Source organism: Anabrus simplex, chromosome 6 (genome assembly GCF_040414725.1).
Source record: "Anabrus simplex isolate iqAnaSimp1 chromosome 6, ASM4041472v1, whole genome shotgun sequence".
Classification (NCBI taxonomy): domain Eukaryota; kingdom Metazoa; phylum Arthropoda; class Insecta; order Orthoptera; family Tettigoniidae; genus Anabrus; species Anabrus simplex.
The window spans coordinates 173,822,115-174,110,472 of NC_090270.1; the positions used below are offsets into that span (position 1 = coordinate 173,822,115).

General features: G+C 41.1%; 1 protein-coding gene across 1 annotated transcript; it reads left to right on the forward strand.

The window, feature by feature from the left end:
• The first annotated feature begins 19,112 nt into the window (after nt 1-19,112).
• Nucleotides 19,113-153,803, forward strand: LOC136876261 (facilitated trehalose transporter Tret1). Its single transcript, XM_067150066.2, has 7 exons — nt 19,113-19,151; nt 136,851-136,932; nt 137,605-137,749; nt 139,342-139,544; nt 143,465-143,675; nt 147,289-147,702; nt 149,218-153,803. Exons 1-7 carry the CDS (start codon nt 19,120-19,122, stop codon nt 149,730-149,732), a joined length of 1,602 nt encoding a protein of 533 aa, XP_067006167.2. The 5' UTR covers nt 19,113-19,119; the 3' UTR covers nt 149,733-153,803.
• Nucleotides 153,804-288,358: the final 134,555 nt, after the last annotated feature.

Sequence of the window (288,358 nt, forward strand, 5' to 3'; positions counted from 1 at the left end):
CTACATCACCTCATTCACTAGTATCAGTGCCACAGTATGACGGTTACAAGTCATTTTGTTCAACACACAATAATATGCATAAATTCCGCATACAGTATGTGTTAGCACAGAAACAGGCCCTTGCCTTGAATCTCACTGTTGAAGCTACAGTCACTGACGTACACAAGGCAGGATGCATTCCAGGCATGCGTAGTATCACGCAATGATATCTTGATCCTCTGGTACAGTGTGGCGAGTTGTTATTGTAAACGTTAAAGTTCACACACCTTACTTTCATAAGCCTTGTTTTAGGTATTGCGGTTTATTGTGAAATGCTGCACTTCACACACTTCATCCCAGGAAGTGTCGTGACGATTGTCGTCAATCAATCAATCAATCAATCAATCAATCAATCAATCAATCAATCAATCAATCAATCAATCAATCAATCAATCAATCAATCAATCAATCAATCAATCAATCAATCAATCAATCAATCAATCAATCAATCAATCAATCAATCAATCAATCAATCAATCAATCAATCAATACTGATCTGCATTTAGGGCAGTCGCCCAGGTGGCAGATTCCCTATCTGTTGCCTTCCTAGCCTTTTCCTAAATGATTTCAAAGAAATTGGAAATTTATTGAACATCTCCCTTGGTAAGTTATTCCAATCCCTAACTCCCCTTCCTATAAATGAATATTTGCCCCAGTTTGTCCTCTTGAATTCCAACTTTATCTTCATATTGTGATCTTTCCTACTTTTATAAACGCCATTCAAACTTATTCGTCTACTAATGTCATTCCACGCCATCTCTCCGCTGACAGCTCGGAACATACCACTTAGTCGAGCAGCTCTTCTTCTTTCTCTCAATTCTTCCCAACCCAAACATTGCAACATTTTTGTAACGCTACTCTTTTGTCGGAAATCACCCAGAACAAATCGAGCTGCTTTTCTTTGGATTTTTTCCAGTTCTTGAATCAGGTAATCCTGGTGAGGGTCCCATACACTGGAACCATACTCTAGTTGGGGTCTTACCAGAGACTTATATGCACTCTCCTTTACATCCTTACTACAACCCCTAAACACCCTCATAACCATGTGCAGACATCTCTACCCTTTATTTACAATCTCATTTATGTGATTACCCCAATGAAGATCTTTCCTTATATTAACACCTAGATACTTACAATGATCCCCAAAAGGAACTTTCACCCCATCAACGCAGTAATTAAAACTGAGAGGACTTTTCCTATTTGTGAAACTCACTACCTGGCTTTTAACCCCGTTTATCAACATACCGGGAAGTCCGGAAACATTCTTTGTAAGTAAAACAACTTGAGCGTTAATAAAGGACAAAATATATTAGCGTCAGTCTCAAAGAGCTTGAGCCTAACCACCTGCATATAGTGTGTGGCTGACCAACACATCATCATCATCATCATCATCATCATCATCATCATCATCATCATCATCATCATCATCATCATCATCATCATCACAATTATTACATTCCTTCTTCGGAGATATTCAGCGTTTGTTCACAAAATATCAGATGTCTTCAAAATGAAAAATAATGCGATTTTGAACGATATGTCGATATCCTACAACAAACACAGCCATAACTTGAGATGATTTTTTCAATTATGCGATAAAACGGATTGTGCGGAGAAAGATGGCAAAGTCAGTGATTAGTGACTTAAATCCTAGAAGTAATGTAGCATGAATGAAAGAGATATTATTCTGAGTGTCACCGGGGGTGAGGAGAAAATAAGCCTAACTATGTGCTTATTTGAACAAGCCAGCAATGGGTGCGTTTAATAGCAGGCTATGCTCTTTTACAAGTAGAGCTAATCATAAACTGAAGATCGAAGCAAGACTGCAGAAGAACAAGTATGACAAATATCCCAATGTAAGTTAGAGTATTCTGCTTTAGCTGTAGCACAGACTTTTCGCTTAAGTGTAGAGTGATTCAAGAAGAGATTCAAAAATCGTGTGTATTTTAGTTCTTTGTAAGTGTGTTGTAATTATTATGTTAAACTTAGAACAAGTTACTCTAATGCTTAAGAGTTAAACGATCATTTAATTTATAGTTTAACATTCTTCTTATAACTTATTGTGATCTGCCCGTGCAGTGAAGAACACGAATTTAACTATTGCACTATGAATAATACGCAAACCTTTGACAGGAAGTAATAGCCGCCATTGTAAGCAAGGGAAAATACCAATGTATTTACGTCGTTTACTCCTTGCCTACGATAACTAAAGAGGGAAACGACTGATACCGGGCTGTACGAGGATATTCAGGAGGGGTCTAATATGAGTGAAGAAAGTCTGGAGACGCCGAAAACCTACCTCAGTACATGCAATGTTAAACAAAAACTGAAGTCTAGAGGATTTATTTATTTATTAATTTATTTATTTATTTATTTATTTATTTATACGACTAGCTTTGCTTGGCGTAGTTAAGGCGATGAAGCCTTCAATTTACAGTTTCTACGAACTATTTAAAAGAACAACAATTACCGTAATTAAAATCATTATAATTATTTTAGTATTTTGATACTACTACTAATTATAATGAATTACCCATAACAATAATCGTAATAATAGGTTTAACAATTATAATAGTTATAACTATACTTATACTGTTTTTTGACTCATGATCCCGACGTCAGGCTCCGTAGCTCGTTTGGTACAGAGTTCCAAACCCGCGTAGTCCCTACTGTGAAGGAGTGGATGAACCGTTTGGTGACGTGTGCTGGGATGGTCAGAATGTTCCCGTTTTGAGAGCGGGCGTTTGGTTGATTAATCTCTGAGAACTTGGTAAATCTCGACGCTAGGTATTTACAGTAGAGTGTTATGCTGTACACATGGATGATCAAGTTGCTTTCTAATTTGCAGGTTTAGCATAGAAGAGATACCAGCAGCCCTGAAGATGGTTTTCCGTGGTCTCCCATTTTCACACCAGGCAACCTTAAGTATTGCCATTGTGGCTTCCTCCTCAATTATCCCATCGTCGCCATAGGACATATCTGTGCCGGTGCGTCATAAAATACATTGTAGAAAAGTATCACCGGGCGAGTTGGCCGTGCGCGTAGAGGCGCGCGGCTGTGAGCTTGCATCCGGGAGATAGTAGGTTCGAATCCCACTATCGGCAGCCCTGAAGATGGTTTTCCGTGGTTTCCCATTTTCACACCAGGAAAATGCTGGGGCTGTACCTTACTTAAGGCCACGGCCGCTTCCTTCCAACTCCTAGGCCTTTCCTATCCCATCGTCGCCATAAAACCTATCTGTGTCGGTGCGACGTAAAGCAGCTAGCAAAAAAAAAAAAAAAATAGAAAAGTATCATAGACTGTTGGTTAAGATATGGAGAGATACAGTATGTTAACGCGGGTTCACACTGAAAATGGAACGAATCCAGGAATATGAGATTTATTTAGTCTACAGTACTGGTCATAAGTATTTTGATAAACGATTAAATTGCTCTGGTCTTGTCGTTTATTAATATAATACTGGCGCTTGTACAACACAAATAATTTGACCATTCTACACCCAACCAAACCATCATATTCATATAAACGTAAATGTGTAACATAAATAATTATACTGAAGTAATTCATGGATACCATAAATATTTTGACACATATAACTAAGCAGGGCAGGAAAACCATTCCCGAAGTTCATATGTACTTCGAATCTTCTAGTATCTAGTCGGGTAGCCATTTGCTTGTATAACTGCTGCACATCGAGTTGGCATTGAGTCCACCAATTTCTCAAGGCATCAGACACGAATTTCGAACCATTATTCATTTAAAGCTTCGAAATATGCCTCCCTGTTTGTGTATGTTTTGCATTTAATACGCTTTTCGATTTCCTCCCATACATGTTCATTTGGTTTTAGGGCAGGGATTTGACTTAGCCTATCAATAATCCTGACTTTTTTCTTGCTGAGACATGTTTCGACAAACTTGGAGGTATGTTTAGGACCATTGTCATGCTGATACAACCACCTACGTGTTATGTTTTATTTAGGATACGATACCATATGTTGTTGAATGATCATTCCAAATATAAAGTGATTCATGATGCCTTAAATTTTCACCAGTATACCATTTCCAGTTCCAGAAAAGCAGCCCCAAGCCATTACATGACCACCATGTTTTACTGTGGGTTTTTGGTGCCGTTTATTATTGCGTGTGTTAACTGGACGTCTGACAAAGGAATTTCCATCCGAGTTGAACATACTGAATTTACTTTCATCGCTCCACAGTACTTTACTTCATTTCTCGTTCGTCTAGGCACCATACTTCTTAGCAAAGGTAAGTGGGGCCTTCCTGTTCTTTGCCGAAATTAAGGGCTTCTCGCTTGGTCGTCGGCCCATTAAACCTTGATATTTGATGTACCGTTTGATAGTAGTTAAGTCAAGTTTGATCTTATAATTGTCTTCTAAAATGTTCCGTACAGCTAGTGCCGTCGAACGAGGATCAGCAACACATTGCCTTCGAATAAGTGCATCGATGATATTAGGTGAATAAGGCCTATATTATACTGTAGTTCTGTCATTTATGTAATTTCGCTTGAACTAATATGTGTCCTAAATTTTCACTACTGCACAATAAATAAATAAATAAATAAATAAATAAATAAATAAATAAATAAATAAATAAATAAATAAATAAATAAATAAATAAAATAAAGGATATTCACAGTAACAGGAAGAGGCAAGGCTTCTAAGAACAAATGGATTACGTCAGTTATGTCGGATATGGAATAACTAGATAACCCACTGGGACAAACTCATGACCGACTACTGTTCCGTCAAGCCATCCGACACAGAGTTTTCCCAACGTCCCTTACAAGTAAGAAGACTACAGGAACTAAGTGGACAGAGGAGAGAAAGCTGGCTCATAGTCAGCAAATGAATGAGTATTGGAAGAAGAAGAAGAAGAAGAAGAAGAAGAAGAAGAAGAAGAAGAAGAAGAAAGTAACAACTTTACCAAAGAGTAGATACGAGCCCCGTAGTCCTAAGTAGGCCTAAACGACAAAGAAAAATAAATAAATAAATAAATAAATAAATAAATAAATAAATAAATAAATAAATAAATAAATAAATAAATAAATAGTCGGTGTTCACTGAAGTAAAGTACAATAATTAGTTACCGTCTGTTTTCTGCCATACTCGTAGTATATTTATTCTAAAATTACGCCTTATCTCAGTATTTTACGTCACGATCTATCTGTTTTCCTCTGATGGCGTCTATGAGCAAGTTCACGTCCGACTCGTTGGCTGAACGTTCAGCGTACTGGCCTTCGGTTCAGAGGGTCCCGGGTTCGATCCCCGGCCGGAACGGGGATTTTAATCTTAATTGGTTAATTCCTACGGCACGGGGTCTGGGTATATGTGTTGTCTTCATCATCATTTCATCCTCATTACGACGCGCGGGTCGCCTACGGGAGTCAAATAGAAAGACCTGCACCTGGCGAGCCGAACCCCTCCTGGGATATTCCGGCACAAAAAGCCATACGACAATTCATTTCATTTCAACAAGTTCACAATATTCTACAGCTTCTCTCACAGTGGTGATTGGCACCTTCACCTGGTTCAAGGTCTTCTTACTTCTCTTGCAATATCGTTTTCTCTTAATGGCAGTTATGACAACACCATTATCTACTGTTTACAGCGCTTCATAGTCATACACACAAATACAGTATTTTACATGGGTGTACAAACTTGATATCTCAAGGATAATGGAGAGAGACCGATTAGCCTAATTACTGCGAAACCATATTCAAATGAAGAGAAAAGTTTGAACAATTCAATGTGTCGATGAGGTATCGTATATTCCGATTTGCTTCGAAAAATATTACTTGGTTAGACCTCGTAGTCGAAAACTTCTCATGTATACAGTCTGGAAGTTTTTGTACGAAGTTTCCTTGCATTAACATTGCACCAGCATATTTATTATGCATCGCAAGGAAGTAATTACAAGAAAGTCCTTGCACAAAATCGTGTTCGTGTTTACTCAATACAAGGTGCTATAATCAAGTTTCAATATATGAATATTCCATAACACTACTTTTTTTTTTTTCCATTTTCATTTTACATTACAGCAGATTTGCATTTAGGGATGTCTCTAAGGTGGCAGATTCCCTATCAATTGTTTCCCTAGTCTTTTCATAAATAATTTCAAAGAATAAAGAAATTTATCGAACACCACCCCCCCCCCCTTCGTATATTATTCCAATCCCTAATTTATCCCTCTGTGAACGAATACTTGACCCAGTTAGAACTTTCGAGCTTCAACTTTATCTTCATATTATGATCTTTCCTACTTCAAAAAACTCACTCAAGCTTATTCGTCTACTGTCATTTCACACCATCTCTCCACTGACAGCCCGGAACACACCGCTTAGTTGAACAATTTATCTACTTACCCCCAAATTATTCCAGTTCAGGGATTGTAACATATGTACTATGCACTAAGTAGAAGTTGCTATAATAAAGTACCACCGTATCAACGTTGCATGTGAGCTCGCATCCTGAGATAGTGGGTTCGAACACCACTGTCGGCAGCCTTGAAGATGGTTTTTCGTGGTTTCCCATTTTCACACCAGAAAAAGGCTAGAGCTGTATCTTAATTAAGGCTGCGGCCGCTTCCTTCTCATTCCTAGGCCTTTGCTGTCCCATCGTCGCCATAAGACCTATCTGTGTCGGTGCGACGTAAAGCAACTAGCAAAGAAAAAAATCAACCTTGCAAAAGGAAATCTTTATTTACCAGCAATATAAATGGTTATAATGAAGTTGCACTGTATTTTCCCTGTTCAAGAATATTTCTAATATTAATAGTGTTGTTGTTTGAGTCATCAGTCCATAGACTGGTTTGATGCAGCTCTCCATGCCACCCTATACTGTGCTAACCTTTTCATTTCTACGTAACTATTGCATCCTACATCTGCTCTAATCTGCTTGTCATATTCATGCCTTGGTATACCCCTACCGTTCTTACCACCTACACTTCCTTCAAAAACCAACTGAACAAGTCCTGGGTGTCCTAAGATGTGTCCTATCATTCTATCTTTTCTTCTCGTCAAATTTAGCCAAATCGATCTCCTCTCACCAATTCGATTCGGTATATCTTCATTCGTGATTCGATCTATCCATCTCACCTTCAGCATTCTTCTGTAACACCACATTTCAAAAGCTTCTATTCTCTTTCTTTCTGAGCCAGTTATCGTCCATGTTTCACTTCCATACAATGCCACGCTCCACACGAAAGTCTTCAAAAACATCTTTCTAATTCCGATATCAATGTTTGAAGTGAGCAAATTTCTTTTTTTAAGAAAGCTCTTCCTTACTTGTGCTAGTCTGCATTTTATGTTCTCCTTACTTCTGCCATCGTTAGTTATTTTACTACCCAAGTAACAATATTCATCTACTTCGTTTAAGACTTCATTTCCTAATCTAATATTTCCTACATCACCTGCCTTCGTTCGACTGCACTCCATTACTTTTGTTTTGGACTTATTTATTTTCATCTTGTACTCCTTACCCAAGATTTCATCCATACCATTCAGCAACTTCTCGAGATCTTCTGCAGTCTCAGATAAAATAACAATATCATCGGCAAATCTCAAGGTTTTGATTTCCTCTCCTTGGACTGTGATTCCCTTTCCAAATTTCTCTTTGATTTCCTTTACTGCCTGTTCAATGTAAACATTGAAAAGGAGAGGAGACAAACTGCAGCCTTGCCTCACGCCTTTCTGGATTGGTGCTTCTTTTTCAAAGCCCTCAATTCTTATCACTGCAGACTGATTTTTATACAGATTGTAGACAATTCTTCGTACTCGGTATCTGATCCCTATCATCTTCAGAATCATAAATAGCTTGGTCCAATCAACATTATCGAATGCCTTTTCTAGATCTACGAATGCCATATACGTGGGCTTGTCATTCTTGATTCGATCCTCTAAGATCAGACGTAAAGTCAGGATTGCTTCACGTGTTTCTATGTTTCTTCTGAAGCCAAATTGATCTTCTCCCAACTCAGCTTCAACTTGTTTTTCCATTCTTCTGTAAATAATACGCGTTACAATTTTGCAGCATGAGATACTAAACTAATGGTGCGGTAGTTTTCACACCTGTCAGCACCGGCTTTCTTGGGAATAGGTATAACAACATTCTGCCGAAAATCGGATGGGACTTCCCCTGTCTCATACATCTTACACACTAAATGGAATAACCTTGCCATGCTGGTTTCTCCTAAGGCAGTCAGTAATTCAGAGGGAATGTCATCAATTCCAGGTGCCTTGTTCCTATTTAGGTCACTCACAGCTCTGTCAAACTCTGACCTCAAAATTGGGTCTCCCATTTCATCAGCATCAACGACCTCTTCATGTTCCAGAACCAAATTATCTACATCTTTACCTCGATACAACTGTTGGATATGCTCCTGCCATCTTTCTGCTTTGTCTTCTTTCCCTAGAGGTGGCTTTCCATCTGAGCTCTTAATATTCATACACCTAGATTTCCTTTCTCCAAAGGTTTCCTTGATTTTCCTGTATGCAGCATCTACCTTTCCCAGGGCCATACAGCCTTCGACATCCTTGCACTTCTCCTTCAGCCATTCTTCCTTAGCTACCTTGCACTTTCTATCCACTTCATTCTTTAATCGCCTGTATTATTTTCTGCCCTCTTCATTTCTAGCATTCTTGCATTTTCGTCGTTCATCAATCAGGTCTAGTATCTCCCGAGTTATCCACTGATTCTTAGTTGATCTTTTCTTCCGTCCTAACATTTCTTCAGCAGCCCTACTGACTTCATTTTTCATGACTCTCCACTCCTCCTCTATAGTGTTTCCTTCAGCCTTTTCATTTAGTCCTTGTGCAACATGTTTCTTGAAACAATGCCTCACACTCTTTTATTTCAACTTGTCTAGATCCCTACTTTTTGCATTCTTTCCTTTCTTCAATTTCTTCAACTTCAGATGGCATTTCATGACCAACAAGTTGTGGTCAGAGTCCACGTCTGCTCCTGGGAAAGTTTTGCAATCCAACACCTGGTTTCTGAATCTCTGCCTAATCATAATGAAGTCTATTTGATACCTTCCAGTGTCTCCAGGTCTCGTCGACGTATACAGCCGCCGTTTGTGGTGTTTGAACCAAGTATTGGCAAGGACTAAATTATGATCAATGCAGAATTCAATCAGCCGACTTTCTCTTTCGTTCCTTTGTCCCAATCCAAATTCTCCTACTATACTACCTTCTCTTCCTTGGCCTACCACTGCATTCCAGTCTCCCATCACAATTAGATTCTCGTCACCTTTTACATATTGTATTAAATCCTCTATCTCCTCATATACTCTTTCGATTTCTTCATCATCCGCTGAACTAGTAGGCATATAGACTTGCACTATTGTGCTGGGCATTGGTTTGGTGTCTATCTTGACGACAATAATTCTTTCACTATGCTGGTCGTAGTAGCTTACCCGCTGCCCTATTTTCTTATTCATTATTAAACTAACTCCTGCATTTCCCCTGTTTGATTTTGTGTTAATAATTCGGTAGTCGCCTGACCAAAAATCTTGTTCTTCCTGCCAACGTACTTCACTTATACCAACTACATCTAACTTTAGCCTATCCATCTCCCTTTTCAGATTCTCTAACCTACCACAACGATTCAAACTTCTAACATTCCACGCTCCGACTCGCAGAATGTCAGTATCCATCTTCCTGATGATCGCCCCCTCCCGTGTAGTCCCCACCCGGAGATCCGAATGGGGGACTAGTTTACCTCCGGAATATTTTACCCGGGAGGAAGCCATTATTAGTACATCATTCATGCAGAGAGAGCTGCATGTCCTCGGGAGGTAGTTACGGCTGTAGTTTCCCATTGCTTTCAGCCGTGTAGCAGTATCAACACAGCTAAGCCATGTTGAGTATTATTACAAGGCCGTATCAGTCAATCATCTAGACTGCCGCCCTTGCTACTACCGAAAGGCTGCTACCCCCCTTTCGATGAACCATTCGTTAGTCTGGTCTCTCAACAGATACCCATCCGATATGGTTGCACCTGCGGCTCGGCTATCTGCATCATTGGGACACGCAAGCCTCCCCACCGCGGCAAGGTCATATGGTTCGCAGAGGAGGCATAGTAATAATGCTAAAGGAAAGTTCCATTATACTGTTTATCAACCGTTTTAGGGAACACCAAGAACAGAAAACGCTTGTACAAATTATTTTGACGTATTTAGACTTAACAAAATGTTTACGCCTTGGGGAAATTCACCGTGTTAAGAAATTCTAGTACCTGGAAGAAATTCTCACCTCGAATTGAAATGAGAAAGAAGCTATAAACAGAAGGGTGTAAAGGACGGAAATGGCTTTCAGGCTATATCATGGGACTTAAAAATCAAGTCCATATCAATTCAAGCAAAATTAAAAAAATATTGTACGGTGGTCAGAGCTCAGTGTCTACCTGCGGTGGACACCATGATGAAGGTAACCGACAGTCACTGACAAAAGGAAAAGGAGATTCCTTAGGAAAATCTTAGGTCCAAAGAAGTCATTAGATTCACAATTCATGTTCCGGTTGAGACGGAGTCAAGAACATTATGAAAAAGTTGAGAAGATAACAACTTCTATGAGGAAAGGGAGACTATAATTTTATGTAAGGAGATGAATCCAAAAAGACTGTTACACAAGATACTTAGTCTATAAGAAAAGGGAAAGGCACAACCTTTATGGCTTAAGGAGGTTCACAAGGAATGGAAGAAGTTGGGATCGAGGAGGCAGATATACAGGAAAGAACAACCTTTAGGAAGAAAATTGCGGGAATGAGGGGTGCACCGGAGAAACTCGTCAAGTTACGAAACATCTCAGTTGAAGAGCAGCAAAGAAGAAGTGGAATACTTAAGGACATTTGGAAGGAGTTCAAAGAAAAGGGTATACATTTGAGGAATGATCTGGTCGATTGTGTAAACGTGGTCCGTATAAATAAATAAATAAATAAATAAATAAATAAATAAATAAATAAATAAATAAATAAATAAATAAATAAATAAATAAATAAATAAATAAATAAATAAATAAATAAATAAATAATATTCTGTCTGTTTATCGTCATTTCAGCTATTATCGGCCATAAGAGTGCTGAGATTTATGACCCAGAAAGAAAGACTTCAAAATACCATTTAAACGCCTAAAAGTACCAACGACTACGCCGGGATTTGATCCATCAACTCGCCAAGCTTTCTTTGTCATGAAAGGAGAGCTAAGTCGTCGCTCAGAATATTTCAGTAATCCAACTGTTTCAGTGAACTTGTGTTGTGTAATTGCAGTATGTTCGTTAATTTACATCATGGTAGCTTATCTTTAAAAGACTCCGTGATGAATATAGGCCATTAAAGCGCTTGGTCTGCCTAGTCAGGTGACCTGCAGATATACGAGTGCCACCTAGTCAACGTAACGCCCCCCCCCCCCTTTAGCCGCATTACTAGACTTTCGCGAGTGGATCGACCGGAGTTACGTATTTGAGCCACATACCTGGACGGTACGATACTTTTTTGAGTTACTGTTAGTTCAGTTTTGGATCTGAACCAATTTATAAAAGGTGGAAAATGCACCTATAAGAACATTTACATTGTCACGTTGACAGTTAAGTTGGATAGCTAAACTTACCGTCCTACTTATTAAATCCAGATTGCGGACTGGCAGTCTACTCCATTAAATAATGAATCTGCAGTTATGCCTGAGCTATCAAAAATATTTAATAACATCTTAACGTTTCTGTCGCGTTCGATAAAATAAACAGTTCGCTTATAGTTATACCGTATACATTTATTGTAATTAAGGAACAATAAAGTTTAAATATAATAGTCTTGATGGCTCTGCACATGGCATGTAAACTGGTGTGGTTAAAAGCAGTGCATCCAGCCACCTAAGGCTGATTCTCCACGAGCAGGTAAAACGCCGCTGTTCGCCCGCTACAAACTCGCTTGTGGAACAGAACTATGGGGTATTTGTAGAGCTGTCTACACGGGCGGTTTGCACGCCGCGGGTGGACGCGTCCATGAGCGGGCAGGCGGGTCTAACGCCAGCAGAGGCGTCATTCCCGCTAGCGGTAGAACTGCGAGTCATACTCCACGAGGCGGCAGTGAGCAGTTCACCCGCCTCTGTCGCACGATAGGAACTGCCTGAAGTGTAGTATATTCTTTGCTAGCTGATGTACCCGTGCTTCGCTACAGAATTCAACATTGTATACAGAATTCTAGGTTAGGTAGTGTACACGTTGTGAGCAAGTTTGTATTAAATTCCATAAGCTCTTAACGTTACCCTACAAACGCGACGGGGATTAGGGAATATTCATTGTAACGGTAGGCCCACTTGCTTACTATCAGTCACAATTAAGTTGGGGAGCGTTATAATGGCAGACGCTCAATCTCCACCTGCCTTTTTACATCCTCAGAAAGACTGCCTGAATCATTTTCCCACCTGAAATGAACATAGGTCATTGCAATGATGTCAGTGGAAATGACACGATTAAAAGCAATGTTTTCATATGAAATACCCGCTCAAATGAAAAACCACACATTTTCTCACTTTTAACGAACAGTACTACGCTTCCGATCTAACAATCCAAATTTTCAGAGCTGGAATGACCAAGCCGCAGACAGCGTGATCTGTCAACACTCTTCGTCGTTTCTTCGGCGGGGGAGGGGAGGATCGAATACTATGCCCTTTTAATACTCTGTTTCCTAGGAATACACGATGAATTGGAATATCTCAGTTCAATACACTGGCGGGGGAAGAAACTATCTGACTTAGAGGCAAATTCCTCCTCAAAGCCCGAGGAAAAAGCACCTCTTCACTGCTAATTTGGAATAAAATGAATATAGATTTAATAAAAGTGAGGCGGAAGAAGCTTTTCTTAGGAAACGGATCTTTTCAGGATTGAATTTTGATTTATTTAGTGAATTGTGGTGCTATAATTTGGAGTAGGCCTAAATTGTAATTCTAGACCAGGTCATGCTACTACTACTACTCTACTACACTGCTCATTCAAAACAGTCCGTCAGAGTAAGGATCGAATAGCTGGAATACTATGATGAACCAGTATGTTAGGTACCAGAAGTATCAGGACAGAGGAATGGAATGCTAAAGAAGAAAGTTTTCTAACGCCCCAGCTATTTCCCACCAATATTCAGTCAGGCTGTTATACTCGGCACGCAGCAGTAATCCCATCTATCGGAGTTGAGTGGCAGCATAAGAGACAAAGAACATCATAAGCAATGGTCAGTATGATATTTTTGATGAATGTTATGGCTTTCGATATTGTAGGCCTTCGCATTTAGTTTTCTTCCGACTCTGAAATATCACTTTTATCACAGTCGGTACTGAATAAAACATAACGGTAAGGGTGTATTTTGCCCGAAGGCAGGTCCGAACCTCCGCAGAGCTGTGCCTGAGCCGGAGTTTACGTGCTGTAGGGTGGCCGGTTCCTTTCCGCTCCTCCATACTCTTACCCCCCACCAACAGCGCGTGGCAACCCATCCAAATCTTGATCACGCCCAATGTTGCTTAACTTCGGAGATCTCACGGGATCCGGTGTTTCAACACGGCTACGGGCGTTGGCAATAAAACATAAATCATCGGAAATTGTATTCTCTCTAACTTTTGTTATGCAGTACTTTTCGATAGGACCAATAACTTATTGTAGGTATTTAAAAATAAATTTCAGGAGCCTTTCCCTAAACTGCAATTTCTTCCAGGGTGAATAAAATTGTATATAGCTTAGACTGTAGTTTCTTATTCCCCCACTCTATGTACCGATTTTCGTTATATTCTGTTAACCCATTTTCTCCTGTGGTGCGGCGTTGATATGGACTTAGCAACAAAAATACAAATTCATTATCATAGCCGATACGATAAACATGCATGAGACATAAATGATCGGAAATTTAATTCTATATAACTTGAGTTATGTAATATTTATCGATAAGACCACTAATAATATAAATATTTGAGAATTAATTTTCAGGCCATCCTCTAAACTAGCATTTCACTCGTTTAGTAATATGCACCTTAATAAGTTTAAACAGCTCATCGAATGAAGCAACTGACATTCTATAATATTGAAAAAACATTTCCGGATAGCTCATGTGTTCGCAAAACGTTAAATGAAATTGTCCAGAGGTGAGCCAATTCGATAACGCAGAGTGAGTCCACCAACGTCTTTTCTTACCAGGTTTCTTTTTCAACATTGCTAATAATTGTACTTGAACAGCTGCGACAACAAAACCTATTTGTACGACGTCCACCATTATAGTATGGCAGGTTTATCGCTGGTGGAGAATGGCTGCGCTTGTCGCCGGCGTTTTTGGCGCTGTTTACAGGCGTCAGTTAAACCGCTCGTGTAGAATAGGCAAAAAGTTTGAGCGGTCAGGCGGGCGAACAGCGGCGTTTTACCTGCTCGTGGAGAATCAGCCTAAAACTCCCATTTAAGTAAATATACACCTAAACTTCTCACCATTTCTAATCAAGTCTGTTCCAGAATTGCTACATTTTGAAGGATCTCCAAGCCCACACTATCCCCCAGCTTACCAGGTAAGACTATCTTAGGCTACGTGCACGTAAACAAAATATAAAGGTACTACCAACTTAGACATCCTCTGCTTATTTTTAAAAGTTTCCTTTTACAATTGGCTTTACGTCGCACCGACACAGATGGGTCTTATGGCGACGATGGGATAGAAAAGGACTAAGAGTGGGAAGGAAGCGGCCGTGGCCTTCATAGAAAGTACAGCCCCATCATTTGCCTGGTGTGAAAATGGTAAGCCACGGAAAACCATCTTCAGGGCTGCCAACGGTGGGTTTCAAACCAACTATCTCCCGAATACAAGTTAACAGTTACGCGACCCTGACCGCACGGCCAACTCACTCGCCAACACTAAGGAGTGTCCCACTGGGTGTTCGTAACAGTGTCGCACGGCACAAGTCTTTGTTGTTGTTTTTTCATTTCGTTGATGGGTGCATGGTCTATTTGAGATCAAATTCCAATAAAAACAGCCGTGGGACCTGTCCGCACAAAAAGACCAAACCCTATCGCACAACAGCTCTGAAGGGCCAAGGCCTACCAAGCTACCGCTGCTCAGCCCGAAGGCCTGCAGATTAACAAATATCGTGTGGTCGGCGCGACAAGTCCTCTCGGCCGTTGTTATTAGCTTTCTAGACCGGTGCCGGTATCCCATCATCAAATATCTTTTCAATTGTAATCACGTAGGCTGTTTGGACCTCATATTCCCGTAAAAATCGCTAACCTGGCCGGTAATCGAACCCGGAGTCTCCCGCTAAGAGGCAGGCACGCTATCCGTACACCGCGGAGCCAGCACATGTCTCAACCGCTATATAAAAAAAGTTAAAACTCCTTGTGTCAAAGGAAATAGCTTCGAGCATGTTGTTCATATAAATATTTAGGCCTATTGAATATATTCATAGTTTTTGAATTATGATAGAGCCGATGTGTAAAAATGAGAGTTACGAAAATGACCAACAAACATAAGATAGTGGAACGTAGGAAACCACGGATATGAACATTTACAAACATAGCTTTTCAAATAATGGAAAAGATTACTTTTCTTCAGCTGATAATTTCGTGTGACTATATCTAGTCGAGTGCAGCCCTTGTAAGGCAGACCCTCCGATGGGGGTGGGCGGCATCTGCCATGCGTAGGTAACTGCGTGTTATTGTGATGGAGTATAGTGCTATGTGTGGTGTGTGAGTTGCAGGGATGTTGGGGACAACACAAACACCCAGCCTCCTGGCCATTGGAATTAACCAATGAAGGTTAAAATCCCCAACCCGCCCGGGAATCGAACCCGGGACCCTCTGAACCGAAGGCCAGTACGCTGACCATTCAGCCAATGAGTCGGACTGCTGATAAAATGTGAGAAGATATTCTATAAAGAAACAAAATTGATTTTTCGACCAATGAAGGTATATCTTCCCATTTGAAGTGAATTACGACTTGGCAACTCCTTAAACTCGAAAAATAAAAGTATCAGCAAAATAAAGGGAAGGGCAAGGAAAGGCGTAAAAATAAGGCTCGACTTAGACCTCACAAACCTAACACCATCGGGGTCAGAAGAGAAAATTAGTTGACCCAGCCAAGATTACAGCGAGATGAAGAGCGTGAAACAAAATAACGCTAGGTTCAGCTAGGGGTCTGGTGGTCACCAACCCTATTCCCAGTGGGAGCTGCGCAGTATGGGCGATGTAGCTGTAAGCTTGAATTTGGGAGAACAAAATTTCTCCTCCGTCCATCCCCTCACCTCATACCGCCACACGTCTTCCCTGGTCAGAGAAAGGGCGTGTCCCCCTAAGTGACCTGCTCTACTGAAGTGGGGTGAGAAATAAAATCCGTTAATTATTATATTCGGGATAACGGCAACCCTGAATATAGTTTTCCGTAGTTTTCCCACGTTCACAATATGTTGGTGTGATATTAAACCCCTAGCATATATTGTTAAAAAATCATTCCGTAAATTCTTGAAATTAAATATCTGGGTTACATTTTTCAGAGTTCTAACGTTATATGGGTAATGTGTTTATGTTAATTGACGTGTGTAATAAGTGATTTATCTCAACTTTTACTACAGTTCCCAATAACAATCTCATGGCTTATTTCTTGGAATGCTGATAAATTAATTTTATTGTCATACAGTGAGAACTACCGTTCACCTAAGTTCATGGTATATCACGTTACCACTCCGATATGATAGGTATTCATTAACTAAAATAAATTTAGATTATTTAAACACAGGATTAGTTTACTGCTGTATAAAGGATTTACCTTTCTTTTTGCAAGTTGCTTTACGTCGCACGGACACAGATGGGTCTTATGGCGATGATGGGATAGGAGAGGGCTAGGAGTGGGAAGGAAGCGGTCGTGGCCTTAATTACGGTACAGTCCTAGCATTTTCCCGGTGTGAAAATGGGAAACCACGGAAAACCATCTTCAGGGCTGCCGACAGTGGGGTTCGAACCCACTATCTTCCGAATGCAAGCTCACAGCTACACGTCCCTAACCGCACGGCCACCTCGCTCGGTAAAAAAGATTTGTCAAGGGCTACCTAGCAACTGTACTATTATTATTATTATTATTATTGATTTTTCTTCCTCTTCTTAATCTGTTTACCCTCCAGGGTTGGCTTTTCCCTCGGACTCAGCGAGGGATCCCACCTCTTCCGCCTCAAGGGCTGTGTCCTGGAGCTTCAGACTTTGGGTCGGGGATACAACTGGGGAGAATGACCAGTACCTCGCCCAGGCGGCCTCACCTGCTATGCTGAACAGGGGCCTTGTGAAGGGATGGGAAGATTGGAAGGGATAGACAAGGAAGAGGGAAGGAAGCGGCCGTGGCCTTAAGTGAGGTACCATCCCGGCATTTGCCTGGAGGAGAAGTGGGAAACCACGGAAAACCACTTCCAGGATGGCTGAGGTGGGAATCGAACCCACCTCTACTCAGTTGACCTCGCGAGGCTGAGTGGACCCCGTCCCAGCCCTCGTACCACTTTTCAAATTTCGTGGCAGAGCCGGGAATCGAACTCAGACCTCCGGGGGTGGCAGCTAATCACGCTAACCACTACACCACAGAGGCGGACTATTGATTCTTTATGCTCAAATAAGGAACGCGTTTGAACTTATTAGCAATATTTTCTTTTTCTTCTTCTCTCCCCAGTATCTCTTCATCTTCTCGCTGTGTTCCTTTTTACGTTCGTCCATCCTGTATTTTGTCGGGTGGGGTTTACAGAAAATTTGTGTTTGTGAATTAATGTTCTGAATTTTATTCTGTCTGATTGGTTTCTTCATTAATGCCAATTTCATTTAGGTTTTCACTGAATTGTTTTAGCCAATTACTATGATTTTTCATTGATGAGACTAAATTTAAAATTTTGTTTGTGAGCTTTTTTTTTGGTATTTGTTTTACGTCGCATCGACACAGATAGGTCTTATGGCGACGATGGGACAGGAAAGGCCTATGAATGGGAAGGAAGTGGCCTTAATTACGGTACAGCCCTAGCGTTTGCCTGGTGTGAAAATGGGAAACCACGGAAAACCATCTTCAGGGTTGCCGACAGTGGGGTTCGAACCCACTATCTCCCGGATGCGAGCTCACAGCTGCGCGCTCCTAACCGCACGACCAACTTGCCCGGTCTTTGCCAGCCTGTTATTATCCATTGTATATCAGTGACTATTGCAATCGCCGTTTCCTGATTGCATCTGTGATTTTTTTTCTTGATGGATTTCATGTGATTTCTTTTTCATTCAAATTCAATTTTCGCATTATGGTCGTAAGATTTTCTTGAGGATTTTTCTTTCTTGTTTTTCTTCTTTTTCTTAATCTGCTTATCCTCCAGGTTCGGTTCTTCCCTCGGACTCAGCGAAGGATCCCACCTCTACCGCCTCAAGGGCAGTGTCCTGGAGCTTCAGACTTTGGGTCGGGGGATACAACTGGAGAGAATGACCAGTACCTCGCCCAGGCGGCCTCACCTGCTATGCTGAACAGGGGCATTGTGGAGGGATGGGAAGATTGGATGGGACAGGCAAGAAAGGGGGAAGGAAGCGCCCGTGGCCTTAAGTGAGGTACCATCCCGGCATTTGCCTGGAGGAGAAGTGGGAAACCACGGAAAACCACTTCCAGGATGGCTGAGGTGGGAATCGAACCCACCTCTACTCAGTTGACCTCGCGAGGCTGAGTGGACCCCGTTCCAGCCCTCGTACCACTTTTCAAATTTCGTGGCAGAGCCGGGAATCGAACCCGGACCTCCGGGGGTGGCAGCTAATCACGCTAACCACTACACCACAGAGGCGGACTTTCTTGTTTTTCGATCGTCTTTATTCGAGATTTGCCACCAATTATTATAGTTTCAGATGCATAAAGTCCATCTGTTTTAACTACTGTAGAGTATTATTATTGAAATGTGGACTGTAGCTGCAGGAAGTATGAGCCCAGCGTCACACGGCCCACGGCACCACACTGCACCATTCCACTCCACTCGCGAAGTAACTTTCACGCGACTCTCAGCAGGCCATGCTTGGTCTGTAACCCGTCAGTGTATGTGACAGCAGTAGCCCAGGCATGACGACCGCCGCGCAGCACCTCGCCAATGGGTGAGTACAGCTCCTCTGCTCTCTCGTCCGCCAAACACGAGCTAATAACACCAACATAATAACTTCTTAGGTTATTCTATGAAGGCCATTACTGTGAATTTTTGTTCAGTTGTACAGACGATAGAAAAGTTCATGTTGAACAAATCATGAAACATGAAGATATTTACTGAAAACTTAACACACTTCGAAAACAGCTTAAAAAGGAACTGATATCTTCAAATGTTCTTCAACCACGTGTTTAAGACATCGTTGAATATTTACAACTACTTAAACATTGCTTTTAACCTGTTACATTGTTTGTTTTTTATTTCAAAACTTTCAAAGACGGCCTTGTAATGCAGTGTTGAGTGTTAGGTCTAGTCGTCATTTACTCTGCCTTATAGTCTAATATTTCTACGTTAATTATTTAAAGAAATAAAATGTGCTCTGATCCTCTGTTCGTACACCCGACAAACTCACGCTGTTACTAATAAATCATTATTGATGTTCGATAAGTTATACGGTCAGTAATAAGTACTACTGGAGTTATATTTACAAACAGTTATTTATGATTTACGATTCAGGTTATCATAGTACTGTTAGCTGGATCGCTGTATCGTATACAAGGATATCTGGGTCTCTTTGAAGACTTCTAGTATGCTTCACAAAAATCCAGACACGAACTACGTAATATCATTCGAAATATTTTGTGTGTTTACATAAGAATGAACGGGTTTTCTTCTTACTGGTTATACATGAAATCTATGTATTTAGCGTTATATGCCATTTAGATGTAGCGTTGTTATGTTAGATTTAAAACTAAACGTGATTAATGAGAAAGAACCTTGTATCCTGCTAACATCCCTCTATATAAAACTGTGTAGAGCCTCCGTGGCTCAGACGGAAGCGCGTCGGCCTCTCACCGCTGGATACCGTGGTTCAAATCCCGGGCACTCCATGTGAGATTTGTGCTGGACAAAGCGGAGGCAGGACAGGTTTTTCTCCGGGTACTCCGGTTTTCCCTGTCATCTTTCATTCCAGCAACACTCTCCATTATCATTTCATAGCATTTATCACTCATTAATAAATTAATAAATTACCTTGGGAGTGGCGACCCCATTGTAATAACAGCCTATATATGTTTCATTCATTACATCCCTGACCGGGTCAGTGACTGGAAAACAGGTTGTAGGTTTTCATTTTCATAAAACTGTGTTGCCGATGTGTCACGTACTGTAGTGTCTTAGCAGCTGCCCATTACGATATGATTATACATCATACGGCCAGATGCTACTAGGTATTCCCCTGGCTCTTGAATAAACAAAACTAATTTGGTACTTTGTTAATTAAACAGTACAAATAATACGAAACAGTTTTGGTTGTTGCTTCATTTAAGGAGCTTAGGACATCGCAGCGAGCAGCTTAGTACATTTGGCCGGGCCGAGTGACAGACTGTAGAACCACTGTCCTGCTAAGTCTAAAGTGACGGAATCGATACCGGTTCAGTCCAGCCTCCTGTCAGTGTGTTTATCGGCACGTAAAAGAACTCCTCGGGACCATATTACGGTACCTCATTATCTCCGAAAGCCGTAAAAGAAGTTAGTGGGACGTAAAACCAATAAATTGTCATCATCATCATCGCTGATAAATCATTCACCCTGGCGTCCCTTAAAACCTATAGTAATCATTGAAGAGACTTAAAGAAAGTAATATAATTATTTAGGTCCTTCACCTGTCTCACTCCTTGGCTGAATGGTCAGCGTAGTGGCCTTCTATTCGATTCCCGCCCGGGTCAGAATTTTAACTGCGTATGGTTAATTACTTTGGGTGTTTGTGTACGTCTTAATAAGCATCTCTTCATCTACACATATTGCATCACACTACTAACTTATACAAAATAGTGAATATATCCCTCTACAGGGTTGATACCCAAGAAGCTGGGAAAGGACCGACCCGCACTGCTGTTCCGCAGGCCTAAACACCTGCCATGTATGCGAACTTCCGTACAGAAACATCGAGTAGGTGTGAGAAGGAAGCACAAATTCGTTTAATGGGAGTTGGAGTGTCCTATCCCACCGATGTTAAAATTCTCCTGTTTATATCCTCGTATCGTAGAAACTTGTCCAGCAGGAACTTTCAAACATTTAGATCTGTATTCGACATTATATTATACAGCATCTTTCATGAAGATATACCACCGCTTACGGAGCAAACTGCTGAAGACATTTTGAGCGAGAATTGTATTATGACCTTGTCTCCTACTATCCATACTCGCATAATTAAAACAATTTGAAATTTGTTAGCAAAGCATATGTTTCCTGTGTTCTTTTCGTTGGAGGGTAACATTTAATTAAAATAACCTCTTAATTAATAATCCTTTATCCACCATTAACGATTGTAACTCGGATGTAATTTGTAACAATATTGTTATTATTCCATACGAGAAAATGCAATTTTATAATTAAAAATGTTAATATTTCCGTACGAATGAAATAAGGAATTCAATCACATTTTGAGCTTCGGAACACGAAGTGATTGAATAAAGGATTATTTGTGAAGATTTTATTTTATTTTACCCTTCAAATGAGAGGACAATAAAAACAAAATAAATGCAAATAAAAAAGAAAAATCTTTTATATGGATCATTTTAGAGGGGAGCAATGGCTGTATGCACGTGCCTTCTTCGATACGATTTTGGTTCCATGCTTATTTTAATGCATTATAAGGAACTGATGAACGTTTTAATACTGTCCGCTCTTTAATTTGTGACCTTCACGCGCGCATATTCAGTTGAAAATGTCAAATGTTAGAATATGTGATAAATATATACTTGAGAGTGTTCACAAAACCAAGCACTGGATTATAAACCATTTGACATATTTTGGATGACTATATTTTTGATGATAATGCTACCAACATAAGGAACGAGGCTCTCTTTACTAATTCACGAAACCACAGCTTTCTTCGTCGATCTAAAAATGTATAGGTTTGAATAGAAGCCTATCCGCCTCTGTCGTGTAGTGGTTAGTGTGATTAGCTGCCATCCTCGGAGGCCCGGGTTCGATTCCCGGCTCTGCCACGATATTGGAAAGGTGGTACGAGGGCTGGAATGGGATCCACTCAGCCTCAGGAGGTCAACTGAGTAGAGGTGAGTTCGATTCCCACCTCAGCCATCCTGGAAGTGGTTTTCCGTGGTTCCCCACTTCTCCTCCAGGCAAATGCCGGGATGGTACCTAATTCAAGGCCACGGCCGCTTCCTTCCCTCTTCCTTGTCTATCCCTTCCAATCCTCCCATTCCCCCCAAGGCCCCTGTTCAGCATAGCAGGTGAGGCCGCCTGGGCGAGGTACAGGTCATCCTCCCCAGTTCTATCCCCCGACCCAGAGTCTGAAGCTCCAGGACACTGCCCCTGAGGCGGTAGAGGTGGGATCCCTCGTTGAGTCCGATGAAGGGACTGTCGTAAGGATGTAAAGGAGAGGGCATGTAAGTCACTGGTAAGGCCCCAATTAGAGTATGGTTCCAGTGTTTGGGACCCACTGTAGGATAACTTGATACGAGAACTGGAGAAGATCCAAAGGAAAACAGCGCAACTTGTTCTGGCTGATTTCCGACAAAGTGGTTTTACGAAAACGTTTAAAACTTTGGGCTGGGAAGACTTGAGAGTAAGGAGACGAACTGCTCGACTAAGCGATATGTTTCGAGATGTCAGTGGAGAGATGGCGTGGAATGACATTAGTAGACGAATAATCTTGAGTGGAGTTTTTAAAAGTAGGAAAGATCATAAAATGAAGATTAAGTTAGAATTCAAGAGCACAAATTGGGACAAATACCGTGCAATACTAGTTTATAGGAAGAGTAATTAGCGATTGGAATAATGTATCAAGGGAGATCTTTGATAAATTTCCAAATTATTTGAAATAATTTACGAAAAGACTAGTTAGACAACTGATAGGGAATCTGCCTCGTGGACGACAGCCTTAAATGAAGATCAATGGCGACTGACCTATTGAAAAATCGTGAAATAATGAACTTAAAATTCGCAATATTCAAAAATATATTTTTGTTAACAAAAGTGATACCACCAAATTAGGAAATTTTAATTATTTTGTAGAATGGAAATCTGAAAATGACTGATTTTTATCCTTGAATCTATCCTTTTAGTGTCTGAATACCCGTACCTTGATTACCAAAAAATACTCAGGAAATTTAATTTCTTCCTTACTTTGAGAAGCAATGAATAAAGGAGAAAATGTTTCCATCTTGGAGGCTGAAAGGGCGTTAAATAAAACAATAGTTTGAAATATGACTCCTTGTTCTTACATCTTTATGACTGATAAGGTTAAGCAACAGCTGTGGTGTCATCGATTTCATTCAAACTTTGGAAAGACGATCGACGTAAAATATAAACAGATATGTGCCCGAAGCCGTGTGTCATTGACCTTATTTAACGAGGAAGTTGCCCTTTAAATGTTATAACATGCGTTAATATTGATAGTTTAGGTGTATCTGCAGCACCGCTGTCTCTGATTTCCACGCGGGCGTGTCGGGTTCGAGACACGCCTTATTTTTACTTTCTCATTTCTACTCTATTTGTATTTTCTTTTAACGTATACGTGATGTGGATTTATTGTTTTTTAATAGTTTTTACGTCGTACCGACACAGATAGGTCTTCTGGTGACCATGGGTTAGGAAAAGGCTATAGGTGGGAAGGATGCGGCCGTGGCCTTAGTTAATGTACAGCCCTAGCATTTGCCTGGTGTGAAAATGGGAAACCATCTTTAGGGCGGTCGACAGTGAGGCTTGAACCCACTATCTCCCGGATGCAAGCTCACAGCTGGGCGCCCCTAACCACACGGCCATCTCGCCCGGTGATTTATTGTTAGGAAACGCTCAGATTAAATATAAACTGTATCATAAACACGTTGATTTTGCCCTAGGCTGAATTTGTACTGTAAAAGGTGAGCAATCTCACTTCTTCTCCAGCTCTCATCGTATTTTTATTGCTAGTGGTTTAACGTCGCACTAATTCATCGAAAGTTTTGGGCGACGCAAGGTGGGGACGGGCTAGGATTTGGAAGGTAGCGGCCGTGTCCTTAATTAAAGTCCCAGAATTTGTCTGGTGTGAAAATGGGAAACACGGAAACCATCTTCAGGGTTGCTGACGATCGGATTCGAACTCACAATCTCCCGAATGCAAGTTCACAGCTACTCGCACGATTCTTAACATAACTGCAGCAGAAAAGTGAAGATTTGTCAAGCCACGAGTGGAGAGATGAGATGGCAGTAAACGAGTTTATGATACAGCTTACGTTTATTTTACGCATTTTCTAGTTCGCATAGACAAAGAAGAAGAACGGATAGAGGATAAAAGGAAGGAAAGAAAAAATAAACGGCGCTAGTGGGTCTCGAAGGCTTGAAGGTCAGGGCTCTGACCAGTAGACCAGTGATGATGAAAATATTCACACCCAGATTGCCAACATGAATGCAGGGCTATTTAAAGGGTAATTTTCACGTTAAATGAGGGTCAATGGCACAAACTCTCCAACACGTGTCTGTTCACTTTTGACATAGATAAACCTCCCAAAGTTTGAACGAAATACTGTAGCTATGGCCTCCTTTAGTGAGTTTCCAGTTTTGTTCATTTTATATTTAAATAAACAACGCCAGTATCTTCAATGTTATTGTAATTTGCCCCTTCATTGCTAAAGTTACATACTCAACCATTTACACGTTTGTTCGTATGTTTGCTCTGTTGGTGGATTAGCGTGCCACTAACTCATCGAAGGTTTTCAGCGACGTAACGTTGGTGAAAGGACTCGGATTTGAACGGTATCGGCCATGGTCATCGGCCTGGCGTGAAAATGGGACACAACGGAAAAACATCTTCAAGGTTGCCGACTGTAGGATTCGAACCTACCATCTCCCGAACGCAAGCTCGCAGCTACGCGACCCTGACCGCACGGCCAACTCGCTCGGTTTTACATGTGTGTATTTTTCCCGATGTGACAATAATAATAATAATAATAATAATAATAATAATAATAATAATAATAATAATAATAATAATAATAATGAAAACTCCCTAATTACTAGATATTTCTAAGGGATGTCGGGTTGTTGCAGTATTCTCCCTTAGGATACTCTTAACGTGCTGGAAAGCATCGACATGGGGTTGACAATTGTAAACAGCCCTGAATGCCACTGACCGCAGTCGGGAACGAAAGGACAAAAACAGACCGATTACTCTACCGAAGTTGATTGTAGATTGTAATTGAGTATGTTCACGAACAAGCTGGCGTATCTTATGTCAACTACCGACGTAACTGTTGTCAGACAGTTTTCTAAGTTCATAGCGATATAATAATAATAATAATAATAATAATAATAATAATAATAATAATAATAATAATGTCTTTATGTCCCATTAACTACTTTTATGGTTTTCGGATACGCCGAGGCTCCGGACATATGTCACACGGGAGTTCTTTAACGTGCCGGTAAATATACCGACATGGAGCTGTCCTATTTGAGCACCTCAAATACCACTGGATTGAGCTAGGATCGAACCTGCCACCTTGGGCTCATAAATCTTGCGCCTTAACCGCCTGATCCCGGCGGCTGATGAAGACGATGTACCGAGTCTTTGCAGAAAATCGTGAGATCAACAACTGTAATAATCTAATTTTTCTCAGAATTAGATTTTAAATACGTATGAAAAAGTTAGTGTCCGCCTCTATGGTGTAGTGGTTAGTGTGATTAGCTGCCACCCCCGGAGGCCCGGGTTCAATTCCAGGATTTGTTACCAACTGTGAAAATTGGTATGAGGGCTGGAACGGGGTTCACTCAGCCTCGGGAGGTCAACTGAGTAGAGGTGGGTTCGATTCCCTCCTCAGCCATCCTCGAAGTGGTTTTTCGTGGTTTACCACTTCTCCTCCAGGAAAATGACGGGCTGGTACCTAACTTAAGGCCACGGCCACTTCCTTCCCTCGTCCTTGCCTGTCCCTTCAAAACTTCCCACCCCCCAACAAGGCCCCTGTTCAGCATAGCAGGTGAGGCCTCCTGGGCGAGGTACAGGTTCTCCCCCAGTTGTATCCCCCCGACCCAAAGTCTCATTCACCCTTGAGGTGGTAGAGGTACGATCCCTCGCTGAGTCCGAGAGAAAAAACCAACTCTGGAGGGTAAACGGATTAAGAAAGAAGGATGAAAAAGCTAGTATTAAGGGATTATGGTCGCTCCTTGTCCCTAGGTATAGCGTCCGGCTCCAACGTGCTGGCCTTTGGCCAGAGAGGAATTTTAACCATAATTGGTTAATTCCGCTGGCATGGGGATTGGGTGTACCGTGTCGTCTTCATCATAATTTCATCCTCATCACGACGCGCAGGTCGCCTACGGGAGTCAAATCAAAAGACCTGCATCTGGCGAGCCGAACTTGTCCTCGGACACTCCCGGCACTAAAAGCCATACGCCATTTCGTTGTTACTAGGTATAGTGAAATGAGCAGGAAAGAAAGCTATTCCATTCTAATTTTAAGTGATCTGGGTGCTAAATCGAAACGTTAACAAAATTATTTTGTGATTAAGTTATGTTATGTAACGTGATTTTGTGAGTATTGTGATTTGGTAATGCAGTAGACAATTCCAAGCGAACTCGCTGTGTCTTATCCATCGTCATATATTCAGTGGGTCAACAGTTCTACAGTTTACATTGTGAGGGAAAATCAATAAGAGCGTCTTTGTTTTGGGAAACGCTTATGTCAGAGACAGAAGATAGTTCATACTCCACAATGTTGATAACATTTCTCGTTCCCTGTTCGTGTCTTCAAGGTTTTGGTGAACATCAACTAAACGTCCCGCCAAACACTTTGTACTCTGTCACTCTGCTACATGTTTGCACATGGTGACTGGGCCATGTAAACCCTCGGGTCCTCCGGCTTCAGTGGGATAGTTTGGTTCGTTGTCTGCCTGGTAGCTTTTGCTCTCAGGTGTAGGGTGAGTGAATGCCATGTAGCATTCAGGAAGATAAATCTCCTTCCTAAATTTTTAGGCTTCTTTGCGGGGAATCGAACCCACATTCTTTCAGGTGAACCGAGAACGCCTCTATCACCTCGTTTAGGCAGCTATATTATTACTATTATTATTATTATTATTATTATTATATGGCGTATAGGATCTGTTCAGTGATATCGTCACTCACGTCTCACAAAGTTGGCTTCGGTTCGAATCTTGAGAACTTCGGGCTCCACGTAAACTGTTAGGCCTCTTGGTTTTTCATCGAGAATATCAACAGTCAAGTAAAATTTTACCGTCTCTTCAATAACTGTCGGTCTCGAAAAGTCCCGGAGTATTGGAACGTTATTTTAAGAAGTGATCTTTTAATGTGTCAGTAAGCCGGGCTGAATGGCTCAGACAATTAAGGCGCTGGCTTTTTGAGGCCAAATGGGCAGGTTAGATCCTGGCTCAGTCCGTTGGTATTTGAAGGTGCTCAAATACGTCAGTCCTGTGTCGGTAGATTTACTGCCACTCCTGTTGGACAAAATTCTGGCACCTGGGCGTCTCCGAAAACTGTAAAAGTAGTAAGTGGGATGTGCAAGCAATAACACTAAACAGTAATGCGTCAGTAACTCTAACAAAACAAGTGTCTTGAAGTGATCGTGCGATGTTGGTCACGTAGATATCAGCTTTAATTCGGGAAATGGTGTGTTTGAACCCCACTGTTGGCAGCCCTGAAGATGGTTTTCCGTGGTTTCGCATTGCGTTAATGAAGGCCACGGCCGCTTCCTTCCCACTCCTACCCCTTTCCTATCCCAACGTCGTCATTAGACCTATCTGCATCGGTGCGACGTAAAGGAACTTGTGAGAAAAGTAGTCTAGAGTGCAGAAGGTGAGCGTCTAACCAACTACTCCACCAATCGGCCAATGACCTGCAATTATAGAAATAGTCTATTTTAACTTTATCTACAATTTTGTAATAATCGGGTGCCTACAGGTCCAGACTAACATTGAGAGTATCTCTGGGAATGTAGAATGAGATTTGAAGATGTTCGGTATCGGTGCACGTTTAGCCTATAAAACCTCACACGTGGAACGTATCTGTGTGGATAGTTGACAAAGTGGACAAGAGACACTTTTTTATATTTATCTAATTGTGTACATACTACGCGATCGACTGGCAATGCATAACAAGTACAGCAGGAGAATCTTCAACAGAAAATGTAAGTTCAAATAATATTTGTTTAAACAATAAAAAGGAAAATTACACATGTTTTTGAAAACATTGTCTTAAGAAAGGTAAATGTTAAAATTCCCAAGTCAAAAAAGGGAAATTGCAGTGTTTATTTTACCCGAACAAGAGACTTACTTATATAAGGCTCTTTACACCTTTTTTTTTTGTCTCTTGGCTATTCATTGACTTCAGCATTAGCTTTGTGAAGTCCAGAGATTACCTAATTTTCCCATCTTTCACGATACTTCCCTCCATTACCCGTAAACTCTTTCTTTGAAAGGTTGGAACCCTACTTCTTCCTTTGTCAGCCATGGTGACTGAAAAGCAAGTTTTGTTGGCCCGAAAGTCGATCTTTCGTTAAATATATATATACTTGCTATTTGCTTTACGTCGCACCGACACAGATATATCTTATGGCGACGATGGGATAGGAAAGGCCTAGGAATGGGAAGGAAGCGGCCGTGGCCTTAATTAAGGTACAGCCTGGTGTGAAAATGGGAAACCACGTAAAACCATCTTCAGGGCTGCCGACAGTGGGGTTCGTTTCGTTAAATAAATAAATTAATTAATTAATAAAACTTCCCCTTGTAATTGTATTATCTGGCACGTAGTAGTAGACTACGTTACATTTCATATTGTTATATTTGAGTTTTCAATAGAAATCTGTAAACAGTGACTTTTTTTTTTGCTAGTGGCTTTACGTCGCACAGACACAGATAGTTCTTATGGCGACGATGGGGTAGGAAAGGCCTAGGAGTTGGAAGGAAGCGGTCGTGGCCTTAATTAAGGTACAGCCCCAGCATTTGCATGGTGTGAAAATAGGAAAGCACGGAAAACCATCTTCAGGGCTGCCGACAGTGGGGTTCGAATCCACTATCTCCCGGACGCGAGCTCACAGCCGCGCGCCTCTAACCGCACGGCCAACTCGCCCGGTTATAAGTAACTATTCATCATTTTAAAGTTGTTTCGGAATCGATTTGAATATAATGACATCTTGTAGTACATCATTATTACCGAGCGAGTTGGCCGTGCGTTAGGGGTGCGCAGATGTGAGCTTGCATTCGGGAGATAGAGGGTTCGAACCCTACTGTCCGTAGCCCTGAAGATCGTTTTCCGTGGTTATATATATTTATATTTATTATTTTCCGTTAAATTAATATGTAAGTGCAACTGGAAGGAATGTGAGAGTATGACAATATTATATCACAGGCAGCAATCACCAGAAAACTGTCTTTTGTTTTTCATCGAGGAGCTTGGAGCATAGAGTAATCAGCTCTTGGTACTTACTAAGAGTGAGAATTCTCGCGTGTTATTAGTGAATACATAAGTTAATCGTGTTTTCTCTCTGCTAAGCTTTCGGCACTGTCGGAATATCGTTGTAACTTCGGTAATAATTCATTCTCCATGTTATCGGAAGAGGACTGGATATCATATATGTTATAAGACTTTTGTTTTTTACTGTTTGCTTTACGTCGCACCGACACTGATAGGTCTTATGGCAACGATAGGACAGGAAAGGGCTAGGAGTGGAAAGGAAGCGGTCATGGCCTTAACTAAGGTACAGCCCCAGCATTTGCCTGATGTGAAAATGGGAAACCACGGGAAACCACTTCAGGACTGCCGACTGTGGGGTTCGAACACACTACCTCCGGAATACTGGATACTGACCACACTGCAGCTATCGAACTCGGTATGTTATAAGTCTTCAGGGAATGCTGCCTACCTTGAACAAATGACGCTGTTACTCTCGTGTTCTCTCCGAAAATCGTCGAAAATTTAGTGGGACGTTAAAACAATAACACTCTCGTGTCCGGCTCCATGGCTAAATGGTTAGCCTGCTGGCCTTTGGTCACAGGGGTCCTGGGTTAGGGGCGTTCATCTCGATAGTCCTAAGAAATCAACTACGAGATGTAGCAGGGAACCGCATGTTCCTCAAACCACAGTATGGCGTGTGTTACGAAGGCGCCTAAAGGTAACGCCCCTAATCCGATTCACATACGCTTCTGGCAGCGGGACGCTCACTGCTTTTCCATTTGCACAAACAATCTCTATCCACAAATTGTGTGTACCATCTGCGAATAGAGTTGTCGGAAAGAGGCTCCTTCCCGTATTTTGTCCGAAAATGGCGCTGACTCTGGTAGCGGATCGGTGTTGATGAAATTCAAGAGTACAAAAAGCTTTCTCCTTATCGCTAACCGCCATTTTGTTAAACACTGCTATTACTGCCATCTGGTGGTAACTTATGTACTACAGTTGATGCAAAACAAAACTTTGAGAGTTTGTCTAACCGTTACTGCAACAATAAAAATGGTACGTTTTCCAGGTTTTCAAAAAAGAATTCACGAAACCCCGACAATCATTTAGAATAACCCTGTACATTGGCGGTAACCATACAAATCGTAATGAGTTTTAAGAACAAATGTTCATCACTAATGGAACGGGCCATGTTACATAATAACAGATAATACAGGCGAATTCTTCATAATAAAGTTACGAAACATCATCAGAAATATTTTTTATACATTATTTCTTTCCTATAGGTTAATTTATCCGCCTGTTGCCATTTCTTGATGGATGCAGTATTTTTGTATCCATCTCTTGGCACAGGCCAGAGCAAAGTGTAGCTTCCACCGAAGTCCCAGTCTCATCCATGGCTGTGACAATATGGAAGCTGCTGGGGTATGAGTGGTGCTGAGTAATAACATTTGGAGCACAACTAGTGTCTTTGAGTGTTACGAAAGGTGTTGCTCATAGGATCAGTCGTGCTGCAGTAGCACCTTCTGGTCCAGTGGGGAAAGCAATGGCAAACTACCTCACTCCACATCTTGCCTAGTATGCCTCATTTGGGCTCTGTCATTGGTTTTTGCAGTTTCCCCTATAACCTTTGGTGGTGCAATTTGGGGATTCAACCAGCCTCTGGGCTGATGACCTAACAGACAGGTTTATTTAAATGTGTAGCACACTACGCGTGTTTTATTGTTACGACATGTGTCTGATACCTTTGAAAAGCGATATCCACTGGATGACAAAATTCTTACGCTCACGTACTTAAGTTGTTTAGATTGCGATCCCCAAATTCGAACCCAACCTTCCACCTCCCGGCTCGGGTCTTTCGAGGAATTTTGAGAATTTTCGATTTGAATAAAAATTAGCTGCCGCCGCCCCACCTCCGACCCCCGGAGACTCGGGTTCGATTCCCAGTGCTGCCATGTAATTTGAAATGTAGTAAAGGGGCTGGAACGGGAGGTCAACTGAGTATAGGAGTTCGATTTCCACTTCAGCCATCCTCAAAGTGGTTTTCCGTGGTTTCCCACTTCTCCAGGCAGTTGCTGGGATGGTACCTAAGATCAGGGCCCATTCCTTCCCTCTTCATTGCCTATCTCTTCCAATATTTCCATCCCTGATAAGGCCTCTGTGAGGCTGCCAGGGTGACGTACTTGTCCTCCTTCCCAGTTGTCTCCCCGACCGGGCGAGTTGGCCGTGCGGTTAGGAGCGTGCAGCTGTGAGCTCGCATCAGGGAGATAGAGACTTTGAACCCCACTGTCGGCAGCCTTGAAGATGGTTTTCCGTGGTTTCCCCATTTTCACACCAGGCAAATGCTGGGCCTGTACCTTAATTAAGGCCGTGGCCGCTTCCTGTCCCATCGTCGTCATAAGACCTATCTGTGTCGGTGCGACGCAAAAAAAAAAAAAAAAAAGGTTGTCTCCCAGACCAAATGTCTCACGTTCCAGGACACTGCCCTGAGACAGTAAAGGTGGGACCCTTACTGAGTCCGCGGGATAAGCCAAACCTGGACGTTAAACAGATGATGCAATGAAATTTATAAAACCGAGCTCGATAGCTGCAGTCGCTTTAGTGCGGCCAGTATCCAGTATTCGGGAGATAGTGGATTCGAACCTCACTGTCGGCAGCCCTGAATATGGTTTTCCGTGGTTTCCCATTTTCACACCAGGCAAATGTTGGGGCTGTACCTTAATTAAGGCCACGGCCGCTTCCTTCCCACTACCAGCCCTCTCCCGTCCCATCGTCGCCATAAGACCTATCTGTGTCGGTGCGACGTAATGAAAATAAAAAAAAGAATATATATATATATATAAAGTCTGTCAGGTAGGCTAACAAGTTGTTTCAAACCGCCTGAGAGGGTCTAGTTATTCCACGTCTATTTTCATGTTCATACCTGTCCTCCGCAGAGTAACGGTTATTGCTATTAGCTGCCATCCTTGGAGGCCAGAGTTCGATTCCCGGTACTCCAATGGCTGGCGGGCTGGTATGTGGTTACCAGCTCACGTCCATTCGGGATGTGCCTCTAAAGAGCTGCACCACCTCGATGATACGAGGACACGAGTTTAATTTATTTTCATACATACCTCTGCAGCTACACGTCACCTTCCATTTATTAGTATGGATATGTGTCATTTTGGCCGTAAATAATATATTTATTTTTGTTACGGTCCTTGTAGAACTTTGTTTTCCGCAATCACTTTTTTCTATTGAACTCTATCTCTAGCTTTGATCCTCCATCTCCACATCATAAAGCCAGAGTTTTCTTGGTCTGTCCCTCTATCTACCAACGTGATTCTACAATATCCTCTTTGACTCCTTAGCAGCATCCATCCGATATACCAGGTGGCTCACTGACGCCGTACTTTCTACTTATAAATGTCCCGCATGCATAAGTGATGTGTGGGGTGTCTACCAACTGATTTTAACAGGGGAACTACTGCCAGCGGGCAGGTTACGTCAGAATATGAAGAGATAAGAAACAGAGTCACACTCGCAGCATGTTACTCGGCGTTGCCGGTCGAATGCACCCCTTGCATTAGTAAACATCGTTTTCGACCGCATATTTCTAGGCTGGTGTATGCTACAGCCGCACTATATTTGCTGTCTGCATATCGGCAGTAGCTAGTGTGATCAGCAGCGGTGAATACACAGACATTATTTTTATCTGAACAATCTGGTCGGAATGCAACAGAAGCTCCAAACAGACGTATGCCTTCTACATACGTACTTCACCGAACAGTATTCGTTTTTGTTTCATACATGCAACTCTTCCATCGAGTGGAATGTCTACACGTGTATAAATAAATAAGTTATTAGATTTCATATACTGCATCTTTTTTTTTCTTGGGGCTTTACGTCGCACTGACACAGATAGGTCTTATGACGACGATGGGATAGGAAAGGCCTAGGAGTTGGAAGGAAGCGGCCGTGGCCTTAATTGAGGTACAGCCCCAGCATTTGCCTGGTGTGAAAATGGGAAACCACGGAAAACCATCTTCAGGGCGCCTCTAGGCGCACGGCCAACTCGCCCGGTACTACTGCATCTTTGGCGTGTCTACAAACAGTAGCGGCGGTTAGAGGGTGGGGTGAAAAGGGACAGTCGCTCCCACCCGCACTTTGTAGAGTAAATATGACATTTATTCCATTTTATCCAGCTGCAAATAGGAATTATTTTAAAACAAGCTATTTGTACAAGCCTTGTTGTCTTATAGGTTAAATCTTTCCTTTACTGTATAGCGCTACGGCAAGAAATGGAGACTTTGCCTGTGCTGTGAGGAAGGGTAGTAGGGGTATATATTGTTTGCCGAGGTCGTGGCCACTGAGTTCTAATTCACCCACTTGTCGCGCGCATTCATCAGTCTGGCAGTCTCTTTAGTGTCTGTTAGTTTCTTAGTGAGTATTCAAATACTAAATTATTTTTAATTGCATAATTATGCCGTACTTCTATGTACCGGGCGAGGTGGCGGTGGGGTTACGGGCGTGCAGCTCTGAGTTTGCACCGGGGAGATAGTAGTTTCGAATCCCACTGTCAGCAGCCCTGAAGATGGTTGTCCGTGGTTTCCGATTTTCACACCAGGCAATTGCTGGGGCTGTACCTTATTTAAGGCCACGGTCGCTTCCTTTCCACGTGCAGCCCTTTTCTGTCTCATCTTCGCCATAAATCCTATCTATGTCGGTGCGACGTAAAGCCAATTGTAAAAAAAAAAAAAAAAAAAAAAATCAGTTGTAATCGTATTGCAACAGGAGCTAATACCAACGTTCCTATGTTATTTCTTTGTGTTATGTTATTTATTAAATAAATGCCCCGTAATATGTTCGTGAGACCTGGTGAAAATTTTATTATACAGCATTGAATCAAAATCTCAAAAAAAAAAAAAAAAAAAAAAAACTATTATTACGAATAGGCCTAATCCACGGGGCCGGTACTGACTTGGTTTTTTTTTTAAATGGCTTCACAGGTTTCTACACTTAGCGTTGTATGCGTGTTCAGTCCTCAGCCCAAAGGCTCCACCATTAGCTGTCATAGATGGCCTAGGCATCACTGAAGGGGCGTACTGGGGAAATGAAGAGTGAGGTAGTTTCCCGTTGCTTTCCTCACTGAATCAGACGTTGCTATTGCATATCAGTCTGCCAAGCCCACTGAAATGCATGCATTAATTGACTTTATGAGCAACATTTTCAAACCATTCATAGCATGTACTGGCTGCGTAAGTAATGGCATTACTAGAATTGTCAAAGCCAAGGATAAGATTGAGGCAAATCAATGCAAGGAACAAAATTGCTCTAGCCCATAGTGTCTGTAAATTAAAGGGTGCAATTATTTAAAAAAATCGATAAGTAGTTCTCGACAAAATGGAATGTCTCCAAATATACTTCATTCGCCAACCGTGGAACGCCCTATTCGAACGAATTAGTGACCAAGTGGTCAAGGCGTGCGCTGAGCCTGTTGACCCTTCACCTTCTTCTAATAGCTGTATGTTCGCTCTATTGTGCACAAATATACACTCTGATAACAGTGTAGGATTTAAAACCATTAATATTGTCGAATGTAACAGGTAAAGAAACCGTGGGAACATGGCGGCTTCTAAGAAACAACATGATTATTATTATTATTATTATTATTATTATTATTATTATTATTAGACCTTTGGTTCAAAAGGTCCAGGGTTAGATTCCTGACCAGGTCGGGGATTTTCATCGCGTTGGATTAATTCTTCTGTGTCGGGGACTGGCTGTTTTCGTTTTTCCCAACACTCTCTTCGTTATAATCAGAGAACATATCACACTATCAAACACCACAGAAGCACGCAATAGTGATTACATTCCTCCAAATAGGGTTGGCGTCAGTGGGGGCATCCGGCCGTAAAACAGCGTCAAATCAAATGTGTGACACAATTCGAACCCACGACTCCACAGGTGTGGGAAAAGCGGTAGAATTATTATTATTATTATTATTATTATTATTATTATTATTATTATTATTATTATTATTATTATTATTATTATATTGACGTCTTGTGTCCGAATCACCACCATTTTAAAATTGCAACAGCATTTAGAACTCTCTTCCCTACGCTTTTATATCCTTATCTGAAATATCTTGGACCTTGTTCTCAGTCTTTACGCCCAAACAGTATTTGTAAAGCTGGTACGAAGTGAATATGCTGTCCTTTACAGTTTCTGACATGCAACTACAGTTATCACTAGAACGAACAATATGAGTATCCCCCCCCCTGATGTTTCGAATGTTTAAAGCACGTAAAGAATACGACCTTCAGCGAGGTGTGTGTCTCATGTCCGCATTGTAAGGTGCATATCTGAAGCATCTTCCTTGTTAAGTAACACGAGTTGTTAGAAACCTGATAGTTTCCATGCGCCCGGACACTTCATGTTGATAAACGTACTATGTTCACAGGAGACGGTTGTGTAACGAGTGTGACACAATATTTACAAGCCATTATCGTACGATACTAAGAATGTGTGTACAACCCTTATATCGTTTCTCATTTTATTTAGCAATTGGTTTTACGTCGCACCGACGATGAGATAGGAAAGGCTTAGGATTGAGAAGGAAGCGGCCGTGGACTTAATTAAGGTAGAGCCCCAGCATTTTCCTGGCGTGAAAATGGGAAACTACGGAAAACCATCTTCAGGGTGGGGCTCGAACCCACTATCTCCCGGATGCAAGCTCACAGCAGCGCTCTCCTAACCACACGGCCAACTCGCACGGTTATAATTTCTCTGCGGGGTCAGGTATGAGGTGAGATGAACCTTCGTAGCGAGTTTTTACGATCGGATGCCCTTCCTGACTTCAACCTCATCAGAGGAATTAATGAAATGAAATGAAGGACGTGGTATATGTAGTAGGAAGGGAGAGGGTGAAGCCTGGTGCCGAATAGCACCGCGAGGCTTGCTCAAGGCTTTACATTCCATCCGACGAGCGAATCACCATCAACAGCGTCATATATCCTCACTCCATATGAACACTGTGGAGACGTTTGGAATTTAATCCAGGCTTTTGGCACGCAATCGAGTGATCTGGCAGCCAACATTCTGATGGTGATATTTTTTTCGACCAACGGGACTCGAACTGGCTACCCACGGTGTCAGGCCATATAGACTTCACGCCTTAACGATCAAGGCCACCAGGTGGGCTATCGTTCGATAACAAGAATCTATTTCATACAAATACAGTAAAGAAGTTCGAACTCTAACAACATTGTTTTAAATGATTTCCATAAAATACAAGAGGGCGTAATTAGCCGGACGTTAAGTGGCTTAGCTGCTGGCTTCCCACCTGGAAGGTTGAAGTTCGAATCCCGGCCGATCCTAGGTTGATATTTTCATTTCAAAAATCACATGGCGTCAGGCTGGCTCCAGCTGACGAAAGTTAATATAGCGAGCCTTATGAAGTAGTGTGAGTCTTGATGTGTTTACTTCGTGAATGTGACGTGTTATTCCTTCATTCTATGCTAAAACTACTGTGCTAAAAAGAAAAAAAAAGTATTGTAGGCTACATTCTGGTGGTTGAGTGCACATTTTAATTTGATATGTGTATGCGCAGTACGTTCATTACGAAGGGTATATCTTTCTTTCGTCCGCCTCTGTGGTGTAGTGGTTAGCGTGATTAGCTGCCACCCCCGGGTTCGATTCCCGGCTCGGCCACGATATTTGAAAAGTGGCATGAGGGCTGGAACGGGGTCCACTCAGCCTCGGGAGGTCAACTGAGTAGAGGTGGGTTCGATTTCCACCTCAGCCATCCTGGAATTGGTTTTCCGTGGTTTCCCACTTCTCCTCCAGGCGAATGCCGGGATGGTACCTAACATAAGGCCACGGCCGCTTCCTTCCCTCTTCTTTGCCTATCCCTTCCAATCTTCCCATCCCTCCACAAGGCCCCTGTTCAGCATAGCAGGTGAGGCCGCCTGGGCGAGGTACTGTTCATTCTCCCCAGTTGTATCCCCGACCAAGAGTCCGAAGCTCCAGGACACTGCCCTTGAGGCGATAGAGGTGAGATCCCTCGCTGTGTTCGAGGGAAAAGCCGACCCTGGAGGGTAAACAGATGATGATGATGATGATGATGATGATGATGATGATTTCTTTCTTTCTTTCTTTCTTTCTTTCTTTCTTTCTTAATCTGTTTACCCTCCAGGGTTGGTTTTTTCTTCGGACTCAGCGAGGGATCGCACCTCTACCGACTCAGGGGCAGTGTTCTGGAGCGTAGAACTTTGCGCCCGGCATACAAGTATGGAGGAGGACAAGTACCTCGCCCAGGCGGCATCACCTGCTATGCTGAACAGGGGTCTTGTGGGAGGATGGCCAGATACTCCGTAGCAAGGAAGAGGCCGTGGCCTTAAGTTAGGTACTATCCCGACATTTTCCTGGAGCAGAAGTGGGAAACCACGGAAAACCACTTCGAAGATGCCTCAGGAGGGAATCGAATCCCCCTATACTCCGTTGACCTCCCGAGGCTGAGTGGATGCCGTTCCAGCCCTCGTACCACTTTTGAAATTTTGTGGCAGAGCAGAGAATCGAACTCGGGCCTTAGGGGTGGCAGCTAATCACACTAACCACTACACCACAGAGGCAAGGAAAAAAAACATGCAGTCAGTTATGCAAAGGTAAGAGAAATGTCGTGTATTCGATTTCACAATGTCTGATCTAATGCATTGACTCCGATTGCCCTCAGAAGATTTGGCAGAACAAGGTGACAGTAACAGTGGGCATACTATGTGCTAAAAGCAACCTTCCTGCGAGTTGTTTTGATCGGGCATCCCCTCCAGCAACCGTTTGTGTTTCTCTAATCTTTCTCCAAACACTGGAGTATCACTCTGGCTCCGTCTAACACGGTGTTCCAGGTGCGTTGCCAGTGAGGGGGGGGGGGTTACAGGGGGTTAGAAACCCCTCGCACCGGGCGAGTTGGCCGTGAGGTTAGGGGCGCGCAGCTGTGAGCATGTATCCGGGAGATAATGGGTTCAAACCCCACTGTCGGCAGCACTGAAGATGGTTTTCCGTGGTTTCCCATTTTCACAACAGGCAAATGCTGGGGCTGTACTATAATTAAGGCCACGGCCGGTTCCTTCCCCTCTCCTAGGCCTCTACTGCCTCATCGTCGCCATAAGACTTATATGTGTCGGTGCGACGTAAAGCAAATAAATAAATAAATAAATATAAGAAACCCCTCGCCATGTAATTTTTACAAAAGTAAACAAAAACTGACAATAAAATAAATAAACATTCAGAGACATAATATTGTAGAACCCACAGATATGTAATTCACTTTAACCGGTGTCCTTATAATAAGGCATTCATGCACCTCCATTGTGTTCTACCATAATTTTGTAACTACACCCCCCTCCCTTCCTACTGGCCGATGCTGGCTACGCTACTGCGATGTTCCTTTGTTAGAAGTGAACAGTCAGACACATTTACCTAAATACTATAAGACAGTGCTCAAAGTTTTGCATATTACGATTCCATACGGTACATATCAAACATGTAGACCAATGTCTGAGACACATAGTAAAGCGATAAGTAATATTAAAGTCTTTGAGTAAAGTTAAACCCAGATCAGGCTCGATATTCCTCCGATGGCAGGCACTTGTGTCGGTCACCACTCGTAAGGTCGGTGATGCGTGTACAGTGCATGTTGGACTGAGACAAACACGGCAAGAGTACCTATTTCTGCTACTGCTCGCATTCGAATTGTGACATTGCTGTACCCAAAAAAAAAAAAAAAAAAAAAAAAAAAAAAAAAAAAAAAAAAAAAAAAAAAAACAACGTGAAAAAGAGATGTTGCAGGCAGACGTTTCCGTCACCGAAATGCGCTGACCCAAATGTACGCTAATCGCAAAATGCTGAAGTATTAAAAATATTCAACCTCTTAAGGTCTTTTCACATTACAATCTTAACTTTCTTCAGCTTATCACTGTCATTTCTAGGCTCATTTTGGCCGGGGTTTGGGACCGGATCCCTTCCTCACGCTACGTGATTCTCGAGATGAAAATCTCGACCCAGGATCGACCGTTATTCGAGCCTCGGCTTTCTGGGTAGGAGGCCAGCAGCTAATCAACTCAGTTAATCAGCCCCCTCCCCTGTTTTAATATTATAATGAATGAGTATTGACTCTTTTGTTCCGGTTCTTACAACTAAGTTTAAATTGAAAAATAAAAAAATAATAAATAAAGAAGACGTCAGGAGCGTTCGTGCTCGCAAGCACTTCCTTTCTCGCATGACGAGAGCACCAGATGTCATTTAAAGAGCACAAGGTTGACAACGCCTGGTGTATGTACACGCTCGCTGACCACTCTTCATTCGCTATGCAAGAGTTGATCAGCTGGCCGGTAGGCGAGCGTGTGGAGTAAAGAGTTTCTCTGGTCGTTTGCCAGACGGATAAGTTGCCAGGATATATTAATGATTGTTAACCACAGAAAGGAAGAAGCACTTTTGCATAAAGATTTCTTGGTTTATCTCCACTTCGTCAATGAAAGGGTAGACTTCCACTCTTTTGGAACAAATTTAAATGACTATTTAGCTCATCGCTCCAATGATCAATCCAGTATATCAGCAACTTGAACCAATCAGCAGCTATCACCGCACGATTACGTTTTTCATATTACCGCATTTGCGTGCACTTGTTTTTGTATGTAAATTCGTTAGAACAACGCTCTCAACTCTAACATTTTTATAGCTTCTTGGCTCTAATATCATGCTTCAGTGCCGTAATACATTAATTTACGTAACCGTGTTTCCGTTTTCTGATGAATATGGCACCCGACATATTTGTGGACTGGGACCCGAAAAGTTTAAAAGCAAAAATAAAATGATATATTTCCATGCTGAAAGTTTTGTTCTCTGTATAGGTTATGCATTTCTACAATACATTTCATGTGTTTTGTATGTATAAACTTTTATTACCATCTACGTATATATTAAACACATTGACTAAACACAGCTTTGTCCACTCCGTCCACTCCGTCCGTCCGTTCTACTGGACAGAATAGCTTCATTTTTGTTTTATTCTGCCCGTGAATCATGAAGTTCAATCGATTTTGAGTGATCATAAAATCAAATCATTAAATGATCCCTCCAATAATTGCAGGCGAAGGCTTACCCTAACCCGCAATACATTCTGTACTTAGCTGGTTGCATACAGAAGGAGCAATATCTTTACGCAAAGATATCGGCGAATCTAAAGATTAGAAAGTCCGGCCCCGGATTTGATTCCCGGCCGTGTCAGTTTTTTTAATTGTACATGTTTAATATCCCTGGCCTGGGGACTGGGTGTTTGTGTCGTCCTTAACGTTCCTTTCCTCACATTCAACACTTCCACAATTTCCAAATACATCAGGTTCATAACATATGGTCCAAAGTAGGGGCAAAATATCTTCTTAGGTCGACTCCCCGAATAAATAGCATTAGAAAAAAGATTAGAAATGACTACGACTATAGGCAAACCTGCAATTTTACCAAACTTGCTACACAACTGGCTTAATACTATCTGGGAGTAAGACACACCTAGTACCTCTTGGAGTGGAGTGGGGAGGGAGTGACTTGTAAAAATAATCGAAACAACTTATATTAGTATTGAATCCATAGTTTTCGGAGTCGCTGAGATGAATAGTGACACTCGGATGACTTTTAAAATCCAAGTTCAGCCGCCATTGGCGTAGTCTTTTGTTAAATGATTTCAAAGGATTTGGACGTATTTCGAACATCCCCCTTAATAAATTATTCCAATCCCTAATTCATCTTACTATGAATGAATATTTGTCCTGATTTCTCCTCCTGAATTTCCCATACGGTATATAAATATATAATGTGCTTATCTTAACAAAATATATCTCAGTTGTAGGTAGACATTGGTAGAACAGAACAGATTCCCAAAACGGACAGATAAGAAGTTGTTTGTATTTATTGTATAAATGTATATGTTGTAATTATTTCTGTTGTAAATATTTGTACATATATGTACCTGTAGTTTCGTAATCAATAGGGTGACTCCTTGCTTAGGCTGAGTCAGCCCATTATGTTACCGGCACAAGCCGAGCCTTCCTAAATTGATACAAATAATAATAATAATAATAATAATAATAATAATAATAATAATAATAATAATAATAATAATAATACATATTATTATTAAATAGTCGGGCTGTGTGGCTCAGACGGTTGAGGCGCTGGACTTCTGACCCCAACTTGGCAGTTTCGATCCTGGCTCAGTCCGGTGGTATTTGAAGGTGCTCAAATACGTCAGCCTCGTGTCGGTTGATTTACTGGCATGTAAAAGAACTCCTGCAGGACTAAATTCCGGCACCTCGGCGTCTACGAAAACCGTTAAAAGTAGTTACTGGGACGTAAATAAAATAACATTATTATTTATTATTATTAAATAGTTTGTTACAATGTAAAATAAAGCTGTACTTATTTTCAAGTTCTGAATATTGGAAAGTTAAATCTGCGGTTTGTACTTTGTAAGTTTCCTTTTTCAACTCATTACCTGACTTCTATTAATTTTATGTTAAGACAGGTACTCAACAGAAATATCAGTATTGTAAAAGAGCAACTACTGTTTTAAAAACAAGGGGTGCAATTCATAGAGTTTGGCTTCTGAAGGGTATACAAGTGTGAATACGTGGGGAAATACTGCATGTAGCTAAGGAGGGTAATCAATTGACGAGTGGTTAAAAACAGTGCGTATTAAATGCATTCAACACGCCTGTGTCACAAATTCTGTTAGTATTCTTGAAGAAGTAACAAAGTTAGGGGAAGGAGGAAGGAAAACATACTGACAGAGTAGTTTCAATAAGATAACGAGACAATGAATTCAGTTCTTGGGCAAGTACGATTCCTTTTCTAGATGGCCACAACACAAAAAGTACTGGTAGGCCTATATGTTAATAGCGATAGTAACATGCCTACATTTTCAGACACTGTATTTCATAGTAATAGGTTTAGAAATTTATGGCATGTTATTTTCAGTTGTTTCTTGTTGAGGAACACGAAACTGTTATGTGGCAAAGACATTATTTGTGTTAAGATTCCTTAGGGAAAGGAGAAACTTCATTTTGGCTATAAGAAGGGTTGTTTTTTGAAGTAGGATTCCTTTTATCAAAATATAAAGTAACAATATGCGTTTGTTGGCAAGATGTAGTGTTTACAGTGCACTATGTCTTCTGGTAAGGGCTATATCAAATTTGTTACTTTCATTGACCTGTCTCAGTCTCATCTTTGGCTTTGACAATATGAAAGTGTCTGAGGTATGAGTGATGCTAGTAATACCATTCCTTATGCAGCTAGTCCCTGTTATGAATGGTGTGAAAATATCGCTCATAGGGTCGGTTGGTGCATGTATTTCAGTGGGCTTGGCATTCTGATATGTAATAGCAACTGCTGGCTCGGTGAGGAAAGCTACGGGAAACTACCTCACTCCTCATTTCCCTAGTACGCCTCTTCAGTGATGCCTAGGCTGTTTATGACAGCTGTTGGCGGAGCTGCAGAGGATGAAACCAGCCTTCGGGCTGAATACCCAACATACATACAAAGTAACAATATTTGAAGAATGGTTTGTAAAAGTCTTTTTTAATTTTTGAAGACAATGCCATAGTTGTTAGGTACAATGCACCTGTGCATTTGGTAAAAACATTAAAACTACCAAAAACGTGATGACACAAACAACAACTCTCACTAAAGACGAAGTTGCTACTGTCATTAACTGGATGTCTGCAACTCACACACCACACATAACACTATCCTCCACCACAATAACACGCAGTTACCTACACATGGCAGATGCCGCACACCCTCATCAGAGGGTCTGCACTCGGCTAGAAATAGCCATACGAAATTATTATTATTATTATTATTATTATTATTATTATTATTATTATTAAATGATATCGTCCTTCTTATACTAGAGTTGAACTAGAGGTTAGACCGACTGTACTTGTTCTAGCTTCATTATTGAAGTTTTCTTACTCTAGTTAGAATGTACAGACATGATGAAAAGCAGGGGAGGGAATCATGAAATGTTATACTGCACCAGAAATATAGCGTAGATCGTTCTGAGGCGGTGAGTAGCAGGAGTAGGTTCCTCCAGCTGACAGAGAGAAAGTGCGCTTATCTTGACCTTGATTTCGTTCCACACAAGTCTTGAAGTACCGTTATACTGGACATCCCTAGAGAGGCACAAGAGTGCATGTTCTAGGAACTAATTCAAAGGCTTTGTCCAGGGAATATTGTATATGTATTTCTGTTCAGGATCAATACACCCGCTCTTCAACATGCATGGTGTTAATCCTTAAGGAGGCTAGGATGACACAGCGGTATATCTCAGATGCTAAGGTTTATTTACCTTCCTTGAACGTCAATCCCTACCCCCGCATAGTAAGGTCAAGACATTCGACCAGCCAGTCGCTGCCTTTACGAGGTTCTTTCTCTTTCTCAAATTTATGTAGAGTCCTCGTAGTTTTCTTGCTACGTACACTACAATCAACGTCACTCCACTCCACTCCACTCCACTCCACTCCACTCCACTCCACTCCACTCCACTCCACTCCACTCAATTTCGAACAACCCCGCAGTATCTTCCCTCAGCCTCCTCCACTCTTCAGCATTACACTCGACCCAACTCCTCTCTTGCTATACCCATAAATTGTACCTCAGTGTATAAAGGTCCACTTCATGTGTCTGGTGCTGGGCTATTCTCCTCCGAAGAGTTACGAACTACACGACATTAGCTTATTTGCCGAGATCTTGTCGAAATTTCCTCCTAAGTGCGTAGCCAAGTTGTATGAATCCATGAGTGAATGCGAGAATGAATGTTATTATAGTATTTACATTAATTCATAACTGTATAAAGATGCACGTCTCGTAGATCATTAACTCTAGAACCAATGGTGCATACTATGTATAACTTACTTGTTTATTTTTAAATTATTGTTAGAATCATCATTATTACCCACTGTCATCTGGTTACAAACAGAATTTTGCCAATATGTTATCCTATCCCCCATTTTTTCACTGCAGATTGTACGTTGAAAGCTCCTCTATCCTTTAATCATCATCATCATCAACATCGTGCTAATCATCACCTTATTAATTTGTAAGATTAGAAAATTAAATGTAAGAGAGGGTTAAGAAGCTTAACTTCACCACTCGTAATTAAATAAATAAATAAATAAATAAATAAATAAATAAATAAATAAATAAATAAATAAATAAATAAATAAATATATATATATATATAAATAAATTAAATAAATACATAAATAAATAAATAAATAAATAAATAAATACTTCACCAGAGTAGTTCACCTAAAATATCTGATGATCAGGGATGGTGAGTTTTCGCGATAGTAATGCTGATTGTAAAGAATTTTACTTTTGTACTTACTATTTTTCACGACCTGTAAACCACCTTTTAGTGTGTTTTGAAATTTACTCAAAATTGCAACATTTATATTAAAATCCGATATCTTCAATGAAATTTTCAAAAAAAAAAAAAAAATATTTATGTCTTTTGCTCTTCTGGAAACTTGAACTGAGGAGTTTGTGCCCCTCTTTGGATTGCCTGTAAATGCTGTTAGCTGTGAAGCTCAGATTCCCGTTTACCCAGGCAGATCGACGAATTATTTGGGGTTCTATTTAGATTGCAGGTGCTGAAAGAGATTTCAGTAAATACAATGTAATTTTAAGTGATAAGAGAACACGAGTTAAAGAACAAATATTCAGTTATATTCTATTATTTCGTCACTGGCTCATGAACTTGATTCAAGTTAATTTTGTGTACAGTATTTTCTTTTTGTTATTATGATTGTGTATCAACATAAATTTGATTGTTTTTGTTGTGCTTTAGCCTATATCTATTTTAAAATAAATGTATAATTTTATTATATTTCATGTATCTTTATTTTACTTTTACCTCTATGCAAATACGATCTGAAGTTCACATCAATTTTACCAAAAGACATTATCTATTTATCAGAATTAACTCAAATTATATATTTTTCTTCAAAACGCTAAGTTGTAAATGTATAAACGTGACAAAATACCAATTGCAGAAATCAAAATGCGAAGTCTAAACGCTAGAAACGACCGCCCCTACTGATGTTTCTATATTTTTACCGATGGTATTGTCAGCTCTGTCAGTTTCATTTGAGCAGCCCTTCAGCTACGTTTACCAACTCACTTGTCCAGTTGTTTTAAACATGTCATGTTAGCAACAAAGTTTGCATGTTGCGGTACCGACATAAATTTTGTTATCCACATGAAGCGCCAAGACTGTCACGAAGTGTAGTCGTGTCCCATGGAAACGCACGTTAATTCGCTGACAACACAACAATGAATAGTGGGCGCTGTTTTCGCTGGAGATTTATGGATAACTCACCTTGCCCTTGCGACAGTCAAGTCTTTGGTTTGTTGACGTGTACATACTCCGCACGGCTCTACTTCTAAATTGACGTTTTGGCAGATTTTGGCTCTGTCTGGTGGTTATGTGTTGAAGCATAGACATCCAATCAATCCCAATCTGCTATTCATATCGATTTATATCGGCAGAGCACGATCTCGAAACCCAGTTGCCAACTCTAATATTTACATTCGCCACGTGGTTAACCTATCTCGCTCAGCGTGTTTGGTATTTGGTACGCTTCGCGATCTTTTGCATTTTCCTTCAGTAATTAGCGTGTTTTTCTATTGTTGGAGGGTTCTAGTGACTCTGAGATCGGTGGAGTGTTCCCTTTGTAGGCCATACCCTCCTTCCTGTGCCAGCCATTAGCGGTGAGTGATGTTTTATTTCCTCATTTTCTTTTATTTTTAATAATATATTCTCCTATTAGTGTCAGATGTTGTTAGTAAGTGTAGTTTTTGTGAATTTGTTTTCAATCCATATTCATTAGTTTTTCTGAGTACGGTATTACATTCTACGAGGACTGTTTACCGCGGTCGTACTGCTTCAGCTGTTCTCGCGGGCGTAGCGCGCTGGCAACAGAGGAAAGGCGATGCTCATTTGTTTTGCGAAATTTCAATTTAGAAGTAAGGCCGTGCGGACTATAGGATTCCTGATGCTGTGAAAGGGTGGTTCAAACCAGAGTCCTTCATGGTGGAGGGTATAGAGGATGGGAGTGGTGCCTGAACGGGGGTGGGGGATGATAATCTGTAGAATATCTCAAACTGTCGTCAGTATACTGCCGTTTTAATGTCGTGTACACTGCGAAATACCTGTAGTGTACGTTTCTATACACCAGATCATAACTCAATAGATCAACCCTTATAGATTGGAGAGGAAAGATAGCAACTTTTCTCAATTAAGTAAAAGCGATATCAGAATAAGTTTAACTGCATTTAGAGCTGTCCCTATCAATTGTTTACCCAGCCTTTTCTTAAATATTTGCAACGAACTTGAACATTTAATGAACATTTCCCTTGATAACTTATTCCAATTCTTTACTACTCGTCCTATAAATGAACATTTGCCCCAATTTGTCCTCTTGAATCCAAGCTTTACTTCATATTATGATATTTGCTACTTTTAAAAGCTCCACACAAGATTATTCCCCTTAATATCATTTCACGCCATCTCTCTGCTGACAGTTCGGAACATACCAATTACTCGAGCATCTCGTCTCCTTACTCCCAAGTCTTCCAATTCCAAAGTTTGTAACATTTTCGTAATACAATTCCTTTGTCGGAAATCACCCAGAGCAAATCGTGCTGTTTTCCTTTGGATCTTTTCTTGTTCTCGTATCAAGTAATCCTGGTGTGGGTCCCATGCTCTACATCCTTACTACAAGCCCTAAATGCCCTGAATGATGGTCATAGAGTGAGATCTACCGCGTGCCTAGGCCAGTACAAGAAGTCAGCTTGTGTAGGTTAGTGCAGCTGTGTCAGGTGGCTTTATCTTCCTCCGTTTTATAACAGCGAACAGATAGGCGCACAAATACACGATGAAGAACACAGTATTAATAAAGTATTACACTGCCTGGTCAAGGACCGACATCAAAACGTTTATGATCTCACAGACGTGCTCAGAAAGTCTCAATTTGTCCTGGCGCCTAAATCTGAACAGGAACACAGATTTATATTATTCTCTGAAGGCCAGACAGAACAGGGTTGACACAAGTTGCTCTGTTTTCACTTTCTTGGTATTCTCCTTCTTACTATACATAAGGCTGGCATTAAAATCGAACTTAGCCCACTACAGTTAGGTGATAGAATATGGACTTCTCAGCTTATAAATGAATAGCCACAGACCGCGTGACTGTCTGTCTAGTCATGAGCTCGGAAGATGGTTGGATCCTCAAATTGTTCCATCGAAGGTTATGTACTCGTAGTTATAGGGAAGCAAGTTGCCCTTTAATGACGTATACTAGGCAAGATGAAGAGTGACGTAGTTCGCCATTGCTTTCCTCACTGTGCGACAAATGTACTACAGCACGATTAACACTTTCACCACTACCACATTTCAACATGGGCCGTGGTAGTGAACTGGGTCTTTTTCCTGAATTTTAATACATTATTACACAACAGCGAAGCATAGTACATACCTGATTTTTTTTATCACATGAAGACTTCAGCCAACCAAAATGACAATGTACATATTTGAAGTATTTTAATCATATAGTCTTATTAAAAATATATGGAAAAAATTACATTAAAGTTATACCAAATAAGCCTGCTCAACAAAAAAAAATGAATCATTTAATGAGACTACTTAAGCAACAAATAAACATTATTACATTTAAAAAACAAAACTTACTTATTCAGGATGAGGAAAGCAACGGAAAACTACCTCACTCCTCATTTCCCTAGTATGCCTCTTCAGTGTCACCTAGCTATCTACGACAGCTGTTGGCAGAGCTGTGGAGGACTAAAGCAACCTTCTGGCTGAATACCCAACATACACATACCAATTTAGGAATAGTTTATTTTGTCGTAGTAGCCCTGAAAGCATTGGGCTATGCATGGTCCAACCTTGCGCTCCTTGCACCACCATCTACCTTCTTTTTGCTGTACAGGTGAATCATCAGCCTGCGTCTCTTCATCTAAGCAAAAAAATAAGCCCAAATTTCTGAAGAGGTGAAGTATTTCTATTGTTTGTATTTGGAGTAAAATATTGCATTCAGAAGTGACATAGCAAATAAAAATCTTGCCCAAACTATCACCTGATATGTTATCTGGTTCGTAAGCAGAGTTTCTACCACCGTCATCCACAGTATTTCTGAACCCACTTCTCACGATAAAATATACAAGACATCACTATCATTGAGCCGTTGTAAGGACATGTTTGTGCAGTAACACGGCTGACATACGGGTGCCGTCCACAACCAGGAAAGCAGTGCACCCGCATCCCGTACGGGCATACAGTTGAAAGTGTTAACCCTCTGAGAAGCACCGTTCACAGCGTGTTCCAGCACCACCCATACCTCAGCAGCTTCTATACTGCCACATTCTTAATAAATGAGGTGGAGGGTACGGCCTGGCCTATACTAAGAGACAAGCGAAAAAATGCCACAGCTATCAAGAAACAGTGACAGATAGACACACATCCCAGCTACTTGAGATTGTCACTAAGTATGGAATTAGCCCAGTTTTACGGCCGGATGCCTTTCCTGACGCCAGTCCTATGTGGAGGGCTGTATTCACTACTGCGTGTTTCTGCGATGGTTTGTAGCGTGTAGATAAAGATTTGTGTTGAGACATATACAAATACCCAGTCCCCAAGCTAGAAGAATTAACAATACGCAGTTCAAACCCGCGACCAGGCCAGGAATCAAACCCGGGGCCCTCTTAACCGAACGGAACTACTCGAATGATTCAGCCACGGAGCTGAATAATAATAATAATAATAATAATAATAATAATAATAATAATAATAATAATAATAATAATAATAATAATAATAATAATAATAATAATATGCTAGATAACTGACTTACGAGGCCAAGGAATTCTTCATTTTCTTTGGGGCCCTTCACTGTTTTTACCGATACCTTCATTCTTCGACGGGTTGAACTCCTTCCATTTTCTCCCTCTGGTATGACAGATTTTACATCTTTGAACAGCCGGGCTCAGTGGCTCAGATGGTTGAGGCGCTGGCCTTCTGACTCCAACTTAGCAGGTTCGATCCTGGCTCAGTCCGGTGATATTTGAAGTTACTCAAATACAACAACCTCGTGTCGGTAGAATTAGTAACACATGAAAGAACTTATGCGGAAAAAATCTAGCACCTCGGCGTCTCCGAAAACCGTAAAAGTAGTTAGTAGGACGTAAAAAGAAATAACGTTATTATTATTATTATTATTATTATTATTATTATTATTATTATTATTATTATTATTATTATTATTATTATTATTATCATGTCCCCCCCGTAGCGTAACGGTTAGTGTTATTAGCTGCCGTCCTCGGGGACCCGGGTTCGATTCCCGGTACTGCCAGAAATTTAAGAATGGCAGGAGGGCTGGTATGTGGTTGAAATGGTACATGCAGCTCACCTCCAATGGGGGTGTGCCTGAAAAGAGCTGCACCACCTCTGGATGAGGACACGAGTTTACTTTTTTATTATTATTATTATTATTCCTCCTCTGTGGTGTAGTGGTTAGTGTAATTAGATGCCACCCCCAGAGGCCCGGGTTCGATTCCCGGCTCTGCCACGAAATTTGAAAAGTGGTACGAGGGCTGGAACGGGGTCCACTCATCCTCGGGAGGTCAACTGAGTAGAGGGGGGGGGGTTCGATTCCTTCCTCAGCCACCCTCGAAGTGATTTTCTTTGGTTTCCTACTTCTCCTCCAGGCAAATGCCTGGATGGTACCTAACTTAAGGCCACGACCGCTTCCTTTCCTCTTTTTGTCTATCCCTCCCAACCTTTCCATCTCTCAACAAGGCTGCTGTTCAGCATAGAAGGTGAGGTCACCTCGGCGAGGTACTGGTTCTCCTCTCCAGATGCATCCCCGACCTAAAGTCTCACGCTCTAGGACACTGCCTTTGAGGCGGTAGAGGCGGGATCTCTCGGTGAGTCCGAGGGAAAACCAACACTAGACGGTAAACGGATTAAGAAAGAAAGAAGGAAAGGAAGGAAGGAAGGAAGGAAGGAAGGAAGGAAGGAAGGAAGGAAGGAAGGAAGGAAGGAAGGAAGGAAGGATATTATTATTATTATTATTATTATTATTATTATTATTATTGTTGTTGTTGTTGTTGTTGTACCGGAGGTACACCCGCTCCGTGCATATAAAACGAGGGCCTTTTAGAAGGCCATCTGTAATACGAACCGTGAAACTTCAAGTGGAACAAGTTTGACCGTGTATCGTCAGATGTCTCTACTGTGAACTTATGCGCTCCCTGTGTGAGAGGATGTTTCTTTTTTTCTTGCTAATTGCTTTACGTCGCACCGACACAAATAGGTCTTATGGCGACGATGGGACAGGAAAAGGCTAGGAGTTGGAAGGAAGCGGCCGTGGCCTTAATTACGGTACAGCCCCAGCATTTGCCTGGTGTGGAAATGGCAAACCACGGAAAACCATTTTCAGGGCTGCCGACAGTAGAGTTCGAACATACTATCTCCCGAATACTGGATACTGGCCGCAGTTAAGCGACTGCAGCTATCGAGCTCGGACAATTAATTTTCAAGATAAATTTTATAATCATTAGTTGGTAAAACTGAATGGTTTGTAGATTGTTTTTGGTGTTCTAAAGTTATCAGCACTTCTATCTCTTCCCGCCGGCTTAAAATGTTAACCAACTTAGGGAATAAAGAGTGTGAACCCTCTTTTATTCCCCTTCAACTTGGTATTGATGTGACTGTGGTTTCGTAAGCTTTAAAATTTTCCTTTTTTAATGTAAAACCTTCTGTACATCTAGTCACCTCCGTAGTATAGGCTTAGCCTCTGTAACTTCGGGCCTCAAACCCACATAGGGTTTTAAGTATCTAAAGTGGATTTCAAAGGAGTGCAAAAATATTCGCCTCCTAACATTTTGATTTTCGGCCAATTAACTTTTACCTTTTCACTACGGCCATGTAGAATAGGTACTTATTGCCTCTGTTGATATTTAAGTATTTAAATGTAACCTAGACTGTCGAGCGAATTAGACAGTGGAAAGTGGTTGTTATTAACCTAATGTAAAAGTTGAATTGTGCCTTTGAAAGGCTGGATCTTGAAAATTTTGGAGAGTAGTCTCCTAGGTATATGGAGCAAAGGCGTTCTTCCCAATATTGTAAATTTTGGAGAGTAGTCTCTTAGGTATATGGAGCAAAGGCGCTCTTCCTAATATTGTAAATTTTGGAGAGTTGTCTCCTAGGTATATGGAGCAAAGGCGCTCTTCCTAATATTGTAAATTTTGGAGAGTTGTCTCCTAGGTATATGGAGCAAAGGCGCTCTTCCTAATATTGTAAATTTTGGAGAGTTGTCTCCTAGGTATATGGAGCAAAGGCGCTCTTCCTAATATTGTAAATTTTGGAGAGTTGTCTCCTAGGTATATGGAGCAAAGGCGCTCTTCCTAATATTGTAAATTTTGGAGAGTAGTCTCCTAGGTATATGGAGCAAAGGCGTTCTTCCCAATATTGTAAATTTTGGAGAGTAGTCTCTTAGGTATATGGAGCAAAGGCGCTCTTCCTAATATTGTACATTTTGGAGAGTAGTCTCTTAGGTATATGGAGCAAAGGCGCTCTTCCTAATATTGTAAATTTTGGAGAGTAGTCTCCTAGGTATATGGAGCAAAGGCGTTCTTCCCAATATTGTAAATTTTGGAGAGTAGTCTCTTAGGTATATGGAGCAAAGGCGCTCTTCCTAATATTGTAAATTTTGGAGAGTTGTCTCCTAGGTATATGGAGCAAAGGCGCTCTTCCTAATATTGTAAATTTTGGAGAGTTGTCTCCTAGGTATATGGAGCAAAGGCGCTCTTCCTAATATTGTAAATTTTGGAGAGTTGTCTCCTAGGTATATGGAGCAAAGGCGCTCTTCCTAATATTGTAAATTTTGGAGAATAGTCTCCTAGGTATATGGAGCAAAGGCGCTCTTCCTATTGTACATTTTGGAGCCCCGTCTACTAGGAAGTAATCGTGTGGAGCAAAAGCCGCTCTTTTGGGAACTCTGTCTCCTAGAGGAGTTACTGAATGGAGCAGTGGTTGCTCTCGTGAAGATTATAACTTGGGAGCTTGAAGCTCATGTTGTAAAATCATGGTTGCCTGATTGCTCTAGGCTTTTCTATTACCATCGCATGAGCTCAGGAGCTAACATCATCTTCCAATTGTTATTTGATGTCGTTCATCTAAGTTTCAATTCCAACTGTGATTTGTTATTGTTTAAGATTTAAATCTAAAAAGAGAAAAAACAAGGAAATAAATAAATATTAGAATTTTAGAGTTTGAAATTAAAATTTGATCTTTTCTCTATCCACCCATTCACGCCCGCACCTTCTTACACTTCTGTAAACCACGGAAAGTCCGTAACAATTATTATCATTATTATTTGAATACATTGAGAGTATGGGATCCCTCTAATGGGCGCCCCCCAGCAGCCGCCAGATTCGCCATTACCTGAAAACGGCCCAGCTTATTCCACGATACCATCCTGTTACACTGGGACTACTTGGTTATCTGTCGATTCATGATGTGAACCATGGAACTTTGACTCCTAGACCAGACTGTCGAGGGCACAAAATTCCAGTTTACACTAGTTAGATGTGACCTAGAGTATTTTCATTCACACGCTGCGATCTTGTGCCGCGAATGACTTAATATCGCTAAATATCTTGTTTTGGCGCATTCAACCAAAGTGATAACAGGCCAATTGACTCTTATCTGGTTGTATCTAGTTGGAGATGTCATGGGTCACTAACATACTGTACAGCGCGTGACACAGAACTCAAGCATAAAATGCTATCAGAGTGGCTAGAGGGTAAACTTTTACTGTATCTCTACCGGATATCTTAGTATCGTGGCACTTGCGCGGAAGATGGAATGCCAACACGCACCCCGAATTTACATGGGATCAATTTGGAATTCATGATGATAAGCCTTATGTAATTTTATTAAATCGTATGGCGACTACATAGGATAGATAAAACTACAAAATTTTACAATAATGGTAGTGTCGGAGGCGAAACTGCACAGGTCTTTCAGGGTTTCCATGGTAAGAACGCATGGGGCAGCGCTGAATGAAGTGTTTGATAGTCTTCTCCTCCAGATCGGTGCTGCTGAGAGCCCAACTTGAGCCGGAATTCGTTGCAGCAGCCATATCCAATCCTAAGCTTGTTGAGGTTGCACCAAAGCTTTCTTGGAAGGTCAAGACCCTTCGGCCTCTTAGTAGAATCCAAAGAATGGTCACGCGATCACAATGTTTTTCGTAGACCTCTCATCATTAAATCAAATCCATGTGAGATTAGTTTGCATGTTGTGACAAATGCTGGTCTCCTCGACCATCAGTCGTTGTGACGGATGGCAGAATTATTGCTAATGTCAAAGAGGGTGACGCCCAGAGCATCTTAACTTCCCTCAACAGCACTTGTTTCCTCCTTAGGTGTGGTGGAGGAATGTGGCTCAGGATAGGTAGCCAATGGCATGGGGCGGCTGTACATTCTCAGTGCTGCAACCAAGCGGAGAAGGCTGTCAACAGACAGTCACCAGTAGATTCCGAGGAAGCAGCATTAAGCTTATGCAATATATTGTTTCTTGTAGCAACTTAATGAGAGCTTAGTAAGGCGCTCTTTACAGTTCAGGGTTCTATCCAGAATGATTCCATTTAGGACAAAGGATTATACCTGAGCTTTTGTCTTTCAAATAATATTTCTGATTTGTAGTTCACAACGCGATTTACAAGGTGGAAACAAGATAATTCTGTTTTGGTGGTACTCGGAATCAGTGTCCAGGACTTATAAGATTTCCTTGAAGACGACATGTGTTATTCTTCTTCCTGCAGCTCATTTCTTTGTCCGCAAGTACAGTTGCATTACATTCCTTCAATGTAGTCACCCGCAAAGTCTATTACCTTTTGCCAAATGTCAGGAAGCCGTTGGGGACCGTTGGCAAGGCGTCCTCTGTTGATGACAGCGACGGAGCGCCTAACTGCGCGGTGTACAGTTGCGAAGTCAGGAAATCAGGGATTCCTTCAACTTCAGAAACGGGTTGAAGGCACAAGGACTTATATCTGGTGAGTAAGGAGGGTGTTCTAAGACTTCCCAATGCCACAGTTGCAATAAGAGCTTGACATTGTTTGCGACATGACAACGTGCGTTGTCATCCAACACGGTAGGATGATCGTCTCGCAGTAAATACGGACGTTTGCGCTGCTTAGGCGGACGCAGACGTCGGTCCGGAAATCGGCAATAGTAGTCACTGTTTACGGGTTGTCCCTCAGTAACAGCAAGCGTAAGAATAACACTCTCGTAGTAGTACACCATAATCAGCACAAGCACCCGACTGAGTTCCTGTCGAAATTTCTGTGGACGTGACGAACCTTGGTGACGCCATTCAATCGAATGACGCTTTATAATTCAGGCCCGTATACTCGTGCCCACGTCTCATCAATGGCAACAATACGCTGCAGAAATGCGTCTCCTTCATTGCGGTATCTGCGCAGGTGGATGCCAGCCAGAGCATGCTGGTGTCATGTCTGTACGTCAGTCCAACCTCTATGGATAATTCCTGGACTCATGATGTAAATCTGATCTTGTGTGGTGCAAATCCGATGTCTCATTCCGAGTCGCTCGAAAAGCCTTGACCCCTCGTCCAACCGTCCTACACGGTAATGCATTCTCGCCACAGGCTTCACGTAATCCTTGATAACATTTTGATGCATTTTGCCACGCGCAACCTCGATTTTAACCCATGAACACTGATCACCTTTCGAAAACATGCTTTAGAGTGGCGAAATTGACTCTCTTTACTTCAACGCCACGCAGCAACAACACTCCCAACTGAATGCCCGTTAAGTGCACACTACACATCGACAACAGCGCCACCTGACCGCTCCAACATCCTATTTGCGCATGCCCGAACTCCTGCGAGTGTCCGGACTACGTTGCCACTACTTTCTTTCCAGCCCTCGTATTTAAACTATTCCTACGCTTTCACTGAAACGACAGCCCGCCTGATCGTCAAGTCTAAATGGTCTGACAGCGTGGTTAGCTGGTTCGAGTCCCGTTGGTCGGGAAAAAAGTTCACCATCAGAATGTTGCGGCACGGCAAGAGAGGGGTGGTAGTATAAAATTTCTAATCACTAGATTGCGTGCCAAAAACTGGATTTAATTCCAAACCTCCCCACAGTGTTCATTTCGAGTGAGGGCATATGACATTGCTGATGGTGATTCGTCCTTCGGATGGCGACGCAATGCTTTGAGCAGACCCTGTGGTGTTATTCGATAGGAGGGTTTGTGCCAACACCGGGTTTCACCCTCTCCCTACCTCATTATCATAAGCATCTTACATCGAGACCCGCTGGTTGCCCATAGGCGTCATGGGTGAGTCGAACATGTCCTCGGTCACTCCCGGCACGAAAAGCCATACGATAAACAAATATACTAAAATGACCAAATCTACGTCACCATACCGTTTCAGATCTCTAGTCATCAGATGTTAACATAATGCCGGTTCAAAATTTCGAAATCTGAATCGATAGTAATGAGAAAATAAATAAAATATACGGAGAACCCTCACTGGTCACGCAGTGCTCGTTCCTGGCCAAAGCAAATGGAATTTAGAAAATTAAATGTCAAGTCCCTTTGGTTCGGGTTCAACGTAAAACTGGAGGTCTTCTGGCTTCGATAAAGATCAACAGTTACGTAAAACAGCAAGCTTGCTTAGTTCGTTAGGAATACTTTGAAATCATTAGTGTTAACAATGAGTAAGTTAAGCAATCTTGTGGTGTTTCGTGACTGTTGATGTCGTGATCAAAGCCACGGGATCTCCAATTTTACGTCGACTCCGAACGACAAGGACGTGACCATTCATTTGAAAAATTACATATGCGTTAACTGGGATTCGAACCGTGATCATCTTAGTGAGGCGCCAATGACAGAGGCCTTTCTTTAACTGAACTACTGTTTCATAATTTGTTTGAAAGATTACAAAATTAAATAACGCAACAACTGAATAATAATGTGGGATTAGCCGCCACCCCCGGAGGCTCGATTTCCGACTCTGCCACGAAATTTGAAAAGTGGTACGAAGACTGGAACGCGGTCCACCCAGCCTCGGGAGGTCAACTGAGTAGAAGCGGTTCGATTCCCACATCAGCCATCCTTGAAGTGGTTTTCCGTGGTTTCCCACTTCTTCTCTAGGCAAATGCCGGGATGGTACTTGATTTAAAGGCGATGGCTGCTTTTTCCCCTCTGCCTTGCCTTTCCCTTCCAACCTTCCCATCCCCCACAAGGCTCCTGTACAGCATAGCAGGTGAGGCCGTCTGCAGACAACTTGTGAAGCCTAGATGATGATGATGATGATGATGCCTGTTGTTTAAAGGGGCCTAACATCTAAGGTCATCGGACCTAGCCTACATTTTTTTGCTATTTGATATACGTCGCACCGACACAGATAGGTCTTATGGCGACGACAGGACAGGAAAGGGCTAGGAGTGGGAAGGAAGCGGCCGTGGCATTAATTAAGGTACAGCCCCAGCATTTGCCTGGTGTGAAAATGGGAACGGAAAACCATTTTCAGGGCTGCCGACAGTGGGGTTCGAACCTACTATCTCCCGAATACTGGATACTGGCCGCACTTAAGCGACTGCAGCTATCGAGCTCGGTAGCCTAAATTTTAATTACGCTTAAAGCCATAGTACGGCCCTTACTAACCACTGATTTGTCATTTTACAGAAAGACTAGACACTAAATACACATACTGAATCTACATAAACCATGAATTTGGGATCATCGTGGTAAAAGCGGAAGAAAATTAATCGCCCCTTTTTGGCCTATATAGGGCAGTAGTCGAAAAGGCGACAAAATCAAACAGTTTTTATAATAATGTACAAGACAGGCCAATAATAAACTCCTCTTAATACGTACTGTCTGTCTCTCCTGTATATCTCAATCAAATCCAATAAGATACCCGAAGTAGAAACTACGTAGCAATGAAAAGGGCTGCAAACAACCGTAGAGCTTGGCATCATTCTGTTACAATAGACCCGTTTGTGGACTGAATATTCGATGATGATGTCTCTCCTGTAGTTCGGGACGTCCACTCATGGTAATGATTTCGTGTAATAATAATAATAATAATAATAATAATAATAATAATAATAATAATAATAATAATAATAATAATAATAATAATAATAATAATAATAATAAGAGAAGTGTTGAGAAAAAAAGGAAGGAAAATGTTGAGGAAATTTTGGGGACCATTGAAAACGAAGGAAGGAGAGCTTAGACATGGGAGGAATAAAGATCTATACAAGGATGAAGAAAATGAAAGGCTATTAGATACGATCGGAAAGAGGAGAATTATAAATTTTTTGGTCACATAATGAGGATGGACAACAACAGATTGACAAAACGAGTGTTTAACCAGGTTTACAAGAACAAGAATGGCAACCAGTGGATCCGAGGAGTGAAAAAAAAAAAAAAAAAAGAAAAAAAGTGACAGAGATCGGTATAACAGACGATGTAATACAAGATAGAACAACTTTAAGAAGATTGATACAAAATTCCAGGAGAAGGAAAAGAGGAAAGGTAATGATAACACCTGGTTACAAGAGGTGAGGAAACAGCAAAGTGAAAGGATGAACTACTGGAAGTCAAGAAAAGAAGGATTAAGATGAATGCACAAGGTTACTTTCCGTGCTCCTTAGATGGCCAAAATCGAAATAATAATAATAATAATAATAATAATAATAATAATAATAATAATAATAATAATAATAATAATAATAATAATAATAATAATGGCTTAACGTACCACTAACTACTTTTACTGTTTTCGGAGTCGCCGAGGTGCCAGTATTTTGTCCCGCAGGAGTTCTTTTACGAGCCAGTAAATCTGCCGACACGAGGCTGACGAATTTGAGGACTTTCAAAGACCACCGGAATGAGCCAGGATCGAACCTGCCAAGTTGCGGTCTGAGCCACTCAGCCCGGCAGTGTAAAAACAGAGTACTTCAGATGGTTTGGCGTGAGCGAGGGAATGTCCCGACGAAGAAATGCCAAGGAGAACAGGTCTTACTTGTTCCGAGAAGCAGGTCTGCCAATCACATGTAGGAGGTTCTTCACACTAACAAGTGAAATTAATTACTGATTAGAGGTCACCAACAATAAATAGGTTGTGTTGAATTCTTCTTGAGGATGGTTACCTAACTTAGTTGTACTTCCCCTTAAAACAAAAAAACATCACCGTCATTCTTCTTCTTATGACCATTGGAGAGTTTGCTCAAGTGCCCCATGTTGCCATGTACTTAAATGAATCGTGTGCAGTCTGACTTTGAAAAAGAAGGGAGGTCACGGATTTTGGGCCACTGATTTCGTTCAAGCTTCGAGAGGTTGATCTACGTCAAAACTAAGCAGGTTCGTGTGTCCGATTCATCCAGAAGGACAACTTCCACTCCTGCAAGGGCCTTCATGACCAGTACGAGGTTCGTTTTAAATAAATAAATACAAAATAAATAAATACAATTATCATTCGATATTACTCTTTGGTGAAATTATTTTGTAGTAGTAACATAATATCTTCACGAATTAACTTAAAAACGTTTGTTACTTGACTTAATGAAATATCTTTTTTTTTTTTTTTTTTGCTAGCGGCTTTACGTCGCATCGACACAGAAAGGTCTTATGGCGACGATAGGATAGGAAAGGCCTAAGAGTTGGAAAGAAGCGGCCGTGGCCTTAATTAAGGTACAGCCCCAGCATTTGCCTGGCGTGAAATGGGAAACCACGGAAAGCCATCTTTAGGGCTGCCGACAGTGGGATTCGAACCCACTATCTCCCGGATGCAAGCTCACAGCCGCGCGCCCCTAACCACACGGCCATCTCGCCCAGTATGATTATCTTTAACACTGCCGTTGAGCATTAAGTCGAATCCATGAATGAAGTAATAATAATAATAATAATAATAATAATAATAATAATAATAATAATAATAATAATAATAATATAATCTACAGCCTGTTTCCAGTAATTCGACCGGGTCAGTAATGGAATGAATGAAACCCCCATCTAGCGGAGAGGATCGGAATTGTGCCGGCTGGCGAAGCCTGTCGCACTCCTCTGGAGCAATGATTAATGGCTGATAAATACAATGAAATGATATTGGGGAGTGTTGCTGAAATGAAAGATGCCAGATAAACCTGTCCCGCTTCCGCTTTTTCCAGCACAAATTGCACATTGAATGCCCGGAATATGAACCACGGAACTCAGCGGAGAGAGGCCGGCGCGCTGCGGCATGAGCCACAGAGGCTCTAGGAATGAAGTATTATTACTGTAAAATAGGCCCGGCTCCATGGCTAAATAGTTAGCGTGCTGGCCTTTGGTCACAGGGGTCCCGGAATCGATTCCCGGCAGGGTCGGGAATTTTAACCATAATTGGTTAATTCATTATCATTTCATCCTCATCTCGACGCGCAGGTCGCCTACAGGAGTCATATCAGAAGATCTGCACCAGGCCTCTCCTGAGGCCACACGCCATTATTATTATTATTATTATTATTATTATTATTATTATTATTATTATTATTATTATTATTATTATTATAACATGTCAGTGAGGAAAGCAATGGCAAACTACCTCACTCCTCGTCTTGCCTAGTACGCCTCATTTTGGTGCTGCCATTGGTTTTTGCGGTTTCCTTATAACCGCATAATCTTTGGTGGTGCTATTTGAGGATCCAACCAGCCTCTGAGCTGATGACCTAACAGACAGAAACATGTCAGTGGAAATTGCTTCTTGATGATTAGAACATTTACTTACATAGGCTATAGATAAACTTCGTAGAAAAAGATCAACTAGTTAATCCACCTCATTCAGTTCCTCTTTCTCCTTGTGGAGCAAAGGACATCCAGGGAAGTTCTCTATTCGGTACGTTCTTCAGACAGATTTCTTCTTCATTCCAACTAGTTCCTCTTTAACTGTTCGCCTCCAAGTTTCCGGGTCTTTCACGGTTCTTTTCTTCTCTCGGATTCCATTCTAAGTCAGGCCTTTCAACTACACTGTCCTCTTTCCTTATCCCATCCAACTACACTTCATTTTCCTGATGTCTACATCAATGAGTTTCTGGTTGGTCTTCGTTTGTGATCAAGCCATATTATACTGATAATACGCCTCAGGCAGCGATTCGCAACATTTGGAGTTTGTGTATGATTTGTTCAGAGACCGTCCATGAATCACTTTTGTATTGAAAAGTCCGAAAGATCAACCATGATCACACTGATAACAATACTAACTTTCACTTTAGTTGTCTGCGCCGTACGGGTCATGTAGCTGTAGTCTTGCAATAAGGAAATTGTAGCTTCGAACCTCACCATCAGTAGCCTCGTAGTTCCCTGTTTTAAAAAGCAAACACGCTTGTAGTTTTACGTGATTCTGCTGATATCGTGATCATACCAACTTTACGTGGAATTTGAATCTCAGGAACGTTACTTTTAATTTCAAAAATACCACATGTATTCAATGGGTTTCGAACCACGGCCGCCTTTGTGAGAATTCCGAGACGATGATCTTCTGATTTCCTATTTTCACACCAGACATATACCATAGCCGTGCCTTCCGTTTCGTTCCCAGTTCTTATCCTTTCCTATACTCGTATTGCCGAAAACCTGTAGATCTATGCGCTAGTACAAAGGAAAATCTTCAGGATATAATAAGCTTCCGGTTACACACTGAGCGGAGTTTGCTGCGTCGGAATTGGCGTCCTTACATACTGAGCGGCAGAAACACTGCCGATTCTCAACACAGGGGCAAGGACTTCCCAGATAAGGAGTGAGCTTTTGACCTTGTTCATGGCTACTGAAGTTTCACTTTGTCAAGTGTGTAATAAAGTTGAATTTACTTTAATTAATAGAGAAATGTGCACTCAAGTTTGAGCATTAAATAAATTTCACATTTCAGTCTTTGCTGTAGTCTGTAATTGTCCTGGTTCTTTTCGTGCATGTTATGATGTGATATCTAGTACACTTCTGTCCACACAAAATGCACTTACAATCTTCGTCTGGCTCATGGAACTTCTGGTTTACGCATATCTTGTGGTGAAACCCATGTATGGAGAGTCGTGTTATCACGTGGCGTTGTGTGTTGCACTCTCTAGTCCATCTATCGTCCGTCATCGCTGGTGAGGCGTAGAAGTCGAGGTCGATTTCACTTTTCTTCCTTTCCCTGATGTTTACTAGTGCCCTGCTTGCTTCCGTTGATTGTAGGTAGAATTGTGATCGTATGTCTTCTATGAAATACGTCTCCCGCATCATTTCGTATACCATCCGGGATGGCGCTGTCTTTCCGACTCGGGTAATCCTCTTCATGAACATTGCTTTTATTCTTTCTATTCTCATCAGGTCTCCGATCTTCAGCTTTTCCCACACGATCTCAATTCCATATGTTATCACTGGCGCTACTGTCGTCTTGAAAAGTCTCATCGCCGTGCTGATTGATAGGTTTGAAATGTTTTGGATGCTGTACGAGGCTCTGATTGCTGCTGCCGTTCCTTCTTGAATATGTATACCAAAGGACACCTCCGTTGTCTGTAGTGTTATTCCCAAATATTTGTAATTTCGTACCTTTTGTAATGGCTTTTGGTGTAATGTTATGTTGTCTTTGGGCGTTGATTTCCCACCTTTTCTGAAGGTCATTTGTACTGTCTTTTCTTCATTTATCTGTCGGCTGTTTTCCTCCGCCCAGGTCTCTAGCCTGCGGACTGCCCTTTGCACATCCTCCTTTTCTTTCGCTCCGATCAGCATGTCATCTGCGTATAGGATCAGCTCTGCTTTTGATCCTTCCTCTACTATGCGGTTCACATCTGCTGTATAAATGTTGAAAAGTGTGGGACTCATGGGATCCCCTTGCATAACTCCGTTCGTCTGTATTATGTCTTCAGAAATTTCTACGTTGTTGTTTATTCGGATTATGTTCCTCTGTAGACATGCTTCAACTATTCTCACTAGTGGGTCTCTCTCGCCGATGGTCAGTTTCATTTTCTCGATTAGCTTTCACCTTTCGAATGCCTTCTTGAAATCAACAAAGACTGCGTGATATTTCCCTCCTTTGTGTCTTAAGGCTTCTTCTACCTGATATTACGTATTTCACTGCCTGGACCGTGCTCCTGCCTTTCATAAAACCGAATTGATTTTCTGGAATGTACCCACTGAAGGCTTCCAGTAATCTTTCATTTAGTATCTTCGTGAAAACTTTAAAGGATGCATTTTCTAGTGCTACTCCTCTAAATGAGTCTAGTGATGTTCTGCTCCCTTTTCCTTTGAACAATATATTTATTTTATGTATAGTTTTTTAATGTATGTAGTAAAATTTCTATATTACAAAATGGACTGACGAAATGTTCTTGCACTCTGGTTATTCCGTCGTCGAAGGAATAGGAAAAGGAAATATTCGCCTTATTTGGCGCCATCCAGCCAATGAGAGTAGAGCAAAAGTTGGACCTTTTTATACATTATTTGAAGAAGCAACCTACAGTCCGAAACTCCGCTGAGTGTGTAAGCACCCATTTGATCACGTGGACTACTACCGGGACATGGGGCGTTAAAACTACCGCCAGCGACAAATCTACCGCGCAATTTTTCTTCCACCCAGTGTGGAAGCTTCCAATTCACTTCTATGCGCCACTACTGGATCGACGTTGGCAGTAAATATGCCACCGCGGCAGGATCCGTCCTGTGCTAAACCGGCCTAAGTAGCTACTAACAACCCGCGGTTGGTCCGTCGCGCGTAGGTCTACAGGTTTTATATAAACACGGTCTTTTTTAAATCATGACCTAATTCTGTCTGGATTTGGTATTTTTATATTTTAAAACTGTATTAATGCTATTATCAGTTTGTTATTTATATATTTTACTTTATCAACATGCCTTTATTATAAATAAAAAAGTACACATTCTAGAAATATTTACTTACAATTTCATCCTATTAATGAAATAAACTCCCCAGAGTAGTGTAGAAAATCATTCTTTCAAAATGAGAATCTTCATCTTTGGTGAACAAAAATTCTTCTTATCTGATCTTAATTCCCGCAGTTGTTTTTGAAATATTCTCTCAGACACCACAGCAGCAAATACTCCGGCAATGTTCCGTCTGTAGTCCACATTTCAGTATTATTCAACACTCGGAATATACAATGCTCCCAAGTATCAGTGGATACACAATCCTTACTACACTGGGAACATAAAATATGTTGACACCGTAGGTCGCGTCTTTAGAACTAATCCAACTAGCGTGAGCAATCCCGTGCCTAGATGCCAAATAACATGTACGTGGTGTCCACTTCAGAATGTTCTAAAACGTCACTTGCAACCCCTGTACCCCTGAAAATAACGTAATGGCGTCGCTAAAGAAGAGGAGAGAGCATTCCAGAGAGATCTAATGGCTGATCCAGGCAAAGACAATAACACGACGGATGTTAGATTTTTCTACCGGGCGAGTTGGCCGTGCGGTTAGGGGCGCGCAGCTGTGAGAGATTGTGGGTTCGAATCCCACTGTTGGCAGCCCTGAAGATGGTTTTTCGTGGTTTCCCATTTTCACACCAGGCAAATGCTGGGGCTGTACCTTAATTAAGGCCACAGCCGCTTCCTTCCCACTCCTAGCCGTTTCCTGTCCCATCGTCGCCGTAAGACCTATCTGTGTCGGTGCGACGTAAAGCACATTGTAAACAAAAAATATTTTTTCTAACAGTGGGACCAGTCCCGAGTTAAAGGATCATTAACACAGGTTTTCGTTCTATAGCTTGGAAAAGAAAAGGAATAATCCTAACCATCTCGAAACAACGAGGATATCGAAGAGTAAGGGAAGGGAAAATGGGAGGCTTCGCAAATCAATTAATAGTGAACCAAGCAAGTTCTTTCGGCCACTCAAGCTTCAATTTTACGTGGATTCCGAACGACTTTGACGCGAATTTTTACGACTTTAAAAATCCCATGTGCACTGACCGGAAAACTGATTGGCATCAATTACTTGGAAGCGACAGCTGGAGCCTCGTAGCTGCTGGTGATTTATTAGGAGTGTTTCAACTGGAGCCTCCTGTATGTTAAATGGGTTACAGCATATAGAACAGCGGATCTGTGACGATGTTTCGCCGGCACCAACAAGGCCCAGCCCGGATGTGTATCGGGTGTGGTTCAGTAGTGTGCAAGGTCGGGGAACTCGTCGGTCGAGTCGCATGGTAAAGATCGACCACAATAGCCGTGCGGCCTAACTCCCCAGAAGTGAGTGCTTCTAATTAGGGTATCATCTATTGTAGTGGCTGCTAAGCATCACACATTAATAACGAGGGCTCGAATTTTGATGACCTAATAAATACAAAAGGTACTTATAGAATGACCTGAAATCCTCAAAAAATTACTTAAACATCAGCGACAAAATCTATTACAGTATATACGTTACTGCTTCATTCACGCGGAAGAGAAGTTTCACAGGACGCCTGGCCTGTGATTTATTCACAATTACAGGCTCGTCTTCTCGTCAGAGTGTTGACGAAAACACATAGAAGTGGAGTGCTATTAACGAACGTCCCCTGTTTTCTCCATTCATTCGACAGGATCGTGCCATTACAGCCAACTCATACACAATATGGTATTTTCCAACTTATTCCTGACGAATATCATCCTATCATCGAACCCACCTGTTCATCCCAGCTCTATTCCCAATGCTCTACAAATTTTATAAACATTGCTCTACCCAGCTCGTCGGAGCGCATGTTAGGAAGTAACAGGCTGTTTTCTGAAGGCGGTAGATACACGTCTGTTGTGCAGCCAAATCCATCAGCAGGTCGTGCCAGGTGCAATCCATTTTCTGACTCATTTCATGCGACAGAAACGTTATCACAGCTATGAAGTGACACTGATTCACGCGCAGCACTTTCTTGGCTGCATTCCACAAAACTTCTGGCCATGCGATTAGATAGTCTTTTAATGTTTATAATTTCCTCGTCCAGGTCACGAGTGTCAACAGTTCACTACTTCATTCAGAGGCTGTGGAGATCCACGCATTTGGCGTGTGAGAGTGCGTCCTTATCGAAGTCTGAAAAAGTGAATGTGATTGATTATGACAATAATGGGATTGAAACCAGTAGAGAAGGTCCGGGATCTCCATCATTCGAGGATGGTAATTGGCAGGTCATTTTCTATCTCATTTTCATCCATGGTTTTGAAAATATGAGTGATTTAAAAGTGACTGAAGTATGAGCGATGCTGGTAATAGGCCTGCTATTCCTTACGCAGCCAGTTCCTATCATGAATGGTGTGTGTCACTCATAGGGTCAACTGGTACATGCATTTCGGTGGGCTTTACAGAAACTTCTCTGCCTCTGTGAGGAAAGCAACGGGAAACTATTTCACTCCTCATTTTCCTAGTAATCCTTTTCAGTGACACCTAAGCTATCTGTGGCAGCTGATGGTGAATCTGTTGAGGGTCCAACCAGCCTTCAAATTGAATACTCAACATAGAATTGGCGGGTGAAGAGCTATTAAATCAGCTGATATTATTGTTATTATAATTTCCGAAAATTGCAAAGTAGTTTGTAAGGTAGTAATTAATAATAATAATAATAATAATAATAATAATAATAATAATAATAATAATAATAATATACCGTATTCCATACATATAATAACATGAAGTTCGCGGTGAGTGTTCGACTGGGTTTGTGAGGGCTGATCTCGAAAACAATCGAACGGAGTTTGATGTGGTTTTCACCTTTGTATAGAGCATTTGTCGAGGAAGGCCTCTATCAATCATACTGATCTGCATTTAAGGCAGTCGCCCAAGTGGCAGATTCCTTATCTGTTGTTTTCCTAGCCTTTTCTTAAATGATTGCAAAGAAATAGGAAATTTATTTAACATCTCCCTTTTGTAAGTTATTTCAATCCCTAACTCCCCTTCCTATAAACGACTGTTTGCCCCAATGTGTCCTCTTGAATTCCAACTTTATCTTCATATTGTGATCTTTCCTACTTTTAAAGACACCACTCAAACTTATTCGTCTACTGATGCCATTCCACGCAATCTCTCCACTGACAGCTCGGAACATACCACTTAGTCGAGCAGCTCATCTCCTGTCTTTCAAGTCTTCCCAGCCCAAACTTTGCAAGATTTTTGTAACGCTACTCTTTTGTCGGAAATCACCCAGAACAAATCGAGCTGCTTTTCTTTGCATTTTTTCCAGTTCTTGAAGCAAGTAATCCTGGCGAGGGTGCCATACACTGGAACCATACTCTAGTTGGGGTCTTACCAGAGACTTATATGCCCCCTCCTTTAGATCGTTACTGCAACCCCTAAATACCCTCATGATCATGTGCAGAGATCTGTACCCTTTATTTACAATCATATTTATGTGATTACCCCAATGAAGATCTTTCTTTACATTGAAAAATGAAATGGCGTATGGCTTTTAGTGCCGGGAGTGTCCGAGGACAAGTTCGGCTCGCCAGATGCAGGTCTTTTGATGTGACTCCCGTAGGTGACCTGCGCGTCGTGATGAGGATGAAATGATGATGAAGACGACACATACACCCAGCCCCAGTGTCGGCGAAATTAACCAATTATGGTTAAAATTCCCGACCCCGCCGGGAATCGAACCCGGGACTCCTGTGACCAAAGGCCACCACGCTAACCATTTAGCCATGGAGCCGGAATTTCTTTACATTAACACCTAGGTACCTACAATGATCCCCAAAAGGAACTTTCACCGCGTCAACACAGTAATTAAAACTGAGAGAACTTTTCCTATTTGTGAAACTCACAACCTGACTTTTAAACGCGTTTATCATCATACCATTGCCTGCTGTCCATCTCACAACATGATCGAGGTCATTTTGCAGTTGCTCACAATATTGTAACTTATTTATTACTCTGTACAGAATAACATTTTTTTTATTTACTCAAGAAAGGGCACCTGAGCCGAGGCTCTTACTGCGCAATACAGATTAAATATTGTCAGAGTTTACAAAATATTTACAATACAATAATAGCTTATTTCTAAATACGTTACAGTCTTAGAGAAGAAGAAACCCTTACAAATATATACCACTGTACATTACTCGGTTTGTAAGATTTACTGCTCATTTTCTTTTGTCCATTGGCTTTTTTATTTTTTGTTTAAATTTTGTAATTGTTGTTGCCTGTTGTATATGTTTTGGGAGGGCATTGTACACCTTCACAGAGTAGTGCCATAACTAGTTACAACCATATTTACTAGTTTTTACAAATTCGGTATGGACTCTCTTTGCTCCTCGAGTGTTATATGAGTGTAAGTCAGAATTTATAATACAGATAGTGTTTGTATGAACCAAATTATGCTTAATTTTATAAACCATCATAGCTGAAGCTCTATCACGTAACATGTGGAGTGGTAGAAGTCTGCATTATTATACATATAATCTGTAAGTGTTAGGGACGGTAAGTGCTATTTCTTGTAAAATGGCAACTTTCTCAAAGAGTTCCTTATTGCAACATCCCCAAAGATAAATCATATAAGTCAGGTGATTTTCAATTAGAGCATGATAAATAGATTTTAAAAACTTATGGTTGAATTTATATCTTAGTCTGTGAAGCACTCTAGTCATCTGCAAATCTGCACATCATCTGTACGTTATCTGCAAAAAGCCTTATCTCTGATTCCACTGATTAATGAAACATCTATGACGAACGGGGGCTAAGCAGTGGCGATTTCAGTGAGGGAAGTCAGGGAAGAAAATGGTCATCCGAGCGCTTTCTTGGCTTACGCTGCTTGTAAACCTTCAATAATAGACCCTTAATCACAGTCCAAGGAGAGGAAATCAAAACCTTGAGATTTTCAGATGATATTGTTATTTTATCTGAGACTGCAGAAGATCTCGAGAAGTTGCTGAATGGTATGGATGAAGTCTTGGGTAAGGAGTACAAGATGAAAATAAATAAGTCCAAAACAAAAGTAATGGAGTGCAGTCGAACGAAGGCAGGTGATGTAGGAAATATTAGATTAGGAAACGAAGTCTTAAAGGAAGTAGATGAATATTGTTACTTGGGTAGTAAAATAACTAACGATGGCAGAAGTAAGGAGGACATAAAATGCAGACTAGCACAAGCAAGGAAGAGCTTTCTTAAGAAAAGAAATTTGCTCACTTCAAACATTGATATTGGAATTAGAAAGATGTTTGTGAAGACTTTCGTGTGGAGCGTGGCATTGTATGGAAGTGAAACATGGACGATAACTAGCCCAGAAAGAAAGAGAATAGAAGCTTTTGAAATGTGGTGTTACAGAAGAATGCTGAAGGTGAGATGGATAGATCGAATCACGAATGAAGAGATACTGAATCGAATTGGTGAGAGGAGATCGATTTGGCTAAATTTGACAAGAAGAAGAGATAGAATGATATGACACATCTTAAGACACCCAGGACTCGTTCAGTTGGTTTTTGAAGGAAGTGTAGGTGGTAAGAACTGTAGGGGTAGACCAAGGTATGAATATGACAAGCAGATTAGAGCAGATGTAGGATGCAATAGTTACGTAGAAATGAAAAGGTTAGCACAGGATAGGGTGGCATGGAGAGCTGCACCAAACCAGTCTATGGACTGATGACTCAAACAACAACAATAGACTCTTAGAATGTATGAAAGAATTTTCGAGCATAAAACGCTCTACAAGGAACGTGGTCAGCTACGACAGTCCCATGTCGGTAGATTTAGCGGGACGTAAAAGAATTCTTGCGGGATAAGATTCAGGCCCATCGGCAACTCAAAAAACCATAAAGTGGTTTGTGGGACGTCAAACAATTATTATTTCCGGGCGAGTTGGCCGTGCGGTTAGGGGCGCGCAGGTGTGAGCTCGTATCCGGGAGACAGTGGCTTCGAATCCCACTGTCGGCAGCCCTGAAGATGGTTTTCCGTGGTTTCCCATTTTCACACCAGGCAAATGCTGAGGCTGTACCTTAATTAAGGCCACGGCCGCTTCCTTCCAATTCCTAGGCCTTTTCTGACCCATCGTCGCCATAAGACCTATCTGTGTCGTTGCGACGTAAAGCAAATAGGAAAATATATATAAATATATATATATTTAACTTCAACCTCATTTCGGTAGATTTATCAGCATCTAAAAGAATAACAAACGAGTATGCCGAGATTCGAAGTAAGAATCATTACCAGAGGAAGCGAGAGTTTTACCGACTGGCATACCAGCGTAAATTGTTCATTGCTTTTGAACGGTCTATGTTACATCGATTTTTCGATGCATTCCTTCAACACTCTGCGTTTATCACTTAGAATTGTTCTTCGAACTTAGGTATGGAGGGTAGAGTGCCTGTGCGTGTCTTGCAGGATGGGGAATTTGGCCTTGGGTTCCGTATCAAAATGAGATTCAATCTGGCCAGTTTTCGGGAAGAGATGAATATCCTGTCACATGCCAGACCTCATTATATCACATTCAGCATTGGTATTACCCAATTATACAGAATGGTACCAGACTCAGCCGGACATGACGTCATGGCATCACTACTACTACTACAGTACGACGTTTGCTAGCCAAAATTCCGTAACCACTTGTGGCCTTGAGAAACTTCACCTGAACCTAGTTATCATGTAGTTTCCGACATGTGAATTTTCCTTTTTTTTTTTGTTTCTCCGTAGTATACTTTATCCTTGTTGCAACCTCCTAATGAGGGAATAATAATAATAATAATAATAATAATAATAATAATAATAATAATAATAATAATAATAATAATAATGCCCGGCTGAAAGGCTCAGATAGTAGAGCGTTGGACTTCTGAGCCAAAGTTGACAGGTTCGATCCCTATTTGAAGCAGCCCAGATACTTCAGCCTCATATCGGTAGATTTACTACCATGCAAAAGAACTCTTTTGGGACAAAATCCTGGCACCTCGATGTCTCCGAAAACCATAAATGTTGTTAATGAGACAAAAAATAAAATACTACTGTACTGAACCCATAATTCTACGGTGAGGAAAATTTTTATTTTTCTCAAACATTTATTTGGTATTCAGAAACTACTGTATGTTTGAGGGCAGCCATTTTGCGCTCCCAAGAGCCCGATGTTGCGTGGGGAGGTTCTTCCTTCCCGGCGAGCTCGTGAATTGCCGGGACACCTCGGCGGGGCTCGAGTGCCCGACAATTCTCTTAATCCATGGAATTCTGCACAATGAGGGATTTTGATAACATAATAAAGGATGAAATAAATAAGCAAAATTATTCATACACCCTCTGTGAAGGTAGAGACACCAGGGAAAATTTTAAGTGCATTTAAGCCCAAGTACATGGTAGCGTGAGACCAGCGAGCTAGTTACACGTGCCAAGGTCATGGGCAGAAGAAAACGCGCGAAACACACGGGCAGAAACAATTTATTCCTCCTGTTGTGAGTGTAGAAAAATTATAAAATTAACATCGAACATAAGTGCAAGTCTGTCCGGAGTTCTGGGACAAGTCTTATCAAAATTGGTCTATTAGAAGCAAATTTGGCAGATTACACCACCAAGCCTCATAGAGGGGATAGCGTCCTTCCGGAAATTATAAAAGAAACCCCCCCACCGTAGATTTTGCAGTGTCGATCTGGAACTTGAAGCCGCGGGAGCTTGTGCCCGTCGTCATTAGAAATTCGCGCCAGATTGACCGACAATAATTCAATACATGTTCGTGGCTAAGGTCCATATATTTAGTTAAGAAGAAAAGTGATTGGAGAAGCTGTGAACGTTTGCAGACGAACTGGGAAGGTGTAGGCTGGTTGAAAAATACACAGCAGATTTTATTTTTATCATTTCGTGTACTCTTGTAAGTGAAGAAGGTCTGGGGGAAGCGATTCAAAATAGTTCTACTCCCTTATCGGCCGAACACCTGTTCTTATTGAAACAACGGGGAGAGAAACCACTCTGGGAAACGCATCAGACAGTTATAGTCGACTGCAGAACGAGGGAAGTTCGTGGTGCAAGTTACAGAGAAAGTGCATTATTTATATGGTAATTTTAATCTCGTGTGTGTGAAGGGTAGTGTTTGGATGAGTGAGTTTTTGAAAATGAAATGTTATCTGTGAAAATGAGTGGCTAAGTACGAGGTTGCTGGTGATGATGTAATCAGAATGCTGAGAATGTCACCAATGTGCAGGTCTGTCTATTTTATATTATGTTGTAGTTAGTTAGTTAGTTACTGTCTGTCCTAAACAAAATTTCCAGATGATTGTCGGGTGATAGTCGTAATTATCAGGCGAAAGGCGTTGTAAATTTTGGTCAGCGTGTGAAAATTTCAGTGTGTAAATTTCATGTCAAGAACGGTAAAATGCGACGCTTAAAATTCTGTGTTGAGATGAGATATCATTCAAAGTGCGGATTTGTGAACGTTATAAGTGTAAATTTGTCGTGGCGAATATTGTAATTTCAGGTGTCAGTTGCATTCAGAAATGCTGGTCAATAATAATAATAATAATAATAATAATAATAATAATAATAATAATAATAATAATAATAATAATAATAATGTTTACCGCGGGATAAGGAAATTCCTCTCTGTTAAATTACATTTAACCAGTTATTTTTACAAGGATCGTAAGCATATTTAGATAATGTCAATAAAATTTGTTAGAGTCACAGTCATTAATGGGAAGGAAATTTTGAGACATCGTGTATACTTGAATTGCGAAAGGTCGATGTGTGCTCTTGGATTCTTGAGGTCCGAAAGTCTTAATAATAGTAAAGTAAGAGATGTGTTTAATAATGGTTGTCGTTTTCACCAGGGGATCGATGTATGAAAAAGGATCTTGAAGGAAAAGGAATTGAGAGCGATGAATTGATATGTATGTGGAGACGAGATAGACGGAAGTAATACCGCTGGAAAGCGAGGAGAAAGAGTGTTGAGACAAGCTGTATTTTTGTAGAGGAAGTATTTAGGAACAGGCTGTGTGAGGCAGGCTGTATTGTTTTCCGCAATCAATCCGAATTTGAGATGACTATGATGTGAAGCATTGTGAAATTTATAGAAAGATTCCAAGTGAAAACGACTCTTGTAAAATGTTACAGTCTGGGTAGTACACATCCAGTGATCTATGTTGCGTAAAGCCCGCATGGATGATAAGAGAATGAACGATCTTCAGGATCAAAGAGCACTCTGGACACACGGTTGGGTTATATTTAATTTGTTCACTGGAGAGGTCATGGATAAGATGGTTGGAATTGATGATAGGCGATCTGAGAATTTCGAATGCGGTGGTGATGATTATTATTTTGAAGGCATCCACTAAAAGGGTACACGTGTGTTGGGAATTTTCATTTGCTTCCCTAACACGTCAGTGCACAGGCTGAGATTGTGTTCGAGGTGGAGAACCGTTCGTCACGTCTATTTATTTTTGAGTTCACATATTATAATGAGGTAGACACTTACTGTACTTTTCGAGAGGTAGACACTTGCGGTATTTCGACTTGCATTCATTTGATAATAGAGACGTGGGTTCCGTCGTGCGTATTTGTTTGACGAAATCTAGTGTTAAATATCAGAGTTGTTTGAGAATTGCATTTCGCCTGATATGTTAAGGGAGGCGTAGTACGACCCACTTTGACGCCCGACGATAGATTTAGGACGTCACGTGTTTATTCTTGGAGTCACTGATGATGAGACGTCCTAGGTCACGCCCGACGATAGAATTTGGAAGGCATCATGTACATATGATTAGGTTTAGGGTGTACAGATTTCAAGTGAGCCCGACGATAGGTCTGGGATGGTAGCTGTACACACTCAAGTCTCGGTTTAGATGTTTTCCTTTTGTTTCTTTTGTGAAATGGCCTGGAGGAAGGTAGCAGTTACAGTACGATATGATTTATTGTAGAGGGTCTATGCGAAGCTCTCCATTGAGATAACGGGACTGCTATCAGACGAGTTGAGGGCTGTCCAAGTGTGGGACATCGACCCGATCTAGATTAAATATTTTTACTGTGTTTCTTCGTGCGTGTTAAGCTGTATGACTTCGAGATGTTGATTTATTTTTACGAACTTTATTGTTTCCTCGTCTTGACGTCCGTTTTCGTTGATAGTGTGCATATTGACACTCAGTGTTTTAGAATGAGACTTGAGTTGCGAATGCGGTTTCGATTCGTCAGCCAGTAATTTATATTATTTTCATCTTGTCGTATTTTTATTCTTATTCTTAGTTAGAATAAGTAAGTAATCACTTTACCAGTAGTGTGTTGGGACAGACAGTAAATAGAGAGATCTGTACTGGTAGCATTGTTGTCAAGGGAAAGAATTCCTTAAAATTGTAGTAAATTTTAGCGTGGACTGGTAAATTTATTAAGCATAATAAACCCATTTCTAACCTGAAAATCGGTTCAATAATAATATTTTCAAGTGACTTTTCACTTTTTGATTAACTTCAGTGTTTGGCATTTCTTCTAAATGCATGATTAGTAAGTGTTTCCTGCATTTCGCAGTTTTGTTCCTTTAGAACGACTTAACGTAAGACCCTCCCGGATCATGTTGTTGTTGGTTCCTTCCGAACAGCTGTTTGGGGTGATGCATGTTTAGCATCGGGATTACCTTATCACTTAAGGGTGTCATGAATGACAAATACATGGTGGAATTTTATTTCAATTGTGAATGATGCCATTAACTTGTAGTGAACACCATGCTTTCCCATAATATTTCGCAACCTATCCAAAGCAACTGATAGTCAGTTTGGTTCGATTAAGGGTCCATTCGGCGGATGTTCCGTATCCGTGAAGGGTATTTGACTGGTGGATAACCTTAATTGAGAGAAAATCAGGCGTTCTACTTGTTGAAAGTCAGATTTTCCACGGATCGTGTGGATTAACTCTCAGTTCTTGTTTGGAATAATAGGTGCCCGGTTTTCAGGTCTTCCCTTTTTCAGTTTTTTTCAGTTTCGCTGTCCACTAACATATTAGCTTCTCCGAAGCAACTCTTCGACATTGGAAGAAACGAAGTGACGTTATGTAATGTGACTGTGTTTGGAACATTCAAAATCAATAATTAAATTTTTTTTTATATTTTCGTGGCAAGAATGCATATAAAATTAACGATGTTATCGTGCTCTTTCAGTTTAATAAAAGTTAGTAAGCACATTTTTGCTCCTCATTTCAAGTAGTTAGGCTCTCTTCTGAACCCCATCGTTTGGTTAAGATCGTGACCGAATTTATTCCCGCAACGACCCAAGATTTAAGAGTTCTAAATTGTTCTACTGTAGCAGCCGTGGCCGACCAACGATGGAATGGTAAGTTCAAGGGTTCAGTACTACAAATCAATCAATCAATCAATCAATCAATCAATCAATCAATCAATCAATCAATCAATCAATCAATCAATCAATCAATCAATCAATCAATCAATCAATCAATCAATCAATCAATCAATCAATCAATCAATCAATCAATCAATCAATCAATCAATCAATCAATCAATCAATCAATCAATCAATCAATCAATCAATCAATCAATCAATCAATCAATCAATCAATCAATCAATCAATCAATCAATCAATCAATCAATCAATCAATCAATCAATCAATCAATCAATCAATCAATCAATCAATCAATCAATCAATCAATCAATCAATCAATCAATCAATCTGCATTAAGGGCTGTCCCTATCAATTTATTGTTTACCTTGACTTTCCTAAAATTATTTCGAAGAACGTGGAAATTTTGTCAAACATTTCCCTTGATAAATTATTCCAGTCCCTAATTCCTCTTCCTAAAAATGAATACTTGCCCTAAATTTTCCTCTTGAATTCCAACTTGACCAACTTTTAAAAGCTCCGCTGAAGCTAATGTCAGTCCACACCATCTCTCCACTGACAGCTCTTAAGTCGAGCTGGTCGTCTCAAGTCTTTCCAGCTCAAAGTCCGCAATATTTGTCGGAAATCGTGCTCCTTTCCTTTGGATCTCTTCCAGTTCTTGTGTGAAGTATTCCATGTACTAGAATCATACTCTAAATTGGGGTCTTAAAGGAGGCTTATATACTCTCTCCTCTACATTCTTACAACCCCTAAATATCCCCATAACCATATGAAGAGATCTGTAACCTTTATTTATAACCTCTTTAATGTGATTACCCCAAATGACGATCCTTCTTATAATAACACCTAAGTACGAGTACTTACAGTTCTTTACTCATATCATTCATATACAAAAATATAAAGCTCCAATAATACTGCCTTACGGGACTTGCTATTATCATTACTGTATTAGATAATACTTTACCTGCTCTAATTCTCTGAGATCAGCCACCCATTCATCCACACTTATCTAGTCCACTCTTTTCTAGTCCAATAGCCATAATTTTCGTCAGCAGTCTCATATGAACTTACCTTATAAAAAAGCCTTGGATAGATCAATAGCGATACAGTCCATTTGTCGTCCTGAATTTAAAATATCTGCTATATATTGCTGGAATACTACTAACTTACTACTATTACTACTACTAATGCTACTACTAAGTTGTTCAGATTATTCCAGATATTTCTGTGGTTATTAGACGCACGCTGGCTAGATTAGCTTTTGACCACTAATGTCTTTCCTGACGAGAAGTTATTTTTCAGGTGTAAATCCCGACATAGAACCTACTGGGATTCGAACCTCCGCCGTCGGCGTGGTAAGCCAGAAACTAAGCCACTGTGCTGATCATACCCCAATAATATATTTTTTTACAAGTTGTTTTACGTTGCACCGACACAGATATGTCTTATGGCGACAATAGGACAGCAAAGGGCTAGGAATTGGAAGGAAGCAGCCGTGGCCTTAAGTAAGGTACAGCCCCGGCATTTGCCTAGTGTGAAAATGGAAAATCACGGAAAACCATCTTCAGGGCTGACGACAGTGGGGCTCGAACCCACTATCTCCCGATTACTGGATACTGGCCGCACTTAAGCGACTGGAGCTATCGAACTCGGTAGGGGGAAGGAAGCAGCCGTGGCCTTAATTAAGGTACAGCCCCAGCATTTGCCCGGTGTGAAAATGAGAAACCACTGAAAACTATCTTTAGGGCTGCCGGCAGTGGGATTCGAACCCCACTATCTCCCGAGCTGCTCTTAGTAACGTCAATCTTATATGGTGCGATGCATTCTACCACAGCGTATTCGTGTTTATGTGTGTAAATGAAAAGATGCCTCTTAAGAAACATCCAAGCAGTCGCTAAGCTAGAGAAGTTAACCAGACTCGTCTAGAATCCCTGATCCGGTCTATAAACGAACTTGGAGCCCTCTGAACCGACAACCACAGGAAGTATGGCTCAGTACCGAGTATCTTAATATGAGTTTATGTGATGCCACCCTTTAAAAAGTCAAGATTCAACAATAATATTACATAAGATGTTTGCATAACGCCAGATCACGTGAATTTTGTACTGAAAATAAAAGATTAAAGATCTTTAGTACAGTAGAACATTCGTTATCCGAAAGACTTTTAACCGAAATACCATTTAATCGAAATGATCGGAATTCTTTTTTTGGTTAAATTAGAAAAACGAATTAAGGATACAAAATTTGTTATGCTATTCAGACGTTCTGCTAGTGAAACGGTGGCATTACATAGCGACTAGCAAACGACGGGAAAAGAAAAAAACAAAAGGAAATAGAAGTTATTTTTCAGAAAAAAGTAGGCTCTACTGCATATTTAAAAGACTATAGAACGTATTTTTGTTTTGTAAATACAGTTGAGTAGTTCCGGTTTCCAGTATTAAACTATTTTTCACTGGGCGAGTTCGCCGTGCGGTTGGGGGCGCGCAACTGTGAGCTAGTATCTGGGAGATAGTGTGTTCGAATCCCACTGTCGGCAGCCCTGAAGATGGTTTTCCGTGGTTTCCCATTTTCACACCAGGCAAATGCTGGCGATGTACCTTAATTAAGGCCACGGCCGCTTCCTTCGCATTCCTAGGCCTTTACTGTCCCATCGTCGCTATAAGACCTGTCTGTGTCGGTGTGACGTAAAGCAAACAGCAAAAAAAATGTCAACAATGTACTATACGTAGCCTATTGTCTTCATTTATTTTAATCTACAAAAAAAAAGATTCTTAACTTTCAAAAATGACATTCAATTATCATCCGAAATTTTGATTATCCTAAACCCCCTTCTGCCCCTTCGTTTTGGTTAACAGAGATTCTACTGTATTGCTTTTGCAGAGGACGACTGACCCCACAAAAGAAAAAGTTAGTTTGCAGTATGACTATATGTATGTGATCATAAAGGTGGAGTGTCCGATTTTATGTAGAACACGAACTACGGAAACAGGATTTTTCATTTCAAACACGTACCTTGATCGGGATTCGAGCCGAAACAGCTTTGGTGAGAAGCCGGTGGCGATGCCACGCTGTTGTCACGCACTTCGTAATCCAATCGTGGAGCGTGAGGTACCGAGGTAAGCTGCGGAGGGGGATACAAACATCGATAGCGAAACAGTGTTCAGCCTTTACGGAACACAAACGTGTGTGAGGTGAAAGTTCAAGACTAGGATGGCCTGGAAATGAAATGCGCAGTTCGCATCTTCAAGATAGTCGTAAGGACATTCCACTGATACTCTCGTTACAAATATGGAAAAGTCTTGAGGTTAAACCGCCCATATGTCATTAACTACGTGACAATCAGAGATATCGATACTTCATACCAGGCCAGAAGCGTGCATACTAGCGTCCCGTTCGATTAGCGTGTCTTAGATTACTAGCCAGGCGCGAATTTTAGTATGGGGGCGGGGGTGTGTAGCTTATAGTGCCCGACTGCCCCTCCTTCCTTTGTGGTCTCGTTTCACAACTGTTATAAACAAAGAAAGTCCATTCAAAAACAGAGTGTTCTCAAACATGTGGGAAGAAACCGAGGGATGGATAGTACACACCAAACTAAGACAAAAATTCCCTATGAACTGCACCCATAAGCCGAGCTACATATTGTGGTATGTCGTACGGTCGATCGTTTACTTTCAAGCTTCGTACGGGAAGTATTGATAACAGCCTTACCTGGCATCCCACGTCGAATAGCTGTCGCCATGTTAGTGTACCAGCAAGGATACGACATTCTAATACAAGAAGTGCTCAAAATGTCCACCATGTTCCTGAATCTACAGCTGAACACGCCACCTCAATGATTGTCGGACACGTTCGAACCCTCCAAGCTTGTTCCAAGTACTGTCCGTAACGGCACGTCTGACGCCAAACTTTATTTTGCTACTTGTTTAACGTCTCACTAACAAATCAAACGTTTCCGGTGACGGAAAGAAGGGAAAGGGCTAGGATTGGCAAGGTAGAGGTCCTAATTTAAGTATAGACGCAGCATTTGCCTGTTGTAAAATGGGAAAACATGGAAAATCATATTCAGGGCGGCCGACAGTGGGATTCGAACTCACTATCTTCCGAATGCAAGCTCACAGCTGCGCGTCCCAAACCGCACGGCCAACTCGCTCGTTCCATACTTTATCCTGAATACGAACTACCCCCCCGCCACCTCCCTCCCACCATTCTAGCTAATAACTAAACAAGGCTTAGCTCGTAAATGACACACTGTAGGCATAGGAACTTTGGGGTGTATTCCATTCATTCCCGATTACTCCCTACATGTTTGGGAACACTCAATATAAATAATATTTTAAATTTTGACTTGACATAAATTGTTTAGATCTGATAGTGACATGGAACGTGTTTTGGAAGCCGTGGCTGCTTATGTATAAAAATGTTTTGTAAGGTTCTATATATGAAGTCAAAGGGGAACTGCTGCTTTGGTGTTCATATAGGGAAAAATACCTTATAAAGACAGAACAAGTACTGCTTCACTCCACACATTATACATGCAATAAATAACAATACTTAATTTACTTTTCCCACTTGTAACCTCTATAACTATCCATCATCAGCCAAAATAACTTCACCTCATCACTACCTCTCTTCACAATCAAACGTTTCTCATATCTCTTGTTATAACACCATTATATGTCCATCAGACATATCTCGCATTCCCCTGCAATTCCTCACAGTCACCTCATCACTATCTCTCTTACCAATCAGACATATAAACTCCACATTTCAAATGATTATCCAACTCCTATACAAAACACTAGACATTTCAAAGACAATTACCTCTTACCAAATATATACCACTCATAATCACGTTCATCATCTCTCTGAACATCATATTCTTCCAGTCAGCTCGTCACTGCCTCTCTTATCAAACAGACGTACAGACCCAAACAAATTCCATATCCATTTTTACCATACCGGTACTCTATCTATCAAACAATCACTCGTTTCTCCACCATACCACCAAATCTGCCTCTTGCATGTAACAAAACCTCAACCGCCCACCATATCACCACTACCACTCTTATCACTCAAACATCTTTAGACAGTATATACAAGCCACTAGACATTTCAATTACCTCTTACCAAACACATACCCTTCATAAACACGTTCATCGTCTCTATAAACATGTACACACACCACCACTTACTATAATCACTATCACATATCACCAAATCTACCCCTTATGCATAACAATCCAAACACCACAATTAAATGACTTCCTCACTCTTAGCCCACATACAATTAATACACACACTCTACCACCTCCTCGTATCACTTTTCATTATTACCTAGCTTACTGAATAATAGTACTTGACTTTTTACTTCTCGTTACTATGCCTTCATCATGTTTACCTTTCTTGCCCCAAAGTTCCTTTAAACTCATGCTTCTCCCTTTAATCATAGTTCCTCTTATTTCTGCTTCTTCCCTCAAACCATTATTTTCGCCATGCGTGTGTCCACTTGCCATTTCTTGTGTTTTTCTCTTTCTCAGCACTTCAGTGATTCCTCTCACAATCGCCTCATTGATCTCTTCCGATCTCGACGCCCTCCTAAGGTCACACAGCTCACTGCTTCCATTTGCTCTTTCCTTTCCACCATGTCCGTCTTCTCCAGCGCTGCTTTCTATTGCCTGTCTTTCTTCCACTCTCTTCCCTACCACTGCTTCCTGCATCAGACCCTCCTCAGGCGTGCCCTCGCCGGCTCTACTCGTTTCGTTCTGATTTAAATCCTCCTCCATAGACAAACGTTTCGACACTCCCCACTTTCGGGTCCAGCTTCCATTGGACACCACCAGCACTTGGCTCCTAATATGAGCTCTCAACCCTTGCCGTGATCATGTGCTTCCTCAATATTTTGAAATTTCTATTTCCATCTCTTCCCCAGTCTCTCTTAAACCACGTTTTTTCCTTCTGCAGGTTTCCGGCGTTTCTGATTGCCATCAGTGAGGATAACAACGTGACCTTTATTGGTCTGTACCCCCTCAGCCTGCCCTTCCTCTTCACGTCATCTGTATCGACCTCACTGAAGTTGATTTCAATTTTTTGTATTACATCTACCACCTTGTATATTATGTCCACTTTAGTCTCTACCTTCTCTTCTTGCATTCCATAAATAAAAATAGCTTTCTTCATGCTGTCCTGTCTGTAGACTTCAACTTCTTTCTTCAAATTCATCACCTCCTCTTCCATATTTTTTATTTTCTCCTTTAGAAAAACCACATCTCTCCTACTGTTTTCCATTTCACCTTTGACCTCATTAGTGTATTGCTGAATCCACCGTCTCGTCGTTTCATGCTCCTTAACTTGCTCTTGTATCATCCGTTTTAACTGCTCAAACGGACAGTTCCTCTACTACCTTCTTACCACTTTCCTTATTACTGCAACGTCCTCCCAATTCATATTTTCACTGCCCTGTGGGCCTGGATTTACTTCCACACCCCCAATAACCAGCAGGACAGTGACAACCGCTGCCACCATCAGCATCTTGCATTTCAGTCTCCTCCCTAAGCTAACTTTACTACTTTTGGCTGTAGTATTCTTCTCACTTCCCTGCCATCTACCAGTAATGGCCCTATATTGTTCCTTATAGCACTCAACTCGTCCTGCTCGCTCCTCACTCCTACTCCACTCCCCCGGCACACTTCGCACAACACGTCCGTTCTCTTCTCTCGCCTTGGCTAGACTGGGCAGAACAAGTGCATCTTCTGAACTTCGTGTTATGCAAATATTCTTTTTAAGATATAACTTTTCAAAGAAAAACACTCTATTTATAGTGAACTATTTTACGAAGAAGTAACTGAAATATGATCCTTGAACCCTCACCCCCTTCAAATGTGTTCTGGATTTGCCACTGTTCCCAGACGAGTCTTACATTAGATTAGTGGCTGTGATGAAGGTTTCGATGCCGGCAGAGGTGGCCTACATATTTTTTTAAAGGAGATCCAAAATTGTTGCTGGCAAGCTGGACTGAGTGGAGAGATCGACCCCGGCTTAGAGCAGCGATATTTGAAGATTCCCTAAAACGCCAGCTTCGTGTTGGTAGATTTACCAGCAGATAAAAGAACTCATATGGAACAAAATTTCCGGCACCTTGGCGTCTCTGAAAACCGTAAGAGCAGTATTATTATTATTGTTTGTTGTTGTTACGATGGCGCACAGAGTGTTACTCGACATAATTAATTGCTTAACCTTAGGAACACAATCAGAGAGAGAAGATGAAAGTGAGGTGACTGGCATGAGTAAGTGGAAGCAACACCAGACTGAGCTGGGGTTCTGTGTGGAGGAAAGCCTTCACATGAAACGTTTGTATGAGGCAGTTGACCACCACGTGTTTTAGATAATAATAATAATAATAATAATAATAATAATAATAATAATAATAATAATAATAATAATAATAATAATAATAATAATAATAATAATAATAATAATAATAATAATAAATGCGGCTGTGAGCTTGCATCCAGGAGATAGTGGGTTCGAATCCCACTGTTGGCAGCCCTGAAGATAGTTATCCGTGGTTTCCCATTTTCACACCAGGCAAATGCAGGGGCTGTACCTTAATTAAGGCCACGGCCGCTTCTTTCCAACTCCTAAGCCTTTCCTATCCCATCGTCGCCATAAGACCTATCTGTGTCGGTGCGACGTAAGGCCCCTAGCAAAAAAAATTAATAATAATGTTATTGGATTTACGTCCCACTAACTACTTTTACGGTTATCGGAAACGTTGTGGTACCGGATTTTAGTCCCACAGGAGTTATTTTACGTGCCAGTATTTCTACCTACACGAGGCTGCCGTATTTGAGCACCTTCAAATATCGCCGGACTGAGTCAGGATCGAACCTGCCAAGTTGGGATCAGAAGGCCAGCGCCTCAACCGTCTGAGCCACTCGGCCCGGCCGTGTCTTAGATGATATCACGACGACGACGACAGCGAAAGCAAACAAAAACACCACTATTTCTACTATACATTCTTAGTATTAATTCAGACAATGACAATTCCTTGATAATTTATCATAGTTCATTCCCACATGGGTTCGTATACCACCGTCGACAGACCTGAAAATGGTTTTCCGTCGTTCCCTATGTTAACACCAGGCAATGTCGGGTCTCTTACTTAATTAAGGATACGGCTGCTGCCTTGCTAATCTTACAAGATAACTATCAATTAACTCATATCGCAACGAGCTAGAAATTTCGCAGAGAGAATGTGCACAGTATAGAAAGGCTGTACGCAAAAAATAACAATAAAAATAAAATAAAATGCTAAGTTCCGAGATGGAAGCCGAAATCTCGAGTGGAATAGTAGGACACGACGTTGGAACGTTGGATAGCCCTACCTAGCTTCACTTTCGTTTCGCACGGACACATTGGTATGACGCAACCGCCAACTTGTCAACCAACACTTCAGCTGCTCGAAGCGCCGCAACGCGAGTGTCCAATTGCTGTTCGTTGTTGCCTTTTCTCAAGTTTCTATATAATATTGTCATTGCATCTCGAAATACTGACCCGCAGTGCACGTATGTATCACTTGGAACGAAAATTCGTTCTTGCAGTACTGAACCGCAGATGACAAACATTCTGGTTAAGAGTTCCAAGCTCAAATATTACTGTATCACATAGCATATTTTAGGCGCAACCACCGTATACTTCACGACTTTGCAGTAGTAAGCAGCAGCTGATAGTTATGCGTAAAGCCTTTCTATACAGTGTAAATTTTCTCTCTTCTTTCTAACTTTCTTTCTCTTTCTTTCTTTCTTTCTTTCTTTCTTTCTTAATCCATTTACCATCCAGGATTGTTTCCTTTCCTCGGACTCAGTGAGGAATCCCACCTCTACCGTCTCGAGGGCAGTGTCCTGGAGCGTGAGACCTTGGTTCCGGGGGCTAATAATAATAATAATAATAATAATAAAGGTAAGGTAAGGGTGTATTCTGCTCAAAGACAGGTCCGAACCTACGCAGAGGTGTGCCTGAGCTGGAGTTTTACGTACGGTAGGGTGGCCAGTTCCTTTCCGCTCCTCCATTCCCTTACCTCCATCACCAGCGCGTGGCAACCCATCCAAATCTTGACCACGCCCAATGTTGCTTAACTTCGGAGATCTCACGGGATCCGATGTTTCAACACGGCTACGGCCGTTGGCAATAATAATAATAATAATAATAATAATAATAATAATAATAATCTACAGCTTTTCGCAGACCTGTGGGGTTGGGATGCGAACTGCGTCGCACATGACGTTCTGGTCCTGTTTTACGGCTGGATGCTCTTCCTCACATCAACCCTATATGGAGGGATGTAATCACTATTGCGTGTTACTGTTGTGATTGGCAGTGTAATGTGTTCTCTAATATGAAGAGGAAAGTGTTAGGACAAACACAAACACCCAGTCCCCGATCCAGAAGAATTAATCAGACGTGATTAAAATCCCGGATCTGGCCGGGAATAAAACTCGGGACCCTCTGAACAGAAGGTCATTCAGCCAAGGAATCGGAAAATAATAATAATAATAATAATAATAATAATAATAATAATAATAATAATAATAATAATAATAATAATAATAATATAAATCTTAACGTCGGAATTGGAACTGAGCCTGCAGTCATGACAGATATCCCCAGTCTTTTAAGCATTGATAAAACTATAATTAGAATTAGTAATCAGAGAGGACAGGCATGATTCAATTATGAAGCTTCGGTTTTTCAATAACGTGTTGTGCTTTATTTTTGTGTCCCCGACAGATTAAGAGCTATTTCACGGAGCGGAGCAGTTAGAGGTCACATGTTGTTTAGACGGGCCCACCGTGATGATCCAATGATTTGACACTTGTCCGGGTCATGGACCGCTGGACATAGAGCACTATTGAGGTCAGGGACTGCTGGGTGCCGCACAGTATCCTACTTTCACCAGTAATTCTCCTCACTTTCTGCCAGGCACCAATACTTCTCAAGTACAGAGCAGTTTCCTATCACGTGTTTCAAGTAATTAATATTCTTAAAAACACACAGGAAGTATCAGAGTGAATACCTGCTAATACAAATGGACCCAGTTCTGAAACTGACCTTACATGACACTTTTTTCTTTGCAATTTTTTTTTACGTAGCACAGACTCAGAATGGTCTTACGGCGACGGTACTATAGGAAAGAGCTAGGAGTACGAAGTAAGTGGCCGTGGATTTAATTAAGGTACAGCTCCAGCATTTGCCTTATGTGAAAATGGGTGCACAGGCGTTACCTTTATTACTCCCAACTCAAAGTGCGATGATTTTCCTGACCATAACAGACACTCTGTAGACAGAGTGCGGCTCCTTGGCTATAGTAGTTAGTGGGACCTAAAACCAGTATTATAATTATAATTATCATCATCATCATCATTCATCATCATCATCATCATCATCATCATCATCATCATCAACCACCACAGAAACGCACATTAACGAACACATCCTTCCACATAGCGTTGACGGCATTCAGATCCACATGTGCGACACCGTCAGACAGCAAGAAAAACGGCGGAAAAATAATAGATGTAGAATGTACTGGCTGGGGAGTAATCGTCGTGGTAGTTCTGAAGGCCTGCATAGGCTGTATAGGCTGCAGAGTTTGATTTCGTTGACATCTGACAAGGACCGAAGTCCAAAATGCTGACCACTCTGCCATACATGGCTGTAGTGAGTGCCTGTGACATTCTCAGCTGAATTGGTCCGGTAGGTTAGGCGTGGTCGAGCAAAAAATGAAGAGAAATCACTTCATTTTAATTTTAAACTATTACGCGATTTAGAAAGTAAGAATTTCGCAAATATTATATTTTTTCTTTTTACAAGCTTCTTTACGTCACATCGATACGGACAGGTCTTATGGTGACGATGGGTCAGGAAAGGGCTAGGAGTGGGAAGGAAGCGGCCGTGGCCATAATTGAGGTATAGCCCCAGCATTTGCATGATGTGAAAATGGGAAACCACGGAAAAACATCTTCAGGACTGCCGAACCCACTATCTCTCGAATACTGGATGCTGGCCGCACTTAAACGACTGCAGCTATCGAACTATATCTTGAAATAAAACACAGCAGAGTGAGTCTGTACTTCCACGCTTCTTATAATTAAATAATTAAAGTACCCCCTACTTCTCTTAGCTTCCAAGGTTCAGTCCATTATTCTCCTACGTGTCTTATCCTCCTCCATTCGCCTTAAACGACCCTACTGCGGAAGCAGTTTTCACGTACAGTTTCATCAATCGAGTTTATTCCGAATTTAGCCGTGATCACATTTCTAGTACCCTCCTGCCATGCGTCCCACCTGTTAGTATCAGCAATCATTATTTTCGTGTATGTTACTTCCAGCTTATGAATAAGATATTCTCAGTTTACTCAGCTTTAAACACGGTACAGTAGAGTAGGTCTGGATACAAACCGTATAGTTTCGTCCGATAATCCGGCAATCACTTGTTTGTTCTATGGGTACATAAACAAGCCAAAATCTGTAAAAATTTGTGTATGTCGTTTCAATTTAGACTTACGTTTCTCGACAGCGGGTACATGGAAAGAAAATGTTAAGACGCTTTCAGTGTTTGGGTAGGACGTGTATATCGCCGAGAGTAATTTAACTTACGATTATGTTTAATGTCTCTATCTGTTTTAAAAAATTGAAAATCGGAAACTTAGTTTTCATGAAACGTCGCTTCAGGCAACATTTGTGCTCAATATGTGACGTCACACGCATACTCTTTTATAAGATGGCGCTGTGTTGACCCGCGCGTTCAGTTCGAGGTTAGCTGACGTTGTGAATACATCGTGGTCACTTGTATAGAATAACAAATTTATTATCCACATAATATTTGTCTTTTAATTCAAATAAGTAAGAATATGAAACCCTCAAAACCCTGCGGCCGTTCATTCTTTAAAATGAGGTTGTTTCAAATCCTACAGGACAGGGCGAGTTGTCCGTGCGGTTAGAGCCGCGTAGCTGTCAGCTTGCATCCGGTAGAGAGTGGCTTCGAACCCCACTGTCGGCAGCCCTCTAGATGGTTTTCCGTGGTTTCCCATTTCCACACCAGGTAAATGTTAGGGCTGTGCCTTAATTAAGGCCACGGCCGCTTCCTTCCCACTCCTAGGCCTTTCATATCCCATCGTCGCCATAAGACCTATCTGTGTCAGTGCGATGTAAAGCAAATTGTATAAAATAAAATGAAAAATTAAAAAAAACCCGAAAATATGTGCTTAGTATCATTACTTCCCAAATTTGTCTACGTTTAATGTACTATGGTTCGAAATTCAAGTTCCTATTGCGTTTTAAAATGATGAACTAAAATATTGATGGAAGTCGTGAATTTTAATTTAATTTCTCCCAAACTTTTAATAGTTTTGGAGATTTTAAGCGTTCTTGTATTTGCCCTGTCAGAAATCTGAGGTCAGTTACGAAAGATAATTTACTAAGTAATATTTTTTATTTGGGAAACCTCTACATAGGCTGACGTGCTTTTTCCACGCTCGCCAAAACATAGACGATCAATATGACGGCTATTACTTTGATATAAAACTTAAGTCATTGCTATGCTCACGTTACCTTGATAGGACTGAGGGTAAGGTGGTGCGCGAGTTTTCGCAAGCAATTTCGCAAATAATATACACTATATTCAGCTCTATATTTTGATATAAAGCACAGTCATGTGATAGATCCCTCTGAATGTTTGTGCAAAATGTTCATGAAATTGCTCAGCAGTTTAAACGTGATGTCATTTCGGAAAACAAAGAGACGGCATTTCATTTTTATATATAGATATACAGTGTATCTCACCGCATTCTTATTGTTATCTACCGCACAAACTTCTAGCAGCATGAATCTTCCGATGATACACGAAAGTACCTGAGCAGAACAGAAATTTTACCTTTATAACTGAAAATAATATAGAAAGGTTGTGTTAAATCGTCGGTTCAGACGGTAGAGCCCCGGAATTCTGAGCTTTACGGGTTAAATCCCACCTCAGTCCAGTGGTATTCCACGTGGAACTTTTTTTTTTTGCTAGGGGCTTTACGTCGCACCGACACAGATAGGTCTTGTGGCGACGATGGGATAGGAAAGGCCTAGGAGTTGGAAGGAAGCGGCCGTGGCCTTAATTAAGGTACAGCCCCAGCATTTGCCCACGTGGAACTGAAGATCCTTTGGCTATGATGGAGATATCAACATTCGCGTAAAAGTACAAGCTAGCTGCTTTAAGTTAGGGGAAGTGAAATTATTATTATTATTATTATTATTATTATTATTATTATTATTATTATTATTATCATCGTAGTTATTCAAGGGGCACCACTAGATGCACGTAGAATATGATACTCAGAAATAATTCCACGAGTTAGACGTGTCCAAACTATTCCTGAGGATTAGATATGGCTGGAGGAAATAAGGTGCAGTCGAGTATGAGGTTATTAATATTACACCAACGTCAGTAATATCATCACAATGACGTCGTGTGAGGTATAAGAGTTCTTCCCCTCTGCGGTCATGTGCTTGCGGCCAACGAATCGTGTGTTCCATTCCAGGTATAATGCGTAGTTTCTAGCGAATCACCCACATCGTTCAGTATATTTAAGTACAGGAGCATCCCAGGAGTTATGATCTTCTGAGGGGCTAGCAACACACAGTAAAATAAAGAAAACAAATAATCACACATCAGCTATCACGTGATTTGATGCTATTTAGGCTCCTTGAGGATCAATTTTTTACGTTCCGTTTTACTCTAGGGTGGTTGTGGCTTGCGCTGATGAGTTCATGTGCACTAGCTGGTAAGATCAGGAAATTCGTTGAGCACGGGTGGCACACAGCCCACTAACTGGGTAAATAACAGAAAGGAGGCACTCTGAGAAGATAGGATGATATTTATATGCCACTATCACGAAAATATGGGGAGAAATACTGACATGATTGAAAGATTTAAGTTGGCAATGCATTAAACTACTTCATTCTCGTAAATGTGTTCAGTTCTTCCGTTGCTTTCCATTTCGAACTACTCGAGATGGAATGGCGTGGCAGCGTGGTTCAGGGTTCGTGTTTATGATTTCCAACGAGGATGAATATTTTTTTCACTAACCGTAAAGAATTGAGCAGCGCACTTCTTATTAATGCATCGCCATGTCTGGCCAATTTTGACTTTCTAAGCTGAGCGAAATATACAGTTCTTTAGCCTAAAACTCGCAACTCTTTGCCTTTTCCCCCGAACATCGAAAACGTCTCGTTGGCAGTGTTGCCTTTATTTCCGCGGAGCAGAGAGGGAAAGAAGCGTGAGGGGTGAATGGCTGGACAAGGACTAACCAGAATTTAAGTATTGCTCACAAAATCGAATTCGAAGTTTATTTCTTTTCTTTCACATATGAAGTGTCTTGAACATAATTATAATCAGAAAGGTACCTTAAATTCTTCACCAGGGAGCTGAGAAGTTCGAGAAATTACATCAGTTAATTCAAATAAATTGTACAACATTTGAAGCTCGTAGGCTCAAAATATTTACAAAAGTTCAATACAACTCGCATTTTGAGTGGAAAAGTCAAAACTTTTGACCTGCAGGTCTTCAGAATTTTACCAGCGAAGGCAACCCTTCCGGAAATGTACATATTTAGAGAATGAAGCCTTGGCTTCCAAAAAGTTTTACAAGACTCTGGGGTTTAAACCGTGTAGTTCAATTTACAATTATAATTTACCCTTTGTGGTCTATGGATTTGCGCACATGACCACATAAGTCATCACCGCATTTGAAGCAGTAAATACACTGCTATACAAGTTACCCCTAAACATCTAATTACCTATGCTAGCCTCAAAAATAATATAAATTTTCAGAGGCATAAGGCCCACACTACGCGGCCACAGTCAGTTAAAAATGGTTACATTTACAAGGCTGAAAGTAAACAGTGAAATGGAGGTGCAAACACAAGCACTCCGAATTAATTTTAAAACAGAAGACCTGAATGGGCGTAAGGTCCTTTGACACAGAGGCTAAGCCCATGGTACTGAGTGGCTAAGTAAGATAAAATTTAAAAGACGAAAACCGAGTAGAAAATTTAGTCACCCCACATTAATTTAAGGGAAGGTTAACGAGGGTAACCGCTCGTACTACCTTACATTTCAACTGTTTCCTATGAGGGAAAGAAATATGAAAGTCCGAAGACTGAAAGTCATATTTGTTTTAAAAATGAGGAAACTCTGTATTTGTTTGAAGAAAGAGGCAACGACCTAACATTTACGTAATAAGGGAACGTAGAAATCTTCCCTAGCTTCACGCGCAGTAGTTTCACTTAAAGAAAGTTGACTGCCATACCTTGTTTATAAAGATCACATGAAGCTGGAACCCACGCCTCTCATCTCCCAAAGGAAATCACCTCTATCCTTTGTCCGTATAACACACAATAACGCTGCCGCAAGATCAGACGGCTTATGCTCAAAATTCGCTTCGTATATAGGGGTTCCATACAATGATCTAGATGATTTTCGTAACCAACTTTGTGATTGGGTTAAGGGATTTTAATATCAACGTTTAACTTGGTATCCCACCTCTAGGTAGGCAGGTTAATTTAATGGCAGTTTTGATAATTTCGGACCGAGCTCGATAGCTGCAGTCGCTTAAGTGCGGCCAGTATCCAGTATTCGGGAGATAGTAGGTTCGAACCCCACTGTCGGCAGCCCTGAAGATGGTTTTCCGTGGATTCCCATTTTCACACCAGGCAAATGCTGGGGCTGTACTTTAATTAAGGCCACGGCCGCTTCCTCCCCATTCCTAGGCCTTTCCTGTCCCATCGTCGCCATAAGACCTATCTGTGTCGGTGCGACGTTAAGCAACTAGCAAAAAAAAAAAAGATAACTTCGGAGAATTAAAATAAAACAATAGAAAATCGACAGTTTATTCAACATTCAAATACAAACACTCACCATGACTAAAACTGGGATCTGAACCTCAGATTACGCTAAAATATCGATATTAGAGACATCTAGTCCTTAAAGGGAACACTACTAGGATTTCACAAGGCTCTCAGTTTTTACTAGAGATGGATGCACAGTAGGAGAAGGTACAACTTTAACTTTACGAAGATGCCTTACTCATGGTACAGGCAGCAAAGCATTCGAACAGGTGGGCAGCTGCAAGGAGCGCGAGTTATCAGCACAACGCTACAGGGCAGCTGCACGGAGCGTGCGTTATCAGCACAACCAGATGGCAGAGAAACCGGAACGCTATCGGGCGATCTGTTACTTTATCCAGAAAACGCCAAGTGTATCGCCAGATATATTTTTTACATACCGACACCGTACGACCTAAAGTGCGACTTCTACCTGCCCCTCGACTTACGCGTTCTCTTTCTATACATCACCATCATCCTCCCATTCAGTACATCGTTCAAGATATATTAAGTACACCGGTTTGAGTGCGATCTACATAAGGCTGAGAAGTCGTCACGCTGAGTTCCTGCCACTCCACTCTCTGCATGCCATGGCTATTAATGGGCTGTATGATGTGCCTCTCTCTTTTTCTATGTGCCGTGAAGTAGAAGTAGACCCCGGGTGGTTGTATGGATGGAGTACCTCCAGTTGTTTCTGTTTTCAGCTAGGCATTTCAGATCCTCTTCAGTGTTTACTTCGTTGTTTTTGTGGTGGAGTCTATGCACCTCAATACCGACTTTCGTCGTCTCCATGTTTCCTCCACTTTTCCAGCGTAAGCATTTTCTCCATCGAATCAGACTACCTCATAACAATCATATCCAATATATAGAGGCGTGATTTTTCGCTTTAACGATAAACGCGACAAGGAAGAATTTAAAGCGATTCTGGTTTAAAAAAATTGTAATTTTCTGCTTTGTGAATTACAGCGAATTAAAGCGATAAGGGCAGTTTAAAACGAAATTTTCTTTTCAGAAAGTCCGAAAATACAGTGAAATTCATGGAATATAACGAACTTGAAATTGTATTCTAATATTACCTGTGTGAAGAGAAATGGAAGACATAATAAGAATTTCTCAATTTGACAGAAATACCTGGTTTAATATTCTAGGAAATCAATCAATTTTATGGCCATATAGGGTAAAAAGGTAATTTGTTACGCAATTTTGATTAGAGCTATAGTAAACTTGCAGTCCTAATCAAGATTAAATAAGGAATAACGAATGATTGGGAATATTACTTTTCACATAAATAATTCAGATCGCATGAACGAGACTTTTTTTGAATAATTTTAGGAAATGATTACAGCGAAATTCAAGCGATGGGTGAAGTTCTATTTCGCGAAGTATCACGAAAAATTCTTTCCTTTTCTCGAAATCGAACATAAATTATTGCGAAAAATCATGCCTCTACCAATGTATCTCAGATTTAGCTTCACGGTAAAGGTCTCAAGGGCCAGATCTGGTCTGATCTTGTGAATAACCCACTTATTTGTTTTCTCGGCAGTCCTGTGTTATGTGCCACAGTTTTTTTCCTTTTTATCGTATACGACAACAATCTTTAAAAAAAAACAAAAAAACATTCTAAAACCTCCTAGGCGACTTTTTGTGAGAGGGACCACGTGACTTTACTCTGCTGGAGAAATGCTTTTTTTGCCATTTGTTTTACGTCGCACCGATACAGAGAGGTCTTATGGCGACGAAGGGATAGGATAGGCCTAGGAGTGGGAAGGAAGCGGCCGTGGCCTTAATTAGGTACAGCCTCAGCATTTGCCTGGTGTGAAGATGGGAAACCACGGAGAACCATTTTCTGGGCTGCCGACAGCGGGGTTCGAACCCACTATCTCCCGGATATAAGCTCATAGCCGCGCGCTCCTAACCGCACGGCCAACCCACCCGGGGGAAGAAGAGCTCATACTAATTGCGGTCACTGGAGGGGTGCGGGGTGAGGGAGGGCTTCATAGACGAGGCAGTAAAACATGTTCGGTTTGTCTGGAAGGATTATTCTCGTGTAAAATCTGGATGTGGCTGTAAAGACTTGGCTGTTCTTTGCAACCACATTTCATCGGACTCTACGACGTAATGTTTCGTAGGGATAGGACCGGGCAGATCATATCCAGTCGTGTAGCTGATATCCTAGATCCAGTAGATGATAATAATAATAATAATAATAAATAATAATCGTATGGCCTCAGCTACCGTGTGCAGACATTTCAATTTGACGCCATCTGGCTGTCTGCTCGTCAATTTCGACGTTCCGTTTTACTCTAGGCCACCACTAGATGGCAGACCGAGTAAACCGAAACTCTCTTGGGCGTCTATGGCTGAGATTTAATGAATTTTGTCGGGTAAACACCAAATGTGTCACCAGAGATCTTTTACATGCCGACATCGTACGACATGGAGTGTCGAATGGACTTTTTTCCGCCCTTCAAAAATCCGACTACCTCTGCCGGGTTTGAACCCGCTATCTTGGGATCCGGAGGCCGACACTCTACCTGCCTTTTCTTTATAGACGTTTTATGTTTGAAATAAGGTACCATACAAAAATAACATAATTCGAAGGTTTTCGCCATGTAATAATAATAATAATAATAATAATAATAATAATAATAATAATAATAATAATAATAATAATAATAATAATAATAATAATGTCATTGGCTTCAGGTCCCACTAACTAATCCTACGGTTTTCGGAGGAGTGAGGTGCCGGAATTTAGTCCCGAAGGAGTTCTTTTACGTGCCAGTAAATCTACCGACATGAGGCTGACGTACTTGATTACCTTCAAACACCACCGGACTGAGCTAGAATCGAACCTGCCAAGTTAGTTTCAGAAGACCAGCGCCTCAACCGTCTGAGCCACTCAGCCCGGCTTTCGCCATGTTATGGGAACGGCCTTATTGTTTTGCTTAACCAACCACTGAGGTTTACTGCACGTGAATTACAGCTAAATGTGTGGTGTCCTCAGCTATTATCAAATACATCGTATTATACTGACTTTATTAATGGAGTCATTTGGTGTTTCTGAGATGCAAAATTGACTTCACATTAACAAAAGTTATCTACAACATTAACACACTTCAAGTCTAATTCACTGAACAAGTTGGCCACGTCATGCAGCTGTGAGCTTACACTCGGCAGATGCTGGATTCACACTCAACTGTCGGCAGCCTTGAAGGTATTTTTACAATTTGCTTTATAGGAATATGGTTGGGAAGGAAGCGACCGTGCCATTCCCACCCCAATCCCTTTCCTATCCCATATTCGCCATATGACCTAGGGTACCTGTGTCAGTGTGATGTAAAACAAAAATAAATAAATAACAAGAGATATACAATCGTCAATGAACATGCACCGACAAATGTGCTCAATAGAAAGAAACCGCAAGTAGAAGACTTTTGGGAAGATATGGAAGAAATAACAAACAAAATACCAGAAAGACATGTTAAAATTGTCGTAGGAGATGTCAATGCACAACGGCGCACAAAGAAAAAGTGCAAACAAATTACGGGCCCATACACAGCACAGCACACAAACGCACGAACAAGAATGGAGAACATCTCATACGATATTGTCAACATTTTTGACTTAAAAATTGTGTCAACACAATTTCAAAAACCGAGACGAAAGCTCACAACATGGAAAACACCCAAAAACTTATGAGGAGAATTCCAAATTGATCACGTAGCCATATCAAACAAATATATAAGAGAAATTCTGAACGTGAGAACAGGCAAAGAAGGGTTCTTCGAGCCCGACCATCACTTGCTACAAGTGAAGATTAGGCCAATCCCAAAAAACAGAAAGACAACATTGAACAAAATTATAAGATCGGACCCAGAATACTTGAAGATAAATAAGGAAAACAATTATTGAAGAAATTAATCAAAATGCAACAGTAAGTTGGACAGACCTAGCGAAGACAGATTACAAGGCAATGCTTTGGGGTCAGCCTCCAAGGAAACGCAAACATAGATGGTGGAACGCAACTTGTAATCAAGCAATTGAACGAAGAATCCAGGAATGGAAGAAATGTAGCAGCAATAAACAACTGAAACATGGCAGAATTTTCACAATGTCCAGAAACAATAATCGAAAGATATTACAACAGTGAAAGGGACATAAGACAAAAATAGATTAAATGAAATTGAGGAAGACTTCAAGAGAAAAAATGCGAGAAATTTCTATAAAACATTTAGGGACAATATAAAAGGTTATCAACCTCCACATACAAAAAGCCTACTAAAGCGAACTGCAAAATTCTTAAAAATTACTTTGATAAACTACTCAAAAGCGAGAATACTAGAGAAAAATTAAACTTCTCGAAAACCATACCAAACCCAGATTCGAAACCACCCACAATCCCAGAGGTAGAGGAGATCATAAATAGACTGAAAAACAACGGAGCACCGGGAGAAGATGGGATTATCGCTGAGATCTGGAAACTTTGAGACAAAAATATCATAAAGAAAATTCATAAAATTATCTCAGAAATATGGATTACAGAGAAAATGCCACAGGAATGGGAATTCGCATTGATCCATCCACTGCATACACAGGGTGATAAGACAGACCGTAATACTTACAGAGGTCTCTCATTATTGCCGGTCACTTACAAAATTCTGTCCAAGACTAGAACCACAAGTTGATACAAAGATAGGTGAATACCAAGCAGGATTCAGAAAAGAAGATCATGTATTGAACAGATCTAGGACCTGCGAACAATCCTGAATATCAGACGAACAACACTGTAGTCACATACGTGAACTTTAAGAATGCCTACAATTCAATGGAGTAGACAGAAAAACTAGGGCACTCATACAAGAGACACTCACAGATACCACATCCAAAATAAAATGTATGGGTGAAATCTCATAATCATTCGAGATACGTACAGGAGTCAGACAAGGAGATGGGCTCTGACCGCTTTTATTCAACTTGATCCTGAACAACATTATCAAACAATGGGAAGAAAAAGTAAAAGAAATTCAGTTAGGAAGAACGTATGTAATCAAAACAATCATAAAATGTTTGGCATTAGCAGATGACCTGGCAGTACTTAGTAACAATAGACAAGAAGCACACGAGCGCTGGAATACTTATATGAAATGTCTATCAAAACAGATCTACGGATATCATATGAAAAAACGCAGTATATGGAAAGAAAACATAACAATACAAAAGCCATGCACACAAAATATGGAAAGATCACTAGAGTAGAAAAATTCAAGTATCTAGGGGAATATAATATACAAATAGAAGGATCAAATAAGGCATCTAACACAGACAGAACAGACAAACTTCAGAAAGCATACAAACTCATATGGACACACTACAATAAAAGAAACATACCAAGACGGGCCAAACTCACGAACTACAATACAGTTGTATTGCAAGAAGCCATTTACGCTTCAGAAACAACCACAATTGGAAAATAAGGTATCATAGAAACAGAAAAAATAGAACGTAAACTCCTCAGAAAGATTTTTGCAGCAATACACAAAGATGGTATATGGATGAAGAGACGAACTAAAGAACAATACGGATACACAGGAAGACTCACAAACATGATCAGAAAACGCCGACTAATGTTCTATGGGCATCTACATAGAATGGGCAGCAAAAGACTCACAAAGAGGATTTTTGATGTAGCTAATAGCTCAGTAAAGAAAAAACAGTTGGCTGAAAGAAATAGAAGAAGATCTACAACAAGCAGGTATCGACAAGGCAATGCTAAATGAAAGAGACATATTCAGAAATAAAATTATGAATGCGAAATTAGAAGTAAAAAAGAGTACAAAAACAGGGAAAGTATGGACTGAACAAAGGAAAGAAGAACACAGTCACAGAATGAAGAGATTTTGGGAAGAGGAAAGGAAAAAAAAAGACTAATAATAATCATGTAACATTTAAGTTCAACCACTGTCTTAATGGCAATAATAATAATAATAATAATAATAATAATAATAATAATAATAATAATAATAATAATAATAATAATAATAATAATAATAATAATAATAATAATAATAATCCATACAGGCCATGGAGGCCCTTGGAGGGGTGGAAGGTAAAGGCTCCACTATCCGTAACCTCGGCACTTGATGGAGTAGAATGGTTAGCTCTACGCCCGGCCACCTTTGCCCCCAGGAATTAACCTGGTACTTATTTCTGGTGTAGGCTGAGTGAACCTCAGGGCCATGTGCACCTTCGGAAGCGGAAATCTCGTTTCTTATATTTTACGACTTCCTGACGGGGATTCGAACCCACGTCTTTCCAGGCTAGGAGTGGGAAGGAAGCGACCTTAGCCTTAATTAAGGCACATCCCCCGCATTTGCCTGATATGAAAATGGGAAACCATGGGAAACCATCTTCAGGACTGTCGACAGTGGGGTTCGGACCCACTATCTCCCGAAAGCGAGGTCACAGCTGCGCGACCCCAACCGCACGGCAAAATGTAGTTTATGTATATGTCTTCAGTACTCTTGAAAATCAAGGTTTATGATAGTTATGCGTATTTGTTATTTACCCTCAAACTCAGGCTTGATTAGACAGTGAATTACTGAGAAATAACTGACGTTTCATACAATCTAGGTTTCGGTTAGCACAATAAAATCCTTGTTTAATTTTTTAAATACAGTATGTTACAGTGTAATATTTATATTGAACTGATGTGTTCGACAAAAGCTTGTAAGTTACATATTTCACAAACGAACAACATCACGGATGGGAAACAATTCTAGGCTTGAAATGGGAACTTAAGTCAGCCTTGAGAGGTTTATTTATGACCTGGGATTCATCGGTGTTAGACTCGCTGCCTTTGTAAATGCGAGCATATAGTTTTACGTGACTGTTGATATCGTGTTCAAAGCCTAAGGACCTCCAGTTTTGCGGAGAATGTGAACCTCTGGGACGTGACCCTTCATTCCAAAAATCCCGCATTCATTGGTCGGAATTCAAACCCGACCGCCTTGGTGGGAGTCTGGTGGCTATGTCACTCTGATTTCACACTCGAAGCCTTTTTTCTTTATAAAAATGAGAATAAGTTTAATTCTAATAATATGAATTCCATTTTTAGACACTTATGATGTCATGTTCGACTGGTGACCAATATAGCTCCCGCGCCGTTTGGATATATATTCGGTAACTGTTCTTCCTTGTATTCCTTATTAATAGGAACCAGACAGCCCCTACGGCGTCGTTCACGTCAAAACCTATTTATTGATAGTTCTCCCGAAAGCAGTTATACGCTGTGGGCATTCATAAGTCCTTTGTTGTTTGCTAACATATCGTGACAGGAACAGGAAGACAGCTCCTCTCTGCTTATTCGGTGAAGCGCTGGCTAGTTTGCAGTGAATGCTGATTAAAATTGCTCAATAAGTCAATCTCCGTATACATGCACATGCCACTAGAGACTCAGCGGAAGCCGATTCGTAAATGATGCTTTGGATGGCCTACATCGAACCACGGCCGCTTCCTTCACACTCCTAGGCCTTTTGTATCCCATCGTCGCCATAAGACCTATCTGTGTCGGTGCGACGTAAAGCAAAATATAAAAAAGAAGAATAGTAACAAATATATACATAGAAAATTGCCCAACTTCCCCTAAGGGACCGAGATAGGGGCGTTCGAAATTGGGACTCAGAGGAAAAACAGCACTAAGTACACAAATAATAATAATAATAATAATAATAATAATAATAATAATAATAATAATAATAATAATAATAATAATAATAATAATGGTATGGCCTCAGTTACCGCGTACAGACATCTTAATTTGATGCCATCTGGCTGTCTGCTCGTCAATTTCGACGTTCCGTTTTCCTCTAGGTCTAGTAGATGACACAGTAAACCGGATCTTTCTTGATCGGCTATGGCTAAGTTTTACTGAATTTTATCGACTGAACACCAAATTTATTACCGGCGATCTTTTACATGCCGACATCGTACGACATGCAGTGCCGCATGGACATTTTTCCGCCCTTCAAATATCCGATCAGGCCCTACCTCTGCCGGTTTTGAACCCGCTATCTTGGGATCTGGAGGTCGACACTCTAGCACTAATCCAGAGGCAGCTACTACGCAAGTGAAACCATATTTCACCGAGTAGGAAACTTCTCTAAAGCGATGACCTATAATTTTCGTAGTTTACATGTTTCCTGAAACTCCAAAATAATTTTTAACATCAAACCCCGAGAAGTTTTCAGGAGAATTTTCGAGATACTAAGAGGGTAATCTGTACTAGGGAAGTCGAAGTGTAGACATATTGTATGAAAGTACTACTGTGTAATTTTGTGACAATGAAGGCAGTGAGTGCAGGGGTTCGGCGGAAGTAAATAATGCTGGCGTGCAGTGTCTATGTGTACGGGTCTGCAGCGAGCAGAACAGTAGCGCCAGCGAATTGTTGAGGATCGCGATAATGAAGCTCCTAGAAGAAGACAGAAGCAGCACCCAGAATGATCTGGAAGTGGAAACTACGAGAATCTTCCGCGGGCCTGTATAAAGAGCGTGGTGGGAGGGAGCAGAGAGACAGTCTCGAGTGTGCCAGTCTCCTGCGCGTCAAGCACCAACAAGACCCTCTACATACTGAGTTGCTCGTAAGAAACTGGTCGGTAACTCGAGTTTCTCGCTGATCACTTTGGAGCCACTTCTTGTGTAGTTCAATGGAATGCCACACACGGCGCTACCGGTTAGTAATCCGTTAGTAATTAGTTTGTTATCAAACTCATCGAGTCGGTCGCCAGTAAGTTTAGTACCTCAGTTTCTAGTGATCAAGTGCGTTTTTATGATGGCGAATGGCAGGTGCAATAAGCTGCACCAAGTCTGTATAACTGTGTACAGTCAAACGATAAAAAGATATGAATTTTGTATCTGTTTGTTCGAACTCTTGCTGCTATGAATAATATGCAGTGGATGTTCTTTCCAAGATATCTGTGAACTCACTACCTTCTTATATTTATCTCCTGAAATAATGGAACATAACCACGTCTTCTTAGTCACATCAGTCAGTAGTTGACATTCTAGTAAGTAAAGAATCGATCTAGCGAGTCCGCACCAAACTTTATGGCTAATTGTGAAAAGTCTGTCACCGTACAATACTTTCCTGTGCGGAGCCGAGTCACTATTCAGTTACTAACCCATTTGCGCGCCCGGTCATGGACCAGTTATGTTTCTAGTGAGTAGCTCCGCGTGTAGAAGGCCTACATGTAAGGAGTTACGAGACGTACATGAGTCCGTGACCGGTCATTAATTGGGAGGGAGTCCGTTAAGCGGCTACGCGGAGTTCAACGAAGGATCTTAGTAGTGGAGAGAACTGAAATGAAATGGCGTATGGCTTTTAGTGCTGGGAGTGACCGAGGACAAGTTCGACTCGCCAGATGCAGGTCTTTCTTATTCGACGCCCGTAGGCGACCTGCCCGTCAGGATGAAGATGAAATGATGATGGAGACGACACATACACCCAGCCCCCGTGCCAGCGGAATTAACTAATTATGGTTAAGATTCCCGACCCTGCCGGGAATCGAACCCAGGACCCCCGTGACCAAAGGCCGGCACGCTAACCATTTAGCCATGGAGCCAGACGGTAGACAGAACTGTTTTGGATCGACATTGCCCTGAGGAGGCTGTGTTGAAGAAAAGCAACTGGACGCGCTACTGGGCTGACAGTTCGATTACGGTCGTGAGTAAAAACAGTGTGGATTGGAAAACTCAAACGCGAGTGAATGTGTAAATAACTGTAAATATAAGTTTAATAAATGTAATGAATGGTAAAACACACTACGTCTCCGAGTACTGATTTTAGTTTTAAAGACCCCAATAACCCACTACACTATGAAAATACATAGACATGAATTGATGAAGTGCTTCTGGACACCTTACAACCTCGTTATCTGGTACCCCCAGGATCGCTTATTACGAGGTGGTGCAGCTCTTTCTAGGCACACTCCCAATGGAAGTGAGCTGCATGCACCTTTTGACATAAATACGTATGTTTTAGAGCTGGAGGTCGTCCGAAAATTTGTGTGACGAATTAGTGTCATATAACAAAATGTGTGACGCTATGTTACCTAGTAACAGTACCTTGAGAGTTGAACAGGCCGTGGACCTGTATGTCATGGCCATCCATCGATACTTCACATCACAGCCTGGACCATTGCTAGGTAACATCGTATCACTCATGTGATTGAAAGACTTATTTATGACCACTTAATTTTCCCAACGGGAAATATGATAATTTTTTAAATCTCATAGCAGTCCTCCTGTCAATCTTTAATTTCTAACAGTACCAGGAATTGAATCTCTGCCTTTTGGGGACGGCTAAACGCTACAATACGGAGATGGACATCACTTGACAATGAAACTTCGTTTGGCGTTCGCGTGTCTAGCGTACATAGTAGTATTCCAATTAGACGTAGTTAGAGCTCAGGCTCAAGAAATAGCCTGGAGTCCAACATTTTCACGTGTAATGTCTCAATAGACTTGTCTCATTTGTATTGTCTAGTATAGACACTCACACAGCTACTCGCCAATATTAATATTTTAGTTAGATTTAGCACTGGCGATGGTGATGGCCACTATGCATGGAAGAGAGAGATAGAGCTTTTGATTATCTTTGGGAATATTTACCCTTCCTTTCTTATTTCAACTTCAAATCAATGCTAAAATGCTCTTACCGAGCCACTTGGCCGTGCGGTTAGGGACACGCAGCTGTGAGCTTGTGGGTTCCTACCCTACTGTCAGCAGCCCTGGAGATGGTTTTCCGTGGTTGCCGATTTTCACACCAGGCAAATGCTGGGGCTATACCTTAATTAAGACCACGGCCTCTTCCTTCCCACTCCTAGCCCTTTCCTATTGACGTATCAGTGTCGACGTAAATAAACTTGTAAAAAATAAAATGTACCTAATCCATACTCTGCAACATCATTCTTAAATTCTCTATGCCCCCTTCTCCATCCATCAACGCCCATTTTCGTCAAGGTAGATAAGACAATCTAAATGAAAAATGATCATATTCATTAGCTTCATTCTCTGTCATGTGAGCGAATGCCTATGGACAATTGTAGGTGAGGAATCCATTAGTAGCCATGCAATCAGATAAGGACAGTACCGCATTCATAATGATGCACCTTGGAGATAATATATCGTACGCTTCCAGGATGTAATTATTTGTCGTTCTATTGAATCTAATTCTGGAAAATGTTTGGAAAAGCACTGACTGCTGGGAGCCAAGGTCGGATCGCAAGACCTTGTGCTCTCCGTGTTTATAGGTCTTGTTACTCTGGTTTTACCCACCATGTTGTAAATGTTTCTTCACTTGCTTAGGGAAGTAGCTGGCCAAGAGTCTCACACATATATATTTTATTTGCTAGTTGTTTAACGTCGCACTGACAGATCGGAGGTTTTTGGCGACGCACGGGTGAGAAAGGGCTAGGATTGGGAAGGTAGCGGCCGTGGTCTTAGTGTGCGTATTGAAGAGTCATTCTATGTACGTTATGTACTAGCAGCATTTCTTCAGTTGAGCTTGAACGCCCTTCCAGGCATCAAGTACATTTTCGGGTGAAAATTAACTGTTATATTTGATCTACTATTTTCCACCAATAAACTTATACTTTTAGGCCCGGTTTCATCAACACATGTTAGTACTTAACAAGGTGTTAAATCATTTTAACATTCGATTTAAGAAAATTTGCGTTTCATCAACAACTGTTAACATTAAGAAATGTTAAACTGCGTATTAAAGTTAACACCAGCCATTTCCAATGTTAAATGGCTAACATTAGCATTTAGCAACCTGTTCCAAAATGGCTGCTGTGAATCTCGCTTTCGAGGCGGAATTGCTCTATTTAGATCTTTTACAGAACAATTCTGATCGAAGAAGAGTTCAGCGACGTAATGACTTGAAAATTTGACGGATGCGGAATTTCTTCATAGATACAGGTTATCGAAAATAGTCGTTGCTAAGGTTGTTGACGAAATTCGAGTGAGGTTAGAATATCCTACGAAGAGAAACTTAACCTCTTTCTCCAATGTTGCAGGTACTGATAATTTTACGATTTTTTGCTACTGGTTATTTTCACATAATGATCGGATACAATGCTGGAATTTCTAAAGCCACTGTTAGTAGAGTTGTTTGACGCGTTTCTTCTTCTTCTGAAGACAATCTTTCTTCTGAAGAAATCACTTTTTGTAACAAACCATCGTTTGTTCCAGGAATATCATCGAAGACTCCCAAAAATTTATCGGTATCACTAAAACCACTGCGAATGACTTCAGGGGATATCTCAATTCCTCAGTTAACAAATTTCACAATTATTTCTTTAGACACGTCCATCCAAGCACCATGAATCCAGCAAACTGCGTCGAGGACCGTGTAAATCCGATTGTATTTTTACACTTACAAGAAGACTCTCTGTCTTAACATTGAAATGAACATCCGCAGTCTGTTCCAGCCATTTCATCGGGTCAGAAATGGAATGAATGAAGCCCCCATCTGGCAGTCCTCTGGGGCAATGATTAATGATTGACAGATGAAATGAAATGATATTGGAGAGTGTTGCTGGAATGGAAGATGCCAGGGAAAACCGGAATACCCGGAGGAAAAGCTGTCCCGCCTCCGTTTTGTCCAGCACAAATCTCACATGCACTAATCGGGATTTGAACCACGGAACCCAGCGGTGAGAGGCCGGCGCGCTGCCTTCTGAGCCACGGAGGCTTCTCTTTGTCTTAACAGTATTGCTCTTAAATGCTCTTGTACAGGCAGCATTTCCAATGAAATGTTAAAAATGCTAAACCATTACAAAACAGCAAAACAGAATAGTTTTGAACCTGTCATTTAATGGCTATCCAAGATCCAGGGTTGAGGGGTGTCCAATGTACAGAGGATTTTTAACATGTAAATGCATAGGGAATTAAACGGTGCATTTAATATATGTCCAATCAAAAGAGGTGTCCAATGTGAGGGGTTTTACTGTATGTTACGGAAGTATAACCTAGCAGGCTGTGATGTAAAGTATGGATGCATGGCCAGACAATGTTACCTAGCAACCGTACAGGCTATGTAATATGGCTGAAATTAGCAATCGTTGACGGGTGGCCATGACCGGGAGACATATTTTTATGATTTTCCCATAGGAAAATTTGGCACCATTTTTTATTATATGTCCATACCTTTTTCAATACACGAAACACACGTTTGACTGCCGTATTTGTGCGAAGAAAGTATAATACAAATACTGTGACGGATAAATATTATAATACAGTATTTACTTGGACGGGATTGGTCATTTCATTTGAATCGGGAAAACCGGAACATCCAAGTGTCCCGGCCGTAACTAACGGGGATAAGGGAACACTCTCAAAACCAGAACTGTAGCGGCCAAATCGGAATCTGTGGTCACCTTATCTGATACCAACTGATGCTAGCGACGTCCTTCACAGCACCTCTTGACGTGTGCATTGATACAAGTGTATGTCGTGACTCTTTGACAAGCAGTGGCTTCCTTTCTATAAACTTTCATGAATTCTCGTTGTAAGAAGAGTACGCGCATGGAATGGTCGTGACTGTGAAGGTAAGAGATATCTATGAGGAAAATCCAAGGTGAAATTCACTGGAATACAAATTATCTGGCATTGTAAATGTCAATTGTGTTTACTCAGGTGCAGAATATAACCAACAGCTCAGTATCTTGGTTATCTCAGTATAATTTATCATGCACTACTGCTACTACTACAGCTAATATTGGCGGGGTTGAGTGGCTCAGACAGAAGAGCGTTTCATTTCATTATCAGTAATGCCACATTTTGATACAATATTTCGGTTTAGAAGGACATCAGCATGAATATTTTTGAATATTGAAAAATCAGTAAACTGATATTTTAAAAAAAATAAGTAAGGCCTAGAAATTGCATGGGAAATTTAATTATCCTTCCCAAGAAAGTTGGGGAATTATGCAAATCATAGGAAATAATGACTTTAAAATTTAAAAAAATTAACTTCCTTGCATCATATCAAATGATTTATTGATATTATTGAACGAATATTTGTGGTTGCAATTATTTTACTGATATTTATATTTAGGAACATTATTTTCTAAAGAACAGACAGGCGTCAAGGAAATTGCAGGTACAGTAGTATGGGAAGATACTCAACTAGATCACTGCCCAACACCTAAATATCTAGGTGTAACATTGGATCGTGCTCTCACCTACAAACAACACTGCATGAACACCAAGCAGAAAGTGTCGGCTAGAAATAACATCCTTCGCAAGTTGTCTGGAACCAATTGGGGTACACATCCAAAGACGTTGAGAACTACAGCCCTGGCTCTGTGTTACTCCGCTGCAGAGTACGCTTGCCCTGTTTGGTACAGATCAAGTCATGCTAAACAAGTTGACATTTCTCTAAATGAAACATGTCGACTCATTACTGGCTGCTTGAGACCAACTCCACGAGATAGAATCTACTGTTTGGCTGGAATCGCCCCACCAGATATAAGAAGTGAAGTTGCATCCATGAATGAGAGAACTAAAGCACTTGCCTCATGTGCACACCCATTGAATGGATATGAACCTGCCCACCGAAGATTGAGGTCTAGGAGGAGTTTCCTGAATACAACCGAAGATTTAAACGAATCTGCTCAATCCACAAGGTTGAGATTATGGAGAACTAGAAATCCTCAACTTGCTGGTTGGATGCTACCACTTGAACGTCTTCCTCCAGGACACGAGGAACATTGGTCTACGTGGAAATCGTTGAAGAGGCTTCGCACTGGGGTTGGTAGATCAAGAATCAATATGGTAAAGTGGGGCTTTCCTGGCACATCCAGACAATGTTAATGTGGTGAAGACCAAACCACAGCCCATTTCATGAACTGTAGTAAATGTCCTTTAAGTTGCACAATAGAGGACTTGATGGCTGCGACACCTAATGCCCGTGATTTGGCAAAATTCTGGGTAGACACTATTTGATATGTATGTCATTAAGTACCATTATGCTATGTAAAATGTATGCTTCTGATACGAATAAATAAATAAATAAATAAATAAATAAATAAATAAATAAATAAATAAATAAATAAATAAATAAATAAATAAATAAATAAATAAATAAATAAATAAATAAATAAATAAATAAATAAATAAATAAATAAATTATTATTATTATTATTATTATTATTATTATTATTATTATTATTATTATTATTATTATTGTTACCGTGTTTTAGCGGTAGGTAGAGGTGAAAGAAGGTGCGGGTGTGAACGGGTCTCAAGCTACGAAAGTAAAATTAATTTAAAATTTTACAAGGTTATATTTTCTTTTCAAAATAAGGAGATAACAAGCATGGCAGGTACAAAGTAGCAAGTCAAAAGGGTAGTTACAATATTTACAGTATTTGGGCTTCGCGCCCTGACTTCACAATGCTTGGGCAATCAGCTCAGTTTTACTCCAAACACAAGTTTCAACAGAGGGGCAGAAAACCCCATTCATGCCTAGGAGCCCTTGCTCCAAATTACACTGAAAAGCCTCCACGAGGCATACAACACTCAGTTTTCAAAAGAGCCACTCGCTCTCAACTTTAAGCCTCTCAAAGGCCACACCAAACTCCACCTTCAAGTTGTCCTCACTGGACATAGACACAGGGGTAAAATACCCAACCTACTGAGGTCTATTGAATGAAAAGGGGTAATTACATGACCTCCAAAATAACAATTTGAGAGGAGGCGATCTGCACTCCTAATACACTTTGTTTTTAAAACCTACTTGGCACTAGGCCATTAATGCAAGGGCTAATCCCATACTACAGAGGTGACTTCAGAAAAGAACAATTACATTATATTAACGAAGAATAGGTTGAGAAAAATAAGTTCACCTCAAAACCTTATGATTGGGAGCTCGAGAGGGTTAAGCACTCTCTATCCCGATATGCAGTTCAAAAGATGAAATAGATTCAAGTTTCTTTACATTTTAAGGAAGGTTACATAATGGAAAAAGCTTCGGACCCGCCCCGAGAGTTAAACTGCTGAGCTAGCAAAGAAAGAAGTTATCAATTGGCCATTACCTTGTTGTTGACCGCTGCCGAAGAAAGAGGCGCTTCCCGCCCCCTGCTATGTAGGCTACTTTACACACTGAAAGATGGAACAGAAGTGGCTCAGAGACCCTAAAATCAGCAGTTTATATACTCTCGCGGAAGGTTCTAGGCGTTAGGGGAATGAGAACACCCGCCCACAATCACTTTATTGGAGAATAAAGAGAAACCCCTACACAAGATGAAGAAGAAACACATTATTGGTGGAAAATTAAGTTAAGAAATTCGGGATTGGCTAGATTTAAAACAAGGGGAAAGAAAGGGTTAATATTGCCAACTTAAACAATGACTGAAAGAAATTTAACAAGGAACAAACTTTTGAAATTAAATTTTCTCCAAAGAACAGTTCTTTTTCTTCGCACTAGGGTGCACTATTGTAGTTCTTCAGTAGTGTCCTCTAGAAGAGAAAGTTCACACTTCTTACTTCAAGCAAAACAAAAACACATCAAAAATGACACAGTTCTAAAATTTCAAAATTTACAGGTAGTGACATCTTCTGAGAAAGTAGAAAATTAATACCGTCAATAAAGTTCAGACTTCCTCCAGCAGAGGAGTTTCAACTGGCGCACCTTTTGAATTAGCGGCGTGGAGGTGTACCGCCCGGTACAGACCTCCCCCCCCAAAAGTTCCTCCAGGGGTGACACATGAAATTTGTTTGAAAACAAGGTCCAAGTTTTGATGTAGATATGGAGATTGATTGCCGAAAAATTTATAAGATTTTCTTAATGTGGTTTGATTCAGTTTCAAAATTTTTGTTGTAAAAGGAGAAGTAAAGTTTTTATGGTTGTAGAAGTTGAATTGAGAAGGGAAACTTTAGTTTTAACATCGAGGAAAAATATTCTAAGTCCACCAGATTTTGTTGTTTGAATTCCCAAGTGTAGTCGTCTCTTATAGTAACTGTCCATGTAGTTGATGTTGATTAAGTTGGATGGCCAGACCGGCCGTTGCAGCTTGCGTCCAAAGGAGGCCGCTCGGACCCCTCAAGTACCCTGAGATACCGCTCGCCCGCACTATGAGGGGAGCAGAGGTGTTGAAACACGCCGCGCCCGCGGTGAAGATATACAGGCTGCGGGCAAGTAGCAGGTCGTGTGCCGCACATCAGCCTTGGCCGGGAGGAGAGCTCCGGCTCGCCGTGCACATGTCGTCCTCGCTGGGGTCGAGGGGGCCCATCTTCAAGCCCAGTCGCGGCACGGCGCCGCGCGGCTGCGGGGGCACTGAAACATTAAAGCTAGGCGGCAGAACATTGTTGGACCATCATCTTTTGAGGGCACAGGCTTGGTGGAGAGGTTGAGGGGCCAGCGGCGTGCAGATATCCATGGCATTTAATGTAAGCAAGCCACAGTGTGTATAGCAGGAGACGGGAGCGTGGTAATGGCCGTGGTAAGGACAGAATGGCAGTTTAACGGTGCGGGGAGAGTTTACAAAAATGCTTAAATATAGAAAATATTATAGAAGGGGCAGAATGCCTTAAAAGAGAAACTCAAAAAAATATAACCTTCATATTCCTTTCCCGATTATATGAAGCAAGTTGACACACAATTTACACTGGTTTCACCTGTGACAGGTGAACCCTAAATATCCTCTCGGTGGCTGGATTACTTAATAACAACGTAACCGGCGTAAGAAAATCGAGAATGATACAAGGCCCATGAAATCTGGGGGCAAGCTTGCCCGCGGGAACAAAATTCTTGACCATAACTTGGTCACCTACTTTCAAAGGGGTGGGTCTCCGTCCACGATCATACCTTTCCCTAACCTTTTCATGAGAGACTTTAAGATTGGCTTTAGCCTTCTTCCAAAGATCTTTAATGATGTCCGGATCTATTGTCTCGGGTAGAATGTCACTCAGAGACCAGAGGTTAGAGAGCGGCGTGTTGGGAACAAACTTGAACATCAAGGAGGCTGGAGTAAATTTATGTGATTCATGAACCGCCGAATTCAAAGCAAAAGCTAACCAATGCAAGGACGTGTCCCACCTGGAATGATCTTCATGATGATAGGCAATAAGCGCGGACCTGAGATTACGGTTAACCCGTTCAGCCAGCGATGGTTGAGGGTAATAAGCAGAAGTAGTTACATGAGAGATGGACAAGTCAAAACAGAATTTACGAAAAAGATTAGATGTGAACGCCTTAGCATTATCAGACACAACATATTGGCACGGACCAAAAGAGGCAAAAATAGAATTTAAGCAAGTAATGGTAGACTGAGCGGTAGCCAGCTTAGTCGGAAATAACCAGGAAAATCTAATAAAGCCATCTACGCATACAAAGATAAACTTGTTAGCATTTCCCTTAGACTGGGGGAAGGGTCCTACATAATCAATATACAGGCGTTCCATGGGGCGCGACGCTTGATGAGAAGACAAAAGGCCTACCTTGGTGGACATGGTTGGTTTACTGAGCAAACAGGGTTTGCAAGCCTTCACTAGTTCACGGATTTCACCGTCCATACCTTTCCAGATGAACATTTCACGAATCTTCTCACGAGTTTTAAAGATTCCCAGATGCCCTCCTAATGGGGTCTCATGATAATACTTGAAGATCATAGGTACAAGAACAGCTGGAACGACAACTTTCATCATCTTATCATGCCTCGAGGGGCAACATAGAACACCATTCCTCAGAACATAAGGGACGACATGTTCCCCAGAAGAAAGGGTTTCCATTATCGGAGCCAGCGTCGGATCTTCACGTTGGTATTTCTCGATATCCCTAAAGAGCATGGGAGCATCAGTTAAGATGGCATTAACATCAGATAGTATGGACTCGGGAGGTGATGAACTGTCGACCGGTTCATGGGTCTCGATGTCATTGGAAAACATACGGCTGAGTCCATCAGCAACAACATTTTCGGTACCTCTGATATGCCTGACATCGAATTGGAAGGCAGAAATACGGATGGCCCAACGGGCTATACGACCAGTACGACGCGGCCTACCTAAGACCCAGCTTAAGGCTTGATTATCTGTCTCCAGGTCGAATTTGACATGTTCCAGATAGAGACGGAACTTCTCTAAGGCGAATAAGACTGCCAAACCTTCGAGCTCATATATGGAGTATTTTGCTTCTTGAGCCGATAGAGTCCTAGATGCATAGGCGATGGGTCGCCTCCCTAGTTCAGTCTCTTGAAGAAGGACTGCAGCTACTGCCGACGACGACGCGTCGGTTCGGACGATGAATTTTTTCGAGAAATCAGGCATAGCAAGTACAGGGGCATTACAGAGAGCTAATTTAAGATCTTCAAAAGCGGCTTGTTGAGAAGGTCCCCACTCGAATTTGATGCCTTTCCTACGAAGAAGGTTTAAGGGCGCCGCTCTATTAGCGAAGTTAGGAATAAACTTCCTGAAGAAATTCACCATACCAATGAACCTGGCGATACCTTTAATGTCCTTGGGAGGTTTAAAATCACGGATGGCCTGTGTTCTAGAATGATCGACTGCTACACCATCAGGTGACACAATATGCCCTAGGAATGACATAGAGGGCTTAGCAAAGGCAACCTTGGACAACTTGACAGTTAACCCAGCCTTACGAAGGCGATCGAGAACTTCTCGCAGATGATCTAGATGTTCTTCAAAAGTCTCTGAAAATACGACGACATCATCCAAGTAGTGATATAAGTACTCAAATTTGATGTCGGAGAAGACCCTATCTAGTAGCCTAGTGAGTACAGCTGCTCCCGTGGGGAGCCCGAAAGGCACGCGGTTGTATTCGTATAAGTTCCAGTCCGTGGCAAACGCTGTAAGGTGTTTAGACTCTTCGGCAAGGGGAATTTGATTATAGGCCTGATTCAAGTCCAAGATAGTAAAGAACTTGGCCTTACGAAACCATGAAAAACAAGAATGAAGGTCAGGAAGGGGCACAGATTGCAACACCACCTTCCGATTGAGAGCCCTATAATCAATGACAGGCCTGAAGCCTCCTTGGGGTTTCGGGACTAGAAAAATAGGCGAAGAATACGCTGACTTAGAGGGCCTAATAATACCATCCTTCAACATCTGATCGATAATTTCTTTCAGAGCCTTCATTTTAGGTGGAGATAGCCTATAAGGTGGAAAACGGACAGGAATCGAATCCGTGACCTCAATTTTGTATTCAATAAGGTCAGTAACACCAAGAGTATCAGAGAACACCTCTGGAAATGACTGACATAATTTACGAATACTATCAGCCTGCTCCTCAGGTAGATGTCTAAGGTCTAACAACATCTCATCCTGGGTAGGCGAAATAGATGAACATGACACAGAATTACACTTTAACAAGGGAATTTTACATTTGGACGCAAATTTGAATGTGCACGACTTACTCAGAAGATCGAGCACAAGACCAGTGTGAGAAATGAAGTCCGCTCCCAGTATGATGGGGCAAGACAAGTGCTTAGCCACAAACAGTTTGGTTTTCCATGTAAATTTAAAAATACGAATTTTGACCAGTACGGAACCTAGAATTTCTAATGGAGATGAATTAGCCGAAACATATTGAACAGGAGATGAGACATAGTCAGGTAGTTTACAAACAGATTTAAATTTTGAATACCATTGGTCCGAAATAATTGAACAAACACTACCTGAATCTAAGAGAGCTGTTACAGGTTCATTATTTAACTCAATCTTAAGAAAAGGAACCGGTGCGGGGGTATCTGCCGCAATCCTAAGACATTCTTTAGGGCATTCAAAAGATGAATTTGAAGACTGCTCGTTCCCTGAATTTACAACCTGTTTACCAGGGGCTGAGTCTCGGGAAGATGGATTAGTCGACTCAGCCGAAGCCACTAGTCACTTTTTATTATTGGCATAGCTGGAATTTGCACCAGAAGTTGAGCAGGAGGGGGTGCTATTTGAGTTTGGGCAATTCTTGGCGATATGTGAGAAAGCCCCACATTTAAAACAGCCTTGTGATGAACCAGCCCCATTCCTTGTCCCACTCGACTTGATCAGTGGACACTTATTGCGCAGGTGGTCAGGCGACCCACAAGCATAACATTTACGGGGTGTGACTGGTCGGCGAGGTGGAGGCCGAGTATTACTAAAAGAAGGCGGGGGTTCTTTCGCTACACGCAATGAATCGGCGTATCTAACTCCTTCCGCTGAGACGGCCAATGCTTCAAGTTCAGAGAAGGTTTGCGGGCACGCCGCGAAACACAAATATGATCTATAAGATGGTGAAATACCTTCCACAATGGCTTGTACAATCTGATCCTCAGGGAAGTGAAGAGCAAACACCCTAGTATAAAACTTAATGTCCTGTATGAAATCAGCCAAGTTTTCATCCAAACGCTGTACACGATAATAGTACCTCTGAATCAGAGATGACCTCGCGCGGGCGGGAATAAAATTTGCAAGCAGGTGTGCATGAAAATCTTCAATAGATGACTGTTCGGCTATGGCTCTTACTATTTTGTCAGAGAGAATACCAATTGCATAAGGATAGATAATTTGCAAAATTTGACATGGAGAAAGAGAAAACACAAGGGCATGATCCTGAAATTCAACTAGAAATCTTAAAAATGAAATTACTTCACTGGTGGTATTAACGGAAAACTTAGAGATACCTCTGAGCAACATTGCCAATGGATGAGGCAAGCTGCTAAACCCGGGTGACATAGTCGGTAAAGGTTTAAGTGGCAAAGAAGTTAATTCAGAACGTACATTAGTCAATGAGTTACGACGTTCAGACTCGTTGTCTAATGGGGCAGAGATAGTTTGAGCAGCAACGGTTATCCTATTGACTTCTCCCTTAGGAGGCTCTTCCTCGCTCCCAGCATTCATCGTGGCGGGTTGATCAGTTTTGGGAGGAACTTCCCCAGTTAACAATTGAGTGACCTTGCTAGATAATTCAGACATATTTTCAAGCAGCGTACTAGCTTCCTTCTTCTGAACGTCATTCAACTTTAGAGACAACAGATCGTTAACTCTATTTGAAAAATGATATAGCCTGGCTTGCACACGCTTAATTTGATTAGGAGAAGGATCATTTTCATCAAAAAAACTAACTACAGAAGCTAGCCCAGTAATATTCTCCGTGATCGTGGAAAGAGAGTCGTCAATTTCTTTCTCTCCCAAATTGGGGATGGAAATGGGCAAATCTAGGGATTCTCTAAGCTTGTTTGTGTCTACTGCAACCGTGCCTCCAGATTGTACATTTCTGATAGTTAACTCATAGATCAACTCCTCCTTGCGCAAATAGTTAAGATGAAGAACATCGCGAGGGCCAGGCATGGTGACAGAACAATTTTAAAAACCTCAAAAATTCCAGCAACTGAGAAAATGGTTAGAGTTCGGAACAGAACAATATTTAGCCGTCAAAAGGGGCTAAAATGAGACCCATTCAACCACGCTCTGCTACCACTTGTTACCGTGTTTTAGCGGTAGGTAGAGGTGAAAGAAGGTGCGGGTGTGAACGGGTCTCAAGCTACGAAAGTAAAATTAATTTAGAATTTTACAAGGTTATATTTTCTTTTCAAAATAAGGAGATAACAAGCATGGCAGGTACAAAGTAGCAAGTCAAAAGGGTAGTTACAATATTTACAGTATTTGGGCTTCGCGCCCTGACTTCACAATGCTTGGGCAATCAGCTCAGTTTTACCCCAAACACAAGTTTCAACAGAGGGGCAGAAAACCCCATTCATGCCTAGGAGCCCTTGCTCCAAATTACACTGAAAAGCCTCCACGAGGCATACAACACTCAGTTTTCAAAAGAGCCACTCGCTCTCAACTTTAAGCCTCTCAAAGGCCACACCAAACTCCACCTTCAAGTTGTCCTCACTGGACATAGACACAGGGGTAAAATACCCAACCTACTGAGGTCTATTGAATGAAAAGGGGTAATTACATGACCTCCAAAATAACAATTTGAGAGGAGGCGATCTGCACTCCTAATACACTTTGTTTTTAAAACCTACTTGGCACTAGGCCATTAATGCAAGGGCTAATCCCATACTACAGAGGTGACTTCAGAAAAGAACAATTTACATTATATTAACGAAGAATAGGTTGAGAAAAATAAGTTCACCTCAAAACCTTATGATTGGGAGCTCGAGAGGGTTAAGCACTCTCTATCCCGATATGCAGTTCAAAAGATGAAATAGATTCAAGTTTCTTTACATTTTAAGGAAGGTTACATAATGGAAAAAGCTTCGGACCCGCCCCGAGAGTTAAACTGCTGAGCTAGCAAAGAAAGAAGTTATCAATTGGCCATTACCTTGTTGTTGACCGCTGCCGAAGAAAGAGGCGCTTCCCGCCCCCTGCTATGTAGGCTACTTTACACACTGAAAGATGGAACAGAAGTGGCTCAGAGACCCTAAAATCAGCAGTTTATATACTCTCGCGGAAGGTTCTAGGCGTTAGGGGAATGAGAACACCCGCCCACAATCACTTTATTGGAGAATAAAGAGAAACCCCTACACAAGATGAAGAAGAAACACATTATTGGTGGAAAATTAAGTTAAGAAATTCGGGATTAGCTAGATTTAAAACAAGGGGAAAGAAAGGGTTAATATTGCCAACTTAAACAATGACTGAAAGAAATTTAACAAGGAACAAACTTTTGAAATTAAATTTTCTCCAAAGAACAGTTCTTTTTCTTCGCACTAGGGTGCACTATTGTAGTTCTTCAGTAGTGTCCTCTAGAAGAGAAAGTTCACACTTCTTACTTCAAGCAAAACAAAAACACATCAAAAATGACACAGTTCTAACATTTCAAAATTTACAGGTAGTGACATCTTCTGAGAAAGTAGAAAATTAATACCGTCAATAAAGTTCAGACTTCCTCCAGCAGAGGAGTTTCAACTGGCGCACCTTTTGAATTAGCGGCGTGGAGGTGTACCGCCCGGTACAATTATTATTAATAATAAATGTGCATGTCTATAGGAAATCTCTTTCTTGAGCCATGCAATGACATTTTCTTAGCTATAAATTAAATCTACCGAACTCGATAGCTGCAGTCGCTAAAGTGCAGCCTGTATTCAGTATTCGAGAGTTAGTGTGTTCGAATCTCACTATCGGCAGCCCTGAAGATGGTTTTCTGTGGTTTCCCATTTTCAAACCAGGCAGTTACCTCAATTAAGGCCATGACTACTTCCTTCCCACTCCTAGCCCTTTCCGGTCCTATCGTCACCATAAAACCTATCTGTGTCGGTGCGATGTAAAGCAACTTGTTAAAAAAAAAGTAAAGATACAGAGTGTTGCAAAGAAAGTTAACTGAACATTATATACTACTGTCTGCATACACAGTATACAACACGAGTACCAGATTAATTCGTGCGAGCAAAGGCGGCCGGGCATAGAGCTAACCACTCTACCCCCACCAAGTGCGGAGACTACGGATAGTCGGTGGAAGCCTTTACCTTCCACACCTCCAAAAGCCTTTATGGCATGTACGAAGATGACGTTGCATTTTTTATGTGTATATATATTATGTATATGTGACTGATACGGAATGTACTCAATATACTATACACTTAAAGATCTGTTCCGTTCTCAGAATGTCCCAGCGACTTGTCACTGTGAAGATGACGGAACTCCAGTAGTTTTCCGAGACAAATTGACTTTCTTTGAATCATTCATAATATGGGAAAGGAACAGCAATTGACAGACTCTAGGCTGTAATTTCTATTCAGAAACATACTATTTTGCGGAGGCAGGAAATGAAAGAACGAGCACTAATAAGCAGGGTTCCACCGCTTGCTTCTTCAATTCACTTTAGCGGAGCGATATTTCCTTACCTACCACACTATTTTCAAGTGTGGGAAGGAACACACCCTACTAGTGCGTCATTTCGGCTTGGGTGGTGAGATCTAGAGAGGGATGGTTGTATAAAATCAAGTAACCTCGAACGGTGTCATCATTCAGATGACCCTAAATATACGTCCCCTCGCAAACCATTGGTGGAGTGTTAGCCTCTGGATCCCATGAGCGCAGGTTCAAACCCAGCAGACGTAGATGGAATGTTTATCGAGTGAGTGGCTGCGCAGTTGGAGTCACGTACCTGTCCCCACAGTCAGCAGTCCTGAAAATGGCTTTCCGTGGTTTCCCATTTTCACACCTGGCACGCTGCAGCTTTGTTAAGGCCACGGTCACTTCCTTTCCACTCCTATCAATTTCCAATCCCATTGTCGCCATAGGACTTATCTGTGTCGGTGAAATGTAAAGCAAATTCTAAAAATAAAATAAAAATAAAAAATACGGATTTTTGAAAGATGGAATAACTTCAATGAGAATTCCATGTGAAGGATTTCTAGTTACACATTCGATATCCACCCAACAAAATACATTTACACCGTTATACCGTGCCCAATAGAGTTCTGGTTTCTCTACAGCTGGTGGAATAAAACAGAACTTCGAAACTGACACAAAGCAGTCTAAGTGACGTCTAATCAAATAGCCTGTAAATGTTAACACATGTCATACGATTATTATTATTATTATTATTATTATTATTATTATTATTATTATTATTATTATTATTATTATTATTTAGTTTTGGTGAACTGCTAGAACTTGCCCTCTTGAGCCATCACTTCTGAGAACCTCACGCAGGTTTATATCACTAAGTTAGCAGTACGGTACATCCTTTTTCTTTCTTTCTTTCTTTATTTATTTATTTCTGTCTTTCTTTTTCTAGTAGTTTAACGTCGCACTAACACATCGAACGTTTCCGGTGATGCAAGGATGGGAAAGAGCTCCGTTTGGGAAGGCAACAGCCGTGGCCTTAATTAAGTTACATTTGCCTGGTGTGAAAATGGGAAACCATGGACTGCCGACGGTGGGATTCAAACCCACCGTCTCCCGAATGCAAGCTCACAGCTACGCGACCCTAACAGCACGACCAACTCGCTCGGCATGGTATGTTCTGTTACCAGTTCCTTCTTACTCACCAACATGTCTGCATAGCCACCAAAATTACGAGAGAAAAGATGCAGTATCCAGCTCGACTGTAGACTGCCAAGAGAAGTTTAAACAACGTTTCTAAATTGGTCTATAACTTAAATGTAATTTATTATATGATTATACATAATGTAATAAGTAATAACTAAGAGCCTTATCAATCCTCAAGTTTGGAGACAGAATCATTACCCCCAGGTAGGCCAGGGGCCAGTTATCATAATTCCTGAGCCGAAGTTTGCATGCGGAAGAGTGGGCAGTTCCTTTACGCTTCTCTTCCACTCAACAGCACGTGCGCTATCCATTCAAGTGGTGACCACGCCCAATGTTGCTTAACTTGCGAGATCGCACGGGATCCTGTGTCCAATACGGCTATACCATTGGCCATATGATTATACAGACAACCAAAATTCTAGTGGCTGTTGATCAGCTAATGGCTCCTACGTGGAACTTTCAAATAGACAGAGGGTGAAAAAAGGGGGGGGGGGTGGCGAGTCATCTGGACCTGCTGGACACCACGAACATCCGTGAATACAATCCGCATTGATACAGTGGCTATACCGCCAAATGCTGAGGAAATCTCTGTGAGTAGCACGGGTTACGAAACACGAGGTTTTACTGACGATTTTGTTTTTTACAAATACCGGGCGAGTTGGCCGAGCGCGTAGAGGCGCGCGGCTGTGAGCTTGCATCCGGGAGATAGTAGGTTCGAATCCCACTATCGGCAGCCCTGAAGATGGTTTTCCGTGGTTTCCCATTTTCACACCAGGAAAATGCTGGGACTGTACCTTAATTAAGGCCACGGCCGCTTCCTTCCAACTCCTAGCCCTTTCCCATCCCATCGTCGCCATAAGATCTATCTGTGTCGGTGCGACGTAAAGCCCCTAGCAAAAAAAAAAAAAAGTTTTTTACAAATAGCTTTACGTCGCACCGACACAGATAGGTCTTATCGCAATGACGATGTAGAAAAGGGCTAGGAGTAGGAAGCGTCCGTGGCCTTGATTAAGGTGCAGCCCCAACACTTACCTTGCGTGTAACGAGGAAACCACGGAAAACCATCTTTAGGGCTGCCGACAGTGGGGCTCGAACCCACTATCTCCAGAATGCTAGCTGTACGTGAATCAATCAATCAATCAATCAATCAATCAATCAATCAATCAATCAATCAATCAATCAATCAATCAATCAATCAATCAATCAATCAATCAATCAATCAATCAATCAATGATCTGCACTTAGGACTGACGCCCAGGTGGCAGATTCCCAGTCAATTGTTAACCTAGCCTTTCCTTACATGTTTTCAAAGAACTTTGAAATTTATCGGACAAATCTCATCCCTTCCTCCTCATCCTATAAATGAATACTTGCACCAATTTGAGCCACTGGAATTCCAACTTTATCTTCATATTTTGATCTTTTCTATCTCTAAAAGCTGAATTTAAGGTTGTCTACTAATGTCATTCCACGCCATCTCTCCACTAACAGCTCGGAATATACCACATAGTCGAGCATCTCGTCTCCTTACTCCCAAGTCTTCACAGTCCAAAGTTTCCAACTTTTTCGTAACATTACTCCTTTGTCGGAAATCACCCATAACAAATCGTGCGGCTTTCGTTTGGATCTTTTCCAGATCACAAATCAAGTAGTCCTGGTGTGGGTCCCATACACTGTAACCAAACTCTAGTTGGGGTCTTACCAGAGATTTATAATCCCTCTCTTGTACATCCTCACTACAGCCCCTAACTATCCTCAAAACTATGTGAAGAGATCTGTAACCTTTCTTAATACCCTCGTTAGTATGATTACCTCAATGAAGATCTTTCCGTATATTAACACCTAGATACTTACAGTGATCACCACGGTGAACTTTCACATCACCAACACAGTAATTGAAACTCCTCTTGGTAAAACTTACAACCTGACTTTTCATCCAATTGCCTGCTGTCCATCTCACAACACTGTCTAGGTCTTATTATAGTTCTTCGCAATCAACTAACTTATTTACTACTCCATACATTTTAAAATCATCCGCTAATAGCTTTACCTGAGGTTATAATTCTTAACCACTTGCAGTCACCAGTGTTGCCAACTTAGCGGATTTTCCGCTAAATTTGGCGGAATTAGAAGATTGGCGGCGGAGAAATTTATCATTTAACGGACAGCGGATTTCTTGGCGGAATTCTAGATTTATTATTGTGGAATTCAGTGTTTTATTCATTTTACTTCAGTCTGTCTCCGAGCTATTCCGTATTTCTTGTCAGGAGCTAGCAGTCACATGAGGAAAATATGTTATTTGGATTCGATGTTATGAGATCATGGTATCATAAATTTGTATTGAGTGGGGAAAGGGTACTTATCTCAGTTGACGAATGACGACAGATAATGAAACTGTGAGAGAGTAGCATTTTTATGCTATGAAGGAAGATCGTTTAATGAACTGGCCTGTTTTGTGTGTGGCCCTTGAGGTAGGGGATTCACCTAGTTTACACCCGACACTCGCCGGCTCGCAGGCAGAGGGTTAATCCCAATGAAACTCACAGATCAGGTGAGTGCAGACATTTACTATTATTATTATTATTATTATTATTATTATTATTATTATTATTATTATTATTATTATTATTATTATTATTGCTCATTTTTATTGCTGATTATTTGAGATCGAATTTCTTCGCGGAATTTTAGTGGATTTTTAGTAGTATTTAGCGGATCTTGAAAATATAAGTTGGCAACACTGGCAGTTACTCAGTTTATTGACGGTTGAAACAGAAGGAGATAATATGCTTTAGAGAACCAAGATCATAAAAACTGCAAATCTTATAGTTGTACTCAGGCATGATGATATGATTAATTATTAATGTTGGAAAAAATAATTAGACGTAGATAGATAGATAGATAGATAGATAGATAGATAGATAGATAGATAGATAAAAGCCTTTATTTTCTGTTGCGAAGTAAGTGCTCTTGGCCCTTTCTTACACTTAACTACACACATATTATTATTTGTTAACGATACCACTGTTAAACTTAAAATACCAAGAACTACAAATAACACTTTTAAGACAAGAATATGAATATATACAAGCAAAGAAGAAAGAAAGAAAAAAGGAATTAGAGAATTAGCATGAGCCACATACTGTAGAGCAATAAATATGTCGAGGTGTATATACAGTTTGTGATAGAGATGTATTTGGTATGATGATTACCAACCTAGACAGAGGAGACAGCACTGAAAGAAGAATACACTTCTTAGTAATAACACTGGGTCAGATCTGTCATTAGACAACAGAGTCGTGAAATCAAGGTGCCTCGGATTCGGAGAAATGTTCCAGTCTACAGTCTGACAGATAATCCATGCGCTCAATATCTTATAACAATTCCTGCATTAATCATGGAGATGTTTGAATTATTTCCTTGGAACTTATTTCCAAAACTATATTACTGGAGCCAGCCTCGCGGTGTTGGGCTGATTCTAGGTCCACTCAGCCTACGTGGTTACAATTCAGGAGCTATCTGACAGTGAGATGGCGGCCCCGGTCTAGAAATCCAAGAATAACTAACGGCTGAGAGAATTCGTCGTGCTGACCACACAGCACCTCATAATCTGTAGGTCTTGGGGCGGAGCAGCGGTCTCTTGGTAGGCCATGCCCGTTCGGGGCTGTTGCGCCATGGGGTTGTCGTTCTAATGCTGAAAACATTTCTCAGCAGATAAAGCAGGTGTCCTCACGCTACGAAAAGCGTAAAATTAAGCATTGACCTCAATTGTGCCGGAAGTTGAAGGAGTAAAGGGCCCGGAGAGGTCTCAAATTGTGAGTCTTGGATATCTCTATCAAACTAAAGAAAACATTTTTTAAATCACTTCCGGCCTTAATGCAGTTCCAGAAAAACAGCCTAAAATCGTTTGTTTCTTTAATCATTTTCTTTTTGATTCAAATCCTAGCCAAATTAACTTATTCACATAATTCTTTCTGTTTTGTGTTCCTTGGTTCAATACCCCTGTGTCTGTTGCTCACGGTAACATTTTCTGTCAAATTTATTGTACAATAATTTAATTTTATAAAATTTCTGTTGCTCACGGCCAAATTCAAGTTTTATAAAACCTTTGATAAAACTTTTCATAAAATAGGACATGTCCTATTCCGTAAAATTAATTTTACGAAACGAACCAATCAGCGAAGCTGACATCACAATGATGCTGGCGCTACGTTGTGAGAAGATTGTGAATCTCGATTGTAAACAAACACTTCTTTCTAAAATGGCAGGATCCGGGTGGACTAAGGAAGCTGTTAGTGTTTTACTGGACGAATACCAGAAATATCCTTGTTTGTACGAAGTTAAAACGCCACTTTACCACAACAGAAATGCAAGAAGAGAGGCAGAAAACACAATCACCGAATTCCTATATGAATGCTGGTCTTCTAACCTCAACTAATTTTCGACCAAGTACAGTTATCCTCTACCTTCTTCACTTCTTTTGATCCAATCCCGAGTCCAGCATTTCCTGGCATTTCTTTTCTTCCTTTTTACCACTGTACAACATATAATTGCAGCTAAAGCAGGAAGTTTTGCTTTGTTTGTTGGAGCCATACTCTCAAACACACTGTAAGTTGAACAGCTGATTCTTGGTTTAAAAGTTTATCGATAGATGGCGGGACATACACATTTTATTTCAGAAGTGAGTACATAGGTGGCCATTCTGATGCCTCCACGGATTTCATAAAATAATTTTACCGTGAGCAACACAACTTGTTTTCACCAAATTTTTATAAAATTAATTGTACAACAAATTTTACGAAATATTTTACCGTGAGCAATAGGCATGTTTGAAGAATGTTCACATCGAATGTATTTATAAAGGCTTAAGTGAAAATCTGCGTTGACTCAAATTTGTGCTCGTAGTGGTAGGATTTTTTTTTTTTTTTTTTTTTTTTGCTAGTTGCTTTACGTCGCGCCAACACGGGTAGATCTTATGGCGAAGATGGGACAGGAAAGGGCTTGGAATGCGAAGGAAGCGGCCGTGGCCTTAATTAAAGTACAGCCCCAGCATTTGCCTGGTGTGAAAATGGGAAACCACGGAAAACCATTTTCAGGGCTGCCGACAGTGGGGTTCGAACCCACTATCTCCCCAATACTAGATACTGGCCGCACTTAAGCGACTGCAGCTATCCAGCTCGGTAGTGGTAGGAAAAGGCAAAGTGCTAATTTAATCGACCGGATAACGATTATTAAGAAAAGGATTGTAATATTTTGGAATAAATAAGGAATATATTATCATATTGTATTATATTTTATTTAGCTAAAATTCGTAGCTCATATCCTAGGATGTTTTCAACATTGAGTTGCTCGCCTGACTGGCTAGAACTGTAGATTTGTTTTATTCCTGAAGCTATTTGCCTGTTACAGTTACGTAAGTGAGGTGGCACATTCATAACTGGTTCAGTATAGCTTAGTAAAAACTTGATCTCCTCTGCAGCTAGCTGGTAGAACAACCGTTGGTCAAGAGATACAACTGTCCAGAGAACAGTAGCATATTTCAGAGAATGTAACAAACATGTTCTAGTCCATACCAGAAGATATAGGACCGGGCGAGTTGGCCGTGCGGTTGCATCCGGAAGATAGTGGGTTCGAATCCCACCGTCGACAGCCCTGAAGATTGTTTTGCGTGGTTTCCCATTTTCACACCAGGCAAATGCTAGGGTTGTACATTAATTAAAGCCACGGCCGCTTCCTTCCAACTCCTAGGCCTTCCCTATCCCATCGTCGCCATGGGACCTATATGTGACGGTGCGACATAAAGCTACTAGCAAAAAAAAAAAAAAAAAAAAAAATAGGGCGCTGTAAACACTGCATTTCATAGAGTTACATCGAGATCCACAGTTGTCAATTTTTTTTTTTTTTTGCAATTTGTTTTACGTCGCACCGACACTGATAGGTCTTATGGCGACGAAGGGATAGGAAAGGCCTATAATTGGGAAGGAAGCGGCCGTGACTTTATTTAAGGTACAGCCCCAGCATTTTGGTGTGAAAGTGGGAAACCACAGAAAACCATCTTCAGGGCTGCCGACAGTGGGGTACGAACTCACTACCTTCCGGATGTAAGCTCACAGCTGCGCGCCCCTAACCGCGCGGCCAACTCGCCCGGTATTTATTTGGCGTTACTACAGAGTTCTCCTCCACATTCAACAGACACTACGCTTGAATTGAATTCATGAATTCATGAATCAATGGACAGATTTCATGCATGAATAGCAGAGGAAACTCTTCACTCCCAGTCACGGATAACCAGTAACCGCGGAAAGAGCCCTCATTATTGAATACATAATCTATTTTCAGCTTTCAAAAATCCAACTACCTCTTCTGGGTTTGAACTCTAAATCTTGGGCTCGGAGTTGGAGACTACCACTAATCCATAAAGTCAGGAAGTCGTAAAATTTAAGAAAAGAGATTTCCACTTCCGGAGGTGCATATGGCCCTGAGGTTCACTCAGTCTAAACCAAAAATGAGTACCAGGTTAATTCCTGGGGGCAAAGGTGGACGGACGTAGAGCTAACCACTCTACCCCATCACGTGCCGCGGTTAACAATGGTGGAAGCCTTTACCTTCCACTCCTCCAAGGGCCTTCATGGCCTGTATGGAGGTGTCTTTGTCTTTGTCTTACTAATCCATAGTGACATGTTAGAATATTGAACTGTCTTGAACAACAGTGCTGAGACAGGTTATATGTAAGAAAATCCTTCTGCTTACAGAGGAATTTACGCTGCTTTGCATTTCTGAGATAATGATTTCATCTGGCTAAGCCTGGTGCAGCCCTTGTAAGCCAGACCCTCCGAATAGGGTGGGTGTCATCTACCGTGCGTGGGAAACTACGTGTTGTGATAAACGATAGTGTTATGTGTGGTGTGTGGGTTGCAGGAATATTGGGGACAGTACAAACAACCAGTCCCCGAGCCAGGGAATTTACCATTTGAGGTTAAAATAACTGACCCAGCCGAGAATCGAACCTGGGGACCTCTGAACCTGAAGGACCATTCAGCCACGGAGCCGGACATTTCTTAGGTAAACTTCCTTGAGTGAGAGCAAATGATCCTCATTTCAGCATCACTTGTCGTCAGCGGCGAGTACGATAGTGATTGTATAGCTAGATGTACACCCCTCGAGCAAGTGGCTGTGCGGTTTGGGTTACGTAGCTATTCGCTTGCATTCTGGAGATAGTGGGTTCGAGTCCTACTGTCGGCAGGTTTGAAGATGGTTTTCCGCGGTTTCTCATTTTGACACCAAAATGCTGGGGCTGTACCTTAAATAAAGTCACGGGTCAGACCATAAAATCTATCTGTGTCGATGCGACGTAAAGCAAATTGTATTAAAAAAAAAAAAAAAGGTCTGTGAAGAATGCTGTTAGCAGAAAGAGGGTCCGACTCGTTGGCTGAATGGTCAGCGTACTGGCCTTCGGTTAGAGGGTCCCGGGTTCGATTCCCGGCCGGGTCGGGGATTTTAACCTTAATTGGTTAATTCCAATGGCTCGGGGGCTGGGTATGTGTGACGTATTCAACATTAGAAATCATCCTAGGTAGGGCCCTCATCTTCACAGATATGCAGGTCGCCTAATAGGCCGTCTACTAGGAAAAGACCTGCACCAGGCCTCTCCGGAGGCCATACGCCATTAAAAAAGCAGAAAGAGGAAAACTACAAAGGCTTTATGAACGTAACAATTCTTGGTGTGTGTTTTTGGAGGTGGAAGGGGGTTGGAAGAAAGCAAGAGTTCGCCTAGAGAGGTCTAATAGACAATATGACAGTGAGACTCTCAGCAATAGGTATGTGGAAGCAATGTCAAATTCAGGAACGATTCCCATGGTCACCATCTTAGTTCCCAAATTGAGAGCCACTGGGGTCTCTGTAATTTTAGTCGCCTCTCGTGATAGGTACGAGAACACCCGCAGGAACAGTTGGAGGCATGCACGACAGAAATAGAAATGATTTTGTACTGATTACGCTGTATTGGGAAATCGTTAATAATGGAATAACAACACAGTGTAACCTTGGCTATCGATTGTAAGCCTTTTGATCTGACAGCTCACGACGCCTTGTTCGTACTTACGTTTCGTCATTGTGGTCACCCTGCAAGGTCTCGCGTCATAGTCAATAATAAGATCCCCGTGCGAGTTGGCCGTTAGGGGCGCGCAGCTGTGAGCTTGCATTCGGGAGAAAGCGGATTCGAACCCCACTTTCAGCAGTGCTGAATATGGTTTCCGTGGTTTCCAATTTTCACACCAGGCAAGTGCTGGGGCTGTGCCTTAATTAAAACCACGGCCGCTTCCTTCTCACTTTTAGCCCTTTCCCATTCCATCGTCGCTATAAGACCTGTCTGTGGCGGTGCGACGTAAAGCACATTGTAAAATAATATCACCACTTTAAGTGGGGAAGCAGAGCATTGTGTGCTTATAAATAAGAATTCTAAGAAATATAATTTATCCAGATAGGTCCCAAATACGTAATGAATAACTATACAAGAAACATGCATATACGTACGTCTTCATCATAGTATGTTATGTCTAACAAGAAGAAGCAGAAACAATGATAAGAATTTTATCTTGCTAGGCCTTTGCTGGCAAGATGTAGTGTTTACAGTGCACTATGTCTTCTGGTATGGGCTAGAATAAAATTGTTACTTTCATTGACCTGTCTCAGTCTTATCCTTGGCTTTGACAATATGAAAATGGCTGAGGTATGAGCGATGCTAGTAATGCCATTCCTTATCCAGCCAGCCCCTGCTATGAATGGTGTGAAAATGTCGCTCATGGGGTCGGTTGGTGCACGCATTTCAGTGGGTTTGGCAGACTGATGTGCAATAGCAACTTCTGGCTCAGTGAGGAAAGCAAAGGGAAACTACTTTACTCCTCATTTCCCTAGTACGCCTCTTCAGTGACACCTAGGCCATCTATGACAGCTAATGGTGAACCTGTTGAGGATCCAACCAGCCTTCGGGCTGAATACCCAACATACATACATACATACATACATACATACATACATACATACATACATACATACATACATACATACATACAGCTCTATACTAATGGTTATAATCGTCCTATGTTGCTGGAATTTTTCCCATAAGAAAGATTCTTTTAAATGCTCCTCAATGCAGTATACGGGCACAGGTCACTAGCATAGCAGCTTAAGTTTTCAAGACTGGTGTCACGATGAATATCCAATGAAATTTCGGGCTTATAGGTAATGGTTCAATTGGGTTCCATAACTCAGCGTTTCACCGAAAACTGCGCCCGGCGTTCTCAAGTGTCCGTTTTCCGCAAACTCAGTAGAGGATCTAATCCAGTGGACGTCCCTGGCACTTTTTTTTTTAAAAAGATGCTAGTTGTTTTTTTGCCTCTAATTGCACCATATGTAAGGAACCTGCGTGTATTTTGTAAATGGCGGAACTGTAAAGTGTTGAATGTGAGGAAAGGAACGTTAAAGACGACACAAACACCCAGTCCCCAGGCCAGGGATTTTAATCATTTACAATTAAAAACAACTGATCCGGCCAGGAATCGAAGAGGGGAACACCGGGTGACAGGCGGACGCGTTGCCCCCTACAACATGGGGCCGGACTTCAACAACTTTAAAAACCAATCTACTGCACCGGGGTTCAATTGTATAACCTTCCAAATGTCAAAGCTAACCTCTGATCAGTTACGCCTTGCAGCCCGTCCGAAACACAAATGACAACTACATCATTGAAGTTAATGGTTATGTTAGACCTCTTCTATTGTTTAAAGCTATACGACTATGCAAAAAACTCCGTTGTAATAACCTGGGAAAATCTCTAGTGAGTCTAATCTGTGGTCCCTTTATTACATATTCTCCAAATTGCCTCGACTACAAAAATATTTGTTTTTTGAACGTCATTTAAGTATGGCCTTCAAACTTTTTCCTCCACTCCGAGACCTTCCTAGAAGAGAAACGACCGACAGTTAAGAGGTAATATACAGAGCTCTGTAACAAACATGGCGACAACTGTAAGTTACTCGTTGTAAAATGAGTGCTTCAGGGCACAAATTCTGTGGCTTGGTTCTAAAAGGGCCAATGCCATTTTAAAAAAATCGAAATTGAGATATTAACTGATACAAACGTGTTTTATCCTGGCTTGCAACATGTTAAAAGGACCAATGTCTCTGTTAAGTACTAAACGAACAGTTAACGCTTAATTAAATAAGCCCTTGCCGCTAATGTTAGATTACCAATAAAGATTAGAGACCTGGCAATTAAAAAAAATACGATAGAAAAAAATAGCGTTTGATAAGGGGACTTCCACAAAGAAAGTATAAAGTTATTTAAAGTTAGTTGTTGAAAACAATAATTGGAAAACTATAAGCAAACTTCACATGCTCATAGCTCAAAAACAGGTTTTTTTGACATTGGCCCTTTTAGAACCAAGCCACAGAAATAAGCCCACGTGAGTGAACGTTTTTAACAAATAAAAATATGTCAGATATATAAATGGCATGTTACAAGCACCTGGAAATGTACTTGACAAAATTACAATTGCATGCTAACCAACCTGACAAGGATTTTAATATAAAGTGACGAAACGGTTCCATTATTTTGACTAAGCGTCCCGTTGTCCCGGAAACATTCTTCGAGACGCCAGAATGTCCCGTATTTTCAGATTTAGTTACATTCTCGGTGAGCTGAGCATTACACACTCAAATAATCACTAAAAGAATTCACGAGTTTGTTAATGTGGAATATACAAAGTTGCTTAGTTGAAGTTGCAGTAGTAATAATTATTTCTAAGCCAGGAAAAATGCTCGACAATCTGCAAGTCCTTCTTCGAGAATTCTTGTGCTGAGGCTATTCTTATTTTTTTTGCACAACCAAGCACCCACATTTTAATAATAATAATTTATTACATGATGAAATTGCAAATGGAACTCTGTGGATGGAAATATTTAAGTACTACCTCTACACAAATATCACGTTAAGGCAATGGTTTAGTTGTTGAGTTCATGTTGTGTTTAATGCTTCTGTGAAATAAATATTGTCCTTAATGAATAAGTTGTGAACTGCTGAAGAGGTCACCTCGCCATAGACACATTCAGTGCAATGCGCATAAGCAAAACAAATGTGTACTTACGTATGTTGAGATTTTTCTATGCTCAAAGGAAGCAAGGCACTAGTGAAGAAATTCACTCTTCAGAAAAATATGTCTATGAAGGGAACGCCTTTATTAAATCGAAATTATCCCTTAAGTTTGCTCCAGAAATCTGGTCAGTTCATGACTGAGCGAATGTTATGGGATAGCGGAGCACTGATGCACAGGTGTGTTGTCTGCGCAACACACGCCCCCTGTGCCAGCGGCAGTTGTATAGGAGACCTTGTGACCGGTGGCTGTGCATGTGACAGGTGTAACATGGAACGTCGTCGTGAGCTGGCACCGTCCGAACGGGGTATGGTGGTCGGTGCCCGACGGATGGGAAGTGCGATTTCGGAAGTGGTGCTGGAATTCGGCTTCACACGATTAACTGTGTCCAGCCAGGGTGTATCGTGAATGGTTGAATGCGGGTGTCACCGTCCGCAACAGACGAACGACCGGCCGTCCAGCCACCCTCGATGACCGTGACCGGCGACATCTGAGACGGATTGTCAATAGTGACAGACGGGAAACCGTGCAACAAATCACGGCTCAATTCAACACAAGCCGTGCTAGACACGTCTCCCAGTAGACAATCCGTACGAACATGGGTGTTATGGGGTATGGGAGCCGGCGCCGCACACGGGTGCCACTGTTAACCCAACGTCATCGGGCAGAACGACGCGCATTTGTCGCCAGTCACCAGGGATGGACACTGGATCAATGGCGTAACGTGATATGGTCGGACGAATCACGATTTCAACTGCACCATGCCGATGGGAGGCACCGTGTACGGCGCAGACCACATGAAGCGATGGATCCCGCCTGCCTCGAAGGTGTGGTCCAGGGCACTGGTGTCTCTGTTATGGTCTGGGGTGCATTTTCCTGGTATGGAATGGGCCCCCTAGTTGTTCTGGAAGAGACTTTGAATGGTACGCGGTATGTTGAGCTGCCCGGAGACCATCTCCACTCATTTTTGGCCTTCCAAGTGCCCAGACGGTTCTGCGGTGTTTCAAGATGATAACGCGCCGCCACATCGCTCCCACGTCGCCCGGGAATGGTTCCAGGAACATGCAACGTAGGTCCAACGACTGCCATGGCCACCCAGGAGCCCCGATATGAACCCTATCGAGCATATCTGGGATGACCTGGAACGCAGGCTCCGTGCCATGGATCCTGCGCCCACGAACAGACCAGCATTGGCGGCCGCTCTGCAAACGATTTGGTGTCAACTGCGTCCAGAGGACTACCAGAGACTTGTCGACTCACTTCCACGGCATCTCACTGCAGTTCGCAGGACCAGAGGAGGCCCCACACGCTGTTAGGTGACTATCCCGTGACATTTGTTAAGTCAGTGTATTTTAGAGTGAAAACTGACTGGTCCTAAGTTTCATATTGAGGATCATAATTTGCACGAGAAATGCGTAGCAGGTTTTCAAGAGTGTCAGTTCTCGAACTACTTCTGTTCTCATGTTTGATAGTCATTGCACTGGATTTGCTCGCGAAGATTCACGTTGTTCCAAGCATTATTTTCATTGGTATTTCCCTGATGACTGAAAATTTTACTTAGTTCAGTCCAGGAGTACTTGAAGTCGGTGGATGTCTTCAAGAGCTCATTCACACTTAACTGAACGGAGAAATCACACATTTCCAGAGAGTATCGATATACAGTACCATCGATCGTAGGAGCGCAGTGTGACCGGAATCGTTCATGATTGATCATTCAAGATCAGAGCACCTTATCAGGAAACACCTGTCCAAAAGCGGCTAATTTAAGAACGATTAGAAACTTGATAGTAAATTTCCTGTGGATTATTCAAACTGAAATTTTCTCTGATTTTTGACATTTTTCATGGCGGACTAACAGAAATCTGTCTGCGGGCCGGATGTGGCCATCCATCTGCCTATTGTGGAGGCCTGGTCTACATTTTGTTCCCACATAGTGTGCTACAATTACCTAGGTGCCACATATTAAGATCCACGTGGGGCTGTACCATAATCATGATCTCGGCCACTTCCTTCCCACTCCAAGACCATTCCTATCTCATCATCGCCATGAGACTTACCTGTCTCGGTGCGACGTAAAGCAAGTCGTAAACAAAATCTAGCTTTCAGACTAAATGAATTTTTCCTTGAATAAAATTAATGTCTTCCAATTTTTAGTATCTTCTGAAAATTAGGTGTAAATCTGGATAAGCCTATTTTTACTTTCTAATATTGTATACTGTTGATGATTACATTCCTCCATATAGGGTTGCGTCAGGAAGGGCATCCGGCCGTAAATCAAGGCCAAATCCACATGTGCGACACAGTTGGCACCCGTGACCCCACATATGTGGGAAAAGCGGTAGAATAATAATAATAATAATAATAATAATAATAATAATAATAATAATATTGTATGTTGTTGAGATTCATCCCTCCACATGAGGTTGGCGTCAGAAAGAGTATCCGATCGTGAAACGGGGCCAAATCCTCATGTGCGACACAATTCACACCCGCGAACCCACAGGTGTGGGAAAAGTGGTAGAAGAATTATGTTGTTGAGTTTAATTTCTGATAGTGAGTGCACTTCAGATGCCTTATATAACACTCATTTGTACAAAAAATTATTTGAATTTGCACGAAATTTAGAACTTTATTCACATGTGTTGAGTTTGATCTATTAGCTTTTTAGTGAACATGCTATCACACAAAAGTTAAATGAGAATTAATTTATTAATTACAAGTAAATTTTTTCATCCTCAAAGCTGCCATTATGGGTAAACTTACCTCAAAGTATTCGTTTATTAACAGGAACGAGACATTCCGACTCCACGCCAGCGAAGTAATTTAATGTCACCCAATTTGAAAAAAGAAAAAGTCCTAGTGACTGTATTCTGCGATATAGATGGGGTACTCTTGGTGGATATTCTCCCAACTGCGACCCTTGTTAACATGGAAAATTTCGCTACAACACTGGAAAATTTAGGCCTGGCACTTGGAGAAAAACGCTCCAGCAAAGAAGCTGAGGATGTCAGAATTCTTCATGGCAATGCTCGCCTCTACGTTGCGGTGTCTGTTCATGAAGAATTTGAGAAGGATGGATGGGAGTTACTCATGATCCAGTATATAGTCCAGACCTTGTACCATCTGAATTTCACCTCTTCGGAACACTGGAGAAATTTTTAGGAGACCGACGCTTCGGTTCAGATGAAGAAGTTAAATTAGTCGTGCGCAGGTTGTTATACTCCCACGGAACGGAGTTGCATATCGGAGGCATATTGAACTTGATGTCACGATGGAGAGTACCGGGCGAGTTGGCCGTGCGTGTAGAGGCGCGCGGCTGTGAGCTTGCATCCGGGAGATAGTAGGTTCGAATCCCACTATCGGCAGCCCTGAAGATGGTTTTCCGTGGTTTCCCATTTTCACACCAGGCAAATGCTGGGGCTGTACCTTAATTAAGGCCACGGCCGCTTCCTTCCAACTCCTAGGCCTTTCCTATCCCATCGTCGCCGTAAGACCTATCTGTGTCGGTGCGACGTAAAACCCCTAGCAAAAAAAAAAAAAAAAAAAAAAACGATGGAGAGCGTTTATATGTTGAAAAATAGCTAAAATCTGAATTTTTTTGTAAATACTTTTTGTTTTCCTTCTCATTAAATACTTCATAAGAAATGCTGTGCATTCCTTTTCGATCAGCCTTCGTATATTACCTAGAGGATAATTCACGTGGGACCTTGATTCTGTTCCTCGTGAACGCATAATGAATTGACAGAGACGTAATCCTCTTAATGTTTGATGGATTTAAAGTGAGAGGTTTTTGTGTGCAGTTAATAGCCTATTACCGGTAAGCTTACAGAGTTCATTGGTAACAAGTCAATACTTACACCGCAAGGGACAAGGTCAGAGCAATACTTCCCTAATTGTATTTGTTTAAAGCTGATTCAGCAACTACTCTCGCAAATTAGGGTCCTTAAAAACTGCTTTTTACGTCAGTTTACTGTTTTGCTGCCGGTCTTCTGACGTGTGAAATGTTGAAGGTCCTGGGAAGAAATAACACCGCACTGAGGAAGCTTTCTCATAGCCGGTCGTCGTTTTTATAAAGACAAGTTTTTATACAAGACAAGTTCCACCTACAAGTTAAACTTGTAAAGAATTTAGCGAAGTTTCCTCCTTGGTTAATGACTGTCACATCCGTCTTAAAATCTACAAGATTCGAGCTCGAGTACAGTGAGTGTCTAGCTCACCTTCAACCTATCGGAGACAGGAAGCAACCGTTTTTTAGGAACAGATGTACGACAATTAGTTCAAACACGTGAAAGAATGTCATGGTCAACACGATCATATGTTTAAACAAAACAAACATGACAATGACAATACGACTGCTGCTCGGCCACATGGCCTTCAGATACCAGAACGACATGTGGTCCATCCTCGGATGTATTACTTGCTTTCCTTGACCAGGTTCGCTGCTTCTCCCATCAACCAGCTCCTCAGCTCGTCTCACGAGGCTGAGAGAACGCCGTTCCAGCCTTCAGCCCACAATAAAGATTCCTTGGATGGAATGGAATCGAATCCGAAGCTTGTGGGTATAAGGCTAGCATGAGACTGGCTAGCATGACTATTGCCTCGCTTAGTTCGACTAGAAATTATAGAAATTAATCTTACGTTATGATTAATTAATTTCAACCCGTCTCACAGCAGAGCTCGAACACAGCAGTGATTTGCTTGTTAGAACTTGATGTCAGCAGCGTAGTATACGAAACGAAATATCGAAAAATACGCTCTTGTCATCCCTTACTGATATTTCTTGACAGATTTTGGTGTAGAATACGTCTATTATTTCAGAACCCTATTTGGGCTGGTGAGTGTTACAAAGAACAAGAACATTTTAAAATGGAAATAATTTCTAGATCACCGGCGCAGTGTTCAATATGTCATTTTAGAAAGGAAGAGTCTGACCTCGATATGACGTCATCGGGTGATGTAATAGCACTGCCATCTTCAAGTAATAAGATCGCCGTGCCGCGCAGCTAACAATTAGTGTAGCTGAACGTTTGAGAAAATTGCGGTGCGAAGAAGTGCGAAAATGATTTCCTTTCATGTCACGGCACTTGGGCAATAAATATCTTTAAAATGATCCAAAAGGCATTGGAGAGGATAAAACAACTTGTCAGAATTACAGAAGTCCAAGACAATCATCAAAAGGTTTATCGAGAGTTTTTCAAAGCCACCGCAGTAATGGAAAATGATTTGGAACTCACGGTCTTGAATGTGTGTAAATTTAAATAGAACTTTCAAACCCATACTGTGATACTGACTAGATACCTTATTTCGACAATGCCTATCACGTGGGACGTATTTTACGTCAAAACTTGCGGTCGTAACCCTGACAGAGCTCCGTTCGATTCTTTTGATTTTGTCTGTTGGCACAGGTCACAGCAAACTGAAGCTTCCACTCAGGTCTCATTTATGAACTAAGGATGAGTGGTGGAGGTCGGCCTGTGGATCCAAGGTCTCGGGTTCAAACACAGTGGAAGTAGTCAGATTTTTGAAGGGTAGGAAAGGAAAGGCTGTTTGGCACTCCATGTCACACAATGTCGCCTTATAACATATTTCGTGTTTACCCGACAAAATTAATTAAAACTTAGCTGCAGATCGCCCACTTAGAAACAAATAGTTGATATTGACATGGAGGCAGCCTGGATAGCAGCACATCAAAATGTGTGCAACACAATGGCTAAAGTTATTTATTTATTTATTTATTTATTTATTTATTTATTTATTTATTTATTTATTTATTTATTTATTTATTTATTTATTTATTTATTTATTTATTTATTTATGTGGAAGTACACAGTCTCGACACCGAATTAAGTACCGACTTGAAATATCTCTACGATTAATGAAATAGCCTATAAGTCTACTACTACTAGCATTATTTAATACGAGCACTGTAGAAGAACCAAAGGAAACAGCACTATTTGCTCTGCATGCTTTATTTCCGACATAAGAGTAGTGTTACGAAAACGTTCCAAACTTTGGGCTGGAAGACTTGGGAGTAAGGAGTTGAACTGCCCGACTAAGCGTTATGTTCCGAGTTGTCAGTGGAGATGTGGCGTGGAATGACATTTAGTAGACTATGTCTAATGGCAGTAGCGTACGATTTACAGGACCAATGTGTTATTCAAATGAACATACCGGGTCCAGATGTATTTGATTAACCGGAATGCATTATACTTAAAAATGACCACGTAACATTGATAACATTGTTCAGGTGTCAGGTTTATGACATCTTAAATAAATTTATGACATACCTTTTATATCCAGTTAGCGTTTAGTAAGTACAGCTATTTCTGCATGATCCAATAGGATTGTGGTGATTCTTGTCTTCAGGCAAAAGAGAAACGGGAAATTTTACATTAAGCGGAGATGAAGCGAAACCTTGAAGAATAAGGGTATCGTATAAAGAAAGAAAGGAACCAAGAATGGCGTGAAGATGAAAGCAACCTCACTGACGTAGTGAACTTTTCAAAACATATAGTATTGTCCCAAAATTAATATTGTACCATAAAGTAATTCTGTATCACTTGTGCCACCTGATTGGTGCAGCTCCATTCCGACGAAATTTAAACGAAGAGAACTTCATTTAACGGCGTATCGCTGACCAAATGGATGAATAGTTTCTGTTCGTGATAATCCAGGCAGCCATTTTTTTGACATTAGTTACTTAAAGCAAGTGATGTGCTCATTGGATGGTGAGGCATGAATTTAACTATCCTGATTTATATATGCAGTGTAAATTATAATACATACTTAGAATTAATCTACGTTTGACAGAGCAAAGAACCTTTACATCGAAGGACATAGAAAATACTATGGTCGCATGTTATAAAGTTAACAATTACACGCCCACCACACACACAATGATGGTTGCTGTTTTAATTTTGAGGTCTTTGACTTGTATAAAATAACCTTAGGTTTATACATGTTCCATAGATGAGTGTGTTCACTTCCGAGTGAGGAGGTGCTACTGACTTGCTAGGGCAAGCTATACTATTCTTCTTACATATAAAGTGATTAAAGTGTTCCTTCAGTATACACAGCTATATTTCTGCAAAGACATCGCTCAGCTCATACCCTTGTATATTAGAATACTACGGAGGACGGAAGGTTAGCACAATGACTTTTTGATACGTTTACCCTGGCGCTGTTTAGGCACGGTGCTACTTCTTATATCAAGTAGCTTTCCATTCGTACACGCGAGGTTTGGACATTCCTGATCCAATACACTGATCAACCTTGATGGTAGTCGGGAATCGAACCCAAGAATGAGGTGCAGTAATCGACAGCACTAACGGTCAGACACCATTCTTTTTCTGGTCGCTGGGTTCACTAGCTCAGACAGGAGAACACTGGCCTTCAGAGCCCAACTTTGCAGGTTTGATCCCGGCTCAGCCCGGTGGTATTTGAAGGTGCTCAAATACGTCACCCTCGTGTCGGTAGATTTACTGGCACATGTTATCTGTGACTGGGAGAGAGGATTTTTATTAATTGTTTTATTACTAATTAACTAATTAATTAATTCATTCAAGTCATTCAAATGGATGTTGTAATTGTAGGAATACGTTAAAGTATGTGTAACAATACATGCAATAAATTCTAAAATTCTACTGGCACATGAAAGAACTCCTGCGGAACAACATTCCGGCAGCTCGGCGTCTCCGAAAACCTAAAAAGTATAGTTAGTGGGACGCAAAAAGAAATAGCTTCTACATATTAAAATAGTTTACTAAAAACTGTTTTGTTCAGTTCGTCCGGGCGTTCTACTTGAACCGATCTGCTTCAATATTTTCATCCTCTCCGGAGTAACCTTCTGGTCATCATACATTGATAGGTCTCCGAGTTCAGTCAAATCTGAGTAATCGTAAAATCAAGTCACTAAATAACTCTACTTAGCGGGTTGCACACAGCTAAGGAGCAATATCTTTACGTTAAGTTATCGGCGAAGCTGAACGATTAAAAATGGCAGGCGTCTATAGGCAAACCTGCAATTTCAACCAAACTTGGTACACATACAGTATTTTATTCCAGTTTTACGGCCGGACGCCAATCTCATTTGGAAGTACGTATTCAACTACTACGTTTTCCTGGATGGTGTATTCAGTCTAAATGAAGGGCTGCATATTGAGACAAACACAAACACCCATAGGAATTAATCAAATATGACTAAAATCGCCGGCCCTGGACTTTCTGAACCGAAGACTACTACATGACCATCCCATCAAGGAGATAAACACGGCTAGACCAGCAATAATAATAATAATAATAATAATAATAATAATAATAATAATAATAATAATAATAATCCCGAACCACCTGAACACCACCCCAACAGAGGACTAGGTTCGATGCCACAAAAGAGCTTAAAATGCTATTAATGTATTCATGATTCAATTACGCAGGGAGATACTGAATGATTAAAATATGAAAGATTTTTACGGCAAAAATGCAGAGAATCATAGAAAAGTGTAATATTTTTACAACTCTACAATAAACCGCATACGACTGTCGAGCTTGTTTCATGTAAAGGATATTTTCAATCGACTTAGTGGTTATAACCTTGCTGAGGTAAGCTATTCAAGTGCTTATCAGCGCCTGTGTAACTTATCGAATAGGAATCGTAAACCTGCTATTGATTGTCAAGGCGGAGTGTTAATTAGATGCTGTCATCAGAGCTCTCAGGTCATCCATGTGACCTCCAGGAAATAATGAAGGTATCAAGGTAGTCTTCTTGTGTTTCAGGCAGGCGACTGGGAAGGATGAGAAGGAGAAAGGGGCCATGGACCCGCACAAGATCAAGGCCTTCCGTACTGCTCTGCCGCAGGTGAGCCATCCTTGTTCCCTACATTAAAAGACTCTGAATCGTCTAAACAATTATTGCCATGGTGGCTGCGACGATCTGGGCTGATGGCCAAGGTGCTGGGCCCTTTAAACAACAAACATTATCAATAAACAAGCAAGCTGTGACGTTCGGTCCTGATGGAGGTACAGTCGCCATAACAACTGCTTCAAATACCACGTATTGCTTGGTTATTGTGACCGGGTCTGCTGCCTCTCACATCAGATAGCTTTCCAGTTACTTTCACGAGGCTGAGTGAGCCCTGTTCCACATATTTAAAGTACTCGGACCATCCTGGAATCAAACACGGTGTCTGTGAGTAAGACAGGTGCGCTACTCCTATACCACGGGGCTGTCCCACTTAAAGCATTGTGCAATACATTATTTTTTTTCTATAACAGGCTAGTGGGAATGACTGTCTCCAAACACCGAATACCACAAGATCTCCGAAGTTACTTAATACTGGGCATGGTTAGTACTTTGATGAGCTGATTGTATGCTGTTGACTGATGACTGAGAGGGGTCGGGGGTTATGGAATGAAACAGGTCATATTACTGCCAGGTTCTCTATATCATCAGGACACACCTGAGTTGGTAACTAGTGTCCGGGACTGAATAGAAATAATGTTAACAATTCTCTGTGGTGATTTGTTCCAGATCTTGGCAGTATCGGCGAAGAACATCTTACTGTTGGGATATGGAATGACGCTGGGTTTCCCGACTATCGTAATCCCCAACATCCAACATAATTCGAACAGCACGGACGTGCTACGGTTATCGGTAGAGGAGATTTCTTGGTTCAGTGAGTACACATATTATTATTATTATTATTATTATTATTATTATTATTATTATTATTATTATTATTATTATTATTATTATTACAGGGTTGTCTCCTCAGTGGAAGTTTGGGATCTCTCATTGAGGTTTTATCATTTCTTTTTGTTGCTTAGTCAAGACTTCTTTGTCTACATTATCATTTTTTCCCACTAAATCTTCTTTCCAATATTACTGGAGCGATGCGTACACTGAATGACAGAAAATGTTAAGCACATAGAAGAGGAAGATAGAAAGCCGTCACGTGTTGAGAGGTCATGTGATTTCAAGATCAAGTGGAATATACAACGAAGTAGGCAGTGCGAACACACTGCCAGTCTCTTGCGAGTAGGATGTTGTACCCCCTTGGGTCTTGATGCATGCAGTGAAGGGTATCATGCAGGTGTTGTATCCTCTCCTGAGGAACGTTGGTCCATAACTGTTGTAACTGGTCCTCGATATCCTGGATACTGGCAGTGGGACGAAGCTGGTCCTACACATGTTCTATCGGGGACAGATCAGGGGATCTTCGTGGCCAAGGGAATACCTCAGAATAATGCAGGCATTTCATAGAGACACGTGCCGTGTGTGGACGAGCATTGTCTTTAAGACTACCCTCCCTTGGTGTGGTCGGACTTGGTTGACCGGGACCTTGACGACGCGCGCAGTCTGTAAATAAAATTGTGCATTTAATTGTCAAGGTCAGTGAATGCCTCCATTGATTTTTCTTTCCTTTCCTTTTTAAGAAAAATTATTGTAGAACAAGACTGGTCCGCCTCTGTGGTGTAGTGGTTAGTGTGATTAGCTGCCACCCCCGGAGGCCCAGGTTCGATTCCCGGCTCTGCCACGAAATTTGAAAAGTGGTACGAGGGCTGGAACGAGGTTCACTCAGCCTCGGGAGGTCAAGTGAGTAGAGGTGGGTTCGACTCCCACCTCAGCCATCCTCGAAGTGGTTTTCCGTGGTTTTCCACTTCTCCTCCAGGCAAATGCCGGGATGGCACCTAACTTAAGGCCACGGCCGCTTCCTTCCCTCTTCCTTGTCTATCCCTTCCAATCTTCCCAATCCCCGCAAAGCTCCTATTCAGCATACCAGGTGAGGCCGTCTGAGCGAGGTACTAGTCATCCTCCCCAGTTGTATCCCCCGACTCAGAGTCTGAATCTCCAGAACACTGCCCTTGAGGCAGTAGAGGTGGGATCCTTCGCTGAGTTCTAGGGAAGAACCGACCCTGGAGGTTAAACAGAGAAAGAAGAAGAAGAAGAAGAAGAACAACAAGACTGTTGTGTAAATTTGAACGATGATGCACTAAATGACGTTTTTATATTGTTCTTTCCTGTAACCTCATTAACGTAAATAATTCGAATTTTCTGTTATTTGAAATCTTGACTTTGATTTGACACTCATGCAATAAATATAGATTCTCTCAGATCCATTCCCTACCATCATCCTTTCCGTCTTGAAAATTCTGATTTTCACCTTTGTACAGTATATTCACGTGGTCTGGTGATAAACGAAGGCTAAGCAGGAAGGTAACACATCTGTGTTGAATAGTGGATTACAGAGCACTCTGTTGGTTGCAGGCAGTATCAACCTCATCTGTGTGCCGCTGGGTTGCCTAGTGTCAGGGGCAGTAACACAGCCACTCGGTCGGAAGAAAGCCATGATCTTCATCAACCTACCATTCGTCGCGGCGTGGCTTATGTTTCACTACGCCGAGTCTCTTGCTTTGCTGTACTGTGCCCTGGCCCTTACGGGCTTCAGCGGTGGCTTGTTGGAGGCACCGGTAAGTGTACTTATGAAGTGAACCAAATAACAATTCAAACTTCACAATTTTGATTACTATTGTTTAACATCCCATTAACTCAGGTAGATTTTCGCCGACACTAGATTAGGAAAAAATCAAGTGGCGGTCATACCTTCATATACGGATTTTCTTGGTGTGGAAATGTTAAACCGTAGAATGTCATCTTCAGGGTTTCCCAAATACAAGCTTCCAGCTACACGACACGACCCGTACCACGCAGGTAACACGTTCGGCCAATCTTGAGACATTGTTCAACTTCGTAGCCCATGTTAAAATGCCAAAAACTGTACGACCTCACTTCTTATGCAACATTTAGTAATTATATACGTGGTTGACCAGTGAATCGGAAGGAAATGGCCACCCTACCCCAGATGACCTCTGTCCGACACCAGCTCAATGGCACCTTGGCTGAGATTGAGGCATTGATCAGGTCACCAACATCCAAAGTTGGCTTTTAACTCCGATCTCAGATTTTTTTTGTTTTTGTATAAATACACGAAAGCTCACATATTTAGTCTGATTGCTGCTTGAGTGACGTAAGTTTTATTCCTGACGGATCCGTCGTTACATTATGAGGATCTGACTCAGACTTGTGAAGTCAACAGTAAATATTGGGAGGTTAATAAGCGGGGGAGTGTGTCATGTTTGAAGAAGAATGACCAACGCAGCTGTGAGTAAGAAGTCCCAGATTGATGTGTTTTGGTTTTCTGAGGGAATATTGAGCAAAATTATATAAAACTTTAATGTCGAACAGTTGGTTGCTGTCTCTATGATCACGGATTCAATTCATGACTATGATGAGGATGCACGATTGTCAGATCGACTGAGCGGGTTTTATTGCTTCATTAGCTATGCATCGGGAGGCATCAGCATGGAAAGAACAGAAATAAGTGAGAATAATCGAATAGATATCACTCATACACCTAATCCTCGTCTATTCTAGGGTAATGAATGCCGATATTTTCGATATCTAGACGTAAAGCTTTTCTGAAAGGTGATCGTCTTTCTCTTTCTAAAGGTTTTATTTTCTGTACCTGTGACTATTCATCTGGACAGCTATTTTGGAGGGGAACTGATAATTGAGGAGTGTCTACTCAGAAGGTGCTATTTCCACTTCAGTTTTATTTTTTAGCATTTCGTTCACATGCATCCAGTAGTTAAATACTATCGAACGTCATGAGCAATCCAGACCTGAAAAATGTAATTCCTTAACATGACTACGTTCCATGTGTTTTTATTTTTTTCAAGTTGCTTTACGTCGCACCGACACAGATAGGTCTAATAGCGACAATAGGGACAGTAAAGGGCTAGGAGTGGGAAGGAAGGGGCCGTGACCCTAATTAAGATACAACCCCAGCATTTGCCTGGTGTGAAAAATGAGAAACCACAGAAAACCATCTTAAGGGCTGTCGACAGTGGGGTTCGAACCAACTATCTCCCGAATACGGAATACTCGCCGCACTTAAACGACTGTAACTATCGAGTTCGGTAATGTGCATTTTATTAGACGCTTCCTCGCGTTTTCCCACAACTTTCTTAGGGTGGAAAAAGCATGTTTTGAACACACACTCCTCAGTTAGTACTCTAAATTGCCAATTGTTTTTGGAGTACTATTGGTTATAAAGGACACTACAGTGTCTGAATAATGCCCAGACAAAGGTAGTTGTAATTTGATATCAAATATAAGTCAAAGGTTTATGGAATTTGAGTACTCTTGAAAACCAAACTGGGTTGGAGGAGAGGAAATAATCTGGGGAACTTTTGTAACACGTTCCTTGTTACAAACTTAGTATTCGTGTATTTAAGAATATTAACTCGAGTGCACATACTGAATCTGTGAAATGGCAGTGGGAAGACAAGCCTTCCGTTCAGGCAGCATCATAGATGGCTGGTCCAGTGTGTAGTAGTAGGTAACTTAACATACTGACGATGCACGTTTGGCTGTTGGTCTTGGACCAGGGAATATATCAAAATGGGAAAATGAAAGTAGTTTTATATGGAAAATAAAAAGCTGCAAACTAATATTTTTAAATAATAGCTGCCTAAGAGAAGTCAAGTGAAATACAGGAGACTTTTTCTATGTGTTGAGCAGATCTGCATAATTACAAAATGGTATGCGGGGCCTTCAGAGTGATGCAACTCTCCTCCTTCCATCTTGAGAACCCACGACCATACTTCACAGATTCCGTGTACAGATTTGAGCGTTTCTAATACTCTCTGCAGTTCAATGATTGTCATTGTGATAAGAAGCAAGTTGCTTTCGAATGAATGGAGAAATAGGGCTATTCGAATTTCTGCGTTTCAGTTTGACGTGCGGTACATTCGGGGATCTGAGAATGTGGTCGCTGATGGGTTAAGCCGAATGTTTTCTGATGATGTCGATTCTGTTGACCCGGAGGAAGGTCCTTCAGCTTCTATTTCCATACCTCCTAGTATAAATGCTATTTTGACCGATGCCCCGCTGCTATTTCACGATATAGCAAAATATCAACGTGAAGATCCAGTGCTGGCTCCTATTATGGAAACCCTTTCTTCTGGAGAACATGTTGTCCCTTATGTTTTGAGGAATGGGGTTCTGTGTTGCCCTTAGAGGCACGACCAGAAGATGAAATTGTGGTTCCAGCTGTTCCAGCGCAAACACAGACGAAGGAAACTGCCTAAAAATAAACTTGTGGCCAAACAGCCTATTAAGGGCTGTAAGTCCTGCTAAGGCGTGTGTCGTGTCAGACGTCTGCGGAGATTAAGCGTCTCTTGGACCTCTTGATGACTTTCTCGGTGTTAATGTTTGACTTTTGTAACCAGATTTGTTAATTATTACATCAAAAGCTCCTCACCTGAACACAGGGGCTGCATGAACGTCGTTTCAAATCCCAGAGTAGAATTACAATTCTTGGAGCAGTATGGAATCGAATTCGAGCCCACAGGATGGGAAGACTCTATAAGTAAACCACGAGGCAACTGAATTTAATATATATATATATATATATATATATATATGTAATATTTAATTTAATTTAATACTTTATATATATACAATGTGTTTAAAAATGGGGGGCATAATTTCAGGTATGTATTTGTTATATGTAGACAATCAAAATAGTTCATTACAACATGTGTCCGGAAATGCTTCATTTCCGAGTTATGGCGTTCACAACACTGAACTTCACCGGAACGTTTTTCTTTCGCAGGTCACTGTCATTACAGAAGATGTTCAAAATGTCCACCTCCTGCTTGAATACAGACCTCACATCGATGTCTCATTGACTTGGTTCGAATGTTTCCTGATCGATGGATAGGTAGAGGTGGCCCGATTGCTTGGTCTCCACGCTCATCTGATCTGAACCCTCTCGTTTTCTACTTGTGGGGCCATTTAAAATCATCGGTGTATTCGTCTCCGGTGCCTGATGTGGGAACTCACCGGAATCGAATTGTGGCATCGTGTGAGGACCTGCGCAATACTCCTGGAGTTTGGGATCGTGTTCGCAGGTCAATGAGATATCGATGTGAGGTCTGTATTCAAGCAGGAGGTGGATATTTTTAACTTCTTCTGTAATGACAATGACCTGCGGAAGAAAAACGCTCCGGTGAAGTACAGTGTTGTGAACTCCATAACTCGGAAATGAAGCATTTCCGGACACATGTTGTAAAGCACTATTTTGATTGTCTACATGTAACAAATACATACCTAAAATTAAGCCCCCTATTTTTGAAACACTCTGTATATAATTTTTTCAAGGTGAATGAACAACGCGGTTAGAGGCATCCATAACCAGAATTTGTCAGTGTTCTAACGCATGTCCTCAGCAGTGAGTGAGAAACTACTGAAATAAGCTAAGAGAACCAAAGTAGCCTGCTTTTAAAATGTAGTGGTTGATTTCGATTTGCTCCCTTCCATGCAGGTACTGACCTACGTGGCGGAGATTACGCAGCCTCATCTCCGTGGTATGCTTTCTGCCACTTCATCAATGTGTGTCATCCTTGGTGTCTTTATCCAGTTCTTCATGGGAAACTTCTGGTACTGGAGGACGGTAGCTGCAGTTAACGTGGCCTTCCCAATCCTTGCCATCATCGGGCTGAGTTTCGTACCCGAGTCTCCACACTGGCTAGTCTGTAAGTAGAACTCTTTGAGTTAATGTGGTCTATCAGAGGGTTGTGGCTTTTCAATGGCTGCTCAAAAGAAGCAATGCAAGATCGTAGATACCAATGGTAACATGGAATTAAATAAAAAATAAATAAATAAATAAATAAATAAATAAATAAATAAATAAATAAATAAATAAATAAATAAATAAATAAATAAATAAATAAATAAAGTTATTGTTTCTACGTTCCACAAACTACTTTTGACGGTTTTCGTGGACGCCAGGATCGAACCTGCCAAGTTGGGTCAGGAGGCCAGTGCCTCAACTCAACCGTCTGAGCCACTCAGCCCGGCAATAAATAAATAAATAAATAAATAAATAAATAAATAAATAAATAAATAAATAAATAAATAAATAAATAAATAAATAAATAAATAAATAAATAAATAACGTATGGCCTCCGGAGAGACCTGATGCTCATCATTCGATTTGACACCCTGTAGGTGACCTGCGTGTCTGTACTGATGGAGCCCTACCTAAGGTGAATTCTAATGTTGAAGATGGCACAGACACCCAGCCACCGAACTATAGTAATTAACCAATGAAGGTGAAAATCCACGAATCTACTGAGTATTGAACCCGGTATCTCTTGGACGAAATATTAGCATGATAATCTGTTAAACGTTAAGTGAAACACTAGTGTTGAAGTAAACAAGAACATGAAAAAGTGACCGTCTTTCGAAGCTTCTACGAATGTACCTCAATGGATATAAATACCCACGGACAATAGAGAGAAATTGTATGTGCTGGGTGTTAACTGGTGGCTTATCGCAGTAATTGCTGCGAACATAGACTAAACTTAAAACTGATGATGAAGGAAGCGTGAGGAAAGTAACGGAAAATATACTGAACTCCAGAAGACCATTTTAACATTCATGAATCATTTTAATAAAGTACCCCGCAGTTCACTGTAAATGACTGCGTTTGACTGTCCTATTCATTGAATGATGTTAGTATTTCATTGTTAACTGTTTCTTTTTGTGAAATACACTTCAGTTTCAGGGAACTGACCCTGATATGGTGTAGTATTTACTATTTGCTTTATGTTGCACCGACATGACGCTGGGATAGGAAAGGGCTAGGTGCGGAAAGCGTCCGTGGCCGTAAGTTAGGTACCATCCCGGCATTTGCCAGGAGAAGTGGGAAACCACGGAAGACCACTTCGAGGATGGCTGAGGTGTTAATCGAACCCCCTCTATTCACTTGACCTCCGGAGGCTGAGTGGACCCCATCCCAGTTCTCGTACCTCTTTTCAAATTTCATGGCAGAGCCGGGAATCGAATCCGTACCTCCGAGGCTGGCAGCTAATCACACTAACGACTACACCACAGAGGCGGACTGGTGTAGCTACAATTTTAATTCTGACATCCTGACCTACTTTATCAAAACTTTGACCCTGTGCTTTTTCATTGGAAAAGCACCTGTAATGACTTCTAATTTTATAATTTTGTCATACGGAGCAACAAATTACATTCTGGTGATTTCACAGAGTCGTCTATCTGACTAACATAGAACGGTATGAATATAACAACTTTCAGAGAGCCACACACCGGCGATACAGTTAACTGCACTGATCTAAGCATCATATTCGAATAAATATTTTAAGCAAATACGTAAACAAGTAGGGCCGATTGCAGAAACGGTGTTTAGACAATGTCTACGGTTAAACAATTCCTAAGTATGGCTGCCGTATTGCAGAGATGTTATTTATTACTTAGACACTGTCTAAAACCGATGTTCAACCGGCCATGTTTAAACACTGCCGAGAACATTGTTTAACCTCAAATGAGATGAGTGAAGCACAATCAGAGGTTATGTACCATGAAACATGTAGGCCTATTTTGTATTATCATGTTGAGACGATTCCGGGAAGAAAAGTTAGCCCGACGGCCTCTCTGTGGGTCGCCCGCTGTGAAATCGGAGAAATATACGGGGAGGTAGAGCTTAAAATAAGATTTCGCTTTTCAATAGACTTGATTCTTGAGACTGACAAAATGTCAACTTGAATACAATTCTTGGCAACCGATATATTTTATTATACATGGGGTAATTTCCATGGAATTATAGGTCACTTCGATGGAATTACTTGTCTCAATCGTCAGAGGGCTGTCACATACATCAACCGGGAGGGATTCACTTATATTTATTGCCAAGTAAGCAAACATAATAGTGAAAACTAAAAAGTAGGTTGCATGTGGTTTATATATATATAATCGTCGCGCTAATTCAGAAAAGTTTTCGGCAACTGTGAGATAGGAAAAGACAAGTGATGGTGATGGTGGTGATAATTGTTTAAAGAGGAGGACCTCAGGCCATAATAACAGCCCTCACCGTAACAATGCTATAATCAAAGCTACACTTGCCCATACGGTGGCGTGTCGCTGTAGTGTCGATAATAGTATGAGATTTAATTTCCACGATATTATCTTGAGCAAATCATGCTCATGCTTAGCCATATGTGAGTAATGTGTAGGAAGACAAACAGCTGACTGGAGTTCGGCGACGCACCGACGAATTTCATTGGTGGCGACAAGCAAAGAGTTGCATGAAGTATACTTCTATCTTAATTTTCAAACCAATATTGAAACTTTAAACGATGTCTAGTTAAACACCGGCTGAACATTGTTTACGCAATGGAAGATCGTGCTGGATTTAGACGTTGTTTAGGTAGACCTTGTCTAAGGCTTAAAACTAGTCATCGTTTCTGCTATCGGCCCATAATATTCTAGTAATCCTGAGATGGGGACATTTCTTTTGATGTGTAATACATAGGCGTTAGTATTGCGGTTTTCTCACAATTTTGCGTTAAATATTCAGATTTTATATATGTACATAGGAACATTACCGTAGACCCGTGTGAAGGTCTTCAAGCTAGGGGAATTACAATGGTAGATTCACCTGTTATCCACAGCCATTATGAATGCCTTTTTCACATAGTTAATATGCTTTTAATACAGAGCGAAGGGGTTCTTTCCCAACCACAGTCAAAATTAGTTACAGTGCAGACGTGTAATACAACAAAAATAACGGTAGCACAAAAGAACAAGAGAACAAGGGATGACACTGAAAAGCATTGCTTCTAACTAATCACAGCCTCCTGACTGTTTATGCTCTCAAATTACTTGGGGTTGTGAAGGTCCACAACTATGGTGTTTGTTGTTATCTACTAATTGTAGTAGTAGTAGTGGTGGTGAAAATCTAAGGTTCTTCTCAAGGAAGAGAGAAATAATATTTGATCATGACTTCTCTCTTCTCTAGTATCTATTTGACCACTCAAGTTAGCGTCAGTTACCAATTTAAAGGTACTTTAGACTTGGAGGAATGAACAACGATAAAACATTTTTTCCAGCAATAGGAGGAATAGTTTTTACGAGAGGCAAAGTAGGTGAGCGTGACGATTGTTCTATTTCCAATAGTTTCTTTGTCCAAATGTGAGATTCTGGCGTCAATTCAATTCTTTTTAACAATAGTGATGAATTCCCATCAAACATATTTTGTTCACTTGGATACCATATGTGCCAAATTTGTTCATTCTTTTCCAGTGATCACGTGAAAGTGACAGTTTTTAAATTACTTTTCAGCCAAGGGCCGGCTACCGGAAGCAGAGAAGTCCCTGTGCTGGTTACGCGGCTGGGTGGATCCCTCCCACGTGAGAGAGGAGTTTGCTCATCTGGTGGAATCGTTGTCTGCTTCACGCAAGGGTGCTGCTGGTGATAGTAGCAGTGGTAGGGGTAGCTGGAGGAACTACACAAAGCGTACCTTCCTGATGCCCTACCTGCTGGTGTCAGCCTCCTTCTTCTTCGGCCACTTCTCAGGAATGACCACTCTGCAGACGTATGCTGTGACTATCTTCTCCACCCTGGGCGCTCCCATCGACAAGTATTTGGCTACTCTGTACCTCGGGGTGGTGGAGCTGGCGGGGACACTGCTCTGCGTCGTGCTCATTCATTGGACGGGGAAGAGACCCCTCGTCTTCGTCTCTACCATCGGGAATGGTAAGTACCTCAGCCCAAGGCTTCAGTGAGCATTGTCCTATTTAGGTATACTTTTTTTCTTTGAGAAAAAGCATCGCAGTTTGATACCATCGTTGCGTCTGCAAAAACCGCTATGTGTTTTTTTAGAAATACTGATCTGCAGCACATAATATCATCAGGAGCGAAACTTTTTCCGAATACCTCGCACAATATGAAACCTTAAATGACGGCCAAAGTTCTAAGGTAAAATATACTTTCTTTCTTTCCTTCTTTTTTCCTTAATCCGTTTAACATCCAGGGTTGGTTTTCTCTTCAAAATCAGCGAGGGAACCCACCTCTACCGCCTCAAGGGCAGTGTCCTGGAGTGTGATATTTTGCGTCGGGGGATACAGCTGGAGAGGAGGACCAGTACCTCGCCCAGGCGGCCTCACCTGCTATGCTGAACAGGGGCTTTGTGGGGATAGGGATGAGTGAGAAGATAGGAAGGAATAGACAAGGAAAAGGGAAGGAAGTGGCCGTGGCCTTCAATTAGGTACTATCCTGGCATTGGGGGAGAATTGGGAAACCACGGAAAACCACTTCAGGTATGGCTGAGATGGGAATCGAACCCCTCCCTGTCTTTACGCAGCTGACATCCCGAGGCTGAGTGGTCCCCGTTTGAGCCCTCGTACCACTTTTGAAATTTTGTGGCAGAGCCGGTCTCCGGGGGTGGCAGCTAATGACACTAACCACTACACCACAGAGGCGGACGACGATATACTTAACGTGCACAATTTAACTAAATTGATATTACCATACGTCTATGGAAAAGTTGTATACCAGGAGCTGAATAGTTCCGAGATGAAAGAAATATTAGCCTACTGGTGGCTATTCGACGTGGTTAGTTCTGTGGAGACTTTCCAGTTTCAGACAAAAAATAACAATAATTACACACGCACGCAAGGAAGAAGACCTGCACTTAAATGCCTCACGAATAAATAAATAAATAAATAAATAAATAAATAAATAAATAAATAAATAAATATTTTAAAAGGGCATAACGACGAACTATACACCCACGCAGAGAAGATTACTGATACCATCCGGAAAAGAAGAATTATCATTTATGAATGAATGAAATACATTTTATAATATATTACCATTTAAAGCGGTCTTTCTACTAAATTCTTAATCCAGATAATCTCTATTTTATTCCGTAACATTTCATATCTGTATTTCTCGTGCATTAGACACGATAGACTAATGACTCCTACATTATTAAAACAGACTTTGAACGCTGAAACATCAAACGCTTTCAAAAATCAGGAAATATATACGGGATGACTTTTCAGGAAGGGCATCGGGCTTTAAACTGCTTGCCAAATCTCTTATGAGCCTGGGTGGCTCCAGTGATCCTAGACATACCTAGAATATGCTGGTTTAATCAGGAAATATATCCGAATATAATTAATGAATTAATCTCTTCATGTTTATTTATTCTTATGTTAGGATAAACGAGATCATGGTGCACAGTGAGACAATGAGTTTTTGTTACAGGTATTTGTTTCGTCGTGGTGGCGACCTACGCCTTCGTGCTGCGGGACTCCGAGCTGACGGCCGATAACCCGTACTCATGGGTACCCATGACGTTCCTTCTGGGAGCAGCTTTCCTCTCACACTTCTGTATCCGCCTACTGCCCTGGGTCCTCATAGGCGAAGTGTATCCTGCAGAGGTGCGAGGGGTCGCAAGTGGAGCCTCCGGGTCGGTGGGCTACATCTTCGGCTTTGCTGCCAACAAGATGTACTTCCACATGCTGGGCGGCCTCACTCTGTATGGCACCTTCTGGTTCTATGGTGCCGTCAGCTTCTTGGGCTGCATCTTCCTCTATCTACTCTTGCCCGAAACAGAAGGCAGAACTCTACATGAAATAGAACAGCACTTTTCTGGGGCACACGATCTACTCAACGAGAAGAAGGTCATCCACGTGGCTCCTGCAGACATCCCCATCACGGACAAGTACGCTGCAGCCAATCCCGCGCTAGTCTTAGAGGACGTTGAGTCTCACCTGTGACATCGTCTGTGTAGTAGACCGGTCTCGAATGCCGGGGAGAAAAATTTAAGGCTCAGATTGAGAACGTTCAGACTACACGTTGACTTATGATATCGATTTGTAAATTTGTCAAACTTGTTAACTGTGTTCTGTTACAAAGCTCGGAGAACTAAAGGGAATGTGTTGAGGGATGTCAGGGAGATGGCAGAAGAACTAGCCGTCAGTTTATGCGTGGTCTACGATTTTATACCCACGAATATTACGAATCTTTTTCATGCAAGAAATGCTTCGTGAAGGTGATTTTCTTATAATGCATCAGCTCAGAAATATGCGGATATGAAGAATATATTCTCCTAATTTTTCATCATTTTGGTATGGAACTGAGATAAAAATGTTTGAAACCTCTGGTGTTCCAAATGTTTCACTACTTCTTGAAGAATGCCAGTGATAAGCATGATATTAATGTAGAACTGCAGCCGTAGTAATGGGCACGTCTAAATCGAAATCGGAAGACATTCAGAGCCGTGTCGAAAATGTTCACTTTAAATAACACTAGTTAATTTGTTGACATAGCAATATACGAGTGTCGTGCCCTAAAAGAAATTTAAAGCATATATTTCTACATTGTACAACATTAAGTGAACATAAAACCGTGAATTATGTATGCCATGATTACAAGATTAATTTTAATGGTCATCTCCATGGCGATTGAGACATTCGTCTAAGCCTAATTCCCCGATGTCCTCTGAGAGCTCAGGCAAATTAATCCCGCCGTCTTGACGTCATTGTCTCTTGAATAGGTATGGCCATAGAGATGTCTCTTCAAAGATGAAAGGAAGTGACCATCATTTAACGTTGCTCTCTCTTCGAACTGTCATTCAGCTAATTCGATATTCGATGCAGAATGTTGGTACAATAGAACGACTCATAACGTCGTCTTCATAGATTGATGAAAAATTTCTTCAGCTGATATTCGTTTCTGGCATTCAGAAATGGAATGCCACCACGAACATGTCATTTGGACCACTCTTTGAACCGGATGCGAATAATGTTGACAGCTGTCATCTGAGTACCACCGAGATCAAAGAAGTATTCTGTGGTTGTTCTGAGCATTCTGGCCATAACTGTACATATTGTACATTCTTTGGAAAATTACTTCTTGTAATTTTTGTAATTTATGCCATCTAAACTACTTAAAAACAGGAAACACTCAACGATAACTGGCCTCTTCTTCTTCAGCAAGAGAAAATAAAAATTGGAACATTCTGTCGACAATTTAAATGTTGTGTTTTGTTTGAAATTTACTGTGACAGTATGGAATAAGAAAAATTAAACATTGTGAAGTAGAATTTGTGCAGGCACCAAACAATATTTATGGTATACTGTAGGTATCACTCGGTTGATAGAATTAATAGTGAGAGTTCAGAATAATCCCAAGGAACCTGACTTTATATTTAGTGACTGTCACCAGTCATAACATACATCAGAAAACATTTGGAAATGTCCTGTTATTTCTTACTCCAGAGTCCAACTCAAATATAAGAACTTCCGACGTAACATTCACATTGTTAAGCATTATTAAAGTTGTATTTATTTGAGCTCTCTCTGAAAGACCGAGAAAAGCTTGTTTCTGAAGTAATTCACACGACATTAGTTCAGAGTCGTTTGTAATACTTAGGATATCGGTATTCGCCTCCTCTCGTTTGTGTGTTGATGTCAAAGGTGATGATAGTGTCTGGAGTGCATCCATATGAATTATGGTTTGTCAGATGGTGAAACTAGAGCCTGCAGTAGGAATATAGGCAAAAATTCACTATTAAACACGTGTGTGACATAAAATTGACATAGTGATTTTAAACGAATCATCTGTACGGATATAGTAGAGGATAAAACGTGCCTCAGATTCTCTTGTTGAACCTGGACTTCACTTAGTTCCTAAATACTGTTGAATTATTTTGAAGGATGGACATTTTGTTATGAATGGATCTTCTGAAAAATATGTAGAAAGATTTCTAATAGAAATGTATTTTGTCATTGTCAGTGTTAATCAAAGATAAGGGGATACGAATTAAGAGTACAAATCTCCCCGTCTCTGATGAGAGTTTTTGCAACAGAGAAGTTACATTCCATTATTATTATTATTATTATTATTATTATTATTATAGTTGTTAAGATTTTTGAGGATATGTCATGTACAAACATTTGTGGTTATGTCTTTGAAGTTTATTAACATATGAACGATATATTTATTCCAAGTTAGGAATTACTTTATACTTGGTTTATTAGTCAAACTGATTCTTACCTTAGTGAATTCTTTATAACATTTCTAAAGAAGATCACATAGTGGTGAGTGAAAATTTGTGAGCGACAGGAATGAAATGTGTTGAGCAAACAAGTTGCGAAGAATTACATATCTAAATGACGTCTTAGGAATGGAATTTTAAAGTTATGTTTGATTCGAGAATACTGGGTGGTGATACAAAGCTGAGGAGTCCCGTGATATAATTAGTGACACGTGTGTGCAAGATCAGTGGAGTAAGTGGTAAGGATAAGAAATTGTTTTTCAACTCAGATCCTTAATATTGGCCTCAGTATTCATGTGGAAGTCCGGCCCTGCGGTGTGGGAGGTAACGCGTCCGCCTGTCACCCAGCGGCCCCGGGTTCGATTCACGTCCGGGTCAGGGGTTTTTAATTGTAAATTGTTTGTGTCGTCCTTAACGTTCCTTTCCTCACATTCAACACTTTACACTTCTGCAATTTCCAAATACACGGAGGTTCCTAACATATGGTGCAAGTAGGGGCAACAGGTCTTTCTAGGTCGACACCCCGAACAAATAGAATTATGAAAATGACGTGGAAAGTCGTTAGAACACAATTCTCGTGGATTAATTTTGACCGTTTATTTGAGTGTATCAAGTGGTCATCTCTTGCATTTAGTGTGATAATAATATCAATAACATAATATTCTACGGCTATGGCCGTTAAAAACTGCATAACACTGCGTCAGCCTTTCTGTTAAGAATGCGCATGCCTTAATTCTCAATACATCTGCCACACGTATCATTATTGTGATCATTTTCATAATATTTTGTGGCAGTCGGATCGATGGCCATTCAGCGAATTATTAATCCTATGAAGGGATCCATTTTAAAAATTATGAAAGTACCTTACTACTTATTTTGAATTGAGGAGAAATATTTTATACATCAGACACACACAACTACTGCCAACATAAACGACTGTGCTTAAGGCAAGGCAAAGCTCTAACCAGTCTCCGAAAACCATAAACAAAGTTAGTGGGACGTAAAACCATTATTATTATTATTATTATTATTATTATTATTATTATTATTATTATTATTATTATTATTAAATTCGAACCAACAGTAAAAACGCGAGCTCAGTTGGAAGGCCAAGAACTTGCCACCTGAGCTACGCCGGCTGGCTCACAGATCATTGAAATAAACTTCAGAGGCTCACTTCTCATCGCTTTCATCGACAGTTCGGCCAATAATGGATCGTAAGAAAAAAAGCAGTCTGTCATTTCTGTCTGGCCCAACTACTTGCTGTCGTAAGAAAACAAATTGAGATGAGTGATACCTTCGTCTTCTTTGTGGCCCTTTTCCAGTTACTTGGGGTTGGCACAGCATAGGAGGTTAGGCCCAGTTTTACGTCTAGATGCCCTGGCTGACACCGACCCTATGTGGAGGGATGCATTTACTATTGTGTATTTCTCGGGCGGTTGGTAGTGTGGTGCGTTGGATATAAATGGATATTCTGCGCCATAGGAACTAACCAGAGTGGCCAAAAAATAAAGAAGTGTAGAAAGCATTGTTAACTGCAATCTTCAGGAGTTCAGCATAGGAAGCTCTCGCACAGTGGCTCTTCCACAAAGACTATTGTGAACTAACATGGTACCTATTTCTCCTCCATACACACGCACGTAACACATCAATCAATTGAAAACTTCCTTCTCGAGTAACAACAACATTTCTATTGACTTTTGTGTGCATCAATTTGTTGTTACTTTTAAACGATTTTCAGGCCTATATCTGTCTCCACATGAATACTGACGCTTTTCAGCCAAGTGATGCTGTGAGGCACGCACAGGTGCATTAATTTTATTTTCAACCTTAGTATTCCTAGTCCAAGGAGATTTTACTCCTGACAAAAGTAGGTCTCAATTGCTCATGAATTCCTACTTTTATTTCCCTGAAACATTATTTTGTGTAAGATAAAATGTTTATTTTTAACATTCTTCCCCTATATAATGCTGTCTGTCTGGTCTTTTAGGGTGGATTTAACCTACATCAGTCCATTTTACATTATTTTGCACTAAACGTAATATCTCTTGAAAGTTGCATTTTACTGCGATGACATTCTCAGGCGAGGCTGCCTAGCCAAGACATTAAAAGTGTTCTTAGTACACCCGTAAGAACGCGTATTCGATTTCTTGTGAGGTAGCCGAAAGATTTTGAATCGAGACTTCAACTTCAGGATGGGTACATGTCCCTGAGGTTTACTCACTCTAAACCAGATATGAGTAACAGGTTAATTTCAGGAGACAACAACGTCTGGGTACAGAGATTACCACTATATACCACTTGGTAATGGAAGCCTTTACCTTCAGAAAACCTTCATACGATCTTTTCTAAGGACATAACTAATAATACACCAGAAATTGAAAGAATAAATTTTAAATGCAGACTTCTACAATATTATATTTCTTGCTATCAATAATTTATTAGCGTGCATTTTCCCTTAAACAAGTGATAGAATTTTATGAAATTTATCATCATTATTCTTCAAATATATTCACACTTATTGAGAAAAGAATTTGATGTTTTTATTTCTCCGATAAAATAAAGGAATCCATAAAGTCTAAAATATTTTTCGTTCCGATTATGAGCAGCGTCATAATTCACAAACATTTTCAACATGGTATGACACGGTTTGATGAAGGATGTTCTGAGGGAACAGTGAAGGAGAAACGAAGAGAGTAAGGAGAGTAAAACGTATATGAAAGAAGAAAAGTATGAAAATATGGAAGGGAAGGAGCAAGCAAAAAGACAATGCAGGAAAATGTAGTACAAAGAATCTGAAACAGAACGCTGATGTTAATAAAGATTTATAGCTTAAAAAAATAATGTAGGGCCTGTCTTGAATATTTGTTGACCGAGTTAATCAACCTCAGAATTGGCACGTTTCGCAATTGTCACTCATAAGGTATCACAATCGGTAACGACTCATTCGCAACATCCAGAATGTCACGTTAAGGCGCGCATATTGTCTTTAGAGGTTACTAAGGGCCACCACTCATTATAGGGTCACTTCTGACAACTTGTGGGTTACTTTTATTCTTTAACATACGTTGAGTTGAATTTGTTTTTGCTTGTCTGGAAATTTGGAGTTATGTTGACAACACTGTGGTAGGATTTGTACGCTTCTATAGCATACGACATTCTTCTGTATTACAAAATGAGTATTTACATATCTCAGATTTTCATTTTACAACCTTGCAAACAATTCTTTGAAACAGGAGTTCAAATTTTCAATTTTGAAATGTTAAAACTATTGCTTTTTCATTGATTAGGATTCATACACAAGTTAATGGACTTAGAAATGTTACTTATAATATTAATGAGCAGATTTTGCCATTAATTTGATGTACAGTACGTAATGATTAGAGTCAAAGACGTTTTTATAAAACAACATTTCTTTATGAGTAACTGCCCTTTAGTGTCACATACCGTTTGGTATATTATCATTATCATTTCCAGGGTAAGTATATATCCAGGCACATTCTATCTCTCCAATCCTGGTTTCGTAAAGCTAACACCTATCATTTATAAAGTTTCATCACTGTAAAATGAATTTTTCTAGAGAGTTAAGATTTTGCGTGCTCTCAATACAACTTTATTGATGAATGGTTAATGTCCCCTTATCATAGACTAAAGTTCTCACTTATTGCTCAAAAGGAGTATTACCTCGCTGTTTTGTTGAAGGGTTGTTGTTCCTGTCACCAATGTATTCTCACTCCGTGTTAAAGGTTGATTAGAGCGAAAATTCGTATACAAATGTCATTAAGTTGTGGCAAATTTATTTTTACAATAATGTAAAGGAATTGTGTACAGTTTTATGAAAGAAATATTGTATTCTTGTTATTGTAGTTTTTATGATAAAATGAACTCAATTTTTTATAAATAAATCACAAGGTATTATTATTATTATTTGTACACCTTTCCCGTTTGGATTCCTTACTGATAAACCAATGACATGTCTAATATTTTAGATGGGGGGAGATACGTTTCTGAACCTTGGACTTCATAACCGTGACCAACAAGAAGACTTGGAAGGCAGAGCTCAATGGATCGATCAAAAGTCAGGATCTGGATGAGGAAGTAACTTGCATATCATTCTTATCCGTTCATAAGATTCCACGACAGTACCATTTTTCAAGTTCCACTACAACAGCTTAAATTCTAAACTTAAAGAAATATCGTGAATAGGCTGTATCGGATACAGCCGCAATCATTTTAGATGTGAATACGCTTATGTGGTCCTGTGAAATACTACGATTTATTTTGAGCTTTGTTTATTCATATACTGGCTCTTTCATCCGCTCGCGCAGACGGCAGATTGGCCGAATTTTTGTATTGTGTCGCACATTTCTCTCCAGAGAACTGAGAAGGGCCTGGGAGGGGCAGGTATTCCTTAGTTATTTATCTCATCGCCAGCTGCAGTTCATTTTAAGCCCGTCCACCACTCTCTACTTTCTCAGTACAGTACGGTCAAGCTGCCGTCTTGCGAGCGGAAGCGACAAATATTTTTCCGCCCCTCAAAAGAATATATAAGAAAATATTTACTTATTTTTGCTAGTGTTTCGGAATTATAGTCATCCTTCGGTAAACTAGTGTTAATTTTTTAGTTGAAATATAGCTTCGTTTTTGCCAGAAAATACTAACGATGAGTTTACCGACCTAGTTACCTACTCTTTTGTTCAGGGCTCAATGATATAGCGATTCTGAAGATATTCTTCGAATTCTGGAGGAACTGGGGAAGGAAGAAGAGGAAGTAACAGTTCCAGATTTGTGTTATTATTTTAAAAGGAAATGTAAAAAATGTGAATTAATTTATATATGTTTTCTATAAAAACCTGTTTTTAGGTGAGGTAGTTAAGAAAAAATAAACTTGAAGAACTGAAAATGTGTTACCATTTTACTATCCAAAAGATGAGAAGGAATGAATTCATTTTGAAGTTGTCTGTGGTTTACGTAATAAATATTTCTGTGAATTATTTAATAAATATTTTTGGTCAAAACCGTGCATGTGAAGTTTTGTCAGAATTACAGTCCTGATTATTTTGAAGCGGTGCGGGTGAAGTGGAGAAAATTTTATGAAAATGATCAAACATGATGGGGTGCCAAGTTGCGGTCCGCGCGAGCGGATGAAGGTTAACACTAGTTACAAAGCCATACCACTAAATAAGACATTTCTCCTAAGTAGATGCCTACCAGGCAAGTCGGTTGGAGGGGCTGCCTCCTGAGCCTACCAGCTTGTCAGTTAATTTTAGGGGTTTCCTCCCTAGCCGTTGAAGATCGCTCTTCAACCCACAACAGAGCAGGTTCTGTTCTAATTACCCCGAATAGAGGAGCTGGCTTCTTTGACAGATTCGTCGTACCGAAGTACTTCTTCTCCGCCTTCACAGTTGTTGAGATCTTCGCCAGAAACACTCGCCAGGGGCCCATAAACAGTTTACTACCACCGGGCCAGATGGAGCCAGGTTTTTTTTAACGAGGTATTACGCTTCCCCGTCACTTGCAAGGTGGACCTCGGGCTTAGCACCGATATAGTGGAGTAGACTAGAAGCAGAAATAAACCACCGTGTCCTGATAGTCAGCTTAGTAAGATAACAGATGAAAAGAGGGAATCAAGGAGATGAAAGGAAACCGTGGATAGTGATGGAGAAACGACCAGAGGGTAAGCAAGGAAAGCGACGCCAAAGGCAGGAGTGGAAAGGAAGCGGCCGTGGCCTTAATTAAGGTACATCCTCAGCATTTTCCTGGTGTGAAAATGGGAAACAACGGGAAACCGTCTTCAGGGCTGCCGACAGTGAGCTTCGAGCCCACTACCTCCCGGATGCCAGCTCACAGCTGCGCTCCCCTAACCGCACAGCTAACTCTCTCAGTAAAATTAAAGTTGTTGGCAAAAGAAAGGGAAGGGCGTGAAAATGAAAGACTCCCTATACCTCGTAAACCTAATGGCGTCGAGGTGAGAAAAGAACAAGTGGTGACCAAGGGAGGTCGGATAAGAATGATGAAAGCGAGGAGTTTGACGCAAATAAATGGGACCAGCTAGGATAACCGTGGTCGCCAACCTACGCTCCCAAGTTGAGAGCCCCTGGTCCCCCTTTTAGTCGTCTCTTACGACAGGCAGGGGATACCGTGGGTGCTATTCTACCGCCCCCACCCATAGGGGGATTACATAGCAAACTCGGTGAGAATAATATCAAGATTTGTACGGTTCACCGTACCTGAAAGGCAGGGTTCCCGTATGTGCCTATCTGAAGATAAGCGTGTCAAGGAGTCGCTTCACGCAGCCGAGCTATAAGCTGTTCTACGCTTTCAGGCTGTCCTGGATGCAGATGAACACCATTTTGTGGTGTGACAGACGCTATGTTTACAAAAAATACACAGGGAAATTGTATGAAATGACAAGTCATTAAAAGTGTGTCATTGGGATTGCTTATTCACTATTTTTCTTAGTAATATTCATTTTAAGTTTTCCTGTCCATTCGATCTCTCGTTTTCACATAGCGAAGGCTAATTAGGGAAAATTTAATTGCAGCCACCCGATCCATCTTCATTATAGACTGTTAAGCCTTTCAGTGTTCAGTCTGCAAGCCTTTGTGAGTTTACTATGAGTCTCCACAATCCTCTATTTCCTACGAGCTCTGTGCCCTAATTTACTTCCACAACTTTTATCATTACATCACTGACAACTGAATCTAACTATCGTCGTCCCCGTCTGCATCTACTCCTCTTACCTGCCATGACAGAGTCCATTACACTCCATTTTACTCCATTCACTTCACATGACACCACGATGTCCGGACATTTGCGGTCACTGAGGTTGTGTTTGTACCCGGCTTGGATCGGTCGAGGTCTCAGAAATTTTCGGTTACCACAAAATCACGGACATTTCCGGTTATGAGTTTGTGTTGGGTTGTGTGGGCCGAGGTGTGAGAGTTATCTGCCTCCGGGAAAGTGCGGTCATCACTGTAGTCGACCAAATTATTATGTGTACTCGCCTATGGAGGTTGTTTATGAAATAAGCAATAGGCTTACAGAAAATTCAAGAAAACCATAATTTTCCTCGTTTCATTTCACGTTAGGTCATTTAGGTTTGGAATGTGCAAATAATATTGTAATATTCTTTTTATCACACATGAAACGCAATAAGTGTCCGTTTTTAATCGTGTTTCAACAATGTGTCAACTTTAAGACGTTGTTTCTCTAAATAATGCGTGCGAGAGAATGTTTTTCTAGAAGTGAGCGAGTAGAAGCCCAGGCAGGTTAGCGGGGATATCCAGAGATTAAGCTAGTGAGGCCCATCTCCTGCTGGAGTGACCGCAAATCTACTGTGAGTGCTCGGGAATTCCTGTGAATTGGCACAAGTATATCTCAGTGACCACAAATGTCCGGTGACCGCAAATCTCTTTGACCGCAAATATCCGGCAACCGACACCACCACTGAAACGGGTTAATGTGAATAGCTTCATCCATCCAGTTCCTTCTCAAACTAGCTTTTATCTCGTCATTCCGAGTATCCCACTGTCATCATTCCCACCTGTGTCTACCTGCAGTCATTCTCGCTACATTCATGTTCATTACTTCCAACTATCGCGAATCCACCGAGCTTTCACTCCCGTACAGAAAAGATATTTACGTCCGGTAGATGACCTTTGTTTTTACAAAATACCATTGATCGTAACTGTGAGCTCATTGCATTAGCTTTGCTGCAGTTTGATTCATACTACCATCCTGGGAGTATAAGGTAAGGTAAGGTTGTATTCTGCCCGAAGGCAGGTCCGAACCTCCACAGAGGTGTGCCTGAGTCGGAGGTTACGTACGGTAGGGTGGCCAGTTCCTTTCCGCTCCTCCATTCCCTTACGCCCACCAACAGCGCGTGGAAACCCATCCAAATCTTGACCACGCCCAATGGTGCTTAACTTCGGAGATCTCACGGAATCCGGTGTTTCAACATGGCTACGGCCGTTGCCATCCTGGGAGAATACTTGGAATGATCCACCTGATCCAGTTTCGTATTTCCCACATGGAATTCAGCCTCTTGGGTTTCTTCCCTACTGATGTCACTTTCATATCGAACTCGCTGCTACCCCTTCCAAGCTCCGAGATATCACAATGGAGGCTTCCAGCACGCTCTGCCATTAACACAAAGTCCCGGCATAGGCCAAACTACTTACTACGTTTCCACCCAACCGAATCTCTCTCTTAAAAATAATCTCTTCAAATCTATGATACATGTTCTTTTAAATGTTAGGGGATATCAGTGACAAAACGAAAATTATTTCTTCTAACTGTAGCTTAGGAAGCACATGTCCTCTTCTATCACTTCAAGCACTTTTCTCACGACGGGTTTAGATTACCTGTACCGCTCCAAAAATTGCATTTCCGAGAGTTCAAGTATGTGATTACTTCTCCGGGGAACTTCTTTTCTCTCGGCATTTTCAAGGTAATCTAAATAGAGCACCTGAGCACGAAACACAAAATCTCTTCCAGGCTTTTTATCCTAACACGACGTTAAGCGACTTTAACGGGACGGGGGTGCTACGTTTAATTAACAGAGAATTTAACGATGCGTTAGCGTTAACGAAGGTTGATGAAACAGCCACTCTGTTAACAATCCCGTTAAAGTAGTTTAATGGGAGGTTTAATCCTTAACGGAGTTTGATGAAACCTGCCCGTAGACTATGAATTGACAGAAAAACCATTATTGTGGCAAGTTCAGCAAACGACAATGTGAAAAAGGTTTTTTCTTGCTAGTTGCTTTACGTCGCACCGACACAGATGAGTCTTATGGCGACGATGGGATAGGAGAGGCCTAGGAGTTGGAAGGAAGCGGCCGTGGCCTTAGTTAAGGTACAGCCCCAGCATTTGCCTGGTGTGAAAATGGGAAACCACGGAAAACCATCTTCAGAGCTGCCGACAGTGGGATTCGAACCCACTATCTTCCGGATGCAAGCTCACAGCTGCGGGCCCTTAACCACACGGCCAACTCGCCCGGTAGTCCCAGTATCATCCATGACTCTGACAGTATAGAAGTTGCTGAGGTATGTGAGCTATTGGAGCACGATTATTGCGTCTGATTGTTATGAAAGGTGTTAGGCTTAATCGTGTTGCAATAGCACCTTCTAGCCCAGTGATGAAAGCAATGGTGAACTACTTCACTTCTCATCTTGCCTAGTATGCCCAATTTTTGCGCCGCATGTGGATTGTGCGGTTCCACTACAACCGTATAACCTTTGGTGATCTACACTAGTGTCTACACTGGTACACTAAACGAGGCCATACCGACTGATAGGAATGTCAGACGGATTGCTGAACAAAACGAAAGCTGACACACACACCATATGCCATACAACTTGTCCAGAATACAGTGCCAGAAAGGTTCTGATAGCTAAGGTACACCTTTGACAACAGCTAACAAAACTTGGCAATGTCTTACACAACAGAATATGCTGTTAATAGGGTGTATGGTTACCCCTAACGGCCACACATGCTTCGCAACGACGTGGCATGCTCTCTATCAGAAGGTCCAAGAACTCTTGTGACAGTCGATCCCATTCCTCCGAAAGGGCAATGCAAAAGTCTTGGAAGGTCCTTGGTGGAGGCTGACGGGATGCAATTCACCTCCCCAATGTAACCCAGACATGTTCTATAAGATTCAGATCCGGAGACCTCGCTGACCAGTCCATGCGATGAATGTCTTCCCCAGCCAGAAATACATCCACCAGAGCAGCGCGGTGCGGTCGTGCATTATCGTCCATTAAGAGGAAGTCTGGACCAACCGCACCTCTGAAGAGTCGAACATGTGGTCTCAGTACCTCATCCCTGTATCTCCGAGCCTTAATAGTGTTCCTCGGACTACCCATGAAGATATGCAGGTCCGTACGGCCATTCAACATTATGCCGCCCCACACCATGACGCCACCACCACCATTCTGATCCCGTTCCACGATGTTCCTGTGGTTGTATCGGCTACCTGATTATCTCCACATTAATGTGCGACGGGAATCGTTCTGCAAACTGAAGCGGGATTCATCTTAAAGAGCACATGCCCGCATTCATTCACGGTCCAGTTTCGATGTTGACGGCTCCACAGTAAACGGGCCCGTCTCTGTTCTGGAGTGAGCGGGACGCACACCACTGAGCCCCCGGTACACAGTTTGCCGGGAAACGGCGACCCCTGAGACGGCTGCAAGCTCCGCCGACAATTGTCTTACAGGTGCACTCCGATTTCGTCGGGCGGTTAAGGCCAGATGTCGGTTATGCTGTGGGGTGGTTACCCTTGGTCGACCTGGTACCGGCCTAAGACTAACAACTCCTATGTCTCGAAACGTCTCCAAAGCCTGGAAATGACACTTTGTGGCACATTCAAGGATACGGCGACTTCGGTCTGTGTCTTGCCTGCTTCCTGGCGGCCGAGTATTCTACCCTGCAAAACGGGGTCCAAACGGCGTCGTTGTGCCATTATGTTGTAATGTTCACCACGAGACTACATGCCGCACACTATAACAGGGCACACACGACTGAGGGAATATGGAGCGCAGGCACTGGCTGTGTTTACCTTGCGGTTACGCCGCTAGTCAAAGCAGGGAACACTCCTTTTCTATACAGAGCGAACACGTAAGGTTGGTAGGTGCATGTGTCGTGTGATTTTCGGTCTATTTCCTGTTGCCCTGCTTACTCGTAACTTATGCTTAACTTTTACACTAGTGTATATGACGATCCAACAGCCTCTAGACCAGAGATGGCGAACGTATGCCACGCATGTCACTAGGTGACACGCGAACAGGCACGCTACATGAACATATTAAAGTTTGTATATACGTATTGTACTATAGACTATACATATCTCGTGCATTGTATAGTCATAGTATTTCACGTGTGAGAAACAAAATCTGGCTGTCAGTGAGTGAGTGAGTGAGTGAGTGAAGTTTGACTTGTGTGTGGTAGCCAGTAGCGCGTAATTATTCTGTGTGTGTAACTGTTTATTAAATGTCGTTTGTATACGGACATCACAAACATATTTTTGAGGGCAGGAACGAGGTCCACTCAGCCTCGGGAGATCCACTGAGTAGAGGTGGGTTCGATTCCCACCTCAGCCATCCTGGAACTGGTTTTCCGTGGTTTCCCACTTCTCCAGGCAAATGCCGGGATGGTACATAACTTACGGCCACGGACGCTTTCCGCACCTAGCCCTTTCCTATCCCATCGTCATGTCGGTGCGACGTAAAGCAAATAGTAAATACTACACCACATCAGGGTCAGTTCTCCGAAACTGAAGGGTATTTCACAAAATTTCCTTGCCTGTCCCATCCAATCTTCCCACCCCTCCACAAGGCCGCTGTTCAGCATAGCAGGTAAGGCCGCCTGGGCGAAGTACTGGCCCTCCTGCCCAGTTGTATCCGCCGACCCAAAGTCTCACGCTCCAGGACACTGACCTTGAGGCGGTAGAGGAGGAATCCCTCGCTGAGTCCGAGGGAAAACCAACCCTGGAGGGTAAACGGATTAAGAAAGAAAGAAAGAAAGAAAGAAAGAAAGAAAGAAAGAAAGAAAGAAAGATTCATTAATCTTCTCCCTGTTCACTTACACCATGAACAACTTAGGACATTACTATAGAATTATATATGCTGATACTATAGACAGAAGAATAGTTTGGATTTAGGGAGGGAAGAGGCACACGCGAAACCATTCTTCAGAATCGTTACCGTAAAATCTCTAGGACAGAGACAGAAGAATACTCTACCATCTTTACAAGAACCAGATAGCATTGATAGGCAAACAAAGAGTGGAAGCAATAAAAGGTAACCGGCGTAAGACAGGGATGTGGATTATCACCATTGTTATTTTTAGGAATTTTTAGCTACCAACAATCATGGCATATATATTAATTGCAAACTGTACAGTAGCATACGATTTGCACATGATATCACACAGATAACTGAACATGAAGAAGATATGGAAAGGGCACTAAAACACATGAAGGAATTGCTAAAAGAGAGGTGCGGCATGAGAATAAACAAAAAGAAGACCAAGACCTGTACAAGGGATAATTGCCAAATTGCCAGTGTGCTGATGGGTGGAGAAAAAATAGGTCAAGTAAAGGAATTCAAATATGTAGGAAGTTTGATCACATCCGAAGGAAAATGTGCGACAGAAGTAAACGCCCGGACTGCACAAGCGAAGGGAGTTTTGTTAATGTACCTATCATCTAAGACCATCGGCAAAAGGTACGAAAACACTTCGTAAAAAGTTTTGTATGGGGTGTTGAAAGCTATGGATCAGAAACATGGACCCTACGAAAAGCGGAAGTATTGAAACTCAAGGCCTTTGAGATGTGGTCCTGGCGTTGACTCCTAGGACTGATAGAGTCACGAACGAGAACTTGAGACACGCACCTTTGTTGGCACCGTAAACAAAGGTAGAATGGCTTCGTTTGCTTCGTCCAGCCTGATTGGTGCACCACCCTGTTTGAAAGGAAAACGGAAGGTAGAAGGAGCAAAGGAAGACCTTGAATGCAATTGATAGACACAATTAAAGACAAGCACATCTATTGCCACTTGAAGCTGTTGACCAAAGAATGGAAACGCTTTGAAGACATGCAAGATACCCACCAACCCTAGGGTTGAGAAGGAGAAGGAGAAGATAGATAGATAGATAGATAGATAGATAGATAGATAGATAGATAGATAGATAGATATAGACTGAGCTGAAACATTAATGTAATACTAGATGAACAAAACTCACTTATGTAGTTATTGCTGGAGTTGACAAACGTTTTCACAAAATGCGTACAATTTTCATTCTCCCGTGTTAGACGCAGTTTAGTTTACATTGTGGATTACAGATCTCTAATGCAATTTACTATCACTGTTCTATTGGAACAAAACAGGAATGAACGTAAAATTAGATCCAACATTAAGAACTTAAGTGACGTCACAGAGCAGAACAGGTAACACACAGGTATGATAATATCAGACGAACGTCCAAACATCAAGTTCACGGTTCTGTTGACCTTGTCGATGTACATAAGAAACAACAACAACAATAGAAACCAACTCTCGAACATGCTCTCAGCTTGGGAACTCAATAGGTCAGCACATAATTTATGCGTAGTTTTCTCAAACTGTAGTACAATATTTTGAATACATCTCTCTTCTCAAAGTCATTGATAGCAGAAGGAACATCAACATCTCAAGAACAGGTCAAGGTCGATATACGCGAGTGACATGTGTAACCTTGGTTTATCACACAAGACGAGAATGGACCGGTTATTCTGAAACAATAATAATAATAATAATAATAATAATAATAATAATAATAATAATAATAATAATAATAATAATAATGAAATGGCGCATGGCTTTTAGTGCTGGGAGTGTCGGAGGACGTGTTTGGCTCTCCAGGTGCAGTTCTTTTGATTTGACGACCGCAGGTGACCTGCTCGTCGTGATGAGGATGAAATGATGATGAAGATGACACATACACCCAGCTCCCGTGCCAGCGGAATTAACCAGTGATGGTTAAAATTCCCGACCCTGCCGGGAATCGAACCCGGGACCCTGTGACCAAAGGCCAGCATACTAACCATTTAGCCATGGAGCCGGACGATAACAATACGCCTTCATTATAGACTGCTATGCATTTAAGCGTTCATTCTACAGCCTGTGATTTCTATGAAGTAGGATGCTAGCCTTGCTTACACGAAGTTCCGGTGAAATTTTATCATCTGAGGGTGTTGAGACCACCGGTGGATTGGATAGTTCTAGCCACCCGAGCAAAAGGACGGATTTATCCGTGATTCGCGCTCATTTGTCTTGGAAACTGTGTTCCCACACTCAGGACCACTTACTAGAGCATTTAGTCGTTGTTCATGCTTCATAAACTAGGACGTGACTACTGTAAGCCACAGAATGAATCACATAATAATAATAATAATAATAATAATAATAATAATAATAATAATAATAATAATAATAATAATAATACGAACATGACTGGTACTGTGCCTGATAGTTTTCCACCCCAGGCGAAATATTTACGAATATCGGTGAATGCTGGGTTGGAATTTTCACCTAGAAATTCGCATCACGTTGAGAGGGATAATCGCTCTCAAATATCCCACGATGACCCAAACTGAGTCGTGTAGCTTCAGTGATAACAAAAGCTGAAGCTCGTTTGAAGCGAACCCTCCTTACTATGTGAAATAACGGCTGGTGAACAACAAAAAAGAAGAATGTTGACGATAATAACATTATTATTATTATTATTATTATTATTATTATTATTATTATTATTATTATTATTATATTATTTTTATTATAAAAGGTCTATATGGTCTGATACCGTTGTTAGCTTGTTGGAGTCCCGTTGCTCAAAATAATTTTCACGATCAGAATGTTGGCTGGCAGGGTAGGGGAAGTGGTGGTATACAATTTCTAATCACTAGATTGCGTGACAAAATCCTGGATTCAATTTCAAACCCCTCCACAATGTTCACAAGGAGTGAGAGGATATGATGTTGTTGATGGTGAATCATCCGTTGTATGGCGACATTAAGCCTTGTGCTATTCGACAGGAGTAGGCTATGTACCGGCATCGGATTTCACCCTCTCCCTACTATAATATATTACGTCTTTCATTTCATCTCATTTTATTTAATAAAATCTTCTGATAACGTTGACGTCAGAAAGGGCATCCGATCGTAAAAAAATGCTACGTATATTAATCTCACTCCATACCTGACCCCGGAGAGAACGCGAAATGGGTTGGACATTATTATTATTATTATTATTATTATTATTATTATTATTATTATTATTATTATTATTATTATTATTATTATTATTTCTTTCTTTATTTCTTTCTTTCTTTTTTAATCTGTTTACTCTCCAGGGTTGGTTTTTACCTCGGACTCAGCGAGGGATGCCACCTCTAGCGCCTCAAGGGCAGTGTCCTGGAGCTTCAGACTTTAGGCCGGAGGATACAACTGGGGAGGATGACCAGTACCTCGTCCAGGCGGCCACACCTGCTATGCTGAACAGGGGCCTTGCGGGGGATGGGAAGATGGAAGGGATAGAGAAGGAAGAGGGAAGGAAGCAGCCGTGGCCTTAAGTTAGGTACCATCCCGGCATTTGCCTGGAGGAGAAGTGGGAAACCACGGAGAACCACTTCCAGGATGGCTGAGGTGGGAATCGAACCCACCTCTACTCAGTTGACCTCCCGAGGATGAGTGGACCCCGTTCCAGCCCTCGTACCACTTTTCAAATTTCGAACCCGGGCCTCCGGGGGTGGCAGCTAATCACACCACGGAGGCGGACATTATTATTATTATTATTATTATTATTATTATTATTATTATTATTATTATTATTATTGTTACCGTGTTTTTGTGGTAGTTAAGCATGAAAGAAGGTGCTGGGTGGTGAATAGGTCTCAAGCTACAAAAGAGAAATTAAATTTGAAAATTTAACAAGGTTATATTTTCTTTTCAAAATTAAGTAATAACAAAGAACAGGTACTTAGTAGCCGAAACACAATTTGAAATGTACAAGTACAGGGATTACAGAATTTGGGCTTCTAGCCCTGAGTTCACACTTCTTGAGCACTTAGCCCAACTTTCCGATATACAAATTTTAACAAAGGGGCAGAAGACCCCAATCAAACCCTGGAGCACTTGCTCCAAATTACACAGTAAAGCCTCCTCGAGGCATACAAAATCGAATTCAAAAGAGCAATCTGCTCTCAAAGTGTAAGCCAATCACAGGCCACACCAAACTTCACCTTCAAGCTGTCCTGAACGGACATAAACACAGGGGTAAAATACCCAATCTACTGAGGTCTATTAAACGAAAAGCAGGTTAATTAAATGACCTCTAAAACAATTTGAGAGGAGGCGAACTTGCACTCCTAATACACTTGATTAAGACCTACTTGGCACTAGGCCGTTGATACAAGGGCTAATCCCATACTACAGAGGTGACTTAATAGCAATTTACATTACATTACGGAAGAATTGGTTGAGAAAAATAAGTTCACCTCAAGACGATGTAAGTGGGAGCTCGAGAGGGTTAAGCACTCTCTATCCCAATATGTCGTTTGAAAATAGAATAGATACCAGTTGTTTTTACATTTTTAGGAAAAGGTTACATGATGGAAATGCTTCGAACCCGCCGCGAGTGTTAAACTGCCGACCTAGCAAGAAAAGAAGTTATTAATAGGCCATTACCTGGTGTTGAACGGCTGAAGAAGAAAGAGGCGCTTCCCGCCTCCTGCTATGTACTTAATACACTGAAAGATGGAACAGAAGTGGCCCGGAGACCCCAAAATCAGCAGTTTATAACCTCTCGCGGAAGATTCTAGGCGTTAGGGGAAATAAAACACCCTCCCTCAAAGTTTTTATTGGCTAGGGAAAAGAAACCCCTACATAGAGGAAAAAGAAACACATTATTGGTGGAAAATTAATTAAAGAAATTCGGGATTGGCTAGATCCAAAATAAGGGGAAAAAGAGGGGTATACAGCCAACTTAAACCATGACAGAAAGAAATTTAACAAAGAACAAACTCTTGAAATAAAAATTTCTCCAACAAAATAGTTCTTTGATTTCGCACTAGGTCGCACTATTGTTGATCTTCAGTAGTGTCCTCTAGAAGAGAAAGTTCACACTTCTTACTTCAAGCGAAACAAAAACACATCAAAAATGACACAGTTCACAAACTCAAAAATTTCCAGGTAGTGACATCTTCTGAGAAATTAGTAGATTAATAGTGTAGATAAAGTTCAGACTTCCTCCAGAAGAGGAGTTTCAACTGGCGCAACTTTTAAATAAACAGAGTAGAGGTGTACCGCCCGGTACAGACCTCCCCCCCCAAAAGTTCCTCCAGGGGTGACACATGAAATCAGTTTGAAACAAGTTCCAAGTTATAAAGTGAATATGAAAATAGATTACAAGATTTTCAGAATGTTGTGTGATTCAGTTTCACAATTTGTTGTTGCAGGTGAAGTAAAGTCTTTCTGTTTTTAGAAGTTGAATTTCTGAAGATAAACTTTTAATACTTGAAGGTGATGAAAAATTTGGCAATGTCCACCAAATACGGTGTTGAATTCCCAAGTGTAATCATTACTTATGGTGACTGTCCATGTAGTTGATGTAGATTGAGTCGGATGGCCAGACCGGCCGTTGCAGCTTGCGTCCAACGGAGGCCGCTCGGACCCCTCAAGTACCCTGAGATACCGCTCGCCCGCACTATGAGGGGAGCAGAGGTGTTGAAGTACGCCGCGCCCGCGGTGAACAGATACAGGCTGCGGGCATGTAGCAGGTCGTGCGCCGCACATCAGCCTTGGCCGGGAGGAGAGTTCCGGCTCGCCGTGCACATGTCGTCCTCGCTGGAGAGGAGGGGGCCCATCCCCCTCCCCAGTCGCTGCACGGCGCTGCGCGGCTGCGGGGGCGCTGAAACATTAAAGCTATGCGGCAGAATTGTGTTGGACAATCATTTTCTTTGAGGGTACAGGCTTGTAGAGAGAGTGAGGGGCCAGCGGCGTGCAGATATTCATGGTATTCATTAAGCCACTGTGTAGAGTGGAGCAGGAGACGGGAGCGTGGTAATGGCCGTGGCAAAGACAGGATGGCAGTTTAATGGGTCGGGGCAGGTTTCACAAACATGCTTACGTAAGAAACAAAATCCTATAGAAGGGGCAGAATGCCTTAAAAGTGAAACTCAAAAAAAAAAATATAACCTTCATATCCTTTCAAAATAATATGAAGCAAGTTAACACAGAAATTACACCGGTTTCACCTGGGACAGGTGAACCCTAAATATCCTCTCGGTGGCTGGATTACTTAGCAATAAGGTAACCGGCGTAAGAAAATCGAGAATGATACAAGGCCCATGAAATCTGGGGGCAAGCTTGCCCGCGGGAACAAAATTTTTGACCATAACCTGGTTACCTACCTTCAAGGTGGTGGGTCTCCGTCCACGATCATACCTTTCCCTAACCTTTTCATGAGATACTTTAAGATTAGCTTTAGCCTTCTTCCAAAGATCTTTAATGTTGTCCGGATCTATTGTCTCGGGCAGAATGTCATTCAGAGACCAGAGGTTAGAGAGCGGCGAGTTGGGAACAAACTTGAACATCAAAGAAGCTGGAGTAAACTTGTGAGATTCATGAACCGCCGAATTCAAAGCAAAAGCTAACCAATGCAGGGACGTGTCCCACCTGGAAGGATCTTCATGATGATAAGCAATGAGAGCGGACCTGAGATTACGGTTAACCCGTTCAGCCAGAGATGGTTGCGGGTAATAAGCAGAAGTAGTTACATGAGATATTGATAAGTCAAAACAGAATTTACGAAATAAATTAGATGTAAAAGCCTTAGCATTATCAGATACAATATATTGACACGGACCAAAAGAAGCAAAAATAGAATTTAAGCAGGTAATGGTGGACTGAGCGGTAGCCAGCTTAGTCGGAAATAACCAGGAAAATCTAGTAAAACCATCTACACATACAAAGATGAACTTGTTGGCATTCCCCTTTGACTGGGGGAAGGGTCCCACATAATCAATATACAGGCGTTCCATGGGGCGCGACGCTTGATGAGAAGACAAAAGGCCTACTTTAGTGGACATGGTGGGTTTACTGATCAAACAAGATTTACAAGCTTTTACAAGTTCCCGAATTTCACCGTCCATACCTTTCCATATGAACATTTCACGAATCTTTTCACGAGTTTTAAAGATACCCAGGTGCCCCCCCAATGGGGTCTCATGATAGTATTTGAAGATCATAGGTACAAGAACCGCTGGAACAACAACTTTCATCAACTTATCATGCCTCGAAGGGCAACATAGAACACCATTCCTTAGAACATAAGGGACAGCATGTTCCCCAGAAGAAAGGGTTTCCATTATCGGAGCCAGCGTCGGATCTTCACGTTGGTATTTCTCAATATCCCTAAAAAGCATGGGAGCATCTGTTAAGATGGCATTAACACCAGATAGTATGGACTCGGAAGGTGATGAACTGTCGACCGGTTCGTGGGTCTCTACGTCGTTATGAAACATACGGCTGAGTCCATCGGCAACAACATTTTCAGTACCTCTGATATGCCGTACATCGAATTGGAAGGCAGAAATACGGATGGCCCAACGGGCTATACGACCTGTACGACGCGGCCTACCTAAGACCCAGCTTAAGGCTTGATTATCTGTCTCCAGATCGAATTTGACGTGTTCCAGATAGAGACGGAACTTTTCTAAGGCGAATAAGACTGCCAAACCTTCAAGCTCATATATGGAGTACTTTGCTTCTTGAGCTGACAATGTCCTAGACGCATAGGCGATGGGTCGCCTCCCTAGTTCAGTCTCTTGAAGAAGAACTGCAGCTACTGCTGACGACGATGCGTCGGTTTGGACGATGAATTTCTTCGAGAAATCAGGCATAGCAAGAACAGGGGCATTACAGAGAGCTAATTTCAGATCTTCAAAAGCGGCTTGTTGAGAAGGTCCCCACTCGAATTTGATGCCTTTCCTACGAAGAAGGTTTAAGGGCGCCGCTCTATTAGCAAAGTTAGGAATGAACTTCCTGAAGAAATTCACCATACCAATGAACCTGGCGATACCTTTGATGTCCTTGGGAGGTTTAAAATCACGGATGGCCTGTGTTCTAGAATGATCGACTGCTACTCCATCGGGTGACACAATATGCCCTAGGAATGACATAGAGGGCTTAGCAAAGGCAACCTTGGACAACTTAACAGTTAACCCAGCCTTACGAAGGCGATCGAGAACTTCTCGCAGATGATCCAGATGTTCTTCAAAGGTCTCTGAAAATACGACGACATCATCTAAGTAGTGATATAAGTACTCAAATTTGATGTCGGAAAAGACCCTATCTAGTAGCCTAGTGAGCACAGCTGCCCCCGTGGGGAGCCCGAAAGGCACGCGGTTGTATTCGTATAAATTCCAGTCCGTGGCAAACGCTGTAAGGTGTTTAGACTCTTCGGCAAGGGGAATTTGATTATAGGCCTGATTTAAGTCCAAGATGGTGAAGAACTTGGCCTTACGAAACCATGAAAAACAAGAATGAAGGTCGGGAAGGGGCACAGATTGTAACACCACCTTCCGATTGAGAGCCCTGTAATCAATGACAGGCCTGAAGCCTCCTTGGGGTTTCGGGACTAGAAAAATAGGCGATGAATACGCCGACTTAGAGGGCCTAATAATACCATCCTTCAACATCTGGTCGATAATTTCTTTTAGAGCCTTCATTTTAGGTGGAGATAGCCTATATGGTGGGAAACGGACAGGAATCGAATCCGTGACCTCAATTTTGTATTCAATAAGGTCAGTAACACCAAGAGTATCAGAGAACACCTCAGGAAACGACTGACACAATTTACGAATACTATCGGCCTGCTCCTCAGGTAGATGTCTAAGGTCTAACAACATCTCATTCTGGGTAGGCGAAATAGATGAACATGATACAGAATTACACTTTAACAAGGGAATATTGCAATTGGACGCAAATTTGAATGTGCACGACCTAGACTGGAGATCGAGCACAAGACCAGTGTGAGAAATAAAGTCCGCTCCCAGTATGATGGGGCAAGACAAGTGCTTAGCCACAAACAGTTTAATTTTCCATGTAAATTTAAAAATACGAATTTTGACCAGTACGGAACCTAGAATTTCTAATGGAGATGAATTAGCCGAAACATATTGAATAGGGGAAGAGTCATAGACAGGAAGTTTACAAACAGATTTCAATTTCGAGTACCATTCAGCCGAAATAATGGAACAAACACTGCCTGAATCTAATAGAGCAGTTATAGGCTCGTTATTTAACTCAATCTTAAGGAAAGGAACAGGTGCGGGGGTATCCGCCGCAATCCTAAGACATTCTTTAGGGCATTCAAAAGATGAATTTGAAGGCAGATCTTTCTCTGCATTTACAACCTGATTACTAGGGGCTGAGTCTCGGGAAGATGGATTAGTCGACTCAGCCGAAGCCACTAGTCACTTTTTATTATTAGCATAGCTGGAATTTGCACCAGAAGTTGAGCAGGAGGGGGTGCTATTTGAGTTTGGGCAATTCTTGGCGATATGTGAGAAGGCCCCGCACTTAAAACAGCCTTGTGATGACCCGGCTCCATTCCTTGTCCCACTTGACTTGATCAGTGGACACTTGTCGCGCTGATGGTCAGGCGACCCGCAAGCATAACATTTACGGGGATTGACTGGTCGGCGAGGTGGAGGCCGAGTGTTACTAAAGGAAGGCGGGGGTTCTTTCGCGACACGCAAAGAATCGGCATATCTAACTCCTTCCGCTGAAACGGCCAATGCTTCAAGTTCAGAGAAAGTTTGCGGGCACGCCGCGAAACACAAATATGACCTATAGGGAGGTGAAATTCCCTCTACAATAGCCTGTACAATCTGATCTTCAGGAAAATGAAGGGCAAACACCCTAGTATAAAACTTAATGTCCTGTATGAAATCAGCCAAGTTTTCATCCAACCTCTGTACTCGATAATAGTATTTCTGAATCACAGATGACCTCGCGCGGGCAGGAATGAAATTTGCGAGCAAGTGTGCGTGAAAATCTTCAATAGATGACTGTTCAGCAATGGCTCTAACTATTTTATCTGAGAGAACACCAATAGCATACGGATAGATAATTTGCAAAATCTGACAAGGGGAAAGAGAAAACACAAGGGCGTGATCCTGGAATTCAACTAAAAATCTTAAAAATGAAATAACTTCACTGGTGGTGTTGACAGAAAACTTAGAGATACCTCTTAGCAACATTGCCAATGGATGAGGCAAGCTACTAAACCCGGGTGACATAGTAGGTAAAGGTTTCAATGGCAAAGAAGTTAATTCAGAACGGATGTTACCCAACGATGCACGGCGTTCAGACTCGTTGTCCAATGGGGCAGAGATAGTTTGAGCAGCAACGGTTATCCTATTAACTTCTCCCTTGGGAGGCGCTTCCTCACTGCCTGCATTCACTATGGTGGGTTGATCAGATTTGGGAGGAACCTCCCCCGTTAACAATAGAGTGACTTTACTAGACAATTCAGAAATAGTTTCAAGGAGCGTATTAGCTTCCTTCCTCTGAACGTCATTCACCTTTAGAGACAACAGATCATTAACTCTATTTGAAAAGTGATATAGTCTGCCTTGCACACGCTTAATTTGATTAGGAGACGGATCATTTTCATCAAAAAAACTAACTACAGATGCTAGCCCAGTAATATTCTCGACGATCGTGGAAAGAGAGTCATCAATTTCTTTCTCTCCCAAAGTGGGGATGGAAATGGGCAAATCAAGGGACTCTCTAAGCTTGTTAGTGTCTATTGCAACCGTGCCTCCAGATTGAACGTTTCTGATAGTTAACTCGTATATCAACTCCTCTTTGCGCAAATAGTTAAGGAGGAGAACATCGCGAGGGCCGGGCATGATGACAGAACAATTTTGAAAAACTCAAAAAATTCCAGCAACTGAGACAATTGTTAGAGTTCGAATCAAAGCAATGTTTAGCCGTCAAAAGGGGCTAAATTGAGACCCATTCAACCACGCTCTGCTACCACTTGTTACCGTGTTTTTGTGGTAGTTAAGCATGAAAGAAGGTGCTGGGTGGTGAATAGGTCTCAAGCTACAAAAGAGAAATTAAATTTGAAAATTTAACAAGGTTATATTTTCTTTTCAAAATTAAGTAATAACAAAGAACAGGTACTTAGTAGCCGAAACACAATTTGAAATGTACAAGTACAGGGATTACAGAATTTGGGCTTCTAGCCCTGAGTTCACACTTCTTGAGCACTTAGCCCAACTTTCCGATATACAAATTTTAACAAAGGGGCAGAAGACCCCAATCAAACCCTGGAGCACTTGCTCCAAATTACACAGTAAAGCCTCCTCGAGGCATACAAAATCGAATTCAAAAGAGCAATCTGCTCTCAAAGTGTAAGCCAATCACAGGCCACACCAAACTTCACCTTCAAGCTGTCCTGAACGGACATAAACACAGGGGTAAAATACCCAATCTACTGAGGTCTATTAAACGAAAAGCAGGTTAATTAAATGACCTCTAAAACAATTTGAGAGGAGGCGAACTTGCACTCCTAATACACTTGATTAAGACCTACTTGGCACTAGGCCGTTGATACAAGGGCTAATCCCATACTACAGAGGTGACTTAATAGCAATTTACATTACATTACGGAAGAATTGGTTGAGAAAAATAAGTTCACCTCAAGACGATGTAAGTGGGAGCTCGAGAGGGTTAAGCACTCTCTATCCCAATATGTCGTTTGAAAATAGAATAGATACCAGTTGTTTTTACATTTTTAGGAAAAGGTTACATGATGGAAATGCTTCGAACCCGCCGCGAGTGTTAAACTGCCGACCTAGCAAGAAAAGAAGTTATTAATAGGCCATTACCTGGTGTTGAACGGCTGAAGAAGAAAGAGGCGCTTCCCGCCTCCTGCTATGTACTTAATACACTGAAAGATGGAACAGAAGTGGCCCGGAGACCCCAAAATCAGCAGTTTATAACCTCTCGCGGAAGATTCTAGGCGTTAGGGGAAATAAAACACCCTCCCTCAAAGTTTTTATTGGCTAGGGAAAAGAAACCCCTACATAGAGGAAAAAGAAACACATTATTGGTGGAAAATTAATTAAAGAAATTCGGGATTGGCTAGATCCAAAATAAGGGGAAAAAGAGGGGTATACAGCCAACTTAAACCATGACAGAAAGAAATTTAACAAAGAACAAACTCTTGAAATAAAAATTTCTCCAACAAAATAGTTCTTTGATTTCGCACTAGGTCGCACTATTGTTGATCTTCAGTAGTGTCCTCTAGAAGAGAAAGTTCACACTTCTTACTTCAAGCGAAACAAAAACACATCAAAAATGACACAGTTCACAAACTCAAAAATTTCCAGGTAGTGACATCTTCTGAGAAATTAGTAGATTAATAGTGTAGATAAAGTTCAGACTTCCTCCAGAAGAGGAGTTTCAACTGGCGCAACTTTTAAATAAACAGAGTAGAGGTGTACCGCCCGGTACAATTATTATTATTAAAGGAGGCATAAATAGCTGAGGGGCACTGTGACTGACTCCTCACTAAAGCGCCGTGGTTCGAATCCCGACCATTGTATGTGTATGTGGAAAAGTCACCTCCCTGTGATTTGTATTGGATGTCCCGCGACTATGATCATATCAACAGTCACATAAAAGCTTCAAGTTTTGTAGCTTAAAAACTTTAATTAAGATAGATGAGAAGGATTCTGTATCCTGGTGCTACTTTGGTTAAAGGTAAGCAACATAGGTTTCTGTCTGGTTGGGCGGGGTTTATTTTCCGATTCTACCATGAATTTAGGAAAGCAGCACTCAACCTCGCGAATAAGAGTGAGAAGAAATGTGATTTTTATCCTTTTGCCGCGTTTACCCGATGCTAGTTCTCAGAAGACAGTTGACTGGCTTTCAATTGTTGCCTACGTGTGAACACTTCGGTCCAAATATCTGGGCAGTTGCCCTCACAATTGCCCAGGAGTAGACTGAGGACAAGCAACTGCGCCGAGCTGCGCCCCCCCCCCCTCCACCATCCAGAGCTTAGTATTGCTGCAACAATTGGCGCCGTGTGAACGTGACAGGCCAGTAGTTGTACATTTATTTTGTGTCGGTTCGCTTGTCCCCACGGAGAGGTGCAGCCGCCTGCGTGGTCTCGATAATTTAATTTTTAAATTATTTGTAAGCTGTTCGCGTAATTATGTCTCTAAAGTGGGGTGACGATACTAACGTAAAATTCGTTGAGCTGTATTGCGAACGACGGAGTTCGTGGGACCAGCACGACGACCTGTACAAAGACAAAAATGTTCGTCAAGCGGTACGCTTTCTGAGATTACCGATAAAATGAACAATCAGGGATTCGGTGTGTCAGAGGTCAAAGCTTTGAAATGAATCCCCAGCACATATCATTACAAAATTAATTTAATTCCTCACGGGACACAACAGACGCTGCGCTAAGCCATTTCTCATCATCCACTGCCGTGACAATAGCTTCTTCGTGTGAAAGGCTTCTCGTTCTACTGGACTGGCCAGTGACTGCCCTGCAATAATTAGAAGACAACTGTTGCCAACAATTGTCTCATCAACTGGCATCGCTTAAACGCGGGATGTGAGGAACATCGGGATAGTACTGTATTTACGCGAATAATCCCCGCATCTTAACTTTAGGAAGGCTCATTTAAAAAAATGCCAGCATTCACGCAAATAAAACCCGCACCCCAATTTCGTGTCTCAATTTTTTTTAATGCGGGGATTATTCACGCAAATATGGCATATAACATACTTAGGACACATATGACTGATTTTTTCCAAATCCTAGGGCCAAAAATGAAAAATGATTACACCAATATAAACAACACAGTTATACAGGATATCAGACTTCAGACACAATAAGGACGTGGGAAGCTCATCAAAATATCCTGAATCCTAGTGTGAAACTTTCTTTTAGACCAATGACGGACACAATTTCCCTCAGCAATCAGCGTTCAAGCTCTAGCAGGTCGAGGAGCAGTGTGTGCGCTCTGATGGAAGGTAAAGCCCAGCTGCTGCGTGCACGGCTCTCAGTTATAACTTGGGAAGAGATACGTATTGAAACAGATTAAAAATTTTAACATTTTCATTGTACCGAATGTCCCGTTCCATTCAGTGTATTAGATTACGGCGAAGAAACAAAATAAGTTAGTTTGTGTACATAAACGACATTTGCTAAGTACATATGTTTAATTATATTAATGCCAATAGGTTAAGCGTAGGAAACTACATTCATTATTTTGACATGTGGTAATTAAATACTCCTTTGACTACTACCTGTAGTCATGGAAATCTAGTAGGCCTACATAAAAGCTTGTATAGGAATAAACGAGAAACGAAGTGCACGATTGTATTGCGTATACATAATATACTCAGCCTGGTGCATTGTTGACGAGCGTCTCAGTATAACACTACGATAATACGACCTCAACGCATTCTCGCAGTGTGTGTGTGCGTGGGGGGGAGGGGTACATGGCTGCTTTTATTCCCATAATCCTCTCGCATTGGTGATGGCGACGACTAGTTTGTTTACGTTAATCAGCTGATGAGGACATCTATGATCGAATTCAGAATGCTTAGGTCGTCTAGAGTATTCCGGGTGGTTCACCAGCCCCTTTCTTTCTGAGACAGGCAACCCAAACAAGGCGTACAACCTAAAGAACCTCGTAATTTCGTTTTATGAACACCAAATAACTTAAAATTTTTCTGTATAGTCAATAAGGCTCTCCCCTACTTGTGTGTCAACACTGTAAATTGAATCATCGACCTAGGAAATGAAAAGTACTATGAACATTTCCGCGTCAAATACTAAGGATCATTCAGTAAACATATGATTTATTGCGCTTTGAAATAACACAGGTACCCGTAATACGACCGAATTAATAGGTTATGCCACGTGCTCTGTAATGTAAGGAAGTTTACTGAACACTGTGTTCGCCTCTGTGGTGTAGTGGTCAGTGTGATTAGCTGCCACCCCCTGAGGTTCGGGTTCGATTCCCGGCTCTGCCACGAAATTTGAAAAATGGTACGAGGGCTGGAACGGGGTCCACTCAGCCTCGGGAGGTCAACTGAGTAGAAGTGGTTCGATTCCTACCTCAGCCATCCTAGAAGTGGTTTTCCGTGGTTTCCCACTTCTCCTCCAGGCAAATGCCGGGATGGAACCTAACTTACGGCCACGGCCGCTTCCTTTCCACTTCCTTGTCTATCCCTTCCAGTCTTCCCATCCCCTTACAAGGCCCCTGTTCAGCATAGCAGGTGAGGCCGCCTGGGCGAGGTACTGGTCCACCTACCCAGTTGTCTCCCCCGATCGAAAGTCTCAAGCTCCAGGACACTGCCCTTGAGGTGGTAGAGGTGGGATCCCTCGCTGAGTCCGAGGGAAAAGCCAATCCTGGAGGGTAAACGGACTACGATACGATACGGAACATTGTAAACCATCATTGAAGACTTTGAGACGGATATTGACTTTCGAGGTTGTGCCATTTCACCGTTCTATAGTTGCAGTATTAGGAACAAAAATGGCGTTCCAACCATTAAAAGATCAATATGAAAGCAATTAACGTCAGTACGAGCCGAAAAGGTAATACTTTAAACCGGCAGTCACCAAAAGAACCATTTTTAGAAGGCTGTGAGAAAAGAATGACAGAAGCGGATTATTTAAACTGATTATTAAAAAAAATAGACTTCCATTAGAACACAAAACTCAATCCAGCACTGCAGCAAAAAGGACGGAATCGAGTAAAGAATCAAGCCGGTTATCTGATTTTATAATCAATTATTGGAGGAAAATTAAATCCGCGACAGCCCGCTCGACGTCAACTGTATAGATTGACATATATACGCGAAATATAAGACCAGCGATAAGGAAACGTCAAGTATTATTCAGCTACTACGTCACAGTTGGACTTTGGAAGCGTTATATTTTATCCGATACTGCACATCGAAAGGAGCAGAATTCAATCAGCTGTAAAGTGCAATTCCTAAAAAAAAATACGGAAGATTATTTTCGTCCAACAAGCAAGAGAATTGACAAATAATAGCACATTTAGAGCTGTTATAGCTAAATTAGACGGCCCAGAGCACATATATTTCCTATATCATTGGCAGTACGAAACGGGTTACAGCATGTCAATATCAACTAATGCATTGTATTATTCTGTTTCCGACGTACTAGAGACCACTATGATGATGTTCTAAGAGACTGAGGCAGAGACTACTCCGACTATGGTGGCGCTTCACGAGATTGATGACCCAGGAAGGTTGGTAATCAGCTGAGAGGACGAGATGGACCTGATTACCTAAGCCGAACCATGGAGCGAGGCCTACCATTCCCGATGAATAACAGCGAGATGGGAGACACTACCCAATAAGCAAAGTTAAGTCCCCTATGAGTCGTTTCGTAAGTAGAAACCTTTATTTTTTGGCTATGTGTGATATAATTTGTGACATTGTGCGTGCGTAAATGATATTCAAGTGTAGTTACAAGGAAGTAGGTATTCATCTGAAGTTACCGTTAATCTCATATATAGGCGTAAAATACCAGTGAATGCCGTTCGTAAATTTATCAATGTGGTGTTAGAGAAAGTGATTGATATTTTTTTTTTAAGTCGTTGTCAGTGAAGTGTTAGAGTATTATATGAAGGTTAACATTCATGCGTGATGGCCTTAACAGAGTAATAAGCTTGGAGATGGTATTTAGGGAATGTTTACGACGATGTATAGTAACACAGTTTAGCATTGTGATACACTTTTATTTCATACTATGACGGTAAGGATAATGCTTTTAAATATGTAGGTTATGGCACATATGCAGCGTATTTGATGAAATGAGTGCCTGAGACGCACTAATATGAATGGTACGTGATATTTGAAGTGATGAATGGTGAGTGAAGTAATAATATGAGTTGATGTTAAGTTGTGATGGTGATAGTTATTGTTATTTGAAAAGTTGGTCATAGTATTCTTCCGAGAGATGATAGTATGTGTAAATTGCGCATGCTAAGGTATATATTGAAACGTACTGTTTTCAATTGCTATTTTATTTCCCTGATATACAAAAATAGGTTAGAATACGATCTCAATGCCATCCATACAGAGTCATTTGAGTATGTAGGATCATCAGAGGAGCCGAGAGGCCAATAACGTTAATATTTAGGCCTTCACTGACTTATCTACGATCACTTTTAAGTACTCTCACACACGGTAATTTAATTTATGAATTTATGGGAGCAGTTTGACACATCACTGGTAACTTAGTCATTCATATATGGACTTTTAGATGAAGGTAGAGTCTTCTAATATGACAATTTTTCCACTTATGGTATAATTTGTTGGAAAGTTAGTTAAGTACACTTGGTAATACTACATTCAGCCAGATGCGCACTTAAACTGAATTTCAACCAGGAATTAAAATAATAATTGAGTGAGTTAGCTACATAAGCCTTATGATAGAATTAATTTGAGATTGATTACGACTTAAAGTGGACTTGAATTTGCTTATATGGAGATCAGACATCATGAAATATGAAACGAATATGGAAATTTTCAAGCTTATGAATTAATTTAACTCTTAAGAAAACAAACATTGCTTTCTCACGCGATTTTCTACTGTGCATGGACACGGATGTTAAGTTTTCAGCAAAGTGATTTTCATTTCACTAGTCACATGTGAATTAAAGATTAAATAATATAATTTTTGGTAACTTTGAGGAGCAATCCAGCTCACTAAGAAAAGATTCCAGATCTTAATTAATTAATTAATTAATTATTGGTTATTTTCACTGCGTTTTTACATTCTTAATTGAAACCATAATTTGAAATGTTGTACATAGTAGGGAGTATGATTTTGTTTTCACTTAAACCCATTGGATGCATCTAATTATTTCAACTATATTTAATATTTTTCACTTGATTATATATACTTTAATTTTTCTTTTTCATTTAATTTTTACGGACATTACCTAATTACAACCTACTAGTTCGACAGGCCAGAATTAGTGCGTCGACGATTGAGGCCTGATTTCCAGTTACTTGAAAAAGGTTTTCAAAACCTGTTTCTTTCATTACAACATAATCACAACGCATAGAGATGCAGATTGTATTATAAGACTGTCTACGTTATATGAGGAGATTTCTAACGAAATTTTACAGAATACTTGAATGATACTTAGACTGATTTGCCAATAAAAGCTAAGTAGTGAAACCATAAAATTCTTTTAATGCCTACTTAGAATAAGAGCTAGATATAAGCCTATAATGACTTATTTTCTGATTGCGATTTCGGTAGCAACATGCACGAATTTCTTGAAATGCCGTAATAACCTGGATTTTGCGATAAATTTATGCGACATGCGAGTATGGTATCCGATTGATAGCGTGTTGGAGACGTCCTTCTGCGTAGGTTGAGATTTACCATAGGCCATCGGCGTACTTTCTCACGCGGAACCCACAACCCAGCAATGTTAAATAATAGAATCGTTTATCAAGAGCTAGTCTGGAACTCATGTATCCTCACCTGGACGCGGGAACGGTGCAAGGTGCAACGGGCATACTTACGTACTAAACTTCTAGCAAGCTTGGCGTATGTTGACTTCCTTAAGGGCCGGAGCACAAGGTGCGTGCCGCCAGCGTAGTGGTTCGAATCGACCACCAAGGATGTTTTCTGAACGACGGAGGTGCTCCATTTTAGCAGGGATACAATAATCAATATTTATTTGCTATTGGTTTTAGGGGTGTCCGCCTCTGTGGTGTAGTGGTTAGTGTGTTTAACTGCCACACCTGGAGGTCCGAGTTTGATTCCACGAAATTTGAAAAGTGGCACGAGGGCTGGAACGGAGTCCACTCAGCCTCGGGAGGTCAACTGAGTAGAGGGGGTTCGATTCTCACCTCACCAATCCTCGAAGTGGTTTTCCGTGATTTCCCACTTCTGTTCCAGGCAAATGCCGGGATGGAACCTAACTTAAGGCCACGGCCGCTTCCTTCCCAATTCCTTGTCTATCCCTTCCAATCTTCCCATTCCCTCACAAGGCCCCTGTTCAGCACAGCAGGCGAGGCCGCTTGGGCGAAGTACTGGTCCTCCTCCCCAGCTTATCCCCCGACCCAAAATCTCACGTTCCAGGACACTACCCTTGAAGTGATAGAGGTGGGATCCTTCGCTGAGTCCGAGGAAAAAACCAACCATGGAGGCTAAACAGGTTAAGAAAAAAAGAAAGAAAGAAAGAAAGAAAGATAGAAAGAAAGAAAGAAAGGAACAGGTTAGTATGTGGCCATATTATAGTTACTGCAAACGGCGTTAATCGAAGAAAAGAAGCGTTCCACCCTGCGAGTCGAACCTAATACTAAACAGCTTGGTTGATGCTAGAGCACTGATGCGTCATTTAACCACCTTCGCTACCGCGAACCCTAGTACCTAGTTGGCACGTTGTAGTACACACGTAAGGCAGTTTGTGATCGTTTTGTACATTCACTATAGTTTAAGAAATACTGTAGAAAGAACACTGCCGCTAATGATTTCTACCATATTCATGAGGATTATATAAACGGTATAATTGTACTAAGGCCATAAAGAAGCAGGTAGTAATGTTTTTCAGATGGCTATGATATACGCGTTAGTTGGGTTACCTGTCCGCCTCTGTGGTGTAGTGGTTAGCGTGAATAGCTGCCACCCCCGGGGCCCACTCAGCCTCGGGAGTTCAAATTAGTAGAGGTGGGTTCGATTTCCACCTCAGCCATCCTGGAAGTGGTTTTCCGTGGTTTCCTACTTCTCATCCAGCCAAATGCCGGGATGGTACCTAACTTAAGGCCACGGCCGCTTCCTTCCCTCTTCCTTGCCTGTCCCTCGCAATCGTCCCAACCCTCCACAAGGCCCCTGTCCAGCATAGCAGGTGAGGCTGCCTGGGCGAGGTACTGGTCATTCTCCCCAGTTGTATCCCCCGACCCAGAGTCTGAAGCTCCAGGACACTGCCCTTGAGGCGGTAGAGGTGGGATCCCTCGCTGAGTCCGAGGGAAAAACAGACCCTGGGGGGTAAACAGATTAAGAAGAAGAAGAAGTTGTACCTACCTCCGAAAAAAATAAGGGGCTTGTGAACCACACGGTATATGTTTGTCTGGTAATTAATTTGATAAAAGTAATATTTAAAAGTTGAATACGAAATAATACGCTGCTTTTCTTTGCGTCGTACTCCCTCTCCTCATTCGCCTGGCAAAAGGGCTCCTCCTCATTTTCTTCATAGATTTAGTAGCGTATGACCACCACCTCTTCCTGAGTGCAAGATTAACCTCACAGGCCCTAGGCTTAACCTTACGAGGGTCTTTGATGCTGAGCTTGGTGGAAGCTGATATATAGGGGTATAGATGGTGGTTGATTCCCAACAAACCTTTTTAGGCACTGACATACGAACTGAGGGCGTATTTTACAGGCTCAGCTGACAGTGGACTCTCCAAAACGTAAAACTCTGAATAATTACTTTCAGTCTAAAACCGTAGCGAAGCACGCGTATCTTGCTAGTATTATAATAAATAAAAGAACATCCATAATCCTCATTATTGCTGCTAACGAAGCTTGGAAAGACTTAACATCTTACACAAAACTATAGGTTACGTAATTGTAAACGTGGACTAATAAAAGCACTGACTCGAATTTCTTAGTAACTTAATCTGAAATCACTCCATAATATTATTAAAGTGGACTAAAAATACTGCCTCAGGCCGTTTATTAACTTAACCTGAAATCATCCACAGTATCTTAAACGCAGCGTCTAAAATTTGAGAAGACTAAGCATTGTGAGGCGAGTACCGCGCCTACTGCCTCAGTGGTGGAAATTTGAACTTACACCCTCTAACCTTTGTGATAACGCATTTTAAAACTCAAAGCTCACACGAGTCAGAAATATAGCTTAACATTTGCCCGCAAGGTTGATGTCAAACTCTTACCATATTATGTATGTTACTTTCTATAACACAGCCCCATTGCTGCGCGGATTGAGTTACATAGCTATCAGCTTGCATTCGGGAGATAGTGGATTCGAATCCCATTATCGGCAACCCTGAAGATGGTTTTCCGTCGTTTCCCATTTTCACACCAAGCTAACGCTGGGGATGTACCTTAATCAAGGCCACAGACGCTTCCCTCTTACTCCTAGCCTTTCCCTATTCCGTTGTCACCGTCTGTAGAGCAAATTGTAAAAAAAGGCCCACTGCACAACGACTTTGTCTTGAAGATGAGTACATTTGTGTAGAATTTCGAAATACAACAGTACAATATCAAATCCATACTGAGTCAATACTTTATTTCGACAGCATCTACTGTATCACGTGGTACGTATTCTGCGCTAACCCGTGGTGATCACGGCACAGCTCCGTTCAAAGGTTTTCGCTGACGCAAAGAGAAAGGGCTAGGATTGGAAAAGTAGTGACCATGACTTGAATTTAGCTAGCATTTATTCGGTGTGAAAATGAAAAATCACGGAAAACATTCTTGAAGGTGCGATTCAAACCACCATCTGCCGAACGCAAGCTCACAGCTTCACGACAACTATGTGACCAACTCACTCAGGTTATGAAAGAGCAAAAATTAATATTTGTAATACATGGGGAATGAATTAAGAAATTGAAAAGTTCATGCACAAAATTATTTTATAACCATATTTGGTGATTTCAGGCTGGCTCCTAGGCTGAATGGTCAATGAAGTGGCTTTCGGTTCAGAAGGCCCCAGGTTCCATTCCACCCTGATTGAACATTTCATTACGTATAATTAATTCGGCAGGCTCGGAGACAGGGTGTTTGTGTTTGTCCCAGCACACACCTCTTTACATAGGCTTTACACAACACTCCGCTCTACCAACCACCACAGAAACACGCAATAGTGATTATATAACTCCGCATAGGGTTGGCGTCAGGAGGGGCATCCGGGGTAAAACTGGACCAAATCCACACGAAGTGCTGAACTCAAGAGATTTTGAAAAATCTAGGAATAATAATAATAATAATAATAATAATAATAATAATAATAATAATAATAATAATAATAATAATAATAAGATCAGGTGGTGATTATTGTTTCAAGAGGAAGCACTACTGACCAATCACAATCTCCTAAAAGCAATCGAAGGAAGAACGGAATGAGAGTGTGAAAATGAAAATGCTTCCTAGGTCTCGCAAATATAATACTATGGAGTTGGAAGAGAACGTGGTTTGACCAAGGCAGGTCGGATAGGAAAGATGAAAAATGCTGCAAGTATGTGGAAGCAATATCAGACTCAGTTACTGTCCCCATGGTGGCCAACCTATTCTCCCAAAGTGAAAGCTCCTGGGGGTTTGCCTCTAACGACAAGCAGGGTATATCGTGTATATATTCTAACCCCTCCTCCTTCACTGTGTCTACTAAGACAGTGAAGTTAGTAGGCATACTGTAGAGAAGTGTAAATAACAGCACTATAATATTTTTGCATGTATCAAATGCCGGGCTGAGCAGCTTGGACGGCAGAGTGCTGACTTTCTGTGGCCCATGTTTGCAGATTCGGTCCCACCTCAATCCAGTAGTTTTCAGGGTTCTTCAGCCTCGTGTCGGTAGACGATCAAGCGTAAAAAAGACTTGTAATATTACACGAGCAGAGAGCTGGGCAATACTGTGAAGTCGCAATGCCGGAAGAAGCTGAAGTTAAACTGCTGCGATGGATGCGAGGGGGGTTTTAATTGGTGGACAATATCAAAAAACAACTATGTAAGTAGAAGTGTTGAAATGACAAAAATATCTAAAAGAATTCCAAGAGAGACGTCTGCTTTGGTGTGGCGTGGTATGCCACATATATGACGGGCTGCTGTATCTGGAAGTGGAAAGCAGTAGAGAGAGAGGTCGATCGGGAAGATCCGAGGGAGAGGAGTTGACACAGAACATGGTTTGGGGAAGAGGCGAATGGAAACGATTTGCCAGAAATGTCGATCCCGCATGAACGGGATAAGACGCAGAAGAAAAGAATTCCTGCGGGATCGGCATTTCAAAAGCCCGTAAACGAAGTTAGTGGGACGTAAAATAAAATAATTATTATTATTCATCTGCGACTATACAGTGTGTAAATTAGTACCGCTATTTATCTTATTTTTACTGTGCCTCTAAAGGAACGCCAATTTTTCAAATTGTATGTTATATAACGTTGTTTGTATCACCATGTGTTTATCATCATGTCATGTGCTTCATTTAACATGCACGAGCTGTACAAGGTCAATAATTTAATATCGCGTATTGACATGTTATTAACTCATGATAGCAGATTCCTTCCGTCTAAATTAGAAGCTGACCCTCGTGCTAAGTGATAACGTCGTGTTTTTCCAGACGCTTCACACTGGAAACAAGAATTTGCATTTATACTGGAGAAACCGACATTTCAAAACCTTTCCTTACAAGACTGATTTTTTGCGGCTTTTCTCAAACTTTCAGTACAAATTATATATTTTCTTTAGCCCTTTCCTAATTACTTAAGGTTGAAAATACGTGAGGATTTAGTATGTTTTTACGGCTGGATGTCCTTCCTGACGCCAACCCTATGTGGAGGAATATATTCATTATTGCGTGAAGCATGATGTGTTGTGTGTTAGGGCGACACTACGGAGAAAAAAATCGATATTTTGGTCATTTTCGTGAAATTTTTATGGCTGAAATAGAAAAGATTGAGTTTGTTTTTTCTTGTCACGAAGTTATTCCGCTGAATTTAAACAATTTTCCGCCCGCAGGGCAGTGTCCTGAGGCGTGAGACTTGTGGTCGGGGGATACAACTGGGAAGGAAGACCAATACCTCGTCTAGGCGGCCTCATCTTCTGTGCTGAACTGGGGCCTTGTGGGGAGATGAAAAGATCGGAAGGGATAACAAGGAAGAGGGAAGAAATCGGCCGTGGTCTTAAATTAGGTACCATCCAGGTATTTGTCTGGAGGAGAAGTGGGGAAACCACGGAAAACCATTTCGAGAATGGCTGAGGTGGGAATCGAACCCCGCTCTACTCACTTGATTTCCCGAGGCTGAGTGGACCCGTTTCCAGCCCTCGTGCCACTTTTCAAATTTTGTGGCAGAGCGGGGAGTCAAACCCGGGCCTCCGGGGGGTGGCAGCTAATCAAACTAACCACTACACGACAGAGGCGGACTGGAAAGATTGTACAAAGATAATAATTTAATCCTTGCTAACAATTGGTTCCGTGACAACAAGAATCGGTTGTATACATGAAAAAGGCCTGGAGACACTGACAGGTGGTGGTGATTATTGCTTTAAGAGGAAGTACAATTAGGCAACCATCCTCTGGAGACACTGAAAGATATCCATGGACTTCGTTATGGCAGGGATTGATAAACTAGACGATGGATTGCGAACCCTTCCTAGGAGCAGTCGTCGATATCTAAGCCGCGAGCTAGGCACTCTACCGTTGATCCACTGACGTGGGTATCAATTTTGTTCCGCGTAAGGAGTTGGAGGGCGGCGTTGTGTTGCATCGTTACTTACTGACGTGACGGCATTTGTATTGGCAGCACAGTGTTGAGTTGAGTTGCACTTTATTGAAAAAATAATCTCGTCGTACAGGCCGGCTCCTTGGTTGAATGATCCGCGTAGTGGCCATGGGTTCATAGGGTCCTCGGGAGATTTTAGCTGCATCGGACTAATTTCTCTGCCTCTGAGACTATGTGTTTTTCTTCGTCATCAGGCGACACTCCGGAGATAAAAAGATATTTTTACGTAATGCATGGATTTTCACGAAACTTTGTGGGAATGTCATCGACATGAAAGTAGAGATATCACGGACATTTCTTTCATATACAATTAATAGTTTTTCATCATCATCATCATCATCTGTTTACCCTCCAGGTTCAGTTTTTCCCTCGGACTTAGCGAGGGATCCCACCTCTACCACCTCAAGGGCAGTGTCCTGGAGCTTCAGACTCTTGGTCGGGGGATGCAACTGGGGAGTATGACCAGTACCTCGCCCAGGCGGCCTCACCTGCTATGCTGAACAGGGGCCTTGTGGAGGGATTGGAAGATTGGAAGGGATAGGCAAGGAAGAGGGAAGGAAGCGGCCGTGGCCTTAAGTTAGGTACCATCCCGGCATTCGCCTGGAGGAGAAGTGGGAAACCACGGAAAACCACTTCCAGGATGGCTGAGGTGGGAATCGAACCCACCTTTACTCAGTTGACCTCCCGAGGCTGAGTGGACCCCGTTCCAGCCCTCGTACCACTTTTCAAATTTCGTGGCAGAGCCGGGAATCGAACCCGGGCCTCCGGGGGTGGCAGCTAATCACGCTAACCACTACACCACAGAGGCGGACATTAATAGTTTTTACAAAATAATTTTTCTTCTTTTGAAATTTTCAATTCATTTTTTCATGAAATTGAATTGAAATTGAATTACTTCTTTTAAAAACACTATCTATCGATTTTTCTGTACATAATGTATATAAGGAGATATATCGTACTAAAGTTTGTGTAATTTTTACGTTCTAAAATTTTGGACTTAGAAATACCTACTGCTTGAACAAATTCTGCAGTCAAAAACTCCATACGCAGGTTTCTTAATATAGCTGTGATACATATACCATACAAATTTTGTTACATTTGGCAGAATATTATGGGAGACAAATGCGATTTAAATATAAAATTACAATTGGAAAACAAAGCTAGTAGTTGGGATCACGTTGAAGGCAGAAGTCGACCGAACCCAGAGGGAAAACCAGAGCCATTACCCCAGCTGTCTAAAATACAGGCAGATTCTACGTCGGTTTGTTTAAAAGTAGTGTTTGACTCCCTGCCGTGCGAGTTGCTTGACTCACAGGCGCTACCACCCCTCCCCTATTTTCAATCCAACCCTTGAATAACTTCCCTTACTCATACCGTATTCCTTCTGAACCATTTCCTGAACGCTGTCGTTTTTCATAATTCCTTAGTTAATATTTTCTCATCCGCCATATTTCACATGTTTGCATCTAAGTTTCTGAAGCCATCCATCGGTTGCTCTGCACCTCTCACTTCCTTGATACTCTGTTATTCAGAGTTATATGCATGTACTATTCAGTTTAAATTCTGCGTCCTATTAAAATTCGAACTCCAGTGAAATGAAATGCCGCATGGCTTTTAGTGCCGGGAGTGTCCGAGGACATGTTCGGCTCGCCAGATGCAGGTCTTTTGATTTGACTCCTGTAGGCGACCTGCGCGTCGTGATGAGGATGAAATGATGATGAAGACAACACATACACCCAGCCCCCGTGCCAACGAAATTAACCAATGATGGTTCAAAGTCCCGACGCTGGCGGGAATCGAACCCGCGACCCCTGTGACCAAAGGCCAGCTTGCTAACCATTTAGCCATGGAGCCCGACCGAACTCCAGTGTTCAGCATTCATGCTCCCGCGCTTTAACCCAAGATCACTGTTGGATTTCATCATTGTGATACGAGGTAATGAAGTTCTAAGGAGTCCGGCTCCGTGGCTAAATAGTCAGCGTGCTGACCCTTGGTTCAAGGGCACCCGGGTTCGATTCCCGGCCGGGTCGAAAATTTTAACCTTAATTGGTTATTTCCACTGGTTCGGGAACTGGGTGTGTGTGTGTCGTTCTTAAAACAGAAAATAAAAAAGGAAATGTAAAAAATACGAAAAGCATCAGTAATTTTAAAACGTTAAAGAAAGTAGTAAAAAATTAAAAAAGGAAAGAAAACAGATCTACAGCAGCATCAACATAATTATTTTTAAAACGAGAAGGGAGCTAAGAAGATCCATTCACTCAAGTATAAGTAGGTAACATTAAATTGATTTTTCTTCTTTTTACCGAGCTCGATAGCTGCAGTTGTTTAAGTGCGGCCAGTATCCAGTATTCGGGAGATAGTAGGTTCGAACCCCACTGTCGGCAGCCCTGAAAATGGTTTTCCGTGGTTTCCCATTTTCACACCAGGCAAATGCTGGGGATGTACCTTAATTAAGGTCACGGCAGCTTCCTTCCCACTCCTAGCCTTTTCCTCTTCCATCGTCGCCATAAGACCTATCTGTGTCGGTGCGACGTAAAGCAACTAGCAAAAAATTTCTTCTTTATTTTTCTTAATCTGTTTACCCTCCAGCATGTGATCGTTTACAACCAATCAGTAACCAGAACACAATCGTGGATTTCCGGTCTGTTGATAAATGCAGGGCCAAGGGCTGGCTTGTGGTTGCGAACACGTCGAAGGCAGTGGTCGGCCGACAGTTGCCATTACCCCAGCTGTCTGTAATACTCGGAGGACTGTATGTCGTTTTGTTTAAAAGTTCTATTGTTCTTTAGAACCGTCGCAGTCATTTCTATTTTCACTGATACCAACACCGATGTATTTATTCGCTCGTAGACCACATCATTGCATTTCTTGTTTGAGTTCCTGTATGTTTTATGTTTTTCATCCCATAATCTTTCGTGCTAACGACACTACTTAGTGGTGTCTAAACAACATCCGTTATCAGACCCTATTGTAGATTTTATGATTTTATTTCACTACTTCTATAATCATCTGTCCTTATATTAATTATTCTTATCGTGTAAACGTCAGATTTCCCTAATTAAAGTAGTCGATTTTGAACGCAGAAATTTCAGGAAACGCAGGAGGAAAAGAATCACCATTTCCTGCTCATATGTTTGCGTGTGTTGAAATATTCAATGTGCTCGCAATAATTTCGGAGGTTTGACATATTATCCCAAACGATAGAACACCCCTATGATAAGCGTAAGCATCACGGAAGCCTATATGAAATAAGGAGTTTCCCGGATGTGATGATGAGGTGACGTAATGATCAAAGAATCAAGGGTAAGCTGAAGGTAGTGGATGAGGTGATCCACAGGATTTGGCGTATTCTCAACGGCGACACGCTCTTCTACATGTCTTTTTTTTCTAGTTGCTTTACGTCGCACCGACACAGATAGGTCTTATGGCGACGATGGGACAGGAAAGGGCTAGGAGTGGGAAGGAAGCGGCCGTGGCCTTAATTAAGGTACAGCCCCAGAATTTGCCTGGTGTGAAAATGGGAAACCACGGAAAACCATCTTCAGGGCTGCCGACAGTGGGGTTCGAACCTACTATCTCCCGAATACTGGATACTGGCCGCACTTAAGCGACTGCAGCTATCGAGCTCGGTCTACATATTTTATTCCCATACCAGAGCACTATGATATGATTATGGCTTCCGATTGGTAGACGTTAAATTATCACGCTTCCACATTGTTAGCAAGGTATTTCGGTGTTATTCACAGCGAATTCATAAAATTATTATATATCCTCCCCACACCCTCAGTTCTTGGAGTCGGTGACTGGTCACCATAGACAGAATGACGAGTTGCCTCCTGTACATCTTACATTCACTTCTACATTTCTGTTCACCACTTTCACCCCTGAGGTGCCACTTCATTCCGGCATTCATCGTCTAATACACTGACTGACAGAGCAAATGCAACACCAAGAAGGAGTGGTCAGAACTTTATGCCAATTGCAGGGTAGACTGACGTCACTGAGGTATGCTCATGATGTGAAATACGCCGCTTTGCTGCGCACGTAGCGAACGATAAATGGGACACGGCGTTGGCGAATGGCCCACTTCGTACCGTGATTTCTCAGCCGACAGTCATTGTAGAACGTGTTGTCGTGTGCCACAGGACACGTGTATAGCTAAGAATGCCAGGCCGCCGTCAACGGAGGCATTACCAGCAGACAGACGACTTTACGAGGGGTATGATGATCGGGCTGAGAAGGGCAGGTTGGTCGCTTAGTCAAATCGCAGCCAATACCCATAGGGATGTGTCCACGGTGCAGCGCCTGTGGCGAAGATGGTTGGCGCAGGGACATGTGGCACGTGCGAGGGGTCCAGGCGCAGCCCGAGTGACGTCAGCACGCGAGGATCGGCGCATCCGCCGCCAAGCGGTGGCAGCCCCGCACGCCACGTCAACCGCCATTCTTCAGCATGTGCAAGACACCCTGGCTGTTCCAATATCGACCAGAACAATTTCCCGTCGATTGGTTGAAGGAGGCCTGCACTCCCGGCGTCCGCTCAGAAGACTACCATTGACTCCACAGCATAGACGTGCACGCCTGGCATGGTGCCGGGCTAGAGCGACTTGGATGAGGAAATGGCGGAACGTCGTGTTCTCCGATGAGTCACGCTTCTGTTTTGTCAGTGATAGTCACCGCAGACGAGTGTGGCGTCGGCGTGGAGAAAGGTCAAATCCGGCAGTAACTGTGGAGCGCCCTACCGCTAGACAACGCGGCATCATGGTTTGGGGCGCTATTGCGTATGATTCCACATCACCTCTAGTGCGTATTCAAGGCACGTTAAATACCCACCGCTACGTGCAGCATGTGCTGCGGCCGGTGGCACTCCCGTACCTTCAGGGGCTGCCCAATGCTCTGTTTCAGCAGGATAATGCCCTCCCACACACTGCTCGCATCTCCCAACAGGCTCTACGAGGTGTACAGATGCTTCCGTGGCCATCGTACTCTCCGGATCTCTCACCAATCGAACACGTGTGGGATCTCATTGGACGCCGTTTGCAAACTCTGCCCCAGCCTCGTACGGACGACCAGCTGTGGCAAATGGTTGACAGAGAATGGAGAACCATCCCTCAGGACACCATCCGCACTCTTATTGACTCTTTACCTCGACGTGTTTCTGCGTGCATCGCCGCTCGCGGTGGTCCTACATCCTACTGAGTCGATGCCGTGCGCATTGTGTAACCTGCATATCGGTTTGAAATAAACATCAATTATTCATCCGTGCCGTCTCTGTTTTTTCCCCAACTTTCATCCCTTTCGAACCAATCCTCCTTGGTGTTGCATTGTCACTGTCAGTCAGTGTACACACAGGGATCCTCTCTTCCAACATTGATCGTCTTGAGTACACAGTTAAGAATACTATACTGTATTTGTTACCCCATAATCCCGTCATTTCTCATCACATTCACGTCCACTTTGTACTCTACGTGTCAAAAGGAAAATAGTTCTCTTACCTTGAAATTTCTTTCCAGATATCCGTGTTTAAGCCTGGCATATTTATTTTCAAGTACCCATGTGCTACTTTTATTCGATATAAATTAAACTGACAATGTTTTCGTGGAAGGCCTACCTTACCATTATATTTTGCAGTTCCGTGTTTTCCATTATTGTTCGAAAGTCTGCCAAGATATTTGTGTTTCTTCTTTATTAGACTCGAAATTTAAAATAAAAATTATATTTTCATTATGTTTTTTGGCGGTCTATATCTCTTCAATACCAATGTGAGTAAAACACTCTTTGTGGCCTGTTCAGTTGTGATATAATATCTGTTCTCTTTCTTATTGTTTTTATGTACTCCGGGACGAACTAAAATCTACAAACGCTTTAAAGAAGCCGATTGTTCTAATATAAATAATTATTTCAACTTTAATGTACCACGGCCCGATTTTTCTTAAGCAAATAGTCTATATAGTGTACGCAACACTAAACCCTCATGACAGTGGCATCTTGCTGTCAAAACCCAGGGAATGTGATGTACTGTTAAACGTTAAACGTACATTACTATCTCCCGGATGCAAGCTCATAGCTGCTTTCCCCTAACCGCACGCCCAACTCGCCCGATGGTTCTTGGAAGGCAGAGGTCGGCCGACCCCAGAGGGGAAACCGGAGCCATTACCCCAGCTGTATAAAATACAGGGAGGACTTTGTTTAAAAGTAGGTTTTTGACCTCTGACGTGCGGGTTGCCTACCTCACAAGCGCTACAAACCCCCCCCCCCACTTTTCAATCCAATCCTTGAACAACTTCCCTTACTCATACCGTATTTCTTCTGAACCATTTCCCGGACATCGGCGCTTTTCAGAATTCCTTAGTTCATATTTTCTCTCCCGCCATATTTCAGATGTTTGTAGCCAACCATCAGTTGCTCTGCACCTCTCACATCCTTGGTACTCTATTACTGAAAGTTATATTCATTTACTATTCAGTAAAACTCTCCGCCCTAGTGGGGTTCGAACTCCAGTGTTCAGCATCCGTACTCCAGTGCATTACCCCATGACCATACGTCACTGTTTGGCAGAGCGATTCCTCGTATACTGGCCATCCTGACCGAATCGGTTAACGCATCCATCTGGAGAGTAAAGAGTTCTACTTAAAATGTTAATACAGTCACAGCGTCAATTATTACGTCCGTTATGAAATACGACTCATATTTACGAAGCCATTAAAAAAATTCATGGTGATAGGAAGAAATATGAAAAAGAAACTAATAGATATGTCACGAATTGAGTTTTGATATTTTCATACTGACCTACATGATTTCTTCCTCTCTCTATATTTTATATATTTGTAATATTCAATAGGTCGTACCAGGTAATTTTGATTACCGTACTACATTTTCTAACTTGTATTTTCTTGCTAAGTCTCAAGAGGGTAATTTCATCCAGGTAAAATGAATAAACTCAATTTCAGCTACACAGCGCTGTTCTAGACACGTTATCCTAACAAACCCTTTGCGTCCCACTAACTACTTTTACGGTTTTCGGAGACGCCGAGGAATTTAGTCCCGCAGGAGTTCTTTTACACGCCACGACACGGGGCTGACGTACGTGAGCACCTTCGAATACCACCAGACTGAGCCAGGGTCGAACCTGCCAAGTTGGGGTCAGAAGGCCAGCGCCTCAACCGTCTGAGTCACTCAGCCCGAAATAAATATTCTTGATCAGAGAGCAGATTCTGGCAGGGAAGGTTGAAACCTTTAAAACTTCTTTTTATTGGAAGCATTTCCCTTATTTCTATTTATTTTACGTTGCAGCAACACAGACAAGTCTTATGGCAAAGATATGATAGGAAAGGGCTAGTACAAGGAAGGAAGCGATCATGGCCATAATTAAGGTACAGTCTGGTGTCAAAATGGGAAAACACGGAAAACCATCTTCAGGGTTGCCGACAATGGGGGTTAAAACTAAGTATATCCCAAACGCAAGCTCACAGCTACGTTCCAAACCACGTAGCAAACTCACTCAATTTCCTCCAAAAGAAGTATTTTTTGACTTCAGCTGTTTTGCTCGTAAACCTACGATATAGTGTGGATAGGTAGTGTTGGGCCACAATACGCAATTTTGCGGGATGCCCCTTTAATAGAATAATGTACTCGAAATTAAGGAATTCAGAGGCCAAATCCCATCACCTAACGCATCTCAGGTGACAGTGTAATTAAATTAATGGTCGTTGCCCTCACGTCGTCATTGTCAACCTGGGAGTGTTAAAACACTAACAAAGTAAATTTTGTTACAGAGGTTAGAACAGGTTTGTTAGTTTCATTGACCTGTCTCTGTCTTTGAGAACATGCAGGTTACTGGGGTATGAGTTCTACTATGCAGCCTGTTCCTGTTACGAATGGTGTGAATGTGTCACGTCTAGGATCGTTGAGGTGTTCCTTCTGTGGACTTGACAGACCGACTTGTACCTAATATCATTTTCTGCCAAGATGATCAACGGGAACCTACGAAGTATGTCTCTTCAGTGATGCCTAGGCAATCTTGCCAACTGATGATGGGACGGTTGGGGATCTTACCAATCTTTGGATACAAGATTCAGTATATTGTACAGTACATCTTGAAGAGCGAGTGAAAAGCTAAGGAAGGAACATCTTCTATGATCAGTCAAAACGTTTACAAGCTTTGAAGCCAAAATCACGCGAGAGAAAGCCTTTATTGTAATTTAAAACGATGATGATTGTGCTGAAGTACAAGTAAATAATCATCCACTCCTAATTCAAGAAAGAAATATTTATGCAGCTGTTATCGGCGCCCACACGTTATCTCTTGTTGTGGTAGTTTCCAGTATCTTAGCCAATCAGACTAGAGAGGAAATCTCCAAGAATGTTGAAGATAATCTCGTCAGCTCTCTGCCAACAGATGAAAACAACTGACTTTCCAAAAGCGATCAAAACAAGTGTTCATTTTATAAATGGAAATCATTTTTTTTTTTTGCTATCTGCTTTATGACGCACCGACACAGATATGTCTTATGGAGACGATGGGACAGGAAAGGGCTAGGACTGGGAAATAAGCGGTCGTGGCCTTAATTAATGTACAGCCCCGGCATTTACCTGGTGTGAAAATGGGAAACCACGGAAAACTATCTTCAGGGCTGCCGACAGTATGGCTCGAACCAACTATCTCCCGATTACTGGATACTAGCTGCTCTTAAGCAAGTACAACTATCGAGCACGGTATATTTTTGGTTTATACCAGTTTTCATTTACCTCATTTACCTAATAATAATAATAATAATAATAATAATAATAATAATAATAATAATAATAATAATAATAATAATAATAATAATAATTGTTCCGGGGATACCCGTGGAGCAGAAAGAGGTTAAAGAAGGTGCTGGTGTGAATGGGTCTATCTACAATATCAAAAATTGGGTTAAAACTTTAAAAGGTTATATTCCTTTTCCAAAAACAAACTTAACAATATTTTTCTCCGAGTGAACATGACAATATATCAGGTACAAAGCAATCTTGAAACAAGGCTAGGAAATTCCAAGATTCGGAACTTTAACAATTTTGGACTTCAAGCCCCAATTTTACAATGTCAGAGATCCCGGACTCAGTTTACAGAACTTCAATTAAAATAAGAAATCCTTTACTTAAGGGCAGAAATCCCCTAATTCAAGAGCACTTGCTCCCTCAATTACGAATGTCAAGCCTTCCAGAGGCACCCTTCACAATTACAAACTTTGAAAAGAGCAAACAGGCTCTTTATTTCTAACAGCCTGCTCAAGGCAATATTACCTCAAAAGTTACACTCTCAGAATTACAAATAACAAGGGTTTAATACAGGAGTATCTAGTACCCAAACTACTGGGCCTTTACGAAAAAGAACAGGTTAAAGAAAAGACCCGAACACAAAATGGATGGAGGCGTACACTTGTACTCCTAGATAATGAAGAATAAAATCCTAACGGGGCTCTTGGCCCGGAGATACAGGGGCTAATCCCAAGAAACTGAGGTGACATGAATAAAGGTTCAATGAATGCATTACGGAAAGGAAAAAAAAAAACAGTTACAAAACGTAGTTACCTCAAACCAAGATGAAGGGGATCTCGAGAGGGTACATCACTCTCTATCCCCGGTTTACAGTAAAATATTTTATGAAATTTTTACATTAGCCGGAAGAAAGTTACGTTTTAGAAAAGTAGGTTACGTAACTAAAGATTCGGACCTTTCCCCTCTGGTTAAGCTGCGGAGGTATCTACAACGAGAAATATGTAATTTATGTGGCCATTACCTTATAGATGTTCTGCTGCCGACGAAAGAGGCCGCCCGCCTCCTGCCTAAACACACACACTCAGATAGACGACGATCAATTGGCAAATAAACGTGAAAAGCCGCAGTTTATAAACCCTCAGGGAAGGTTCGAGATCATTCCAGACTAAACCAGCCACACCCTCTCAATTTAATTGGTTAATCTCAAAGTTACACTCAGAATCGATAGGTTGAAAATTAATTACAGAAATTTTATATTGGCCAGATTCAAAATCGGCGGAAAGAAAAAAACGCCAACCGAAAAATAAATGAACATGAATCAGTTATGGAAAACCTAGGAATACAAAACTTCTTTAAGTTATAAGTTCTTGCACCTTGCACCAGGGTGCATGATCATAGTTTATTTAGCATGGAAGGCTTATATACCTTTATCACTTAATTTTTTATTATTTTTACTAGGATTAAAGGTTTTTTATATTTTCTTTACTTATTTAATGGATTTTATTTAGTGTGTTGAGTTTGCTTGGGTTGCTTTATTTATATTTAATTTTTTTGATTATGGTGAATGATGAAACGATAAATATAATTCAGATTATTTATTTTGAATTTTAGTAGTGTCATCTGTGGAAAAATGTCCAAACATCTTGATGTATATCAAAACAAAACAAGGAGAAATTCAGTCAGATTAGGAAACTGCACAATAACAAAATTAGTTAATATTTCAGTGGAGACGTCTTCTGATTAAAGTTCCAACTTGTTGTGTTATTAGTTTCACTTTTGATTGATAGAGGATTTCCTTTAGGCGCTAATTTTGAATGCGCGGTGTTGAGGTGTACCTCCCGGTACAATAATAATAATAATAATAATAATAATAATAATAATAATAATAATAATAATAATAATAATAATAATAATAATAATAATAATCGAATCCCAATCTTGGCGAGTTTCAAACTGATCACGTTGCCATCGCATAGAAAGTGCAATAGGAAATAGAGACGTGAAAGTGCTGAGAAAATAACGTTGACCTTGAGTCGGATCATTCATTATCTTTCTAAGATCGAAGTTAAACTCGTTTCAAGTAATGCCAGGTCGTGCCGAGTGGCTCAAACGGTTAAGGTGCTGGCTTTTTGAGTTCAAGTCGGCAGGTTCGATCTTGGCTCAGTCCGGTGATATTTGAAGATGCTCGAATGCGCCAGTCTCTTAAAACAAGTACCGTGGGATAAAACACCGGTACATCGGTGTCTCCAAGAACCGTTAAAAACAATAACATTATTATTACTAACACAGGAGGCAAGCAAAGAGAAGTAATAGTTTCGATACGGAATAACTTAGAAACTGCCGAGAATTCAGCCAGAAGCTGGAATTCCTTCATAAAAAAACTAGTTGTGTTCCTGCCCCTTATACTTAGGCCCCGGGTTCGATTCCCGGTCTGGACAGGGATTTTTATCTGGATCTTTGGGCTGATTCATGGTCTACTCAACCTACATGATTACAATTTAGGAGCTGTCTGACGGTGAAATAGCGATCCCGGTCTAAAATAAACCAGAATAAGGATCGAGAAGATTCGTCATGCTAACCACACGACACCTCATAATCTGCAGGCCTTCGGGCTGAGCAGCGGTCGCTTGGTAGGCCATGGCCCTTCGGGGGTTGTTGCACCATGAGTTTTGGTTTGTTAGAACTGGTAACAACTGAAAGAGGCGATAGTTTAAACGGCTAAGGGGACAGTTCCCTTAACAAAATAGAGAAAATATGCCTGGTGGACCGAGGAATGTGATGAAGCAATAACATAAAGACAGTCTGCCTGGCAGAGAAGAAACACGCAGAAGAACCAAGGAAGGACTTTCTCAAGGCGAGAAAGCACGTAGCCAAAATCATCCTCGGAGGGAAACGTGCATTCGACAAAAATATGCTAGTACACATTGACTAAGATTACAAGAAAAGCAACATCCGATATTTCTACAAGATGTTTAAAACTTCAGAAAATACACCCCCACCTAACATGCACTTCAAAGGCTTTGATTGTAAAATTGCTCACTATGACAAGGTCGATTTTTATAGCCTGGCAGAATACTTTGAGTCCTGCCTCAACTGTGAGGCTCTAAAATCAAAATGCACCTCCGAAGAAACCACACTCACCGACTCATCTCTATCTACCAGATAAGAAATCCGGCAGATCATCCGAGTCATTCAAGAACAACAAAGCACCTGATGATAACTATATACTCAACGAATTATGGAAATATGCAGGTGACAATACGATCGATAAACCAAATGAAATATTCTGCGAGATTTTGGAAAAGTTTCAAATGGCTCGACCTCAGGCCTGATACACCCTCTGCATATGAAGTTGATAAAACAGACGTGAACAACTACCTAGGCTTCTCACTACTTTCAATTACGTACAAGATTCTCTCGAAAGCCCTCCAAATCAGGGCAGAGAAACAATTTCCCCATATGTCTGTTTTGGACACCCCCTGGGGGGTGCCTGGTGCGGTGCCAGTACCGGTGCGCTATGCAGCGCTCCTCACCTGGCCTGTTGTAGAAGATAAGGTATAAAAATAATAAGTATATGAGAATTGATGATTAAAATTAATTAATTTCGTGTGGCTATTTCTAGCCGAGTGCAGCCCTTGTAAGGCAGACCCTCCGATGAGGGTGGGCGGCATCTGCCATTTGTAGGTAACTGCGTGTTATTGTGGTGGAGGATAGTGTTATGTGTGGTGTGTGAGTTGCAGGGATGTTGGGAACAGCACAAACACCCAGCCCCCGGGCCATTGGAATTAACCAATTAAGGTTAAAATCCCCGACCCGACCGGGAATCGAACCCGGGACCCTCTGAACTGAAGGCCAGTACGCTGACCATTCAGCCAACGAGTCGGACATTGATAATAATAATAATAATAATAATAATAATAATAATAATAATAATAATAATAATAATAATAATAATAATAATAATAATAATGGTGAAGTTTTATACTGTATTTGATTGCGGTTTTGTGGGAATATGGTAAAACTCAACATTATCCGCAGAGTGCCACGGCTTTGTGGGAATATATCTAAATTGTTAAGGTCCAGCGGCAGGGGCCGAGTCCGGATGGTGACCCATCCAAGCAGGGCAGAGAAACAATTGGATCTGCAACGGGTGATTCTAAGGAGAGTTTAGGAAAGTACGCTCGAGTGTTGAACAGAAAATGAACTTTTCGTATCTGAACTAAGGTAAAAATCATGGTGACTTTCATATATTTTTAAGAAGGCCTATGACTCGATTGATCGTACCACCTTAATAAAAATTCTGAAATAATTGGTCTTGGGCAGTAAAACAAGATCAGTCATTCAAGAGACGCTGACAGCTACTACATCTAACGTGAAAGTTAGAGGAAAAATTTCAGGCAACTTTAAAATCGGGTCTGGAGTTGTGTAGCGAGATGGGCTGTCTCATGTTCTCCTTAACTGCGTGCTTGAGAAAGTGATCTTCGAGTGGTGCAATGAACTAAGTAAAGGAGATATTGATAAAGGGATTAGACTGGGCTTCAAGAGTACGAATGTGTCAGTCGAATGTCTAGCATTTGCAGTGATCTTGAGATTGTTCTTATTCCATTAGCTCGGTTGCAAAACAAATGAACGCCGTTCTCTAGACCTTTTTTAAGAAAATAGAGCCATAACAATCATCAAGCTGCCGTCCAGAAAGGTAGCAGAGAAGCATGGGAGAATTAAGTAGGAAAAGATGTTCAAATAACTAGGTGAGTGGATAGAGTCTAAAAGAAGCATTGGTATCTAGGTTCAACAAGATGGGATAGGCATACCAACTAAGCAAACATATCTCCAAGGAACGATCAGTGACCTTCAACGCCAAGCTCAGATACTAATGTACAGTCATTCGAATAGACGCGCTGTACTCTGCAGAATGACTCGAGATGAATAAGAAAGGTTTGGTGGAGGAGCTAGAATGCCAAGGAAGGGAAGATTCTGATGAAAGTTTTGGACGCAGACAAAATGGTGAGCACAGAAAAAGACACGACCAGAAGCTAACGAAAAATACAATAACAAAACCATTCGAAAAAGAAGAATACTATGTCCACCTGATACGAATTAATTCGGACAGACTGTCTGGTCGGATCTTTGCCACTTTGTGGATAAGAAGACCAAAGGAACCTGGTTAACAGGGGTGAAAAAAACACTTACAAAAATGGTGTTACTCGTGATTACATTCTGAGATGTGATCCTCTTCGAAACAAACTTGAAGGACGCTGTAGTTTCTTGAAAATGGCCAAACTCAAGAGGGGCAAAATGTGGACTGAAGAGTGGAATGGAAGCTCATCGAAAAAGAATGCGGGGATACTGCGCAAAACAGATGGAATGACGTGGTCCGTAGCTGGTCGAAGCGACATATTAATAATAATAATAATAATAATAATAATAATAATAATAATAATAATAATAATAATAATAATAATAATAATAATAATAATAATAATAATCTATAAGTATAAAATCAAAAGTAAGTTTGTCAGTTCGCCTCCACTGCTCAGTGCCAAGGCGCACGAGGCATTCGCACGGGTCATAATATGTGATATATGAACAGTATATTTTATGTTTTCTCGCTATTTCTATACCGCAGCCTTAACAAATAGCATGGAAGAGCATGGAACTTAAAATCCATGATACAGTCTAGCGTTTTATTCTCTGGAAAATTAACCAAAATTGCATAAAATTTGTTCAAGACTCATTTTAACGGACCAAACGGAACATGCAGATTATGGCACTCACTATGTCGTAGACATTGTGATAGATACCACGCTTTTATGTGTCCTAGGATAACAGTATCTCTGACTGCACTCTCCAGTGAATGAATTTTTGTCATGGTAATTAATTCTTCTTCTTTATATAATGGCCATTGGCTGCAATAAATCTGTTATTAATAATAACTAGAGGTCCAGTGCTGTTCCACAGCATTCGTTATAAATAGATCAGGTAATTCGTCTTGATTGTTTTGCCTGCCCTTTTCAATAGTTTTATGAACACTTAATAAGAAGCGCGTCATGGTATACCGCAGTTCGTACTTACTCAGAATTCATTCATTCTGACGTCATCATGCCGCCTGTTTATTAAAATCTATCCATATATTGGCTGTTTTATCCTGCAGTTCTTGACGTAAAGCTTGGTATTGTGTCGTAGAAGGCAATGGTACTTTTAATCGCAGTTCTTCTACATAGAACGGTTGTCTTGTGAGCTCATAGGTTAGTCTCGAAGGCGCGTTTGTTGCTAGGTAGAGAACTTTTTAAGATACATGGCATTCACTCTGCTAGTGTAGCTACGTTATCTATCGATAGGTGTTCCCGGATAATGTCTAAGGCGTATGTCATGATGGAGTCTGTTTGCACCTATACTTTTTTCTCATAGCAGCATGTAAGTTATCAGGAACGCTCTGCCATCTGTAGAATATACCAGGTGGCTTTCGAACGACGTGTTTTCTACTTATAAATGCCCCGCATGCACAAATGATGAGTGGGATGTCTACCAACTGATTTTCACAGGTGAACTACTGCCAGAGGGCAGGTTACGTCAGAATATAAAGAGATAAGAAACGGAGTGTCGCTCGCAGCATGTTACTCAGCCCTACCGGTCTAATGCATCCCTTGAATTAGTAAACATCGTTTTCGACCGCATAGTTCTAGGCTGTTGTATGGTACAGTCTGCATATCGGCAATGGCTAGTGCGCTCAGCAGCGGTGAATACACACACATTATTTTAAGCTGGTCAACCTGGTCGGAGTGCAACAGAAGCTCAAAACAGACGTGCGCCTTCTACACACATTTCGCCGAACAGCAATAGTTTTTGTTCCATACAATCAACTCTTTTATCGAGTTGATTGTCTACACGTGTATAAATTAATGAGTTATTAGATTTCATTTACTGCATCTTTGGCGTGTCTACAAATAGTAGCGGCGGTTAGGGGGTGGAATGAGTAGGGACAGTCGCTCCCACCCCCACTTTGTTGAGTAAATATTACATATTTATTCCACTTTAGCCAGCTGGAACTAGGAATTATTTTAAAAAAGCTATTTGTACAAGCCTTGTTGTCTTATATGCTAAATATTTACTTTATTTAACATAATTATTGACGGAAATACGCACGAAACGCCGTTTGTGGCGGCTAACCGATTTGTATAGCGCTACGGCAAGTAGTGGAGACTTTGCATGTGCTGTGGGGAAGGGTAGTAGGGGTACATTTTTTTTTGCCCAGGTCGTGACCACTGAGTTATAATTCACTCGCTTGCCGCGCGCATTCGTCAGTCTGGCAGTATATTTATTGTCTGTTAGTTTCTTAGTGTGTATTCATCATCATCATCATCATCTGTTTACCCTCCAGGTTCGGCTTTTCCCTCGGACTCAGCGAGGGATCCCACCTCTACCGCCTCGAGGGCAGTGTCCTGGAGCTTCAGACTCTTGGTCGGGGGATACAACTGGGGAGAATGACCAGTACCTCGCCCAGGCGGCCTCACCTGCTATGCTGAACAGGGGCCTTGTGGAGGGATGGGAAGATTGGAAGGGATAGGCAAGGAAGAGGGAAGGAAGCGGCCGTGGCCTTAAGTTAGGTACCATCCCGGCATTCGCCTGGAGGAGAAGTGGGAAACCACGGAAAACCACTTCCAGGATGGCTGAGGTGGGAATCGAACCCAACTCTACTCAGTTGACCTCCCGAGGCTGAGTGGACCCCGTTCCAGCCCTCGTACCACTTTTCAAATTTCGTGGCAGAGCCGGGAATCGAACCCGGGCCTCCGGGGGTGGCAGCTAATCACGCTAACCACTACACCACAGAGGCGGAGTGTGTATTCAAATAGTAAATATTTTTAATTGCATAATCATGCCGTACATCTATGTAATTGTACCAGGCGAGCTGGGCGTGGGGTTACGGGTGCGCAGCTGTGAGCTTGCACTCGGGAGATAGTGGTTTCGAATCCTACTGTCGACAGCCCTGAAGATGGTTTTCCGTCGTTTCCAATTTTCATACAAGGAAATGCTGAGGCTGTACTTTAATTAAGGCCACGGCCGCTTCCTTCCCATAAGTTCTATCTGTGTCGGTGCGACGTAAAGTCAATTGTAAAAAAACATGTTTTTAATTGTAATTGTAATTTCAACGCGAAAGAATGCCAACTTTACTTTCACCGGACTAAATTATTTCGTTTGTATTATGTTATTTTATGCCGAGCTGAGTGGCTCAGACGGTTAAGGCGCTGGCCTTCTAACCCCAACTTGGCAGGTTCGATCCTGGCTCAGTCCGGTGGTATTTGAAGGTGCTCAAATACGATAGTCTCGTGTCGGTAGATTTACTGGCACGTAAAAGAACTCCTGCGGGACTAAATTCCGGCACCTCGGCCTCTCCAAAGACCGTAAAAGTAGTTAGTGGGACGTAAAGCAAATAACATTATGTTATTTTATATGTAAATGTAATTAATCTGCCCCGTGGATTATTCGTAATAATAGTTTTTTGAGATTTTGATTCAATGCTGTATAATAAATTTTTCACCAGGTTTCAGAAACATACTACGGGGCATTTACTTAATAAATAACATAACACAAAGAAATAATTTAGGAACGTTGGTATTGGCTCCCGTTGAAATACGATTACAAATGAAGATATTATTTTTACGATTGGCTTTACATCGCACCAACATAGATAGGATTTATGTTGACGATGAGACAGGAAAGGGCTACGCGTGGAAAGGAAGCGACCGTGGCCTTTTATAAGGTACAGCCCCAGCACTTGTGTGTGTGAAAATGGGAAACCACGGAAAACCATCTTCAGGGCTGTTGACAGTGGGATTCGAAACTACTATCTCCCGAGTGCAAGCTCAGAGCTCCGCGCCCGTAACCCCACAGCCACCTCGCCCGGTATGATTAAATAGAAGTACGGCATGATTATGCAATTAAAAATCATTTCGTATTTGAATACTCACTAAGAAACTAACAGACACTAAAGAGACTGCCAGACTGATGAATGCGCGCGGCAAGTGGGTGAATTATAACTCAGTGGCCAAGACCTAGGTAAAAAAATATGTACCCCCACTACCCTTCCTCACAGCACATGCAAAGTCTCCACTACTTGCCGTAGTGCTATACAAATTGGTTAGCCGCGACGAACAGCATTTTGTGTGTATTTTCGTAAATAGTTATGTTAATAATTAAAGAAAATAAACGAAGGAATTAGCAGATAAGATAACAAGGTTTGTAAAAACAGCTTTTTAAACATAATTCCTAGTTCCAACTGGCTAAAGTGGAATAAAAATATAATCTTTACTCCACAAAGTGGGGGGTGGGGCGACTGTCCCTCCTCACTCACCCCCTAATCACCGCTACTGTTTGTAGACACGCCAAAGATGCAGAAAAGGAAATCTAATAACTTATTGATTTATACACGTGTAGACATTCCACTCGATGGAAGAGTTGCTTGTATAAAACAAAAACTAATACTGTTCGGTGAAGTACGTGTGTAGAAGGCAGACGTCTGTTTGGAGCTTCTGTTGCATTCCGACCAGGTTGTCCAGATTAAAATAATGTCTGTGTATTCGTCGCTGCTGATCACACCAGCCATTGTTGATATGCAGACAGCAAATATAGTGCGGCTGTACCATACACCAGCCTAGAACTATGCGGTCAAAAAGGATGTTTACTAATGCAAGGGGTACATTAGACCGGCAGCGCTGAGTAACATGCTGCAAGCAACACTCCGTTTTTTTATCCCTTTATATTCTGACGTAACCTGCCCGCTGGCAATAGTTCCCCTGTCAAAATCAGTTGGTAGACATCCAACTCATCATTTGTGCATGCGGGGCATTTATAAGTAGAAAGTACGGCGTTCGAGAGCCACCTGGTATATCGCACGCTGGGAAAGGTTAGATAAATAAAGAGATGAAGAGTATCTAGCAGGAAATAGTATTCTTCCGTGATCATAGTAATTCTGTACTCTCTGGCTTGACAGATAGTAATCAAACATAGCTGCATGCAGTCACGTTACCAAGAATCAGAATATTAATGAAAGTGTTAGTCGCTTAGCAACCTGCTAAGTACAGAATGTATTAGGAGTTAGGGTAAACATTCGCCTGCAATTATTGCAGTGATCATTATTCAAAGTTGGCTGAACTTACAGTAGACATCTATCAATTTCTCATGATTCACCGACAGGTAATTCCGGAGATAATAAAAAACAAAAATGAAACAAATCGGTCAGTATAATGGACGGACGGATTTTACAAAGCTGTTTTTAGTAAACTCTTTTTATATACAGAGATACTGATACATGACAAAATGATTGCTACCTTGGACCATGTATACCCGGCGTGTGGGACATGTTTACATACCCTTTGGTCTATGTTGCACACGTCTCTGCTTGGTTGGAGTTGTCTTGTTGTTGGAATCTGCAATTTCGTTATCTGTTAGCTACTTTATATGTGTTCAATAGTGTTATCATTATTTTTATTAGAGATTCGGATGATTTGGCACGCTAATGATATATCATGTGATGATAATTCGAATTTAGAACTTCCGTACCTTGAGTATGTCGTGGTGCTTCATTTATTGAGTATGTTGGAAAGATGCTTTAAATGTAGAAATGTGACAGGTATATAAAATGCATTACGTAAATGAATCGTATCCGTGAAATTTTATCGTATTTTTTGTCCTAACTGGAGAATAATAATTGCTTTCACGAAAATCAACGGTAAAATTAGCGGCAAATTAATTATTATTATTATTATTATTATTATTATTATTATTATTATTATTATTATTATTATTATTATTATAAATGTACCAATATCACAAATTTTATATTTCTTAGGGACAACACTCTTACGGGAAATTAGGTTAAGTGTAGCCTACTCACCGTGTTCATTTGTAGTGTTTCGGTGTTTTTTAAATATATTTAAACTTGGTTTATTACCAGAAAAGGCGAACGTTTCCTTGTGACACGGATATGTTTTGTAGCCCTATTTCATTTTGTTGATAAAAGAAGGATATGAAGTGTCCATTGACAATGTTTATGTCCCTGTGTTGCAATGTCTTCATACCTTTCCTGGTGCCGATTAATGCCAATTATTAATCTGAATGTATCCATTTACAGAATGAAGGGTAGTTTAGGAATTCAGTTAACTGTGAAAAGTGTGTATAGACTTCATGATGAATGTTTGTGTGGTGTTCTGTTTTCTGTTGAAAGTAGTCATTAAAACGCGGACTAAGTTGGAAGCCTTTTTAAAATCTCTTACCATGTTATGATTTATAATACAATTTTTTTTAAATCTTGCTGCTTTTAGGCTTAGTTGCGTAGGTCAATGAATCAATCAATACTGATCTGCATTTAGGGCAGTTGCCCAGGTGGCAGATTCCAGGTCGAACATGTGATTGTGTTTTAATACCTTTTTAGACAATATTAAAGTACCATTTTTGCGTTTTTAAATTTGGAAACGCGGTTTATGTCTAATTTAACCGATTTTCTTTACGCAAATTACGACCGTTATCACTTATCAGCATCTATATAAACAAAATCGTAACTACCGTGTGTCTGTACATTGACTATTTTGGCGAAATTTTCATTCAGATATTCATTTCAGGTGTACTAATGACCATCTGCATACTGTTTAGCTTTGGTGTCTGTTTGTTTGTTTGTCTGAGTTCTTATAACTAGAAAAATACTGGATGTATTTCTACCAAACTTCATTTCTAGAATCCACCTGTCCTTGGATACGTTTTAGGGCCAATATTGTTTTTAAATCCCTGAACTGACAGGGGGTTTATACGAAACCGAAACTGTGATTTTGAATTCCCACGAAATATACACAACCAAACTTAATAGAAATCTACCTGCCTTAATGGAAATCAAATTCTAAACCTTTTCTTCTCTTGCGCATCATTTTGATACTAACTTCGAGCGAACTTTTTTAAGCTCTTTGTCGATTTGTCTGTTCATCCGTTTGTTGAGTTCTTATAACTGGAAAACTACTCTACATATTTCTACCAAATCTGTCATTTTGTAGGTATTAGGGTCAATATTATTTCTAAATCCTGGATTGGTTTGGGGGTTTATAGAAAGTTGAAACAGTGATTTTACCCTCCCACAAAATATACACGACCAACCTAAATGGAAAACTACCAGCCTTACTTGAAATCAATATCTGAGAAGTTTTCTCAGGTGCACCTTTTTCGATAGGAGGATAACGAGAGAGTTTTACAGGCTGACATGTCATTTCAAGTTGCGTTAAATGGTTTAACTAAAGAGCCATTTTACTCTTTTCGATAGAACAGATATTAAGGGAGGTTATCGTCATGAGTCTTCAGCTACAGTACCACTCCCGGTTTCAGATGAACAACAATATGTAACCGAGAAATAGGGAGAATTACGCACAACTTCGGACCAGGAACTATATCGTTCAATAAATTGTGATCTACCCCAGTCTGTCTCCACTTTGTTCAGCTTCACGTTACTGCCAACTGCTTTCGTGTAAGAATATCAGTTTAAGATGCCGTATTAGACGTTTGAATACAGGCATGTAACTTCAGATAAATTCGTGAAGGAATGGTGAAAACTATTACCAATTCCCGTGCGAAAAACGGGTACATATTATAACCGTTCGTGGATGAGGGTGGTTCGAAGTGATATGTTTGTTTTCGATTAAACCTCGGCTAGTGTCAACGGATTACAAGAGATTCCACTCACGGGCATAGTCATTCGGCGAGTACCGGTCATATCCTTCTTATTCAACGTCAGGCCCATATACATAGAGTAAATTCTACGTCCCACCTAACTACATAAGGCTATTAAATCATAATTTTATGGAATGAGAAGATCGCAATATAATTTTGGAAGGATATTCCACTTTAATTAACCATTCATATGAAAGAAAGAATAATAAACATTCATCCAGACAACATGATTGAGAATAAAAATATCATACCGATTAACCTTTGTTGGTTTTCATCAAACATATCATGAACATTTATCTGACGTTAATTTCTTTAAAATTCCATAAATAAATTCATCACAACATTTCTGAAATCTTGACCACGAAATAATGAATTATTTAACAGTTCTTTGAAAATCTGCCAATCAAAAAATTAATTCCGCAAACATTCACTTTGTTCATTCATTTATGTCACTTATTGGCCCAAAGTTTGTCATCCCATATTCTATCTGTTTTCCATCGTCTAACTATCTATCTATCTATCTATCTATCTATCTAACGTACAACTTGAATATCCCAACGATCCAGTCTTCCTAATATTGCATGATAATGTAATCATCTGCCAACCAGACAAAGTGACCATACAAATTCAATAAATAAATCAATCATGATAATAACAGCACGCATTTGGAACCTTCAGCCTTGCCGTACCTAGAATAAACAACGTCTAACTACTGACATAATTAACGTAAACGGTAACACTGGGATGTCCTCACAGCGTCTGCTCTCCTCCAAAGATTTCCTGTAAATAATACTACTGCCTAAGAAATTAATTACTACCAGCAACTACTCTGAATGCTAACGTACTGCAACAGGTGACATTATCCTCTTAAACAACAGATCTCATTATTTAGTCATGTCATTTTATCGAAGATCCTCTCAATAACTCATCCATTAATTCTTGCCGTACCATAAATTCATATTTCGATGATTTCCTCACACGCTCGACATTTATAATCTCCGGGATACGTTTTGAAATACTTACAGTACATCATATTGCTTGCCTATACGAAAATCCTTTAAACATTGCATGGTGAACATCTCATTTAAACCGTCATCAACTTAGGTTCATTGACATTCTCAAAGACTTACTACATTGCCGTAGTATAAATGTCAACAAACCACATTATCACAATAATCGCATTATATCACCATAATATTCTCGACGACCCTATCATTTACCATACCTTACCTCAAATGTGCACCATGCCTACACTATCATTCTAAATACACAAGCGCATGTATCCGAAGAACCTCGTAACTACTCGCATATAAAATCATCTATCATAATTGACAGCATAATTGCACTTTACTAAGTAATTACGCGACATAAATCATCCTACAGAAGATTTCGACACTGACACATTAACTACATATAATCATTCACTAGAATTACACACGCAGCATTCAATATATTACCTTATTTACAAACATGACTCTTGCAAACATTCGGAAAGTATCAGGAAATCCCATAAAACATTTCCACAATTGTATGGCTTCATCACCTGAACATTCACGGCAATCCGAATTGCTACTCTTACCAATGACCGGGTTACCACTCTCTGACAGATACATAATGACGATCACATTAGGTTACTCAAGTTGTATACCCTTTAAGTCACCTTGATAACATAATAAAAAATCTAATGCTACTATAAGCTTCCTACAGATATAATAAAGAAAATACAATGCCTGGGTACTTACCGTTGACGACTCTGGTGTTTCATCCCATCTTCTTGGTTGTTGTAGACATGGACATTCATTTCCATATCATCTTAGATAATTCCACATGAATTCGGACCCATCAAGACACTAGTCTTGATTTAAGCCCACATATCTATCTTGTTTGGATTCATCTATACTAATCTATACTAATAATATTACAAAGAGGAAAAATGTGTATGTTTGTTTGTAACGAATAGACTCAAAAACTACTGAACCGATTTTAAATATGACTTCGCCTATAGAAAGCTTCATTGCCAGTGAGTAACATGGGAGGATGGGAGTACGGGGGGGGGGAGATATAAAAATAATAGGCTAATTCTTCTTCTTCTTTAGCGTTTGTCCCGCCTGGTGGCAGGGTCCGCTGTGTGGATTCGTTGTCTCCATTTAATTCGGTCACGGGCCACGTCAGGATGTAGTCTTACAGCTTTCAGGTCGTTGTGCACTGTATCGATCCATCGCTGTCTTGGTCGTCCCTTGTGCCTCTTTCCAGCGACTTCCAATGTATACGCTGACTTTGCCAGTGTATTGTTTTCTGCACGCAATACATGTCCAAACCAGCGCAGACGATTTTCCTGCATTTTCTTCTGGATTGGTGCAACGCCAAAGCGTTTCCTAATATCGTCATTTGAAATATGATCCAGTCTAGTAATGCCAGCTGTCCACCTAAGCATCTTTGTTTCCATGACGCTTAGTCGACGTTCTACCTCCTTCGTAGCAGGCCAACACTCGGTGCCGTAGAGAGCGACGGGACGGATAACAGTCCGGTAGAACTTAGATTTCAGATGGTCCTTCATCCGACGGTCGCAGGTGACGCCCGTTGTCATTCGCCACTTCAGCCAGGCTGCGTGTATCCTTGTGTTGACCTCATCAGTAAGTCTGCCATCAGCAGAGAGTGTGGAGCCCAGATATTTAAATTTCTCTACTCGTGGTAGATCTTCACCATCAACGTGGATGGTTCCAACTTCTCGAGGATCTAATGTCATGTACTCTGTCTTCTTTTTGTTGAGGCGCAGGCCGAATTGCGCTAGTCGGTTGTTCCACTCTTCTGTTTGGCGCTGGAGATCAGACTTATTCTCAGCAGCCAACATGACATCATCAGCATAGAGAAGTGTCCATGGTATTGGCTTGTGCAGATCGGATGTAACAGTGCCCATCACAAGAATGAACAGCAGTGGTGATAAGGCAGAGCCTTGATGTACTCCTACAGTGATGCGGAAATCATCGGACGCTCCTGCGGCAGCTTGAACATAACTCCTTGGTTCTACGTAGAGCATCTGTACCCACTTAACAAGGTGCTCTGGAATGCTATGTTCTCGTAGCGCTAACCAGATTAGGTCATGTGGCACCCCATCGAAGGCCTTCTCAAGATCCAGAAAAGCGAGATGAAGAGGCTTATGTTTTTCATGGTGTTTCTCAACTAACAGCCGTACAGCGTGGATTGCATCCGTTGTGCTACAGTTTTTCACGAATCCAGCTTGGTTCGTTGTAAGTTTAGCTATCTGGCGAATCCTTTTGTCGAGAATACGTCCGAAGATCTTCATCGCGTGGCTCAGAAGTCTGATTGGGCGATAATTAGAGCAATCGGCAGGACTTCCCTTCTTCTTGAAGATTGGCACGGTAATGCTCCGTCGCCAATCTGATGGTATTTGACCTTCTTTGATGATCTGATTGAAAAGCTGTGTTAGCCATATTGCCGCATCCCACCGTTCAGAGCACCAGAACTCTGCCGGAAGGTCATCGGGGCCGGTGGCTTTTCCTGGTTTCATCTCCTTCAGAACTGCCTGAACTTCCGTGACGTCAATTTCCTTCACTGGGCCTTCAATAGCGGAGGTGGTTGGGATTGGTGGGTGGGGAAATTCTTCGGTTGAAAGTTTCTCAAAATAGCTCCGCCAGTGTTCTCGCGTTTTCTTCCAGTCGACCAGCAGGTCACCTTTTTCGTCATTGATGCCGTAGAAATGTTGGATGTCTTCCGTTTTGCGGTGCCTCGAATTGAGTAGCCGGTAAATGTGCCGCTCGCCTTCGCGCGTGTCAGGTTTTGCATATAGGTCTGCATATCGGTTTGCTTTTTTTACAGCAATGGCCTTCTTCTCCTCACTACGGGCTGTTTTGTAGGCATCCCAACGAGATGGTGTTTTATGTGAAAGAAACTCATGGTACAGCTGTTTCTTCTTCCGCACTGCATCTTTAACATCATCATTCCAAAGCCATGTGTCTTTGTCAATCCTACGTCGTCCTGGTTTAGTTGTTCCAAGAATAGAGCGTGCGGCTTCATGAACGGCGTCTTTCAGTTTAGTCCAGCTTACTTCAACCGTGGTGATTGGTGGCACTGTAATTTTTGTAACAATGTCGGCCTCCTTCTCCTTGTAGTGCCACCATTTGATTCTTAAAAAAAATAGGCTCATATAGGCAAAATATCGGATTTGTCGTATAAGGACGAGACAAAGCTCCATTTAATCCTATTGACGCAAAGAACAAAACTTGATAAGCCCTACGGGCCCGAACACCATGTTTTAAGGCCCTAAAACCAACCGTTATGGAGATATTTGAAACACACTTCCCCTGCTTTAGGAATCAGATAAAGAAACGAACGGCCGTAACCGTGGCAACGTCAGCTCCAGGATTCTACAGCCGCTAGATTATACACGTACGTTTGGGCATAGCTGCCAACAAAAATTGATACACATATGACTTAATATCTGGAAAAAATAAACTGTTGTGTAAGACGCTCATAGCACTCCTTCGGGCGGGGATGGAAAGGGAGTGAAGTATAAAAATAATAGCCCCGAAGATCTCCGTAGTATACCGACCAGCGGTTGCCGACGGGTCTCCGTTTTTACGTACTGGGTTAGGTTTCAGCATTTTGCGGAGTCTGTTACCTATAGTTTAAACTATTTTCTATCAAATAATGGAGACGTAGGATCACTGATGTTCTTAGTGCCGATATTTTGGTCCACTTTTACGATCATTGTAACCATGAAAACAACCTATATACTGTACTGTGAAAAAATTTCTCAACATTTATACTCAGATTCATTATATGATGTGCGACATGAGTGACAAGCCCTGGGAATTATAATTCTCGATAATTATAGTAGTTTCTTTTATGCATCGCGTATTTCCTTTATCATATTTGTAATAGTTACGAAATGTCGGATCAAACAAATACACTCAATAATATTTACATTTGTGGTACTATCTAGCGGAAGTATACTTTAACCCTGCAGCTTTGTGAAGGGAGCAGGTATATCTAGGTGGGAATGAAGGAAAAATATGGTAGCAAAAGATCTCAGAGGTCGACGCTAATTAGGAAGTAATATTTAGAGGCCACATGAAGAAATGAAGAAGAAGGTACACTATAATTCCAAACATGACAAATAATTTCTACGTACTTAAGCAAATACACCAGTGATATAAATATCTAATGAATTCAGTCACACCGATAGTATGAGTAACTAAAGCCAGTTTCTGATAACCCGTACGAAGAACGGGTACTTCTGCTAGTTGTAATGATAAACCAGATCCGTCGTCCTTCCAATCTGAAACTTGTGCAAGTAATATTAATACAGTGCAATAAGATTTTAAAAGTATTTCAGTTTTGTTTACGACACTCATCTTATTTTCACGTATTAATGTTGCACAATATGTTATTGAACTCTTAATATCTTATAATATCTTTCTTTTCCTTATAATTTACTCAATTCCTTCTATCAACATGTACCAGAGCTGTTCTTTTAGTCAACCTTCTTTCGATGTTTTTTCATTCATTGTCATAAAAACAATTTTATGATTCCTATGATTCCTATCAAAATTACCATACTGTAATCTCCCTTCCATCTGTTTTTGACATTTGAGGAACATTTTATCTAACACGGTCACTCCCTTTATTTCAGTAAATACGCAAGGGAACACATTCTGCTATTCATTCATCTTCTTAATGCATACAATCCATTACTCCACATACGCCTTCTTGATAATTAAACTTGCACTATTCAAAACCGTTCCATGGCCTCCGCCGTGTGACGTTCCTGGACCTGCATGTTACTTACAAGATTTGACTTCTTCTCAGCTGTTGATGTAGTATTTTATTTGCTGGTCTCTATTCGTATCCCAATTCATGCTTTCTTAACTCAATTATCCGAACACCACGGGGTCTGAGCTTATGGATTCGTCCTCATTAAATTTCCATTAAATTTCCTATTAAATGTGCGAGTTATCTCGGTTTACGGACCTAGTTGGACGTATAGATTGGACGTATTCTTGCTGGACGGGTACTTCTGCGCAGTTTCTGTTGATCTATTCTTATTATAACTTTCAATGGCTTCTTCATACTCGATCTAGAGACCATTAAAAGGTTATTATATGCTAGTCTTATAAATACAATTCTAAGGGGTCCGTTGTGTGTAACGTAATTCATTTTCCCGAATTTTGATATATTTATCAGTTTCAGGCGAATTCAAGATCGTACCAGTAGTTTTAAACTTTCGTGTCTCTTTGTTTGCCTGTTTGTTCCTGAATAGATCTCGACCAAACTTCATATTTAGAGTTTTCTCATCCAGGAGCAGTTTTCGATATGCATTTCATTTAAGAATCCCTGAGTAGACTGGGCTTTTGTAGGAAGACTAGAATATTTTTAATTTTTTAAATTAAACTATTGATTATATCTCTACCAAACTTCGTATTTAGAGTCTACTCATCCAGGAACAGGTTTTGACATGCATCCATTAAAATCACATAATAGACTGGGGGTTTATAGGAAGACCAAAAGAGTTTTTTCGTTTTTTCAAAACTATATCTGCCAAACCACTGAATAGACTGGGGATTTATGCGAATACCAGGTTTTTTCAGTTTTCTCCTACACTATTGATTATATCTCGACCAAACTTCATATTTACAGTCTACTCATCCAGGAGCAGGTTTTAATATGTATATCGTTTAAAAATCACATAATAGACTGGGGGTTTATAGGAAGACCAAAATAGTATTTTTTTCAATTTTTGTTTTACACTATTGATTATCTCTACCGAACTTCATATTTATAGTCTACTCATCCAAGGTAAAGTTTATATATGCGTATGATTTAAAAATCACTCAATAGACTGGGGGTTTATACGGAGAACAAAATAATGTTTTTTTAATTCTCTCTTACACTACTGATCATATCTCGACCAAACTTCATATCTAGAGTCTACTCATCCAGGAGCAGGTTTTGATATGCACATCATTTAAAATCACTGAAGAGACTGGGGTTTATAGGAAGACCAGAATAGTTGTTTTCAGTTTTCTCTTACACAATTGATTATATACAAAATCTTGTAGAATATATGTGAAGTGCCCCTTCATTTTAAATAATTTTTGTTATGTACATAATACTGCTTGCTCTTCAAATGACGGAGAACATTACTATTTTCTGCGGACTTCATGGTCTGCAGAAAGTGACGGACACTCCCGCAGACGTAGTTATTTGAAGGATCCACAAGATGAGAAAATCATATTTCTCTCGGTTTTAAAATTACCCCCACCTAATGTATCTGAACACCGAGGTAACATGAAATAGAACTTTCCCCTTTGGTGCATGTCTGTCTGTCTGTCTGTCTCTCTGTATATTCCTAAAAGTGAAAACTGTTGGACTTAATTCAAGCTAACTACATATTTGGAATCTACTCACTCAGGATTGTGTTATCAGGTGCATATGATGCCATGGTAATCACATGGTGTTTGTATATATAGGAAGATTATTCGCAAATATTTTAGTTAACATTAGTTATATCAAGAGACTGTATACAACAATCGTTTATGAATATGTTATATCCGTTCCTTTATGCCATGTACGTATTTATCGCACGACGGATAGTAACACAGATGATTAAGAAAAAATGGATTTTTAGTCCAAGTCTCGTGGGACATGTCGTGCATGTCACTTCGAGGCGGGTAACGCGAAAAACTAAAGAGTCATTTTACTCTTTTCGATAGGACAAGTATTAAGGGAGGTATCATGAATGTCAGAGTGCCACCCCAGTGGTCACTTTGTTTAGCTTTATCATATTTCACGTTACTGTCACGCGCTTTCGTACAAAAATATAATTTTTAACATGTCACATTAAATATGTGAATGGAGCCATGTTACTTTGCGTATATTTCAGAAGGTAACATGTAATCAACTGCAAATTACTGTGTGAAGAACGGGTACAAACGCTAGTTACTTATATTTCATATAAGCTATTTATATCAATAATTACAAAAATGCTATCGCGTAAAAAAGAGAGGTGACTGTGGTAATACATGTGAACTTCCAGGAGTAAAGGCAAGGGAATGCGAAATAACGAAATTTGGCAGCAAGTGATCCTCTTCAAAAAAGTAACGTAGCAGCAAAGGTATATTTTTTTACCGCCATTGCTATGTACTGTCATAAAAATTGGGCTGATATTCTTAAAAATACATCTTTATGTCTACACTTGAAATTGGTTACTATAATTCATTGTAACTGAGAATTCAATGTACTGATATTAGTATTTTGTGTTTTTCTATTAATTTATTTTAATGAGCCTAAGTGGCTTAGGTGGCAGCGTGCAAGCCTCTCACCGATGGGTTCTATGGTTCAAATCCCGGTCACTCCATGTGAGATTTGTGCTGGATAATGCGGAGGCGGAACAGGTTTTTCTCCGAGTATTCCGGTTTTTCATGCCATCTTTCATTCCGGCAACACTCTACAATATAATTTTATCTGACATTCATTAATCATTGCCCCAGAGGAGTGTAACAGGCTTCGGCAGCCGGTACAATTCCTATCCTCGCCGCTAAATGCGGACTTCATTCATCCCATTCCTGACCCGCTCGAATGACTGGAAACAGGCTATGGATTTTCATGTTAATTTATTTTACATGGCATGATTAACTGATAAATGCTGGTAAAAGTTTGTGATTTTCAAGTTGGTTGGTTGTAAGATTATGGTCGAAGGTCGAACGTCTATTTATGTTTTAAATATTTATTTTAGACGGTAAAGTGATATCATTTCGCGGTTTTTAACTTTAGAAACGCGGGTTATGTTAAATATATATTTTTTGTGGATATTTGAACATTATCAGCGTTAAGTATTTTATACAACATCGCTTTTCGCTAATCTCACAACAGACAGCGGAACTGCACCGAACTGCACCGAACGCCATGGCGCAAGTACATCGCCATTTTAGATTCTGTATTACGGGCTGATATTGAAGTTGGTCTTGGTTAAACTGTTTCTTGTGCGTATTTTATTCACACCTCCGTATATCACCTTCGACACTCACTCACCATGACCAAACCATGGTTATGTAGTAGAAAATATTGCCATTATATGTCAATTAATTTATATTGGATTTATTTATTTATTTATTTATTTATTTATTTATTTATTTATTTATTTATTTATTTATTTATTTATTTATTTATTTTGTGCTCTGAATATTCTATCGTAGAGATATCACTCCTTTGGACTGAAATGCTGGAAAATTTGCACGCAGCATGCAAGGTACGAATAAGACAACTTGTTTTGAAGTATATATTATGTCATTTCTACGGACTTTTACAGGATAGTAATAATAGCTCAAACAGTACGATGCGAGGACGAATGAATATTTATTTATAATACAATACAATTATTTTCATTCTTCAGCCTTGCTCTATTCAGATTTATATCATGAAATAAATCTAGATTCCCGTCATCAGTTGAAGATTCACTGAAGTTGCTCGTAAAAGTAATGTTTGACAATTGTAAATATACAAGTTTTTATATCGTCAACGATCTGTCATATTCGTGATTTGTTACCACCCTATCAGTAAGCATAGACTAACAGATCATTAAAATGCATCTATAGTTTATCTACAATACCTAGACTTAATTACACTGACAGTTCACATGTGTTTTATTGTGATATTGGTTTTAATTAAGGATATGTACTATATACAAATTAACCGTTCATGTATTTCACTAAACAGATAGGTGATTGCTATATTTGATTAAGAATTTATTTAAGAATACCACCGTCAAGGAATGTTATTTTCAAGAAAAACTTGGGCCAAATTTATTTATAAGGATCTGTATAATGTGAACCACGTGTGACGGGGCTGATGGGCATGCTTTATTTAGAAATCCGAAAACAATACCAAATTCTGTTGACTGTTTTCAAATTGTACAAAACTAGGACATACGCCTGCAAGAACAGCAGACTAGCAGTCACAATACTAAATTCTCGATAAACGAATGCTTCAAATACAGCGAAGTGCATGTGCGCCTGCACCTGACAGTTTGGGATAGTTTCGTATTAGATTGTTTCCAACACGCAGTTAGTTACCAGTACATGCTCTGTATGCATGCGCTGACTTTGTATCGGTTACGGGATTGATACACGATTGGGTTATGTTGGAACGGATTCGTTCATGTTATGAATTGACATGGAGGAATATCTTCTTTTCTCCATGGAATTGGAGTAACACAGTCCAATGAAAGCTAAATTATGATCTAGAGGAGAAAGAAGTTTACAAATTTTCCTTCATACTAGCCTCTGTTATAGCAAAATACTTTATTTAAATATTAACTAACGCAATATTTATATAATTATACAGTTTTAGTTTTGTAATTTAGACCCTATATAGATGTTGAGATCTATAAAAAAGTTTTTATATCTACCGATTTAACCTATACTTTGTCTATATATTTAAACACAAAATAGAATAATGGGAAAAAGTTCTTTGTGGTTAAGAATTGTCTGAATTCCTCATAATCCATGTTTTCCTTAAGTTATTATCATCATAATGAGGGACAGTTTCTTCTGAAAAATGCATCGTATTTAAATTATATTGTGTTTGCTAACCTGGTAGATTTTGGACCTTCATTTAGGCCTAACGTAACACAATACATAACTAAGGAAAGATATGACATTAATTGCCGGTGTCTAAATAATTTTCATTTCTTTTTCTTTTTGCGAAAAATAGCAGTTCTTTTTAGTCACTGATGAGGATGGTAAAAAGTCGTTGTTACATTCCATAATAACCTCTATAACCTAACATTTGATTAAGGAATCGCAAGGAAGAAAGAATCGTACATCAGGGGGCAATGTCACAGAAATGTACGGATCAGTACATGCTTTAAACCGCGGACTACATGCGACCGTTAGGGGTCGATGCGAAGAGTTCGTTGAAAGGCCTGACTGTAGTACACGAACGAATACAGGAACGTAATTTTGACTGTCATTTCGGAGGTGATGGGTTCGAACCGAGCGAGTTGGCCGTGCGGTTAGGGGCGCGCATCTGTGACCTTGAATTCGTGAGATGGTGAGTTCGAACACCACCATCGGCCGCCCTAAAGATGCTTTTCCGTGGTTTCCCATTTTTGCATCAGGTAAATGGTGGGGCTGTACCTTAATTAACGCCGCGGGCTATTTCCTCTGTGGTCCTAGCACTTTCCTGTCCTACTATCGCCGAAAGTCTATGTGAGTTAGTGCGACGTTAAGCCGCTTCTAAAATATAGTGCTACTTTAGAATCCAGTCAGTCTGCGGGCTGAGGGCTTAACAGAGAGAACCTCCTTAATAACTGGAAGGACATCGATTCTAAACCTGAGTCGTTTGGTTTCAAAACCAGACATAGGCTTATAATTATTTTCCTTTTTTGGTGTGAAATTTTATTATGATCCTATACATTTTCTTAAAATTATAATTTTCAATTCCGGACCAATTGCTCAAGAATATTACAAAAGTTTTCAGACATACTTTTACTCTACCATTTTTAATCCTGATACTGAAAGGTTTACTTTTATTGGTGCATCTGGTTTTGAATCCAAGTGATCTGATTGTTTTTCTGGTACTTATTAGAGAACTTTAACGTTGAAGGTAACAACAACGACAGCAGCAGCAGCCGCAGTTGGCAGAAGTTTCAGGGAGCTTGCATGTGCGAAGGTCGGTCAAACAACTGATGTCCAACATTTTAAAACGTGGGAGGTCTCATGGACTGATAGCGTTTGTTATCTGTCTCCGTGCCCTTTGTCTGGTTGACTAGGTCCACGAAGAGTGGCCTGCCTCCATCAGTGTCTTTTTGATGGTCTTCATTCAATGATAGCACGACTTATGTCATTACGTTTTATTGACAGGCTGAACACTGCAAGTGGCTACGTCCGTCCGGGAACACTTGAGCTCACGTGATGAGGGGCCATTTGTTATCCTTACATGTAGTAAATAGCCTCACACTCAGAAACCGCGTGGTTCACAGCTGACCTCATTGCGTAACCTCCCCCACCTCGTACCACACCAACATAACACCGCTCCTTTAAATGTTAAGTCCGGCTGAGCGGCTCAGATGGTAGAGCACTGGCTTTCTGAGTACAAGTTCGTGAGTTCAATCCTGGCTCAGAACGGTAGTGTTTGAAGTAGCTCAAATAAGCTAGTTACTTGTCGGTAGATTTACCAGCATGTAAAAACAAGCTCCTAAGCGACAATATTTACGCCCCTCGGCGTCTCTGAAACCCGTAAATGTAATTATCGGGGCGTAAAGCGTAGCCATCTTCGTACAGGCCATACCGAATCATGGATTAGTAACCTCGACACTTAATTGCATAGAGTGGTTAGTGTTATCCTCGGCCGGCTTTATTCTCAAATATTAACCTAGTGCTCATTCCTGGCCTAGACAAAGTGAATATCAGGGCCAAGTGTCTTTGTAGAAGAGGAAACCTCGTTTCCAAATGTTCCCGGTTCCTGAAGGGGATTCGAATCCATGATTTGTCTGAGTGTACACCTTTACCGCCTTGGTAAGATAGTTTCTATAAGAAGTATACTACATAATAAATAAACGGGCATAATTGTACTGTAAGAACACCCCACCCGTGGGTGGGAGCAGTGGAATAACAACCACGGTATCCTCTGCCTGTCGTAAAAGGCGACTAAAAGGGGCCCCAGGGACTCTTAACTTAGGAACGTGGGTTGGCGACCACGGGTTCCTTTGCTAAATCCTGGAAGTGATTTTACTTACTTGTGCCAAGATCCTCACTTTCATCTATCTTATCCGATCTCACTTGGTCAAATCTTGTTCTTTTCCCACCCCGACGCAATTAGGTTGCGAGGGCTAGGGAGCCTTTCCTTTTCACGCTCTTCGTGACCCTTTCCTTTCTTTGGCCGATATCTTCATTTTTTCGAAGTGTCGGATTCCTTCCATTTTTTCTCTCTGACTAATGTTATATAGAGGATAGTTGCCTAGTTATAATTATTGTTAAAAGAATAATCACCAACACCACCACCACCACCACCACCACCACCACCACCTGTAAAAACACCTCCCAAGGCTCACACAGCATTGAATCTATCACATGACCGCAGATGTTCTTAGCCGCATTGTTTGACCTTCAAGGCCAGGTTCACTGCCCCTCATATCGTCCACTCCGTAGGACAAATGGGGCCCGAGTCAATATACGAGTATATTTTGCTGGTGGTTTAAAGTCTCACTAACACATTGAAGGTTTTCAGCGACACAACGATTGGAAAGGTAGCGGCCGTGGCCTTAATTAAGTTAGAGCCCAGCATTCACCTGGTGTGAAAATTGGAAACCACGGAAAACCATCTTCAGGATTGCCGACGGTGGGAATCGAATCCACTATCTCCAGAATACAAGCTCATAGATACGTGAATCTAACCGCGTGGTCAACTCTCTCGATCCGGAGGGAATACTTTGGACGAGCTACAAATCCTGGGTATGAACCAGGATCCCATTGCAGTACTGGCAAAAAATGAGGTTACGTTATTATTATTATTATTATTATTATTATTATTATTATTATTATTATTATTATTATTATTGCCACTTGGCTGAACGGTCAGCGTCGAAGCCCCTATTTCAGAAGGCCCTGGGTTCGATCGCCTGCCGGGTCCAGGAATTTTAACCGCACCTATTTAATTCTTCTGTGTTGTGTCCCAATACACTCTTCATATTCATACAACACAACACATTACACTACCAATCACCGCTAGAACACACCAAAGAGAATAAATCCCTCCCCATAGGGCTGGCGTCAGCAAGGGCACCCGACCGTAAATCAAAAGGCAAGTCCACGTGTGCGACAAATTTCTCACTTGCGACCCCACCAGGGTGTGGGAAAAGCGGTGGATTATTATTATTATTATTATTATTATTATTATTATTATTATTATTATTATTATTATTATTATTATTATTATTATTCTAGTAGGTTAACGTCTCACTAACATATCGAAGGTATTTGACATCGCAAGGATTAGAAAGTGAAGGTATTGACCTTAGCCGTAATTAATTAAGGTACAGCTCAAGCATTTGCATGGTGTGGAAGAGGAAAAATACGGAAAATCATCTACAGGGCTGCCGACAGTGGGATCCGAACTTATCACCCCCCCCCCCAAATGGTAGCTCACTGCTACATGACCGGAACCGTGCGGTCAACTCGCTCGGTGGCTATATTTAAAGTCCCTCCTGCCACCATGGTGATTCGTCCGTTGAATGGGGACGTTAAGCCTGGAAAAGACCCCTTGGTGCTATTTGACAGGAGCAATCCATGTTCCGCCAATGTGCTTACGCCATATCCCTTCCAACTATCATATATAACGTCATTCACTTCATCTCATCAACTCCTCTGATTAGATTGACGCCAGGAAGGGGATTCAGTCGTAAAAACTTGCTACAAAAATTCATCTCACTTCATAGCCGACCCTGTAGAGAATTTGGACAAGGATCGGACAACAACAACTGTATTTACTTTAAAGTATTACTTGCTGTGTAAATGCAAGAAACAGCAATGACGCGAAAGTTCGCTTCTTAGTCATTGCCAGATAGTAAAGAAGTATATTCCTACGAAATTTATGGTGGCAATTAGATCTTATTTTTGTTCCTTTGTGAACATGCTACAGAGGTAACAGTCAAAATAAACTTTTCGCACCGATGAAGTTTTATTAAATGATGTAATTATCAGGCAAAATTATAGAAGTATGACCTCACTCCAACCTAATGGTGCGTTCCTCAGCCCTTACGTACGCTCGCCGATGCAGAGAGAGAGAGATAATTCCATGTAAAATGACCAGAAAATACTGTACTTCAGAGAGGTGTCTAAATTCTTCGTCCGCGATTGTACCACGATCTGTAAGCTTCCTCTTTCGTCTTCCACTTATTGTTCTGTCGCACAACTCTCCTGACATCCTTCCCTATTTCCTCCAGCTTGCTTGAATTCTATTGTTACGTACATTATAATTAATCATCTAATAGTCAAGATGAAATTTCCTTTAACCTTCTTTTTGTACATTGTCAAATGAATTATTGAAGTTGTCGTTGCAGTGTCTCGGACTTGTCCATCAATCTAAAGTAACCTACGGTAGTAGTTACACTGAGCAGCAGGCGCAGGGTAGATAACCCAACTAACACGAGTGCGAAACGGGAACTCCGTAAATAAATTTTTTGAATTGTTTCGTAAAGTCAACTGAAAATTCTCCTAAAGTACTTCGTTTCAGTTTAATGCTAAAATCTTGAGACCTTAATTCACTATTATAGGATATAATAACCTGTGTTGTTGTAGAATCTATGGTAATTATCGTGTGGTAATAATATTATTTTCCATGATTGGAACAATAACTCCGGAACTTAAAACAATTCAGCCCTTCCGTTTTCTCTTCTTATCAGTGTTGAGAAGGGGAGGATAATTTAGTTGTCTTATTATTATTCTTGAACACCTTATCTTAATTCAGGTGTCGGTTGCAATAATGAGTTTCCGCCGTCTTTGTCTATCCCTTACGTCTTCGTTCCGAAGTCCTTTTTCCTTTAGGTCCTTTCCAATCCTGCCGTTCAATCACAATAATTTATAGGCCTGTGTTGCTTCAGTAATGCTACAGTGTTTAGGTAAGCCTATCAAAAATAGTCTTACCACGTGTCAATTCTCTACATCAAACTGCGTGTAAAACAAGAGTTAATTTAATAGTAAATCCCATAACTCATTGTCAGTGGTGGTGCAAGCCGTAACGTCGTATGTTTCATGCTACAACAGTAACCTCTCTAACGTTTTGCCATTGTGTTGTTCTCGCTCTACGTTTTGGATATTGCAGTTAATATTTCTATCTGAAGTCCTGGAACAAAATTTTATTAATCATGGATAATGACACGGTTCATTGTGGAAAACTTAACTGGTACGCAAAGGAATACATATTAGATATTTTTAATGAAGGACAGACCGTAGTCGCGTAAAGTCCCTAGTAGGGAAGCACTGCTAGCAAGCTTGTAACAGCAAAGAAAATGAGTAACGTTGAGTATTTATGAGACTACTGTATGTTTAATTTATTTAAGGATTATTATTTTACTTTCATTACTCCTATAAGAAATGAGTAAACAACTGTATTCAAAGTTTGCATTAATATTTGGTTTAAGAACATTATTCTTTATAATGGGTTGTGCAAGTAAACATGGACCTTACAACGTCTTGACTGGCACTGGGCAATGGGCTTACAAAGTTTTAAAGAAAGACGAACTTAAATGCGACGTAACTCAATGTTTCATTAACTCAGTGTAGGGACTGAAGTTGCTATGTTTGCTGTATTGTTTTTCGCGAAAAAATTAAAAGATGGTCCTTACATCATTTTAGCATGACAGTCTTCATGTACTGAAACAAATTCTCGGGCTATGTTGTTAGCCATCCAGTTCACAAGGTGACCTGCCAAATAAGTTAGTTCGCCATAAATAACACCAACAACATAACAGCCTTAAAATACAATACGTTAATCAGATTTTATTTATCCCATTGCATTTATTTATGAATTTGTTTTTATTATTTATTTATTGACGTGGCAATTTCCCACCATGATGTCATTCGTCACTCACTCTAGTTATTATCGCCCGCTTGTAAAAAATATGTACCGAATTAACCATCTAACGCGCCTTTCATTTTACCCGAAGCAAGTTTCCTCCGGGCAACGTTGTCACGAAAACCCAGAGGGACAGTCCCTTCTTTGTCCCAACCAGTATTTATTTTATCTTTAAGGACTTAGTTTTTGAATGGTGACGCGAAAAATTCTTCTGTGCCTCTTTATTCTTCTACCCTTTTATTTTGTCAGGTTGAGTGGATCACATGTTACAGACCTGGCTTTGTGAACCCAAGTTGGCGGGTTCGATCCCAGCTCATTCTGGAGGCATTTCAAGGTGATTAAATACGCCAAACTTGTGTCACTAGGAAAAAATTATCTGACAACTCCGCGTCTCCGAAAAAGTTAGTCGGATGAAAAATTATTATTATTATTATTATTATTATTATTATTATTATTATTATTATTATTAATACATCGTTATGCCCTATTTAGAGCCCGATTGAACCTGCGTAGTTGATGTGTTGGCCTTCTTCTTTTCTCTAAATCTCTTCATCCTCTCGCTGTGCTTCTTCCTTCGTTCTTCTGCCCAAGTCATAGTGGCTTTGTGTTCGGGTTGTCTTCAAAGTGGTGATTGTCGATTTTGGTTCTTAATTTACATCTGTCCTGTACAATGTCCTCCGAGATGCTGATTTCCTGGAGATATGTTTCAATTTCACGGAGCCAGCTGTTCTTGGTTTTAGATGAAAGGGCGAGGTTGAGAATTCTTTTAATCTATTACTGTTCATTCTGATGATGTGTCCATAAAATTTCAGTGTCTTTTCCGAAAAGTGTGAGATATTTCTTCAGAATGACAATATATATCCTGGGATGATTTTTCCTTCATATTCCTTCCATAAAAAACTGGACCAAATATTCTTCTTCTTTTTCCTATTATTATTCGTTTCGGCCTGACTTGGACCACGTTTTGCAACCTTGAGCTTTAATTCATCCCCAGTGTTCCCACATTCCCTTTCTATGAGCTTTCTTTCTTTCACCAGCCCGTTTCTTGCCTGCTTTCAACTTTGGCTTTTCTTGAAATCGCTGGTATGCTCGAGGTTTCTTCTGCATAGGAATACGTTCCTAGATGTCTTCATGTGTGAATCATATTTCTCGAAGGTCTCTGTCAACTTCCGTGGACCAGCGTCCATTGCAAAAGCAAAAGCAAAGTCATCTCCGTACAGGCCATGGAGGACTATTGGAGGGGTGGATGATGGTAAAGGCTTCCGCTATCCGTAACCTCGGCACTTGATGGGGGTAGAATGGTTAGCTCTACGCCCGGCCGTCTTTGCCCCCAGGAATTAACCTCGTACTCATTTTTGGTGTAGGCTGAGTGAACCTCAGGGCCATGTGCACCTCCGGAGGTGGAAATCTAATTTCTTACATTTTACGACTTCCTGACGGGGATTCGAATCCACGTCCTTCCGGGTGAACCGAGCACGCCTTTATCGTCTCGGCCAGGCAGTCCCTACTAGGGTCCATTCGTTTTCTTATTTACAAATTAAGAAAAGTTTCTATTGGTCAGTCTCTGCGAGCTTATAAAAATAATTCTCCTTTGCCGAATGGTGTCCATTATCCATAATTATGATGATGATGATGATGGTGATGATGATGACGACGGCGATGATAACAATAATAATATTAATAATATATTTTTTGCTACGGGCTTTACGTCGCACCGACGCAGAGGCCTTATGGCGACGATGGGATAGGAAGGGCCTAGGAGTTGGAAGGAAGCGGCCGTGGCCTTAATTAAGGTACAGCCCTAGCATTTGCCCGGTGTGAAAATGGGAAACCACGGAAAACCATATTCAGGGCTGCCGACAGTGGGATTCGAACCCACGACCTCCCGGATGCATAATAATATATAATTGACATGTATCTGCAGCTTCTCCCACGTTTATTAATTCAACAGTAAGATGTTTTTTAACAATTTATTTCAAAACAAAATAGCATTAAACTTATATTTATTAACACATTTTGTTTTTACATCAATTGAATGAATTATTGTATTTTTAATTATGTTGTTACTTTCAATGCTTAAGATACCGGGTTGGTGGATGGTACAAATAATATTAAAACAATATAAAAGACAACATTGTATAAAAATAAACTAAATTTTCCCTACAGAGTTTCCGGATAAACTTTATTAAGTGTCCTTCCATTTGGAGCAGAGATGTATAATGTGCTTGCCTTTCCAATTCTTGAACTACCCATGTACAATTGACCATGGGAGAAGCATCCTTTCTGACGACTGACTCCTACAACTTTAAGTGATTGGCCTTGTGCCTTGTTGATACATAGGCCTATAGCGAAACTCAAAGAAACGGGGAACTGCATACGTCTAAATTGAAACGGTATATCCGAAGTGATGATTTGAATCTCAGGAGTGAATACTACATCGCCCGCGGCATGTCCAATGATGATGCCGGCTTCAGAAATATTCGGTATCACTGTCTTGACTTAGAGTCGTGTTCCGTTGCAAAGGGAAGGAGGATTCACATTCCTGAGAAGGATAATCGGCGCCACAATATTCAGCTCCAAGTTGTTCGAGGGTACTCCAGGTGACTTCTAGTCGTTCAAAAGCTCCGTCAAGTAGTAGAGAGCCTCATCTGTGTTACATATCGTGTCGATAAACTTGTACATTTGCAGATCACCGAATAATTCTTGTAACAGTTGCGTGAATATCGTGTAAATACTGAGCTTTACCCATTAAATAAATAATTAAAACGATAAAAAGTAATAAAACAATTAATGAAGATTCATCTATGAATACGCCTCTGTTAACAATTTCAAATCTCTGCTTACCATAGATTTGGCTGGGCAATACACATGTACACACAGAAAAACAGTTCCGGATATTACCTACTGAATACGGATCCTCATGTCTGACACCAAAATTGGCATCCTACACCATGGACTTTAAATGGCTCTTTTACTTGTAACTTATTACCTATGTACGATGCCTAGCGACAGTGAATCTATGCATTAAATCCCAGTGACTGCACGACGATTATTATTATTATTATTATTATTATTATTGTAACGGGAATATCATGGAACAGCGGTGTAAGAAGGGTCCGAGGTGAATGGGCGGACAAGGAAATGACCAGAGCATAAGTTAGAGCACAAAATTTTGAAATGTTATTCCTTTCCTTATTTTTTAAATTTAAAATTTGAATAAACAACAACAATGTAATAATTGAGCTCATCAGCTCCAACAACAGAGACTTGAATTCCAAAAACAGGCACAGAACTGGAGAGACTCATCAACACGATAACATACAGGGAAAGACCATTATAGCCCTGAACAGGTACACTATTTAAGAGCACGTTTGCTCCACAGCATAGGAGTTTGAGCTCCAAAAGTTAATATAGTCCAGCCTCTCAGAGGCACAAGTTCCTTACCGCACACAAGATTATGCCTGACAAACTTCAAATAATGTATTTACAGTCACTTCTGCTCCACAGCTTTTTCACTTTCTGTTCCAGAAACATAAACAGGGGCAATGAGTGCCCATACTCAATGGCCATAATGTAAAATGAAAAAGCTTGATAAACAAAATGCAAGGAGGCGAAAAACACATACTCCTTCTAGAAAACACTTAAAACCGTAAGTCGGCTGATGGCCCAAAGATACAGAGGCTAAGCCTGTTCTACGCCGGGGTGACTAAATGAGGAATATTAAATTCCAAAAGAGTGTTAAGAATTTTAGATGATTACAAACTTTAGTCACTCCATACCAAGTTGCAAGGGCGGTGCGTTGTATTGTTGCAGCGTTGCAAAACTCCTAATAATTTTGCACTTCATTTGTCGTCTTTTCTTCTAAAGTTTTAGTTTAATAAACCTAACACATATTCGAAAACACGTTAAAATCAACCATCTTGGGTCGTTCGCTGTACTAGTGTTTCTTAACGAACCAACAAACGCTGCTGGCTTCGAATCAAACTCAGGGATTTGGTTTCCTACGGCAACTCCCTAGCGGACAGCGCTCAGCAGGGACAAGCCTAAGCCTCTATAGCATCAGGTAGCATGCTCGCCAGTGTCGGTCGGTCTCAGGGAGTTGCACGAGACTAGCAAGTCCCCAACCGAGGAACAGTTCCAAATGTCTCCGTTAGATTGCGCAAGTCTGCGGAAATTACTCATTTCTACTTTCTCTCCTCTCGCAAATGTAATTCATCTCCAGTTTTTAAATTTACAAATGTCATTTACGTTGCACTGGCGCAGATAGGTCTTACGGGGACGATGGGATAGGAGAGGGCTAGGAGTTGGAAGGAAGCGACCGTGGCATTAATTAAGGCACAGCCACAGCATTTACCTGGTGTGAAAATGGGAAACCGTGGAAAAACATTTTCAGGGCTTCCGACAGTGGTGTTCCAACACACTATACGGTACCCCGAATGCAAGATCACAGCTACGGAGACCGTAACCGTACGGCCAACTTGCTGGGTGATTTCTTTTCCACGCCATGCTAGACCACTCACAATATTACCAACATCTTCCTTCAAAGAAAAACAGGACGGCAAATTTTCAATTCAAGTGAGGTAAAAGTAATTGTGCCAGGGTGAGTGGCTCAGACGGTTTAGGCGCTGGCCTTCTGACCCCAACGTGGCAGGTTCGATCCTGGCTCAGTCCGGTGGTATTTTAAGGTGCTCAAATACGTCAGCTTCGTGTCAGTAGATTTACTGGCACGTAAAAGACCTTCGACAACTCAGCGTCTCCGAAAAACGTAAAAAATCGTTAGTGGGACGTAAAGCCAATATAATTATTATTAAGAGTAAGTGTAGTTACAGTGTATAATTATACTCTTATTTCCTGGGTTGTAATTGCCAGATATATTACAGTTTTAGTAGGCATGTAGTTCATTACTTAACGATAATGGAGTTTCTTGTTATTTCTGCAAGATATACAAATTTGACACTGAATATGTTGGTGCAACACCCAGCTTCAGATAGCACCAGCCGCCACTGAAGTTGAATGGGGATCAACAGGCGGAAATCATTGTTCTTTACATTATATGATCCCCAGCAGGGATTTGACAGAGTCCTTTGACTTGCGGAAAAATCTACATTTAAACCATGAAATTAGAACCTTGCATTAATAAAAGAAGTTTGAAGCCGTCCCCTCAAGCTATCTGTCGTAGTTATTACATATTAAGAAAATTCTGCCATTACCTTGAGTTGCTGGGCATTCCGAACTCCGACCTGCGGCCCCTGCCTCCAATCAACTGGAGCGATGAAGATGACAACACAGCTCTAAGGTGCCCAGCTTTTATAGCATTTCGAGGAGAAGCTTCCAGAACTCTTTACAGATACCCTGGATGCCTGTACACACCACCAATTTTAATTGGCTAGAGAAAATATTCCCAAAATTTGTAATTGGTTGGTAACTAAGGAAAAACGAAGCAGTAGGAGTGTTGACAACTTTGATACATGAACAAACCAATCTTCAAAAACTAAGGTTATCCAACTTTAAAAATTCGAATTTCCCTTAAGGATTAATTGTCGTTGATCCCGCCAGAGGGGGCACTTAGGCCGATGGTAAGGACATCTAACAGTTGCAACCCCAAGTATCTTGCATTACATTAGTTCAAGTTCAATAACGTAGATGGCCTTATAGAAGGCGCGCAGTTTAACTCGCCGACTGCGGAACTAAAAGGCTCCCTAGGCCTCGCAAACCTAAAATAGACTGAGTCGAAAGAGAAGCAATGTTGGAGGTCAGACGAGAAAGGTGAAGGTGAGGTGCCTGCACAAACAAGTGGAAACAATGTTAGACACATTCTAATGCATTCCTGTTGCTCAGATCCCAAGCCAACACAACATGAATGACTAGGCCACCGTAGCACTTGGTAGGGCATAACACGCGAAATCCGAAGACAGTTGGTTCGATTCGCACCGTATTAGGTTGGGCATTCTTGTTCTGTACTTAACAACACATTGCCATACACAATATGTAATCGACACGACCTAATAATTTGAAAATCAATTTCATGTAAGTGTCAAATTCAGCTAGAGACCCAATGGTCATCAACCCCTCAGGTCCTCCTTGTAGTCACCCTTTACGACAGGCAGGAGATACTGTGGATGTACTCCACATCCTCACCAACAGGAAGAAATATTCCAAGAGCTGAAAATCTGAGCTCCATGGGGACTCTAACCTGAAATTCTCTCCCTCGAAACAGGTGCGGTAACAATCCGCGCTCGATGAAGACACTACTCTCTGTCTCAAATAACTTTAGACTCAACATGAAGACAGCCTACCCACGTGTGTGTAGTGCTATTGACTCCTGGGAAAACATTCCTTACTTTACCTTGCCGTGCACTACATTGAAAACTTGAACCTGACAAATGCATATTATTTAACACTAGACTGTTAGTTTCACACCAGGGACCGATGACCTAGATGTTTGGCCCCTTAAACAAGCATCATTATCAGTTTCAGACCAGTGACATACATGCACACAAACAGATCAGCCACGTCGTCAAGACAGAGTCACTCACGAGGAAAAGATGTGCGGATATGTCAATGTTTGAGTTGGGGTTGTTCTAACTTGTTACCAGTACTCCCACGTTTTGTAGTTTTGTAATTATGGTAAGGAATTTCTCAAGAGCACACGTTGCTTTAAATATGATCATCTACGAGAATGCAGTAAGTTTTAACTGTACTTTGGTTAGAAATTTTTAAAAACTGGTGTGTCGGTCATGTCCAGAATAAGAAGGAAATGCAATTGTTACATTTATGTATGCATGTATGTACGCACATCACCAGGAAACGGGTGAATATAATTTTATGTAAATTTAAGGTCAAGGAAGAAGATAGTCCAGTATGTCCTACAAATATCCTATTCACGTTGGGTGAAAAATAGTTTAGTGGAAGGCCTAACATTTTTCTCAAATATCTCTGTCTGTATTGGTCCTACCGATAAATGCTACATAACGAAGTTGTATAATATGAAATATGAAATGAGAGAAATATTTATGATTTTCTATTTACTTTCTCTGTCCTACCACTGTTAATGTTAGCTTTTGAAACAAATAATGAATAAATAATAAATTCTGACCTTCCACGCCGCATACATTTTTATCGTAGTAGAAAGGTTACCGATCCCTATACTTCAAAGTATTGTGTATCGCAAAGCGAGCCATGAGCGTGATGCATGATGAGGAAGTTACCTCGCCCAGTGGAACATCTTCTGTCTGAATATTGGTGGGGAGGAGCTGAAAAGTCTTGGCACTCCTATCGATCGTTCTTATTCTGATAACAACTTGACATATTGGTCATCATAATATTCGCTCTGTGCTATGTAGTAAATGGGATTTAACATCCGTGAATCAGATTGTTTTTCTCCAGTTATCTGAACCACCACATGGACAACCCGTCGGAGAGATAGGTATGATAGCTAGTTATTTATAAAAGCGAAGAAATAAATTTAGAGCACATTATTTAAGGCCAGTAACAACCACATTCAAACGAAAATAAATGATACAATTTCTTAGTTGATAGAGTAGCAATAATAATAATAATAATAATAATAATAATAATAATAATAATAATAATAATAATAATAATAATAATAATTGTACCGGGCGGTACACCTCCACGCCGCTTATTTAAACTTTGCGCCAGTTGAAACTCCCCTACTGGGAGAAGTCTGAACTTTGTCTTATGTGTTAATTTTCAAGTTACCCTGAAGATGCCACTACTTGGAAATTTTGAAGTTTCTGAACTGTGTTGTTTTCGATGTATTTCTGTTTTGCTTGTAGTAAGAAGTGTGAACATTCTCTTCTAGAGGACACTACTGAAGAACTACAACGGTGCACCCTAGTGCGAAGTGAAAGAACTGTTTTTTTTGAGAAAATTTAATTTCAAAAGTTTGTTCTTTGCTAAATTTCTTTCAGTCATTGTTTAAGTTGGCAATATTACCCCTTTCTTTCCCCTTGTTTTGAATTTAGCCAATCCCGAATTTCTCGAATTAATTTTCCACCAATAATATGTTTCTTCTTCGTATTGTGTAGGGGGTTTATTGGTGAACCAATAAAATCCTTGTGGGAGGGTGTTCTCATTCCAAAAACGCCTCGAACTTTCCGCGAGAGTATATAAACTGCTGATTTTCGGGTCTCGGTGCCACTTCAGTACCATCTTTCAGTGTGTAAAGTACATAGCAGGGGGCGGGAAGCGCCTCTTTCTTCGGGGTGCAGTTCAACACCAAGGTAATGGCCTTTTAATAACTTCTTTTCTTGCTAGCTCAGCAGTTTAACTCTCGGGGCGGGTCCGAAGCGTTTCTACCATGTAACCTTCCCTAAAATGTAAAGACTCTTAGCCTCTATTCTCTTTCAGAACTACATATTGGGATAGAGAGTGCTTAACCCTCTCGATCTCCCACTCATATTGCATTGAGGTGAACTTATTTTCACAACCGTTTCTTCCCTTCTAATGTAACGTAAATTGTTTCCTTCTAAAAGTCACCTCTTTAGTATGGGATTAGCCCTTGCATTAACGGCCTAGTGCCAAGTAGGTTTTAAACAAATGTATTAGGAGTGCAGATCGCCTCCTCTCAATTGTTATTTTAGAGGTCAGGTAATTAACCATTTTCTCACTTAATAGACCTCAGTAGGTTGGGTATGTTACCCCTGTGTATATGTCCTTAGAGGACAACTTGAAGGTGGAGTTTGGTGTGGCCTTTGATAGGCTTAAAATTGAGAGCGAGTGGCTCTTTTTCGAAAATTGAGTGTTGTATGCCTCGAGGAGGCTTTACTGTGTAATTTGGAGCAAGTGCTCCTGGGCTTGATTGGGGTCTTCTGCCCCTTTGTTGAATTCTGTATATCGTAAAGTTGGGCTAATTGCTCAGAATTGTGTGTCTGGCTCTCGGAGCCCAAATCCTGTAATTGTACATTCTCGATTAGTGGTTTTGCTACTCTGTACCTGCCATTATTGTTATTTCTTGTTTTTTGCTAAGAAAATATAACCTTGTTAAATTTTAAATTCACTTTAATTTCGTAGCCTGAGACCTGTTCACCCCCCCCCGCACCTTCTTTTACCTCTAACTACCACGGAAAACTCCGTAATAATAATAATAATAATAATAATAATAATAATAATAATAATAATAATAATAATAATAATAATAATAATAATAATGTTATTGTTGTTGATGATGGGTAAATTAGCGCAGTTTTACGTCTGGGTGCCCTTTCTGACGCTAACCCTTGGTGGAACGATGTGCTGTGTGTAAATGGAGATCAGTACTAAAACGATCACAAGCCCCCAGTTCCCAAGCTACAGGAATGAACCAAGCGTGGCTAAAATCACCCGCCCGGCCGAGAATCGAACCGGAGACCAGTAACCATTCAGCCAAGAAACCAGACTGACAATTAACGTAATGAAAATATTAAATAAATGTATAGGAAAGGAAAGAAATAATGTACTATACATTCATAGCTTACTGAATGGGTTTTGGTCTTTTAATTTGAATAACGCGATGGACCGAGTTCACTTATTTATTAATATAATTCTGTACATTGGTAATATGCATTAGTATTTGAACTTATTTCTTAGAACTCTTTGCGACTTGTACAGTCCACAACACGGATAGTTCGCAAAAGTGTTTTCTCTTGTTATCAGATCGTCCTTTAACAATTATCGGCCACACCAGTCCATGATGAGCCAGTCTCTTATTTGAAGCAATTTCCGATCCACAAACACTAATCTATGAACATTCGTCAGCTATAGGTTAGAAACGAAAGGGGAGGAGTAATGAAAAGTGAATCTGAATGGATGAAATAAACTGCCTTGTAATATGATCGTTTAGCTGTCTTGACCTCATTAGACGTTGCGCAAGGGTGTGTAAGCTGCCAACCAACACAAAGGAATTGGTAGTACTAGATAAGGTCGGGGTAGAGACGTTGTAATATTCCAATACAACTCACCAATAACATTGTGTCTCTATCTACAGGTGTCCGTGCACTCGACTCGAGCGCACAGATAACGGCTAGTCGTAGTTGCAAACCGAATTAAACCATTACTAGGGTAATTGTACCGACTAAACATATTTTTTCTCTTATGTTCTTCGTTCATGTACCATGTTCTTGTTCTATGTGTATTCTATTATACAGATTTCAAACGTTTCGATTACGCTACAGTGTTCTTTATCCAGATGACCGAAGTACCTCTACTCGATCCGAGGTAACAAGTTTTTCTAGGCTGCTAAAATTGTGCTAAGAAAAGGCTGGGAAGTCTGGTCTCAGAACCAGGAGCGTTAAGTCAATCACTTTGATAAAGAATGTTGTAATGTATTTGAAAGATCAGAATCTGTACATAATTTACCGGGTCCTTCAGATACTCCGCAGTAAGCTGGGTTCCCCTATATGTCAGGTGCATTTTAACGTAAAGGAAAGAGGTAGGAAAATGTTCAAAATACCCCCCACTCACTGCTCCTCACAAAATTATTTTCTACTCATTCTTGAAATCCCGTTAACATTGTTTGCAGGCAATTTTGCATACATTTGATCACCCAAATATCCTTATCAGAATGTCGTCAGTCATCACTGTCATCTCGATGACATCTTTCTGGATATTACTGTACAGAAAGTGCAGTTGTTTGTTATTTGCTACGACGACTGTCTCCATTATAAGCAGTATATCGACAATTTCGTTATTCGTAACGTGGCCGTTTCATTTCTATGCATGTCTAGAATGAATGTCTACGCGCTTAAGCTGTTTGCACCACAGATCCCTCTTGCTGTGTTTCAGAAATTTGAGTTTCCGTTTAGTCTGCAACCCCTGCAAGATTTGGTAACATCTCCGACTTAACGTTGCTGCTTGTAGCCCTTCCGTGGATCAAACTGAATGCTCCTATAGCTGACCATGTAGTCCACCCGTTCTGCTGCGGAGTATGTATCTGAGGCACCCGGTTAGGGTGACCAACTGTTGAAGAAAGGAAGGAGGAACAAGGCAGTAAAAAAAGGTGGACATTCCACAATTTTGCGGGACAGCTACAGTTTTAGCTGTAATTTTAAAACGACAAAACTGTTAACATTTTCAAATGCATTGTGTTGCCAGTTTCCCTCTTTTTGAATCAAAAAGTAATAATATAGGAAAATATATTTCACTCATCTTTACAAAAAAAAAATCCAGACTTTGGGTTGAAGACCCTTCACCCATGAGAAACACTGAACGTCTTCTTGCAAAATTTACAAAATGCCTTGTGGACGTTACTTCGATCGAGAGATATGCATGGCGTGTTGGTTTCCTACTTTGTATCACATGCACATACGCGTTTAATTTTCCCTTTCGATTTCTCGGGTTTAAATGATGGATTTCCTTTTTGTGAAGAAGAATGAGAAGAAATAAAATCATCACTCTCCGACGCCGAATACATTTCAAAACTCACAAGAAAAGAAAAACACGAGTTAATATAACACGTCTATGTTGATGGTCTTCGTACTACAGAATGGCTTATACACGTCATGCCATGGACTAACGGTGACTCAAAAGTCGGAAGATACATCCGGAACGCTTCACCAAAGGTTCTATAACCTGATTCTTTGCACGTTGGCAACGGTTACGCTATGTTTAGTTGAAGCTAGATGGCAGGAAAGTTATGAATTGTGAAAATTTGTGCCGATGACAATAACACGAAAATTCATTCAGATAGAAAACGAGACAATTGTGGGACAAATGACGTCACGTGCGGGACATTTGCAAAATACCTTATAATGTGGGACGGTTAGTCCCCGTACACCCGGTAAATCTAACATCGACATGGTCCAACCCGGACGAAGAACGTAGAAGTCAAATAGTAGATACATTTGTCTCTTTAACACTTAAGAGTGCCAAATATGATCTGATTGTACCACACACTTTCTTAACAATAACCTGTTGTTAAAATTCAGATAATACTGTAGCTGTGTTACGAAAACTAGAAATTTCAAATATCTTCACTTGACTCTACGAATAGTTTAGCTGAGCGTGGATTTAAACAAATCAATATTCTTTAAAGTAAACAAGCAATAGGAAACAATTTGATGAGGAAATAGTGAATCATTTACTGGTGAATATATTCATAATGCATACTGTTTGTGCCGAAGAGGTATAACAAAAGTCAACCTACACATACTGAACTTCTTGTTGTTTTCAGGAAGATTTGCTGCATTAAAGTTATATACTAGGCGGCCCGCGAGCGCCGTACTTTCTAATTACAATTGTCCCGCGTGCAGTAGTGATGCATGGGATGCCTGATCACCTGTTTTCGAAGGAGCACGACAACGTGGTGTATTTCGGATGTTGTAAAACAAATAGCAGTCATTTTACTGTACACGTTCTGTAAGAGGGTGCATTTGTAAATACACCAAAGATGCGGAAAACAAACTGTAATAATTTATTACCAATACACTGCAGATTTTCCTCTCTATAAAAGAGTTGTTTGTATGAAAAAAAATCTAATACCGGTACATATTGCCCGTATTATAGCTTGGAAGCTCAGAAAATTTAAGTCTTACTCTTAGATCTACCAGAACGTTTCCTTCTACAACTATTCGTAATATATATGTTCATGTCCCTGGTGGCGCAGGCAATGCTGAACACATCTCTCAGTGTCTCCATGGATATGTCACAATATTTCAGGAGTCACTGCAACGAAGGATTCACGAATTGGTTGTTTTAATTATTTTTCATCATTTTCTGGCTCAGTTTCGTACACCTTCGATTTGATATCTGCACGGAAAAAAGTCCCGGGAGTGGAGGGGGGTTGAGATCAGGCGATCGTGGTAGCTACTATCAGGGTCCACCACGACATATACACCGTTGAGGATATCTTGTATCATGATGTTCCCTAACGGCTCGAAAGTTTTTACAATTTGCTTTACGTCGCACCGACACAGATAGGTTTTATCGCGACGATGGGATAGGAAAGAGCTAGGAGTGGGAAGGAAACGGCCGTGGCCTTAATTTAGGTACAGGCCCAGCATTTGCCTGGTGTGAAAATGGAAAACCACGGAAAAGCATCTTCAGGGCTGCCGACAGTAGGGCTCGAACCCACTATCCTCCGCATGCAATCTCACAGCATAGTGCCCCTAACCGCACGGCCAGTTCGCCTGGTCGGGCTCAAAAGTAGTGAGCAGGTGCACCATCATGCTGGAACCATTGTTGCAGTATTAGCTGCAGTGGAATATATTCTAGAATGTTTTGCAGAGGCGAATCTGTCTCTAAAAAATTGATGTAACGCCTACCGGTGACCCTGTGGGCTATGAAACAGGCCCAGAATACTGCACCACACATTAATCTTAATCCTCCACTGGTGTTGCATATGCTGTGCTCAAACCCAGTGGGTGTTTGCCGGAGGCCAATAATGGAGATTGTGAGTGTCGATGATTGAATCATTCGAAAAGTAACATTTTTCGCTCCACAGGATATTCCTGATTTAAAAAATGTAGATCTTGCTGTAATGCCGCGGTCAAAATCATCGCCATAGAGTTGCTGATGTACGTACGCCTTATATGGGTGCCGTTTTCTCTCCTTCAGGATCTTTTGTATTCGCGTTCGGGATATTGCTAGCTCATCCGCAGATCATGTTTGTCCTAAGTAACAGTAAACATGTGAGCGTTGTAACTGATGGTTTGCATATCATTATTATTATTATTATTATTATTATTATTATTATTATTATTATTATTATTATTATTATTATTTTATAATCACAGTAAGGTGAAGATAAAGTTATTATGTGAAGGATTGCGTTCAAAGTATTGCAGTTCATTCTGTACAATGTCGGAACTGTTCCTGTTCCTGTTCCTGCTCATATGTACCTTGAACGATCCATTAGCTCTTAATTGCAGCTTGTTAGGCAAAATACGGCAGACGTCTGTTTGGAAACTCCTGCGCATACCATATGCGAGTTTCAGCTTCATTCCGACTAAATTTTGCATCACATTGAAATGATGTTTGTGTATTCGTCATGACTGAATAAGCTCGCCATTGCCGATATGCAGACAGCAAATGTAATTCTGCCGAGTATTATGCGGTCGAAAACCAGGTTTACTAATGCAAGGGGGCGTAACAGACGGATGGCGCTGAGGACTATGCTGCGAGCGCGGTCCGGTTGTTATCTCTTCATATTCTGACGTAACCTGGTTGCTGGCAATAGTGCCCCTGTGAAAAACAGTTAGTAGATATCCCACTTATCCCACTCATCAGTATTGCATGCGGGACATTTATAAGTAGAAAGTACGGTGCTCGCGAGCCGCCTAACTTGTCCTGACTGACTGACTGACTGACTGACTGATTCATCATCGCCGAGCAAAAACTACTGGATATAAAGAAATGAAATTTTGGGGATACATTCATATTACAATGTAGGTGCTCACTGAGGAGGAATTTTTGGATATTTCGCCGCGAAGGGGGGGGGGGTGAATTTTTAAAATGAGTGTATCTAAATCTCAAAAACTGATCAGCTTAAAGACGTAAAAATTGGGTGTGGGGTGGGGTGGGGTGGGTAAAGAAAAATGAAGAAAGAGTTGAATTATTTTTATAGGGATACATATACATCAAATACTGAAGATGTTACAGATGTGAAAATTGGTATTTTGGAATCTTCTTTAAAAATAAGGAAACACGGATTTTTTGTTTTAGGAAAATCTTTTAAGGAGGTGAAAAATGGTGAGAAATGGGTGAATACCTTTTTGAGGATACTTACATCTCAAAAACTGAAGATGTTAGTCATGAAAAGTGGTATTTGGAATATTTTTAAAAAAAAATAAAGAAACATGTATTCTTTTGTTTTTGAAAACCTACTTAAGCGGGGTGAACAGGCCCGAAAAACAGGGTGAATCTCAAAATATAATACGTTACAGACGTGAAAATTGGTAGTATGCTTAATATTATTTTAAATAAAGTAACACATACTTTTTTGTTTTCGGAAAAATCACTCGAGTGGGGGGGGGGGGGAGAGGTACAAAGGAAGGATACTGGTATCGCAAAATGGGAATATATTACAAATGTGAAATTGGTATAAGGAATCTCCTTTAAAACTAAACACGTACTGAAAAGGGGTTGAAATATTTTTTCGATGATTCTATCTCAAAAACTGAAGATGTTACAGACATGAACATTTGTATTTGGAACATTCTTTAAAAATAAAGAAACAGTTATTCTTTAGTTTTTAGAAAATACAATCAAGGTGGATAAATGAATTGAAAAATGAGTTGAATTTTTTGTATCAGGATACTTATATCTAAAACCGAAGGATATTAGGGACGTGAAAACTAGTATTTGGAATCTCCTTTAAAAATAAAGAAGCGGAATTTTTTTTGTTGGTAGGGGAGGGAATAAACTTAAGGAGGGTGTAAAAGGAATTGAATTCTTTTTTATGAGGATAAAAATAAGAAGTGTACTTAAAACAATACACCCCTACGGAGTTTTTTGATTGGGGGATGAGGAATGATGACAAAAATGTACGTTTATATGAAACCGCTTGAATTACGAAGTTAAAGTGTCAAATGATATTCTAGGTGTTGAATAACACAAGGTTTGAAACAGATTATTTAACTCCTAAATGGTGGCTAAGATCCGAAAACAAATATATTCATTCCTTTCTCCGAAACGGTTTAACGTACGAAGACAAAATTCCAAATAGTGGTATATACTTTAAATCCTAGGTGTGAAATAGGAAATATTTTTAAATGTTCCACCGCTTGAAGTGTTACATGAGTTTCCGTAAACTGAATTATTCATCTCTCCGAAACAGTTTGGCGTACAAAGTTGTAATTTGTATTATTTTACGCCCTAGGTGTAAAATACCGTATACTTCAAAATATTTCTCCCCTAAGGGGTTTAGATGGTGGTTGACTCTCAGAGGCACAATATCCATTCTTCCGAAACAGTTTCAGGCACGAATATAACGTTCTTAAGAAGGACGGTCTTCTATATCCTGGATGTTAATAAATATGTCAAAACATTCACCCCTAAAGAACGTATTCATTCCTCCATTACTGGTCGACGTACAAAATCAAAGTTTCGCAGGTTGGTTGCTTTTACATCCTTGATGTTAAATAAGATGTCGTTTAAAACATTCAAATTCTTCCGTACGGGTTTCAAGTGAAGATATTACAGACTATAAAATAAATAGTCATTCCCCAAAACCGTTTGACGTACGAACTGAGGACGTATTTTACAGGCTCATCTGACAGTGGATTCTCCAAATTGTAAAACGTTGAATAATAACTTCCATTTTAAAGTCGTAGTGAAGCACGGGTATCTTGCTAGTATATATAACATGTACTGACTGACTGATTCATCATCACCGAACCAAAACTGTTGGACATAAAGATATGAAATTTTGGGGATAAAAACATATTAGGGTGTAAGTTCTCACTAAGGGGGGATGTTTTGATATTCCGTTGCTAAAGGGATGAAAAGGAGGGTGAATTGTCTAAATGAGTATTTAAAGTTTATTTTCATGACTGCAACATCTTCATTTGTTGAGATATAAGTATCCTGATAAAAGGTACTCAACCCCTTTTTCACCTTTTTCACCCCCTATTAAGAAGATCTTGCGAAAACAAAAAACATGTTTATTTATTTATTTTTAAAGGAGATTCCAAATACAATTTTAAACAGTTGTTTTTGAGATATATATAGACTGATTACGAAACTTCACCCCCCTTTTCACCCCTAAATGACGGAATATCCAAAAATCTTCCCCTAGTGAGCACCTACATTGTAATATAAATGTATCATCAAAATTTCATTTCTTTATATCGAGTAGTTTTGGCACGGCGAAGATGTGTCAGTCAGTCAGTCAGTCAGTCAGTCAGTCAGTCAGTCAGTCAGTCAGTCAGTCAGTCAGTCAGTCAGTCAGTCAGTCAGTCAGTCAGTCAGTCAGTCAGTCAGTCAGTCAGTCAGTCAGTCAGTCAGTCAGTCAATCAGTCAGTCAGTCAGTCAGTCAGAACACATGTTATTTGATATATATATATATATATATTATACGAGTAAAGATCTTGAATCACAGATAAGGATATTTGCAGATGATGTTATACTGTATAGAGTAGTAAATGATTTGTAAGATTGTGAGTGACTGCAGGGGGACTGTAGTGAGATGGACAGTAGGCAATGCTATGATTGTAAATGGGATGAAAAGTCAAGTTGTAAGTTTCACGAAGAGAAAAAGTCCTCTCAGTTTTAGTTATTGTGTTGATGGGGTGATGGTATCTCATAGGGAACAATATAAGTACCTAGGTGTTAATATAAGGAATGATCTTCATTGGGGTGATCAAATTAACGAGGTAGTTAAGAAAGTTTACAGATCTCTTCACATGGTTATGAGAGTATTTACGGGTTATTGTAAGGATGTAACGGAGAGGGTGTATTGATCTCTGGTAAGACCGCAGTTGGAGTATAGCTCCAGTGTATGGGACCCTCACCAGGACTACTTGATACTGGAACTAGAAAAAATTCAAACGAAAGCAGCACGATTTGTTCTTGGAGTTTTCCGATAAAGGAGTAGTGTTACTAAAATGTTGCAGCCATTGGGGTGGGATGACTTGGGAGTAAGGTGATGAGATGCTTGACTATACGGTATGTTTCGTAGTGTCAGTTGTGACTTGGCGTGGAATGACGTGAGTATAAGAATAAGCTTGAGTGAAGCTTTAAAAAGTAGGAAAGAGGAAGATAAAGTTGGAATTCAAGAGGACGGATTGGGCAAATATTAATTTATAGCACAAGGTGTAAGGGATTGGAGTAAATTATCAAGGGAAATGTTCGATAAATTTCCAAGTTCGCTGAAAATATTCAAGAACATGTTGGGTAAACAACTGATAGGGAATCTGACACCTGAATGCAGATCATTGATGGTCGATTGATACACTGGACATGAATCTTTTAAATTTGATTATATTACAGGTATTAACAAAATAACAAACAACAGATTGACATGGTATAGTACGTATATAAATTATATCACTTTCTACCCCGCAGTTCAGATGTGAACATTAGCATTGTAACATCACAACTGGCTCAAAATAACATGGCCACTGGCCAAGTTGAATCTCTGAGTCGTATGAGTAATTGGCCTTGATCTGTACTTGGATTGGTGGGCCAAGTGCTATTAGTTAGTAAAAATGTTACCCTACCAATTCCGGTTCAGGATGATTTATCTGCGGTCTCTAACGTTTAGGTTTGGATAAATTACTATGGTTTTCTGATCCGGAAACACCTCCACGGGAGTTTTTGTGGAAGTCTGCTTACACTTGTTGGCAATGATAACGCTTTTGGAGTCGCCAACAACACATGCTCTACAGGAGCGAGTTCTGACTGCGTCTCTGGCTCGAACAGCTTCTCGATGTCTCCGAGACTCTTGCCCTCTGTTTCCGGAAGATACCAATACAAGAAGGCGAACCCGAAGGGTCCAGTGAAGGCACATATCCAGTAAACACCCTCCAAGCCAACTGCTTCTTTCAGAGGAACGTACAACTTAACCAGTGCGAACACCACCACATGGCCGAAGGCTCCCGAAATACCGCTCGCAATACCACGCGTCCTGCGATAAACAAGATAGCAATAATAATAATAATAATAATAATAATAATAATAATAATAATAATAATAATAATAATAATAATAATAATAATAATAATAATATTAATAATAATAATAATAATAATAATAATAATAATAACAATAATAATAATAAGATAAAGAAGTTGAACATGAACACCCAATAATGAACAGGTGAAGAATATATTAAACAGTATTATACAGGGTATCAATTAGACGAAGTTCACGTTAATAAAATTCAGTACTGGAATTCTGTAGGTATATAAATTATATCACTTTCTACCCTGCAGTTCATATGTGAATGAACAATGGACATTAGCACTGTAACACCACAACTGACACAAAAAAATAAAGCCTGGTCCATGGCCAATTTGATTCACTGAATCTATGAGAAATTGGCCTTGATCTATACTTGGGCTGGTGGGCCAAGTGCTATTGGTTAGTGGAAATGTTACCCTACCTGAAAGGAAAAACCTCGCTGATGAGTAACCAAGGTATCTGGAAAAGTCCGAGGTAGCCAGATACTGTGGACAGGAGTACAAGCACTTGGCCGAGGACAGGAGTACCCCAGTGCCATCTTACGTAGCAACCCAGCAACAACTGTGTGAGCATCTTGAAGATGATGGAGAAGAGGACCATGGGTCGCCTGCCCAAGTGAGGGATCAGACACGAGGTCGCCAGGCTCGACAGGAGAGATGCCAGGGAATCCAGCACCTGAGGACATTGGAAAAGTAAAATAATATCCGGACATCTACTTAAAACTTGATCAGCTTAACTCTCGTCAATCAATCAATCAATCAATCAATCAATCAATCAATCAATCAATCAATCAATCAATCAATCAATCAATCAATCAATCAATCAATCAATCAATCAATCAATCAATCAATCAATCAATCAATCAATCAATCAATCAATGATCTGCATATAGGGCTGTCGCCCAGATGGCAGATTCCTATTAATTCCTATCAATTGTTCATCTAGGCTTTTCTTACTTTATTTCAAAGAACTTGGATACTTATGAAACATTTCTCTTGATACATTATTGCAGTCCTTAATTCCTCTTCCTATAAATGAATGTTTGCCCCAGTTTATTCTCTTCATTTCCATCTTTATCTTCATATTACATTTCCTATCTTCAGAAACTCAAATTACATAATTCCACGCCATCTCTCCACTGAAAGCACGGAACATATCAGTTAGTCGAGCAGCTCGTCTCCTCACTTCCAAATCTTCCCAGCATAAAAAAAATGTTGCATAACTTTAGTACTAGCTCTTTTTGGTCGGAAATCACCCAGAGCAAATCGTTCTGCTTCCTTGGGATCTCTTCCAGTTCTAATGCAAGTAATCCTAGAATGGGACCCATACACTGGAACCATACTCGACCGGTGATATATACGCTCTCTCCTTTACAGCCTTACTACAAGCCTTAAATACCCTCATAACCATATGCAAACCTCGTTAATGTCATTACCCTAATGAAGTCCTTGTATTAACACCTAGGTACTTACAATGAGGTGCTATAACCCCATCAACACAGTAATGGAAAGTGAGAGGACTTTTCCTGGTGGTGAAACTTGTCGCGGTCACCATCATACCATTGTTTGCTGTCCATCTCACAACATTGTTGAGGTCTTTCTGTAGTCTTTTTGTAGTCGTTTAACTTATTTACTACTCCTTTTCTTGCTAGTTGCTTTACATCGCACCGACACAGATAGGTCTTATGACGACGATGGGGCAGGAAAGGGCTAGGACTGGGAAGGAAGCGGCCGTGGCCTTAATTAAGGTACAGCCCCAGCATTTGCCTGGTGTGAAAATGGGAAACCACGGAAAACCATCTTTAGGGTTGCCGACAGTGGGGTTCGAACCTAATATCTCCCGAATACTGGATACTGGCCGCACATAAGCTCGGTATTTACTACTCCATACAGTATAACATCATCATACTTATCTGTGATTCCACTCCTTTTCTCATATCATTTATAATTAAACATGACGGTGTAACAAAAGCCTCAGTGGCTCATACGGCAGCGCGCCGTCTTCTCACCGCTGGGTTCCGTGCTTCAAATCCAGGTCACTGCATGTGAGATTTGTGCTGGACAAAGCGAAGGCGAGACAGGTTTTCCTCCGGGTACTCCGGTTCATTTCATCTGTCAGTCATTAATCATTGCCCCACAGGGGTGCGACAGGCTTCGGCAGCCGGCACAATTCCTATTCTCGCCGTTAGATGGGGGATTCATTCATTCCATCCCTGACCCGGTCATTGCCTGGAAAACAGGTTGTAGGTTTTCGTAAAGGTCTAACAACACTGATTTGTAGGACCACGCTCTTAATCATTACAGGATCGCATAACGCTTCACCTACTCTAATTTTCTGAGTTCCATTTTCTAGAAATTGAGTCACCCATTCAACCACTTTTTAATTTTGTGTTATAATAGCCCTCATATCATACCTCAGAATATAATAATCGATATAAATCGACAGTATTAGAAACGCATTTCCAGCTCGAATATGACAACTCGTGACAGCCAAGTGTGCTAAAAGTTACTGAGGGAAACCGCTGGTCCTTAGTTGGAGGGTCGGGTCCTATGTAGGACGGATATTTTGGATATTTTAGTCCGGCTCCATGGCTAAATGGTTAGTGTGCTGGCCTTTGGTTCAGGAGCCCCGGGTTCGATTCCCGGCCGGGTCAGGGATTTTAATCTTAATTGGTTACTTCCACGGGCTCGGGGACTGGGTGTGTGTCGTCGTTAAATAGAAAATAAAAAACGAGAAATCAAGGAAAGAACGTGAACAATGAGGAAATATCAGTAAAATAGTCTAAAAATTCACTATGACAATTATTATTATTATTATTATTATTATTATTATTATTATTATTATTATTATTATTATTATTATTATTATTATTCCTGTATTTACATGGCATAACTCAGGCTATAAAGCCTGCTATTCTGCCAAACCATGTATTATAATATACGTACAGTTGAACATACGGGTCATAAGTCATGGCAACAATTTTTGTCCTCGCGAACAGGAGACAAAAAATCTACGATATGCATTTGGAAATACAGGACATGTACTTATGCATAGTGCCTGAAGACAAATTCTGACTTCAGGAGATTCTCGTAGGAAGGTGACAGAACACAGGCCATTGGTAAACATGGTTTTATTATGGTATAGACAGCAAACACACAAGACTACGTACAAAGGACAGGTCTCCACTGATTATAGACCTTCGAAATAATCACCCAAGGTTTCCACTATGCATTGCCAGCGGTGGGGCAGGCGCTGAATACCATTCGCTGCATGTTTATCACTAACGTGGGACAACTCTCTCCGAAATGCTGTTACGATGTCTTCTTTGTTAGCAAACCGTTGTCCACGTAATGGCTTCTTGACTTTGGGGAGTAGATCATAGTCACATGGGCTCAGATCAGGCGAATAAGGCCGCAGAGAACTGCTATTTTAATATACGATCGTTGTTCCTGCTTGTTGACTTCCATTTTGTGACGCTCTCACTCACACACTGAACTTGGGGGCATGCTTAGACCCATACTGTTGTTTACATACACCATCTAGTGGCACCATACGAAACTACATACCGTACGTTTCCAAATGCATATCTTAGATTTTCCGTGTTGTCTCTTGTTCGCGAGAAAAATAGTTGCCATGACTTATGACTGGACCTACGTATATTACATACCATCTAGTGGCATCATACGCAACTACATACCGTACGTTTCCAAATGCATATCTTAGATTTTCCGTGTTGTCTCTTGTTCGCGAGAAAAATAGTTGCCATGACTTATGACTGGACCTACGTATATTACATATAACTTATTACACACTACTGTATAATACTAATCATTACATTTTAATTAATACAATGCGGATGACGGTTGGAGTCTTTAATGTGGAGGATTGAATTAGCAGTCATTAACAGCTGTTTATTTACGAACCAGTGTCCAGTTGGCTCCGAGTGGCAGGTTGAGCTCCTCGAAGACCTGAATCAAGAAGCCGTGTATGAACGAGTTGACGGTCGTCAACGCGATGAGCATTATGGTCAGCACCAACACCAAGGGTTTCAGAGTATCCGGAGCTAACAGAGAGCGTAGCTTGTCCACCAAACTTCTGCCTGCGAATTAAGTTCAGTACAATATTAACAGAACGTTTTTAAAATTAACATTAAGCACGTTAGAAACACTATTGTGAAATATTATATAATTAAAATGCTTCGTATATGCCTTTGGAAAAGATCGATAACACTGTATATCAGCCTGTTTGAGGGCACAGTGGACATGACTAAGTTACGTATGATTCCAATGTTAAATGGAAAGACGCTTGGCTTTATAAGTTATCGTAGCTTCTCCTAAGAGAAAAGAACACTGTTTCTATTCTTCTTTTTTCTGCCTTTCCTTGGGGTTGCACTTATGTGGTTTAATTCAAGTTTTACGGCCGGAGGCCTTTCCTGTAGCCAACCCTGTATTCAGTGCTGTGTATTTTTGTGGCGGTTGGTAGTGTGATGAGTACAAAACTTCTCAGATAATTAGAGTAGGTAATAATAATAATAACGTCGTGTGGCTATTTCTAGTCGAGTGCAGCCCTTGTAGGGCAGACCCTCCAATGAAGGGGACGGCACCTGCCATTTGTAGGTAATTGCGTGTTGATGTGGTGGAGGATAGTGCTATGTGTGGTGTGTGAGTTGCAGGGATGTTGGGGACAGCAAAAATACCGAGCTCCCGAGCCACTGGAATTAACCAATGAAGGTTAAAATCCCCGACCCCACCGGGAATCGAACCGGGGACCCTCTAAACCGAAGGCAAGTACGATGACCATTCAGCCAATGAGTCGAACATTATAGTAGGTGAAACATTATGTGATCCTGTAGTTTTTAAGAGGGGTTTCTGTAAGGCAGTATTATTTGATCTTTATGTTTCTTTTGTGTGTATAAATAATATGGGTAATGAACTGGAATAGATGGTTCTTTGCGGATGATGTTGTACGGTATAGAGTAATAAATAAAGCCAGGTTTGTTATGCAGTAACAGGTTAGTTTGCAAACTAAATTGGTTAGTAGGAACTGTCGGCCACCTGCTCTTCTATAGTGTAGCAAGAGTAACATAAATAATAGGGGTTCTGATGGGCCGTACCCCTAACGTTTATGCAAACCCTATAGCAAAATCGTTGTGAAGGTAGACTATACTTGCTACTCGCTTCAGTAAGTTTGCATTCTAACCTATTAATGCATAATAATCCGGGCTCTAGTAATAAGTGACTCCATAGTGAGCGACTGTAAAAAGACCTCAGGCTGTAAGTTTCACCGAGAGGAAAAGTCTTCTCAGTTTTAACTACTGTGCTGATGGGGTGAAAGAACCTGATGGGGATCACTGGAAATACCTGGGTGTTAAAATGAGGATTCGTCTTCAATGGGGTAATCATAATAACGAGGCTGTAAATAAAGTTTTATGATTACTTTATAATTATTTGATTACGTATTATTTGATTCGAGAACTGGAAAAGATCCAAAGAAAAGCCGTAGGATTTATTCTGGGTGACTTCCGACAAAAGAGTAATAGTGTTACGAAAATGTTGCAGTCTTTGGGCTGGGAGTAAAGAGACGAGCTGCTCTACTAAGTGGCATGTTAAGATCAGGTTAGGTAAACAATTAATCGAGGATCTGCCACCTGAGAGCTCTCAGTGTAGAAAAGGCGTAGAATGATGTTAGTCGATGGATAAGCTTGAAAGCAGTTGTCAAAAGTAAGAAATGGCTCAACGTTAATTTTGTAATTTTTGAGGGGCAACTAAACTAGACTTACATCACATGTCCACAAAAAAATTACTTTACGTTACCGGATCGTTGCAGAATGACCAATTCAGACGGTAGCCTTTCAGGATAGTGAGTGTAATATCTTATGCATGAATGGCATCTCAAAAGTTCTGTAACAAATGAAAAAGCTCAGACAATACAGCGGATACCACTACATTATTTCAAGGAGGAGGATCCGTAAGGAGATTTACAGTGTATGTTTAGAGCATTACGTGGCTCGGCTCTGGGTATACCATTCATTGTAAATCTCACAGTTGTGTAGACATTCCATTAATGTTGTTGTTTGAATCATCTTCTTCTGGTCAAATTTAGCCAAAATCCCTTCTCTCCAATTCAATTCAGTATCTATTCATTCGTAATTCGATCTATCCATCTCACCCTCAGATTTTTCTGTAACACCACATTTCCAAATCTTCTGTCCTCTTTCTGAGCTAGTTATCGTCCATGTTTCACTTCCATACAATGCCACGCTCCAGACTAAAGTCTTCAAAAACATCTTTCCAATTCCTATATCAATGTTCAAAGTGAGCGAATTTCTTTTCTTAACGAAGGGGTTCTTCGCTTGTGCTAGTCTGCGTTTTATGTCCTCCTTACTTATACCATCATTAGTTATTTTACTAACCAAGTAACAACAGCATTCATCTATTTCCTTTAAGACGTCATTTCCTAATCTAATATTTCCTGCATCACCTGACTTCGTTCGACTGCACTCCATTACTTTTCTTTTGGACTGATTTTCATCTTGTTCTCCTTACCCAAAACTCTGTCCATACCATTCAGCAATTTGTTCAGATCTTCTGCATTCTCAGATAAAATAACAATATCATCAGCAAATCTCAGGGTTTTGATTTCCTCTCCTTGGATTGTGATTCCCGTTCCAAATTCATCTTTGATTCCATTTACTGTATTTGTATTTATTGTAAAAGAACATAACAGGCGTTCAGCCCAAATACATGTTCACAATGCAATAATAATAATAATAATAATAATAATAATAATAATAATAATAATAATAATAATAATAATAATAATAATAAAATAATCTATATACTAATTTGATACAGAAAGACTAATCTACTCCCACCCTGTCCGTGTATTCACCACATGACCGTCACAACAGATAGTTGCTGCCAGAACCGCTGACTTCGCGTAACAACAGATTCAGCTCATGTCCTTGTTTACACAGCTGCTTGCTTCGCATTCCTTGTTCCCTGACCCACTTTTTCTGGAATCAAGTACACCAAATGACAACAATTGCATATTATCTTGCAATATTGTAATCAGCAAGGCCTCTACACTTCCAACATACCATATCATTTACCTACTCAACTAACTCGCTAACTGAATTCTTTTTGTTATCACTTGATACTACTTAACCACCAGGCTCGAATTCTACCTTCTTCACTCTTTACACATTACCAGCACTTCACTTACTGTTACATTTACCAAACAAACTCCATCCACTGAATATTATCAAGCCTCCCTTACATCCTGACTCATCTCTCCCTATTAACCAGCCCTTGTTATTATGAAGTCCCAACACTTTACACATCTCCAGTACTCCGATTTCCTTTACTGCCTGTTCTATCTAAACACTGAAAAGGAGGGGAGACAAACTGCAACCTTGTCTCACTCCTTTCTGGATTTCTGCCTCTTTTTTCAAAGCCGTCGATTCTTATCACAGCAGACTGCTTTTTAAACAGATTGTACCTCATTCTTCGTTCTCGGTACCTGATTCTGATCACCTTCAGAATTTCAAAGAGCTTGCTTGATCTAATCAAAATTATCAAATTCCTTCTCAAGATCTACGAACGCCATGTATGTGGGTTTGTCCTTTTTAATTAAATCATCTAAGATCAGATGTAAAGTGAGGATTGCTTCACGTGTTCCCACATTTATTCTGAAGCCAAATTGAGCTTTCTCCAACTCAGTTTTAGCTTGTCTTTCCGTTCTTCGGTAAATAATTCGCGTTGAAATTTTGCAAGCCTGAGATACTAAACTAATGTTGCGGTAGTTTGCACACTTGTCAGCACCGGCTTTCTTGGAATATGCATAACAACATTCTGCCGACAATCGGATGGCACTTCACCTGTCTCATACATCTTACATACTAGATGGAATAACCTCGTTATGCTGGTTTCTCGTAAGGCAGTCAGTAATTCAGTGGGAATGCCATCAATTCCGGGTGGCTTGTTCCTATTTAGATCTCTCAAAGCCCTGTCAAATACTGACCTCAAAATATGGTCTCCCATTTCATCAGCATCAACAGGCTCTTCTTGTTCCAGAACCATATCATCTACGTCTTTACCTTGATACAACTGTTGGATATGTTCCTCCCATCTTTCTGCCTTGTCTTCTTTCCCTAGAAGTGGTTTTTACATCTGAGCTCTTAATATGCACACACCTAGGTTTTCCTTTCTCCAAAGGTTTCCTTGTTTTTCATGTATGCAACATCTACCTTTCCTAGGACCATACAACCTTCAACATCCTTGCACTTCTCCTTCAGCTATTATTCCTTAGCTGTCCTCCACTTTCTATCCACTTCATTCTTTAATCTCCCGTATTCCTTTCTGCCCTCTTCATTTTTTTGCGTTCTTGTACTTTCGCCGTTCATCAGTCAGGTATAGTACCTCCCGAGTCATCCATTGATTCTTAGTTGATATTTCCTTTCTTCGTAACATTTACTCAGTAGCACTAGAGACCTCATTCTTCACGACTGTCCGTTATTCCTCTATTACATTTCCTTCAGTGTTTCGCACTGTCCTTGTGCAATATGTTCCTTGAAACAATCCACTCTTTTCTTTCAACTTATCTAGATCCCATCTCTTTGCGTTCCTTCCTTTCTCTTCTTCGACTTCGTACGGCATTTAATGCCCAACAAGTTGTGGTCAGAGTCCACGTCTGCTCCTGGGAAAGTTTTACAATCCAACACCTTGTTTCTGAATCTCTGCCTATTCATAATAAGTCTATTTGATACCCTCCAGTATCTAAAGGTCTCATACACGTATACAGCCATGGTTTGTGGTGTTTTAACCAAGCATTATCAAGGACTAAATTATGATCGGTGAAGAATTCAACCAGCCGACTTCCTTTTTCATTCCTTTGTCCCAATCCGAATTCTCCTACTGTATTACCTTCTATCCCTTGGCCTACCACTGCATTCCAGTCTCCCATCACTATTATATTCTCGTCACCCACTATATATTGCACTAAATCTTCTATCTATTCGTAAATTCTTTCAATTTCTTCATCATCTGCTGAACTAGTAGGCATATAGACCTGCACTATTGTGGTAGGCATTGGTTTGGTATCTATCCTGACGACAATTATACTTTCACTGTGCTGGTAGTAGTAGCTTACCCGCTGCCCTATTTTCTTATTCATTATTAAATCAACTCCTGCATTTCCCCTGTTTGATTTTGTGTTGAAAATTCTGTAGTCGCCTGACCAAAATCCTGCTCTTTCTGGCAACGTACTTCACTTATACCAACTATATCTAACTTTAGTCTATCCATCTCTCTTTTAAGATTCTCTAACCTACCACGATGATTCAATCTTCTAACATTCCACGCTCCAACTTGCAGAATGTCAGTATCCATCTTCCTGATGATCGCCCCCTCTCGTGTAGTCCCCACCCGGAGATCCGAATGGGGGTCCGGAATATTTTACCCGGGAGGAAGCCATCATCAGTACATCATTCATACAGAGAGAGCTGCATGTCCTCGGGAGGTAGTTACGGCTGTAGTTTCCCGTTGCTTTCAGCCGTGTAGGGGTATTAACATAACCAAGCCATGTTGAGTATTATTACTATGCCATATCAGTCAATCATCCACACTGCCACCCTTGCAACTTCCGAAAGGCTGCTACCCCCCTTTCGATGAACCATTCTGGTCTCTCGACAGATACCCATTCGATATGGTTGCACCTGCAGCTCGGCTATCTGCTTCATTGGGACACGCAAACCTCCACACCGCGGCAAGGTCACATAGTTCGCAGGGGAGGCATCCAGTAATATCCCGTAATATAGTTTGAGGTAGAAGGATAATAAAAGCAAATAACTCTGAATGTAGTGAAAGAAAGACACCGTTATCCTATAAAATAGATCTATAATGCCCATTCTTGCCCGGATATGCAAACATTGTGCATGAAATGGCTAAATACGTAAGAAGTTACCATGGGTTTCATTACGACCCGAGTAACACGGCGAAGTGAGCACGAATAACACCAAACTATGTATACACACTCCCTTCTTTTGTAAGACTAACATTTTACCTGTTTTTTTCTTAGGACAAAGTATACGTCAAAACACAAAAACATTTTTTTCTCGGAATGCTGTTAGAATTAGGAATAAAATTTCCTTCCAGGAAATTGAATTCTATGTACACTTGGTAGGTAGCACTTTTTATATGACTTAGGCAGTATGTTCATGTTTAGGGTCCAGGTGTATATTTTCCTCGGACTTACTTAAACTTTTCTTTCGCTGCATGACTCCCTTAAGGGATAACATGATAGTAAGTAACCTACATATTGACGGAAGGTACCAGTTATAAGTCTGCCTAATTCGAGCTCCATCGGTTCAGTAGTTCTTACGTGAAAGTAAGAGAAATGGAGACAGACCAACGTTTAGATTTATAAATTAGGATTGGTGTGAACGTGCGGGTAGCAATTGGGACTCATGACCTTTTATGTTCAAAATAACTCAGCCCAAGTTTATATTTCGGAACACAGGTCAGTCCGGTGGCATGTGAAGGTGCTCAAATGCACCAGATTTTCCAGTCCTGTGGGACAAAATTCTGGTACCTCGGTGTCACTGAAAACAGCAAAATGTATATGTATATTATACATATTTATAATTCGCTTTACGTCTCACCGACACAGGTCTTATGGCGACGATGGGATAGGAAAGGGATAGGAGTGGGAAGGAACTGAACGTGACCTTAATTAAGGTACAGCCTGGTGTGAACATGGGAAACCACCGAAAACTATCTTCAGGGCTGCCGACAGTGGGGTTCAAATCGACTATCCCCGAATGAAAGCTCACAGCAGTGCGACCAACTTGCTCGGTGCAAGCAAATTAGTGGGACATAAAACCAAATACACTATTTCTTACTGTTCATTTTTTTTAGAAAAACATCCTGGGGAATGACGAATGAGAAATTTAACTCTGACATGATAAGTATTCTGTACTGTTCTCACTGTTAGAGCAGTAGTATTTTACAATTCCGAGAATACATACCACAGTACCAGGAAATCAACTTATGTGCTAGTTTTCTTTGATGACAGTGATGATGATACGGTATGGGTCGTGTACCTCTTGACATTTCATTCACGAACAGTGGGTTTGAATTACACTGTCGGCATCCCTGAAGATATTTGTACATATTCCTTACATTTTTCACACCTGCGAAATGTCGGATGCCGCTAGTTTCCAAGTTCCAACCCTTTTCCATCCCAACGTCGCCAGAATTCTTTGTGGATTATTGCAACTTTAAATCGTTACCTCCTCTCAATGTGCAGAGGAACGTAAGGTAATGGTGACTTACCATAGTTACGCCTTGCCTTGATGCTATTGCAATAAATGACGAGTTCCTCCAGTTCTTCCTCGATAGCACAAGGGCGAGTCCATCCTCTCAGCCAGCACAGCGAGCTGTTGGCTTCGGAGATGCATCCTTTGTCCACCAGCCTGATAGGTGACTCGGGGACCTACGGATACACACGAAACACTTAAGGATATTTTAAATATTTTGTACCACCACTGTACATAAAAAGGATACATATAAATAACTCCGCTATACGGAAAAGCATAGCGTTTTTTTTGCTAGTCACTTTACGTCGCACCGACACAGATATGTCTTAAGGCGACGATGGGACAGGAGAGGGCTAGGACTGGGAAGGAAGCGGCCGTGGCCTTAATTAAGGTACAGCCCCACCATTTGCCTGGTGTGAAAATGGGAAACCGCGGAAAACCATCTTCAGGGCTGCCGACAGTGGGGTTCGAACCTACTATCTCCCAAATACTGGATACTGGCCGCACTTAAGCGACTGCAGCTATCGAGCTCGGTAAGCATAGAGTCATGAGCTGAGAGCGAGTACAGGTTCTTTGGTTGTTTCCCACTTAGTAGCCTTTTACAACATGCATGGGGTACAGATAATGCATCCTTTCACTCCACCCCCAAAGGAGATAACACTCTCAAGCCGTGTCACTAGATCGGACCCATATACTAAGATGTACGTCCAACAGAATGGTCGCTAGGCCACAAATCTTCGCATGATGTGAGAACAATTCTGCTGCCTTCGGTGACCATAACTGTGTGACCCGGAGGTAACGCCAGTCAAATACAGTGGAAACTCGTTTAAAACACGGCGCCATTTGTACCCACTCTATATAGAAGGCACTCGGTAATGACCTGAGGAAAAAGATGACGAAGACTTTTTTTTTTTTTTTTGCAAGTTGCTTTACGTCGCATCGACACAGATATGTCTTATGGCAACGATGGGATAGGAAAGGCCTAGGGCTGGGAAGGAAGCGGCCGTGTCCTTAATTAAGGTACAGCCCCAGCATTTGCCTGGTGTGAAAATGAGAAACCACGGAAAACCATAACGAAGATTAGTGCAGATAAATGACGAACACTGGTTGGCTGGTTACCACGATGTCGGTTTTCTCTCCTCAGAAAAATTGTCTACGCTAAATTGAACACGCTAATTCCAATCATCAGTGATTTGCATTTGGGGCTGACTCTCAGATGGCAGATTCCGTATCAATTGTTTACTCAGCTTTTTCTTAAGTGTTTTCAAAGAACTTGGCAATTCATCCAACCTTTCCCTTGATAATTTATTCCAATCCCCTTTTCATTGTCTTATAAACGAATATTTGCTCTAATTCGTCCTCTTGAATCCCAACTTTATCTTCGTATTATGATCTTCCCTACTTTTAAAAACTCCGCTCAAGCTTACTCGTCTACCAATGTCATTCCACGTCACCTCCCCACAGACAGCTCGTAACATACCCCACACAGTCGAGCATCTCGTCTCATTTCTGCCAAGTCTTCCCAGCCCAAAGTTTGAAACAATTTCGTAACACTACTCCTTCGTCGGAAATGACTCGTTGGCTGAATGGTCAGCTGACTGGCCTTGGGTCCAGAGGGTCCCAGGTTCGATTCCCGGCCGGGTCGGGGATTTTAACCTTAATTGGTTAATTCCAATGGCTCGGGGGCTGGGTGTGTGTGGCATATTAACACTAGAAATCATCCTAGGTAGGGCTCTCATCTTCACAGACATGCAGGTTGCCTAATAGGCCGTCTACTAGGAAAAGACCTGCACCAGGCCTCTCCGGAGGCCATATGCCATTATTATTATTATTATTCGTCGGAAATCACCTGGAACAAATCGTGTTGATTTTCTTTGGATATTTTCCTGTTCTCGTATGGCGTGGCTCTCAAACACTGGAACCATACTCCAATTGCGGTCACATACTTACTACAACCCCTAAATAGTCTCATAACCATGGAAGAGATCTGTAACCTTTCTTAACATCGATAGAGCCGCAGCAGTTACAGCCCTTCAGGCAAGCAACTCAATGTTCAAAACATCTTAGAATATGAGCTACGAATTTTAGATAAAGAAAATATAATAATGATAATATAGGCCCTATTCACTATCTACTACTAAAATTACAATTCGTTTCTTAATCATAGTTATTCGGTCGATTAGTTAGCAGTTCGCCTTTTTTATCACTACGAGCGCTAATGTGAGTCAATGCATTGTTTCACTTAAGCACCACTACGACCACTTAATGTGAGTCAATGCATCGTTTCACTTAAGTACTACTACGAGCACTTAATGTGAATCAATGCATTGTTTCACTTAAGTACCACTACGAGCACTTAATGTGAATCAATGCATTGTTTCACTTAAGTACCACTACGAGCACTTAATGCGAGTCAATGCATTGTTTCACTTAAGCACCACTACGAGCGCTAATGTGAGTCAGTGCAGAGTTTCAATTAAACCATTATAACTATATTCCGTGTGGGCATCTTTTTAAAGAAAATGCTTGAGGGTACTGACAAGGAACACATTACAGAAAGAATTATGTAAATAAGTTAATTTACCTATGAGTTGAATAAAAAAAACGAATAAAGAACCAAGCGGATTTAGGCAGTTTTCCGGAACTGAATTTAGGCCGAAAGTGATTTTCGATTATTTTTTTTTACTTTTATAGAGCTAACCAACACTCACAATTTGAAGTCTTTCCGGGACCTTTAGCCCTTCAACTTTGGGCACAATTGAGGAAATTCCTTAATTTTACGTTTTGCTTAGTGTGGGGACACCTAAGTTGTCTGTTAAGAAATGTTTCCAACATCCACCTTGATGAAAGTCCGTTTCTTAAGTCTTCACTTTGGAGGGTAGTTTGAGCCTCAAAGAACACCACCAAAGGTTGTACGATTTTAGGGCCATAAGCAAGCAAACACGGCATGACAGACGGTGAGGTAGTTCGCCATTCCTTTCTTCACTGAGCCAGAAAGTGCTATTACAACTCGATCTGCTCTATGAGTATCACTTCTCATAACAACTAAACGCACTAGTCGTGCTCAAAATACGGCACCACTCACACCTCAACAGCCTCCATACTGTCACAGCCATACATGAGACAGACTTCAAAGGGAGCTACATTTCGCTATACCCGGTGTTGGGGAACAGCTGATACCTTTTCTTATTTTTCTATTTTACGAATGAAGCGTGTGTGCGAACAAACGCCGATGCTCATTTTTTGTGAAACGGTTTTTATGGAATCAAAATCTATCATCTTTGACCCGTATTTGAATAAGTTTGTGCGTATTGCAAAAAAAAAAAAAAAAAAAAAAAAAACAGGGCTCTGTGTTCTAAAATTCTGAAGCGTAATGCACACGAATATCGCAAGAAAAGCCTGTTACATCGCTTCCCGCCTTCATCCGGTGTCAGTAAATTTTCAGGAACTTAAACGAACTCTTGTGAGTCAAACTTGAGCAATCGGCGTCTTCAAAAACCACAAAATTATCTACTGGAATATAGGGTCCTTTGGATGCGCACGTGAACAGTCAGCTGTTGAAGGAGCTCTGACTTTCCGTAGTGATGAAGTAGTTGTTACGTGCTATAATTCATTGATTTCGTGTGTGAGTGATCCAGTCAGTGCAGTTAATGTTGTGTATTTGGTGTTTGTTGAAAATGATTAAGATTAATGATTTTTTAAATTTTACCTTGAGTAGTTCTGTTGGTGTTTGGTATGTTACCTAGGTTAGGTTCGCTTGTTTCGAATTTGGGTTTGGGTAATATGAAGTACTATTCCTTTTCTTGCTTAAATATCTGTCGTTTTGCTGATAGAATACTTATAAAGACAGGTTATTATACGAACTTGTACCTTCCGTATTTTTTACATACATTTCTGTAATAGATACAGGGTTTCATATAGCACTTTAAAATCCGTTGCACCTATTACGGATTTAATTTCTTTGAAATTGCATACAATAGCCTTGTATTTTTTTTATATAAAAAGAGTATCACTGGAAAGAATGTTAATAATCTTTGTATTCTTGGTGACTTATTGTAGTTCTTCTTATTCACATATGCCACTCTTGAAATACGGCCAAGTAAAATTAGTCAGCTGACTGCTATATTTCGACATTTCTTATTCAAGTCTGTGGTATAGAAGATGTTGAGGAATGTAGAAGAAAAGGAGGTTGAGGAGAAGGTGGTACTTTTTCACGTTAGTTATAACAGCGTAAGGCAAGCGGAAATAATTAACACAGTTGGTGATGTGTGGCATCTGGTTATGACAGCGCGAGTGATGTTTAAGGGAGCGGAGATTTTTATCAGTGGGATTTTAGGGTAATAGGGGATTTAAATTAGACTATGGAGTGGACATGTGGAAAATGGGAGTGAGTTTTGTAGATCCTAATGCGCGGGTGGGGGATAGAGATGTGCAGTCACATGGCTTTTACTTAAAGTGTAGGAGTTTATTAGAAGGGTTATAGTGAGGTATATTCAGGGAAACTATGGGATCAGTGATGAAAATACAGGGAGCTGCAGTTCAAATAAGGATGACATGAAGTTGTTTGTGTTAAACTGTACAATTACTGCAAGGAAAGGAGTAGATATAAACTTACCAGATATTATTGTAATATGAAATGAATCCTGGCTGAGAAGTGATATTATGGATTCGGAAATTTTCTTACGGAACTCAATTAGTGTTTATCACGGAGACAGGATAGGAACGGTAGGAAGGGGAATATTCATACAGGTGAAAGATTACTTTCTAAGGTACGAAAAATTAATATGAGAAACATAAAATTCTAGGTGTAAGGCTCATCTCTAAAGATAATAGGCAACTTGCCGTTCTTGGGACGTACGGACGTGGAAGGGTTGTCGCTAACGTTGATGTGGAATTATCTGATAATTTGATAATGTGGGGGACGACATAGAATGAACGTTGTTGTAACGGGAGATCTCATTTTACAAAATGGTAATTGGAAAGGTAATGCCAATGACAGAAAACATGACCAATAAATGATGAATAAGTTAATCTGGGAAGGACAGATGAATCAGAAAGTGATATAACCAACTAGAGGGAAGAATATTCTAGAACTTGTGCTGATAAAACCAGATGAGCACTATAGAGAAACAGAAGTGATGCATCTTATAAGTCATCACGAAGTTTAAACTAAGAGCGACAGAAAGGAAGGTTGGTGGATAAGAGAGGCAAGGGTCAGTATTTATATGGTTATGAGAGTATTTACAGAATGTAATAAGGATGTATAGGTGATGATGTATAAGTGACTGGTAATACCCCAATTAGAGTATAGTTCCAGTGGGGGGGGGGGGGCTCTCAACAGGATTACTTCAGTCGAGAACTGAAAAAAAAAGGAAAGAGAAAGGAATGCAGCTCGATTTATTATGTGTGATTTATGACAAAAGAGCAGTGTTATGAAAGCTTTTACTTTAATAGTACTGCTCTGAACCGCTGAAATGTGTATTACTTAACTAAGGTTAGGTTGAATGGAGAATCCCACCTTTCAAAACTTATTTGTTTTATATTGCTAGTCTATGTATTTATGTGACATAATCCCGTTTAAAATCTAATTACAATATTAAAAAGCACATGTTTCGGTTATTATTTAGAAGTTTCCCCCCCATCATCGTATTTTAAAATTTTACATTTTGAGTCTATCTTCAAGATATTAAAAGTACATACTTCTCCAGATTTTGAAAGAAGAAGATCCTTTAAGTCAGATTATCTCAAACTCGAACATTGACTTGTTGAGGTTTCAACCCAACATGAAGGAATATTTTATCTTACCATCATCATCATCATCATCATCATAAGTGTTTTTATTTGTTTATGCCAATTTTTGTACCTCTTTAGCTGAAGATGTTCCACATTAGGAATTAAACATGTACTTTTTAATATTGTAATTAGATTTTAAGCTGGATTATGTCACATAAATGCATAGACTAGCAATAAAAAGTAAATAAGTATTGGAAGGTGGGATTCTCCATTCAACCTAACCTTTGTTGATGCCAATACGGGACAAAAATGAGATTTATACGTTGTGTATTACTTACCACAGCGATACTGAGGAAGGTGAGAAATGGTACTGTAGTGCAGAGAGCGGCTACCATTCTCCAGGGAACAGCCATTTTCAAAGCGGCTGGAACCATCAGTCCCAGGTTAAAGAATGTACCTGTACCATACAAATGCCTTACATAGTTTCGTTCATCTTCCACAATACTATGACCCTCCTCATCTATTTACTGTATTGTTTGGTCATGGTCGTTAAGCACCAAGTCTATACGGTTTGACACCATGGTTAGCCGGGTTGGTGAAAATAAGTTCCACCACAGAATGTTGGCCGGTAGGAAAGGAGAGTTGGTGATATACAGTTTCTAATTTCTATATTGCCTGCCGAATGCCTGGATTCAATATTGCAAACCTCTCCACAGTGTTCATATGGAGAGAGGGCGTACGGCGCTGTTGATGGCGATTCGTCCGTCGGATGGAGACGTTGAGCCTTGAGCAGACCTCTTTGGTGTTATTCGACAAGAGTAGGCTACGTGCCTACGTCGGATTTTATCCTCTGCCTACCACAACCGAACTCGCAGATCACACATAGGGTTAAACGGAAAGATCTGCACCAGGTGAGTCGAACATGTCCTGGGACACTCCCGGCACTAAAAGCTGTACGATAATTAAAAAGTTCCGAAAATGTATTTACTCTTACTTTGGAACCACAAGCCTGGTTGTCCACGATCAAGTAAAAGAACGCGTTGCAGTCCAGACGTGTATACGAGGGCTGTACGTAAAGTGCAGACACTCGCAGGAGATCGGGCATGGGAACGGTCACGTGGCACAGCTGTAGTGTGCATTTGACGGGCATGCGGTTGGGGGTGTTGTTGCTGTGAAGCGTTCTCCAGTAAGAAGCAAACAGCTGATTACAGTCTCAAGCTGATGGGAGTATCGCTTCCAAGACGAGAAAACTACATGATCTATTGCACAACTGTCCAGAGTGCAATTAATTTAATATTCGCAATGTTACAAAGCACTGGAACAAACAATTTGCAGAGAGTAGCTGAGAATGTTTTAAATTATTATTATTATTATTATTATTATTATTATTATTATTATTATTATTATTATTATTATTATTATTATTACCTATCAAGAGTACTTATTTGTGAATGCAATAGTAGGGACTAGAAAATAATTTTACACGCCAGCTTTATTTTTTCCCTACTTGAGTCTGACATTTCTTCCATCTTTCTCATCTGACCTCATTTGATCCACTCTTGTTCTTCTCTTCTGACCCTGCTGGTATTAAGTTCTTGAGGTGTAGGGTCTTTCACATGCGCCTAATCCACGACCCTTTCGTTTCATTTGCTTGTTACCTTCAATCTTCGAATAATACGACCATTTTCCTTTCAATTCTGATAAGACATACAAGGTTACCTGGTTGTACTTCTCCTTGAAACAATTAATGTTTGGCTGTCTGGTTCGCTTCCTGTCTTCCACCGCCCACGTTGTAATCAGTATTTCACGTTCGTCTACAAAAATGGAAAGGCGGGTACTTTTAGAGAACTTCAGTTCAGGATCTTATAAATAAGTTTCAAACTACTAAACGAGAAACACACGCGAAGACGTACAGTGTTTACAGAAGGAAAATTAGACGTAACTGGCGCAAAACGTCAACGTTCACCATGAAAATTACTACCGAAATTAGGACAGCAACTAGGGGTTTTAATGACTTCTGAACATACAGCAAAAAAATAATTAAAAATCAAACCTTACAAATGCACACTTGTTCACAATTTCAGACCAGCTGATTACACAGTAGGTGTGCGTTTCTGCCATCAGTGACTGAAGGTTCAATAGACCCTCACCTTGTGTTCTTTAAAGGCGAGGCATGGTTCCACCTAAGTGGGCATATAAACACTCACAACACACGCTATGGGTGTACTGAAAATCCACAGTGTATACAGTAAATTCCTCTTTATGATAGGAACATTGGAGTTTGATGTACGATCTGCTCAACTCGCATAATCAGTCAGATTGTTTACGAGGACAGTAAAAGGAGAGCGGTATAGAAATGCCATTCTCACGTACATTTTCAAGCATCTAACGGAATAAGGACAATCATATTCTTAGTTTCAATAAGATTCCGCAATTGCTCATACAGCGGAGGAGTCCATGGATACAATTATGAAAGTGTTTGAAGATAGCAGGATTAGTGCTGGTTTATGGCCTTCCCGCGTCCAAGATCTAACAGTCTGTGATTTTTATTTGTGGGGTTCCTTGAAGGCAAAAGTGTATCATAAAAATCCACGCACTTTGGAGGAACTTAAGGAAAACAGCTCTCTGCCCTGTCCATGAACCCTTCACAGGGTGTGGTGGCATGACATGTGCCATTACATAGTTTTTGCCATGCTCTTCTATCGTGCGCTAGACGCGTCGCTTTTTGTAGAGACTTCCCAACCTACTACTTCATCTGGTCAATCAACCTTGCTGGAACTTTTCCTTGGGTCCTTGTTGCTTGCAGTTTGCCCTCCACGATCAGCGTTTCCATACCTCCAGTTCTCCTTGATATTTTGTCAAAGTATCGCAAATAGGCCTGGCTAATACTCTTCATGAGCCTGTCCCTGATCTTGAACTCTTCTAGGACAGAAGCATTCGTCCGATGTTCGATCCAGGATACTCTTGGAACTCGGCAGTGCACCCACATTTCCAGCGCTTTAATCTTCTTCTTGTCAGCTTTATGAACTGTTCAGCTTTCAGCTGCATATGTGGCGATGGAGAAATCCAGAGCCTTTACCATCCTGAGTTTGGTATTGATAGTGATGGCTCTGTCTTTCCCGATCTTCGTCATCTTCTCCGTCGCATTGCGTGCCATTGCAAGGTGTCTTCTTATCTCATCCGAGCAGCCCCAATTGTTCGTTATTAGTGCACCGAGTTAAATGAATCAGCTCACCACTTCAAAGCTAAATCGTGGCCAGGTTTTTGTACGGAAAACCGTGTAGTATGTTCTTTGAAAACAATGTTGTGTATCAAGTAGAGGAACAATATACAGTATGTTGCAACCCAACAATGGAGTCGGCTCTGAAACGCGTACTGGAGTGAATAATTTCATAAATCTTGTGACTGATAGCAGCTTGTATTATTTCATAGTACTTGGTGTGCTCACAAATAGAGACAAATTTAGAAACATTATTTGAGGAAGGATCGAAGATCATTCGTCAATGGGTTCACATTCTGTTGAAATTTCTTGAATTCCGAATATACAGAGTGTATTCAAATATTCTGTAAGAAACGTCGGGCTCTATTCCTGGGATCAAAACAAGAAATCAATGTCCCTATGGATATATATCCTACAATGCATTGGTATTAAGGCAGAGGCATTGCACATGATCACTACCATACCAATTCTCTCGTCGTCCGTCATCCATTTTGCTCAATAACGAGGCCACACTTGGAAGAGATCTCATAAACTTGCATAACACACACACGTGAGCGGTTGAACATGCCCATAGAACGGTTGTTGCTAATCATCAACAGCGCTCTGGACGCAATGTGTGGTGTTGTACTAACCATGATCAAATGATCGACCCATACATGCTATCCCGTCGACTGAATGGACCGGCGCATCTGACCTTCTTGAGATACACGCTGCCTGTACTACTGGAACATGCGTCCTTCGCCGACCGAGCTCAATAGCTGCAGTGCGGCCAGTATCCGGTATTCGGGAGATAGTGGGTTCGAACCCCACTGACGGTAGCCCTGAAGATGTTTTTCCGTGGTTTCCCATTTTCACACCAGGCAAATGCTGGGGCTGTATCTTAATTAAGGCCACGGACGATTCCTTCTCACTCCTAGCCCTTTCCTAACCCATCGTCGCCATAAGATCTACCTGTGTCGATGCGACGTAAAGCAGCTTGCAAAAAAAAAAAGAAAAGTTCGCCGCGCAATGCGATTCATGCGTGAGGGGGTTCCAGAGCATTTCAGTTTGGATGTAAGTCAGTTTTTCAACAACACCTTCCCAGGACGGTGGATCTGGCATCGAGGTCCAGAGCATTGGCCTGCCTGGTCTCCTGACCTTATTTTACTGGACTTTTATATGTGGCGTTATATGTAAAGTGTGATGCACGCTACTCTGGTTTACAACATCAGCGACCTGGGACAGCCTGTCAATAACACCTGTGCTACTGTTCGACAGGACCTAGGTACCGTCGGGTGGCTTCACTAGTCCATGTTGACGGGGTTAAACTACGTCCTGTGCACCGTGGCATGTAAGTCAGTAACTACGCACTGTAGGACTTCATCGTCATAGGAACATTTTATCTGGTCTTCGTCCCAGGAATCAACTTCGACGTTTGTTACAAATGCACTATTGTCCGATTCATAAGAAAGAACACGACAGATTTGGCGGAAGTGGATAAAATGGTCATTCTTTTGGTTTCTATTGGCTGTTAGGTATTATTTTTATAGTAGGGCTTTTAGAGCCGGGAGTGTTCGTGGAGCAGGTCTTTCTATTTGGTGCCAAGGGATGATATTGATGATGATGATGATGATGATGATGAGGTAGGGAGAGGGTGAAACTCGGTGTCAGCGCGCAGCCTACTCCTGTCCAATAACACTTAGGTGTCTGCTCAAAACTTTACGTCCCCATCCGACGGACGAACCACCACCAGCACCGCCATATGCTCTCACTCAATATGAACACTGCGGAGAAGTTTGGAATTGAATCCAGGCTTTTGGCACGCAATCTAGTGATTAGAAATTGCATGCTACCATTTTTCCTACCTTACCGGCCAACATTCTGATGGTGAACATTTTTTTCGACCAACGGGACTCAAACCGGCTAACCACTGTTTCAGACCATATCGACTTGATGCCTTAACGGTCATGGCCACCAGGCAGGCAGGTTGTTAGATATCAGAGTTACTGGTGCGTAGTTACAGTGTTACTATGTGCCAAAATAAGTGTAGTAATACATATGTAATACCACTCTGCATGGAAAGAAATTCCGACAGTACTCTGTCATGAATGGCTCTCTTTATTCTTGTTCTAAAAAACTTGCTATAGATTGTATTATTAGTGAATATCTAAATTTCTTTATAAATATTATAGGGTCCATATCGTTGTATGATTATAAAGTCAACGCCAATTCCAGTGGATATTGATAAGTTTACAGTCTCCGTAAATAAACCAGACATTCAAAAAAGGCAGAGACAATTTTAAAAACAGGAATATAACAAGAGGTATACTCACAAGAATACGTAAGGAGAGCTCCCCGCAGACTGGGTTCACAGATCTCCCCGCTGTACGTCTTGGTTGGCGCCTCTGCCAGCCCGAACACCAACCCCATGATGACCGCCGTGACCAGCAGGACACTAGGCTCCTGTGCCCAATAGAACGCGAGCCAGGCGGCTGCTGAGGGGACGGTGAGGAATATCATAGAGTACTTGCATCCCAGCCACGTCAGGAGGCACCCGGAGAAGAGCGCGCCCACAGGGTTGCAGATATGTAGCACTCCCGCTGTGAACAACAAACCCAGCATCATTGGACAGAGAAAGTGATATACCCAGAGAATAATTAATTGAACCGGCGATTTCAAAAAGATCCCAAGTCCAAGGAGAAGCAAAACACAAAAATTCCATTAAGAATAGCTTCGTAAGCAAAAATTCTAAACTCTGTTTTCCTAGTAGAGGCACGTGTTTGTGGTGAAAGGTTTTGCCTTGTTTCTTCAGTTTTTAGATCGACATTTTTCTCTATTTTTTATTTCGTCAATAATTTCACTAAATTTTATTTCAACTAAATCAAAAGACTGTTGATAGCATATTTGCATTAAACATCATATTTCATTTCTATGAATGTGCAAGAAACATATTGGTGTGATTACCATTATTATTCCCTGAAATCAGAAGATGGATATTTTATGGAAACTGCTGCAAAAGTCAGTAATGTTGGCAGAGAGAGGTAAACATCTACGTATTGTAATATAATTTCTGACACGAGCAAATCTCTGACTCCCAGAATATGAAATTCATGGTATCTATGCATTTTTTAAACTGATGTGTAAATTATGTCCGTAGGTTAGGCCCTACTAGTTAAAGTGGGTACCTTTGCTGGCGGGACCTAGTGTTTACAGTGCACTATGTCTTCTGGTATAGGCTAGAGCAATTTTGTTACTTTCATCGATCTGTCTCTGTCTTATAGGTTACTTGGCTTTGACAATATGAAAGTGACTGAGGTATGAGCGATGCTAGTAATGCCAATCCTTATGCAGCCAGTCCCTGCTATGAATGGTGTGAAAATGTTGCTCATAGGGTCGGTTGGTGTATGCATTTCAGTGGGCTTGGCAGACTGATATGTAATAGCAACTCTGGCTCGGTGAGGAAAGCAACGGGAAACTACCTCACTCCTCATTTCCCTAGTACGCCTCTTCAGTGATGCCTAGGCCATCTATGACAACTGATGGTGGAGCTGTTGAGGATCCAACCAGTCTTCGGGCTGATGACTAAACATACATACAAGTTAAAGTGGCAAAACCATTATTTTCCAAACATCCATGCTTTGATACATGCAATATGTGTTTTCAGCAGAAACATAGTTTCGTGTTTTGATCCAAATTTGTAAAAAATTCGCAAACATTTCACGATTTCCCGCTTTGCGAAAAGTAGTTACCTCCATTTGTTAGTCCGCAATTCTGTCAATATTCCTAGAAACATTGCTTTCTTTCTTTCTTTCTTTCTTTCTTTCTTTCTTTCTTTCTTAATCCGTTTATCGCCCAGGGTTAGTTTTTCCCTCGGACTGAGCGAGGAATCCTACCTCTACCGTCTCAACGGCAGTGTCCTGGAGCGTGAGACTTTGGATCGTTGTATACAACTGGGAAGGGGGACCAGTACCTCGCCCAGGTGGCCTCACCTGCTATGCTGAACAGGCCTTGTAGGGGGATGGGAAGACTGGAATGGATAGACGACGAAGAGGAAGGAAGTGGCCGTGGCCTTAAGTTAGGTACCATCCCGCTCTTTACTTGGAGAAGTGGGAAACAAAGAAAAAGCACTTCGAGGATGGCTGAGGTGAGAATCGAACCCCCTTTACTCACTTAAGGCTAAGTGGACCCCGTTCCTGTCCTCGTATCACTTTTCAAACTTCGTGGCAAAGCCGGGAATCGAACCAGGCCCTCCGGGGGAGGCAGCTAATCACACTAATCACTACACCACACAGGCAGACTATAGAAAAATTGAATTTTATAAGTCTCGTCTCCGAACGACGATAGCAGTTCAAACTGGGTTTCGGACGTTTTTGAAATCAATGATTATTATTCTGAATACAAGTAAGTTTTTCACCAGTTAATTAAATGTTTATTCAAATATTATGCTTTATTTCAAAATATAGGAATGAAAACACTTTTAATATTGTTGAGAATAAGCAGTCTTGAATAGCTCCTAATATACGCAATGTAAACTTCACACAGCATTTCTTACACTGTTTTTTCTCTGATATTCCCTGTAATATCACCATAACCTCCCTCCTCATTAGACGGATACTCAGAACCAACACAGTTCACTGCATCCGGCTGCAAGAATATCATCAAAGACTTAACATCATCACATCTATTGTGCTGAATTGTGGTTGGTGTGTTGTAAGCTCGACAATCAGGATTATCGGCTTCAAGGTGCGGATATACCCCGGCGCCATCCCACTCAGTTTTGCCAATAGTTACACCAGTTATAGTCCACCTTGTGCCCATAATCCTTAAAGCGTCAAGTCTATTGCTCTGACACCGTGGTTAGCCGGTTCGAGCCCAGTTAATGGAAAAAGTATTTCCATCAAATGTTGGCCGGCAGGGTAGGACAGGTGGTGGTATACAATTTCTAATCACTAGATTGCGTGTAAAAAAAAACAAAAAAAAAAAAAAAACCCTGAATTCTACTCCAAATCTCTCCACAGTGTTTGCACGGAGTGAGGGCGTATGACGCTGTTCATGGAATATTGAACTCCTTTCTTAAAGCATGTTATATTTTTGTGATTTTTTTTTCAAGACTGCTGCAGTTGTATGCATTCCAAATAGCAATCCCACGATTAACATTGGGTGAAACATTTGTTGTTTAAAACAGCTAGGTCATCGGTCCCTGTAGAGATTGCTTTCCGCAGTGTCCCTTTTACTTTACGATAATCATCGGCCCTGTTTATGTAACGGAGCTTTTTTTTTTTTGCTAGGGGCTTTACGTCGCACCGACACAGATAGGTCTTATGGCGACGATGGGAGAGGAAAGGCCTAGGAGTTGGAAGGAAGCGGCCGTGGCCTTAATTAAGGTACAGCCCCAGCATTTGCCTGGTGTGAAAATGGGAAACCACGGAAAACCATTTTCAGGGCTGCCGATAGTGGGAGCTTTTCTAGTTGACTGTTAAACTCTGATTATATTTTTTTTGTAACTGAAGTATAATTACGTATGAGCAGTTACACTTCCCAATTCTCATATTATTTTTACGGGAACACCTATCTCAAAAGCGTCCGACCCATAGCAGAACTACCGGGTGAGTTGGCCGTGCGGTCAGGGGCGTGCGGCTGTGAGCTTGCATCCGGGAGATAGTGGGTTCGAATCCCACTGTCGGCAGCCCTGAAGATGGTTTTCTGTGGTTTCCCATTTTCACACAAGGCGAATGCTGGGGCTGTACTTTAATTAAGGCCACGACCACTTCCTTCCAACTTCTAGGCTTTTCCTATCCCATCGTCGCCATAAGACCTATCCTTGTCGGTGCGACGTAAAGCCGCTATCAAAAAAAAAAGCACAGGGCACATGCGCTGTGGATAACAGATTGCTAAATAAGCGCAGCTGCAAAGCAGTGTTCTGCTGAGGATGAAATGTTGATTTTAAGAGCACTGAATAATATACGGCAGATCTGAAGGTCTTAAGTAAATAAGTGTGTGTAAGAATTAAGGTAGAGGAATTTAAATTAGTCATAGGGGGCGCTCACATGAGGATTGGTTTCCGCCCATGTGAGCGACCACGTAGTAGACTTTGTATATTTCCATATTTTTACTTTTTATTATTTTTTGTAGGAAGGGGGGGAGGGAATGACACAAGAGGGAGGGATAGGGCGGGCCTATCCCAAATGTTGTTGACAAAGGTGAATAGATGAATGTCGAGAGGGAGACGGAGCACCTGAGGTGCTGGATTCCAGCACGCGGGTGGCCTGTAATCAAACTGAATTGTAAGGATATAGCTTTGTCAACTGTGTAGAGGGCCGGACGTGTCGTTCTAGGGAGGGCAGCTCTTTTTCTTCTTCACCAGAGGGGGACGGCACGGCCGGTCAGTAAGGTAGTTATAAGGGTGGCGCTCACATGTGGATAGGTCTCCCGTCCATGTGAGCGTCCTCATAGTAGATTTAGTTTATTTTCATGTTTTAAGGGTGGCGCTTGCATGTGGCCCGGTTTTCCGCCCAAGTGAGCGTCCTCATAGTAGAATTAGTTTATTTTCATGTTTTAAGGGTGGCGCTTGCTTGTGGCCCGGTTTTCCGCCCATGTGAGCGTCCTCATAGTAGACTTAGTTTATTTTGGAAGGAGCTAGGGGCTTTACGTCGCACCGACACAGATAGGTCTTATGGCGACGATGGGATAGGAAAGGCCTAGGAGTTGGAAGGAAGCGGCCGTGGCCTTAATTAAGGTACAGCCCCAGCATTTGCCTGGTGTGAAAATGGGAAACCACGGAAAACCATCTTCAGGGCTGCCGATAGTGGGATTCGAACCTACTATCTCCCGGATGCAAGCTCACAGCCGCGCGCCTCTACGCGCATGGCCAACTCGCCCGGTTTAGTTTATTTTTATTGTGCGTCCACATGGTAAATTTAGTGCGTATTTTTCCTGTTTGTAATGGGAAAATGTATTTGGGCCGAAAGTCTGTAAAGTTCTTTAATGCATATCAAGCATCTTGCCTTTGTTTCCTCCTGCTACCCCGCAATTATAATAATAATACAAATAATATTATTTGCTTTACGTCCCACTAATTTTATGGTTTTCGGAGACGCCGGAATTTAGTCCCACCGGAGTTTTTTTACGTGCCAGTAAATATACCGACACGAGGCTGACGAATTTGAGCACCTTCAAATACCACCGGCTAACCCAGGATCGAACCTGCCAAGTTGAGGTCAGATGGCCAGCGCCTCAACCGTCTGAGCCCCTCAGCCCGACCCGTAATTACCATAGACGCTCCGACAATCTCTCATACAACATGTCTCGGTACTAAATGACTAAAAATCCTAAAGATGAGCCATTTCCTGCGTAAGGACAAGAGTGTAATTGAGTCGTTTCCAATCTGAATGGGGTATCAAGACCGGACACTCTTTCTGAACTCTCGTGATCATTCAAGGTGCTGGCTCATCCCCCTGCCAGTTATTGATAGTAAAATGTTGTAAATTAAGTATTTTCTTTGTTACTCCTTTTACGTCCCACTTATGACTTTCGTGGTTTTCGAGGACGTCGCGTTGCCGGGATTAGGTCCCAGAGATGTTCTTTTTCGTGCTGATAAATCTAGCGGCATGAGGCTGATTTACTGTATTTGAGTATTTTTCAATACCATTGGAATGAGCTGGAATCGAACCTGTCAGTATGGGCTCTTAGAGTTTGAATCACTTAAGCCAGCTCAGTAAAGTCACAGAGATGTCACACTCTGTCAAGGTAATCAACAAAAGCTACAAAGTTTAAATTAGTCAATAACTTCCTTCATAGTATTGTGAACTTTACACAAGGGCAGATCGAAAAGTAGCGCACAACATTTATTTTATAGGCTTGGCATCGCCCCGATTCAGACATGTTTCATGGCGACGATGGGATAGGACCGAAAAGAAAGTGTCTATGATCTCAATGAAGGCGTGGAAAAGGGTAACCATGTTCAGGACTGCCCACAATAGGTTTCGAACCCACCATCTACCAAATGCAATCTCACAGCCGCTTGATTTGATTCGTGCAGCCAACTTTTAAGTAACGCACAAATTTATTTTACGAAGTATTCATTGAGTGGGAAAAACAAATATATATACAGAGTGTCCTTGGAAAAGGTTCCAATATTTACAGAGGAGGCAGCGCGCAACGAACGAAGGAAAAAAAGGTCCTATAAATATTGGTCGCAAACCCAATATCTTGGGAGTTATGGTCCGCTACCACTACCATCAACGGTCACCGAGTCTTTGATCTACTCTTCACAACATGTGACCGCCATGCAGCCATCCACCCTATGCCCCGTGAAATCACACATTCGTTGGAATACCCCTGACTGTTGCCGGATTGTATCATAGACATTGAACGCGCGTTCTCGTAGGTATCCACATCACATACACCGTGGTCATTACATGTCCAGAAAGCCAAAAATCTAAAGGTTAAGTTCAGGTGAACGGGAAGGCCAAGGCATTGCTCCTCCCAGATCAATTCCTCGCTCATGGAAGGCCCATATTAGGTGTCACCTAACCCTGCGATGAAAATGGGCCGGTGACCCGTCATAACAAGACCATAACACAAAACGCTTGTAGGTTTACAACAAATATTTACATTAGAACTTATTTCCGAATTTTGTTGCATATTGCCCTCCGTAAATTATTGGAACATCGTGATCATTTATAGTAGTGGTGGCGAACTGTAACTCCGAAAATGTTGAGTTTGTGACCTGTTTTACATCGTTTGTTGCGTGCTGCCTCCTTTGTAAATACTGAAAACTTTTTCAAGGACACTCTGTGAATATATACTAAAAAACCCCAGGTTTTATCTATTTTTCAACATACAAACCATGTCTCTCAAGATATTTCTCCCACACCAATCTGAATATGCCTCATTCATAGTACTCTGTTCCCCTGGAGTATAGCCATAGTATATTATTTCACATCTCGCCCTAACAGAAATACTGAGAATGTCAGACTTCTTCATAACAATCCTCATGTTGCGGCTTTTCTTCGTGCAAGAATCGAGAAGTATGGCTGGGAGGTACTCAGTCAGCCACCGTAGAATCCAGACCTTGCACCGTCTGACTTTCATCTCTTCAAATCACTGAAGAAATTCGTAGCATGTCGACGTTTCGGCTAAAGATGGCTGTACTCCCAGACAACAGTTGTCTTTTAAGGAGGCATTATTGAACTTTGTGTCACGTTGGGAGAAGTGACGCGAGAGGTTTGGTACATATGCTGAAAAATGTTGTATTTTCTGTGACTTATTCTTGTTTTTCCTATTCATTAAATAGTTCGTAAAACTCTTGTGCGTTACATTTCGATCCACCCTCATGTTTTCCATATAGAAATCTCCAGCTAGATACTGCAATACATCCTAATTATCGCCAAACAGTATACTTATCTCATGATTCACCTACTTACCGAGCCAAGATATCTGCGACGAATCGAGGGACAGTCCTTTTTCAGCTTGGTACACCTCAGCAATTAGGATCTTGATGAAAGCGTGCACCATTCCGACGTTAAAGAGGAGCAGGTTCTTAGCTGTGGTAGCCAGGACCTAATACAGGTTGGAGAAGAACAGTTTAACCAGCACACATCCTGACAAGAAAAGTGCCTCAGTACAAGCAATTTTAAAAGAAGCAGAAGTTTATGAGTTTGTAATCTGGGTAACCACTCAACCGATTTAATTATGTCGTCATTAGAGAGTCAATTTTTACATAATACTGTAGGCTACATATAATATATACTACCTTATCTGGGAAGCAGACAGTTTAAATAGAATAACACGAGCCCTTAAAAGAGAATACACTGTTAGCCCAGTTATACATGGAGCTCGTTAGGTGTACTTAGAATTCAGTTTTCTGCAAATCTTTCATATTACTTTCTCCCTAATTCTAAACATTTTTCAGAAATAATGATTTTCTGTGTTTTGGTGTGCACTTTATCCAATAAAAAAACAAGGTAAATGGTAAACATTTGGTCTTAATAACAAAGGAACATACATGAAGGATTTAGAATGAAATTTCCTGTACAAATATAGTACATATACGTGAGTTTCCTTCATAACTCTAACGGTTTGGCAGAAAGTTACACATTTACCTTCTACTACGTTAAGCAAAGGAGTTTGTTTATTTTAAAACTTGATATAGAAATCGTATATTCAGTATTCATCACAAAGGTTGGTTGATTGCTCAACAGTTCCGTCATCAGCTATCATAGATTGCCTAGTCCGACTCGTTGGCTGAATGGTCAGCGTACTGGCCTTCGGTTCAGAGGGTTCTGGGTTCGATTCCCGGCCGGGTCGGGGATTTTAACCTTAATTAGTTAATTCCAATGGCTCGGGTGCTGGGTGTGTATGGCGTATTCAGTATTAGAAATCATCCTAGGTAGGGCCCTCAACTTCACAGACATTTAGGTCGCCTAATAGGCCGTCTACGAGAAAAAGACCCGCACTATGTCTCTCCGGAGGCCGTACGCCTATTATTATTATTATTATTATTATTATTATTATTATTATTATTATTATTATTATTATTATTATTATAGATGGCCTAAACATCACTGAGGAGACATACAATGGAAATGATAAGTGAGATAGTTTCCAGTTACTTTGCTCACTGAGCCAGAAGTTGTATTTACATATCAGTCTGCCAACCACATTGAAATACACGCACAAAGCGGCCCTACGAGCAACATTTTCACACCATTAACAACTGGAACTGGCTGCCTGTAACAGCATCGCTTATACCTCAGTCACTCTCATATTGTCAAAGCCAAGGATGAGACGTGAACAGGTGAATGAAACAAAAAAGAAGTTTTAGCCCATACCGGGAGACGTAATGCCAGCAAAAGCATGATATTGTGGCATTGTAATATGGACAACAACTAGCTCAGAAAGAAAGAGAATAGAGGATTTTAAAATGTGGTGTTATGGAAGAATACTGAAGGAGATATCGGATCACTAATGATGAAATACTGAAGCCAGTTGATGAGAGAACGATTTGGAGATATTTGGAATGAAGAAGAGACGCATCTTGAGACACCCATCCGGTCATTTTTGAGGAAAGTGTACGCGGTATGAAGAGTATCGGTAGACCAAGGCATGAATGTGACGAAAACAAGCGGCGCAGGTACAGCTGGGTGGTTAAGGGTTGAAATCGTTATTTTTATCCGTTAGAAATTTGACAGAGAGGGTGATCAGGATTAAGATACAGGGTTATTCAAAAAGAAGGAAAAGATTTCAAACATTTATTTCTCCCAAACTACAAAAGATAGAAACACGATTCCAACGTTTCTGCAAAGAGAAAGAGTTCAATTTTAACTTTTGCAAGGTTTCAATATGAGCACCATATGTTGCATGACAAATATCAAAACGGTGCCTCATTTCTCGCCACACACGAATCACGTGGTCCCTAGTTATCGAATTCACAGCTTCAACAATTCGATGTAGCAAACTTTTCAGAGTGTCAGGCATAGTGAGGGGGGGGGGATAAACACACGGTCTTTCACGTAACCCCACAGATAAAAATCACAAGGAGTGTGGTCTGGAGACCTGGGAGGCCACAGGCGATGAAAGTTATCTTCTTCACCTCCTCTTCCAATCCAACGTCCTGGAATGGTGTCATTTAGGTAACGTAGAACGTGCTGAGAGAAATGAGGCGGGGCACCATCCTTCATGAAGTAGAAGTCATCGGAATCATCTTCCATTTGAGGAAATAACACGTTTGGAAGCATGTCTAGATAGGTTAGTCCTGCCACAGTTTTATCTGTGGAACAGCAGAGGTGAAAGAAGGTGCTAGGATGAGTGGGTCTAACTACCAAATCAAAGTTAATTTTAAAACTTTAACAACGGTTATATTTTCTGAGTTCCAACAATTAATAACAACAAAAATCTAACAATTTTTTATTAGGTGAAGAAACAAGACTAGGAAGGATCCAAGATTTCAGAATTTGAACACCCTTGGGCTACAAGCCCCTAGTTTTTACAAGTTTGAGCTCCTAGCTCCGCATTACCAAATACAAATTTGTTCAAAGTGCAGAAATCCCCTAAAACATGGAGCACCAGCTCCGTCATTTACAATATCAAGCCTCCTGGAGGCACTTTTACAACACATAAAAGAACTGACCTGCTCTCAGATTTTCAAGCCTATTAAAGGCCATACCAGACTTTACAATTAATTGACATCAAGGCACAACTTACAAACATGACACGGGGGTATCTTGTACCCAATCTATTGGGCCCTAGCAGAAAAAGAACAGGTTAAGAAACAGGCCCGAAAAACCAAAAGAAATGGAGGCGAGTATTTGCGCTCCTACACATGCATTCTTAAAACCTAAAAGGCACTAGGCCGATGACACAGGGGCTCTTCCCAACCTATGGAGGTGACCCGTATAAGAAGGAAATTTAAACATTACGGAAGAGAAAATTTCAGTTACCGAAAAGTAGTCACCTCAAATCAAAATGAAGGGGAGCTCGAGAGGGTAAATCACTCTCTATCCTCGAATTACAGTTACAAATTTAATTAAGTTTTTACATAAGCCGGCAGAAAATTACATATTTAGGAAATTAGGTTACGTTGTAAAGGTTTCGGACCTTTCCCGCGGGTTAAACTGCTGAGATAGCAAGAAATAAAGATGTTAAACGGCCATTACCTTACTGAAGACCTGCTACCTGATGAAAGAGGCGCTTCCCACCTCTTGCTTTACGTCCACACACTTAGACGCTGATCGAGTGGCCGAGAGACGAGAACATCCGCAGTTTATAAACCCTCGGGGAAGGTTCGAGACCTTTCATGAATGATCAAGACACACCCCCAGGTTTTATTGGCTACATTAAACAGTTACACACAAAATCGAAGAAGAAATACGGGATTGGCTGAAAATTAATTACAGAAATAATTGATTGGCTAACTTCAAAACTGGAGGAAGGAAAAGCTAAATATTGCCAACCCACAAAAGAATGAACAAAATTTAGTAAAGTAACAAAACTTATGAGTACAAAATTTCTTCAAAAAAGTTCCTTCACTTCGCACCAGGGTGCATGATCATAGTTTTTAGGCAGTGCCATCTATGAGAGAATGTCCAAACTTCTTGATAAATAGTAAACAAAAACAAGTCGAAATTCACACAGTGACATCTTCAGAGGAAAGGTGAAGTAGGTCCAGTTTCAAGTTCACTGTTTTTCCTGTAGAGGAGTACTTTAAGGCGGAAGATTTAAATGTGCGGCACAGAGGTGTACCACCCGGTACAACACATATGGCACAGAAGACGTTCACCTTCGGTAAATCTCTTTCATGTTCAATAACTGCCGTAGGAATTTCACTTGCCCAAATGCTAACGTTATGCCGATTAGCTTTACCGAAAAATTTGTCTTCTTTCATATCATCTAGCATGCTAATACAAAAGTCCTACCTTTTGTTGTAGTCGTCCGGATGCAATTTCTGCAATAACTGCAGTTTGTACGCCTTCAGGTGCAGACGGTGTTTCCGAACTCGCCATACCGTTGGTTGAGTAATGTTAAGTTCCTTGCTTCCTCGTGTTGTGGATTTCTTTGGGCTCCTTTCGTAAACTGCACGAATACGCTCGACATTTTCATTCGATGTGCGTGAACGTCCCGTGCTTTCCCCTTTGCAGATTCGATGCCACTGTTAAATCTGCTTATGCCGAGGCGGTTATTTATTAAACTGACGGCGAAAAGCACGTTGAACTCCAATAATGGACTCTAGTTTTGCTAATTGCAGCACACAAAATGCTTTTTCCTGTTGTGTCGCCATTTGCTTACACTCCAACTGACAAGCACCAGCGCGCCGCGCGCAATGCGGCTCGGATTGGAACTTGCAGCAGCGGCGCTTCCACATGAATTGTTCAAATTTTAAACTCTTGTCTGTCCAGGAACGTTGGAATTGTGGTTCTACCTTTTGTAGTTTGGAAGACATAAATGTTTGAAACCTGTTCCTTCTTTTTGAATAACCCTATATTATTGGACTGTTCACGATAGCTACTAAGTGTGCACAAATCTAATTCAGTCTGACTTCAGTGTGGGCGGAGCCGCAATAACTGCAAGTTGTCATATACATTTCTTGGCTAATCAGTGTATAGTCATGTTGAAACTCTGGATCTCATGCGATCCTTGAAGATAGATAATATTGGACATGGTCACCACTTGGCTGGGTAACCACGTGCTGTTAGCCAGAGGAAGAGTGGAAATGAACTAGCCACACTACCGCAAGTAAACTCTGGTTCAGGATGTCTGATCAGTGATATTTGTCTTAGTAGAGGGCAATTAATAGGTCACTAACGTCCAGCATTGATTAATTTCTCTTCACTATTGGTTGCAGGTTTAAGTTGCTGAGTTAAATTACCATTACTTGAGCCTTTCTAGGAGGTTGGGTCGGTGGTCTCTTTCAGTCTCTTAGGCACACTGCCACATGCGACTTACACAGTAGCTGGACCGCTTCTCTCTCGATGGCGCACTGCTACATGCGACTTACACAGTAGCTGGACAGCTTCTTTCTCGGTGGAGCACTGCTGCATGCGACTTACACAGTAGCTGGACAGCTTCTCTCTCGGCGGCGCACTGCCACATGCGACTTACACAGTAGCTGGACAGCTTCTCTCTCGGTGGAGCACTGCTACATGCGACTTACACAGTAGCTGGACAGCTTCTCTCTCGGCTGCTACATGCGACTTACACAGTAGCTGGACAGCTTCTCTCTCGGTGGAGCACTGCTACATGCGACTTACACAGTAGCTGGACAGCTTCTCTCTCGGCTGCTACATGCGACTTACACAGTAGCTGGACAGCTTCTCTCTCGTTGGCTCACTGCCACATGCGACTTACACAGTAACTGGACAGCTTCTCTCTCGATGCCACACTGCCACATGCGACTTACACAGTAGCTGGACAGCTTCTCTCTCGATGGCGCACTGCCACATGCGACTTACACAGTAGCTGGACAGCTTCTCTCTCGGCGGCGCACTGCCACATGCGACTTACACAGTAGCTGGACAGCTTCTATCTCGGCGGCGCACTGCCACATGCGACTTACACAGTAGTTGGACAGCTTCTCTCTCGGCCGCGCACTGCCACATGCGACTTACACAGCAGCTGGACACCTTCTCCCGTCAGTCTCTCGAAAGTTCTGCCTATATTCTTAGTTCGTGTTTTCTCGAACATCGTCCCCTACTCTCCCAGAGTTCTGTTGTGTCTCATTCTGATTGGCTCACGTGTTCCTCCCACTAAACTAATGCGGAGTGTCATGGAACATTCTAGAACAAAGTATTTTTTCTGATTCGTCAAAATAACGTGTTGGCCTGCGCGATGTCTCCTTCCACTGGCTTCTCTAAATACCCTTAGGGTTCGTATTGCGCTTCTGTTTCTTCACTGGCGCCGTGCTGTCGGATATTTCACAATATTACACACACACTGGTTTTGCTTCCACTAAACTTCGCTTTTTTTTAGACTGGTATAAAGTCTTATTCGTGAATATTTCGAATTTCCACTCAAATAAAATTATCACTCACTTAAATATTCGATGCCCTGTAACTTCTTGCCAGTGTTATACATTCACTTAGGTTCTAGACCAATACTCCCAATCTCTTCATTCTCGGAGGTCACGGATTCAAGACTCGCTCGAGTTCGTTCGCTCGGCACTGAGATATGAAAGGGGCGCGTCACGACACGCGATCTTGACAGAGTTCAGGAGAGGTATCGGTGAGGAATCGGTATGAGTCACTGCAAGTGAAACAATAGATGGAAGACGAAGAACAGGGAAGAGTTGCAGAGTAGAGGCGAGGCAAGAGAAAAGGAACGTCAGGAAAGGGAAACTTAGAGTAGATGATAGCACTTCGTTAATAAGCAACTTTTCTTGACAAATTGTTAAACTAGCAGTAGCACCGAGCAAGTTGCTGCGCGGTTTTGGTCACGTAGCCATCTCTTTATATTCGGGAGATAAGGGTTCGAACCCCACTTTCGGCAGCTGTGAAGATGGTTTTCAGTTGTTTTCCACTTCCACACCAAAATAAATATAATGCCGGGGCTTAACCCTAATGAAGGCCACGGTCGCTTCTTCTCCACTCCTAACCCGTAATCGGTAAAATGTAAAGGCATTACTGCAATTCCTTTCTTCAGTCAGTGAACAGTAATAATTTAAACCGTGCATCGGTACTGTTTTCTGATGAAGCGTGGTTTCATTTGAGAGGGTAGGTTAATGCAAAAAATAACCAGTATTGGTTCCGTGAAAATCCGAGACTAATTCATGAAACGCCACTTCACGCTCCCAAAATTGGTGGTTTGGTGCGTCATTAATGCAACGAGGAAGCCAGGAATAACGACCGAGAGAATTCGTCGTGCTGACACTGATGACCACACGACACCTATTAATCTGCAGGCCTTCGGGCTGAACAGCGGTCGCTTGATAGGCCATGGCCCTTCGCGGATGTTGCATCATGGGCTTTGATTTGGCTTTTAACGCAACAAGAATTATTATAGGACCGATTATTTTTCAAGAGACCATAAATTCTCAGCGTTATATTGAATTTATCCAGAACGCTGTCCTTTTTCAGAACTGAAGAGGAAAGGACACCTGGGTAATTTTAACCCTCAGCAGTTGAGGTGTGAACTCAATGACATTGTTACTGACATTGGGTCTGAGAGACCCCCTGAAATAAATGTCCAATTATGGACTGTTAGTACAAGTTTTCATGAGTATCATCAATGGGGTTTAGATGCTTTGTACGTAACTTTATGACTTGTAATAAACATGAAATACTTTTCATGACAGAAAAATTGTTAACATTTCACATTTGTTCTCACCAAAATAAAAACTAAACCGTTCATAAGTGAATAAATACCAGATTACTACATGATAAGGTAGCGGTATGATAAATGCAAATTACAGAATACATTAATTTTATCATGCTTGATTAATAACTGGCACGTACTTCATCGTACTGACGTGGAGTCTGTGAGACTCGTACACTATTTCAGACATTATTATTTCGGTTCCACGTTTGCTCAATAATGATCGGCTGCGTGTAAGACGATAAAAGAGGAAGAACAAGGATCTAAGTCAAAGGTCTGAGTACAAGCTAATTGTAGGATTCCAGCAAGATATAGCAGATATCTTGGATTCTGGAGGTCAAATGGACTGTATCGCGATTGACATGTCTAAAGCATTTGATAGGGTGGATCATGGGAGACTACTGGCAAAAATGAGTGCAATTGGACTAGACAAAAGAGTGACTGAATGGGTTGCTATATTTCTAGAAAATAGGTCTCAGAGTGTTAGAGTAGGTGAAGCTTTGTCTGACCCTGTAATAGTTGAGAGGGGAGTTCCTCAGGGCAGTGTTATCGGACCTTTATGTTTTCTTATATATATAAATGATATGAGTAAAGGAGTGGAATCGGAGGTAAGGCTTTTTGCGGATGATGTTATTCTCTATAGAGTGATAAATAAGTTACAAGATTGTGAGCAACTGCAACGTGACCTCGAAAATATTGTGAGATGGACAGCAGGCAATGGTATGTTGATAAACGGGGCTAAAAGTCAGGTTGTGAGTTTCACAAATAGGAAAAGTCCTCTCAGTTTTAATTACTGCGTTGATGGGGTGAAAGTTCCTTTTGGAGATCATTGTAAGTATCTAGGTGTTAATATAAGGAAAGATCTTCACTGGGGTAATCACATAAATGGGATTGTAAATAAAGGGTACCGATCTCTACACAGGGTTATGAGGGTGTTTAGGGGTTGTAGTAAGGATGTAAAGGAGAGTGCATATAAGTCTCTGGTAAGACCCCAACTAGAGTATGGTTCCAGTGTATGGGACCCTCACCAGGATTACCTGATTCAAGGACTGGAAAAAATCCAAAGAAAAGCAGCTCGATTTGTTCTGGGTGATTTCCGACAAAAGAGTAGCGTTCCAAAAATGTTGCAATGTTTGGGTTGGGAAGAATTGAGAGAAAGAAGAAGAGCTGCTCGACTAAGTGGTATGTTCCGAGCTGTCAGCGGAGAGATGGCGTGGAATGACATTAGTAGACGAATAGGTTTGAATGGCGTTTATAAAAGTAGGAAAGATCACGATATGAAGATAAAGTTGGAATTCAAGAGGACAAACTGGGGCAAATATTCATTTATAGGAAGGGGAGTTAGGGATTGGAATAACTTACCAAGGGAGATGTTCAATAAATTTCCAATTTCTTTGAAATCATTTCGGAAAAGGCTAGGAAAGCAACAGATAGGGAATCTGCCACCTGGGCGACTGCCCTAAATGCAGATCAGTATTGATTGATTGATTGATTGATCCATATCATCTAAAGGAGTCTGTGAGACTCCACGTCAGTAGCCGAAGTTTAACAAAGCTCGTACGGCAAGTTTCAATGACTGCAGGGCGTAACGTTTTCGGGAAATGAGTAATTATCGTTGGTTTATGGCCTACGCGCAGTCCCGATGTAACGCCCTATGAATTTTATTTTAGGGATAGTTAAAAGGATATGGTACTAAGTAATCCACAAACTATCGAAGAGCTCAAAGACGCAAGCCATAGCCTATTGAAATTCTTCGATTTCTTGCGGTTGAGTTGCAAAGGGTAAACAGGAATATAATTCCATGCTCCAACGCCGTATGCAGACTAATGGAGAAGATTTCCAGCATTTAACTGTAATATGGTAGATAGTTTATTTTATTTTAAATGTCATTATTCCACAGCACTTGATGACATAAGTACGGGGAGGCGCAGGGCTGGCAATATCCGGCATTTGTCATACACGAGACTCGAATATGTTAGCAAATATCAGCCTGTTTAAGATTTCCCTTGAAATTATCTTGTACTTATGACGAAATGACGGTACCTTTCATTATTACTGTAGGACAAACTACATCGAGAAAGTTGCTGCGCGGTTTGACAAGCTTGCATTCGGGAGATAGGGGGTTTCAACCCCAGTGTCGTTAGCCCTGAAGATGGTATTCCGTGGATTCCCATTTTCACACCAGCCAAATGCTGGGGCTTAACCTTTATTAAGGCCACGGTCGCTTCCTATCCACTCCTAGCCCTTTCAGTTCTCATCGTTGCCATAAAACCTATCTGTGTCGTTGCGAAGTAAAGCAAATAAAAAAAAAACCCTACATCTCTCAGTTTTGACAGAAGACCTAATTATGATCGTCAAAACCCAAACAATGGCTTGGTGTCAGAGCAGGTCAAATAGCTGACTTCAAAGTGTCTCAGTTAAGATAGAGGTGTGTGTTTTCCCAGTCACGCGTGACCCACTCACCTGTGCCAGCACTGCCCTCCAGTACATATTCTTCTCTAATGACCCTGCAACAAAGAAATACAATTGTTTCACTGTGTAACATCCACACACAAAAAAAGGAATAATTCCATAGGTTAAATGTTTAAGCAGTAGATAAAAGAAGTGGATCGTCATTGATCGAAAGAGACAGTACTGAAAAATTCTGCGCTAGATTATTTTACTGGCTTTCGCCAATTATTTTGGGGTCAGCACTTCATGTGTATTTGCACAGTATTACAGCCAAATGCCCTTTCTCTCGCCAACCCAGTGTCAAGCATATATTCACTATTATGTGGTGGAGTGGTTTTTATGTTAATGAAGGGGCATGCATTAAGACAAATATAAACACCCAGTTCCCAAGCCAGAGGAATTAAGCAAACGAGGCTAAAATTCCCAGCCCGACCGCGAATAGAACTTGGGACCCTCTGAACATAAGATCATTACGCTTATCATTCAAACAGGGAGCCAAGTGAAAAATTCTCAGTCTATGAGTAAGGCAACATTTAAGAAATATCAAGGACTCAGATAATAGTAAAATCGTAGGCGAATCGTTGCAATATCTGGAAGGTGTTGATATAATATGTACTTTCCTTTCTTTTTTTTTTTTTTTTTTTGCTTTACGTCGCACCGACACAGATAGGTCTTATGGCGACGATAGTATGTACTAACAAAGACAATGGCTTCAGATATCATAATTACAGCAGGCAGTGAATATCGTCCTGGTTGTACAGCACCTAAGACCCGTATTTACCAACGCCAGTAAAAGGTTTTATCTTGGTTTATAGCTAAGTAAACCGAGATAATATTTACATTTGTATTCACCAATATTATGTCCGACTCGTTGACTGAATAGTCAGCGTACGGAGCTTTGCTTCAGAGGATTCCGGGTTCGATTCCCGCCGGGTCGGGGATTTTAACCTTAATTATTTAATTCCAATCCCTCGGGAGCCGTCATCTTTACAAACATGCAGATCGCCTAATAGGCCGTTTATGAGAAAAAGACCCGCACCAGGCCATCCGGAGGCCATACGCCATTAAATTAAACCAAAATTATCTCGGATAATGGGTATTATCTCGGTTTAAAATTTTAGTGGAGGAAGGTTGGCCGGTAAAATAGGACATCAAGATGGCAGCTCGTAGACAACTGGAAGAGAAAATCACAGCGACGAAGAATATCATCAACGAAACGTCCTCGATGGACAAAAAGAACGCGCTACATACTCTGAGGACTGCGATGACACTGATTTTGAATCACGTTTTAGGTTATCTAAGCTTCGACACTGTCACTTACCGAACATAACCTGGAAGATGAATTCTCGATTATATCTTGTATGGTAGAACACGACTGACTATCATTTATTAATGAAGAACCTAAGAAATATTACCCTTTTTTTGAGTGAAATATACAATGTGTAAGCTATAATTTGTTTTATTCTCCACGCTAATGTTTTCTGCTACTAAATTTAATAATATTTCCTTCTCTTGGAACGTCATATTAAACTTTTCTTCTCTGTTTCTCGTCAATAGCACACATAATTTATGATACATCAGTTGCTAACACCGAAAGTCATTAAAAACTTGCTTATATTTCAATAATGGCTGCAGCACGTAGTAATTTGTTTTCGTGCGCCAGTATGAAAAATATAAGGTTCAAATTCAGATTGAAAGGAAACTTTAGTTATGGTGAATCGAGATAATATATTCTGTGATGAACAGAGAAGTGAGCGTTATCCGAGATATGACACTATCCGAGTTTTGAAAATCTAAGATTACAGCAAAAGTAACTGACGTTAGTGAATACAGACCTTAGTATCTAAGCAAGTATTTTATGAAACAAAAGACAAAGCCACCTCCATACAGGCCATGAAGGCCTTTGGAGAAGTGGAAGGTAAAGGCTTCCACCATTGTTAACCGCGGCACGTGACGAGGTAGAGTGGTTAGCTCTACGCCCGGCCGCCTTTGCCCCCAGGAATTAACCTGGTACTCATTTTTGGTGTAGGCTGAGTGAACCTCAGGGCCATATGCACCTCCGGAAGTGGAAATCTCGTTTCTTAAATTTTACGACTTCCTGACGGGGATTCGAACCCACGTCCTTCCGGGCGAACCGAGCACGCCTTTACCGCCTCTGTCAGGGAGCCCCTATTTTATGAAACACAATTTCAAAATTATTATTTCTTACGTAGAAACCATTTCAAGATGTGAGTTGTCAGTAGAAAGGTTGGTTTGAAAGATGTGCCTCGGTCATTTAATCTCCTTAAGGGGAGCATATTTAATCTCAAAATAAAAAAATTGGACATTTAGATTTTCTTCCTACAAGATAATTTAAACTTTAATGGTAAGGATAATCTACTATTTGTTAGGATACTTATTCTAGAAACAATTTTCAGAGGTCTAGTCTCAGTCGCGGTTGCATATTTTGTATTCCGCCTTCACGAAAGCGGTTCTAGCTTTCTTGACATATACGCACATCTTATTTCGAGCCGTTGGAATAATATAGAGTGCATAGTTTTAAACACTTCTCGGTGCAGTGAACACCCAGTTTTTATTATTTTCCGTTATTCCTAATTATTACATAAAAATTAAGTACTGTATATATCATTTCCTCTGGAGAAATTACACTAATCTCACTGCTGGACGTGTGCTACCGTTGACAAGAGTTTCAGTTTCTGTCGCAGAAGTTTCATCTATCGCTCTTTCAAGGAAGAAGTATATTTACTTTCAAGAAAAATATGACGAAAATTACAAAATGAACTAAAATTTGTAGGCCATGAGATGGTAACCAGTGTGACCGAGGTTCGCGTCATTGATTACAGGAAAGTTGCTCTGAACACCTTGCAGAATGTACAATAGAGGACATGGATATAGAGAACAAGTTGAAGTTACTGTAACAATACTTATCCCGATATCTTAATTTTATTTTACAGTGGATCAGAGGTAGACTCTGGGATCTTAAGATGGTGGGTTCAAATTCGGCAGAGCTGGTCGTATATTTGAAGGGTGGAAGGAGGTCCGTTCGCAATTCTATATCACACGAGGTCGGCTTTTAAAAGCAGCTTTATCTGGTGATACCTTCGGTGTTTACTAAACAAAATGATTTAAAACTCTTCAATAGATCGCCCGATAGAATTTCCATCGAGCGAGTTGGCCGTGCGGTTAGGGGCGCGCGGCTGTGAGCTTGCCCTCAGAAGATACTGCGTTCGAAACCCACTGCCAGCAGCCTTGAAGATGGTTTTCCGAGATTTCCCATTTTCACACCAGCCCTTTCCTGTCCCATCGTCTCCATCAGGCCTATCTGTGTCAGTGCGACGTAAAGCAAATCGCAAAAAATAAAGAATAAAAAAACTTGTTTCCCCGCCATCTCTTAGAGTAAAAAGAAATATCAAAATTTCCCATCCAAGCAGTGTACATGGCATCAAGTAAAAATGCCTGCTTACAGTAAGTAAGGGCATAAGATTATTATTATTATTATTATTATTATTATTATTATTATTATTATTATTATTCAGTTTTCCTTGGCTGGATTGTCTGTATAGCGACCTTCTTCTCAGAAGTACCTGGGTTCGATTCCCGACCGTGTTGGAGATTTTAGACACATGTGGTCAATTCTTCTGGTTCAGGGATTGGATACTTGTGTTTAATGAAAACCTACAACCTGTTTTCCAGTCATTGACCGGGTCAGGGATGGAATGAATGAAGCAGATATAGGCTGTTAGTACGATGGGGTCGCCATTCCCAAAGTGATTTATTAATGACTGATAGATGCAATGAAATGAGAATGGAGAGTGTTGCTGGAATGAATGATGACAGGGAAACCGGAGTACCCGGAGAAAAAACCTGTCCCGCCTCCGCTTTGTCCAGCACAAATCTCACATGGAGTGACCGGGATTTGAACCACGGTATCCAGCGGTGAGAGGCCGACGCGCTGCCGTCTGGCCACGGAGGCTTCACTTGTGTTTAATGCTTAACAGAAATCTCTCCATTTAAATACAACACATCACACGACAAATCACCGCAGAAACCCATAATAGTGCATAC

What these genes read in the sequence shown, in the direction of transcription:
- LOC136876261 (XM_067150066.2), top strand. Translation starts at nt 19,120, where the DNA reads ATGACGACCGCCGCGCAGCACCTCGCCAATGG. An exon ending in GTGGCTTGTTGGAGGCACCG is followed by an intron (nt 139,545 to 143,464) that starts GTAAGTGTACTT and finishes CCTTCCATGCAG; the next exon opens with GTACTGACCTACGTGGCGGA. An exon ending in CGTCTCTACCATCGGGAATG is followed by an intron (nt 147,703 to 149,217) that starts GTAAGTACCTCA and finishes TTTTTGTTACAG; the next exon opens with GTATTTGTTTCGTCGTGGTG.